This window comes from Schistocerca americana, chromosome 4, assembly GCF_021461395.2.
Source record: "Schistocerca americana isolate TAMUIC-IGC-003095 chromosome 4, iqSchAmer2.1, whole genome shotgun sequence".
Lineage (NCBI taxonomy): Eukaryota > Metazoa > Arthropoda > Insecta > Orthoptera > Acrididae > Schistocerca > Schistocerca americana.
Genome location: NC_060122.1, coordinates 333,439,685 through 333,698,241, shown reverse-complemented (window position 1 = coordinate 333,698,241; position 258,557 = coordinate 333,439,685). Strand labels below are relative to the sequence as shown.

The 258,557-nt window shown below is 40.4% G+C and overlaps 1 protein-coding gene across 1 annotated transcript; it reads right to left on the bottom strand.

The window, feature by feature from the left end:
• Window positions 1-43,497: 43,497 nt before the first annotated feature.
• LOC124613165 lies at window positions 43,498-222,329 on the bottom strand. Its single transcript, XM_047141795.1, has 17 exons — window positions 222,213-222,329; window positions 221,964-222,085; window positions 218,286-218,410; window positions 217,999-218,100; window positions 217,663-217,762; window positions 215,615-215,943; window positions 210,471-210,556; window positions 210,033-210,171; window positions 179,382-179,581; window positions 174,291-174,454; window positions 161,891-163,078; window positions 159,963-161,166; window positions 142,127-142,191; window positions 79,877-80,011; window positions 79,331-79,655; window positions 56,619-56,987; window positions 43,498-44,982 (listed from the first exon to the last, which is right to left on the bottom strand). Exons 1-17 carry the CDS (start codon window positions 222,271-222,273, stop codon window positions 44,972-44,974), a joined length of 4,725 nt encoding a protein of 1,574 aa, XP_046997751.1. The 5' UTR covers window positions 222,274-222,329; the 3' UTR covers window positions 43,498-44,971.
• Window positions 222,330-258,557: the final 36,228 nt, after the last annotated feature.

Genomic DNA, 258,557 nt, shown 5'->3' with positions numbered 1-258,557 from the left:
TGAGAAGAGTATTTCTGAAGAACCTGGCTTATGACGTCATGAAACCACATCTAATACAAAGAGCCAAAATTCAGAGCCTTCCCAAGGACAGATCGCTGTTCCTTCAAAGGTGCCAGACAACATCTGCGGAAGCTGAGAAGCATTTGGCTAAGAAATGGGGACGCTGTGTTATTTGTGGAAGGGCCAAGAATATTAACACACCAATAAAGTGTGATTCTTGTAATAGTTTTGTTTGCAGGAAGCATATGAGTGTTAGTTACACCTGTGAAAAGTGTCAAGTTACACCTGCCGACTCAGATGGCTAGTGATTTGAATCTTGACATCTCTTAAACTAGTAAGAAGTAAACATGGCCTGTCTGTAGGATGTTATAATATGGTTTTCATAGGCATTCACTACGAATATAATAATTTTCAATGCTGACAGCGAAATGTAGATATTTTAGAACTTTGTCATTTATGTGCTTAGATGTACATCACTTTTTCTAAATAAAGTATAATTAACAGCCATGTTAAATAATGAAACATTCTTTCCCACTATAAGTAAGCAACAGTGCATAGACATTTCTTGGCTAGATATGTAATATTATTTCTTAGTATTTTCCACTGCGCCCACAATAAATTATTTGTATTAACTGGACAATAAAATTTGTTATTTCGATATTATGAATATCATTTTGAATGATACTATATCTATCCTTAAAAACAATAAACTAATTAATATCAATACTAGTGTGAGAGCATACGAAAATAACTATAGAACTGAGCAGCGAAAGTGGCGCACAAAATGCTTCGCGCGACTACTTGTGCAATAAAAAAACACGCGCATGCAGGAGGGTTAAGGACGAGCTATATAAAGTAACATAACATATTAACTACTTCGTGGGAGTAATTGGAAGTGCTGGAGTATGTGGCCAGAGTCTCCCAGTATTGCACAAGAAGTTAAGCGCCATATGGCGTGAGGTTAGGGTGAGTATACCTCCAAATGCGGATGGCCCCCCAACACTAGGTAGTTGAAGAGGTGGGGGAAGCAGCAGTAGTTGTGTGTGTGAAGTGCACTTCCATCTGTAGCGCATTTAATGCTGTCTGTTTTAAAAAGAAATCCTGCTTTTAGTAAAAGTGTGTATTTTATAAGAAACATCCTTCACATGGTAGAAAAAACGAAGATAGGAAAACGTTGTAAATAGTGGACACCCAACTGAATCTCATCAAATATGTGGTACAAAAGAAATGTTACATTCAGGTAAATGCTACATCTTAGGTTCAAACAATAGTGGTTTGGAATATCTGTGCTTATTGTCCTCTCCAGCCACGCAAAAGTTAATTCATTCGCCCTGCTTTTTAGCATTAAAAGCAAGTTTTGGAATAGAGAAGGATTTGTTGCTTTGTTAAATATGACACGATCACTACACAGACACTCAGATTCGGCAAAGCATTTAAAGTCCCACGTTAATCTAAAAAGTTTAGAAAGAAATTGAAATACAATAGACTGTACACTGTGCATCTCAGTAAAATGTACGCTTGAATAAGCTTCGTATACTACCGGTACTAAGCGAGAATTAGCATTTCGCGGACACTATGAATCAATAGACCACATCATCGGAATTTTAAGGAACTGTTGACATTGCTGGCATCAAGGAGTCCTGCAGAAATATAGACCTAATATGTCAAGACAAAAAAATGTGCTCAGTGATGAATCGAAACTAGACAAAGAAAAGTAACTGATTGCATTTCAGACTACATCAGTGATTTTGTAAAAAACTGAATTGGAAACAGCTGGATTTTTTCTGTCGAGGTAGGTGATACGACATATTATACAGGTGTCTAAGTGTTCAGTAATAGTGAGGTTCATTAATGCTCAAGGATCCATACTGGAGCAGTTATTAGGTTTCTACAGTGTAACTCCTGACAGAACATAAAAAAACTTTGTATGCTTTATTGGACAACATCTTGGAGCCATTTGACTTCGGGCACGAACTGTAGAGCAGTGTTACGATGGTGCCAGTGTGATGTCTGGCCATTTAAATAGACCCCGTTTTCAGTCGCTCAGAAAAGAGGATCTACGAAATTATTTCAGAATCTGGACCATCCATTCCAACTGTAATGTCTGTCCTCTGGGGCTCTAACTCGAATTTATTGTGTGTAGGGGAGAGTTAGGTCAACTGGACAGATCAGGTCAACTGGTCCTTGCTTGTAAATTGTATCAGAATCTGTTTTCTGTCTACAGTCGCAGGTTCGAATCCTGCCTCGGGCATGGATGTATGTGTTGTTCTTAGGTTAGTTAGGTTTAAGTAGTTCTAAGTTCTAGGGGACTGATGACCTCAGAAGTTAAGTCCCATAGTGCTCAGAGCCATTTGAACCATTTGAATTTTGTTTTCTGTGTCTTCCAGCAGATGGCTCAAGTAACTACTCAGGTCAAAGATCTTCAGCTACCAGTAACAGTTGAAAAGCAATAAATAACTGTTTTGTGTGGCTTTCTTTGTTTCTGAGGTCCCACATTTTTTCCCCTCTCATATTGTTTGTTGTTTATTTCTAACTTCAGGAAAAGTTCTGGAGAAGTCAAATACACCATAGCAATTGTAATTGTTTACCCTTTACAGCAGATGGTTCTGTTTTTGACTAACGTTAGTTTAGCAGTTATTTTATCGACATTAAAAGAAATGTGTGTGGTTAGGTTAACTGGACACCAAGGCAGTTAGGTTATGTGGACCGGTCCAGTTAACCCCAACATAACTATTTACTTTTGTAACTTACACAGCTTTTAATTTCAAAATATTTCACGTAATATTTAGTTTGAATAGTGATGAACTGTATTTAAGGCATGTTTTAGCTGTGGTATAAGTTTTTCTTGCAGATGCCACGAGTTCGTATTTGTACAACTAACCACCGGTCGTATTCAGCTGAAGATCCTAAACTAGCAGTGGCAGCTATCAGAGGAACTAGTATTCGTGCAGCATCTAATCGGTTTTAGATTCCTCGAGTAACGTTAAACGTTATGTCTGCAAATCTGCTGATGACAGTAAAGTAAGCTTCAGGCCATCAAATGAGTACAAAAGGGTGTTTACACCAGCAGAGGAGCTTTCTTTGTGTTCCTACTTGGCGGAAATTGCTGGTATGCATTACGGTTTATCATTCACAGATACGAGGAAGTTAGCATATGAATTTGCTGCAACTAACAAGAAGGAACTTCTGGCAAACTGGCAACAACAAAATATGGATGGGAAGGAGTGGCTTCGTTCTTTTATGAAGAGGCATCAGCTCTCTCTTAGACAACCTGAAGCTACTAGTCTGAGTCGTGCTACTAGTTTCAATAAGTCAATTATTGGTAAATTTTATACCAATTTGAAGGAAGCTTATAGAAACTTCAAATTTGGTGCAGAAGACGTCTATAACGTTGATGAGACTGGCCTCACAGCAGTACAGAAGCCTGGAAAGGTGGCCAGAAGCAAGTGGGGAACTTCTGCAGAGAGAGGCACGCTTGTAACCAAGTGTGGCATCATTGGGAGCACTGGAAAAGCGGTTCCTCCATATTTTGTGTTCCCACGTGACCATTTTCATGATCATGTACTCCACAATGCACCACCTGGAAGTGCAGGGGCGGCTCATTCCTCAGGATGGATGACCAGGGACATATTTATGGACGTATTGACACATTTTGCCACACATGAACGACCAAGCAAAGAAAAGCCAAAACTTCTTATCGTTGACAATCATGTCCATAAGGGCAATAACATTTGCCAAAGAAAATGGCATAGTTTTGTTAACAATACGACCACACTGCAGCCATAAGCTGCAGCCTCTGGATGTTGCCATTTTTGGGCCTTTCGAGTCCTTTTACAACAAAGCTTGTGACAGATGGCTACTAAATCATCCTGGTCAGACACTGCATATCTATGATGTAGCAGGACTAGTAGGTGAAGCATTTCCATCTGCTTTCACTCCGTCTAATATCAGCAAAGGTTTCAAAGCTACAGGAATAATGCCTTTCAATGATGAAACATTTAGTGATGCCGATTTATGTGTTCATCTGTCACAGACGGACCATTTGAGCCAACTGAGAATGAAATTGTTTCAGAAAGTAATGTTCCTAATACAGTTCCAGGTTTAGTTCCTCCACCTCCTCCTGCATCTGCTTCTCATCCAGTTCTTTCAACTTCTGCTGATAATCTCATTCATCATTGTCCTCATGAACAAGAATTCAAAGCAGAACTATTTGTGGCTCCAGAAGCCTTGCTTCCATTTCCAAAGTGTGGTCCCCGATAAAGAGATAATCATGGCTGAAAGAAAGGAGAATCTCTTATCCTTACAAGTTCACCAGTTAAGGCTCGCCTGGAAGAAGAAGCCTCTGCCAAAGATGAAAAGAAGAATAGAAAAAGAAACCTACTCCACAAGAATCAGATTCATCATGAGAAGACGGCACTCACTTGGTTTTAGAAGAACCCGATTGTTCATGGGATGAAGACATTGAAGCAGATGAGGATATTTCAGAAATTAAAGCTGGTGAATTAAGAAATTGTTAAAGTCCATGGAATTAAAAAAGACTCAGGTAGCAATTACGTAGATGTTGTGAAAAAATCTCTTAGTTTTGGGGCTGAAGTGATTTTCTATAAGCGGCACAAACCGTCTAACAGATTTTCCATAACAGATGAAAATGCATTTGTTGCCACTGCAGACACTATTATCAAACTACCCCAGCCCCTTAAAGACTTCCGTCAAAGATTTGAAGACATGATTTATTTCAATGTCGATTTATATGAATGTAGCCTTCGCTAAGACTGCTTTTATTTAAAATTTCAATCAGTACATTTGACATTGTAGTGCTACAGCGTTGAAAATTAATATTACGACGATGTCAAACCTTATTTTCATGATTTAAAGAAGTATTCATGATTTTAAAAATGTAATTATAATTTTATTATTTTCATTTTTGTGCTCAGTGTATCAAAGACTTTCTAGTGCACGGAATAAATTCGCATTGTTTGTACTACGAAACTATATATGATTGTTAAGGGTTAAGCATGTAATAATTCGATGTAAGACATTTTGTTGAGTCTGATCGGTAGAGAAGGAAAAGTTCATTAATCGATGTGAAGGTATAAAGGTTGTAAAAAGGAGAGAGAGAGAGAGAAGGTAAATACAAGTTATTCAAAACAAATATCTCTAAAGTGTAACGTCTTGTGATTTCCTATAACTAAAAATTGCAAGGTCTAATCTGAGCCTGTCCTGAATAACAGCAAAGAACATTTATGTTATCATATATTTTCTTCGTTTGATCACAGTTGTGATCCGCATGTTTCTTTTTGTTACGCGACGTGTTATGAATATTTTCATTATACGCGCAAAAGTGCACACAGCTCTATTCGAACCTGCGTCTTTCGGAAACGATAACTTTTAATCAGTACAATTACGCGAATATCGTCTAAATCACAACCGTGATCGCAAAAGTGTTTCCTGGACCAAATAATTCTTATAAAATGTGTATTCTCCAAAGCGAGCAGCATTGCACTATCGCTGACTCGCAACAATCGAAAGAGTAAAAAGAGTGCTTAAATAAAATTGCCACCTTTTAATAATTATTATTATCCCATTAAATAAATAAATAGGAATTCAGTGCCTATCTAATCAATAAACAGAGAGGGCAATTCAGGATGCAATGTAATAAAAACTAAATGTTGGTGAAATATACTTTAAAACATTGTAAAACTCAAAATTAAATGTATTTACAGTATTTCTATTGATTTTACTATCTGGACCAGTTAACCATACCACATCGGACCAGTTAACCTTACCGGTCAGGTTAAGTGGTAATTTTGCGAAGATGTTTATTACCTCAGATTTCACACAAACTGGAAGTAATTCAGTGTCCTTGAACACTACATTGCAAAGAAAACATGTATCCTAGGCTTCCCACAAAATTAAACACTGATACGTTGTACAGAAAATGATTCAGACCAATTTTAAAAAATGTTGCCCAGTTAACCTAACTGTCCCCTAATTGTGGATGACTGGGAAAAGTTGAAAGAGGTTTTCGAAACCATAGTTCGCTGTGAACAGTCTGATGATTATTCCATTCAAGTTGCCAGACGTTTTCTGAACGACATGGGGAATTTTTGAGTTTAAATTTCTAAAAGTAGTATTTCAAGACATACTTTGTTTGAAATACACTCCTGGAAATGGAAAAAAGAACACATAGACACCGGTGTGTCAGACCCACCATACTTGCTCCGGACACTGCGAGAGGGCTGTACAAGCAATGATCACACGCACGGCACAGCGGACACACCAGGAACCGCGGTGTTGGCCGTCGAATGGCGCTAGCTGCGCAGCATTTGTGCACCGCCGCCGTCAGTGTCAGCCAGTTTGCCGTGGCATACGGAGCTCCATCGCAGTCTTTAACACTGGTAGCATGCCGCGACAGCGTGGACGTGAACCGTATGTGCAGTTGACGGACTTTGAGCGAGGGCGTATAGTGGGCATGCGGGAGGCCGGGTGGACGTACCGCCGAATTGCTCAACACGTGGGGCGTGAGGTCTCCACAGTACATCAATGTTGTCGCCAGTGGTCGGCGGAAGGTGCACGTGCCCGTCGACCTGGGACCGGACCGCAGCGACGCACGGATGCACGCCAAGACCGTAGGATCCTACGCAGTGCCGTAGGGGACCGCACCGCCACTTCCCAGCAAATTAGGGACACTGTTGCTCCTGGGGTATCGGCGAGGACCATTCGCAACCATCTCCATGAAGCTGGGCTACGGTCCCGCGCACCATTAGGCCGTCTTCCGCTCACGCCCCAACATCGTGCAGCCCGCCTCCAGTGGTGTCGCGACAGGCGTGAATGGAGGGACGAATGGAGACGTGTCGTCTTCAACGATGAGAGTCGCTTCTGCCTTGGTGCCGATGATGGTCGTATGCGTGTTTGGCGCCACAATCAGGACTGCGTACGACCAAGGCACACAGGGCCAACACCCGGCATCATGGTGTGGGGAGCGATCTCCTACAATGGCCGTACACCACTGGTGATCGTCGAGGGGACACTGAATAGTGCACGGTACATCCAAACCGTCATCGAACCCATCGTTCTACCATTCCTAGACCGGCAAGGGAACTTGCTGTTCCAACAGGACAATGCACGTCCGCATGTATCCCGTGCCACCCAACGTGCTCTAGAAGGTGTAAGTCAACTACCCTGGCCAGCAAGATCTCCGGATCTGTCCCCCATTGAGCATGTTTGGGACTGGATGAAGCGTCGTCTCACGCGGTCTGCACGTCCAGCACGAACGCTGGTCCAACTGAGGCGCCAGGTGGTAATGGCATGGCAAGCCGTTCCACAGGACTACATCCAGCATCTCTACGATCGTCTCCATGGGAGAATAGCAGCCTGCATTGCTGCGAAAGGTGGATATACACTGTACTAATGCCGACATTGTGCATGCTCTGTTGCCTGTGTCTATGTGCCTGTGGTTCTGTCAGTGTGATCATGTGATGTATCTGACCCCAGGAATGTGTCAATAAAGTTTCCCCTTCCTGGGACAATGAATTCACGGTGTTCATATTTCAATTTCCAGGAGTGTATATACTGTTCAATGTTTCGTAGAAGAGGTCATTGGACTTTAACAATTGCACATCTGAAGTGAAGACTACTTGTGATTTTCTAAGAAATGAGAGGCGCGATCAGTATTTCTCATTTATCTTTCAAAGGGCTAACACAATGACAGACATGCTTCTCTCATGAGAGTACAATTCGCTGAGGGAAAAATCTAGAGGTCAAAACTTTTCTGACATTCCAGGAGAGGATCTCTGGAAGAGACCAACAGTGTATTCTTGATGTTGTAAATTCGCTCTATGCAATAAAACTATTCCTGTATAACTGTGTCGTATATCATTTGGCAGTGGTTCTAGTAAGCCTTAGTACCCTACTTCCAAGTTGGTGACACCACATTCCTGTCTAAATTTGCAACATTTAGCCATTTGAAGCACCACAATAATGTGGCTGAGACTTTCTGCAGTAGCCATCATACCGGTGGTGTATTACATCAGCAACACATGTGCAGTGTACGAAGAACATTACATTTTTGTGCTAATTACACAGCAGAAACTGAGAGTGTTATTGATCTCCACAATAATCACATGGACAGCAAACAGTGTCAACAATGACTCCCAACAATTGACCTCGAGGAGAATGCAATGCTAGATAGTGCTTTGAATTAGTTTAATCCACACCATACACCTTGTGTAAATCTTGTGCCTTCTGTGTTCTAAACGCTAAGTGTCGGGTTTGATCAGTTGCACTCCATACCATCATGACCCAATGTGTTGAACGAAAAACTGGCAGACATCTTACCACACAGTGCCCCAAATAATGTTCACTTGGACCACGTGATAAATCAGTATGCCATCCAAACCATTTGATATGCCAGTGTCTCACCACGCACATATACTGCACTGTGCTTGGATTACAAATGACTGCATCCTGCCATCACCCAACCAATTATGTATTATGGACCACTGTTAGATGGGCTACCATATGCAACAGTTCTGCCACAGCTCAAACTGAACTGTGCCCCCACAAACAATTTAATGTGTTAGTGCTGTTGCTGTTTCTGTGCCTCCTGCACTTACCCTTCATGTTCTGGACATGGGCATCCACATACTGCTTCGCTGCAACCAGTTGCACATCAGTTTTACTGGGCAGAAACAACTCCATCCCACTCAACAAACGCTAATTGGCGGTGCAATTCGCAAATCAGACAACCAGTGCTACGCAAGCCCAAACCTCTCTGCATAATGTTTCAACTTGGCTTGCACCATGATCTTGGACTGCCACATATCGTAACCCCACACCAGGGGACATGTTATGAACAACCGATGGCAACATCGTCATCTGCACTAAACTCACTCATGTAAGTCCCACAAGCTTCATCTTCAAACAGTGTTAACTACCACAAAATACCTCCTTTCGACAAAGACCGCCCAACACTGAGCTTTGCCAAGGCTGATAGTGTTTTAAGGTTATCCAGAATCTTCAACAACAGATCGAAATATGCAGACATTCTCTGTCATCTGGGTGAACAGGCAGAGCTGATTAGCGACATAATCCTCGCATATCCACAGATGAACAAATACGAAACTGCAAAAACGGTCTTTCTACACCAACATTCAAACATTCCTGACCAACAACTCCATGAGGTTCTATATGGCCAACATTCACAATCTGACAAACCTTCACAGTACTGGCGCTGGCTAGAAATAAACGTTTATACTAACCTACTGTATGAATAAGCTTTGTGGACCCTACAGCTTATCAGCCTGCTGACAGACCTGCACCTTGCCATGACACACACGCTTTTGAACCACTTGAGTAAGGACTCCTGCATGCAGATTGTCTGCCCTCCATCATCAATCAACACCACATCATTAACACTGCACTGAAACAGCCTGTGCTCAATGCAGCAAATGATCCACTCTGCATCGCCCAAACCATGCTGAACTTCCATGACAGTCGATAAAGGCAGTGCCAGACAGCACCCACCACCAGCAGCACATCCTTGTACACTCCAACACCTTCACAGCAGGCAGCTGTCATGTTCACAGATACAACCAGAGCTGAACTTTTGGTCTATTGGTTTCATCAACAATTTGGGCAAGCTGCTTGCAAGTGCCATGCCACCAGCAGATATTACCTAAATGCCAACCACAGACTCAATTAAATGGTGTGGCCTGTGCTCATTACCAAACACATCTATGACATTCCAGTATTGCACAGATACAGGATGCTCCACTGACAATGCCAGGTATATCTCTCTTCATCTTTGACCTCACAACCCAAATGTACTTTTTAGTGAATACAGGGCCAGACATTAACTCCGTCCCAGGCAGTAGCACAATGTCGTTTTAACTGGTGTCAGTCACCTACACTCAGCTATCAATGCCAAGATTCAGGTATACAGCATGGCGTCAATCACCATTCACCTGCTAACAAACATTATATGTCAATGGGATTTCTACATAAATGACGTCACAGAGGTGTCCCTAGGAATCGACTTCATAAGTGCCATCAACTTCTGCCAGACACTGAGTGAGTGCACTCAAGTAGCGTACGACAGGATATCATGTCAATTGTGTCATGGCACGCAGGCCGGTGTGGCCGAGCGGTTCTAGGCACTACAGTATGGAATCAAGCGACCGATACGGTCGCAGGTTCGAATCCTGCCTCGGGCGTGGATGTGTGTGATGTCCTTAGGTTAGTTAGGTTTAAGTAGTTCTAAGTTCTAGGGGACTGATAACCTTAGAAGTTAAGTCCCATAGTGCTCAGAGCATTTGAACCATTTTTTGTCATGGCACCCATCCCACTTATGACCCTGTCTGATATGACCTGCCAGTCGAAACATCACATCTTCGATGATGTCAATGTACACCTTCCATCACTTGCTCACACAGTAAGCAAAATCCTAACAATGCACCAGCGAAGTCTCAAATGTCTATCTCAGTCGCAAAACCTATGATGTGGGAATTCTTCACTTACATGCCACATTGGATCTGTTGCTGCAGCACTTGTGTCGGCACATGACCACCTTAGGTCCATACTCTCACAGCAGTTGGTTGCCTCAAACAGGCCACTGACCAACTACACTGATAACAATGGAGGTGCCCCACCACTGTCAACACTGCTGCCATAGGACAACAATCAAGCCCAGGTTAGTAAAAGGCAATGCTCCATGTTGACAAACAGTGCTCCTGCTACCCCCACCAGCTGCTACCTAGACTCATGTGCATGGTAAAAGATGGTACAATGAATTGTATTGTTACAACAGAAGGTCCACCTAGCCATCATAAACCATGCTGCCCCTGTCCAGTGGCTCAGCAGATTGTAAAGAATGTTATAGACAAATTGCTGCGAGTGGGGATTGCGCAACTGCTGGACGGTCCATGGGCCTCCAGGATCAAACTTGTCCTGAAAAAAAGAACCATCTCAGGACTCTGTGGTGATTACAAGATTCCTAATGTCTGGATAATTCTTGACAGCTACCCAATTCCTAACATGCAAGATTTTACTCATACACTCACAAGCACCACCAGTGGTTCTGGTGGTATGTCAAGTGTGTTAGCAGCAAGAAACAATCAATGCCTTCTCTGCACGATAGCAATGGAGATACTATCAAAGACAGTGCTGCCAAACCACAGTCTTCCGAAATGTCTTCACAAAAGAAGACGAATTAAATATTCCAGAATTCAAATCAAGAACAGCTGTCAAGATGAGTAACGTAGAAGTAAATATCCTCTGAGTAGTGAAGCATCTTAAAGCACTTAATAAAATCAAGTCTCCTGGTCCAGACTGTATACCAATCAGGTTCCTTTCAGAGTATGCTGATGCATTAGCTCCATACTTAACAATCATACACAACCGTTTGCTCAACGAAAGATCCGTACCCAAAGAGTGGAAAGTTGTACAGGTCACACCAATATTCAAGAAAGGTAGTAGGAGTAATCCACTAAATTACAGGCCCATATCATTAACATCGATATGCAGTAGGGGTTTTAGAACATATACAGTGCTCGAACATTATGAATTACCTTGAAGAAACCAATTTATTGACACACAGTCAACATGGGTATAGAAAACATCGTTCCTGTGAAACACAACTAGCTCTTTATTCACATGAAGTGTTGAGTGCTATTGACAAGGGATTTCAGATCGATTCCGTATTTCTGGATTTGCGGAATGCTTTTGACACTGTACCACACAAGCGGCTCGTAGTGAAATTGTGTGCTTATGGAATATCATCTCAGTTATGTGACTAGATTTGTGATATCCTGTCAGAGAGGTCACAGTTCATAGTAATTGACGGAAAGTCATCGAGTAAAACAGAAGTGATTTCTGGTGCTCCCGAAGGTAGTGCTATAGGCCCTTTGCTGCTCCTTATCTATATAAGCGATTTGGGAGACAATCTGACCAGCCTTCTTCGTTGTCGTTTATCGCCTAATAAAGTCATCAGAAGATCAAAACAAACTGTAAAACGATTTAGAAAAAAAATATCTGAATCATGCGAAAAGTGGCAGTTGACCCTGAATAACGAAAAGTGTGAGGTCATCCACATGAGCGATAAAAGGAACTCGTTAAACTTCGTTTACACAATAAATCACTCTAATCTAAAAGCCATAAATTCAACGAAATACCTAGGTATTACAATTATGAACAACTTAAATTGGAAGGTTGGCTCTGAGCACTATGCGACTTAACTTCTGAGGTCGCCTAGAGCTTAGAACTAATTAAACCTAACTAACCTAAGGATATCACACACATCCATGCCTGAGGCAGGATTCGAACCTGTGAGCGTAGAGGTTGCTCGGTTCCAGACTGTAGCGCCTAGAACCGCACAGGCACTCCGGCCAGCTAAATTGGAAGGAACACATAGGAGATGTTGTGGGGAAGGCTAACCAAAGACTGCGTTTTATTGGCAGGACACTTTGAAAATGTAACAGACCTACTAAGGAGACTGCCTACACTATGTTTGTCAGTCCTCTTTCAGAATACTGCAGCGCGGTGTGGGATCCTTACCAGATAGGACTGATGGAGTACATCGAAAAAGTTCCAAGATAGACACCACGTTTTGTAGTATCGTGAAATATGGGAGAGCGTGTCACAGAAATGATACAGGATTTGGGCTGGAAATCGTTAAAAGAAAGGCGTTTTTCGTTGCGACGGAATCTTCTCACAAAATTCCAAACACCAGCCTTCTCCTCCAAATGCGAAAATATTTTGCTGACAACGATATACATAGGGAGGAACAATCACTATGATAAAATAAGGGAAATCAGAACTCGTACGGAAAGATATAGGTGTTCATTCTTTCCGCGCGCTATACGAAATTGGAATAATAGAGAATTGTGAAGGTGGTTTGATGAACCCTCTGCCAGCACTTAAATGTGATTTGCAGAGTATCCATGTAGATGCAGAAGTTGTTTCTAAGGTGCACTAGAACTACTGCCAAAAGATGTACAACACGATTAAACAGGATTTGTTTTATTGCATAGAGTGATTTACAGAGCTTCCACACCATTACAATATCAAGAAGGCACTGCTAGTGTCTTCCAGAGATCCACTCCTTGGGACGTCATCCTCTCTGCTCCGGTGTATCGACAAGCGACAGCATGAAGATGAAGAACACAACAGCAGAGAAGACTGTGGGACGACATCAGACAGTAGCCCACTGACTAGGACCACATCACAACAAGAGCGGCATCTAGAAGAAGAGAATGTAAACATCACTCCTGCCAGCCTCAGACAGACAGTCCTAGACCTGGCCTAGTAGAGAGCACTGCGATACCAGTTATTAGTGATTCGTATCCATTGCTTGTGTGGACGTTACCTACAGCGTAAGACATTGACTGTTTGCATGTCACCCATCGCTTGCGACACCATTATAATTTCAGAGTTAGGTATTGTCAACTTTCTTTATTGTAATAAAAACTATTAATGTGATTTGCTTGAATTGTTATATAGATATCTGAGAAAACAGCATCCTTTATGCGTCCTACAAGAGATGAGTGGGTGGGACCCCATATTCTCGAAGCATTCTATGTCCCCACAGAGTACCCACTCAGGAGTGTGGAGCACGATGGGTTGAATCAATGGCAAGCCATGGTCGAGATCGTCAAACTGACTATGCCATGCTTGGTGATGGTGGTAAGCTCATTTGAGGCCCTGACTTGCACAGGTATTCATTGTTTGGCCATAGCGGGGGAGAGCACATTGGCAAATGGTGTACAGACGATATTGTGCCAGGTGCTGAGGTGGTTATCTGATGCAGCTATAACATGATTCAGAGCTGATGTCTGGTGCAAGTGACAGATGTGGTAACTCTGTGACTGACTGTCTAGCTACTGCTGGTACCAGGGACGAGATTTTCAGTGTCAGTATAGGGCTGTTCACCTGCGATATCGGGTGATCTGATGTCTGTGAGGGGTGTAGTGTAGTTGTCTGGCAGAACCGAAGCGGGTTTGAGCCTTGTGAGCAATAATGTTGTTTGTGTGCCACATGCTAGTATGTTGAATGTCTGTTCGCTACAGGATGGTACTTTGTGAGGCTCTGTGTATGGTGAGTGAGGGTATGGTGTCATCATGTATCATAACAGGCTCACACTGGTGGAGGTCCTTATGACGGAAGATTTTCGGCTGTGTGTGTATGGTGATGGTGGTGGCATGTACCTATTCTGAATATGTGTGCAAATTCAGTCCACCTATGTTGTCAGGTCAGGATGCACATCATCAAAAGTGGGCTGTGTGAAGTCCGTGGGAAGTGATATGGTTTCACTGTAAAGGATCTCAGCAAGTGACACTTGAAGGTCACGTTTATACGCTGAGCGAATGCCGAGAGGCACCTGTGGTAGTGCCTTGAACCAGGACCCAATGTGGCACATCAAAACCTCCATAATCCTGCGCCACCTCTTGACTGGCCCATTGCTTTGAGGGTGGTAAAATGTGATGCTTATGCAGTTGATACTGCAAATGTGGAACAGGGCAGTGAAGAGGGATGACTTGAACTGCCAGTCCTGATCTGTGGTGATCTGTTCTGGGTGTCGAAATCGCATGATCCACATTTCTATAAATGTGAGTGCTTTCGTTTCCGCACAGATAGGTATCACCTCGAAATTTGGTAGAAAATCCAAAGAAGTTCTGGTCGTATGTAAAGTACACAAGCGGCAAGACGCAGTCAATACCTTTGCTGCACAGTGCTGATGGTACTGTTACCGTCAACTGTGCCGCTAAAGCGGAGTTATTGAACGCAGTTTCCCGAAATTCCTTCACCAGCGAAGACGAATGGAATATTCCAGAATTTGAAACACGAACAGCTGCTAGCATGAGTTTCATAGAAGTAGATATCTTAGGGGTTACGAAGCAACTCAAATCGCTCGATATGGGCAAGTCTTTAGGTCCAGATTGTATACCGATTAGGTTCCTTTCAGATTACGCTGATACAATGACTCCCTACTTAGCAATTATATACAACAGCTTGCTCACCGATAGATCTGTACCTACAGATTGGAAAATTGCGCAGGTCGCACCAGTGTTTAAGAAGGGTAGTAGGAGTAATCCATCGAACTACAGACCTATATCATTGACGTCGGTTTGCAGTAGGGTTTTGGAGCATATACTGTATTCAAAGATTATGAATCACCTCGAAGGGAACGATCTATTGTTACTCAATCAGCATGGTTTCAGAAAACATCGTTCTTGTGCAATGCAGCTAGCTCTTTATTCACACGAAGTAATGGACGCTATTGACAGGGGATCTCAAGTTGATTCCATATTTCTAGATTTCCGGAAAGCTTTTGACACCGTTCCTCACAAGCGACTTCTAATCAAGCTGCGGGCCTATGAGGTATCGTCTCAGTTGTGCGACTGGATTCATGATTTCCTGTCAGGAAGGTCGCAGTTCGTAGTAATAGACGGCAAATCATCGAGTAAAACTGAAGTGATATCAGGTGTTCCCGAGGGAAGCGTCCCGGGACCTCTGCTGTTTCTGATCTATATAAATGACCTGGGTGACGATCTGAACAGTTCTCTTAGGCTGTCCGCAGATGATGCTGTAATTTACCATCTAGTAAGGTCATCCAAAGACCAGTATCAGTTACAAAGTGATTTAGAAAAGATTGCTGTATGGTGTGGCAGGTGGCAGTTGACGCTAAATAACGAAAACTGTGAGGTGATCCACATGAGTTCCAAAAGAAATCCATCGGAATTCAATTACTCGATAAATAATACAATTCTCAAGGCTGTCAATTCAACTAAGTACCTGGATGTTAAAATTACGAACAACTTCAGTTGGAAAGACCACATAGATAATATTGTGGGGAAGGCGAGCCCAAGGTTGCGTTTCATTGGCAGGACACTTAGAAGATGCAACAAGTCCACTAAAGAGACAGCTTACACTACACTCGTTCGTCCTCTGTTAGAATATTGCTGCGCGGTGTGGGATCCTTACCAGGTGGGATTGACGGAGGACATCGAAAGGGTGCAAAAAATGGCAGCTCGTTTTGTATTATCACATAATAGGGGAGAGAGTGTGGCAGATATAATACGCGAGTTGGGATGGAAGTCATTAAAGCAAAGACGTTTTTCGTCGCGGCGAGATCTATTTACGAAATTTCAGTCACCAACTTTCTTTTCCAAATGCAAAAATATTTTGTTGAGCCCAACCTACATAGGTAGGAATGATCATCAAAATAAAATAAGAGAAATCAGAGCTCAAACAGAAAGGTTTAGGTGTTTGTTTTACCCGCGCGCTGTTCGGGAGTGGAATGGTAGAGAGATAGTATGATTGTGGTTCGATGAACCCTCTGCCGGGCACTTAAATGTGAATTGCAGAGTAATCATGTAGATGTAGATGTAGATGTAGTTGATCTCAGTGTTCTATAAAGGTCTGAAATATGTACTTGAGGCCTTCTGGTGGAGGAAGAGAACCCACAATATTGATATGCACATGTCTGAAACATGCTTTGGGGGTTGGAAAGTGCCTGGGATATGGCCGGGCTATGTTAGTCAGTTTTGCTTTGGTGATGAGCTAGGCAGCCCTGTGTCCAGCATCTGCAGTCTCTCTTAAACCCATGCCACATGAATGCGTTATGACCGGGTGTATTGTTGTTCTGTTTACTGCATGGCTCAAGTTGCGTAGTCTGCTGAACACTTCCCGTGATATACTGAGCGGCAGGATGGGGCATATCCTGTCCTGGGACAAGTTATATAGCAGTGTTGGTTCAGTACTGGGTAATGTTCAACATTCAGCCTGAAGACTGGTTATCAGACACGTCATGAGCTCATTGATAGAAGGGTCATAAGTTTGCTCTGTGACCATAAGTTCATAGTCAGAATGCAATGAAATTGCACCCATCTCCAAGAGGTAATCTGCAACTACGTTGACTGCCCATTGGAATCCGTAGACATCAGAAGTGTACTGCAAAATGAAGTCTTGAGGTGGGTTCTGGTTGGTGTAAATCAATATGTAGCACCCTTCTATATCCTTTCAAAAATGTTTGATCACAGCACAGATCGTGATTGAAGGCAGACCACTTTGACTGGGGAGGCATGAGCTTCTTGGAGAAAAATCTAAGTGACTGTGGTACGTCGGTAGGCCATTGATGATTTGCTGCAGAATGGTCCCCACTGTGGTGTTGCTAGTGTCTGTGGTAAGGACGAATAACACATTCAAATCAGGATGGACTAGGGTATCAGCATTTAAGCAGTAATTGTTTTGAAATTGGGAATACTTCTTTCGTGCCTGCCATCCCTTTGACCGTTTTCTTGCTGTGTTTGTCGTTTCTTGCCAGTGTGTCTGTCAGCAGTGTCTGTGAAGCAGGCGCATGTAGTAAGATGTGATGGTAAAAATGTAGTGTGTCTAGGAAATGATGTAAGTCATGGTATATATCTGGTATAGGACCCTAGGTATGTGCTCCACTGTGGGGTGGACGCCATATGCATTCAGGGTGAAGCCCAAGAACGTAATCTCAGGTTGTTTATGTTGAGATTTATCCCTGTTAATGACAATCCCCCTACTCTTTGCAGAGGGAACTAAGACCACCTCTAAGTGAACCGAGTGTTCTTTGATGTTATTGGAGCAGATCAACTATATCGTCTAAATACATGTAGCGGTGGGGAATGTGGAATAGGAGCCCATAAATGAATTGCTTTCATGTTTGGGCTGTAATCTTCAAGACGAATGGTATGTACACATACTTAGAGAGCCCAAATGGGGTAATGATAGCGATTTTTGCAATGTCATTTGGTTGCATTTACAGATGATGACACTGAAAACTGTGGTGCTTGTGAGTGTTTGAGTAAAATCTTGCATGTTAGGAATTGGGTAGCTGTTAAGAATTATCCAGACAGAGTCCCGTGATGGTCCTTTTTTCAGGACAAGTTTGATCCTGGAGGCCCATGGACTGCCCAGCAGTTGCGTAATCCCCACTTGCAGCAATTTGTCAATAACATTCTTCACAATCTGCTGAGTCACTGGACAGGGGCGGCATGATTTATGATGGCTAGGTGGACTTTCTGTTGTAACAATACAATTCACCGTACCATGAGTACATGAGTCTAGGTAGCAGCTGGTGGGGGTAGCAGGAGCACTGTTTGTCAACATGGAGCGTTGCCTTTTACTAACCTGGGCTTGATTGTTGCCCTGTGGCAGCAGTGTTGACAGTGGTGGGGCACCTCGATTGTTATCAGTGTAGTTGGCCAGTGGCCTGTTTGAGGCAACCAACTGCTGTGAGAGTATGGGCCTAAGGTGGTCATGTGCCGACACAGGTGCTGCAGCAGCAGATCCAATGTGGCATGTAAGTGAAGAATACTCACATCGTAGGTTTTGTGACTGAGATAGACATTTGAGACTTCGCTGATGCATTGTTAGGATTTTGCTTACTGTGTGAGCACAGTGATGGAAGGTGTGCATTGACATCATCAAAGATGTGATGTTTCGACTGGCAGGTGATATCAGGTAGGGTCACAGGTGGGGTGGGTGCCATGACACCATTGACATAATATCCTGTCATATGCTACGTGAGTGCACTCACTCAGTGTCTGGCAGAAGTTGATGGTACTTACGAAGTCAATTCCTAGGGACACCTCTGTGACGTCATTTATGTAGAAATCCCATTGACATATAATGTTTGTTAGCAGGTGAATGGTGATTGACGCCATGCATGTATACCTGAATCTCGGCACTGATAACTGAGCGTAGGTGACTGACACCAGTTGAAACGACATTGTGCTACTGCCTGGGACAGAGTTAATGTCTGACCTTGTATTCACTAAAAAGTACATTTGGGTTGTGAGGTCAAGGATGAAGAGAGATACACCTGGCATTGTCAGTGGAGCATCCTGTATCTGTGCAATACTGGAATGTCATAGATGTGTTTGGTAATGAGCACAGGCCACACCATTTAATTGAGTCTGTGGTTGGCATTTAGGTAATATCTGCTGGTGGCATGGCACTTGCAAGCAGCTTGCCCAAATTGTTGATGAAACCAATAGACCAAAGGTTCAGCTCTGGTTGTATCTGTAGACATGACAGCTGCCTGCTGTGAAGGTGTTGGGGTGTACAAGGATGTGCTGCTGGTGGCGGGTGCTGTCTGGCACCGCCTTTATCGACTGTCATGGAAATTCAGCATGGTTTGGGCGATGCAGAGTGGATCATTTGCTGCATTGAGCACAGGCTGTTTCAGCGCAGTGTTAATAATGTGGTGTTGATTGATGACAGAGGGCAGACAATCCGCATGCAGGAGTCGTTACTCAAGTGGTTCAAAAGCATGTGTTATCATGGCAAGCTGCAGGTCTGTCAGCAGGCTGATAAGCTGTAGGATCCACAAAGCTTCTTCATACAGTAGGTTAGTATAAACGTTTATTTCTAGCCAGCGCCAGTACTGTGAAAGTTTGTCAGATTGTGTATTCATCTTCTGGTCTCCCTCTATGATTTTTACTCTCCACACTTACCTCCAATACTAAATTTGTTATCCCTTGATGCCTCAGAATGTGTGCTACATTCTTCTAGTCAAGTTGTGCCACAAATTCTTCTTCTCCCAAATTCTAATCAGCACCTTCTCATTAGTTACCTAATCTACCCATCTAATCTTCAGCATTCTTCCATAGCACCAGAAAGCTTCTATTCTCTTCTTGTCTAAACTATTTATTGTCCATGATTCACTTCCATACATTGATACACTCCATACAAATAGTTTCATAAAGGAAAACCTGACACTTAAATTGATGTTAAAAAATTTCTCTTCTTCAGAAATGCTTCTCTTGCCATTACCAGTCTACATTTATAATCTCTCTACTCCCCAAATACCAAAACACATGTGTTACTTTAAGTGTCTCATTTCCTAATCTATTTCCCTCAGCATCACCTAATTTAATTTGGTTGCATTCCATTATCCTTGTTTTGGATTTGTTGATGTTCATCTTATATCCTCCTTTCAAGTCAGTGTCCATTCTGTTAAACTGCTCTTCCAAGTCCTTCACTGTTTCTGACAGAATTACATTGTCATCAAAAAATATCAATGTTTTTATTTTTTCTTCTTGGATTTCAATTCCTACTCCAAATTTTTCTTTTGTTTCCTTTACTGCTTTCTCAAAATACAGATTGAATAACATCTGGGATAGGCTACAACCATGTCTCACTCCTTTCTTAACCTCTGCTTCCCTTTTATGCCCCTTGATTCTTAAGGCTGCCATCTGATTTCTGTCCAAATTGTAAATAGCCTTTCGCTCCCTGTATTTGACCCTTGCCACCTTCAGAATTTGAAAGAGAGTATTCTAGTCAACACCGTCAAAAGGTTTGCCTTTACTTAACCTCTCTTCTATGGGAAGACGTAGGGTCAGTATTAACTTGCATGTTCCAACCTTTATATGGAATCCAAACTGATCCTTCCCAAGGTCGGCTTTTACCAGCTTTCAGTTCATCTCTACAGAATTCGTATTAGTATTTTGCAAACAATGACTTATTAAACTGACAGTTCAGTAAGTTTCACACCTGTCAATACCTGCTTTCTTTCAGATTGGAATTATTGTATTTTTCTTGATGACTGAGGGAATTTTGCCTGTCTCATACATCTTTGTCACCAGATGGCAGAGTTTTGTCATGGCTGGCTCTCCAAAGGCTATCAGTATTTCTAATGGAATGCTGTCTACTACCAGGACCTTAGATCTTCCAGTGCTCTGTCAAATTCTTCACACAGTATCATATCTCTCATTTCGTCGTCATCTATGTCCTCTTCCATTTCCATAATATCACCCTCAAGTACATCGCCCTTATATAGACCCTCTATATACTCCTTCCACCTTTCTGCTTTCCCTTCTTTGCTTAGAACTGGGTTTCCATCAAAGCTCTTGATATTCATACAGGTGGTTCTCTTTTCTTCAAAAGTTCTCTTTAATTTTCCTGTAGGCAGTGTCTATCTTACCCATAGTGATATATGCCTCTACATCCTTACATTTGTCCTCTAGCCATCCTGCTTAGCCATTTTGCATTTCCTGTCGATCTCATTTTTGAGTTGTTTGTATTCCCTTTTGCCTGCTTCATTTACTGCATTTTTATATTTTCTTCTTTCATCAGATTAATTCAATATCCCTTGTGTTAGCCACAGATTTCTACTACCCCTCATCTTTTTACCTACTTGATCCTCTGCTGCCTTCATTATTTCATCTCTCAGAGCTACCCATTCTTCTTATACTGTATTTCTTTCCCCCATTTTTGTCAATTGTTCCCTAATGCCCTCTCTGAAACTTTCTACAACCTCTGGTGTTTTCAGTTTATCCAGGTCCCATCTCCTTAAATTCCCATCTTTTTGTAGTTTCTTCAGTTTTATTCTACAGTTTATAACCTATAAATTGTGGTCAGAGTCCACATCTGCCCCTGGAAATGTCTTGCAATTTAAAACGTGATTCCTAAATCTCTGTCTTGCCATTATATAATCCATCTGGAACCTTCCAATGTCTCCAGGTCTCTTCCACGTATACAATCTTCTTTCATGATTCTTAAACCAAGTGTTAGCTATGATTAAGTTGTGTTTTGTACAAAATTCTACCAGACAGCTTCCTCTTTCATTCCTTACCTGCATTCCAAATTCACCTACTACTTTTCCTTCTCTTCCTTTTGCTACTATCGAATATTAAATTTTCTTCTCCCTTCACTATCTGAATAATTTCTTTTATCGCATCAAACATTTCTTCAGTCTCTTCATCATCTGCGGCGCTGGTTGTCCTATAAACATGTACTACTGTGGTAGGCATGGGCTTCACTAATTCCCACTATATGTAACTTTAACCTATCCATTTCCCTTTTTAAATTTTCTAACCTACCTGCCCGATTAAGGGATCTGACATTCCACACTGTGATCTGTAGAACGCCAATTCTTTTCCTTCTGATAATGAGATTTGCCTATCTTATATAAATATATATACTATACCTATATTTAAAAATATATTGTCTATGGCCATCCAAATCTTATTAGAGTATTGTGTGAAAATTTGAAGTAAACAGGTAAAGAATGTTTTGAGATTTTTTGCTAAATATGTTTCCTCCTTTTATATTAAATGTATACAGGATGCCCATAAATTATCTTTACCCCTTAAGACTTTAATCACTTTAGAAGTATGCTAGATATTAACAAATGATTTTCAGCATGTGGTAAGATAACTCAATTTTTTTTTTACCTTCCAGATGATAAAATTTTGATGCAAAATTGAACTTGAAAACCTGATAAAATGTGGACACCATACAAGAAACCTCAATGTGTGGCCTCATTCACACAGACAACATCCAATACCCAAGTGCAACTAAACTTTTGAACATGGTATGGAAGGCAACCACCACCCTGACCAACTATTCAGGCTTCACAAACATATTTATGGAAACAGGTACCGTTCTTCATAAAAGGGGGAGGATCACCTATCTGTTTCAAATGGCAGAGTGGTCAAGGTACAGCAGACATTTGCAAGAAGTCTGACAAATTCAGAGTATATCATGGTCAGAGAGTTGGAAATGAGACAGAGCACAATGTCTTGCATAACAGGTTATGATTATATCCTTACAAGATACAGCTGCTTCGGGCATTAAAGCCTTTACGGTTTACCCAAAGGGTTTACATAAATAATTTAAAATAAGTTTTAGAACAAAGTTACAATATGTATTATACACAACAATAACATTAAAGGGAAAACTGCCTGTGTGAAGCCAAGTAATCAAAGAAAGGTCTTTTGACCGACAGGAAAATTTCATTTACAGTGCAAGTCAGATAACATAAGGTTAAGCGATTGCAGACAAATAGCAAGCTCCACTAGGAAATGCTTGAGAGCTGTTCACATGGCCACAAGCAAGCCAGGCCCTTGCAGCTAGAAGCCACTGACATGAAACGCTTCCCAAAAACTTAGTTGGTGCTGTCAGCAAACACTGAACATAAATTTCTCACTGAATTTCACTACAACTGAATGTTACTGTTTAACCATGTTTGCACTTATAGACCTTTCCAATAAGGTCACACACCTAGGTAATGAGCCTCGCCAAACGTGTAAGGTGTAAATACAACTACTGAAAGGGAGCTGCAAATTCAACCAGGAAAGAATATAAATAACAACTCATTAAGATATTACCATTAGATGGAGGCAACAACACACAAAACATAAAGGGCTGGATAGTAGTAACAGCATAGAGCAGACCAGCTTCTAAAACATAGTGAAAACCAATATTAAAATACAGAACAGTTTGTTTTCCCACATAAAACAGTTAAAAAACAAATGCAAAATTCCAAAAGAACTAGATAACTGATATGTCCCTGATATAATTATGCTTGAAAGTTGCACAGAAAATTAACCATGGTAGATTTTTAGAGAGAACCCTGACCAGCAAATTACCACAAGTCCCTTCAAAAAAGACAAACAATAGACATGGCAATAAATTTGTCCTAGAATCACATCTGCTTGTGTCTGTATATGTCTTTACGCTCCCGGGATTGGAATGACTCCTTACCCTCTCCCTTAAAACCCACATCTTTTCATCTTTCCCTCTCCTTCCCTTTTTCCTGATGAAGCAACCTTGGGTTGCAAAAGCTTGAATTTTGTGTGTGTGTTTGTGTTTGTTAGTGTCTCTATCAACATACCAACGCTTTCGTTTGGTAAGTTAGATCATCTTTATTTTTAGGTATATTTTTCCCACGTGGAATGTTTCCCTCTATTATATTCATATAATTAATCAAATTGTGTACATATGGAGTATCGTCTCAGTTGTGTGACTGGATTTGTGATTTCCTCTCAGAGAGGTCACAATTCGTAGTGATAGACAGTAAATCATCGAGTAGAACAGAAGTGATATCTGGCGTTCCACAAGGTAGTGTTATAGGCCCTCTGCTGTTCCTGATTTACATAAATGATCTATGTGATAATCTGAGCAGCCCCCTTAGAGTGTTTGCAGATGACACTGTAATTTATCATCTAGTAAAATCATCAGATTATCAATTCCAATCACAAAATGATCTAGAGAGAATTTCTGTATGGTGCGAAAAGTGGCAGTTGGCACTAAACAAAGAAAAGTGCGATGTCATGCACATGGGTACTAAAAGAAATCCGATAAATTTTGGGTATACAATAAATTGCACAAATATAAGGGCCATAAATTTACTAAATACCTAGGAATTACAATTACGAGCAATTTAAATTGGAAAGACCACATAGATAACATTGCGGGGAAGGCAAAACAAAGACTGTGCTTTGTTGGCAGAACACTTAGAAGATGCAACAAACCCAGTAAAGAGACAGCCTACGCTACACTTGTCCATCCTCTGCTAGAATATTGTTCCATGGTATGGGATCCTTACCAGGTAGGATTGATGGAGGACATCGAAAAAGTGCAAAGAGGGGCAGCTTGTTTTGTGTTATCGTGCAATAGGGGTAAGAGTGTCACTGATATGATACGCGAGTTGGGGTGGCAGTTGCTGAAACAAATGCGGTTTTCTTTGCAGCGAGATCTATTTACAAAATTTCAGCCGCCAACTTTCTCTTCTGAATGCAAAAATATTTTGTTGACATCCACCTACGTAGGGAGAAATGATCATCATAATAAAATAAGAGGAATCAGAGCTCAAACAGAAAGATTAAGTGTTCCATTTTCCCACACGCCATTCGAGAGTGGAATGGTAGAGTAGTAGTATGAAAATGGTTTGACGAACCCTCTACCAGGCACTTAAGTGTGAATTGCAGAGTAACCATGTAGATGTAGATGAAACTGTAGATCCCCTGACCTCACATAACCAAGTATGGCCATTCAATTTAATAAGCAATGTGAAAAAAGGGGGCTAGTCCCTACTTATGTGAAAGCCTATATTAATTTTGCTACTTGTAAGAAAGACCCCAAGTTCTTTAGACCTATCATTAAAAATCTCATTTCTGATAATATTAAAAAGCTATATGCTAAAAAAAGACCTTCTTAATGAAGAGGAACATTATCTGTACTTAGAACTCACAAATACCTTTCCTATTAATTATAATTTTAGTGTTGACAATTTCTGGATACAGATTAATGAACATTTAGAAATTTGTAAACAAGGCATAATGCATAAGCACATAAAGAAACTTAGTAAGCTTTTTTGTCTGTTTCCTGGTGAAAAATGTCCTCAAAATACTTAAAAAACAGTCATGTATTTTATAAAAGAATTCTAAATAAAACAAACATTTCTGTTACACAGAATGAAACTCTCTTGCTTGAGAAAGGGCTGAAGTGCAATGTCATGTCCAACTTGTCAGACAAAAATGTGATAGAAAAAATGCTTGTCGATATAGATTAGATATTCTTGAAGAATTAGATATCTTTAAACATCTTTCTCGAAATGATAGCCTCATTCTCAATAAGCAGCTGCAGTTGCGTAATAAAAATTTCTTCAATGGTATAAAGCAGTTACTTGACATTTAATTTCAGGTCTCCTTGTGCAGTTACCGGAATGTTTTTTTCCATCACAGTCAACTCATAATTTTGCATTTATTAATTGGTTTATTGGAGGTATTTCATGTTACATCATTTTCTACAGGCTGTGTCATTCAGCCTTTTTGTATTTTCTGTAGTGATGTTTGTATACATCAAACTGTACTTCTAAGTTCTGATATAGACAAAATGTTACTTTATCTGTCGCTGTTAAACAAAATATTGCCTTTTACATCATGTACTGAATAATGTTCATTATAATATTCATCTGTCTACATTTGAATGTTAAGTAGCCAAGTTGTACTTGCACCTACTAGATGGCACTCTTGGTGCAATGTTCACCCGCCCGCATTTGTTAATGGGAGCGCCTCAGTCTGAAGCACGACATATGTGAGCAGCCCATAGTGGCTCACCTTCCATATATTTTACTTTAAATTGTGACTAAAGCTGTTTCACTTTGTATTTATTTTATATGTGACATGTAAGTACTGCTTCTTTTTGCACCGTTAATCAGTTTTCAAACTGTATTTCCATGCTTTTACATAAGCAAAATGTTACCATGTCTGGTGTTGTCATATAAAACTTTACCAGTGAGTTCAACTACTAAACACTGTTCATTTTAACATTCAGCTATCTGTATTTTAAATGTTAGGTAGCCTACTTGTATTTATAGCTACCAGATGGCACTGTTGGTGTCTTGTTCACCTGCCTGCACTTGTTAATGCAGGCACCTCAGTCTGTTGCCACCTGTAGCTTTATAGATATGAGCAGCCCATAGTGGCTCGCTTTCAGGAATTCTTTTTTTAAAAAAAACTTTTTTGTGACTAAAGCGCTTCTGGGCTGTTATTTATTTTATAAATGATATGTAAGTACTGTCTTGTCTTGTATTGTTAGCCAGTACTTACAATTTTATATAAAAAAATTTATTTTCCCATAAATTTGTAATTATGTTGTATGCCACTTTAAATATTTAAATTGTGATGAAGGCACTCTTAGAAGTGTTGGAATCTGATTAATAAGATTAAAAATTGTGACCGAGGGGTCATTTGTTTCAACTTTAATTTATAAACGGTCACTGAACAAAGCAGCCATGTTTAAAACTTTGCAATATATACATTTATATATTACATATATTGCAAAGGATATAGCCTTAAAATCCAAATGTTTACTGAACTATCGTGTAAAAAATTTAAGTAAATCAGTTAAGAAGTTTTCGAGATCACTGCTAGGTACCTTTTCCATTTATATTTAAAGAAATTTGTGGCCTATATCCATTTGAACATTTATCAATATAAAAATCTGAAGTCAATCAGCCAAGAACTTCCCAAGAGTTTTGCTAAAAAGCTTTCCCTTTTGTATACAATACATACATTGCTGGAAAGAAGCTGTGTACCTGGAAAGTAGAAATTGATTTTGGATGTATGATACATGGAGGATAGTAGATGTACTGATAATGATTCCAATATCGTCCGCGATTGATGGTGTAGTGGCATAGCTACCAGAGCACCATCTATGTCTTCTCTTTACAAGGAATGCTCGCAGCAAGAAGGCTCAGTGTGGTGCAGATGTGTGAAGCATGGAGGTAACCATGCCATGGACAAGCATTCGTGCTTCCTACAGCCAACTGAACAAGTTTGAGAGGGGCCGAATTGTGGCCTTCTGAGTGGTAGTATGGTCCTTTCAGAGAATTGCCACACAAGTTGGAAATGCTGCGTCAGTTGTGCAATGATGCTGGTATCAGTGGACACATGAACATTCCTGCACCTGTAGGTGGTTCTGGATGTCCGCACCTCACAGATGTCTGCCAGGATTTTCTTATTGTAAGGGCAGCAGATCGTACAGCTACCACAGCACAGATAAAAGGGCTTGTGGGCCCAGACAAGTCAACATGAACTCTTTTGAACTGATTATTAGCAGTGGAACTATTGGCACACACACTTCAAACTCATCTTCCAGTCTCACCACAGCATTGATGTGCATGGCTTGACTGTTGCTGTCAGAGGATCATTTGGAAGATGGCAGATTCTACCTGGGTGCAAGTGATGGTCATCTGTGCATATGACATATAGCCGGTGAGCACTTTCTTGTAGAGTGCATTTGACCACAACATGTTGGCCCAACCACAGGGCTTATTGTCTGGGGCGTGATAAGCACCTCTCATTCACCTGTGGTGTTCAGTAAATGCAGAAAGTTGTTAGACCTATTCTTATGCCATTTTTGCAACACAAAGATGACATATTATTCCAACAAGATAATGCTCGACCACAGACTGCTCGTGAAACTCAACATGCTTTGCAAGACTTGCAGTAACTTCCCTGGCCAGCATGATATTTGGACTTGTTCCAACAGAGCACATGTAGGATATGATGGGATGAGAAGTGACTCGTGCGACTCTTCAATCAACAACTCTTACAGAACTACATGAACATGTCAAGCACACCTGGCATAATATTCACCACCTGAAAGATAGACTGGATGCCAGAGTCAGTGCCTGTACCGCCGCCAGTGCAGGCTACACTACGTAATAATATGGGTGTTCCAGTGTGGGTCAATACCCTGTATCTGTGAACTGCTTGTGCTGCTGATGTGTAAATATGATATGATGTACCCTATATGCACTGCTGCAACAATAAATCTTGAGTGAATTGGAAACCTCCTCTAAAAGAGTGTGTTATTTTTTTCTGGCATTGTATATTATGTACCATACATATTAAAGGCTATTTACAACTTGTGCAGAAACCAGATGGAAATTATAAGAGCCAAGGGGCATGAAGAGGGAAGCAGTGGCTGAGAACGGAGTGCGACAAGGATTGTAGCCCGTCCCTGATGTTATTCGTTCTGTTCATTAAAAAAGCAGTAAACGAAACCAAAGAAAAATTGGGTGTCAGAATTAAAGTTCAGGAGAAGAAGTACAAACTTCAAGTTTTACTGATGACATAGTAAATCTGTCAGAGACAGCAAACGACTTGGAAGAGCAGCTCAATGGAAAAGACAGTGTCTTGAAAATAGGATATAAGACGAATATCAACAATAGCAAAACAAGGATAATGGAATGTAGTCAAAATATGTAAATCAGGTGAAGCTGCAAGAATCAGATTAGGAAACAAGACACTAAAAGTAGTAGATACAAACACCATCCAAACAGGTCTTGAAGGCCCAATAGTACCAACTGGCTAGCGTGTCATCCTCAACCCATAGGCGTCACCATATATGGATACAGAGGGACATGTGGTCAGCACACCTCTCTCCTAGACATTGTCACTTTTTGTGACTGGTGCCGCTACTTCTGAGTCAAGTAGCTCCTCAACTGGCCTCAAAAGGTCTGAGTGCACCCCACTTGGCAACAGCACATGGCAGACCCAGATGGTGACTCATCCAGGTGATAACCTGACAATGCTTAACATCTGTGATCTGATGGGAACTGGTGTTACCACTGCAGCAAGGCCATTGGTTTAAAAGTAGTAGATAAGTTTTGTTATTTGGGTAGTAAAATAATTGATGGTGGCAAAAGTACGGGGGGAAATAAAATATAGACTGACAATGGCAAGAAAGGTGTTTCTGAAGAAGAGATATTTATTAGCATCGTATACAGGTTTAAGTGTTAGGAAGTCTTTTCTGAAAGTAGTTATATAGAGTGTAGCCATGTATGGAAGTGAAACATGGATGATATACAGTGCAGACAAGAAAATGTAGTGCTACAGAAGAATGCTGAAGATTAAATGGGAAGAGTAATTTGTGTGGTGCAACACGAGTAGGAAGGAGAAGGGATCACATTCTGAGACCTCAAGGGATCACTAATTTAGTATTTGCAAGAGGTGTGTGTGTGTGGGGGGGGGGGGGGGGGTTGTAAAAATCATGGAGGTAGACCAAGAGATGAGCACAGTAATCAGATTCAGAAGGATGTAGTTTACCGTGGTTATTCATGTTGTGTCCTGCCTAGTCATCGAATGTGTGGTACCTAGGAAACCTGCTTTCTCAGATTGCTAGACAACAGTTCAATCAAATCTTATTAATGAATTTTATTTACACAAAATAAATGACAATACTTAACTTTGAAAATTTAACAGTGATGTGTCACAAGCAATGGACAACAGACAAAATAAGTAAATCTCTTCAGTATACACAATTCATTATACGAGGGTTGTTTTTTAAGTAAGGGCCATTTTTATTTTTTAAAAAAAATACAAATACTTTTGTAAAAAAACTTTTATTTTCTGATTCTACACACTTTTACCTATTTTTCTACATAGTTGCCTTGTTTATTTAAGCACTTGTCATACTGTACAACTAAGTTTTTAATTCCCTCTTCAAAGAATTCGGCCGCCTGCTCCGACAGCCAAGAGTTCACGGCCACTTTCACTTCATCGTCGTCATTGAAGCGCTGTCCGCCAAGATAGTGTTTCAGGTACCGGAAAAGGTGAAAATCGCTAAGAGCAAGGTCGGGGCTGTATGGTGCATGGTCCAAAACTTCCCAGCCAAAAGAATCAATCAAATCTCTAGTCTTTTGAGAGGTGTGAGGCCTAGCGTTATCGTGCAGGAGCAAAACTCCTTTTGTCAGCATGCCGCACCTTTTGCTTTGAATTGCTCTGCGGAGCTTCTTTAGAGTTGCACAGTAGGCATCTGAGTTGATTGTCATTCCTCGTGGCATAAAGTCCACTAGCAAAACACCGCGCCAGTCCCAGAACACAGTTGCCATAATCTTGCGCTTTGACAGCATCTGTTTGGCTTTGACCTTGACGGGTGAGGTTGTGTGTCGCCATTCCATTGATTGTCGCTTGCTTTCAGGAGTGATATGGGATACCCATGTTTCATCTCCAGTGACAATTTGACTCAACATGTCATCTCCTTCTTCCTCGTAATGAATCAAAAAGTCCAATGAAGTGGCAAATCTCTTCCCTTTGTGGTCCTCTGTGAGGAGTCTGGGTACCCACCGAGAACACAGTTTCTTAAAGTTTAGGTTTTCAGACACAATTTTGTACAAAACCGATCTTGAAACTTGTGGAAATTCCAAAGAAAGAGTGGAAATTGTGAATCTTCTGTCCTCACGAATCTTTGTTTCGACTGCAGCCACCAAATCATCAGTGATCACAGAGGGTCGGTCTGAGCGTTCTTCGTCATGGATGTTTTGATGGCCATTTTTAAACTCTCTAACCCATTGACGCACTTTACCTTCACTCATTGTATTCAAGCCATAAACTTCTGTTAACTGACGATGAATTTTTAGAGCTGATAGGCTTCTCGCGGTCAAAAAACGTATCACTGACTGTATCTCACATGCGGCGGGCGATTCAATAATCGTAAACATTATAAAGTAGCACAGCGATGCGTACACGTCAGCTACAGAGCTGCAACTTGCATCAGTGTGAATGGGAAAGATGCCGGCAAGTGGCGCGGTGGCTTGTTGCGGCGTCCGCGCGAACTACGGGACTATACGCGCAAACGGCCCTTACTTAAAAAACAACCCTTGTACATGTGAAACAATATAGTTCCTAAGTCACTGCTGTAGAGCTAGTACAATAGTTAGTTTTCCACTTGGCTGTGGCCAGGCGGTGCGGCACTTATGTCCTCTTCACGTGCAATTGGCTGACGTCTTCTTCACAGCCCTCTCTGCTCTAACGTTCCTGCCCAGCACCCCGATGCTTGAATGTTATGCCAGAAAAATTCGGAGATGAAGGGGCTTGCACAGGATAGAGTAGCATGGAGACCTACATCAAATCACTCTTCCGACTGCAGACCACAATGACAATAATATATTTAAAAAAAATGTGTAGCTATATCTAGTCAAACGTTTATTAGAACAACATACAAATATATGAAGTAATTCGGTCTAGAACTTTTTGAGATGTTTGGTAACAATGTTAAACTACAACCTTGTCTTTATATAGTAGTATAGACTACACAAGTTGCAAATTTGAGTGAACAGTAACTGCATACAATTATTTTAGAGAAACTGTCAATGAAAACTATAATTGGCTTTACAAATTATGATCATGCTCATTTATGTTATCTGATTGCTGATTTGCCATCAACTATGGATATGTACCTGCCATGATGTGCATGCACAGTCCACTACAGCTCCAGTATGGGTGTACATTTCTCCAGCTGCCTGGTGAGCTACGAATTTGTCAATTATCAGTATTTTTTTATTTTTTAAATAGTTGAAGTGCGTCTTAGCAGTTAAAATTTTGACAAGGTCTTTCTATCAGTGTATTCTTCCCATTATAAAAACTGTCAGGACATGTTTTGCCATGTTGGATTGCACCATTCTCTTATTAGTTTTCCACTCTTGACTCTTTTGGATGTATTTTCAGTAATCTATATCTTCCTTGTGGCCTCAGCAGCCAGATACTGTGGTCGTACGAGTGTGAGCTCCAGCGGTCGTGTGTGTGTGAGCTCTAACGAAGACCTTGTTAGCCGAAAGCTCATTTTCTGAGTCTTTTTGTAGTGCCTATCTATGATTTAGCCTCTGTGCTATATGGTAAGCAGCAACTATCCTTTTCGTAATATTGTTACATTCCATTCTGGATTTTCCATTGTTGAATATCTTGCACCTTTAGGTTCTTTGGCTTTCAAGTCTCATCTGGCGCAGGCACCAACAGTCTGTCTTTCCTTCTCATCCCACCCAGTAAATCTCACCAGACCCGGCATTCTGAGTGACTTTTCCTTAAGTCTTCCCATTTCGTAAACCTCCCAGTCCTTTCGCTTCATTCTTCTTTCTTTCTCTTCAATGCTTCTGTCAGGAGGGGGGAGTCATTAGCTCTAAAAACTTGTTTATTTTGACATCTTTTGTATGTTTTTCCTGTCGCTCCTTGATGACTAGATTTTTTACGTATCCATATTTTACGTAGAAATAAAACGTCTGACAGAGAACTTGAGTGTTCTCAAATGTAGATTAAAGATGTTTCATTTTTATAGAAAAACCTAAAAATGGCCGGCAAATTGCCACGTAAATATTTTTTTCACCTTTTGTAATTCTGTTGCCATACACCATATCGTAATGTTTATCCTGAAAACAATCTAAGAAACAAATAATAATCAAACAAACTAAAGGTCTCAGAGTTCATCTTGTGCAATAAAACTAGCTCAGTACCACACACATTCAATGACAAGAGTTGTGAATTACACAGAGCTCAGTTCACAAAATAAAAGCCTTGAGTACAACTTAACAAAAATCAGATTAAAAATGTAATTGTTAGCAATATAAAAGTACACACTACTCTCAAACTAGGGCACAAAACAAAGAATGCCGAGCTGTGTGCGGCTCACATTGATGCCGTTCATAGCTTGGCATCTTGTAATAGCGGTAGTGGCGTCTTGTTTTCTTAGTGTGTTCACTGGCGCCACTAAGTTTGCTCGCCTTGTCTGTCCGTGAGTGGCAGCAGCAGTGCTTATCGACAGCGCGTACTGTGGTACCATCTTTGGAGTGGCCTCTAGTATTTCCGGGTCATGGTGTTTCGAGTGGGTTGAGTTGGGACGGAGCAGCAGTGAGGTCCAGACAGCCAGTACTCGCTCGACCGCTGGTAACACACATGCACTCTCCGACGCAAGGATGTTGTCGTGAGACTGCATGACCACATCAAGGACCAGATTCAGCGAGTTTTAGTTTAATGGACCATGATATTCGAGTAGTGCAACTTTCACCTGTGGGTGTGTGTCCACCCATCGAAGTGACCTCATGACAATAAGTTGTCAGTCAATGATTTATACTCGGATCTTTCCCATGCCTGACTTGAGTGGGGATGACTGTTGGTTGGTCATTTGGTCGGTCATCGCAGTGGATGATAAGCATTTGGTCGTCCGACCGCTTCTGGCTTCTCTGTGTTTGTGCCGACTTATAATTTGTCTGTGTTGTTTCACAGTGACTGGTTTTACTATTGTGAGTTGTTGGTGGAATTGTTTTCCTGGATCCATGTGTATCTTGTGCTTTTGAATGACCAATTATTTTAATGCTGTCTGCGTACTGGATTTGGAGAGGAGTTGCGAATGGATATCAGGTCAATTGGGGGCACAGCAGCGAGCAGGTCCATGCAGTGCGAGGACAAGCCGGGGCCACTGGCGGCGTGCTGCCACTGCTGGATCGAGGAGGGGTAGCTGGGAGAGCAACGACTTTACTGCACACCGGACCCTGGATGTTTAAGTTGAGGGAAGAGTTAACTGCTAATGCAACCTCGACTATTCTGGGATCTCGCCTTTGGTCATCGGGCTGTTGCTCCCAGGGCCGCTGAGCCTGGCGGCAACGAGCAAAGTGGTTCAAGGCAGTGAAATATTGCAGCCGTCTTTCTCTACCTGTTATTCATCAGTGAGTTTAGTACTATTCTTATTAGTGAAGTGCAATCAGTGGTATTTTCTGGTTTGTGGCCGCTAACGCCCCAGTTACCTGACCTGGAGGTCAGCATACTTTACCGGCAGTGTACCTTTCCTTGTAGTGTTGATGCTGTCCGACACGGCACATACTTCGACAGCTTCTTGTATTGTACTGTGCATATATTTTTTGGGAGGTCTACCTCAGTTCTAGTGTTTCCTTTGGCCTTGGGTGTTTTCTGAAGACGTAGTGCTGTCTGTCTCTTCGCCCTTGACTAAAAATATTCCATCATTGTACCGGTGATCGGACGTTGGGTGGATAGGTTAGTCAGTCGGTTGGTGCTTAAGCTGCCTCTAGTTTGAGTTGCCATCCTGTTATGTGAGTACAACTCCTGGCTGCCTGTCTCACCTTACCTTATGTTGAGTTACCTTCCCAGGCCAACCCCTGGAACACTTGCTGAGAACCGCTTGTCCTGATTCCTTAGATTGTTATGTATGTTTTAAGGATATTTGTAATTTTCTAAGTATTTTTGGTGTGGCCTTCAGCCGAGCAATAATTTCACTTCTTTGGTGATAAGGCCTTCAGCTGTGTTACAGGAAGTTTTTTTAAAGCAAACTTGCTTTAAAAGCAAGGGATTTATTTTAAAAGTGCTATTTGGAATTGTTTTTCTGACTTCTAACTCAGGTCTTCAGCCATTTGTTATTTGAAATCGTCTGTGGCCTTCAGCCAAGTAATAATTTCACTTCTTTTATAATAAGGCCTTCAACCACATTACAGTTTGTTTTAAAATGAAGTATTTATGTTAATATGTGCTATTTGGAATTTTTCTTCTGACTTCCAATTCAGGTCTTCAGCCCTTTGATGTTTCAGGTTATTGCTGGTGGCCTTTAGCCCCAAAATTGTGGAATTTTTTTTCTGTGTTAAGGCCTTGAGCTGTCATACAGTCAAGTGTGTTTTTTTAAGAGATTGTTTCAAAATTTTAATTTCTTTAAATAAAGTTTACATATTTGTTGTGCAACCAAGAGTAACTGATTATGGCCCCATCCACAATCGTAACCTTATCCTTCCCCATTCTGAGAAACCAGCTCTTAAATGCCATACCACAAAAATCCAATAAAGATCTTGTAATAAACACAGATGAGGAGTCGTAATCATGCATCAAAGAGACTGAAATAACAAAGAGCTTGCATTTTTTGCAGCTACATTACAAAGCTAGAACTTGACCCCATATGACAAAATTAAAAAAGAAAGCCTACAATGCAACTTTGCGCTAAGCAACAACAAAGTAATTTAATGTGCAGTAACGAACTCACGGACGCCCAGGCTAAGATAATAACTTAAAAGTCACTAAGTTAGTAGACCCGTATGACCCATTTTAAACGTCATAAAGAACCCATAAGTTATAATAGAACAAAAAAATTTCATAATGCACACAACAGAATTAAATGTTTGAGAATAAGTTTTCAATTAGTAACAGTATATGAAACATTGATCTATAAACATGAGAGGCATTCAAAATACATGAATGGCTTTTAAATAAGTACACAGATGATTTCCTGGCAGTTGTGGGTTGTATTATTGTGACAAAAGCAAGCGCAAATGCTAAAAAGAGTGACAGTTGAGTGACCATACAGCCAAGATAAATTTTGCAGCAAAGGAGTGATGAAGTAATTAAATACTAGTGCAATCCAGCTTATGCACGTACTGCAACAAGCTTAACAGAAGCTGTATTGAAGATCTGAGTAGTATAAATATGAACCATGCAATAGTCAAAATATGGGAACTGATGCTAAAAATTAAGGTTTATACATGTTACCTTCAACCTGGAGATTGGTTTGATGCAGCTCTCCTATTGCTTTATGCATCCAGGTAATTGAGGAATACATGAAGGCAGCATAATGATCTATTTATGTTAGGGCTAATTACAGACTGCAAAAGATATTTGCTCTTCACATTTATCACACAGAGTGGTGTTCCAGTGTGACTTTGTTTCCTAATCAGCAATTGTTTTTGTAGTGCCAAAATATTCTTTCTGAATATACATTTACAGAATTTTACATAACTGATCATTTTTGGATATCTGGTTACATTACTACTTTTCCTAGTCTCTTAAATATATACAAATACTCCATCTGTTCTCCTTCCCTTTTCTCACAGACTTATCAAGATGATCTTCAGATAGCTCACATTCTGTTTCACCATTTCTAATCTCTTGTTTTGAAAATAAACAGTTTTTGTGTTTCACTTCTGCTTGCTACATGTAGTGCACCAACACTGTAATTCAGATCAGATTTAAATACAAAAGCAACTGACTTTACAGTTTTTCATTATATTTCATTCAATTTTAACAACATCGTTTTTATATTCTTTAAGCATAAAAAATCAAATTTTCACATGCTGTAACATGGTTTTGAATGGAACAGTGATCCAGAATGTGTAGAATAAATTTCTTTATTCGTCGTCTATGATCACAAACTTGTAGGTCCTCAGACTACTGGTTTTGGTCAGCAATAAACATCTTCAGATCTGTAAAGACACATTGGAAAAAAACACAAATACAACTAGCGGTTTGTCAAAAGCTTAAAACAATAAAACAGGCCATGACGAAAAGTATTACTGATGTACGTGTGAAAATTATGCACTTTAAATATGATGAGGCATACCTGAATTAAAAAAAAGGTCCTAATATAATGGAGCCACAGTGGTATCATAAAATGATAAACGCAACATCAGCACCAGCATTGACACACATGTATAAAATAGAAATATTTTTTGAATAGCTTGTGGGACCAGGTGAACTTTTATGATTTTTTAGCTTAGTTTTTGTTTTGTTTTGGAGGCTGGTTTTTTACTCCATTTTGAAAGTTTGTCTTTTCCTAAGAAAACCTCAATTTCTGAATTCCTTTGTTCCTCATTCCCACTTTTGTCTTCCTGTTCAGAGTTACTAGATAAAGCGAAAGTGAAAATGGCACACTCGTTCAAAATTGTCAGAAAGAAACAAGTACAACATGAACAGTGTGCGAAATATGGAGTTCCTCACTACCATTTTCCTTGTGAAACAATGCAATATTAGGGGTCTGAGTTGAGGATGGAGAGTAGAGGGTAGGAGATGGGGAAGGAGGGTCAGGTAAACAAATACCTAGAGCTTCCACATCGCAGGGCTCTGCATATGCTACAACACTACAAAATTCTACAGTCACTGCTTGAAGATTAATAAGGAAGTAGTAGAGTAACAATAATTCTGATATGCTCTTGTGGCAAATTTTGGGTGAAAATATGATGACATTCATAAGAACAAGCTTATGGAGTACACAAAATAACACAAAAATGATAAGACAAATAGCAAAAGAAGCCAAATGAATGAAAAAGACTGTAAAAAATAATCAGTGCCCTCTGTTGGTGTTACTGCCAGAATGTCGTATTGGCGAGAGTGGTTAGAGAAATGTAACCACCAAAATGCCCCTCACATCCTATAACACACTGTTACAAGAAAAGAACGATGAAAGACCACACCAGACGATTAACAGGATTATCTAGTTAATGAAATATATTATATAAACAGAAAAGGGACAAGTAAACATGAGAACTGTGCACCCAATGCAAGAGAATGAAGTAAATGTGTAAAGCACTCTATACTAGGAAAAGATATAGGCAAGATACACTGATCAGTCAGAACATTATGACCACTGACATACTATTGATATAAACCCATCCAGGCGATAGCAGCATAAATTGGTGAGTAACAACTGCTAGTCAGACATATGTATGGTGCATGTAGTATCTGTGAGCATGGTGTCCGTGTGTATAATGGGGAAGGCGCACAATCTATGCGAGTTTGACTTGGGGCAGATTGTGACAGCCCAGGGGCCTGACACGAGCATTTTGGAACCTGCATGACATGTCAGGTGTTCGAGGAGTGCTGCGGTGAATGTCTTCGACCCATGGCGAAACCACATCCAGATTTCATGGGATTGCGTGACCACCCCTCATTCCAGATGTCAAATGCCTTAGGGTGGGCAGACTGGTAAAACAGGAAAGGTGGCAAACTGTGGTGGAACTAACACCACACTTTAATGTTGGGCAGAGTAAAAGTGTGTCTGAACAAATCGTGCACCGAACACTCCTAATGATGGTAACACCACAGCATCGGCAACTATGACTGAAATGGGTGCATGACCATCAGCATTGGACATTGGCACAGCAGAGTGTTGCATGGTTTGTTGAATCTAGATACCTTCTTCATAAGGCCAATGGGAGAGCATGAATCCATCATCTTCCAGGGGAACTGCTCCGTGACACCTGTGCTGTGGGACAGAGACAAGATGCTGGTGGCTCCATTAAGCTCTGGGGAACATTCACATGGGCATCCATGGGTCCAATGGAGCTTGTGCAAGGAGCCTTGATGGCAAAGTTGTATTGTACACTGGTTGCAAACCATGTACACCCTTTCACGATGATCATGTTTCCTGAAGGCAGTGGAAGTTTTCAACAAGATAATGCCCCATCACAAGGCCATGAGTGTGATGGAGTGGTTCGAGCAACATAGTGGTAAGTTCCAACTCAACAAATCTGAATCCGTTTGAACAGATCTGGGATTTGATTGCACGTGATGTCAGATCTCATTGTCCCCCCTCCCCAGGAGTTACAGGAATTAGGTGACGTGTGCATGCAGATGTGGTGTCAACTCCCTCCAGCGACCTACCAAAGCCTCAATGCTTCCATGCCATGATGCATCACTGCTGTCATCTGTGTCAAAGGTGGACATACAGGCTATTAGGTAGGTGGTCATAATGTTTGCGCTTATAAGTGTATATACAAGAGGGGCTTTTAGTGATTAAAGTAGAACATTGTCAAACAAACCAAAGTAGGCACAGGGTACAAAATTGGTCTGCCCATTGAGCACTTTTGTTGGATCTTGTTTTTTCATTTTATAATTTTTTTTCAACAAAATTGAGAGCATGGCCCTTTGCACCCTTTGGAGAATATGTATATTACTATCAATGCTCCCTATGGAATGACCAGTTTCTGATAAATGCAATCCCAAAGCTGTTTTGTTCAGTGGCTGTGATAGCTCCTTAAATGTCATGTTAAGAGAGCAGCTGGTTTGGCCAAAATAACATTTACCACAGTTATTACAAGTAATCCTGTATACTTCAGACCCATCAGATTTGTCATATGACCTTTTCATGTTATGTTTTACTTGCGCTTTTAGGATTATGTCAACTTTAAAGTCAAATCTAACATTAGATTTTCTGAAACTTTTTCTATTTGCTGTGACATTCTGCCCTGAAATTTTATAGGAATGGTTTTCGTTCATTCTTTATTGGTTCTATTTTCCGGCTGAGTGTGCATCTGCCCACCGTTTATTATACATTTCTGTAGCCTCTGATGTAGCTTGCCCTTACAGAAGTCTAAAGAAATGTATAATAAGCAGCAGGCAGTTGCACACTCAATCAGAAAACAGAACCAATAAAGAATGAATGAAAACCATTCCTATGAAATTTCACAGCAAATAGAAAAATATTTCAAAAATCTAATATTAGTTTTGGCTTCCAAGTTCACAACACCCTAAAACTGTGAGTAAAACATAAACTGAAAAGGGCATATGACAAATTTGATGGTTTTGGAGTATACAGGATTTTTTGTACACTGAAGTGCCAAAGGAACTGGTATAGTCATGCGTATTCAAATACAGAGGTATGTAAACAGGTAGAATACAGCACTGAAGTCTGCAAAGCCTATACAAGACAAGTGTCTGGCGCAGTTGTTATATTGTTTACTGCTGCTACAAATGGCAGGTTACCAAGATTTAAGTGAGTTTGAAAATTATGTTATAGTTGGCGCACGAGTGATAGGACACAGCATCTCCAAGGTAGAGATGAAATGGGGATTTTACTGTTCGACCATTTCACATGTTTACTGTGAATGTCAGGAATCCAGTAAAACATCAAATCTCCAACATCACTGCAGCCAGAAAAAGATCCTGCAAGAATGGGACCAACGACAACTGAAGAGAATCATTCACCGTGACAGAAATGCAAGCCTTCCGCAAATTTTTGGAGATTTCAGTGCTGGGCCACCAACTAGTGTTAGTGTGTGAACCATTCAATGAAACATCATCGATATGGGCTTTTGGAGCCGAAGGCCCACTCGTGTACCCTTGATGACTGCACGGCACAAAACTTTACATCTTGCCTGGGTCCATCAACACCGACATTGGACTGTTGATGACTGGAAACATGTTGCCTGGTCGGATGAGTCTTGTTTCAGATTGTATCAAGCTGATGGAGGTGTATGGGTATGGAGACAAACTCATGAATCCGTGAACCCTGAATGTCAGCAGGGGACTGTCCAAGCTGGTGGAGGCTCTGTAGTGGTGTGGGGCATGTGCAGTTGGTCTGATATGGGACACCTGATATGTCTTGATATGACTCCGATAGGTGACGCGTACATAAGCAGCCTGTCTGATCACCTGCATCCATTTATGTTCATTGTGCATTTCGATGGACTTGGGTAATTCCAGCAGGACAATGCGAAACCCCACATGCCCAGAGCCAAAACAGAGTGGCTCCAAGAACACTATTCTGAGTTTAAACACTTCCCCTGACAACCAAATTCCCCAGACATGAACATTATTGAGCATATCTGGGATGCCTCGCAACATGCTGTTCATAAGAGTTCTCCACCCCCTCGCACTCTTACGGATTTATGGACAGCCCTGCAGGATTCATCGTGTCAATCCTCTCCTGCACTACATCAGACATTAGTCGAGAACATGCCAAGTCATATTGCGCCATTTCTGCATGCTCGCGGAGGTCCTACACGATATTAGGAAGGTGTAACAGTTTCTTTGGCTCTTCAGTGTAATAACTATGGTAAATATTATATCAGCCAAACTGGCTGCTCTTTTAATATAAGGTTTAAGGAGCATTCACAGCCACATAACAACACAGCTTTGGGATTTTATTTATCAAAAACTGATCATTCTATAGGGAGCATTGAGAATAGTATGCATATGCAAAAGGGCCATGCTCTCCACTTGCGGGAAGAGCTTGAAATTTATAAAGTGAAAAAAATAAGAACAAACAAAAGTGCTCAATGGACAGAGCAATTTTGTGCCCAGTGGCTACTTTGCTTTGCTTGACAATATTCTACTTTAATCACTGAAAGATTCTGTTCTATATATCATGCTTATGTCTTTACATAGAATAGAGCGCTTTACATATTTACTTTGTTTTCTTACATTGAGCGAATAATTCTTGTTTTTTCTTGTCCCTTCTCTGTTTATATTACGTATTTCACTAACTGGATAATCTTATTAATGGCCTGGTATGTGTTTTATCATTCTTTTCTTGGAACGGCATGTTGCAGGGTACAAGGGGTCCTCTGGCTGTTATGTTCCTCTAACTACTACTCATCTGTATGGTATTCTGGCATTAAAGCTAACAGGAGGTGCTGATTACTTACTACAGTCTGTTTTCATTCATTTGGCTTCTTTTGCTGTTTGGTTCATCATTTTTATTTTATTCTGGGTACTCTTAAGCTTCTTCTTATGTATGTCCTTATAGTTTCATCTTAAATTCGTTACAAGAGCATGACTGAATAATTGCCACTTAACTATTGCCTTTTTCATAATCTACCTTTTATTGTGTTTTAATTTACTGAATTGTATTACTGTAAAGACTTATACAGCTGGTAAGCCCGTTACAGACTTTACTGATACTATTCTTCTTTCTAATTTATATCATATAGTTATACAGGGTGTTACAAAAAGGTACGGCCAAACTTTCAGGAAACATTCCTCACACACAAATAAAGAAAAGATGTTATGTGGACATGTGTCCGGAAACGCTTAATTTCCATGTTAGAGCTCATTTTAGTTTCGTCAGTATGTACTGTACTTCCTCGATTCACCGCCAGATGGCCCAACTGAAGGAAGGTAATGTTGACTTCGGTACTTGTGTTACCATGCGACATTTCTGTGAACGTTTGGGCAGGCATTGTTGGTGATGTCTTGATTGGGCCCCATGTTCTTCCACCTATGCTCAATGGAGCACGTTATCATGATTTCATACAGGATACTCTACCTGTGCTGCTAGAACATGTGCCTTTACAAGTACGACACAACATGTGGTTCATGCACGATGGAGCTCCTGCACATTTCAGTCGAAGTGTTCATATGCTTCTCAACAACAGATTCGGTGACCGATGGATTGGTAGAGGCGGACCAATTCCATGGCCTCCACGCTCTCCTGACCTCAACCCTCTTGACTTTCATTTATGGGGGCATTTGAAAGCTCTTGTCCACGCAACCCCGGTACCAAATGTAGAGACCCTTCGTGCTCGTATTGTGGACGGCTGTGATACAATATGCCATTCTCCAGGGCTGCATCAGCGCATCAGGGATTCCATGCGATGCAAGGGTGGATGCGTGTATCCTCGCTAATGGAGGACATTTTGAACATTTCTTGTAACAAAGTGTTTGAAGTCACGGTGGTACGTTCTGTTGCTGTGTGTTTCCATTCCATGATTAATGTGATTTGAAGAGAAGTAATAAAAAGAGCTCCAACATGGAAAGTAAGCGTTTCCAGACACATGTCCACATAACATATTTTCTTTCGTTGGGTGTGAGGAATGTTTCCTGAAAGTTTGTCCGTACCTTTTTGTAACTCCCTGTATAATTAAAGAATACATGTATGGCTGCAGTAGCATCATCTGGCAAGCTTGTGACAAAAATGTTTTGAGGCTGCTGTAAGGGAGTTAGTTTTGAACAGTAGCGCTGTTAACAAGGTGACTGTAGTATATACTATATTTTATATGTGCGTGACGATGCTGGTGCTGATTTTGTGGTTATTGTTTAATGATACCACTGTGGCTCCATTACATCGGGACTTTTTTTTTTCTTTTAAAATTCAGATGTGCTTCATCATTTATAAAGTAAATAATTTTCGCAAGTATGTCAATAATACTTTTCATCGTGGCCTATTTTATTGTTTCAAGCTGTAGATAATCCATTAGCTGTATTTGTGCTTTTTCCCATGTTTTACTGCAGATCTGAAGATGGTCATTGCCGACTGAAACCAGTAGCATGAGAACCTACAAGTTTGTGATCATGGACATGACATAAAGAAAGTTATTCTAAAAAATCAAATGGCACAAGCAAATTATGTGCAAGCTAATACACAATCCTGTTCATTGTGATCATACTTTCTGAACAAGTAATGTGGCAGAAGTATATTTCAGTGCCATTACAAAACTGAACAACAATAATACTCAAACAATTTCAAAATCAGACATTTGAAGTTTTTCAGTCTTTGTGATGTGAATAGGCAAGTATCTCCAAAGCCACGTTTAAGCAGATAATTCTAAGAGAGAAAGAGGAGGATATCGAGCAAAGAAAAGAAAGATAGATAGAGTTTAATATTTCATCAATTTCATGAGAGATACGACACTAGTTCTGTTTCAGGGGTTCAGGCCATGAACAGTTTTACAAACTGTTCTGATATTTACTTTGAATAATTCATGAAAATCATATTAAACCTACTACACAACAATTGATAAATAACTTGCACAGAAAAGACGTAGGTGGTTGATATTTTTTTTCATCTAAACAAAAGTGAGTACATTCAAAATCTTTCCATAGACCACAGAAAGTTTATTTTATAATTTATTATCAAAAACTGTACATGAAAATAACATTTTTACAATCTGTTCATGGTATTAACACTATAAAAACATTGTATTTTACAAAGATTATTACAACTGCTTACACTTTTCTGGAATAAACATTACTATGAAAATATATATCTATAATCATAGTTTGGTATGATACATAATGTTTCATCATTTACTATCTGAAATACAATTTAATTTTAGATAATGTCTGTGGTTGCGTCAATTATTGTTTAACAAATGTTATCAGCATTGTCAAAAATGGAAACTACAGTTGTCTGACAACAGATAATATAAATAAAGACAGAGTTATGGCAAATATATTGCTTAACACTCTTTGCAAAACATAGGTAAGACAAATTACATTATCTAAGCTAAACACACAATTACTGTCAGACCGATGTCAAGAACATGCAACATCCACCTAGAAATTTCAAATGAAAAATGTCAAGTAAGAAAAATAGAAAGGAACCAGAGTTGAGAAAGTGGGGGCACAGAAGGTTCATTCAGAAGCATAAGTAAACAAAAATTTCACAAAGTAAGAGATCTCATATACAACTAACAACAAAAAGTGTGTATATGCTTTTTTTTCTTTTTCTCATTGGTTAAATCATAACTATTTATTACTAGTCATAATGATATGAAGTTTTTATTCACTTCAGATTCCTGTGGAGCTTTCTATTCTTGAAAGACTTCTTTTTAGTTAAAATGATGTTTATGTCTCTGTTCTTTATAATCAATGATGTTAGACTTTGTAATCGTGTCCTATATTACACATTTACTGTATACAATATAACCCCACAGAATTAAATAAAACTCAGTTTAATTTGTTCCTTGGAGTAGTCTGAGTGAAGAATAATTTCATTAACAAAATGAATAATTAAAATAACTGTCATCAATTAACAAGTTCAAATCAGATATTTAAATAAATAAAGACGAATAAAACAGCTACTAATTGCACTCCGAGGCACCAACAGTTACTTAATAAAAATATGGAAAAACATGTGCACGCAAGTGCAAGCGCGCGCGCACACACACACACACACACACACACACACACACACACACACACAAGTTTATACTGACACTGGAGTTGCAGTTGCTTTTCCTGCATTTAAGTACAAATTTCACTCTGTTTATTCCTATAAACTTAAAGCTGTCCAGTTCAACACCAAAATTTTACTAAATAATCTGAGAATTTATTAAAATGTCTTGATAAATTAGGTAAAAAAATAAAATCAGTCTCACATGTGCACCTGAGTATTGTGGAATTAGCTGTGTCTTAAAGCTTGCTTCGTGGAATTCAAAGAGAGTGGACGGGTATGCTGAGCAACTGCCTTACACAATAAATGACAAACTGTGAATGTGCCATAAAACATTTTTAAACTATACCATCAAATTAGAGCACACTGAAGTCATGTTCCTGGAGAAAGAAAAGGTTCCAGTATCTTTATGGTCTTCACTTTTCAATGTGCTGGAACTTTGGAGAATATCTGCTGCAAGTTAGTGGCAGAAGTCCCACGTAAGACAATGACATAATCACATCACACCTGAAAACGAGTCAGATCATGCAGCTAAGTAACTTCTATCACTGCATCTCTAATTTTAATGATTGTGTTATGTTTACTATATGAACATCATGCTTAAATATAAGATATAAACATTATGTAACACAACATAAAAGCAAACAGCGATCTGCTATCTGTTTCAAAGGAAATCAAGACGAGTGAGTTAGGTGTGTTGTGAATGGTAAAACTTTTTGAAATGTTCCATATGAATGAGAATCTCTACTATGTAACTGATAAAATCCAAGTTATCAGTATTGGGTGTCTTATCTAAACAACACTGTCAATGAATGAATTTTTAACTAAAATGGACATCACACTGTCACTCACTGCACGGGATTAGTGACCTCTTTAATTTCTCCAAGGTGACATTTCTTGCAGCATATTTATGGTAAGTTTCACTTTGAAAGCCACAAAATATTGGTGTGAAACATTTAGAGGTAGTATTTCCAATGAAAGCAGATAGTCTATCAAGTTTTAGAACTTCAAAACATTACTTTAGTGATCATCTGTGAAACTACACTTCAAGTCTGCCTATTCATATACTTGTGTCAAAGGTCATTGTACTTCATTGCCATGCATACATACAAGAAAAGTATAAAATGATAAAAGAAAACTATACACTGCTGAATTCTGCATGGGGCCTTATTGGGAAACAGACTATTTACTTGAAGCACGGTAGATAAATTAATGGTAGCATGGCCATGTTTTGGAAACTACGCATCTTGCTGTGACAACTGTAACAGCAGTCTCTGTCATTGAGTATTGTTCTTGTGTAACTAAAACAAATGTTACAACTTTGTTTAAAATGGTGTGTGTTTGGGGGGGGGGGGGGGCAATCATAAATGGTATATCAAAGTACGTAATATCCCAATGAAAATGGTCAGAATGTAATGCTAACAAATGTGATTCTATCACAAGTAAAACATTGAGAGTATACAAATAGAACAGTCTTCCTGTGTTATATACACATTTATCAGTATGAATTAACGCTTGTGTTTGTAATACTGAAGCATGAGCAAGGCAGTGACAATGTCCAGATGGTGGAAATTATCAATAATGAAATATGAATGAGATTTAAGTGCATAATTGGCATCAATAACATTGTAAAATTATGATAAAATATCGGACAGTGAGAAATATCATCGTAATTGGATGTCCCCAGATGTAAATAAGACAGAGATAAAATGTTGAGGTATAAAGTGGTGAGAAGCAGTCATTTCCATCATGTTCTGTGTTATAAAAAAAAACAAGAAATTAAGTGAATGATTATGAAACAGAAAGACTATGCAGTCTATGGCACACATCATGCAACTTCAACTATGATGTATAAATTTAGCTCTATATATGGAGTGTTAACTGCCAAAATCACAGATGCATTTCTGGTATGGCTTCTGACATAATAACAAAAATTCAATTGATAGTGTATTAAAAAGTTTCTAATTATCCTGGTTCCTTAATATTTAATCAAATGACACCCACCAGCTAGAACACTTTGCAATGGGAAGCCCTCCTCTAACATTGCCTTCTTTTTATATAGAAATAACCGATACCATGTATAGTATTGATTCTTGTACAGGTAAACATTATATCAGCTGTTTAACTGAATGAACTTCATATGATTTTGTATAGGATGTGTTATGTTTCGGGCTAAAATATGTAAAAAGAAATCAATTTGTTAGTACTCTGTACGTACAGTAAAAATTACTCTTCTTTTAGAAATATTTGAAATTATGAAATATCTGGCATACTTAAAATTCCTATTATTAATTGCATTATCTGACTATAATTATAGAACTTATTTCTGGACTCTCTCACAAAATAATGATACATTTTGGTAAAGATTCTGCTTTTGTCAAGAAAGTTTGTGAACTCTTTTGCTTTGTAAATTCTCTGGAATATTGTGAGTACCACAGAATGTTCATAGTAGAGGACACGCCTCTGATGGAATAAAACATGTTTTTGATTGTGTCACTAATAATGTAATTTGTGATGTGATAGAAGAGGAAATTGTAAAGATGGAGTGGTATTGAAAAATGTGACAAAGAATAAAACTAAAGAATAATACAGGCAAATCATCTTCAGTTATTTAGTCAATGATATAAATCAAAATTTCACCCACAAGAATATACCCCTAGATGCAATAACTGCAGCCAACAACAAGAAGAGAAAATGAAGATAAGTAAAAAGTTTTTATTTTGTATATCTCACACCTCTCGAAACTTTCAAAACTTGTGCAGAGACAGAGGGTGAGATTACAACTTCAATAACCATTTTTATTAGCCTTCAACACTGAAATTTCAAAAACATCACTACTACAAAAACAAGGAAATTTATAAATTTATACAATCCAAAGACTAACCGAACTGTCAACTCTGTTCTCTTGACAGCACAACACTTCACAACGTAATGCGCACTTTCCCGTCTGACGGCGATGACTCCTACACAGTCCCCCCCCCCCCCCCCCCCCCCCCTGACAGCAGACCTCTGGGAATGTTTTCTATCAGTATGTGATCCATCAACCTGCTCAAGAATTTGCCTCTGGTGCTTATTTCTTCTCTCAAGGGGCTGATCGGCCTCCTAGAGGCTGCTTTCCTGCTGTCCCTGTGGGGGAACAGTGTCTCTTACTTACTTACTTACTTTCATTCATTCATGATCTCTTCACCTGACTTCAATATGTGTGTGGGTTTTTCTCTGTTCAATGAAACCATCTGCCATTTACCATTAGCATCTATTTGTCTTGCACTTTATACAGCCCTGAATAAGGTGAATGTAGTGGTTATTGAACTGCATCCTCCTGATTATAACGTGTGAACATGAATGAAGCTCCTTGCGCAGGAGATGTTGCTGTTCCTGTGCCGTGAACCAGCTGAAGGATGGAGCTTGGATATGTGGTTACGTATTTGTTGTGGGACAAACAGCATTTCCCCCATGGCTGAATGCTCGGCTGTAGCAAAAAATTCTGCTGGCAGATATTAGATCTCTCCATAAATCAATTTGGCTGTAGATGCTCATAAATCTGGTTTACAAGCGGTTCACAATCCCAGTAGAACCAATGACAAAGCCGAGATCCAACTCTCCACAAGCATAACAACATAGCTTTACAGTTCAAGTGCCAACATTTCACCATTCCATTACTCAATGGATGGTAGGCAGTTGTGTGATAAAGCCAGAATCCACACAGTCTGGACACCTTTAAGAATGACAACTCAAACTGGCAACCCTGGTCAGTGGACACATGCAAAGGGCAAACCAAATTGTGCTATCCATGTAGCCAGGAAGATTTGTGCTACCATCTCTCCTGGTGTGTCCAACAATGGCACTGCTTCAGCCTATTGTGTATATTGGTCTTCGGTCATTAGCAGATAGCAAAGCACTTCCGATGGCGGCAATGGTCTCACGATATCTAAGTGGACATGTGCAAACAATTCTGTCATCAGTGGGAAATCCCCTACTGATTTGTGGATGAGGTGCCCATTTTTGCAACTCTGGACTGCCAGACATGTCTTCATCTGTACATGGCAAATGTTCCTTATGCTTGGCCACACAAACCAGTCTGTCATGAGATTCACTGTGGTGTTTGCAGTCGAGTGGGCTACCCCATGAATACTGTCAAAGGACAACTTCTACAGTTCATTGGGGACAAATGGCCATGGCTTGTCTTGTGAGATATTGCACCAGACTTTCTTAAACTGCAGTCCCGTATAAATGTTCTGTCACAACTCTTTGAGCTAGGGATCAAGTGTTTGTGCCTTTGCTAAATGTTCATAATCAATAATCTAGGAGATAGCCGCCAATCTAGACAAGACTTCAACAACTATGTTATCCATGTGTTGCAAGTCCATGGTCAACTGACTGCCTGAATTGCCATGGGGAGCAGGTGTCTTTGTTCTTGGTGAATGCGAATGTCATCGGTTTATGATCAGTATAAACCGTGAATGTTCTAGCTTCCACATATGGACAAAAGTATAGCTCTGCCTCATATACTGCAAGTAACTCTTAGTCATAAGCATTCCATTTGACCTGCTCGTCCTTGTACTGCTGGAGGGCTGCTCCAATCAACTGTTGGCTGGCATCGATCACTACAGCTTATGGTGCCTGTTGAACAGGATGTGCCAACAGGATTGCCTTTCTTGGGCTGGATTTGACTTGCTCAAATGCCTTCTGCATTTTGAGAATGAATTTCAGAGGCCATCAGTGGTATTGATAGCTACGATGACAGGGTGTAGGTGCAAGTTTGTAGGTTGGCACTACGACACCGACACCGATGACAGTGCCCTCTAGCCAGCTCTGTGGAGATCTACGAGCTTTGCTCCAGATTCAGTCCATTTGATTCCGAGGAGACGACCTAGCAACATTGTTTCTACTTCATAGGGGGCCATTACTGACTTTGTTCCTTCAATGACAGGTTTTCTCACTACTAGTAGCCCTTACCGTTGATACCTGTACGGCTTCGCACCTACGTGCTCATCTGTACGCAAAGTTAAGTAAAAGAGTTACAGCGTGTACACAGTACTTCCTTTTCCTGTTCCTACTCGCTTCCTACATTTGGCCTACACATTCAGTATACAGGAGCAGACCCACATGCCGCCTTCCAGGCAGGATACAAAAGTTGGCGATGAGGATGGGATAAAAAATTTTTTTTCCTCTCCTATCATTTCCTTTTTCACTCGGTACTGCTTTAGTTTTTTTTTTGTGATATCCCCCTGTGACTGAGTGACTGTATCTAAGTGCTGCTACCTTTCGCTATATAAACTTTCATTTGTGTAAACCATGGCTTTGCCACAGGAACAGGCTTCGCTGTTCGATCTTGTAAGTTTTCAAGCTCAGCAAATGATGCAGCTGCTTGCTGCCATAAATGGACTGGTCACACTACAAACTGCAGCTACTACGGCGCCTCCAACGCCACCGCCTGTACCAATGCCAACGACGGTTCCAGAGCCGCCATTTCGTGCCTTCAATCCTGACGCTGAACGCTGGCCAGAATACATCACCCAGCTCGAGGCACACTTCGCAGCATACAACATACCAAGTACAGAGCGGCTTGCCTTTTTCACTGCCAACGCGGGTGTTTTGTTATATCGTGTGCTCGTCAAGTTTTTTCCCATCACCCACCCAGAAACTAAAACTTACGATGAAGTGATTGATGCTTTAAGCTCCCACTTCTTTGATAGTGTAAATGTGGTAGCTGCACGCTACAAATTCTTTTGCCTCCGGCATGGCCCTACTCAGTCGAACAAATCTTGGTTAGCAGACCTTCAGGGACTAACATCTGATTGTGACTTTAATTGCTCGTGTGGACGCTCGTATGCAAATATAATGATTAGAGATGCTATTGCGCAGAATGTGGCAGAACACTGCATCCGCGAGCAAATGCTCAGGTTTAAAAACCCGTCTTTGCAGGAAGTAGTGGACCTGCTAGAAAGACAAGATACATTAGATATGGCTAGTCCGCATTCGACGTGACTCCATGTGTGTGTGTACTGTTAGCGCGGCACAACACGTGCACTCCTGCCCAGCCCGAGGACTGCCGGGCATGCCATGCCACTCGTGCGCATGTAAACATGTTTCACACCAGGCACCCACTAAGAAACAGAAATCATGTCCGAACGTCTTTCGTGCCCACCCACGGGACAGTTGCCCATTCCGTCACGCACAGTGTTATTTTTGTAATAAGAAAGGACACATGCAAGCTGTGTGTAGTAAGAGAAACTCTGATTCACAACTTGTCTCTGGCTTGTGTGACTTGCGTGGGCATCACTGCAATGGCAACCGTCGTGATCATGACTCACACCAGCCTATGCATGTTAATACCATTTATTTAAAGCATTCTGCTTTACATGCTTCTACAGCTCGTTGTGTGAACCAAGTTTTGCCAGACACTTCCTCTCGTATTGAGCGCGATGCGAGGAAACTTTTTGTGATTTTGCACACTTGTGGACGTTCTGTTCGCATGCAGCTGGACACTGGTGCATAAGTTTCTTTACTGAACAAATCAACGTATGACTTGCTTGGTTTGCCTCCGCTTCGTCGTTCGCATTCCACGCTGACTGCATTTACTGGACAGGAAATCTCAGTGCTCAGCGTGTGTAGTTTGCAACGACGCGTACAGTTTCTTTCCATGTGCTCTGCTCTAGTGATGCTACAAACATTTTTGGCTTGGACGCATTTGAACTTTTTGGACTCGCAATTCAGGACAATGTACTTTGCATCAACGCTAGTGACCATGCAGACAGTGGTGCCACACTATGCGATGTTTTTGCTGAACTCTTTTCTGATGGCCTTTGTTGTGCCACAGACTTTGCAGCGCATGTTGTAGTTTAACACAATTCCATGCATATTTTCTGGCGTGCACGCCAAGTACTGCATACACTGCGCGACGCCTTAGCTGTTGAACTTCAGCATTTGCAAGACAGTGGTGTTATTGAACCTGTTTCTGCTTCGCCATAGGCTTCGCCTATAGTGTGTGTGAAAAAACCAAACGGTCGTCTCCGTATTTGTGCTGACTTTAAATCTACAGTAAATCCCCAGACAGTGGTAGCTATGTTTCCCTTACCGCATCCTGAAGACATTTTTGATAAGCTTGGAGCGGGAAAATTCTTTTGCATGATTGACTTGCGGGACGCACACTTTCAGATTCCACTCGACGAACAGTCGCAGAGCTATTTTGTGATCAACACCCACCTTGCATTGTTCAAGTTTCGCCGCCTTCTGTTCGGTTGTGCTTCGGCTCCTGCTATTTTCAGTCTTACTTGCAACAGTTGTGTGCCACTGTCCCTGGTTGTTCCAACTATCTGGATGATATAGTCGTATCAGGTCGCATCCCTGACGAACATCTTCAGAATTTGCGTGCCTTATTTACTGTATTTGTGCAGGCAGGACTAAAGTGTAACAGAGACAAGTGCAAATTTTTTCACACTGCGATTCAGTATTTAAGACATATGATTAATTGACAGGGTATCCACCCCTCGCTGTCCCATCTCAGTGCAATTAGAGACTTGCCAGTGCCCAGGAACTTGAAAGAACTTCAGTCTGTGTTGGGCAAAATTACATATTATATTCGGTTTATACCAAATGCAGTGCAGATTGCAGCGCCTTTGCATCGCCTTCAGTGTAAGAATGTTCCTTTTGTTTGACCTTCGGAATGTGGAGCTGCTTTCCACAAGCTCAAATCTGCTTTGTTGAGTGATTGCTGTTTGATTCCTTTGGATCCCTCCAAACCTGCTGTTTTGGCTGTCGATGCATCGTCTCACGGCGTCGGAGTGGTTCTCTCGCACTGCATTAATTCTGTCTATCGTCCGATCGCCTTTGCATCTAAGATGCTCAATTCTGCCCAGCAAAACTATTCTCAAACCGAGAAGGAAGCTTTAGCTGTTGTCTATGGAGTAACCAAGTTTCATGATTTTTTGTACGGTTGAAAGTTCTATTTGGTCACTGACCATAAGCCTTTGACGTGGTCGTTCCACCCGTCAAAACCAGTTCCAGCCCGTACTGCACAAACGTCACAATGTTGGTCTTTGTTTTTGTCTAACTACAATTACAAAACCTTGTTTCGTCCTATGGCGCAGCATGGCAATGCTGACGCTTTGTCTCGTCTACCTATCGATTCTGACACAGTGTTTGATTCTTCTGAATTGTCATGCATGTTTATTGATTCGCAAGATAAGGAATTAGCTGATGGTTTTCCTGTGGATTTTCGTCGCATTGGTTCCGTGACAGCCACCGAAGCTTCTTTGCATACTCTTTTGCAGTATATTCATATTTAATTGCCTCCCTCTGCTACACAGATTCGTTATCTACTTGTTCGACATTACTTTGCGCAACGTCACAACTTGTCTGTACACCACAGTGTTATCTTGTTATGAACTGACAATTATCAGTCTCGTGTGGTTGTACCTCGTTTGTTGCAGTCGCAAATCCTCCAACTGCTGCACGCTAATAATTGGGGTATAGTGCGGGAGAAGCAATTAATGCGTCGTCACTGCACTTGGGTCGGCATTGTTAAACATATTGAGAATTTTCTTACTAAGTGTCGCTCTTGTGCGGAGCATCAATCTGTTCCCTGCCAGTGCTTCTTTGCATGGTCGACTCCTACTGCGCCTTGGCAGTGTGTTCATATTTATTTGCGGGTCCTTTCTGGAACACTAGCTGGTTGATAGTCATTGATGCATACAGCAACTTCCCTTTTGTTGTACCTATGTCTTCTACTACATCTGCCAGTACAATTTGGCCTTTGATGCCTATTTTTTGTATCGAGGGCCTTCCTGAAGTTATTGTTTCCGACAATGGCCCAGAATTTGTGTCCTTTGAGTTTGAAGCGTTCTGTGCTGCTAATGGCATTCACAATCTGACCTCAGCCACGTTCTACCCCCAGTCGAACACCGAGGCTGAACACTTTATGCGTACGTTTAAGTCGCAGATGAGCAAGTTGCACGACACCCACTCTCGTGAGCGCGCGCTATGGACTTTCCTTGCTTCATATAGCTCCCAGCTGCGCGGCACCCATACCGCAGTGGAATTGCTACATGGCTGTGCCCATCGGTCGCTCCTGCAGCTATTGCAGCCACCGCTGCGTGCTCCCGCTGCTTTGCCTCGTTCTGGCTTTGCGCTGAATGATTTGGTGTTCTATTGCATTTTCTCCGGCAGGCAGCGCTGGGAGCAGGGGCACATTCTTCGCCAGCTTGCTGCGCCTTATTTGTCATTTATCGTCCCTCTGTCACTTTCAAATGACACCGGAACCAGATCCGTTTGTGCTGTCCTTGGTTTCCTGCCGCTGGTTTTCTGGCAGAACTGGAGGCTTTGTGGCTTCCTCTGCCTCAGCCCACAACTCCACCGACGGAGCCTCCACCGTTTGCACCTCCGCAGCGGGTGCGCCTGCCGTCGTCGCTGCTGCCGGTCTGGTCACCTGCACCGCATGGGTGCCTCTCATGCCGCCATGGCCCCACTTCTGGCCGTCTCCGCCGCCGTGTTCCTCCGTGGTGCCCGAACCGATGGATGCTGGGGCTGCTGTCACGAGGCCTCTGCCATCAACCATGGAGGTCATTGCTCCGCCTCATCACCCAAGCATACACAGTGGCAGTGCGTGTGCCTGGGCAGGTTTTCCACGGGGCGTTTTCCTCGCCCGCTCGTGGGTGGACAGTGCACCCTGGCAGTTTCGCTGTCCACCCCCTCAGCAGCGCCGCCCCTGGGTCCCTCCACCTGCCGCCGGAAGCCCTTCTCAACGACGGTGCGTCGTTTCAGGGGGGAAGGATGTGGTATCAATAGCTACGATGCCAAGGTGTAGGTGCAAGTTTGTAGGTTGGCACTATGACACCGACACCACCCTCTAGCCAGCGCTGTGGAGATATATGAGCTCCGCTCCAGATTCAGCCCATTTGATTCCGAGGAGACAACCTAGCAACATTGTTTCTACTTCATAGGGGGCCATTACTGACCTTGTTACTTCAATGATAGTTTTTCTCACTACTAGGAGCCCTTACCGTTGATACCTGTACGGCTTTGCATCTACGAGCTCATCTGTATGCAAAGTTAAGTATACGAGTTATAACTTATACACAGTACAGCAGTACTTCCTTTTCCTGCTCCTACTCGCTTCCTACATTCAACCTACCCATTCAGTTTACGAGCAGACCCACGTGCTGCCTTCCAGGCTAGATACAGAAATCACACTGTCATATTTCTACCTGTTAGTGTTGCTGTCATCAACAGTACCTGCTTTTCACCCATCTCTAATAGATGCTGTCAGTAATAACTTACAGCTCCAAGAAACCCTTTAAGTTGGTGATAATCAGTAGAGCACGGTATTTCTTTGATGAAAGCTACTTTGTCTTTCAGTGGGCGTGTCCCAGCCGCTGACGATGTAGCGTAACCTAGAAATGTTTCTGGTGCTTCCTACCAGCAGTACACTGATCTCCAATGTGGAATCCAGGAGATAGTAGAGGTCTGACCTCGCGTCTCTAATGTCCAATCTATGGGGCAGGATAGGTAAGTGAGATAAGTCACTCACCATGTTGAGCTCCTTCCTATGCTCACCTCCCTGCTGCAGATGCTTTTGTTGAGTCTTGCGACTGTGCCTACTGCTGGGCGCTGATGCCGTTTGGGTAGGTGCATCTCATAGCACTGTTGTTGAGTCAGCAGTGATTACAACAGACATGTTGCTAAAAACTGCTCTGGTTCATCCCACTGTTGTACCTCGTGTCCTGTCTTGGTGAGCTCTTCCAGCTGGACACTGTCTCTGTGGCATGTTCATCTTCTGCAGTTTATGTAACTGCTTCATTACATCCAACTACTGCTCTTTCTGGGTAGCTCCTAACTCATCAGCAACCAATGCAACACTTACTGTAGTGAGGCATTTAATGTTTCAAAAACTCTGTCCGCTAACACTATGAGTGCAGTAACACAATCTTTTTTGTATATGACCACTGCTGTTTTGATTGCCCCAGTAGCTATGCTAACTATACATGACACAGTGTCCTGTCCAGTAATTCTGTGTCGCCAATGATGTCAGGGGAGTGCCATCAGTACTCGGAGGGAATCATCTCCCCCATCAACTTCTTAGGCAAAACTTGTTGAATGCGCTGATCCAACAGTTAATACACACTGCTGATTAATAACTCTGTCAAAAAAAAAAAAAAAAAAAAAAAAAAAAAAAAAAAAAAAAAAAAAAAATGAATTGTTGCTTTTCTGGCGACGTGAGAATGAAATGTGTCTATAGCAGGTACCTAGGGATCTAATGTGTTTATCGCTACTGCGAATTTCGTTCATTCATCCCTTACTTCATTCTGTTCAAATGCCCGCTCCAGCACTGCAAATCACAATGCCAGTTTGTCTGGCAGAAATTGTCGTGTCTGTACCTTCATCTGTGGTCTTCCAATAAACCACATCTGGCACCACCTGGTGATTACACACTCATCATTGGACTTCCCTGCTCTGACATCACTAATTGCAGGTCTGCGATTTGTGTCTGCAAACTGTCCTGGAAGGTTGCGAACTGCTTTCTTGTTTGTCATCTAGTTATGTCTTGACCTGATGATATCATATGGTTCTGTGTGTCCATTTTACTGTTTTTACTTGCTTGCACCACTTTATGGCAATCCCTGTTTCTCACTATTTAATCAAATGATACACACCAACTAGAATGCTTCAATAACCTTTTTCATCAGACTTCAACAAAGAAATTCCAAAATCATTGCTACTACAAAGACAAGGAAATTTATGTAAACCAAGGAGTAACCAACTCTGTTCTCTCCAAAGCACAACACTTCATGGTGTACTGTGGGCTTTCCTTGTTGATGTGGTGACTCCCACAAGCTGTTTAAGAACACTGCTCCCATTTAAGGTATGCACAAAACAAATCTATCGATACACACAAAGGAAATTATTAATGGTATTTTGAGACAAATTTTATATTTACCGAAGTGTAGACATAATACTATTTTCAGTAATGTGTACATTCTATAAGTTACAGAGATGATAAAAATAAACACCTAGATAACATGGATGGCATACAGTTGTAAGTAGTGAAAATTTATGAAATAGATATTTTATGCTGATGTAGAATTTCAATATAATATACATATTTGATTTGACAGAGAAAAAACTGAGTACTGGTTGCCACTTGCCTTTTGTCTTGGGAGCCATGCGTCTTGTAATGGCCGTTGTAATAGCAGTCACAGTATCATCGAGCAAATCATGCAGCAGTGCACATGCTGTTTCATTGCGCAGCTGTGCTTCATCACGCCGGTAGTCAATCCAACCAGGTTCTTCGTCACGTGCCTCACGCACAAGCAACTCATCAACATGGTCACGTCGTCGCCATCGTGGTCCTACAGCCAAGCGCCTGAGTTTGCCAGCAGAGCCTGATCCTGCACCAGCACTACCATCTAGAAGGGCTGTTGCCCTCCGTGTCACGTGTGCTCGCACTGCTTCCTGACTTCGCTTCACTGTCATCTGTTGTCGAGGAGTCTCTTCACCATACTCATCATCTGTACCTATAAACATACAACAACTTAAGAGTTTTCACTTAAATGATGTACTGTTAGAATAATTTTTGTACTAGTTTGTGAGTACTACTTTAGTCCCCTTGCCTCAACCTGCACTATGCGCAACTAAGCTTAGTAGCAATTAAAAATTAATGATGATGAAAAATCTGTACCCTTCACGTACGATAAACTACATTTCACCAACACCCATCTTGTCGTAAATACAATTTTCTGTGGAAGAGCAGGATGATTAAGGTTTAACCTCCCCACAGACCACATCATCAAATACAAACTTGGCTTGGTGAGGGATACAGGATTTCAGCATGTCCTTTCCAAAGGAACCATCTTGGAATTTGTCTCAAACTATTTAACAAAATCTTAGAAAACCTAAATCTAACTCACTGAAAAGAAATTTTAACTCTGTTGCTGTTAAAGGTAATACATACGCTCTTGCCTCCCCCTGACCCAGGACAGGCTTTATAAGCCAGTTATATGGGACTGTACAGGTAGTGAGCAGACAAGGTACCTTGGTAGCTATCCGGAAAAAACTAGAAGCTGTATTGGTCATTGTGACACACCTCAGGGTGTTCCCCTAAGCTACAGTGATGCTGGGGCTTCACTGGCAAAAACTGTGACACATCTGGTATTCCAGAAATGCCCGAAAACACTGTCCTCAAAATGTGCAACATCTGACCAGCCTGTCCTTATTCAAGAGTGAGTGTTGAACAAAGGTGGGTTCTTGTATCTCTGAGTTGGAAGCAACTGGGGAAACTGGCTGCACATCTGTACCACTATGACTCAGCAATAACAGCAAGATGCTACCCAGTGTTGATAATGTATCTAAGCCACCAGGAGTTGCCTCTTCTGTTGCGCCGAAGGACTCGCGTCCAAAGCACAGCTCCAATGTTAGTGAGGTAACAGAGCCTCTCAGGGAAATGACAGGCAGACTGAGAAAGAAGGCCAGTGTGTACTCATTATGCTTGCTGGAAAGACTCATTTGAGTTGTGGAAAAGGCTCTGGCAGCAGTTATTGTATACTATGGGTGAAACTTCTTGAAAATATGAGGGGGATTTTACTAACTTTAATTATCATCTTGAAAGAAAATGTTGTTAATAGAAGTTTTGTTTATTTGGAGGTCCAAGTTTGCAGTCCTGGTATGCTCTGAAATGCAGAGACCACACTACAGCAGCATGCTGCTAGAGGAGACAAAACAAAATGGCACAGTCTCATGTGGTAAGCCATTTTCTGAATTCGCAGAGGGACAATGCTGCAACAATGCGTGCTGAGATGATGGAAGTATACAGGAACACTGGACCATATTTGCTACATTTGTCAGATAGTGTAGATGTTTCAAGTGCTGTTAAGCAAGCCTAAATGATGAAAACAAAGTGTCAGATCATCTCTCCATGAAGAATCGGGAATAGCAAGAGAAGCGGACGCCCTGATGCTTGAAGGCCATCACAGTACAATCCAGGCAAGAACAGAAAAAGTGAAAATTGGATGTGGATCAGTTTTCAATATCTTGCATGACATTTTGAACATGACAAAGATCTCCATCTGCTGGGTTCTGCAATCGAGCAGCCTGCCAAGCTGCAGCAGCAACTCAAATGTGCTGTGTTAGACAAAATCACATGATTTATTTAGCTGCTTAATCACAGTGGATGAGTGCTCAGTGTATCACTATAATTCCAAGGCAGAGGTGCAAACCAAGCAATGGATTTGTGCCGATATCCCGTTACCAGAAATGTAAATACCCAATCATCAGTTATTTACATAAAACAAATATTTGTTAATAACTTTAAAAATAGTTGCATGTAGTAATATTATTACCAAACAGAAGTAGACAAGAAATTTTGTCTTACCGTGCATATCGGGCTCCTTTGTTCATATTAATTAAAGCTTAACACTTTGGACACTGGTTGATATCACTGAGAATATAGTACTTTGATGATTCGATCATTCAGTTTCGACTGACCATTGGTGCTACAGCGGGTGATTTAAGTTTTGTCAACAGCAGTGTAGGCGTGGAGACGTTGAGAAGGTTTTTGGAATTCCTTTTTTTTGCCCCCTACCACATTATGTTGTTCATGACAGGCAAACTGTCAGAGGAGCATACAACTGAAATCTGCTAACGAGGAGGAGGAGGAGGAGGATATTAGTGTTTAACGTCCCGTCGACAATGAGGTCATTAGAGACGGAGCGCAAGCTCGTGTTAGGGAAGGATGGGGAAGGAAATCGGCCGTGCCCTTTCAAAGGAACCATCCCGGCATTTGCCAGAAGCGATTTAGGGAAATCACGGAAAACCTAAATCAGGATGGCCGGAGACGGGATTGAACCGTCGTCCTCCCGAATGCGAGTCCAGTGTGCTAACCACTGCGCCACCTCGCTCGGTCTGCTAACGAAATTATGGGTTGGTGTCAAGGAGAAATTTGGTGGTAAGCCGTCCAAGGGGGGTATTTTTGCTCTGTGACAATGTCCACCTTAGCCTGACAGGACAGGTACACATGATGCTTCTCTGGGCTATTAAATTTTTTCTCCTGACAAGGTAGCCAGTGACAGGCATTTATAGAATGCAAATGTAATTTTTGAGGTAGAACATTTCCAAAACAGCTAAAATACAGCCTTCAACAAACAAGTTCTCCATCCAATCTTCCATTGCAGTGAATTATTGTCACATTGAAAAGTCAATATGTTGAGACAGACACATGCCATCACGAAGTTTCATTGCCACAGCAATTTTTTTTTCCAAGATGATAAAGCTTTATGACTACTTCTTGCAGTCATGTTGGCGCTAAAACCACTCATAACCTAGGTTTGGCAGCCATTCTACGTCTATATCTACATGGATACTCTGCAAATCACATTCAAGTGCCTGGCAGAGGGTTCACTGAACCACCTTCACAATTCTCTATTATTCCAATATCGTATAGCGAATGAACTCATATATCTTTCCGTACGAGCTCTGATTTCCCTTACTTTATCATGGTGATCGTTCCTCACTATGTAGGTTGGCGTCAACAAAATATTTTCGCATTTGGAGAAGAAAGCTGGTGATTGAAATTTCTTGAGAAGATTCCGTTGCAACAAAAAACGCCTTTCTTTTAACGATTTCCAGTCAAAATCCTGTATCATTTCTGTGACACTCTCTCCCATATTTTGCGATAATACAAAAAGTGCTGCCTTTCTTTGAACTTTTTCAAGGTACTCAGTCAGTCCTACCTAATAAGGATCCCACACCGCACAGCAATATTCAAAAAGAAGACAGACAAGTGTAGTGTAGAAAGTCTCCTTAGTAGGTCTTTTACATTTTCTAAGTGTCCTGCCAATAAAACGCAGTCTTTGGTTAGCCTTCCCCACAACATTTTCTGTGTGTTCCTTCCAATTTAAGTTGTTCATAATTGTAATACCTAGGTATTTAGTTGAATTTAAGGCTTTTAGATTAGACTGATTTATCGTGTAACCGAAGTTCAATGAGTTCCTTTTAGCACTCATGTGGATGATCTCTCACTTTTCGTTATTTAGGGTCAACTGCCACTTTTCGCACCATTCAAATATCTTTCCTAAATCGTTTTGCAGTTTGTTTTGATCTTCTGACAACTTTATTAGTCAATAAACGACAGCATCATCAGCAAACAACTGAAGGCGGCTGCTCAGATTGTCTCCAAAATAGTTTATATAGATAAGAACAGCAAAGGGCCTATAACACTACCATGGGGAATGCCAGAAATTACTTCTGTTGTACTCGATAACATTCCGTCAATTACAGCAAACTGTGACCTCTCTGACAGGAAATCACAAATCCAGTCACTTAACTGAGATGATATTCCATAAGCACGCAATTTCACTATGAGCTGCTAGTGTGGTACAGTGTCAAAAGCCTTCTGGAAATCCATAAATATGGAACTGATCTGAAATATCTTGTAAATAGCACTCAACACTTCATCTGAATAAAGAGCTAGTTGTGTTTCACAGGTACGATGTTTTCTAAACCCATGATGACTGTGTGTCAATAGACTGTTTTCTTCAATGTAATTCATAATGTTCGACACAATATATGTTCTAAAATCCTGCTGCATATCGACGTTAATGATATGGGCCTGTAATTTAGTGGATTACTCCTACTACCTTTCTTAAATATTGGTGTGACCTGGGCAACTTTTCAGTCTTTGGGTACGGATCTTTCATCGAGTGAATGGTTGTATATGATTGTTAAGTATGGAGATAATGGATCAGCATACTCAGAAAGGAACCTAATTGGTATACAGTCTGGACCAGAAGACTTGCTTTTATTAAGTGATTTAAGTTGCTTCACTAATCCTAGGATATTTACTTCTACGTTACTCGTGTTGACTGCTGTTCTTGATTCGAATTCTGGAATATTTACTTTGTCTTCTTTTGTGAAGGCATTTCGGAAGGCTGTGTTTAGTAACTCTGCTTTGGCAGCACTGTCTTCGATAGTATCTCCATTGCCATCGCGCAGAGAAGGCATTGATTGTTTCTTGGCGCTAACATACTTCACATACGACCAGAATCTCTCTGGATTTTCAGCCAGGTTTCGAGACAAAGTTTTGTTGTGGAAACTATTATAGGCATCCTGCACTGAAGTCCGCGCTAAATTTCGAGCTTCTGTAAAAGATCGCCAATCTTGGGGATTTTGCATCTGTTTAAATTTGGCATGTTTGTTTTGTTGTTTCTGCAACTGTGTTCTAACCCGTTTTGCGTAACAAGGCGGATCAGCTCCGTCGTTTGTTAATTTATTTGGTATAAATCTCTAAATTGCTCCCGATACTATTTCTTTGAATTTAAGCCACATCTGGTCTACACTTACATTATTAATTTGGAATGAGTGGAGATTCTCTCTTAGGAACGCATCAAGTGAATTTTTATCTGCTTTTTTGAATAGGTATATTTTTTGCTTATTTTTCGAGGATTTGGGGACTACAATATTCAATCTCGCTATGAAAACCCTGTGTTCAATAATCCCTGTATCGGTTTTGATGCTCGTTATTAACTCAGGATTATTTGCTGTTACGAGCTCAAGTGTGTTTTCACAACCGTTTACTATTCGTGTCGGCTCATGGAATAACTGCTCGAAATAAGTTTCAGAGAATGCGTTTAGCATAATTTCGGATGATATTTTATGCATAGCCCAGGAAATAAACATGTATTTTCGCTAACATATTGAGGGCAAATTAAAGTCACTACCAACTATTATCATATAAGTCGAGTACGTGTTTGAAATCAAACTCAAGTTTTCTTTGAACCTTTCAACAACTGTATCATCTGAATTGGGTGGGGGGGGGGGGGGGGGGGGGGGGGAGGTGTCAGTAAAAGGATCCAATTACTATTTTATTCCGGTTGCCAACAATGACCTCTGCCCATACTAACTCACAGGAAGCATCTACTTCAATTTTGCGACAATATAAACTACTTCCGACAGCAACAAGCACGCCAACGCCAACCGTGTTTAGTCTATCCTTTCGGAACACCATTAGGTTCATCGCAAAAATATCGGCTGAGCTTATATCCGGCTTTAGCCAGCTTTTAGTGCCTATAACGATTTGAGCATCAGTGCTTTCTGATAGTGCTTGGAGCTCTGGTACTTTCCCAACACAGCTACGACAATTTACAACTGTTATACCAATGATTCCTGTATCAACGTTCTTCCTGTGTTCAGCCTGCACCCTTTGTGGCTGAAGCCCTTCTTATGTTTTTCCGAGACCCTCTAACCTAAAAAACCACGCACTCCACACCACACAGCCTCTGCTACCCAAGTAGCCACCTCCTGTGTATAGTGGACACCTGACCTATTCAGTGGAACCCGAAACCCAACCACCCTTTGGTGCAAGTTGAGGAATCTGCAGCCTACACGGGCCGCAGAACTGTCTGAACCTCTGATTCAGACCCTCCACTCAGCTGTGTACCAGAGGTCTGCAATTGGTCCTGTCGACTATGCTGCAAATGGTCAGCTCAGCTTTCATCTTGCAAGCAAGACTGGCAGCCTTTACCACTTCTGTTAGCTGCTCGAATCCAGAGAAAATCTCTTCTGATCCAAAGTGACACACATCATTGGTACCGATGTGAGCAACCACCAGCAGTTGGCTGCACCCTGTGCTCTTCATGGCATCCGGGAGGACCCTTTCCACATCTGGAACGACTCCACCCAGTATGCACATGGAGTGCACATTGGTTTCTTACCCTTCTTGTCAGCCAAGTCCCTAAGGGGCCCCATTACGCGCCTAACGTTGGAGTTCCCAACTACCAATAATCCCACCCTCTACGATTGCCTGCATCTTGCAGGCTGAGTGGTTTCCTCTGAAACAGGAGAGGTGACAGCATCTGGCTCAGCGACAGTGTCAGTCGCAGCCTTTACACGACAGGCTGAACTGCTCTAGACAAATATTTGATGCACTGTTTTCAGAATCAATCATGGTCCTATGGTTTGTAGCCAGCTGGATAGACTGAACAAGAGCTCTGACAATTCTGATTTGATCTCTGGCGCCAATATCCCAACTGTTGCAATCAGGTGGAGAATTATAGATACTCCCCCCTACAAAAAATATCTCCAAATGAGGTAGGCATGCACTACACAAAGGAAGTGGCTACTAAGGCAGCAGAGTACACCTGGCGTGGTCCCCCCCCCCCCCCCCCCCCCCCCCCGACGGGGATGTGCATGACAAGAGTCTTGGTGGCTGACAACTGAAAGCCATGGATGAGGGCCATGCCTCCACCTCTCGTATGGCACCTTGCAGTTGACACTCAGCGACGTCCACACTAGAGCAGCAATAGTAGAGGCAAAAGTCATCAGCTTACAGGGAGGGTGATACTGAGGACTCCAAAGTTGCTGCTAGACCATTGATGTCAACTAGAAAGAGAGGAACACTCAGTGCAGAGCCCTGCATGACCCCATTGTGTGAAATGTGGGGTACTGTGGGAGGCACCAACTTGAACCCGCAATGCATGGTGCAACACGAAGTCCTGAGTAAAATTTGGGAGTGGATCCCAGAGACCTCTTTTGTGTAAGGTAGCAAGGCCATGGTATCACAAGCCTTTTGCAGCTCGAAGAAGACCGCTATAAGGTCTTGACATTGGGCAAACGCTGTTCAAACAGCAGACTCCAGGTAAATCAGGTTATCAGTAGTGAAACAGCCTTGGCAAAAAACCATCCTGGGGTGGAGCCAAAAGACCCCGAGACTCAAGGAGCCAACACATCCACAGGCTCACCATGTTATCAAGTAATTTACAGAGAATATTGGTGAGACTTACTGGGCGATAATTGCTTCTAGAGGTGTTTACCCAGTTCAATCGTGGGATGATGATACTTTCTCACCTTTGCAATGGGAACTTGCCCTCACTCCAAATGCAGTTAAAGATGGCAAGGATATGATGTTGACAATTCATTGACAGGTGCTTGATCATTTGGTTGTCGATGCCATTCAGCCCTGGGGTTTTATCAGAGCAATGGGCTAGGACATTGATGAATTTCCATTCGCTCAGTGGAGCATTAAATTACTCCAGATGATGTATTGTAAATGGTAATTGCTTTCGTTCCACCTGCTGTTTTAGGACACACTCTCAGATGGAGAGGCTCAAGCATAATGCAGAGCAAAATTTTCGGTGGCTGTGGGTCAGTGTAGGCAGTGCCATTCAAGGTAATAACAAGTACACCTGCAGATGTCTGGTATCCCTAGACACATCTGATCTTTGCCCAAACCTGGAAAGGGGAGTTACGTGGTCCAATGGTTGAAACATACCATTTCCAACATTCCTGTTTCCATCGTTTTATTAGATGGCAGGGCCGGGCATGGAGCCGTTTAAAGACAATGAGGCGCTCCATCAATGGGTGCCGCTTATGGCCCTGGAGAGTCTGCTTATGATCTCTAATGGCCTCTGAGGTTTCTGATGACTAACAAGGTGCGGTCTTCTATCAGGGCCAGCACAAACAATAAGAGATCGCCAAATCAGCTTCTGAAAGAATAGGTGCAATTGTATTCTGAATTGTCTCTTTGATGTCTCCATGCAGCAGGGAGCCGAGGTCGACAGCAGAGGTGAAAGCACCCCAGTCAATACTGTCGAGAGCCCATCTGGACAGGCATCCAGCGGAGTAACGCTGAGGGAGGGACAGGAAGATTGGGAAGTGGTCACTACCACACAGGTCATCATGGACTCTACAGTGGTTGGATGGGAGAAGACAAGGGCCTGCAAATAGAAATGTCAATGGCAAAGAAAGTTCTGTGTGCCACACACAAGTGTGTGTGGGGGTACCAATACTCAAAAAGCAAAGGTCAAGTTGTGCCAGTAAGTTTTCCGTGGCCAGTTATTGTTGCTCCACATCACAAGAGGTTATGGGCATTGAAATCACCTAAGATTATGAAAGGTGGGGGGACAGCTGGGTAACCAATGCAAACAATATGTTCTTAGACACTTCACCATTGGGAGGGAGGTACATACAGCAGATGGTAATATCATGAAATGCTCTTAGCTGAACAGTCACACCCTCAAAAGGTGTATTAAGAGGCACAAGGTTGCTACATAGTGTGTCCAGAATGTATGTACAAACTCCGTCCGCACCCTCCAGAGGTGTATTAACAGGCATAAGGTGGCTATACAGTGTCCAGAGCATATGTACAAATCTGCCCGCATGATTCTTATAATCGCCCTGATATCCATGAAGGGCTGAGGTCTGCATTTTTGGAAACCAAATCTCCTGACAGGCAAAGCAGAAGACGGGGGAAGTTCTTAAAAGATATTGTAGCTCACCGAGGGGGTGGAAAAAAGTGCTACATTTCCACTGGAGAATAATGTTGTTGTTGTACTGTGAGGCCATGAAGTGACCGAGGAGGCAGTTATGTCCTTGGTCACCTGCTGCCACTGACAGGTATTATGGCATCGATATCGGATTCCATTGTGTGGTGCAAACTGAGGCCTCAGGGGTTGCTGGAATCTCTGCCTCGGCCACAGGAGTGTAAAAGGGAGGATCTATTGGCATGGGGGCCACTGAAATGTTTTATTTCTAGGAGGAATTTTTCCTTGTCTTTTCTTTTCTTAGAGGAGTTCAATGATTGTGAGGGCTTCTTCAAATTAGTTTCAGGCAAAGACGATGATTGCAAAGCCCTGTGACAAGCAGCTTGTGGTTCCTTCGGTCATCACCTATTGTCTGACTCTGGACTGACGGAAAACTTGGAAGAAAGTGTCCTGAGGGACCCCTTCCTGGCAAGAGAATCCAGAGGGAGGTGATTCGTCGCCAGCTGGGAGGTGGGGACCAATGTCCCTGCTGGGTGAGAAGCCACTGGTCCCAAAGTATGTGTGGGGGGAAGCAACAAGAGGGGAGCCCCAACCATCACGGGGCAGGCATGGTTGAGTGGTCCTGACGACCCACTGTAGGAGGTGTAATGGCCGGAATACCATCATAAAAGAAGGAGACGTCATTGTAGCTGTAGCAAATGACATTGTTTTACAGGCTATGTGCAACCGCTTGTACTACTTTTTGGCATCTTGACACGATAGTTTGTACGGAGTCTTGTATCCTTGTATTTTCTTCTCTCTCTGGAAACCAGTGCAATCTGACAAGGGGGTGGGGGATCACAAGGAGTGCTCGTACGCAGTAATTGTCCACAATCTCTAGAGATGAAGCTAGCATTGCAACACACAGACATGTGCCAAAATTTCAATCACTGCATGTGGGGGAGCTTCTGGTTTCACATCACATCGCTATACCATCACCTTGATCTTTGCAGACAATGGATCACCTTCAAAGATCAAGATGAAGGCAACAGTTGGAACCCTATTGTCCTGTTGCCCCCTATGTAAACGAAAGTCAAAGTGAACACCCCATCGCTCCATGCTGGCACATGCAAGAACAGGTCTTGGTGGAAAATGATGCCCTGAACCATATTTAGAATGTTACGGGGAGTGACAGTCACCAGTATGTCACCTAACTTGTTACAAGTGAGCAGTGCCTGTGACTGGGCAGGGGAAGCTGTTTTGATCAAAACTAACACACTTTTTAGTGTCGAGATGGCTGCCACCTCTCAAACTTGTCTTCTAAGTTCTCCACAAAGAATAAGGTGGTTGTGGCCAGAAGGAATTTCTATGCTTCCCATTAAGCCCTACATTCCTCCCTTGGTGTAGCCAGGGGAGGTACCATTTTAGGGTTGTATCTCTGTGCATTAAAAGAGGGCTTGCCTTCCATAGAGACTGCTGGGTTCATACGGGTACCAGCCAGAGGAAACTTCATCTGCTCTTCCTATGGGTGCCACCCAGCTTCAGCCACGGTCACCTGGGCAGTAATCCATTGCTCGGATGCCCCATGCCCCAGTTACAGCGGGCACATACTCCTTGGCATAAATGGGGAGTTTTCAGCTCAGGCACCAACAGTGCAATCCCTGCATGGTTAGGGGGTTACCACAATGCAGGTACTCCATGACACCCCCACCCCACAACCGTATAGCTACCGTGCTGAGTTTTGGCGTGTTACGTTACTAAAGAGAAGGGAGCAAAGATGGAAAGGTGCAAGGGTGGAGCATATGCCGCACTGGCCAATATTCCCTGCACGATACATATTTCAGGAGAATTCCAAAAATTGGTGGTAGGTCAAACCCAACAATGGGCACCATGTGTTTATTTAAGGAAAAGTTTTTGAAATGTCGGAAGGTCCCAACATTAATCTCACTTATTAAAGGTAATGACATCCACATCATAATAGGAACAGAAAGCTGGCTGAAACCAAAAGAGGATAGCAATGAAGTACTGTATTCAGATTGGAATGTAAATCACAAGGACAGCCTAGGAGCCAATGGTGGTGGCATTGTTATTGCTATATAGAACTTGATAATACATATAGTGAAGTTATTACAGGACCTGAATGTGAAATAATTTGGGTGAAGATTATCATTAAAGATGGGTCATACATTGTCATTGGATGCTTTTAGAGACCATCTGCCCCAGGAGCCATTGAGGCAGAGTGTTTCAGATAATGCTATTGTGATATAAGGGAATTTTTCGTTTGCCAGCTTTGGAATGCAAAAGTTTGTATGTTTAAAACTGGTGCCCACAAATATGTATTCTGAATATCTTGCCTGAAAATTACTCCGAGCAAATAGTCAGAGAACTGACACATAGGGGCAAAGTCTAGACTCCCAAGTAACTAACACTGCTGAACTTCTTGAATGAGCAAATGCAGAGCAGACAATCGGTGATCATAAGGCTGTTCCAGGGTCAATGAATGCAGGTGTTCTGTGGAATGTTAACAATAATAAAAAGTTTTTTGTTTAGCAATAGTGACAAGAGGCAAAAAAAAAGTAGAAGCCTTGTTGGCAAACAAAAACTAAATCAAGCTTTTGACAAACAAAAACTAAATCAAGCTTTTGACAAACAAAAACTAAATCAAGCTTTTGACAAACAAAAACCAAATCAAGCTGAACGAGTGTTAGGAGAGTGATGTGAAAAGTGTTTGACAAGGTAAGTAAAATTTTGCCAACTGATCTGAATGTTGTTGTTGTGGTCTTCAGTCCAGAGACTGCAGCTCTCCATGCTACTCCATCCTGTGCAAGCTTCTTCATCTCCCAGTACCTATATCCTTCTGAATCTGCTTAGTGTATTCATCTGTGTTATCATGGCAAGCTGCAGATCTGTCGCCAGGCTGATAAGCTGTAGGGTCCACAAAGCTTCTTCATACAGTAGGTTAGTATAAACGCTTTTTCTAGCCAGCACCAGTATTGTGAAGGTTTGTCAGATTGTGTATTCATCTCTTGGTCTCCCTCTACGATTTTTACCCTCCATGCTGCCCTCCAATACTAAATTGGTGATCCCTTGATGCCTCAGAACATGTCTTACCAACCGATCCGTTCTTCTAGTCAAGTTGTGCCACAAATTTCTCTTATCCCCAAATTCTATTCAATACCTTCTCATTAGTTATGTGATCTACCCATCTAATCTGCAGCATTCTTCTGTAGCACCACATTTCAAAAGCTTCTATTCTCTTCGTGTCTAGACTATTTATCGTCCATGTTTCACTTCCATATGTGGCTACACTCCATACAAATACTTTCAGAAACAACTTCCTGACACTTAAATCTATACTCGATGTTAGCAAATTTCTCTTCTTCAGAAATGCTTCTCTTTCTATTACCAGTCTACATTTATAATCTCTCTACTTTGACCATCATCAGTTATTTTTTTCCCCCAAATAGCAAAACTCATTTACCACTTTAAGTGTCTCATTTTCTAATCTAATTCCCTCAGCATCATCCATTTTATTTCGACTACATTCCATTATCCTCATTTTGCTTTTGTTGATGTTCATCTTATATCCTCCTTTCGAGACACTGTCCATTCTGTTCAACTGCTCTTCCAGGTCCTTTGCTGTCTCTACCAGAATTACAATGTCATCAGCGAACCTCAAAGTTTTTATTTCTTCTCCATGGATTTTAATTCATACTCTGAATTTTTCTTTTGTTTCCTTTACTGCCTGCTAAATATACAGATTGAATAACACCGAGGATAGGCTACAACCCTGTCTCACTCCCTTCCCAACCACTGCTTCCCTTTCATGTCCCTCGACTCTTATAACTGCCATCTGGTTTCTGTACAAATTGTAAATAGCCTTTCACTCCCTGTATTTTACCCCTGCCACCTTCAGAATTTGAAAGAGAGTACTCCAGTCAACATTGTCAAAAGCTTTCTCTAAGTCTACAAATGCTAGAAACGTAGGTTTGCCGTTCCTTAATCGTTCTTCTAAGATAAGTCGTAGGGTCAGTATTGCCTCACGTGTTCCAACATTTCTATGCAATCCAAACTGATTTTCCTCGAGGTCGGCTTCTACCAGTTTTTCCATTCATCTGTAAAGAATTTGTGTTAGTATTTTGCAGCCATGACTTATTAAACTGACAGTTCGGTAATTTTCACATCTGTCAGCACCTGCTTTCTTTGAGATTGGAATTATTATATTCTTCTTGAAGTCTGACAGTATTTCACCTGCCTCATACATCTTGCTCACCAGATGGTAGAGTTTTGTCAAGGCTGGCTCTCCCAAGGCTAATCTGATCTGAATAAAAACCCTAAAAAGTTTTACTCTTACCAGCTGTCAGTAAGCAGATTGAAATCATCTTTTCAGTTACTCAGTTATCATACTAACAATGTAATGAAAGGTGACACCTCGGTGGTTTTTGATTTATGGACATTAGGCTGCAGTCCAAGGTGTATTTCTCTGCCTTGGACCACGGGTTAAGGGAGGGGGAATGAAAAACTGCACTGTATGATACAGTACTTGGTTTTCCAAAATTTTTTCACTGTGGAAGATTGTAATAAGCCTCTTACATTCAATCATCCTATGAATGTTGAAATGGCAGATATTGAGATAAGTGACTGCAGGAAAGAGAATTAACTAAGATCACTCAATAGTGAAAAGGCACCTGTACTGGATGTGTTTCTACAGAGGTATGCAAAAAAACTTGCTTACCCTCTAGCATCAGTTTACGAAATATTGCTGGAACAACAACAGGTAGCAAGTGATTGGGAAAAAAAAATACATGTTGTTTCCACTTTTGAGGCGAGTTGTCAGACAGATGAATATAATTATAACTCTATATCACTAAGATCAGTCTGTTGTAGAATTATAGAGCATGTTTTATGATTATGCGTTATACCACTTTTGGAGGACAAAAATCTTGTATGTGTAAATCAACACAGATTCCTCAAACAGGCATCTTGTGAAACTTGGTTCACTCTTTCTGTCCATGACATCCAGAGAGATGCAAACAATGGTACCCAGGTTGGTGATGGGTTCCCTGACTCCAGTAAAGTCTCTGATACAGTTCCTCACTGTTGCTTAGTGAAAATAATACAAACTTACCTAGTATTGGAGCAATCTGTGATTGGATTGCAGGAGTTCCTTATAGGCAGAACTCAACAAGTCGTTATTAACAGAAATGGACTGATTTGGTGGAAAGGGTGATCAGCAATCTGCAACTGTTTGCTGATGACACTGCAGTATAACGGAAAGTATTGTCATTGAGTGACTGTAGAACGAGGCAAGATAACTTAGACACAATTTCTATTTGCTATGTTGAATGGCAGCTTGTTCTAAATATAGAAAATATAAGTTATACAGAGGAGTAGAAAAAATAATCCTGTAATGTTTGAATACAGTACTAGTAGTGTGCTGCCTGACAGAGTCACATTGATTATACAGGGTGTTACAAAAAGGTACGACCAAACTTCCAGGAAACATTCCTCACACACAAAGAAAGAAAATATGTTATGTGGACATGTGTCTGGAAACGCTTACTTTCCATGTTAGAGCTCATTTTATTACTTCTCTTCAAATCACATTAATCATGGAATGGAAACACACAGAAACAGAACGTACTAGCGTGACTTCAAACACTTTGTTACAGGAAATGTTCAAAATGTCCTCCGTTAGCGAGGATACATGCATCCACCCTCCATCGCATGGAATCCCTGATGCACTGATGCAGCCCTGGAGAATGGCGTATTGTATCACAGCCGTCCACAATACGAGCACGAAGAGTCTCTACATTTGGTACCGGGGTTGCGTAGACAAGAGCTTTCAAATGCCACCATAAATGAAAGTCAAGAGGGTTGAGGTCAGGAGAGCGTGGAGGCCATGGAACTGGTCCGCCTCTACCAATCCATCGGTCACCGAATCTGTTGTTGAGAAGCGTATGAACACTTCGACTGCAATGTGCAGGAGCTCCATCGTGCATGAACCACATGTTGTGTTGTACTTGTAAAGGCACATGTTCTAGCAGCACACCCTGTATATCCCGTATGAAATCATGATAACGTGCTCCATTGAGTGTAGGTGGAAGAACATGGGGCCCAATCAAGACATCACCAACAATGCCTGCTCAAACGTTCACAGAAAATCTGTGTTGATGACGTGATTGCACAATTGCATGGGGATTCTTGTCAGCCCACACATGTTCATTGTGAAAATTTACAATTTGATCACGTTGGAATGAAGCCTCATCCATAAATAGAACATTTGCACTGAAATGAGGATTGACACATTGTTGGATGAACCATTCGCAGAAGTGTACCCGTGGAGGCCAATCAGCTGCTGATAGTGCCTGCACACGCTGTACATGGTACGGAAACAACTGGTTTTCCCGTAGCACTCTCCATACAATGAGCTCTAACATGGAAATTAAGAGTTTCCGGACACATGTCCACATAACATCTTTTCTTTATTTGTGTGTGAGGAATGTTTCCTGAAAGTTTGGCTGTACCTTTTTGTAACACCCTGTATATGTAGGCTTATTGTTGCAAAGTGATACGAAATGGAATGAGCAATTAAGGACGGTAGAAGGGAAGGCAAATGATCAACTCTGGTTTACTGGGAGAGTTTTAGAAAAGTGTAGCTCATCTACAAAGGAGACTGCATGTAGAGCACTTGTGCATTCCACTATTAAGAACTGCTTGAGCATTTGAGGTCCCCATTCAGGTTGGATTAAAGGGAGATGTTGAAACAATTCACATGTGTACTGCTAGATTCGGTACTGGAAGGTTTGATCATGTGAGTGTTATGGAGTTGCTTTGTGAATACAAATGGTAATTTGTGGAGGGCAAGAGATGTTATTTTAGTGAAACACCACTGAGAAAATTTAGAGAACAGGCATTTGCAGCTGACTACAGAAAGATTCTATTACAGCCAATGTACATTTCATGCCAGGACCACAAAAACAAGATAAAGGAAATTAGAGCTCGTACAGAGCTGGAATTGGAAAGAAAATGACTAGCAGTGGTACGTGGTACCATCCATCAATCATCATACAGCGGCTTGCAGAATATGTATGTAGATATAGAACACAATCATCAGATGTAAAGGTAATTTCAGGAGTACTTCCAATCAAGTGTGATAGGGCAAGATATTCAATGAGGTTGTCCATGGATGATGCTGTTGTCAATAGGGTGGTTGCAATGCATGAAGATTGGGATGAAACACAGGAAGATCTGAATGTAAACGGATGTAGTATTGTGCTGCCCATAAATAGTTAGTATGAACCATTACTGCTTAATTATGTCGTTAGTGATAATCACTGTAAAAACCCTCAGATATCTTGCCGAGATTCACTGGAAGAATCTTAAGGAATGTAATATATGCACACAAAAATGGCTTACAAAACAGTTCTTAAAACCAATTCTTTTTTCACCATGGGGTCATTTAGTAAGTATATGAGTGTCCTGGAGATTCTCATCCTACCACAGGAGCAGACACTACCAGAAGCAGTGTGCATCTAGGAGAAGTTTACAATAGAAATTAAGAGAGTGTAAATTACAAGAATAATTGGGGAACATATTACTTACATCTCTATACGATTCAGAAATCAGAAGAATTAAGAGCTCACATCTGCCAACCAATGCAAGATGGCAATTTGAATGTAGATAAATAACAGTGGAAGTACAGATTCTGTCTCTTCTTGCTGTCACTCACCGTCTATAGGCGTGACAAACAAACTTAACAAAATACAGGGTGATTCAAATACAGAACAGATTTCAACTGTTTATTACTGAAAAAGTGTGAAAGACAGAAACATATTGCACATGCCACAGATATCTCGTTGAGATTCATTGGAAGAATCTTAAGGGAATGTAATATATGCACACAAGAAATGGCTTACAAAACACTTTTTAAGACCAATTCTTGTTTCACCATGGGGTCAAAGCTTTATGTTCTCTCTCTCTCTCTCTCTCTCTCTCTCTCACACACACACACACACACACACACACACACACACACACTATACCATACACTCAGCATGAGCACCATGCATTGCTCAAGAAACATCTAAACGGTAGTCCATTTTATTCTTCACATGAATCAATTTGATGACATGAATTTACTGAACTGACAGCTTCAACAATCTGATTTCTCAACTTTTGAGTAGCTGCCACAGGTGGGACAAATACTCAGTCTTTTACACATCCCCACAGAAAAAAACCGAAGGTTTGAGGTCTGGTGACCTGGGAGGACAAAAGCAATGAATAAGTTTTGTTGTCCACCTCTTCGTATTCAATGTTGAGGGATAGTGCTGTTAAGACAACGCCACATCTCGAGGTGAAACTGAGGAATGGAACTTTTGTGACATTGAGGACAACGAATTTTGCAGCATGTCCAGGTATGACATTCCAGTCACAGTTTGTTCCAAGAAAAGAAAGGTCCATAAACTTTGTGAAGAGAAATGGCACAGAACACTTTCAGTTTCGGTGAGTCTCTTTCATGTTTGTCAGTGAAGCCAGGATTTTGTGATCCCAAATTTTAAAATAGTGGCTGTTTACTTTACCCAGTAGATGAAACCAATTTGTCTGAAAAGATGAAACGTTCAGAAAAAGTGTCCTCTGCCATATCCTGGAGAACTGGAATGTAAAATTTATACTTTCTGTTACAGTTGCTGTGGCGCAATTGCTGAAGTAACTGCAACTTGTATGACTTCATACGCAGGTGTCATTTCAGAACACACCATACAATTGTTTGAGGAAACTGAAGTTCCTGGTCTGCCCATCCTGTGGCCTTCCGAGTGCTGTGTGTGAACGCCTCTCGGATACACCAGACATTTTCATTAGGTGTGCATGGCCAACCAGTGCTCTTCCCTTTGCATGTGTAATCAACTTCCAATAGTTTTGTATGCCCTTCATAAATATGCTTGTGCAGAGATGACTTCTTGCTAAATTGCTGGCAGAATGCTTGTTGCACTTGAACAATGGATTGACTTCGTGCAAATTCCAACACACAAAATGATTTGTCTTGTGATGTAGTTGCCATGTTGCTTGTAATAAACAGCTGAAGTCTGTTCTTTCTTTTTAAATCACTCGGAATTATGCACAAATAGGAACTTCTTTGCCAGCTACAATATGATTCTCAGAGTGGAAATAGTGTAGTTTTAATATGGTAAGTAAAGTTATCAGTTGCAGTCCATTATTGAGAGGACAGAGAAATGAAAGAATCTGAAATTATTAGAAAAAAATCAAGGAAACTGATAACCTTTATTTTATGCTGAAACACGCAGAGGAAATTTCGTCAGGCATCACTTTTTAAAAAATTATCTCCTTTAAGTATTGCTCGTCTGAACATACTCAGTAAGTCGATGCTGCAGACTTTGCACAGTGCAGCTTAACATGTTCTCCAACAAGTTGGCAGCATTTTCTCTAACCTGAATCTTGATATCAGTAAGGTTTGTTGGTCTAGTACAGTACACAATGATCTTCAGATGTCTCCATAAAAAGTACTCACAGACAGAGAGATCTGGAGATCATGGTGGCCAAGCGATGTCAGCATTGCTTGAAATTATGTGATCTCCAAAAGCTGCAGCTATTGATAGTTAGTCAATGTGTGAGATGAAATCCACCCTGGTGAAATCAGGTGTGATGAATATCAAGATTTGGAAGCGAGTGGAACCTTTGAGACACAAAGTCTGTATCATGTTGACATAATGGTGAGGTGTCACACTGACAGTGGAGCCTCCTCCATCTTCTGAAGAGCCTATCATGCCATGACACAGCACTGCACACCATACAGTAACTTTGGCACTGTTAATTGTCACTGGTGAAGCACAGGAGGATTTGTTTGTGCTCAGTAACATATGTTCTCCTTAATAATGAATCCACTAAGGTGGAAATGGGCTTCATCTGACATTCAAAAGTTTGCAATGAAGTTGGCTTCCTCGCTCATTTTAGCCAACAGGTATCCACAAAATTATAAATGCAATACACAATCATTAGGTTTCCGTTTTTGGACAATCTGAAGCTTGTAATGATCAAATTGAAAGCTATGGAGTGTTCTTTGCATCTTCTAACATCCAAGCCCCAATGACGAGGCAACTTTTCGCACTGAACAATGAGGATTCCTTACCACTGCACCCTGCACAGCATCAACATTTTTTGAGGTACGTACATATAATACATGCCCATCAGGCTTTTTTTCCCCTCTTCAAACCCTAACTGGTCTCTTCTGAGTTACAAACCCTTTTGATTGTGTAAAGAAGGAATCTGACCTGAGGGCAGGACCTTGTAGTGGTATTAAAATACTTTTTGTGCTGCTGTCACACTGTCACCATGTCGGCAAAATACAAACATAAACTTCACAAAAGTTTCTGCTTCTCTGCACCATCCTGTAGAAATGACCTCTAAAGTTGGAAAGACATCTGAATCCAGCCCTCACCTAATGCAAGTCCTAAGTTCTTATTAATGCAGAGCTTCAATTTTTTTCTGATTATCAGACTAACTGGCTACAAAGCAGAATAAAACTTGGGAATCTGTAGAGCAGATGCGTTTGAACTTTCATTTTGTGCTTCCCTATAAACAGAAAAAATATGGTAGTTCCTGTTACAGATATCACAGGAATATGATCAAAACTGCACATACACTATGTGATCAAAAGTATTCAGACACCTGGCTGAAAATGACTTACAAGTTCGTGGCGCCCTTCATCGGTAATGCTGGAATTCAATACGGCGTTGGCCCACCGTTAGCCTTGACGACAGCTTCCACTCTCGCAGGCTTATGTTCAATCAGGTGCCGAAACGTTTCTTGGGGAATGGCAGCCCATTCTTCATCGAGTGCTGCACTGAGGAGAGGTATCAATGTTGGTTGGTGAGGCCTGGTATGAAGTCAGCGTTTCAAAACATCCCAAAGGTGTTCTATAAGATTCAAATCAGGACTCTGTGCAGGCCAGTCCATTACAGGGATGTGATTGTCATGTAACCACTCCGCCACACGCTGTGCCTTATGAACACATGCTCGATCATGTTGAAAGGTGCAATCGCCATCCCAGAATTGCTTTTCAATATTGGGAAGCAAGAAGGTGCTTAAAACATCTATGTAGGCCTGTGCTGTGATAGTGCCACGCAAAACAACAAGGGGTGTAAGCTCCCTCCATGAAAAATATGACCACACTGTTGGCACTACACACGCTGGCAGATGATATTCACCGGGCATTCGCCTTGCCCACACCCTGCCCTTGGATCGCCACATTGTGTACCGTGATTCATCACTCCACCCAACATTTTTCCACTTTTCAATTGTCCAATATTTACACTCCTTACACCAAGTGAGGTGTCGTTTGGCATTTACTGGCGTGATGTATGGCTTATGAGCAACTGCTAGACAATGAAATCAAAGTTTTCTCACCTCCCGCCTAACTGTCGTAGTACTTGCAGTGGATGCTGAAGTAGTTTGGAATTCCTGTGCGATGGTCTGGATAGATGTCTGCCTATTACACATTACAACCCCCTTCAACTGTTGGCGGACTCTGTCAGTCAACAGACGAGGTCGGCCAGTGCGCTTTTGTGCTGTACATGTCTTTTCACGTTTCCACTCCACTATCACATCTGAAACAGTGGTCCTAGGGATGTTTAGGAATGTGGAAATCTCACATACAGACGTATGACACAATTGACGCCCAATAACCTGACATCGTTCAAGGTCCGTGAGTTCCACGAAGCGCCCCATTCTGCCGTAAAATGCACCTAATATGAAAAATGTTTGTTTTTATGGGTGTCGAGATACTTTTGATCACATGGTGTAAGTGCTATATATCAGAGCAATCTGCAACATGAGAACATAAAATCTGTTGGATAGAGACTGGTTTTAACAATGTTCAACAGGACACATACAGCATAACATTCTCCTCAAGAAATTTAACAGTAGTCTGGTGATACGTGGTCTAGGCTGCACAATAACGACAATTGATGTACTACACGACAATATGAAGATTATTAATTCCCATACAAAACCACTTCTCAGTTACCGTATATTTTTAACTGATCTCCCTTTAACGAAGTAACTTTTTGACTGAAGAAGAAGAAGAAGAAGAAGAACAGGGAGGAGGAGGATGAAATGCAGATATGACTAGTCTGATATGTGTAGCATTTGTATCATAATTTAGACTAATTGCAGATTATATCAACCCTATAGATAACAGAACATTTGAAGCAACATACAAGTTGTGATTGGAAAGTTTTAAGAATGGATCCGCTACTGCTTACTGATTTGGCAGGCAGGTACACGGAGGGTGGGGACTGAGTCATTGCCTTGTCCTTGAACGCCCTCTGACAGGAAACTGCATTTCCTTTATTCAGTTCATTGTGGCAGCTGGTTGAGTGCAGGTCTGTTAGGGCTTGTTGCCAGATTCTGTCTGTGTGAAAATGGACATAAAAACGGAGCAACGGTTTTGTGTGAAATTTTGGTTTAAAACCAGGGAATCAGCTTCTGAGACTTACAAACTATTAAAAACAGCTTTTGGAGATAATTGTATGAGCTAGTCAAATGTTTTTGTCTGGTTCAACAGATTTCAAAATGGTCACGAATCACTGAACATGAACCACGGTCCGGCCGTCCTTCCGCCTCAAATGAATGCAAATGTTGTGAAAGTTCGCGACTTAGTGCACTCTGATCACAGACTTACAATTAGGGAGATGGCTGATGAACTTAAGTTTCTGTAGAGTTCAGTCAATTTTAACTGAAGATCTGAAAATGCGTCGAATGTCCACAAAATTCATTCCAAAAGTGTTGTCAAGTGACCAGAGACAACACCGACTTGAAGTGTATCAAGAACTTATTAATTGGACTAAAAATGACCCAGATTTGTTAAACAGGGTAATTACAGGTGACAGATTGTGGTTTATGGATATGATCCTGAAATCAAAGTGCAGTGATCGCAGTGAAAGACTCCAGGTTTACCACGACCGAAAAAAGCATGGCAAAGTCAGCCGAAGGTGAAGGCAAAGTTTGTGATTTTTTTTGATTCTACCGGTAGTGTGCATCATGAATTTACCCCTGGTGGACAGAAAATTAACCAGGGGTACTACAAATGTGTCTTTGACCGTTTGCGCAAAAAGGTGCAGAAAAAAAGGCCTCCATTGTGGAAAGACAGGAGTTGGGCGCTACATCATGACAATGTTCCAGCTCATCGTGCCTTCTCCATTGTAGAATTTTTGACCTAACTCAAAATTCATGTGCTTCCACGGCTGCCATATTCCCCTGATTTGGTCCCAGCAGACTTCTACCTGTTTCCTAAACTGAAATTTTCACTGAAAGAAAAGCAATTTGACTCGTTTGAAGACATCCACGCAAATATGGACAGCATCCTTAACACATTCAGGAAAAAAATTCCCAGAAATGTTTCCAAAAGTGGAACACCATTGGAGTCAGTGTGTTCAGTCAGAAAGAGACTATTTTGAAGGAGATGCGTCACAGTAGCATGTAAGTACCACCATTGTACAATTACAAGCCCATTCTTTAAACTTTCCAATCATACTTCATACCTACCTGGAAGTGGAATGTTTTATACAAAATCACACAAGATGTGTAGAATAATTACAGCATTTACTCACACGGGACACTGACAGCCTCATTGACAAGACTGCTACTGAGGTCAAAGATGAACTTGCGGATGGAAGGATTGTAGCCGGTACAAAAGTCTTCCGGAGGCAGCACGGGCAGTGTACCAGTGGAAATGAGCAGTGGAGTTGCCTCAGCCACGAGTTCTATAAGACGGTGACGGGGTGCTGAAGCACCAATTGCTGGTGGCGGACAAAGCACTGAAGATGACAGCAGTGTGGTACCACGTGGTGTGTACGGTGGTGGAGGCTTGTCTGGAATTTCACGGACCAGAACCAGTGCTTGTTGCTGATGCTGCTGTTCTTCCAACCGTCGTATCTGAAGACAAGATAATATCACCTGTATCATGGCACACTTATCTGACAAAAGAGCTCTTTTGATAGATTGAAAAATACTTACCTTCTATTACATACCAACAAAATCTTAATATTTTCATAAGGAAGTAAAACAAAAGTGTCACATACAAAATAAAAACAATGTGATCACAGTACAAAGATATTCACAATTAACAAATATGAGAGTATAATGTTGTGCCTCACCTCTTGCTCAATGTGAAGCTGTTGCAAACGTAATTGCTCAGCTTCACGCCAGCTGTTGCTGAGATCCAAGTCTTCATCAAACCAGCCTGGAGGAAAGGTCTCATTGTTGAGTGTCTGTTTGCCCCTTACCTCCACCTGAGGATATGAGAAATAGAAAATCATTTTTTTTCTTCTACTGCAACTGCAATAACGAAATTAAATAGTCTCCAGAATGAAACTTTCACTAAACACTGCAATAGGCACTATGGAACTTTCACTATCACTGGAATAAGCACTACTCTGAAACTTTCTGGAAGGCTAAACCTGTATGCTGGACTAAGTCTCGAACACAGAACTTAGCCTTTCGATGGCAATATTCTTACTGACTGAGCTATCCAGGCACAACTCATGTCGCGTCATCACAGTTTCCCTACCGCCAATAACCCTCTTCCACTTTCCGTACTTCACTAAGCTCTCCTGCATACCTTGAGGAACTAGCACTTTTGGAAGAAAAGACAGTTACAGCCTTCAGAATTGTTTCCAGAATGAATCTTTCACGCTGTGCATGTGCCTTTTGAAACGTTCTGGCAGATTAAAACTGTGCCTCATCTGCAAAATGCAATGTTCTGGGTTTCAGTCTCAGTGCAGACAAGGTTGTAATCTGCCAGAAAGTTTCAGACTGAATAGTGGTTCTGTACAATAATTTAAAAAATGCTTTAGAAACAAACTCTGTAGTTAGCTCAAGTTAATAAATATTTCTTTTATGCTAAACTTTTTCTGTCAAACAATAACACTGGGGAACAACTCTTAACACAATATTTGTTGTATTCGACTTTTGAGTCATTTTAGATTTAAATAATTGTGCTGATTTCAAAATTATAGTTAGTTTTCTTTTGCCACATCACGTTTTTTTTCTCTACATCTTACTGTGAATGTGACCCATCTTTGTGGGATCGAGCTTGGGGCACAGCAAGCACTATCGCTCTCCTACTGACTGACAGAAACCTTCTCCAACTGGTGAGGGGAGGGGGTGAATGATGATGTAGCAGACCAGTGACAGGTTCATACTGTCTAGATCAGTTCAGTTATGCTTGAGGTTCTGTAGTGAGATAGATGATTTGCATTGCTCTGATATAATGAAACACATTCTGACTTGGAGCTCGAGTTCTTGTTCGTACACAAGGCTAACAATAGTTACTTCTTGCTTATATATGTACTGAAACATCCCTTGTATTTGCATCCGGTAGTTTGCATTGTAAGTGATTGAATGTTCGGATTAATTTTTTTTTTGTTACATTCATTGTAGTTTTACCATTCTGAATCAAAGGACAAAAATCAGTACATTCGTCAGGCAAGCCTATATTAAAAGGCCCTTAACAAAGTGTACATGAAAAAGTAAATAAGGTACCCTACTTCTGATCACGAAAAATTGTGTTTCTGCAATATCTTCAAAGTGATGATGGATTTTTATATTGCAATAATGCACAAGGTTTAATGGAAGAGTTGCAAATTTCATCCTGTATAACAACTGAATGGCAGTTGTTCATCAATAGTTCAAAGCAGAGCTTGAAGTGTACCCTCCTCCACAATAAAAATTTATTTGTTGGAGTCCCAATAGGTCATTCAGTTTGTTTGCGGGAAGAATTTGAAGACATAAGAAGAGTCACTGATTTGTTTCACCGATGGACCATCTGTGCTGACCTTGAAATGCCTTCTTTGCCAGCAACACAGACATACTAAGTATCATTTTTATTTGTATATGAGGGGCAACAGAGCTCTTGAGAAGCAGTGGGTGCAGTCAAATTGGCCACCAAGATCTCGCTGAAACCTGGTGATCCAAACATTCTACGTCAGACACTCGTTGCCAGAAAGAAAATGGTATTTCCACCTCTGCATATAAAACTGGGTCTCATGATGCTATTTGTTAAGTCTTTGTCAACTGAAGGAGACTGTTTCGAGTATCTCATTTTGGCATTTCGTTGTCTGTCACATGAAAAGGGAAAGGTTGGTGTGTTTCATGGTCCACAGATTCCCTTTCAGACTCTCTGGCTACAATTGTGTACACTAACTTTTACTGTGTCTTAGCTGCAATAGAAGTAATTTTCCCCAGTGAACCACTGAAAATATCAGTGAGTCAATGTAGCAGTGCGCAGTGGCTAGTGACCAGCAGAATACACGGATGTGGTTGGTTCGCTATATTCCAATGTATAATTGAATATTATTTTTGTTATTTTGCATGATAATTATTGAATTATCATTTTACTATTTATTACAATACAGAATATTTCACTATTAGTTATTTTAGTCCATATAATGAAGTCAACCTATGGAAAATCCAGGATGGAATGTGATAATATTACAAAAAGGAAAGTTGCTACTCACCATACAGTGGAGATGCTGAGTCGCAGACAGCCATAACAAAAAGACTACAAATAAAGCTTTCGGCCAGTATGGCCTTCGTAAAAAAAAAAAAAAAAAAAAAAAAAAAAAAAAAAAAAAAAAAACCCACACACACACACACACACATACACACACTTGACTGCACTCTTAGGAAACTGAAGTCACACTGCGAGCAGCAGTACCAGTGCATGATGGGAGTGGTAACTGGGTGGGGGTAAGAAAGAGGCTGAGGTGAAGAGGGGGAGGGATAGTACGGCAGGCTTGGCGCACAGTGAAGTGCTGCTTCGGGGGGCCATGCAGGGACGAGGTGGAGAGAGGGTAGGGCAGCTACGTGTAGTTAGACTGAGGGCAGGGGAGAGGTGTGGAGTAGGGGGTAGTGGGAAAGAAGAGAAGTAAAATGCCTGTGTGTGATAGTGGAATGAGGGATGCATAGTGCTGGAATGGGAATAGGGAAAGAGCTGGACAGGTGAGGACAATGACTAACGAAGGTTTAGGCCAGCAGGGTTACGGGAATGTAGGATATAGCAGGGCTACGGGAACGTAGGATATGTTGCAGGGAAAGTTGCCACCTGTGCAATTCAGAAAAGCTGGTGTTGGTAGGAAGGATCCATATGGCACAGGCTGTGAAGCAGTCACTGAAATGAAGGATGCTCTGTTTGGCAACATGTTCACAACAGGGTGGTCCACTTGTTTCTTGGCGACAGTTTATGGGTGGCCATTCATGTGGACAGATAGATTGTTGATTGTCATGCCCACATGGAATGCAGCACAGTGGTTGCAGTTAAGCTTGTAGGTCACATGACTGGTTTCACAGGTGGCCCTTCCTTTGATGTGATAGGCGATGCTTGTGGCTGGACCTGAGTAGTTGGTGGTGGGAGGATGTATGTATGTATATTTCGAGAGGGACCACTTGTTACTGCAGATGCATCTAGGTCTATTATATGGGTATGAGCCATGAGGATGAGGTAAGGGGTTGGGAGCCGAGTTTGTGTAGGGATGGATGAAAATATTGTGTAGGTTCAGTGGACGGTGGAATGTCACTGTGGGAGGGGTGGGAAGGATAGTGAGCAGGACATTTCTCATTTCAGGGCATGATAAGAAATGATCGAAACCCTGGCGGAGGATGTAATTCAGTTGCTTCAATAGTCCTGGGTGGTACTGAGATACGAGGGGAATGCTCCTCCATAGCCGGACAGTGGGACTTTGGGATGTGGTGGGAGATAAGCATGGGAGATTTGTTTTTGTACAAGGTTGGAGATTAATTACGGTCTGCGAAGGCTTCAGTGAGACCTTTGGTATATTTCGAGAGGGACCACTTGTCACTGCAGAACGACGACCAAAGGTGGCTAGGCTGTAAGGAAGGGACTTCTTGGTATGGAACTGGTGGCAGCTGTGAAGTGGAGGTATTGTGGTGGGTAGTGGATTTGATGTGGATGGAGATACTGATGTAGCCATCTTTGAGGTGGAGTTCAATGCCTAGGAAGGAGGCTTGTTGGGTTGAGTACGACCAGGTGAAACAAGTGGAGGAGAAGCTGTTGAGGTTCTGGAGGAATGTGGATAAGGTCCTCACCATCGATCCAGATTGCAACGATGTCATCAATGAATCTGAACCAGGTGAGGGGCTTAGGATTCTGGGTGTTTAAGAAGGATTCCTCTACATCCCTCATGAATAGGTTGGCATAGAATGGTGCCATGTAGATGCCCAAGGCTGCACCCTGGATTTGTTTGAAAGTAAAGCCTTCAAAGGATAAATAATTGTAGGTGAAGATATAGTTGGTCATGGTGACTAGGAAGGAGGTTGTTGATTTGGAACCCATGGGGCACTGGGAAACGTAGTGTTCAATAGCAGTATGGACATATGCATGAGGGATGTTAAGTGTACAGGGAGGTGGCATCAATAGTGGTGAGCAGGGCACCGTTTGGTAAAGGGACAGAAACTGTGGAGAGTCAATGGAGGAAATGGTTGGTGTCTTTTATATAGGAGGGCAGGTTCCAGGTCATAGGTTGAAGGTGTTGGTCTACGAGAGTAGAGATTCTCTCAGTGGGGGCACAGTAACCAGCCACAATAGGGCATCGTGGGTGGTGGGGTTTATGGACTCAAGAAGCATGTAGAAAGCAGGAGCGGAGGGAGTGGTAGGAGTGAGCAGAGAGATGGACTCTGGGGAGAGGTTCTGGAATGGGCCTAAGCAATTGAGAGTGCCTGCAGATCCTGCTGAATTTCTGGAATGGTGTCACTATGGGAAGGTTTGTAAGTGGATGTGTGGATGTATCTGAAAGCTGGTAGAGTCCTTCTGCCAGGTTATCCTTGTGGTTCAAAACAACAGTGGTGGAGCCTTTGTCTGCAGGCAGGATTATAAGGTCAGGATAAGTTTTTAGATTGTAGACTACGGTTCTCTCAATCTGCATGTTGAGGGATTTGGGGAACGATGGTAAGGCAAGGTTTGAAGTTAAGAAATTCTGGAAAGTTCACAGGGGGTGATATGAGGGCAGTGGAGGTGGATCATGGTTGGATAGAGGATTGGAATGAGTTAGGCAGTGTTCAACATTGGTCTTTGGTTGAGTCTGATCGGTAGGGCAAAAGTCTTTCCACTGTAGGGACCGGGAGAAGGTCTTCAACAAGTCCGGCATGATTGAATTTGGGAGGGGGGGCAAAAGGTGAGGCCTTTGGAAAGGACTCATATTTCTGCTGGCCTAAGGTTTCTGGAGGAAAGGTTCATGACTGTGTTTAGGGTCTGCTTAAGTTCTGGATTATGTGCAATGATGGGAGTGAGTTTTGGAGGGTGGGGTATAGTAGGCCTGGGACACAGGGTTAGTCAGCTATGAGGGAATGTGGGAGAGGTTCGGAGGTTGCCGTAGAGGTGGTGGAAAGTGCTACTCCAAGACGGGATTAGGAAGTAAGCAGGGTGCCACCTCAAAAAGCTCTCCACCTTTGTAACTCAGTACCACCAAGGACAGGAGCAATTATATTACATCCTCCACCAGGGTTTCGACTACCTCTCATCATCATGCCCTTAAATGAGAAATGTCCTGCCCACTGTCCTTACCACTCCTGCCACAGTGGGATTCCACTCGTCCATCCCTACACAATCCCTACTCCCAACCCCTTACCTCCTGGCTCATACCTCTGTAATAGACCTAGATGCAAGACCTGTCCCATACATCCTCCCACCACCACCACCAACTGCTCCAGTCCGGTCACAAACATGACCTATCCCATAAAGGTAGCGCCAAATGTGAAACCAGTCATGTGATCTACACGCTAGGCTGCAACCACTGTGCTTAATTTTATGTGGGCATGACAACCAACAATCTGTCTGCCCACATGAATGGCCACAGACAAACTGTGGCCAAGAAACAAGTGGACCACTCTGTTGCTGAGCACACTGTCAAACATGACATCCTTAATTTCAAAGACTGCTTCACAGTCTGTGCCGTATGGATCCATCCCATCAACACCAGCTTTTCTGAATTACACAGGTGGAAACTTTCCCTACAATATATCCTATGTTCCTGTAACCCTGCTGGCCTCAACCTTTGTTAGTCACTGTCCTCACCCATCCAGCCCCTTCCCTGTTCCCGTCCCAGCACTACATATCCCTCTTTCCACTACTGCACCCAGTCTTTTTACTTGTCTCCTTTTCCGCTACCCCTCCTCTCCACCTCTCCCCTGTCATCCGTCTAACCACCTGACTGCACATAGCTGCCCTATCCTCTCTCCACCTCGTCCCTGCGTGCCCCCCCCCCCCTCCCAGCAGCACTTCACTGTTTGCCACCCATACCTACTATCCTTCCCTCTGTCCACCCCAGCTCCTCCTTACCCCACCCAGTTGCCAGTCCCATCATGCACTGGTGTTGCTGCTCACAGTGTGGCTTCAGTTGCCTGAGATTGTAGTCATGGGTTGTGAGTTGCGCCTGCGCGCAGGCATGTTGTATATTGTGTGTGTTGTCTAATTAAAACAAAGGGCTTACTAGCTGAAATCTTTATTTGTGACAGTCTTTTTGTTGTGCATATCTGTGATTAAGCATCTCTGCTATATGGTGAGTAGCAACTTCCCTTCTCATAATATTGTTATAAAATGAAGGCAGTGTACAAAATGTGTTTTGAAAACGGGTACATATTTTTGTATAAATCTTGCATCTAAAACCATTAAAAAAATCACATTAACACACATACAAAAAATTTTCTTCTTCCAGAAAAGAAATCACGCCTGAAAGGATTAATGATGAATGTCTCTTTAGAACAATGACAGAACATGAAAAGAATGCATGTTTGGCATTCAAAAACACTGTCAAAGACTTCCTTGGTTATACAAGAGCACAGGATTAAATCGAAATTGTCCAGGAACTCTTGGAAAGCTTTAAAGTGCTTGGTTGCAAAATGAATATAATACTGCATTTTTATGTGACCATCTTTCTCTGCCTTCCCAGAAAATCTCAGGGCCGTCAGTGATGAACAAACTAGGCAATTTCACCAAGGTTTGAAGGTCATGGAGGCACGGTATCAATGTAGATTGACTACATAAGATGGCTGACTATTATAGGAGCATCAACCAAAAATGCTCACAGTTTAAACACCCCAGAAGGAACTACATGTGACAATTTTTACCATATTTAACATTTGGTAAAGAAACTTTACTATTTGTATGAACACAATACGACTTTCAGAAGCTATATATAGCCTTTTTATGAATAAAACTATTCTTTGTAAACATTTGCTAAGTTTTCCATTTATTTTCCTTTGCATGCACATTTTGTAAGAACTTTGAGACAAAGAGAGGATGTCCTGTAGCTTAAAAAGTTAACGCGATAGAAAAAAGCTGCAATTGTCTTTGGATTCAGAGATCAAATGTTGGTCAAAAACAAGCCATAGATTAATGACAACCAAATCGCTGTAATAGAGAGTAGTCATGATTTTTTAATTTTTTTCATATGTCATGTTGCCCTCAGAGCAAGTGAAGCCGAACAGAAAGCTTTGGTCAATACTAACAATTTACTTTATCGTTTAGCTTAATTTTCAATGTTGTATATGAACTGATCAGTATTGACTGTGCAGCACAGTAATCACCTGTAAGATCTTCCAGTGTTCCACATCACTTGTGTTTAACACACAACTTCCATTTCACTTCATATGATTAGATTCAGTCCATGGCACATCTTCAGAAAGTAGTAGAAAATCAAGAGGAAAGGAATTTTAAATACTCTATTTCTTCTATACAATTAAGTCATATTACTACTAACCAAAAATTCATATTTAAACTTACGTCCGAAAGGAATTTAACATTATACTAGTTTGTCAAGTTTCTAATTAAATGAGAAAGTCAGTCATTCACTATGTGATACTGATTCATCAAAGTGCCTCAAACACCATACAGTGTGATGGAATATTTTCTTTCTACACGTTACAAGCTCAGTATTGGCAGCTGTTATTTCCTCTGGCAAAGTTTGTGGGCTGCCAGGAGCAGAATGAAATTAGTTCCACCACACACAGATTGTTGCACTGGAGAGGAAAGTTACTGGGGGAGAATCCCCCCCCCCCTCCCTCCCTTCCTGTACTGCTGACAGCAAGTACGAACTGTACTTTCTACTTGGACCAAAGTCATACACAGTGGTTTTCTTGCAACTAGTTGCATGTGCCTGCCTGTTGCCACATGACAAGAGGAGACTTCTTCCTCTAATTTCCACTTAATTTCTCCCTTTGTACATATTTCTGTGTTATTTCACCCTGTGTTACCCTATCCCTTCCAGATGCGAACTTCACTTCCTGCTACATTTTAGCTTACACTCTAGGATAAAAATTTTATTTACAGTATTCAAAAATTTTATTTAATTCAGATGTGTTTCTGTTTTGGAAGCAAAGAGGATAAGCCTTGAGGTAGGATGTGAGGCATACCTTAGTATCACAATATATGAGGGGAGTCAAATGAATACCTTAAAAATATACTAAACATTTGATTTACCATGCCATTTTTCTAAAGTGGGCATTACAGTTACCAGTGCTTTAAAGAATGTAGTGCACTGTAGATAATTAAAATTTTGCCTCAATAACTGCATCACTTGCAACATTTACCAAAGATGAATAGAGTTCTGTCATGTGTTTTATGAGCACTGGAGGTACGAAACCAATTGAAATCCATCGGTGAATGAATGTTCAGTATGATGAGTCCTGTTTAAACCTGCAGAAAGTGTAGGAAGTTTAGGAACAGTGTGATTTCTGTGGCAGATGCTCCCAGCCTGGTCATGCACACTGTGCCGTGGCACTGGAGTCTATTGAAGAAGCTGAAGCCATTGTGGTGGACAATCACTGTGTGATAGCAGATGAAATAGCTCCAGATCTGAACATTAGTTGTGAATTAGCACATTGAATTATTCAAGGATTGCTTGGATTTTGCAAAGTGGGTGCTGTGGCATCTCACTCCAGAACTGAAAGAGTGACTTGTTGATGCCTGTGAAGAATTTTTGCAGCATTTTGAAGATGATGAGATCTTTATGAGCACTGTTACAGGAGATAAAACCACAGTCGACTAACACAACCACCCCCAACCAAAGGAAGAAACAGCGAATAGCAACATTCCTCGTGACCAAAACCCACCAGGTTCAGGGTACAGCCATCTGCACAGAAGGTTATGCTGACTCCCTTCTGGGATGAACTAGGTATTATCTTGGGACACCACATGCCAAGGAGAAACACCACCGCCAGTCCATCATACTCTGATTTTTTTAAAAAATCATCTTCAGCCTGCAATCAGATCAAGTCAATGTGGATATCTAACTGCAGGTATCATTTTGCAACATTACAATGTTCAACCTCGTACTATCCATGCAACAGTTACAGCCATATCTTATCATCTCCCTGATAATCTCCCACATTGGCCATGCTCACCAGACCTCACCCTAAAATAGTTAGTTGTGTGGGGTAGCCATGCAGTCTGAGGCACCTTGTCAAGGTTCACGTGTCTCCCTCTGTCGGAGATTCAAGTCCTTCCTCGGGTGTGTGTGTTGTCCTTAGTATAAGTTAGATTCAGTAGTGTGTAAGCCTAGGAACTGATGACCTCAGCAGTTTGGTCCAATAGGAACTCACCACAAATTTCCAAATTTTTCCCAAATGATTACCACATGATTGGACCATTCAGAGAGGCAAAGTATGGAAAGAATTTTCGTTTTGATGCAGAGGTGCACAGGGAGTGTATGAGTGGCTGTGCACACAAATAGAAGCATTTTTTTCCAGAAGAATCCTGTGCTTCTTGTGCACTGGATGAACCATGCTGAATGTAAGGAAGCCTATGATGAAAAAATGACACACTTGTGTTCCACTCTTCATCAAAACATCTTCCTCAAAAAAAGCATTTAAAATTTTCATTTGACACATTCATAGGCAGCACACTGTATGAAATAGGTAATGCTACGATACTTATCCCAGTGTTGCACACACCTGTAATCTGTCCCATACAATTACATCCTTTAGTTATTTTACACTATAGTTACTATCTGTAGCTCCCCACTATGAATGAAATAATAACTATTCACTTGTCAGGAAAACTCTTTCACTTTGTAAAATTCAAGTTTATTTTTACCAATGATAAAAATGTTCGACATTTCTCTGCTAATGTTGAAGTATGAAATATTAGCATTATTCTACTAATTTTGATGTCATGGCATCTGGTTCTCCATGTGGTATGCTAAATAAGGGGGGGGGGGGGGGGGGGGTTTAACTCTTCATATCTGTCCTGTTGTCCACACACAGGCAATAAACATATGAAATTCACATTTTCACAGTTTATATGCATATAGTATGACATTTTTTCAAAAAGTTCAGTAAAATATAGCTGATTAAAATAGATCTGAGTAGTTAAAACAACTGAAAGTACCAACTAATATGGAAATCAGGTATCTCACTATATCACCAATTGCTCTTCCAACCCAGATATTGTCAGATATAGATGATATAAAAATGAATAGCTCCATTCCTTAAGGTCATATGAGATAAATTTTCTGGATAACTCCTTAACTGTATGTGAACAACTGCCAAAAAATCAATTTTTTAATTTTTGTCTTAAAAAATTCTCTGTAGTTTTCTGAACAAAAAAAGCTTACTTCTAGGAAAATGAACCACAAAACATAGCAAAATTAGAGGAATTTAAAAGTGGCTGCACACACCACTATGTCCCTGTGGCACACAGTCAGCTCTGTTAAAAATAAAGTTTTGCTCTCATTTGTTTTGTTTTTATGACTTATTTGTCCCTCAAGTTGGCTAACCTGCAAAAGCTTTATAGTTGTTTATCATTTATATAGAGAGTTTCGTCATTGTTCGCTGTTGTCTCGGCATGAATATTTTGTTTACAGTGAAGTAATGGTGTGCGTGAGTTTCTTATTGAGTGTGTTAGTTTCTAATTCCACTCGAAAACAATGAGTAGAATTAAGTAGTTCGGTGTTAAACAACATAAATTTTATGGAAATTGATTCACCAAACAGATTATCTCTGTTAATACTGAAATCCAACGGGATGCAACACTTGAATTAGCTTCAACTACACCAAGTGCTTCGAAGCTAAAAGGGAAATATTTGGACAATGGACTTTACAGTATTAATGCTGATAATATAGAGATGCCAAATATTGAGTCAGGTTGTGTTATTGTTGTCTCTGCTCTATCTGAACTAATAAATAAAGCTTTGCAGAGTAAGGAATGTGGCAACAGTGTTGTGAGGGTAGTTGAGGAGTTACGTGCTAGAAGAAGTTGTGCATCGAAATTAAGAATTGTTTGTAATTTTTGTAATTTAAGCGAATGTGTTTATAATTATGGCATAAGTAAACAGAGAATAAATAACACAAATTTTCTGTGCTCTTATGGACTTACCCCACCCTACACTGGTTGACAGGTACAATAAAATTATTCTACAGACTTTAGAAGAAGTAGCAAATGATAGTACGAAAATGCTGTTCAGGAAAGTGTAGACATGAATGACAGCAATACATGTATGTCTACAGTCCTGGATGCATCCTGGATGCACTCTGCCCACCTGGCAGTGATTCATGGTGTGGCTACCTAAGGGCTGTTACTTAACATGAGATCTACAGCCATAAACATTCTTTGTCATTTTCTGTAATGAAAGTTATAAAACCTACATATAGGGATCTTAGTGACACAAGGTTATTAGAGAAATGTTTACATGAAAGCACTCAAAATCCAAATGAAAGTTGCAACAATTGTATATGGGAATAGAAACAAAAAACTATTCCAGTAGGTCTAAATACTTTGAAAATAGGTCTCCTAGATGCTGTTCTATGTTTCAATGATGGTGCAGTGTCAAGGCTTAATATTATGGAACTGATGGGAGTGCCTGGTGGACAAAATATGCATACAGCTCTAATAGCCACTGACTGAAGGAGACTCTTCGAAACAGAAACATCGGTGTTGGAAGATACCAAAGAAGCAAGAATAAGAAGAAGTGTGAAAAAGAGAAGATACGAAGAACAGCGCAGGAAACAAGATGAATATGGACCTGGGCTGCGTTAGTGCCATGCAAGTTTAACAGAAAAAGCAAGTCTTAACTTAAACTTTAATTTCCCGAAAGTTATATTATTTCACGTTCTGATACACTTTGGCTAATAACTACTAAAGACAGATACACAATTTATGACAGCACCATCTTTTCAATAGTCTGCTTTAAAGATAATAGTGTGAAGAACTTACATGAAAAAATAAAATAAAATAAAATAAACCTTCCACTTTGTTTGTATTTTGAGTAATGTGTACCTATGATATACAAAAATAATTAGCATAGTTTATTTCACTTGCAACAGAAAAATAAAATTAAAAAAAAAAAAGAGTGAGAGAGCTAAAGCTGTGGTTCACACACAAAAATGTTCCCAACAGATGACTTAATAGATGGTAAGCATTATATGGGCTTACAAAGCTTATTCTTTGAGTTACACTGTTTAGAAAACTGACAATTTTTTCAAGGTTTCCCCAACTATTCACGGACTAGTCCCCTTAAGCCAAGCTCAACTCTAAAAGCAAGCCTTGATGAAATCTGTCATATATATCCATTTTTCAAACCAACTGCTCAGTTCATGAAATCAGTGGGTACTAGAAAACTGAATAAGTGTCATCATAGAGATTTAGAGTCACTTTATTTAGTCCATAAAGCTGTCCATCATTCAATAACATACATTTTCAGTAACCTGCCAATATTGGCAGAAAGTTGAACTATTATTAAAGTACAGTTTAAGTGATGTTTAAGGGATTTATCAGTGGCTAACTCCTTATACTCCATTGACAAATTTCTTATAACAGATTTCTGTATATTTTATTAATAACATAAAACAACATGATTGTCATGTAAACTCTCACATCCACATGAACCTGACTTTCTGTTTGGCGAAGCATGACTAAAACAGCTTAAGAAGTATAATACACACCTCGGTGCATTGAACATTTACAAGTTTTGTGACAACTTTATTATCTCTCAAATGCAAAAATTTTAAAATACTTATTTATTACACATTCTTGGGGACCACTTAGGTTCTCTCTCTCTCTGCCTCTCTCTCTCTCTCTCTCTCTCTCGTAGATATACATATATTATGTATTCTTGTTATGCGACATGTTCCATTTCCTTGAGGATCTTCTCTCCATGGGGCAAAATGTCTCTCATCTGATTAAATCTAAAAACACATGTTGATACCATTCTACAGTATGTGCAAATTGTACACTACCCAGGATTTGGAAAAACCAAGCAGAACACAGATAGTATATTTTATCACTTCTCTTGCTTCTCACCTTCATGTCATTGACATATTCCCCTAGAATTTGATTCTGAACTATCAGGTTGTATCTCAATGCAGACAGAATGCTAATTTCCTGCTGAAGAAAAATTTAAATTTACTCCACTGTGTAGGCGCAGAAAGAAAAGCACCGAAAGACATTCTCACTGGCTCTAGATGTAACATATGCATCTTGTATGGTAAAATACAATCTTTTAAGCTTTGATAAAAAGAAGGGACAGATAACTCTGCATTAAAGTAGGGTATAATATAAGATCCCCAATAGCAATAACAGCATTCAATCAAAACACATGGATAGTATATGTTTGGAAAGCAAGAGAAAGCTTTTGTCGACAAAATACGAAGGACAGCAGATCAGTGTAATTAAAAATATAGGTGCACTGTGTAATACTATCTATAATCAAATCCAAGAAATAGATGAATATAATTAAAGTAAGGAAAAGAGAAAGTAAGCGAACATGATTTTGCTAGTAAATTGGTGTTTTGATAACCTTGTGATGATGTGTACTTTTATTGGTACACCAGGAAGGAGGAAAGGAGGCGAGTGTGAGTGATATATATATATAGTTTCGAATTTAATAAATATGAAGTTGCATATATATATATATATATATATATATATATATATAGCCATACGATTGTTGCTTACTAACCGGATCGGTTTACTACTTCCATTTCTTCTCGTCGGCCATAAAACTTCATATTTATTAAATTCGAAACAATCTTATCAGCGGAGGTGTTTTAGCAATCTTAAGTTTAGTGTTTATAATAATCTACTGAACAGTCCTAATAGCATGCAACATTTACCTGTATGAGCAGTCTTGAACCTCAGTATATGTGTGTGTGTTCAAAACAGTTTTGAACCTCAGTGATTCCTGATAGATATATATATATATATATATATATATATATATATATATATATATATATGTGTGTGTGTGTGTGTGTGTGTGTGTGTGTGTGTGTGTGTGTGTTCAAAACTGGTCATACAGGTAAATGTTGCATGCTATTAGGACTGTTCAGTAGATTATTATAAACACTAAACTTAAGATTGCTAAAACACCTCCGCTGATAAGATTGTCTCGAATTTAATAAATATGAAGTTTTATGGCTGACGAGAAGAAATGGAAGTAGTAAACCGGCCCGGCTAGTAAGCAACAATCGTATGGCTTTATGCATTGCCTGACATCGGATTTGAGTTGCGTCACGATGTAGCTTTTCCCATGTTCTTCGAAATCAGACCATTGGGGACAAAGCCGCCGCCTTTTAAGAGATTCTCTGAAATATACGCACCACCTGCAAGTGCATCATCTGTTGGTGAATGGTTAACGGAAAAAAAAACGGGACAGTACTATAAAAAAACTAAAAAAGGCTACGGTAGACGAGAAATATGCTCTCTTCAAGTGCAACCACTTAACTTCAAATGTGCATTCCTGGAGTGATCTGCTGCTGTCCCCAGCGCGTCGTGAATCACCAACATCCTTGGGAAGAGTTGTGCTTAGGAAATAAAAACATATCTTGGCAGCGATCTAAAATTTCAGTCAGGAACCTGGAAAGTTTATTTTGGCTCCGTTCGCGACGCCGGCTTCTGGCGCTGTCAAGCCACGCAGGGCAAAGCGCGCGGACGCTTCCGCGGATAATTGAGAGACGGGTGCCTCTACACTGCCTCTCACTCACGTACGCACTGTCACGCGATAAATTTTTAAGCTAATACCTTCGCTGGGCAGTAGTAACGATAATGAAAAACGAACATTCATTACAATACGGTTGCGAAGGTCGGGCCTCTTGAGGATATGTCAAATACAAACTGATTCATGGAATTCCGTTCAGAGAAACGAAGTTCCTCTCCAAGGAAACGGTAATGGCGATAAGGACGCGGCGCGGCACGGAGCCCCGCCGCCTACTGCCGTGATGGGTTGGGGCTCCTAATGCCTCGCTACTGCTGGCTACGCCGCCAGCTAAAAATACTGCCCCTTACTACCGGCCACGACTTCCTTCTAGCCCTCTCTCCCTGTTGATACTTCTGAAAAGTCCCACACACGACTCGTGCCTAATAGTGACGTATTTCACGTCCGGTTTTATACACCTACTAGATCCCGTAACAGTTTCGCGTTGTCTCATACTCTTGGCCTGATTCTTACCCTACAAAAAACCAAGCTGAGGAAAATTCAAATACTCGTATTCAGCGAACACCTTACTGCCGCTGACTCTACATATCATAACTTAATACGAGAATTGTGCAGCAGTCAACGGAAAACAAAAGCAAATATTGTTCCCCTTCGGTCTAGTTCTTTTCCCGCAAAGGACGGATAGGTTGAACAGTTAGAGTAAAAAGGATTCGAACAGTTGGCTATTTCTTAACTTTGGCAGCGCATCGTAACAAAAACATGGACTAGAAATTTCGGACAGTTATTATCTATAAGACGATGAATAAAGAAGACAAAAGATTTAAATACAAACGGTGCAAATACAATATAAATTCAAAGAAAAATCCTTATTTTGCTAAGCAAGGAAGTTTAGTCACATACCAGTACCACTCGGCCACATCTAATAAAATTTATTATGCTATCGTGAACAAAATACCCACATTCAGTGAGGTTTCGGTATACACTTCTTGATTTCAAAGCCCATTTAGAGAAGAATTGGGTTGCCAGATGCCCCGGTTTTCTGGGCGGCTTCAGATTAAATAAATCGGTGTCCTGAAAAATACTTTCGGGAAGGCAATTTGTCCAGGATATCGGATTTCAAAGAAATATTCTTATACTACCTATTTTTCTCCAAATTCTTGCGTACATCTCCAGGTGTTAAGCTAGATATTACTGCAGCTTTGCTGCTGAGTTTCCATCATTGGCGCTTATCTCACTTTAGTTTAAGCTTTGCTCCAACATGTTTCTGTGTTTTTCTGTCTGCTTGTGAATCGTATTGCGGTTTCAAGTTAAATCAAAATGCCAAACGCTATGTTTGCATGTGCTTCAAAAAATGGTTCAAATGGCTCTGAACACTATGGGACTTTACATCTGAGGTCATCAGTCCCCTAGAACTACTTAAACCTAACTTACCTAAGGACATCACACACATCCATGCCCGAGGCAGGATTCGAACCTGCGTCCTTAGCGGTCGCGCGGTTCCCGACTGAAGCGCCTATAACCGCTCGGCCACATCGGCCGGCACATGTGCTTCCAAACCCGAATTTCATACACCGGTTTACCAATATCGCTTCTGGTTGGTCACGTAAAGATTTCAAAATCCTTTCTGGAAATCCGTTTCTATACTCCATTCGTCATAAGAATAAACCTCATATAAGCATTACACTATGTATTCTTCCGCGTCCGCTGGAACTTCATTGAATTTCGTTTCATGTGGAGCGGTAGCGAAAACTGTCTCGAGTACAGTCTAGTACATTAATGGTGATGCGTTTTAAACTGTGCTTTACGCGTACATCGACTCGTAACAACAGTTACTGGCGCATTTAACTTGGCACTGGCCTGCCACCTAGGCCAACTAAAATGCAGTGATATTAACAGTTGCAGGAAAGACGTAGAAAGGGAGGAGCAGAGAAAAATGCAGCTTTGAATGTCGTTTAATTTTTAAATACGATGAAATAATGGTAAAATTCAAGTAGATACGCTTCTTAAGTGATCTGATGGAAGACATAACACGCTCATTATCTTAGCCAGGGTGCGATTTGTGCTTTTCCCAGTGGCGGGGATGTCTTAGGTGCTTAGTAGAATTATATATGTTACTAGCTTGGACCGTGGCGTTACGCATGGTTAAACAGCTATTTATAAATAGATGTTAATGCCGAAACTCACTATTGACGCGTATGCACTATCAGAAAAGCAATCCCTTGTTATATCTTTAAAAGTACATTATAGGTAAAGCTTATTTACAAAATCATCTACATATGGGTACAGTTATACGAGGGGAATTCAAAAAGTAGAGGCACATTTGTGAAAAGTTGTACCTATTCTGATGATAGAAAACTGAAACGTATTACTAGTAAGACTTATTAAAAACTTTCAGTGTTCGACTCCACAAATTTAAATTATATGTAATGTTTTACTCCAGTGCGTCGGAAATAAACATCCCAGGTTGGGATGCATAAACTAAAACCAGAGGAGGGGATGGTCTGATTCAGAGGGGGGGAAATCCCCCCCATCCCCCCCTGCAAATCGCACACTGATCTTAGCTAACACAGTACTGTAATTAAAAACAAGAGGGAGAAAAATTCCTGACTTTAACGAGGATGGTTTTTCGGCATGAGCCACTATATGAGCGCCGTAAAACCGCACTGCTGGGATTTGACCAAGTAGTTAAATATTGAAGCCACTGAAGGTACTACAGTCAGACGTCTGGTAATCTCTGAAACCCTTCCATATCGGACTCCAACGAATACATTTCAGTAATGCTACGATGATAACGACGCGATCGGCAACAAAACCCCAAGCTACAAAGAATCCACATTTATCCCTCCTCTTTTATGGCGTGCTGTTCTGCATTTCGCCATCGTTCGGCACTAACGTTCCACAAAGCTTCGTACATTTGTTCCAGTACATTTGGCAGCTTAAATGTCTTGTTACTTCTCGCGACGAATCCCTTAACTTGCCTTCAGATCAATTCTAATTAGACAAGATTATAGTGATAAGGCGACAACTTCTTAAAAAATGCATCATTTGTGCAGTGTGCTCGATACCATGAAAATTAATGTTTTCCATGTATCTACGGCGCTTATCACTCTGGTTCGTGTGCGACCACATCTGTACGAATTAATTAGTATGTATTTGGTGAATTGCATATTTAAATTATTGAGGTATTCAGTCGGAAAAAAACTGTCGAATATAATGGGTATCGAACCGACACTTCCCAGCACATCCGATCATCAACCAATGACGCTACGATTACGCCACGCATGTAATAATATTCTTTTTCTACACACAGCGTTCCTCGAAAAGCGTCAAAGCTGGTTTTTCTCGGTAATCTTGTGAAAAACATTAAGAACGCCTTGTTTCTAGCCACTAACGGTGTTCCACGCGCGTGTTCCACTACGAAGCAGACAAAAGTCATTCGTTTTCACGTTACCTGTGAACAGCGAGACAGAGAGGGCACAAGTAGCGCTAACAGACTGTGACTGTACACGATTTTTGAAATAAAAATTACCTAGCTAAAGTAGGATTCAGAAAAACGTTATGGTTGTTAATACATCAGAATGTCTTAAAGTTTCATTTACAGTGACACAATAATAAGATATCTAATACATAAGTTGGACCTACTTCCAAGAGCGTAACACCACCAGTGTATGAGAGAACGGCTGCTCGCCAATCATCACGTTTGTGATTGTTTACATGTGGTTTACTCTTATAATACCGAGTATGGCTGCCGGTCTTCCACTTCACACTCGATTTTTCTCCCATGTAAACGCACAACCGTTTTTGAAACGTGGTTGGGCCATTAGATTGCGTCTTGTTTGCAAAATATTCTCCTAATATGAGCGGAGTGGCTAATTGTGCAATGAAGGAGAGGCAGAAATATTAGACGGAGATTGACGCTGTCAACCTCTAATATTGAAGTGAACAGACATAGCAGTTGTGGTGACTAAATCAGAAACTGGAACAGCTGATTTAGAGATGCCATATTTAACTAGGCAATCAAATCCACTTCAGAGAACATGTAAACACGACAGCGGGTAACATGTAAACACGACACCGAAAAACAGTTTCCGAAATTCGGTTTTCGTCTTTCGGAAGTTATGTTGAGTAAACTTAGTGAAAGAGGAAATATTCATTCCAAGAAACATATTCAGAAAATGGTTCTTCATAAAACGTATAATTTGTGTTGCATTTCCATTGCACATGGGAGAAGAGCCAATACCGGGAGGTTGTAATTAAAGTGAAGCTTCTCGCGGAGGTCCAGTGTGGTCTCTCACTATCGTATAACAGTGAAACTTTGTAGATGCGCTAATTCGTTAATGTGGAACTGATTTATGCTGGAAAAAATTAGTTATAATTTTGGCCAGCAGGTGCAAATCAGGCGTTTTACGGCGTCTCCGGTGTTCATATTGAACAAATAAGGGAAGCGACGGTTAATAATAAAATTAATTTTTACTTTTCTCACTTGTTTGATCTTTTCTGCCCACATCCCATTCCTAATACATTACATATGGAAACAATTATATACGCCTTTTCTGCATTCACAGCGCCAGATTTGCATCTGGTGGGCAAAATTCGAACTAATTTTTTCCAGCGTAAATCGGTTCCATATCAGTGCATTAGAATATCTACCAAGTTTCGCTGCCATACGATAATCACAGCCCACGATGGGTCTCTGTGAGTAGCTGCACTTTAATTACAACCATCTGATATTAAGACTCATTTAGCTAGCTTAACGAATAAATCAAACGTGTGCTCTGCAAGCACTTTTAAAAATGGACAGTTATTTTTTTTCTACTTCACTTAAACAGAGAAAATTAGTTACAGGATCGGAATTAGCAACTGCTATGATACCGTTAAACATATGTCTTTGAAATTGGACTGTACTTCTAGGCTAAGCTCCAAACTTGTTAATAATTTCGAAATATGACGTTGAATAGAACAAAATCAACAGCAGTTGTGAAATCAGTGTTAGTGCAGGTCCATTATTTCGGCGTAGCTGCAGACGGTAGCAATTACAAAGTCAAGAAAATATTTTCATTAATTAATTCTCTTTTCTCAGCTTAATACATGTGTACTAGTTTCTGATATCAAAATTAATCTATTTACAGTCAGTTTAAGAGAAATGTCCTGGCTTGTCAGACCAATTGTGGCAACCCTAGGACGAGACGATGTGCCAATGGGAACGTATTGTAATCATGGGATGTTGGAACGTTAACAGCTAGTGAAAAATGCAGTACGGCGCAAAATACACTTGAGTACAAAAAAGTTAGTTTTTAGTGGACCAAAAACGGTTAGAAAAATCTGTTCAAATTCATGTAATTGGATGGACAAGAATTTATTGATAATCCTGACGCAAATAAATGCACATTCTTATTAATACAGCCTCCGTCTTCCTCTGTTGATATGTCACGTGCGGAAAGAGCGAGTTGGGTTTCACATGATCGAGTTTTCGAATTCATGCTGGTTGGCATGGAGGAGGTCGCTCTGTTCGAGATACCCCATATAAGTTTGCGCTCAGAACATGTTCTAACAAGGGAACCTCCCCATCGCACCCCCCTCAGATTTAGTTATAAGTTGGCACAGTGGATAGGCCTTGATAAACTGAACACAGATCAATTGAGAAAACAGGAAGAAGTTGTGTGGAACTGTGAAAAAATAAGCAAAATATACAAACTGAGTAGTCCATGGGCGACATAAGCAACATAATGGACAATGCGAGCTTAGGAGCGCGGTGGTCCCGTGGTAGCGTGAGCATTCTTGATTCAAGTCTTCCCTCGACTGAAAATTTTACTTTCTTTATTTTTGCATAGTTATTATCTGTCCGTTCGTTCATTGGCATCTCTGTTCACTGTAATAAGTTTAGTGTCTGTGTTTTGCGACCGCATCGCAAAACCGTGCGATTAGTAGACGAAAGGACGTGCCTCTCCAATGGGAACAGAAAACATTTGATCGCAAGGTCATAGGTCAACCGCTTCCTCCACATCTGATATATTCTATACGACACTGGTGACGGCATGTGCGTCACATGACAGGAATATGTTGTCGACCCACCTAACTTGTACACTTGGCGAATGGGTAAAAAGATTCTTCTACATTGCCCGATTTAGGTTTTCTTGTGGATGTGATAATAACTCCCAAAAAAGTGATGAAAACAAGAGTTTGTCACATAAACTGAAAATAAAAAATTAAACTTTTCACTCGATGGAAGATTTGAACCAAGGACCTTTCGTTCCGCAGCTGCTCACGTTACCACGAGACCACGGCACTCCTGCGTTCCTATCGTCCTTAATGTTACCTATCTTGCCTTGAACTACTCAGTTTGTATATTTTGCTTATTTTTTCGCAGTTCCACACAACTTCTTCCTGTTTTCTCAATTGATCTGTGTTCAGTTTTTCAATGCCATCCACTGTGCCAACTTATAACTAAATCTGAGGGAGGTGCGATGGGGAGGTTCCCTTGTAAGATCAATATGAAAGATATTATATTGTAGTTTTGTGGATCATTTCAACCACCCGTTTCGTATAGGGATATGATCTATGCTTTCTTCGAAGAACTGGGTGCAGTTTTTTGTTTAAGTAGGTTCCTTACCATTATAAAATGTTCTACTGGGTACATATCTGTCCAGCGGATGGTCAACTATACTTTTAAACTTGAGCCAGAGTTCCTCTACATGCTCCTGCCCTGTGGTAAGTGTTTCAAATTTCTCACTGAGATACAACACTACGGATTTTTATCTAATTTACTGAACATATATGTTTCTACTTGTTTTAGTTATCCTTTGTTCTTCGGTAACCATTGTTGGCACAACTGCGCCATGGTCACTGATACCAGTTCTGATATGGACAATCTCAAAGAGGTCTGGTCTATTTGTTGCCATTAGATCCTATACATTTTCATCGTAAGTGGGGCTCCGAACTATCAGTTCTGGGTAGTTTTCAGCAAAGGCATTTAGTCAAGTTTCACAGAGGCTGTAATTTTCCCAATTAGCTGTTGGTTGATTAAGTCTCCACCGATGACTACAGTACGACTGGGGAACTTATTTACAAGTGAACTGAGCTCTTCTCTGAAGTTTTCGGTTACATCAGGAGGTGAGTCTGGTGGGCAATTGAAGGATACAATTATTATTTTATGTGCACCCTAGATACTGAACCTTGCCCAATCAATCTCACATGCAGCTTCAATTTCCACCTCGAAAGTCTGGCACTTTGTTGCGAATGCTTCGGCAGTTAACCATTAGGATTTTAATACTCTCACCTGTGGAAGGCATTTATGTCGATCTTACTTCTGAGTTTCCTACAGCTATCGTTATTTGGAATTGATAGAGGGTAGCTGAATCTAGAAAGCTTTTATGTGCACCCTCCACACAGTCAGTTACCTGAGTAGCAGCCTCTGATGTGTAGTGCACACCTGACCCACTTAGGGGGAACCTACAGTTCTCAACCCTATGGCCAGGAAGTAGCAGCCTAGCTTGTCACAGAACTATTGATGTCTCTGGTTCAATTGTTCCACTCGACTCAGAACCAAGGGGCCACGATCATTCTGGGGACAATCCTGCAAGTTGTGAGCTTCGTTGAAACTCCATGCGCAAGGCTGATCTCAACATTCTTCGCTAGCTGCTGGTATGACCCAACAATGACGACGGGCATCATTTGTTCTAACGTGGGCCACAATCTGCAGTTGGTTGCACTCTGTTCCTTCAATGGCTGCTGGAATAGCCTCTTGAACACTTCGAATAAGGCCCCCAGGCATACACACTGACTGCACCTTGTGTCCTTTCCTACCTTTGCTGCCATTTTCCTAAGAGGTACCATCATTCGTCATATGTTTGAACTGCCGACGATTAATAGACCCCAACCCTTTTGCGTTTGCCGCCTCCTGACACCGGACATAACAGGTTTCCCCAAAACAGGTGAAGTCAGTCCCAATGGCTCAGTTTCAGCGAAAGACAGCATCCCAGACTTGCTGGTTAGAGGGACTGGTACAACACCTTGAGTCCTCCATGGTCCACGTCCACCCTCTACAGGGCGCCTAGATCTACCACTGACACACCACTCTTAGTCATATGGACGAGTAATGACAGATCCCGTACTTTATGCATAGGAGACAATATCCACAAGAGAGGATAGTACAGGGTGATTCAAAAAGAATACCACAACTTTAAAAATGTGTATTTAATGAAAGAAACATAATATAACCTTCTGTTATACATCATTACAAAGAGTATTTAAAAAGGTTTTTTTTCACTCAAAAACAAGTTCAGAGATGTTCAATATGGCCCCCTCCAGACACACGAGCAATATCAACCCGATACTCCAACTCGTTCCACACTCTCTGTAGCATATCAGGCGTAACAGTTTGGATAGCTGCTGTTATTTCTCGTTTCAAATCATCAATGGTGGCTGGGAGAGGTGGCCGAAACACCATATCCTTAACATACCCCCATAAGAAAAAATCGCAGGGGGTAAGATCAGGGCTTCTTGGAGGCCAGTGATGAAGTGCTCTGTCACGGGCTGCCTGGCGGCCGATCCATCGCCTCGGGTAGTTGACGTTCAGGTAGTTACGGACAGATTAGTGCCAATGTGGTGGCGCTCCATCCTGCTGAAATATGAATTGTTGTGCTTCTTGTTCGAGCTGAGGGAACAGCCAATTCTCTAACATCTCCAGATACTGTAGTCCAGTTACAGTAGCACCTTCGAAGAAAAAGGGACCAAAAACTTTATTGGCTGAAATGGCGAACAAATGTACAACTAAATGAAACTTTATAGCTCCCTTAATTCGCCGACAGATAGTGCTTAGCTCTGCCTTTTGTCGTTGCAGAGTTTTAAATTCCTAAAGTTGTGGTATTCTTTTTGAATCACCCTGTACTTGAGGTACCTCTGGTACAGGTATCATTGGTACACGACTTCCAACATACCGAATCGCAGCAGCTGTCAATCGATTGCCAGGCGATTTCTAGCTGCTTACGAACATCAAACAACTCATCCCGTGTTCGAGAACAGCATTCACAGTGTGGCTGCATTTTGGCTGGCCCATTGTATTACAAGACAGTGAAAAATTACTTTAAATTAAGCTCACTGATTATCGTTTAATCTGTTGATCTAAAAAGTTGCTAATTCCCTATAAGAACTGAATCAAATACACAAAACGAGATTTCTACTATCGCAACACAAAAACCTGTGGTAAAATCTACTAACAACGTTTTGTCTTACATTATATTTGTTTGCGAACTCGAAAAGAGTTAATTTACGATAAATGTAGATAATATATAGGGCTACTCCTCTTTAAGGGAAAACTAGATTTAACACAATATGTTAGTCAGAAAATCTGTTACAATAACTGACTCACAAGCATTGATTTCTTCCAAATTACTCGTAGATCATGCACATGACAATGGTAGCGTCCCAAAATTCTCAGAAACGCACGTTTATTTTCGCCGATACACAATGACGTAGTATTTGGCAGAAGTGCAAACCACAAACGGTGATTTGCTATGAAATAAATTATGCATTCAAAATACTAGAACCGGCAACTTACGAAAATACAGTTTTGTAAGAATCGGAAAATTCTCACGTAATTGTACAATGAAATTAGAGAACGATTTTTTTGAATGAGGATAGGCCTACCATTTCCAAAAATTTTAAAAGAGCACAATCAAGTTTCAGTCTACAATTAAGGATGACAGTGCTAGTTTATCGCGGCACTCGCGAATGTTCGAAATTTCGCAATATGTCACTATACATACGGATATTGACAAAGGTGGCGACTTTCCAACATCTCTGTGGATGCATATCAATGGTGGAATGTAATATATGTTATCTGGGAAGTCTCGATATTTTTTAAATTGATTAGCTTTAATTTATAATCTTTTATGAATGCTGCCTGTGACATGAAGGTCTGTGCTATGAAAAGATAAAATATAACGGAACTATAAGCACAGCTTGAGACTGTCCCAGCTCAATCCGTAATACAGCTGAGTTAAAAGCAACAGAAATGAGATCAAACTCGGGTTCAAGTGTACTTGGACGAACCTACAGACCCAGAGTCGTAACGTACGCGATCGGCTTCCTTCTGTCACGGATTATTCTTTATTGTTGCTCAATATTGGCAAACAGATATTTTAAAACAATTGTTGACGAATGAAGTGGAGGTATTGTAGTGTGTCACTTGAAAGCAAGTCGAAAAGATGCGATTCCATTCACAGTATAGTGCGGCTCTTATTCTATGGTGTGGCTTTGACTTGGTCAGCGAAAGGCAGGGAATGAAGGAATAGCGGCGGGTGTTGCTTGGTTGGCTTTGCACAAATACATCTGAAACAAACATATGCTTTAGACCAGAAACCGTAACATTGCATTAAAACAAGCGTTCAGTGCATAGTGCTGTGGAATGTGGAAAAAACCGCAATTTGGCGTTCATAAGAAGAAGAACAATACCAAAAATGCAACAGGAGCGCAATATATAAGAAATTGTCCACGCAACCTGCCACTGATGATGCCTTGCAGAAAATATAGGCGAAACGTGTATGGCACTAAAATTGTGTTTTATTCAGTTGCTGTCAGACGGTCCATAAGTAAAAATTATCAATATACCGTAATATTACACGCAACTGAGGAAGACAGGACTACAAAAGTTGAATATGCTTTAGAGGTCATAAATTTTAACTTACATCTCAGTGTTTCAACAATCATTACTTTTTGATAAAGGCAAGTCAGGTATATTTATTTTATTTTGTTTTTATCAAACTAAAAATTTTGTGAGGATTATGAATGTGGGTGCTCGAGCCCGGGCGCACGCACGTAGCCTCATGTATAAAGAAACGTGCGTATTGCACGGATTTTTCACGTGGCTTAGCAACAGCTAGGAAATTGACCAAAAAGGGAATGTGGAAAGTCTTCGAATCCTAGGCGTTTAGTTTGTGGTGAGGACGTACCAAACAGAGCACCACAGGCAGGCACATGGCTGTTGCAAGTCTCCACGTTTGGGATGGTGAAGCTCTTGCGAATGCGCATGGGGGCCCCCTCGCCTCTTCATCCAACTGCCACTTGTATGTATTACGCACGAAAAGATACACAGATGTATAACAGCACATTAAAGCTGGATTTACAACTGTGCTCTTTGCGATTAGCCGCCGCGCGGCTGTTCTTACCGCGCCTGTTGACGTATGGCTCTTTTCAACAAGTGCACATCAGTGATTTCATTTACATCTACAGAGAAGCACGCACGCTGCTCTAGTCATGATGCTGCAGCTACGTGTTAAATGTGCCTATGTGGTGAGCAGTGGGGTTCGTTTCTCACAGCCAACCAGGTGTGCTGGGGATGTGCACCAGCGCGGCTGCAATATAAACGTGTCCTCTAGTGCAAGCTGATAACTATGTGGCAATACTTATGAGGTTTACTGAGAGGAACGAAACACTTGTTAGATACGTAACATTTACAATGAACAGATCGTGAATGTGCATATGCAACTGTCTAGCAAAACGTGTCATAATAATAACGAAAAAGAGAAATTATAATCATCAAATTAACACTGTTGTACAGTCCTTCAGTTTATATTAAGTATGCATACTTTTGTTTCACTTGGAGGTCTCAAAGACAAGTATTAGCAAGTGTTTCAAACATATGTAAATTTTGTTGTCGCCGCGGTGAATTCGATTTGCTGGCTAAAGCCGGATGCGTTGCGAGTTGAAATTTATGAAGCATAGAGGGGAGCAGTTGCTGAAACAATGGATCTCAAACATTGGAGGGCTGGCTGGTGGCTAACAAAGCAATACTTGGCATTAGATTTTGCCTTTTCGATTCCATTTGCAAATCAGTAAATACTTTATCGGTGTGCATTTCTGCTAGAGTATGGACACATGTCTGCTACAGCTTTCTAATGTTTTTCATAAGTATATTCTCTAAAATAAGTAAGGTGACAGCCTTCTCAAAGCTCTGATCCTTTGGGCGCAACATGGTAAGGGTCTCATCATTTACAGGGTCTATGTCATCAGGTTGTACAGAGTTTCAGGGAGACCATGAGGGAACAATTGACAGGAATGGGGGAAAGAAATACAGTAGAAGAAGAATGGATAGCTTTGAGGGATGAAGCAGTGCAGGCAGCAGAGGATCAAGTAGGTAAAAAGACGAGGGCTAGTATAAATCCTTGGGTAACAGAAGAAATATTGAATTTAATTGAAGAAATGAGAAAATATAAAAATGCAGTAAATGAAGCAGGCAAAAAGGAATACAAACGTCTCAAAAATGAGATCGACAGGAAATGCAAAATGGCTAAGCAGGGATGGCTAGAGGACAAATGTAAGTTTGTAGAGGCTTATCTCACTAGGGGTAAGATCGATACTGCCTACAGGAAAATTAAAAGGGCCTTTGGAGAAAAGAGAACCACTTGTATGAATATCAAGAGCTCAGATGCAAACCCAGTTCTAAGCAAAGAAGGGGAAGCAGAAAGGTGGAAGGAGTGTATAGAGGGTCTATACAAGGGTGATGTACTTGAGAACAATAGTATGGAAATGGAAGAGGATGTAGATGAAGATGAAATGGGAGATATGATACTGCGTGAAGAGTTTGACAGAGCACTGAAAGACCTGAGTCGAAACAAGGCCCCAGGAGTAGACAACATTCCATTAGAACTCCTGATAGCCTTGGGAGAGGCAGTCCTAACAAAACTCTACCATCTGGTGAGCAAGATGTATGAGACAGGCGAAATACCCTCAGACTTCAAGAAGAATATAATAATTCCAATCCCAAAGAAAGCAGGTGCTGACAGATGTGAAAATTACCGAACTATCAGTTTAATAAGTCACGGATGCAAAATACTAACGCAAATTCTTTACAGACGAATGGAACAACTGATAGAACCCGACCTCGGGGAAGATCAGTTTGGATTCCGTAGAAAAATTGGAACACATGATAGAAAAATTGGAACACGTGAGGCAATACTGACTCGACGACTTATCTTAGAAGCTAGATTAAGGAAAGGCAAACCTACGTTTCTAGCATTTGTAGACTTAGAGAAAGCTTTTGACAATGTTGACTGGAATACTCTCTTTCAAATTCTGAAGGTGGCAGGGTAAAACACAGGGAGCGAAAGGCTATTTACAATTTGTATAGAAACCAAATGGCAGTTATAAGAGTTGAGGGGCATGAAAGGGAAGCAGTGGTTGGGAAGAGAGTGAGGCAGGGTTGTAGCCTCTCCCCGATGTTATTCAATCTGTATATGGAGTAAGCAGTGAAGAAAACAAAAGAAAAATTTGGAGTAGGTATTAAAATCCATGAAGAAGGAATAAAAACTACGAGGTTCGCCGATGACATTGTAATTCTGTCAGAGACAGCAAAGGACTTGGAAGAGCAGTTGAACGGAATGGATAGTGTCATGAAAGGAGGATATAAGATGAACATCAACAAAAGCAAAACAAGGATAATGGAATGTAGTCGAATTAAGTCAGGTGATGCTGAGGGTATTAGATTAGGAAATGAGACACTTAAAGTAGTAAAGAAGTTTAGCTATTTGGGGAGCAAAATAACTGATGATGGTCGAAGTAGAGAGGATATAAAATGTAGACTGGCAATGGGAAGGAAAGCGTTTCTGAAGAAGAGAAATTTGTTAAAATCGGGTATAGATTTAGGTGTCAGGAAGTCGTTTCTGAAAGTATTTGTATGGAGTGTAGCCATGTATGGAAGTGAAACATGGACTATAAACAGTTTAGACAAGAAGAGAATAGAAGCTTTCGAAATGTGGTGCTACAGAAGAATGCTGAAGATTAGATGGGTAGATCACATAACTAATGAGGTGGTGTTGAATAGGATTGGGGAGAAGAGAAGTTTGTGGCACGACTTGACTAGAAGAAAGGATCGATTGGTAGGACATGTTCTGAGGCATCAAGGGATCACTAATTTAGTACTGGAGGGCAGCGTGGAGGGTAAAAATCGTAGAAGGAGACCAAGAGATCAATACACCAAGCAGATTCAGAAGGATGTAGGTTGCAGTAGGTACTGGGAGATGAAGAAGCTTGCACAGGATAGAGTAGCAGGGAGAGCTGCATCAAACCAGTCTCAGGACTGAAGACCACAACAACAATTACAACATGTCATCAGTCACGCGTTTTTGATAGACCTGTGAATTTGTAGAGTCGTTTTTAATTATATCTTATCTAAGAGTAAACCTAGAACATTTGCTATCCTTGCTCCCCTCCCTCAACTATGTGGGGCCACTGATAGTGAAGGGAAGTACAAAATTGTGCTGCTGTTGTAGCTTTACATGAAAATGAAATATATCAAAATTCTGTGTTGTATCCGTCAAAAGGCATAATTAACTAGAATAGCCGAGGAGAACAGTTGCCTGCCATGGTCACAGAGGCGCCTAAGGATAGTAAATTATAGGTGACACCGACAACATCGAATTCTGCCAATGACAGATATCGGCCGAAGACGGTGTTCTTTTTGAATCAGTATGCCACTATGAGCGCCGTCACATAATAGCCGATCTCATCGCCAAAACATATAGTATTCGGACGACACTCGGTGAAATTGTTATCAGTTTGTTTTCTTCGGTCAAATCGACCGATGTTCTCACATTTGGACTGTGAGATATTGATAAGTTTAATACCAGAAAGAGTGAGTTTGTGGCATCATAAAAATATCGTAATCGAGATATAGTTCAGAATTGATGGGCCAAAATCGAAGGTTTATTGGAAAGGAAGGCGTATATTATGCTTTAAAGTTACTCTAGTGGATCCTTTTAGAGTTGTGGTAGGTGGACAGTACCCGTATACTAGTTATTATTACTGCTTACTGGCGTTTTTACGCCAATAGGGTGGTATTTCTGTTACATGACGAGGTTTGCAAATGTGTTAGTAGTGTCCACTTTTCTGTACTCTACGTGTTCAGAGTAACTTATTTTAAATCTAAACTTTATCTTTCACACATATGCTAAATGTCAGTCATTGAAGGTTAGTTAACATATGTATGCACAACTTAAAATAAATTAAGATTTTTTAATCTCGCTTTTCAGGGTCACCATTAATCATCTTGAGTGTGCAGAGCCAAAGACTCAACGTGAAACACTTCTGGATAAAGAAAGCTAATCTCGAGTACTTGTAGAGGTGCGATTTGAGCTCTATTAAAAAATCTGATACTCCCATCAAAGCTGCAGTCCTAGCTCAACTGAAACTTGATGTGACACTTCGGTATTTGCATCTGGTTATTACAGCTTTCCAATATTCAGGCCTACACCACGTTATGAAAACTAATCACGAACGGCATGTTTGATTCAGCTCCTTCTGGATGCTAATTGGTGGTGTGAGCAGGAAAGTGGTATCACAAAGTTAAAGCGTTTTTTTACTTTTGTGGCATGGCATTTTTCCTTCATCTCATATATTCGTAAATCTTGTCTGGTAATTCCAGTAACTGATGACAGAGTGTACAGTACTCACCACATTCTTTTAGAGATAGATATAGTATATTTAGATGCATTCAGCATTTTTCCAATAAGATCAGATGATGCAGCACTCATCCCCAAACACAGAGGTGGTGTATCCAGCCCACACATGGATGTTAAAATCTAACCTACTTCCTACATAGAACAGATTCTAACCTAACCTAATCTCCTTGACCTTGCCAGAAAGTGACAAAGGAGATCGAATGCACTGTGACCAAGCTATCGGCTGATGTTATCGGGTAACCTCTGGCGATGGCATCTCACAACTGTTGTCTGTGCCACTGTGAAATCAGCCGAAGCAAAATGAACACACTTTGTATGCTGCGATCATAGTGCAGACATTTTTATTGTTCCAACAGTCTTATGCTGACCTCATCTGATCTTATGGAATTTGTTATAAAATTACCATGTTACATTAAATGAAATCACCATGTATACATATATCAGTAAAAAAACTAGTTGATAAGGTCCTCATATTGTCCATACATGTTGGTGGTGAATACGATTTTCACAAGTTTGCTATGCAGAAAGCAAAAAAATTCAGAAATGAAAAGCAGACCCCTACCAATGGAAATGAAATCAGTGTAAATTGTTGAGAAATAGTGGTAAGTCTTACAAATCTCTGAAAACGAAGAAGAAAGTCAGCGCGAGAAGGTTGTCTCCTCCATGTCATGTGAAATGTCGATTGCACAAGTGTTCTACTGAATTTACTGAAGAGGAAGGAATGAGTTTTTGATAAGTACTAGGTCTTAGGGGACATAAATGATCAAAGAGGTTCCATTCTCCAGTCCACACAAACAATTTGCCCAAAGTATACGCATTCCTTGTCAAGTTCAATAATGCAGTTTACATTATTTCACGAAGAATGGAAGAAGACAGAGTATGGAAAACTTTCTTTACAGCGACTATCGATATTTCAAACAAGTGTGTAGAACAGTAATGTCCAAGAGTGCAGATGATTTCTTAGCCAATGATGTAAGAGGACAGCATGAAAGCCACCCAAAAGTTTCCGAGATAATAAACAAGGATTTGGGTAACATTTCATCCACTCCTGTGTTAGAAAGCCAATACTTCCTCTACGCGGTATACTGAGTGTGGCAAAACAATAAGCGCAGTTGCACAGGGATTAAAGATACTTGCAAGGAATTAAGGGACTCAGTTGGAAATTTAAAATGTACACCAACATTCAACTATGAAATTCGCTAGGCATTTTTCTCTCCTAAAAGGGACCAGTGTCAACAGTGTGCAAGTTACATTAATCTAAAGTAAGATGATAGAAACAAAGCCCAAAATGAGTTTGATACACACATAGAAGAAAAGGAATTAAGCAGAAATGTGAAGGAAAAGCTTAATTTATTGCACGCAGATTCATTTCACAAACAGCAAACTTCCAGGATATTGTAGTCCAACATAGTATATTAGAAATGTTCAGCAATAGAGGTACATCTCCTAACATCACTCACGGGAACAACAAGGAGGGTGAAGGGGTACAGTTTTTATGATAACTATTATTAACTGAACCATAAGCTGCCATTTAGCATCATTTAATACATATTCCAAGCATGAATCCTACAAATGATACATTTCAGTACAAAGTGAAATTCCAAACTCATTTATCTAAGCACCTGATTTATGGAGACGTTCCGCTATTGCAGCCCATGAGCAATATGTTCGTCAAAAATACAAAAGATAATCTTTATTTTGGTCAGGTTTGCAATCGTCTTTTCCTCATTCTTATTTATGAAGAACTGTAGACAGTCATTCTGTCTCACACCAGCCAGATAATATTACTATTATCTGGCTGGTGTGAGACAGAATGACTGTCTACACAACCTAAAATTTCAAAAATTCCCCACTTGTTAGAAACAACATTCCTTACCACTGTGCCCAGGAAATGCCGACAGCTATGCCAAGCTATTGTAACTATGTAGAAAGCTGTATCACTCATTTACCTTGCATTTGTAATGATTCTAAGGGAAAATGGAGCTGCAGGCAGTGGGCAGACATGCAGAACTGGTGATTTTCAAAGTAAATATATAGTAAATAACTTTTTATGAGATTGAAAAAGTATTCTTGATTAATGTTTGAAAATTGTCTCAATTAATAGGGGGGTCATAACCGTCGAGTATAGTGTACTAAACTTCACATCTATGTAGCAACACTAGTACTATTATATTCTTTGTCTGTCTCACACACACACACACACACACACACACACACACAGAGAGAGAGAGAGAGAGAGAGAGAGAGAGAGAGAGAGAGAGAGAGAGAGAGAGAGAGAGAGAGCAGGAGGGGGCAAGATTTTCAAGAAAATAACATTGCAGATTTGTAATTACCTTGCATTTCATGTGTTTTCAAAATTAGATGATGAATAAGTGTTGGAGTACTTGTTATTGGACTGACATTGACCTTCCAGACTTGGATGATGATTAAATTCCTGGTAATACTCCACATACTAATGGTGACAGGGAGGAATATGCCAACAATGTTTTGTTAGAGGAGATAAATATTTTTAGTAATGTTATGTGATAAATCTGTACTTAACACTGTTCATTTCTAATGAATACAGAAATCACAGTTAATTACACATTAAGATGCAGGGTCAGTCTGATATTTGTATCCATGTGCAACTTGGAGGTCAGCTTATAATGAAAACCTCCCATCTCAGAAAAGTTGTGCGTGGTTTTTCTTACTTAATATGGTTGCAAATGTAGTTTCTTTTTTCCTCACTAGAGGGCAGCACAAGGCCATTACTTCCCATTGGCTCGCTTACAGTTGAAATACAAGGTTTTCTAATAATGCAATAAAAATATTTTTAGTTTGAGATGTGAGGTTTTTATTCTGAGCTGACAATATGCTGTATTTTTTCTAGGATGCTACAAAAGTTATAAACAACAGGAAATCTTGGAGTTGGAGACATTTCATGATTCCAAATCTTCCAAGTTTGCAACATTATCCACAGATCAGTTCTCAAAATGGACATACCACAATTACTTTTCACAGTACATTGATTTCTCTCTGTTTCAGCTCATTTCAGAGAAAACAAATCAGACATATACTTTGCTGTACAGTAAGTCTTAAAACAACTCCAACAGGGGTAATGAGTTGGTATGCTGTGCCAGGGGTGACGGCCTGCTGACATTATTTTATAATAAGGATGTTTCAGCAAAGGCAATACAAAGTATGTATTATAGCAGATGCTATGATCAGGGAAAGGTATTTTCAACTAAGAAAACCTGTTAAAGTTGTATTTGACAATGACAAACCTGAAAATGAGAGACAAAAGATAGAATGTGGAATGTGCATCCATTCTTGGAAAAAGTCAGGAGGAGGCTGTTTTCCACAACCTTGATTTTTCCACATTTCTGTTGGTGAAATGATGGTTCCATTTCAAAGCACTGTGGCTTCAAACAGTATGTTACAGGGAAACCAGATACTGCAGTTATTAATTATCTGTTTCCATATAAAGAGACCCAGGAAAATGCTAACACTCCATCAAAGGAGATTTTGCAACTGAAAGCTTTTAAGATGATGCTTGGATAACAGATTCTGAATAGAAATAACAAACTGGGTAATGAAGAGCAAGCTGACACTCTTGATAAGGAGGCTAGTCCAGAAGAACACGAGCTTTGTCCACTTACAAGAAGGAAACTAGTAACACTGCCATCTCTGGAAATCCAAAAGCTGAGGACATGCCTGATAACTGACATAACAATTTTTCAAAAATAATGTATAGAGAATTGCAAAACGCTTTGTAGAGCTAAATGTGTAACCCATAAAATGTTTTTATGATTAAATGCACAGCAAAACTGTCTTGCTGCATTTCATAACAGTTAATGTGTGTATCTGTGGAACTTGTACCTTGAACTTTGTAATTTTTCAATGGATATAATGTAATAAAAAAGATCTGCTGTATTCCTTCTAGATTACATTAAAAGTTATTTTCTACTATTATAAATGGAAAACATATCTAACAATTTCCATTAATTTACTTATTAAAATTAATGAATAACTTCGAATTTACTGAGACCTGAAAGTGTAGTACACTGTACCTGCATTTATGCTCTAATGGTCAAAGTAGGAATTTCAATGATTTTTTTGAAATTTGGTGAGTTTTTTCCACATGTCCCAGACATGTTCTTTTTACAACAATTAAAAAAAGAAAGAAAGAAAGGAATTCTCAGAATCCAGGAGGTGAAGGTGGGTTTAGACTTGTGTAACTTTCTGTGTACACTGGATGCACGTAGTTGTTGGTTTGTGTGCATGGAACACCATGCACAGGCACACAAGTCGCCTCATCCTAGACAGGGAGACGTGTCTAACAGTCATACCTTGTCTGCAGCTCTCTCTCCATTTGGTGATTTGTTTTACTACACTGTCCAGTCAAATTAAAGTGACCACAGCATATGTTTGACATCAACATGCAATAACTACTCACAGATGGCAAGTGGCAGCACGAGCAGTGGAGTGTATATGAAGTACGTCAGGGGACACAAATAACAGTGCAGTTGTAGTAATGCCAAAATGGAGCAATTTATCTGATGTTCAGTAGGGTACGGTCATTGGCTTTTGGGCCAAGGGGGACAGAATTACTGTAAGCACTAAGTGTGTAAAGTGTTCTCACACTGCCATGGGTAAAGTACACCGTGCATAGCACAATGGCACTATCCAAAACTGGTGCTGAGGCAACTGTGGTTCATCACAGGCCACAGATGACAGGGGTGCACAACAGCTGCGGAGATCTATATGGGCTAAAAGACACGCAAATTTTCAGCAACTGGCAACCAAGGGGCTACCAACAGGGTCTCCTCAATGACTGTTAATCAAACATTGCTGTGTATGGGTCTATGCAGTAGGTGCCTTGTTCATGTACCCATGCTGAATGCTGTTCATTAGACATGATGGCTGGAATTTGCACGCCAGTACCACAACTGGATGTCCCTCAAGTGGTGACAGGTAGTCTTTTCTGATGAATCAAGTTTTATGCTCCATGAATGTGAAATGTCTGAAAGCAAACACCATGCAAGAATTGTCGGAAGGGTACAGGCACAAAGAGCAAGCATACCGGTATTGGTCCGGGGGTCGTTTTCATGGCATTCCCTGGGTTATCTTGTCATACTGAAAGGCACAATGGATCAACACAAGCCCGCACCTATCCTTGGGGACCATGTCCAACCTTACAAGCATTTTGTTCTCCCTTGGCACGATGGCATCTACCAGCAGGGCAATCAATGTGTCGCACAGCTCACAGTATATGTGCATTGTTCAAAGAGCACCACAATGAGTTTACTGTACTCCCCTGGCCACCTAACTCGCCAGATTTAAACCCAATAGACGACCTGTGGGACCATCTCGATCTGGTTGATCATACCGAGGATCCTGAACCAAGAAAACTAGTGTAGCTGGCCATGGCACTGGAGTCTGTATGGCTCCACATCCCTGTCAGTACCTTACAGAAACTCAATGGCTCTCTTCCTGTACGTTTCGCAGCGTCTGCACTGCTAAAAGTGGTTTTCAGGCTTTTGACAGGTGGTCACTTTCATGTGACGGGACAGTGTATGACTCACTGTTAAAAGATTCTGTTTTTTGCCTGTCAGTGGTTTTCTCCATTCTCATTTGACAGTGGTCTAATGAGAAACACAATGAATTTGAAAAGTACTACTGTGCATTTATTTTTTCTGTCTGATTAATTCTGCAGATTATAAAGACAGAATGAAATAAAATTACTGTCTAGTTTCTCAGAAATATGAAAAGCCTGGAAGCTACAACTGTAAATCTACATCTACATACATACTCTGCAACCCACCATACGGTGTGTGGCGGAGGGTACCTCGTACCACAACTAGCATCCTCTCTCCCTGTTCCACTCCCAAACGGAACGAGGGAAAAATGACTACCTATATACCTCTGTACAAGCCCTAATCTCTCTTATCTTATCTTTGTGGTCTTTCCGCAAAATATAAGTTCGCGGCGGTAAAACTGTACTGCAGTCAGCCTTAAATGCTGGTTCTCTAAATTTCCTCAGTAGCGATTCATGAAAAGAATGCCTCCTTTCCTCCAGAGGCTCCGAACCAAGTTCCTGAAGCATTTCCGTAACACTCGTGTGATGATCAAACCTACCAGTAACAAGTCTAGCAGCCTGCCTCTGAATTGCTTCTATGTCCTTCCTCAATCCGACCTGATAGGGATCCCAAACACTCGAGCAGTACTCAAGAATAGGCCGTATTAGTGTTTCATAAGTGGTCCCCTTTCAAGATGAACCACATTTTCTCAAAATTCTACCAATGAACCGAAGACGACTATCTACCTTCCCCACAACTGCCATTACATGCTTGTACCACTTCATATCGCTCTCCAATGTTACGCCCAAATATTTAATCGACGTGACTGTGTCAAGCACTACACTACTAATGGAGTATTAAAACATTACGGGATTCTTTTTCCTATTCATCTGCATTAATTTACATTTATCTATATTTAGAGTTAGCTGCCATTCTTTACACCAATCACAAATCCTGTCCAAGTCATCTTGTATCCTCCTACAGTCACTCAATGATGACATCTTCCCGTACACCACAGCATCATCAGCAAACAGCCGCACATTGCTATCTACCCTATCCAAAAGATCATTTATGTAGATAGAAAACAACAGCGGACCTACCACACTTCCCTGGGGCACTCCAGATGATACCCTCACCTCCAATAAACACTCACCATCGAGGACAACATACTATTACTTAAGAAGTCTTCGAGCCACTCACATATTTGGGAACCAATCCCGTATGCTCGTACCTTAGTTAGGAGTCTGCAGTGGGGCACCGAATCAAACGCTTTCTGAAAGTCAAGGAATATGGCATCTGTCTGACACACTTCATCCATGGTTCGCAAGATATCATGTGAAAAAAGGGCAAGTTATGTTTCGCAGGAGCGATGCTTTCTAAAGCCGTGCTGATGCATGGACAGCAACTTCTCTGTCTCAAGGAAATTCAATATATTCGAACTGAAAATATGTTCGAGAATCCTGCAACAAACCAATGTTGAGGATATTGGTCTGTAATTTTGAGGATCCATCCTACCCTTCTTATATACAGGCGTCACCTGCGCTTTTTCTCAGTTGCTCGGCACTTTATGTTGGGCAAGAGATTCGCGATAAATGCAAGCTAAGTAAGGAGCCAATGCAGTAGAGTACTGTCCGTAAAACCGAACTGGAATCCTATCAGGATCTGGCGATTTATTTATTTTCAACCGATTCAGCTGCTTCACAATCCCAGGGATGTCTATCACTATGTCCTCGATACGGGAATCTGTACAAACAGTGGTATGTTTGTACGATCCTCCTGCGTGAAAGATTTCTCAAATGCTAAATTTAAAATTTCAGCTTTCGTTTTGCTGTCTTCTGTTGCCAGGCCAGACTGATCAGCGAGTGACTGGATAAAAGCCTTCGACCCACTTACTGATTTAATGGATTTCCTTGGGTTTTCAGCAAGATCTTTTGCTAAGGTATGACGGTGATAGTGGCTGAATGCTTCACGCATCGCTCTTTTTACAGCAGCTCGAATCTCTACTAACTTTTACCTATCCTCATTCTCCCGATCTTTCTTGTACCGCGAGTGCAACTGTCTTTGCTTCCTGAGCATTCTCCGAATTGCGCTGTTAAAGCACGGTGGGTCTTTTCCGTTCGTAGCCCACTTTTTCGGCACATACTTGCCCAATGCGTGATTTAAAAGGTGTTTAAAATTTGCCCATAATTCTTCCACGTCCATCGTACCGGAAGTAAATGAAGTCGATTCATTTACTAAATGGGATGCTAACAACTGCTTATTTACTCTTTCTAGTAAGAATACTCTCCTAGCCTTCTTGACCGACTTTTTAGCTTTCGTAACCATACTTGTAATGACAACATCATGATCACTAATCCCTGTCTCAACACTGACACCGTCGATTAGGTCTGGTCTGTTCGTGGCTACCAGATCTAAAATATTTCCATTAAGCGTTGGCTGTCGATTTAGCTGCTCAAGACAGTTTTTGGATAATGTGTTCAAAAGTAATTCACACAACGGCTTGTCTGTACCACCTGTAATGAATCCATAGACATCCCAGTCTATACTAGGTAAGTTGAAGTTGCCTCCGACTAATATAGCATGATCCGGGTACTTCTGTGATACAGAGTGTAGACTCCCTTTGAATGATTCTAGAACTGTCACGGTGGAACCTGGTGGCCGGTAATAATACCCAACAATTAACTTTATTTCTCCTAGCCCTGTTAAAAGTGTCCAGATCAACTGCAATGAAGACACCACCTCCTACGGTGTCTAATCTGTCTTTCCAATACGCGTTTCAACCCTCACTAAATATTTCAAAGTCATGTATGTTGAAGAAAAAGAGTGATTCTGGGACAACTGAGGTGTTAAAGAAATCTTGGTTCTATTAGAGCCACTCTGATTCACAAATAAGCTGTGTCAACTAGACCCCTGAAGTCATGCTTATAACTGAAATACCTATTTCCACTGCTGTATGGGTACTGCAGAAAAATATGGTTGCTACCCAAAAGCCCCAGAAAGTGCATGAAATTACACCTCAGTTCAGAATCTCATACGATATCTAACCACTCTCTCTAGAGTTGGTAAGCTGAAGATAAACAAAAAGGAAACTAAAAAATTCCAAGTAAATGCTTCTGACAAAATCATAATTCCCCCCCCCCCCCCCCCCCACCCCCTCCTCCCAAATAAGAGGGGCATTCAGTAAGTAAGGCAAACACACACACACACACACACACACACACACACACACTGGCCTTATGTCACCTTACTTGGAGGGCCAGTATGCCTGCATGGTATCATTCTACTGGTCGACGTAGGAGCCAAAGTCTTTCTGCTTCAATACCCTCCCCACCACCAATGTACTGCTTCCTTGGAATGCATCCTTTGTTGGACTGAACAAAGTCAGAAGATGCGAGATTCAGGTTGTAGGGTGGATGAGGAAGCACAGTCCAATGAAGCTTTGAAAGCTCCTCTTGGGTGCACAGACTTCTGTGAGGTCTTGCATTGTCATGGAGAAGGAAGTTTGTTTGCACTTTTGGGGCAATGCAGAAGTTGTTTCTTCATAAACTTCAGAGTTGATCTTTGCACCATGAACGAGGGTGTAAAACGAGTCCCAGAAGACAATCACCATTACTTAACCAGCTAGGGTGTGGCTTTGAACAACTTCTTCAGAGGAGAGGTAGTGTGGGGCCACTCCACGAATTGCTGTTTCATTTCTTGTTCGAAATGACAAACCCATGTTTCATCGCCTGTGGTGGTGATCAGCCAGAAATTGTCGTGATCACCTTCGTAACACACAAGCAATTCTGCACAGATGGTCCTTCATTGCTCTTTATGGTCTTCTGTTGGGTGGTGAGGAACCTAGTAGGCACACACTTTTGAGTACCACAACTGTTGGATGAATGTGTCAGCACTACCACCACAGACGTCCAGTTGCACAGCAAGGTGGTTGATTATAATCTGTCAATCACCTCATACGAGGGTGTCATGAGGGCATCCGCACATTCCAAACACCGCAGGAGCCACATGTGTGTGTAGCCGGCCAGCAAAAGGGACATTGGACGACCGTGCTGCAACAATGACAGGCACCTTGCCCAGTGTCTCACAACATCCAACTGAGCAGCAAGGTGTTTGATTGTGATCTGTCAATCACATCGAGTGAGTGTGTTTGCACATCCCAAAATTGCAGGCGTCACAGCTCTGAGAGATTGGTCAGGTTTGTGCCACCTTGTTGCAATGATGACAGATGCCGAGAATTCACCGTTCTGTTGTTCACTGCCAGGTCTCCATAGACATTCCACAAGTGCCTATGAATATCTGTGATGCTCTGGTTTTCTGCCAAAGTAAACAGTTCTCTGCATGGAAAGCACCTTCATTACAGTTGCCATTTTATATTATCACTTAATCTTCCAGAGGGAAAAAGTTAAGTGGTCATAAACTTATCTTTGTGCAGGTTTCCATTGATTTCACCAGAGATTGGCAATATTGTGGGGTCATGCTGGACTTCTGTGCAGTAGGTAACTATAAAAGGAACTACTAACTGGCGTAACTGTTTAGTCCAGTTGACAAACGAAAATTAAAGGGGAAAAAATCATGTACTCACAAATTTTTGTGCAGTGGTAGGAGAAAGTGTCATTAACAACATACTACAAATCCCATACATAGTGTGCAAGTGGGGTGTGGTGGTGGTGGTGGTTAAGGGGGGAGGAGACATTTAAAGGTCACTTTTGTAAGTCATCTCGAGTATCTCAAAAGCTGCAGCTTCTAGTGAAAATCTTTGTGTGTTCAAAATTAAATTACATTAAATTTCCTAAAAAAACGGTGCTTTTCATTTTTTTCTCTGGCATTAATAATTTTCATGTTGCAGGGAATGGAAGCGTGACAGCTTATTAAAAACAGTGTTTTCATGATATGAAATTACTGTTTACTGTCAAATGAAGTGGGTTAAGAAGAAACATTGAATGTGTCAAAGAACGGAAACTCCAGCAAGAAATATCAACAATATAGGAAAAAGATTGCTATTTGCTGTAAAGAAGACAGGTTAAGTTGCAGACAGGCACGATTAGAAGATACTTACACAAAACTTTCAGCCACAGTCTTCATCAGCAAAAGAGAAACAAACACTATTGATTCATGCAACAAGCACACCTTACCCACATATAATTGCCAATTCCAGTAGCTTAGGCCAGAATATTAAGTGTGTGTAACATGTCTAAGTGCAGTAGAGCCATATTAAGGGATAAATTGTGTTCTGGGCATGAAACAGGGTGGAAGATACAAATGTAAAGGGAGGTAGGTCTCCAGAGTGTGGTCCTTCAAAGATCAGCAAAGTGACAGCAATCAGCTGATTACCCATTACGTCACAAGAAGCAACACACCAACCCTCTGCAGCACATCTTATAAATTATTGGTGACAAGTGCAGACATGATCGGTACTGTATTTTCCATCATGTATGTTAACACTGCTTGAGATACAAATATGAGTTACTAATACTACTAATGCAAGAAACACCTATGGACAGAACATACGTGAATCTCTGCACCCTGTTCTATACTGTTAGAGGAGAAATTGATTCTTAGTCATCCTGTATGGCAGCTGTGGCATTCTTTCTGGCCAGGCAACTTCGCCTACTAAAAATGCTGTTTGCTTTTCAGTTTACAGACAGTCTATATGTCCCGAGTTCTCTTATGTGATCAGAGAAAATAAACAATGACTGAAAAGTGCATAATTTGTGAATGAGACACTGTCAGTTACCTGCGGTGGGAAAGAGTCTGGGTTGGTAGATGCGACACCTAGCTGCTGTCTCTTGTTGACAGCATATTGAAAGCAATGAAATTATTGTTGTTACTAGGTACTGAATGACCAGAAAGTTATTGCACTTCTCCACTATTGATTGTGTTACTGGTAAACTACATAGATCTCTTCCTTTCTGGAATTAACTGACACTTGTAAGAGAGGGCTGTACAGAGGGGAGCCACATACCATAAATTCACAGTATATCTTCAAAAGTGGCTGTGAATATGTCTCATGGAATGGAACAGATCATGTTTACATTTAGAATAGTAATCTGCTGCAGTATAACGCATGGTTTTGTTGAAATAACTGATGTTTCATAACACATGGGTGACTCACTTCTGTCACAGACAGAACAATTAAAACCTCTGGGCCTCTTCAAATGTTGGGTGAGCTGAGGCTGGGGTGATGCTTTCTACACTCCCAATGGTGTGAAAAGTATTCCAGCCAGTGATAGTGGAGACAATGAAACCAATATTGGTGAATACGTACTGACAATGTGCTACGCTTGGGGCAGGCTAGTCATCGTGGCACACAGTTGACAGCTCCAGCTGTTGAACTTATGATACATTATACTTCACTTAGCAACTACAAATAAGTACTCATTTAATAAACTGAAAATAATTCCTCATTATAAACACACAGTCAGTGAAACTATTTTGTCCATTCACAAGAGAAGTGGACAGGAAATGCTGGGGAGGTACAGTCAGCCCGCAAAATGAAAACTAAGCAGTGCTTGTGGTGGGGGAAACTGCCTCTCCTGGAAGGACACTGCAGCTGCGATACAGGATAACTAAAGAATCTCTAGCAATGTAGAATTGTGTGCACAGATTTTTTTGCAGATTTTGTCCATATGCATTTTTTTGCATTAGTATTATTAGTAATTCATATCTCTATTCCATGCAGTGTTAATGCACTTCGTGGAAAACAGACACTATCTTGTTTGCACTAAGTACCCACTGCAGACGGGTTGGCATAACTTTGTGAGGCATCTGTAGTTGCTCTTGATGATGAACTGAAGTACAGAACCTGGGAAACTGTCTACTCACCCAATAGTTTGAAGGCAAATGAAGGAGAGAATTGCATGACCACAATCTGGCGGCATACCTCCCCTCACATTTCTGCTCACCACCTCTGTTCCCTCCTTCCTACTACACCCCGAGAACACAATTTATCCCTCAATATGGTTCAAATGCACTTAAGCATGGTACACCATTCTACATTTGTTCTTAGCCCACTTCAGTAACAATAAACAGTAATTTTACACTATTGAAACAGTATCTTTAATACTCTAATTTTTCCATCCCCTGCAATGCAAAAACTACAAGTCCTAGAGAAGAAATGGATACAACCTATTTTGTAGGAAATTAAATGTAGTTTGATTTTGCACTGGAAAACATTTTCACTAGAAGCCCCGCTTTTTAGTTATGCAAGAGAAATACAAAAATATGACATTTAAATGTCACCCCACCCTTACATTCACACCCCACCAAACAAGGTATTTAGCATGTTGTTCACAACACTCCCTCCTACAACTGTACAAAAATTTGCAGCAACACAATATTTTCCCCTCTCTGACTTTTTGGTCTTCACTGATTGGGCTACTTCCTGATAGCAATAATTCAAAATGTAACAGCTGTGGTACAGCATAATGATTTCGGTGTAGATGCCTAAAATTTTTGGTTTTACCTGGCAGGCTCTGATCTGGGGAGGCAAGCTTGGAGTAAGTGACCCAGTCAGAATGTCAACATGGCGTACTGCTGATGTAGCAGAAGACATGGCAGCAGGTGAACATTGCCATACAGCCTCTGAATGAGGGAAGCAAAACAGCAAATGTCGAAACAGAAAATAACATGGCACAATGAAGTATCACTCTATAACTTAAAGTGCCAGAGCGCCACCGCAGTAGTCAAACATTGGAGAAAGACCTGAATTCGTTGACCCAGAATAATTACTGAACCACCACAATGATGCAAGGAGCACTGAAGAGGCTGATAAATGAGGGCAAATTCATTGATGCACCCAAAGCCACTGCGACATACATGAGCTTGGCTCTTTAAATAACAGGGCTTTCGGAGCTCAAAGAGACATTCAGCCGTGTTAACATCCTTCCAAGGCTCTAGACCCAGAGAGAATAATGGTCTATTAAGTTTCAGTGAAGCCATGACAAGATGATTGATGATGGTCTGCCTGCTATCCTCTGAGACACAGCCAACCTGATGCAAAGCACAGTCGTGGTCTGTCATTGCTGTCCCCTGGGACATCGCAGATGAGGAGAAGACTGGTGTGCTGCTAGCTCTCCTCCCACTGAGGGTCAGTCGCAAACGATCTGCAGGTTGTCATTTCCACACTTTTCATGCATGGCACATATACGCAGCCCCCTGGTCAACTCGTGAACATCTGCTGTAGTCTTGGTCAATCCACTACAGATGACCAGGGCCTAACTTTCATGTCAACTGACATCATAGATCACACGGTCGGCTATCGTCATTACCTGAGCATCAGACAGGCTGCTTACGCGTTTGCTGAGGTGAAGGGTTGTACTATACCAGAGAGCATCAGGAGCAGGCAATGCCTACCGAGCTGCATGCTGCCGCCTGCATGAAACACGTGGCTTTGCCACATTGACCTGTAGCTCCACTGTCATGACTCACTGATGATGCATGCCAACACTTCTTCGCACTGTGTGCTGATGCCCAGCTGCTGTACAATGCACTGAGGCAGCTTTAAACTCACCTTCACAAATAAATGCTGTTAGTGGTACTGCTGTCTCTGCAACCTACAGGCATTACTCTGGAGCACTTTCCCACACTCTATGCTTGGCCTCCTGCACACAAAGCAACCCCAGCTCTCTGTGTCATAATTCAGGGGTCAGAATCGGCTTCCCCTCAGGACTTACAGTGGAACCACATCCGCAGCACTGACTGTTGTCTGTCAGTACTGGCACGATGTGGTGTGGTGAGTGAACGTTTTGTTTGTTGATGGCCTTTGTAGTGGATGTGTGTATCTGGCTGGACCATGTCAAGTCACAGAGACATCAATAGCACCATGAGGGTGTCATTTGTTAAACAAGAGGAGCCTGCAGACTTGTCATTATTTTGAGGGATTGTCTAGTAAATGTATTTCTAATGCCCATGTGGTGTAAATTTTGCCATGTAATACTTGCAGACAATTTGAGCATTTGGCACAGGATTGTTCCGAGTGCTGTTGGGCAATAGTATGGCAAAAGGATTATTCCATTCTAACAATTAGCTGACAGCTTATAACAGCATAATCACAAGAAAAATATCTCAAGGTTCTTCAAAGAAAAATTGAGAACCTTGACTCAGAAACATAATGAATCACTGGAAGGCTTTCCAGATAGGATCCAGAAGATCAATGCACAGATGTACCAACTTAACGCAAAATACAGAAGCTTATAGTCTTGCTGCAGGAAACTGAAAGTAGGCATCCTTACTGAGATGTGAAGTAGGGCAAGGATGGAAAATCCTGGGGACATGGCTGCAGCTCTTTTAAGGTCGCTACACTGTTAAAAGAGACTGACATTGCCACAAGAGTATGCACAGACTGTTGTACTGTTGCTTCATAGGTAACATGTTTAAGATGTGCACACAGAGGTCAGATACAGAAGCTCTGTCTGCAACCTGAATGTCATACGATTGGACTTCAAGTACAGGATTGTGGGATACAGAGGCACAGAAAACAGTGCAGTGGAAGCAGCTGTTAAAAAGGAATAGAGCTGCTTCAACTATCTAAAGTCATTTCTAACAGGATGTAACACTGCACAAATTGAGGCACAAATGGAATCTGGTTGGGAGTCTTTGTGGGAGGCAAGAAAAATAAATTTCTTGTAGACACAGGTGCACAATGCCAGTTGTCAGGGACTAGACTTGGTTTATTATGTGGAGCTGATGACAATAACACAGAGTTGTTAGATATGACACTGCTCAGTTTTAGTAATGGAACTAAGAATTTTCATAAGCATATGAAAGTGTTGCAATAAGTGTATGAAGGGAATTCAGCAATTCTTGTGCTAGATTTTCTGAACAAACATCACATCATAATCGATCTTTCATAGTATGCAGTAGAACTCAGTGGGATTTTGTTTCCGAACTCAGTGGGATTTTGTTTCCATTGGGTGGGGTGGTATAGCTGCAATTGAGATCATGTTGCAAGGCACACCCCTCATTAAGGTGGTGCTGACTAAAATGCGAACACAAATGCTAAAGATTATTGCCCACGACAAAATACCAGCAGGTACAGGGAAGTTAGTGAGCATTTCTGATTTACCACTTGAAGCATTATATGTTGTAGAGTCACTGCTGGAAAATGGGGAGTCACTGTTTTATGCAAAGAAGTTTAGCACATTTAAGTAGTGTTAATGGTTAATTCCTGAATGGACGTGGTTAGTTTGTCTAAGGCTTTACAACTCATTTCCTGTGTATTGGTTTAAAAGAATAAAATTCACAACTGGAGGAGTACAGCACACACTATCCAGGCCATACCAATTCGTCAACAGAGGGTTCCGAAGAACTAAACCAATGAAAACTGTACACAAGCCAGAAATATTAACAGCACATGTAATGTGTCAAGAGAGCAAGCTCTAAAGATAACCATCTGTGTGTGGCAGAATATTAGTAGGTTCAGCTTCTAAACTAACGAACACACAACTGAATTGAGCCTGCAGCTTCTCACCTAGGTCACCAGAAACTCTTTCCAATACACACAATGCAGGTGAGCCTTGTCAGTGGTCACCGTGACAAGTTTGCTGGTTGCCAGAATAGTTGATTCCATGTCCTTTGTTGCCACAGCATTATCGGAAGGTGCAGTTACCACCCCCCCCCCCCCCCCCCTCTTTAACGGGCTCTTATTAATGAGCTCTTACAGGCAATAGTACCCAGGTCTATGTCTTAAATGTTTAGGAAGGGGCAGAGTGATGCTGGAAGACCAGCTAGCTGTTCTGTTGGGACATCAGTATATGGAGGGGCAGGTGCAGCTACTGGAGCTAAGAGCATCGGAAAATGTGAAAATTCTTCTTTGCTATGTTCAACAGGCTGCTGAACTGGCACTGGAGAGAGGAGCTCAACCTTCATTGGTTGCTTTCCCCATCTGAGAAAGTTAGGCGATGCCTGGCCTTAAGTAATGCTCATTGTTCGTGGGTGGCGAGTGCCAATGCCTTATGTGCTGAGGGGAAATAGTGATGTCACATGTACAGGTTGTATACCATGGAATTGGCTCCTTAGGTGATGGCTGGTTATGCTCAACTTGTGATCATAATTGGTTCCTGTGTTTCACGCACCTATTGTCTCTGACTGCGACTTCAAGAAGTTGCTGACCTTTGTGTTGGACTATCATCCCTTCTGTACACCCTGGTTGATGCCCAAATGTGCGGGCCTGAACCAACAGACCCTTCTGGTAATGGGGTGTAAAACATGACTGCTGGTAGCAGGGTGAGTTAGGGAGCAAGAGACCCAACAAAGTGTGGGGCTGTCACCCATGCGGAAACTTCACCAGACTGCACCCATTTAGCAAGATGATGCATAGCTAAGGTATCCAAAAGACCATTATCTACTGCCATGGTTTGCACCACCTTCCTCATTTGGATCTTCAATATCCAGATCATCTGCTCTGCCTTTGAGTTGGATGCTGGATGGAATGGAGCTGTGATCAGTTGCTGGAATGCGGTGACAAACGCCTGAGATTCGGACACTGTTTGGGGGACCAGTATCAGAGACGAGTGTGGCTGGTGCACTGTCTATTGCAAATATGTTCGTGAGTGTCCTGATGGTGGATCCTGCTGTTGTGGTGGTATCTGTGCTAAATAGAAAAAGCTGTACAAGGCATTCAACAACATCAGCGATTGTTCTCAAGAAAGGGATTGTAGAAATCTATGTGTACCGTATGCCATGTTTGAGTTGGCTGAAGCTATGGTGAAAACTTCTAGGGAGAGAACGCTAAGTTCTATGAATAGCCTACAAACTGCAAGTTCGATATAGGTGCTTACTGCAAGCCAAATACTTGCTGTTGAGCTAATGTGGGACATATCTCAGGAAGAAGAGTACAGCAACTAGAGGACATGCGGATGGAGTCAAGGTGGAGCTACAATACGGTATTCATCATTCTCCGCTGTAAGCAACACCCCCTGATGTACATTGAGCCACTATTTCATACTGAAATAAAGTAGAAAATTGGGATGAGCATCCTTAGGAAGGTATGCAGGCGACTATGCTTGAACCACTGCAACAATGGTGCACAACACTGGATCATGACTAGTGATACTACTACTACTACTACTACTACTACTACACTTTTTTCTACTGTTTTTTGGCAGTGATGGGAATTTCTTGCAGCATTGTTTCTACAGCATTGTCAATTGCAAAACAAATTGTCTCTCTCCTATCAAACTCCATATTAGGACCCACGGACAACCTGGACAACTCATCAGTATTAGTATGCTGTGCGATGGGCCAAAAATGGATATCATAAACATAATCACTGAGAAATAATGCCCACTGTTTTAGTCTCTGAGTTGTCTAGCCTTATGATTAAAAAATGACTACCAATGGTTTATGATCTGTGACCAAGTGAAATTTGGAGCAATACAAGGAAATGTGAAACTTTTTAACACCATAGATGAAGCCCTGCTCCTCTTTCTCTATCTTGGAGTAATTCTTATGGGCAAGTGAGAGGGTCTTAGATGCAAAAGCAATCTTTTGTTCTGATCAGTCTGGATTTCTGTGAGGCAGTATGGTGCCAGTCCCGTACTGTGACACATCAGTAACAAGTATCAAGTTTTTCTTTGGTTCAAAGGTACCAAGGCAAAAAAATGGTTCAAATGACTCTGAGCACTATGCGACTTAACTGCTGAGGTCATCAGTCGCCTAGAACTTAGAACTAATTAAACCTAAATAACCTAAGGACATCACACACTTCCATGCCCGAGGCAGGATTCGAACCTGCGACCATAGCGGTCGCTCGGCTCCAGACTGTAGTGCCTAGAACCGCACGGCCACTCCGGCCGGCGTACCAAGGCAAAAGGGGCAGAATGTAAGCAATGTTTTAGTTGCATAAAAGCTTGCTGACAAGCATCTGATGAGACAAATTTTACACCTTTCTTGCAAAGTTTATTTAGGAAGTATGGGACCTCTGATGCATTTGATACGAATGATAGTCCACCTTGCCAAGGAATGACTGCAGCTCTTTAAGTTCTGAGGGAAACGAAACTTATCAGTTGCTGTGACATGGTCATCAAGTAATTTAGTGTCCCCCTAACTTAAGACATGCCCTAAATGCTTGACACTGGATGTCAAAAATGTACACTTTTCCAACTTACAATGTGGACCCCCGACGTCCAATGCCTAAACCACTGCCTGTAAGTTTTGCAAATGTTCATCTCTGGTGGCAACTGTGACAGATCATTCAGGTAACTTGCGCACTTCGAGACATAGCAAAATCTCTGCTCTATAAAATGCTGAAAAATTCCTCGAGTTGACACAACACCAAAAGGCACTATGATAAACATATAGTACCAAGCAGTGTATTAATAATTAGCAACTGCTGTGACTCAGTGTCAAGAGGCAACTGCAGATATGCATCTCTCAAATTAGTTTTCATCAACAATTTGTAAGTCAAATGCTGTAAAAGTGTTCAATCCAAAAATATTTGACGCTGATGCCAAAATCGACCATTAACAATGTTACTTGGCACTCCACATTATTATATTTTGCCACCACAAACAGTTGACCTCTCAACGTAATTTGTTTTGTTACCTGCTTGTAAGGGGTGCTATCCAGCTCATGATTCATATCCAAATTGATCAACGAGACTGCAGCCCCAGTATCAAACTGAGATTCAGCTCAGTGTCTCAAAATAAATTGCAGCTGTCTCAAAATAAATTGCAGCACAAGCTTGTGAGACATCTGTCAGACATGTGACCTTGGCATGGAAAGTATGTTAATAGACAACTGATCAATGGACAATGTCAAACAGTACACTGCATAACACCGACAATAGTGATGTGACCCCTTTGGTTTCACTTGAAACAAACTTTATTTAGATCTGGACTCTTCCGGCACTTATGCTGGGCATGACAACCTGGGCAAGCCTTGTAATCTAAGGGACCTATCAATGCTGAGGAGGGATGGCTGTTACTGTCTGTCATACTGGACTACGAATTTTGACAACCACTGTGCCTTTTGTGTGAAGGCAGTCCCACAGTGGGGAAAGCTTATTTCTAGTATCTGCCTTATAAAGTTGCTTAACAGAGTGGCAGTGAGACTGCTTTTTGACAACTAAGGATGACCTGGGCACGTCTGCCCCTAGTAAACCCTGCCGTCTTGGTCTGACAATGTATTATGGGAAGAACTAAAATCCACTTCTACTATGTTGTATCCATCGACAAAGGTTTCCTCAGTTGGCACAGATAGCTCATGCAACCATGCTAACTGTAGGGAAATACTATACCACAGAGTGTCAGGGGGAGGTAATGCCTGCCCAACTCCACACTGCCGCCTGTACGACAACATGCAGCTGCGGCACACTGGTTTTGTGGCTCCGATGTCATGACTCACGGATGAAGTGTGTCAGCATTTCTTCATGGCATGAACTAGTGCCTGGCTGATGGACTGAAGCAGCTTTATAGCTATGTAAACTCAACCTGACAACTAAATGTTATCACAGATACTGCTACATCATTAATTGCTCTGGGCATTACTCTGGACCACTATCCCACACTCTGTGCTCAGCCTACTGCACACAAAGCAACACTAGCTCTCTGGGTCATAACAAAACTAACATTGTCACAAAATGTATAGTGTCTCTGAATTTTGTGTTTTCCTTCACCAGGAGTGTTTCAATGCAGTAGAGCAACGAAATGTAACATTGTATGATGGATAACATCAGCTTCAAGTTTACTTTTTGAAAAAATACAGTGAAAAAGACTGCTACAAATTCCCAAGCCTACCAAAAAGGCAAGGGCAGAGTAATTGATGACATTTCTTCATTAGCCTCCAGCCAGTCCTTGTACGTTGCAGATCCATGTACTGTAGAAACTGCTCCCCTGTACATTCGCAAATTTCAACTCCCAATGTATCTGGCTTATCCCAATAAAATGAATTCGTCAGAGCAACTAAACTACAAAACATCAGATGTTTCACAATGTATTCTATTATTTCAGTCTGTGAGCTCTCCAGTGAAAGGGCAGGGGAGGGGGGGAAGCATTCATAATATAAACTCAAGGACTTTATAAGCATGTTGATTTGATGACTTTACTTTTTCTTAACATGAAGTTTTCTCATATTCAGAATTCATCTTTAAGATTGCACATTTTGCGAGATTAAAAAAATACACATACTTCAATATTCTTGGCCTGTTTAGCTTAACTGTTAATAAATTAGCAAGTGTTCTGACCCTCAGAGTAAACCTTATATATAATGTTGGGTAGTTCTCAGCCTGCATTAGAGGGTATGTTTATGCCACAGACTTGCTGATGCCCATCACCAGCACACCTGGCTGGCTTTGATAAACCAGTCCACTGCCCTCTGGATGGCCACATAGTTAACCTCCAACTGCAGTTTGACTACAAGCACAATGCACGTGCTTCTCTTTACAGGTGTGAATGGAATCATTCACATACACATATTGAGAAAGATGTGTGCACCTACACACACAGCTGTACTTGCGTGTGGGCAAGCACAGGCACATAACTTTAGACTATAAATGCTATTAACTCCATCAGTATATGATATATATAGTTATGGAGTGAACTAGTGCAGGGATTCTTTTATCTCGCCTGCTAACAATTAATAAACATTACTTAAGGGTTTTTTTTTTAAAATTTTATTTATTGGTGGTTATATTGTTGCAGAAGCAGCTGAGTAGCACCATGGTGTAGTGGTTATGATACTAAACTGTTGCATGGAGGGTCGTGGGTTCAAAACTCACCTGGACTGTACAATTTTAATTTCTACATTCAGTTCGAGTATGTTCTAGAAGCATCCACAAATGTCAAGAATCTTTGTACTGGAATGTTCTGTAGCTGTATATATACTGTATGTGTTCTGGCCAGAGGCAGTTCACTCCGCGCTCTTGTATGTACAAGTGCTGAATAAACCTTTGTTAAGTGAAGTTAGTGTTCACCATCCATCTAATTATACCTTCTTCAATGTGACATTATTCTGATGGAGATGCTGGGTATTGGAACTTGTGATAGCACACATTATCAACGACACAGTGGGTCCCTTGAGGCCACGACAGAGCCACCGTTTACGTGGCGAGAAATGCGAGTTCGAGCTATATTCAACACATCGCAATCTATTGGAGACAGAAGAAGAGGATGTTAAGATGACAGCAACTGTGTGCCACCACATGAGACATCATTCTGGGTTCTATGGTGACGATGGCCAAGATCCAAGCAAGTAGCTGAAGGTATATGAGCATATAGCCAAATTTAACAAATGGGATGACACCGTGTGTTTGGCTAAGATATTTTTCTACTTGGAGGCCACTGCCAAGCAATGGTATGAGAACGAGGAGAAGTTCACAAGCTGGGATGTATTCCAGTTGGAACTGCACAAGTATTTTGGCGACACACAATGACAGAAGTGCAAGGCTGAAGATAAATTGAAGTGCAGGGCACAGCGTCCAGGAGAAACAACAACATCCTACATCCAAGACGTCTTGGAGCCATGTAAAATAGTGGATCCTAGAATGAAGGAGGAAGATAAGGTTGCACATCTCATGAAGGGCGTTGTTGAGGAATGTATCAAGCCCTACTCCTGAAGGAGGTTTCGACAGCAGACGACTTCATAAACTGGTGCCAGTATATCGAGACAATGCATCAAAAAAGAATTACATGCAAGAAGTTTGAATGGCTTCCAAACATGATATCGATGTCTGTGATGGAGGAAGCAACTGATTTCACAAGTGTTTTTCATCAGATAGAGGTAGTTCAGAAGGCACTTGAGTTGCAGGGTGAGCAAAAAACCGAGATGCTTGAAGAAGTCATAAGGGAAGAAGTGGAACAGACATTGAACCCAATCTCTCGTCCTCCATTTCCCTTTAAAACGGTAAAAAAGTCAAAACCCAGGTGGAGTTACGTTCCTACAATGTCGCATGAGGAGCCTGTTTGGGCACCGAGGAAGACTGACATCTGGAGGACCCAGGATAACCAACCAGTATGTTTCCACTGTGGATGACTGGGACATGTGGTGTGCTATTGTCGAGAAAGGCGGTTTGTCGATGCCCTTGCCAGAAGACAGCAGACCGATCTTAGCCAATGCCAACTCGAGGACGAATATGATGATGTGGGTGCAGGACAACATAAGTCACCATTGCCACAAGCTAGCCAATGGAGAGGATGCTCCCCAACACACCGATCAAGTTCTCCATTGCCGTTTAGAAGCTCCAGCCAATCACCTAGCTGTTGCAACCTGGAAAACTAAAGAGTGCGACCTTCCTTGGAGGTGAGGCTGCCGAAGAGAAAAATCCTCCGCTGTCGATCACTACAAAAATGATAGGAAATTACGTTGATATCCTCATGGATGTCTGACCAGCCCAAGCTCTTGTGGACTGTGGAGCATCATATTTAGTCATTTCGAAGAAATACTGTCGCCAGTTGCAGAAAACTGTATTCGTCGACAATGAAACATCTGTGCTGAAGTTGGCTAATGGGAAATATGTAAAAACCTACAGGAAGAACGATGGCAGTTGGCGCTTTTGTGTTGATTACAGGAAGCTTAATAAGGTTACTAAAAAGGACGTTTACCCTCTTCCACGAATTGCCGATACACTAGATTGTCTGAAGGGGCTAAGTTTCTCTCAACTGTGGACATGTACTCGGGATACTGGCAAATCGAAGTAGATGGGGCTGATTGTGAGAAAACTGCATTCATCACCCTTGAGGGCCTGTATGAGTTTAAGGTAATGCTGTTTGGTTTGTGTAATGCATGAGCAGCTTTTGAATGGATGATGGATAATCTTCTAAGGCACCTGAAGTGGTTGATGTGTCTGTGTTACTTAGATGACATTAGAGTGTTCTCAGTGACATTTGACGATCATATAAAAAGACTGAGGGCCTGAGTGTCTCCAACAAGGCGGACTGAAACTTAATCCCCGAAAGTGTCTCTTTGGTGCAAAAGAAATCAAAATACTTGGACACCTTGTGTCAAATGAAGGTGTGTGGCCATACCCAGAAAAGGTGAGATCTATAATGGAATTTCCTATTCCTAAAAGTATTAGAGATGTGATACTTCCTCCGATTACGTTCTTATTACCATCGTTTTATCAAAGACTTTTGTATCAAAGCCAGGCCACTCCAAGAGTTGTTAAAAGCTGATGCTAAATTTATCTGGGGTGGCGCTCAACATGTTTCTTTCAATGTGCTGCGAAAAGCTCTGACGACTGACTCTGTACTTGGTCTGTATGATGAGAGAGCACCTACAGAACTACACACAGATGCCAGCAAGTATGGGATCAGTGCTGTTCTGGTGCAAATTTCGGATGTAAAAGAGAAGGTTATAGCCTATGCTTTTAGGACACTTACAAAAGCCAAGAGAAATTACTCAACTACAGAAAGAGACTGTCTTGCTGTGATCTGGGCCATGTGCAAATTTCGACAGTATCTCTATGGAAGGCCATTCACAGTTATTACAGACCATCATTCACTTTGTTGGTTGACAGGTCTTAAGGATCCAACGGGACGACTTGTCAGGTGGGCACTATGTCTTCAAGAGTTTAACATTACCATAGTGTACAAAAGTGGAAGAAAACACCAAGATGCTGACTGTCTCTCAAGAAACCCTGTGCAAGACCATCAAGACTTTGATGAAGATAGTGACTGTGTCGCTGCACTCCAGGATCTCTCTGCTGAGCAGAAGGAGGACGGCAAGATATCTCAAATTATGCTTGCCTTAAATTGGTCAGAGGGTGTGAAAGGACAATTTAAGGTGATTAATGGATTACTTTGCAAGAAAAACTTTGATCTGTTTGGAAAGAGGTGGCTACCAGTAATTCCTGAACACATGCGCTTAGATGTTCTACAGAAATTCCATGACACACCTGAGGCTGGACATTGAGGATTTATTAAGACATACGTTAGAATCTGCAAGAGATTTTTCTGGCGAGGTTTATTTAGCAGTGTCCATCACTATGTGTCACACTGTCGAGAGTGCCAGAGGAGAAAGGCAGTTCCTCAGAAACCACCTTGCCGACTCATACCAATTCCACCAGCTGAAATGCTTTTCCAGCATGTTTGGATTGACCACGTCAGACGATTTCCAATGTCTGATAGTGGCAATAGATGGATTATTGTTTGCACTTATTATCTGACACACTATGCCATCACAAAAGCCCTGAAGCATACGAGGTAGCCAAATTCATCGTGGGAGACATTGTATTGAAGCACGGTGCCCCAAGATTGTTAATTACGAATTGAGGGAAAGTTTTTGAATCGAATCTTGTGACAGAAATAAACCGTCGGTGCAACATTACTCATCACATGACGACTGCCTACCACCCGCAAACGAACGGGCTTACTGAATGCCTTAATAAGACCTTGGCCAACATGCTGTCAATGTTCGTCAATGTTGAGCAGAGTAACTGGAATGAGGTGCTACCTTTCGCGATGTTTGCCTACAACACTGCCAAACAAGACACCACAGGATTTACGCCATTTTTCCTGGTGCATGGGCATGAGGAGACTACAATGATGGACACTGTTTCTGTTACGTCCTGATGACATGGTGACAACTTCATCAGCCAGGTGTTAACCTAGCTGAGGAAGATCAGCAGTCGGCTCGACTCCGCATGTTGCATGCTCAAGAAAACTATCACCGAAGGTATAACCTGAGCCACTGCCCTGTTGTCTACCAGCCTGGTGATCTCGTTTGGATCTTCACTCCCGTTTGGAAGGTTGGTCTTTCTGAGAAGCTCCTCAGGTGCTACTTTGGACCTCATAAGGTTGTAAGACAGTTGTCTGATGTTACTTATGAAGTTGAAGGTTTCAACCCCGACACATGACGACGAAAGATCAGAGATATGGTCCACGTCCTTCGAATGAAGCCCTATAAGGATCCTGCAACCCACGGTAAATTTGGGAAGTTTTAAGCAGATCACCGCCAGGGCAAACATCAGTCATCGGGAGTCGGAGTATGCAGGATTGATGACTCGTTCCCGGACTAGGAGGACATAACAGAGAGACGCTGTTCTCTTAAGGAGGGAGCAATGTCGCAGAAGAAGCTGAGTAGCACTGTGGTGTAGTGGCTATGATACTAAACTGTTGCATGGAGGGTCGTGAGTTCAAAACCTCACCAAGACTGCACGATTTTAATTTCTATATTCAGTTTGAGTATGTTCTAGAAGTATCCACAAATGTCAAGAATCATTTGTACTGGAATGTTCTGTAGCTGTATATATACTGTATGTGTTCTGGCTGGAGACAGTTTGCTCCGTGCTCTTGTATGTACAAGTGCTGAATAAACCTTCATTAAGTGAAGTCAGTGTTCGTCATTCATCTAATTACACCTTCTTCTAAGTGACAATATTTTGTGTTTGGTAGTCCTGTAAAGTTCAATTTGTAACTGAATGAGTAACACGTGTTCAAAAACTTTTTTAGTGTTGGGTATGCTAGGTAATGGCCACTGATTCTTACAGAAGCTGTAAGTTCCCAATAAAATATTCTGTTTTCCAATGTGTAAACAGAAATAAAATAATGACTGGCTACTCTGAAGTAAATGTAGAATTATTTATTATTTATAGTAGACTTTTGTAGTCACGGCAGCCACAGCCTGGATATCTAATTTTGAATACATGGCTGCTTCAGCCATGGTTCCTTTATAAATAGGCAAAACTGGTTTTGCAGCATTCAGCTGCAACAGCAGTTGCAATAAAATCAAGTCATGTTTCGAATGAGAAAAGAGAATGGTATGATCCAGCATTCACAGCCAGCAATTTTTCACTAAGTAGCGGATGTCAAACATAAAATAGCATTAAAAAAACACAGAATGCTCCCATGATATTATGAGTAACAATTTCTGGTGAGCTAACAGGCCCCTACATACCGAAAAAGTGACCAAAAACTGACCGTATATGATCCCCTATGGGATTAAGCATTGTTTTTTGCCAATTAAGCTGTTTTTGTAAATGAGGGACTGTAAGCTGCTTAATTTTACATAATCCACTCAATCAATTGGGTGTGAACTACCTAAATGATACTGTCCAGGGAAAACCACTGAGGAGCTATTGTGTACTTGGGAATGTGTATTTAGCTTTTATGAGCACCCAATTTAAAATGTAATGAGTAAAAGTTCATACTGTCCGAATGAGAAGTCCACCAGTTATGACACGTTCCATCAGAAGAAGGCATTGGGGCAACATTGCAACACATTGAAGCAATTGAAAATCTTCTGACTCTCAAAGCTCTCAAGTGATTATCTGCTGTTCTAAACCAAACCAGTACTACAAAAAATTTGTTTCACATGCAGCATCCATAAGTGAATTGCTTCACATACTGAAACAAAAAAGATCTGGAAAAATGAATGTCAGCATGCATTTGACAGATTAAAACAAAGTTTACGAGACCCCAAATGTCTCATCACATGCAGTCCATTGAAAATGTTAGCAACTGCAGCTGTTGATTCTGAATATGGAAGCAGCGTAGTCTTGTAGATAACAGGTCTTGAAAGGCCGATCACTTTTGCACACAGAAGACTGCCTACTGCTCTAAGAAATTATAGTCCAATTGAAAAGGAAGCTCTTGTTATTATCTTTGATGTCAAAAAGTTCAATGAATATTTTTGTGGCCAAAGATTCATTCTATTTCTGGACCACAAACCACTGGAAACTATATTTGGGCCCAATAATACTGTTTCTTCCAGAACGGCATAATGTTTACAGTGATTGGCACTGCTTTTCTCAAAACTTAAATAGTGTGGTACTTTAAAGGTCCACATCACAACACATGAATGCAGTCACTATTGTCAGTAGAGCAAGATAAAAATTTTGATTCTTCTGCTGAACTGTGTTTCACTTTGGACATCATCAGTCAAGACAGTGTTGGACATTTTCCATTAATAGCAAAACTTGTGCCACAGAATCCAGTGTTGTTCGAGATACAATAAATAAATAAAATTCATTCAGAGTGATTATTCAAGTAACCATAAATTACATCATACTGCCATTTGAGACACACTGTCACTGTCTAAAATTGTGTCATTTTGTTACATTGAGAATCGGGAGGGATGATTCCTGAAGCACTTAACACCCAAAGTGCCACTAGGCCATTTTATGTATCAAATGCATTAGTACTGGAAAAACACAGATGAAGACTAACAAATGATACTGGTTAAATGACACTTATGCCAATATATACTAATGGCTCCTCCGTGGGAATATTTTTCCATGGCCACAGTCATCAGAATCCTGGTCATGTTCACACAATGACACTGGTGAACTACTGTTATGAAAATACTAGCTTATTGTCATGGATGCATTTTCCAAAATTTCCAAGTGGGATACAAATGTTGTCAATAATTCCTATGAAAAAGATTTGCTAAGGATTTTCTCACTCAAATGTTTGCAAAAATTCAATAGTTATGGACAACAGTCCTTAGTTTTCATCACAGTAGTTTCAACAATTCCGTGAATGAAACGACATATCACATTTCAAAACTGCGCTCATTCAAATGGATTCTCAGATAAATTTGTAAGGACATTCTTATCTCATATGACAAAGCTAACACAGCAGTACATTGTTAATTTTCTTTCACAGTACAGAGCCACTCCATATGATACAAAATCACCAGTGGAAAAATGCTAAAGCCATATGTGCATCATAGACAAGCATACACAGCAGTGGAGAACAATGTTTTTCAAAGCTAATAATTGTTTAACAGTTGATGATATAGATTGTGACAAGGTGAGGTAGATTTTGGGCACGAATTTCCTCGGGTGAGGGGGGCAAATACCAAGGGGAGTGCACCTGCCATAATTCACACATCAGCAAGCGTGGTGAAGCATGAAACAAGCTTCAACAGCTTCCTCATCCCAGGGGGGAGGGCATACACCCCAAGGGCACCACGTAGCAAGGCCAGACTCCAGGGAGGTGCTACATAGTTGAGGTAAGACATCAGAGAGGGCACACACAACACAAACTATGTTATGCTTCTGCCATACATCACTCAAACAGTTTTCCAAGCCGATATTCTTCTGCCAAAGACAGGTGTAAGTGGACACATGGCTCCCCTCGGTCAAGTTAGTTCGATAGTATCAACACTGTGCCTAAAAAGAGCATCAGCACTTATCTACCATTGCTGCCAAGAAGAACCAAACAGGACATTCTATCAATTTTATCAGTGATTCAGGACTAGAAAACTGTTCATAGATAAGTCAGGGCACGTGAACTTTGACCTACACTGCCACACATTCTCTCCACATATGCATTACTAAATTATTGTACACTGTCACTAATCTGTGTTGCCATCACTTGTACACCACAGTTTCTCTAAACTTATTTGACCCTGCGAAGAGGCCGTAAGGTGCTGTGCAAGAAAGCCACCTCAGTAAAAACAAAATGTAGGGGGTTCTTTTCCTGCCACATTTATGTTTGTTGCCAAGAACATATGGTGAGTAGCAACTATCCTTGTTATAATACTGTTACATTCAATCTTGGATTTTCTACAGTTAACATAGGGAGTTGGGATCACCCAATTGTATGAACTGCGGGATGTTATTGCTTCAAAATCATTTTACACAAAGCACTATTAATATTCAGGAAGTAAGATTTTTACAAATATGTTTAACTGTAAAAGAGATAGCACTACGTTTAAAAGACATGGTAAATTTAAAACATGGAACCACACATTCCTACACACTGCTTTGCAATGCAAACAAATTCACTCCAGAATATTCTGTCTCTCAATAATTTCATCACAAATACATCAACAGGTGCTTGCAAAGATAAATTTGTGGCTTGAATAGTGGGTGAAATGGATACCATTTTTCAGTTCTAGACTGAAAGGTAAACTAGTAGAGCAAGGGAAGATATTTTCTTTGAGGAACAAATTAAGTCTTGTGTCCTAAGGTGTTTACATTCACATGAATGGCAGAATACTATTTGTAGAGTGATGAGAAGGAAGGGTTTACAAGCTGGGAAAGGATGATGAAGGGCTTACGTTTCACCTCTTATATGAAGAGTGCCTAGAGTAGTTAAAGTGTAAGCTTCAACTCACCCATGAAACGTCACAGAGACACACCAGAGCATATATGTAACCCTAAAGTCTGTGGAATCACATGTTTCAAGCCAGCAAAAAATGGGACTGCTTCTCAAATGAGATGTATGGGGCTGTACCTCTAAGGTCAAAAAATAAGTTTCACCACTCATTCTTACAAGTAAAAACATGCAGCAAGAAAGATGAGATAAAAGAAAGAGAGCTTTAGTTACTGCACCATTACAGTGTCGTTTAAAACAATATTGACAAATGCTGAAGGTAAGCTATTGTTTGCTGAAACTATCTGTATCTGCTGGTTCCAACTAGGACGGTGTGAGGCAATGTAAAACCATATGTGGAAGACCCTCAACACCTCCCTTTTGATAGGTTGGAAACCGAAAAGCAGTAGTGTCATGCCACAACTGCCTTATGAAATTGATTAAAGCAATTACTGAGGGTTTGGTAACATAGCATTTAGCACAGTGAAACATTTTAAATTATTTGTTGTGTAACAGTCACACTTGTATGTATAAGAGAGCTCAGATAACAATTCAGTGCTATGCAAGGTAGAAAGTTGGAAGGAACATATAAAAAGGCTATGCAAGGGAAACAAATTTGGCGATAATGTTATAGAAAGGGTAGAGGAAATAGATGAAGATGACATGGAGGACACGATACTACATGAAGAATCTGACACGTCACTTGGTAGAGCCAGCCATGACAAAACTATTCCATCTGACATGCAAGATATATAAGACAGGTGAAATACCCTCAGAATTAAAGAAGAATCTAATCATCCTAATTCCTAAGAAGGCAGGTGTGAAGATTATTGAATCATCAGTTTAATAAGTCATTGTTACTGAATATGGGCACAAATTATTTATGGAAGAATGGAAAAACCAGCAAAAGCTGACTTTGGGGAAGATCAGTTTCAGTTTTGGAGAAATGTAGGCACACATGAGGCAACACTGATATTAATAGCATTTGTAGAGAAAGCCTCTGATAATGTTGATTGGAATATTCTCTTGGAAATTCTGAAGATAGGGATAAAATATATGGCACAAAAGGTTATTTACAACTTGTACAGCAATCTGACTCCAGTTGTGAGAGAGGAAGGACATGAAGGGGAAGGGAGTGAAACAGGGTTGTAGTCTGTCCTCAATACTGTTCAATCTGCACATTGAGCAAACAGGAAAGGAAACCAAGGAGACTTTTGCAAAGGGTATTAAATTTCAGGGAGAAGAAATAAAAACTTTCAAGATGTTCAATGACACTGTAATTCTGAAGAGACACCAAAGGAAATAATCTTGACCATCTTGTGTTTATGAGATATCAGATAACACCTAACACAGCTGTATTAACGTACATTTGTCCAGCGAACATCTTCTGGTTACACTGTTTTCAAAACAAATCTTCACAGAATTATTCAACATCAAATGAGCCATTCATAATGTCAGAGGGAAATTTTGGAACATGGAGACCACACAAACACACTGTTGACCGTCTGGCAGTAGCAAAGTGAGCAATGTCTGCATGGAACATGGCATGCTGCTCACACTAGACAGAGGTTAAAAGATGAGCAACTAAAGTAAAACAAGGGTAATGGAATATAGTTGAATGCACAGGCAAGAGGTTTCAGAAATGAGTAGCTAAATTATGTCATTTGGGGAGTAAAAAACTGATGATGGCTATGGTATAGAGAGTATAAAATGTAGACTAGCAATAGCAAGACAAGCATTTCTGAAAAAGGCAAAGTTGTTAACATCAAATATAAATTTAACTGCTTGGAAGTTTCTCTTATGGTATTTGTCTGGATGAAACAAAGACGATAAGACAGTTTAGACAAGAAGAGAACATAAGCTTTTGAAATCTGGTGCAACAGGGGAATGCTGAAGATTAGACTTGTATGTCGGGTAATAAGCATGGAGGCATTGAAATGAAATGGGGAGAAAAGCAACTTATTGCACAACTTGACTAAAATAAGTGACTGGTTGTTAGACATATCTTGAGACGTCATTGAATAATTCTTCTAGTAAAGGAGGGGAGTGGGTAGATGGGTGGGTGGGTGGGAGGAATGGAGGTAAAAACTGTATACAAAGATTAAATTTTGACTACAGTATGCAGGTTCAAATGGATGTAGATTACAACAGTTATGTAGAGATTTGGAGGCTTGCACAGGATAGATTAGAGAGGAGAGTTGCATCAAACCAGTCTTTTGACTGACGACCATAACAACAAAAACAAATTAGCATGCATTGAAACATTAGAAATTCATTTGTTTGTTGTATTTATAGCTATCACAATTAACTAAATGGGAAAGCACATTTCCTTGTATGTATTAGTTTTAACTTGACAGATGCTATGCCTTTATCTCCTGAGGCTTGTTCCATGAAATGCCTCATATAAGTATCATTCAAGTTCAGATACGGAGAACTACTCATTAATGCTATTATATCTGCAATATGAGCTCTTACCTTTTGGAGATGACTGATGTCCTTCAACTTATTTCCATTTTGGGTACCAACTTTTGACTTACAGCCTATGGAACAAGAAAAATAACACATAAAAATGTAACAATTTAAAGTTGTACTGTATTAGACATAAAAACTGGCTGCCAGCCAGCCGCGAAGGACACCATGTCTGAGTCATTCACTTAAGGCATCAATAAAACTAGTTGCTCTTCAGAATTATAATTCCTGGCATTTGCACAATCTGGCAGCACTGCATAATGCACTAGTTTCTGGATGGAGTCTTGTCAACTGCTCGAGCTGGTTCCATGCTGTTTCTGCTTGTGATCTAGTGGTAAAAAAGGCATAATGTAGAAACAAGGTTGCAAGTTTGGATCTTTTTCTTCCTTTCTTTTTTAAAGCAAGTTCTGTCTATCTGCTAAAGGTATCAGTCTGATGAAACCTCAACAATAACTTACATCAATTACTAACCCACCATTAATAGTAAGAACTTCGAGAAACATTTCCACAGTAGAGTTCATGGCTGCATCCAGATGAGAATAGTTTATGCTCAAGCATTTTCTTGCCCTACAGTGGCCACGCCACAACTGGCTGCCATTAGCTGACTGCAGCGTGGCATACCAAGGATGTTTCCTGCCCTTGCATTGGTAAGCATAAAATTGTTTTTTATTGTAGTTAGATTCTCCATGTGAAATAACTTCAGTGAACTGGGTCAACACCACCTATTTTAATAAAACACAGTATCTGTGTCAGCACAATTAGTGAGAAATTACACACTTTGGACTTTGAAATGGTCTGCGTTTACATGCTGTCTTTTCAGTGGAATTTCATAAATATAATAGTGTATTCACAAAAACCAAAAATTATGATGGCAGAAGCAGAAAGAGGTATTATAATGTGTGCAATATCATAATTTTTTTGTCCTTACACAAACGGGTATTGGAATAAGCAAGAAGCTTTATGATGGAGAAGTATTCTTAACATTTATTTATTGATGTTTAATCTGGCTGCTTGTAGCTCTGCACAGAACAGTTAAACACTTGGTCTCTGGTGGGATTGGAATGGAGAGACAATGCAACCTTCACTTTGGAACAGGGCCCCATTATCTCAGAGCTAGCAAGGAGTTGTGGCATTTGTCTCTCCCTTATTGTCTCAGTAGTGACTAGAACAAACAAATTGTAGTGTAGAAGATGGGATTAGCTACATATAAATTGAATTTAGCACAATAAATCTGAGCCTTCCAGGAAGTAACTGGATTATCAAACTGTTGACAAACATTCTGTATTGTTCCCAAGTTAACTCGGAAATAAGTGGAGTTTGCATCTCAAATATGCAGCCACAGAGATGGAATACAAAAAGCTTAAGCCTATGAGCTTTAGTTCCATTTCTGCAACTAGGTTTAGGGACACTCAGATGCACCAAATGCAAACTAAACACCATGAATCAACAATTGTCACAATTCTTTTTGATTTTGATCTTCAGCCAGGGTGTATACATGGACAAGGAAAAAAAATTCCCGGATTTCCCGGTTGAAAATACACTTTCTCCCAGGTGAAAATACAATTTTCCCGTGTTAAGTGATAGTATACTTTTCCTTGGCACTGTAAAATTTATCAGTACTTTGAATGTTTATGGTTTTATATGGCGACATAGAATATCCTGGCACTTTAGAAAACGAAACTGAGGGGGGGAAAACACGTTTTGGAAAGATCTCTGATGTGCAGCAACATGTACGCTGCATAGTTTCGTGTTATGAAGGTATAACTTCGAATTCCACCAAACACCGCATGTTACTTTCCAAAGCATTGAAATCGAGATTGCGACGCACTTTGGTACGCCAGTCATAGCTCATGACGTGATCTCGCCAACTGAAGACAGCATAGAACACGTGATGTAGTCAGCCAATAGCAAGATCACTCATAAGTAGTGCGAAAATACAAATAGGAAAAAGTTAATGGTTCAAATTAATATACATAGTGTTGCTACAAGAAAAACAAAGCTTTCACATATAATCGTGGTCTCAAAGATTAATAAGCTGCAAGAGAAGCTAAGCTTCCACATATAATGTTGATCTTTTTTGCGCATGTTACACTTTGAGTTGTATCACACAAATGTGCCAGTAAAATTTTTAATAACGACGTAAATTTCTGATCTTCTGGGCTCGAAATTTTTCTAGCTGGTTGTCCTCAAAGAGTTGATTTTTAATTGAGAGTCAAACGCTCTGTGATTTAAGAAATTCATCATACACTCTCGCACATACTTCATCTTCTGTAAAAGGAAATTTACTTTCAAAAAGTAACGCTTTTCAAACCACCATTTGCAATATTTTCCCGTGACGTGTTAGAAACTGCTTCGTTTCAGCAGTTGTCGGAGAGCGCCAGATAACAGGCGCCCCAGTTCTTGCGCAGCTACGATGACGGAGGAAGCTCGTATGTTCGTACGTGTAAAACATTAAAAGATTTTGCGCTATGTCACAAAAGAAACAAGACATCAGAGGATACTTCAAGAGTATCGGAATTTCGTGAACCATACTAAAATGCATAATTCGGCTTGAAGTGCACATTTGTATGTCCAGATTCGGATGTAAATTTTCTCGACTACCACTACTGTATTGTCTCATGTTTGGTTCTTTATTATAGCATAATGCCATGCGAGCTAGAAAACGGAAAACGTGCACCTGAAATGCAGCGAACAGTTGAAACTAACCAACAGTGTGAAATTAAACACTTCGTTTCAAATAAATTGACTGCCTCATCGCTAAAGATTACTAAAAGTCAAATCTATTTAGCAAACCGACAAAAATAACTTAACTATTCTGCAAGGCGATTAACGCTTGACTGTCAGAAAGGTGGAGAAAATTTTAGCCTTCCGTAAACATGCGAACGTTTTTTTAATTCATTTGATAGCTCCCGGCCGCAGAAATCCGTTTCGTTTTCATTTAATGTGAGAGCAATAAATGAAGAGGAAACAGCAAAATCACTAAGCGTAAACACGGGTCACGGGTCACCTCCCCACTACAGCTCAGACTGCTCTGTGCATCAGCCCCGGATCTACGACATTTCCGAACCGGGGCAATATTAGGTAGTGGCGCCCAGCCACACATCCGTAGCCAGAAGCGGGAGAAGGTATTACTCATACGCGACTCAACTGCGCATGCACAAGAACCCGCCCGCAACTGCTCAAAGGAATCTAATGTAAACAGCTGTGATGTCACGCTCATCGGAGGCAATTTGTTGTTAGGAAGCAATGCATAGTCCTCCTGAAGCATTTGACACACTTTGCTGTTGGCAGACGCTTGTATGAGCACTATGTTTTGCTGTTGTATATGGCGCATTTCCTTTGAGACTTACGTTTTATTTTTGTTCATTTTTCCCCTCGTTCATGTTTTGTTGCTGCAGTGTTATTCTGCAGAAGCGGGATACAGTAATATCCTTTGTTGGAGTATTGATTCTTACCAGTCAAAATCACAAAAATTTAACTGAAAACTAAAACAATAATAGATTCCCGGAATTCTAAAAAATTCCCGGGTTTTTCCTGGTTTTCTCCCGGATGAAAAAATTCCCGGCTTTTTCCCGGATCTCCCGGGTCGTAGACACCCTGTCAGCATACTGAAAACTGAAAAGTTCATTCACTAGATGGTATTCAGATTTAAGGATCATCTACAGTAGTTACACTGTAAACATTATGAGGTAACACATCTGTTGATAATTATAGATTTAAGATAACTGTCACTGACAGTACCCTCAAAGTAGAGGAACATAAAACACAGCATTGATTGCAAAAGGCGAACTTCCACAGAAGGACTTCATAAGCTATGAATAACAAAGTTCAAAATCAAATACACGTAAACCAAAACCAAATATCAAAAAAGGGGAGCTCAAAAAGCTGTGAAGAAAAATGAAACCAGCGGATGTTCAATTCCAGTTTCTGCTAACATGAAAGGAGAAGCAATTGTCATCGAAATGTGTAACACGAACCTAAGACGCAGACTGTAATATCTAGAATAAATCATCCTTAAGCAAAACTATAAGTCAGTCTACGAATAAGGAAAGAACGACAAGTATCATCTACACATAATGATTGCAATATAACTGCTGCTCATGCCTTGTCAATACAAGTGAAAAACTCCCATGCCGAATAATTTTCCAGTGTGCAGTATGCTTAAGACAGAGAGAACTCAAAATACCAATAGTTTCTCCAAGCTGAGCATGGTGCTAATTTTCTAAGCAGTTCTTCACAGTCAGTGCTATTTAGTTCTTGATGGTTTCATACAAATGACGTATCTAGCTTATCACGACATTCATATGAGAATTATCATGTTGTTGTATCAGAGCATAGATGGCTAGATTACTCTAGAATAAGTATATACTATCCATAAGCTGCTGAATCATGATATATAGCTAATGCTACAGGGTCACTGTTAGCTCGATTATGACACATATTATCAGAGAGCAAAGCCTGTTTATTCAAATTACTGTAACATACAGAACTTGTGTAGTGACTGTCATTTCAGTTGCATAAAGGATGGCACAATTTGTTATGAAGTTATCAGCAAAATGAATTACCACAACAATGAACAATTATGTTGTCATTTTTGTATCACTAGCAGCTCATTAATTGAGGACTATTTTAGTTAAGTCAGGTTATTCACAGTGATGACAAATACAAGAGACATCATTTTCAGATTGATCTTGTGATATACTTTGCAAACAGTGATGCATGATTTAACTGCATGGTGAGCAATGTTTGGCCTGTTGTATAATACATAAAAATATTATTTACGATACGAGGTGCATAAAGAATTATTACATGTGCAAAATTAGTACTAAAACAGTTGAAATAAAAGTGTGATGCAAACTGTGTTAAGTAGTATTGTTTGAAGAAAGCACTTATTTCATGAAAAATTATAGCTATGGTCTGTAAGTATGAGCTGGACTTAACTTCAGAATAAGTACATAATGCAGGTACACAGGACAATTTAAATTTAATTTTCTACTCACACTACAATGTACAATGTTATAAAAGTTTTATTTGCAATTTCTCGGAAATTAACACTCAACAGTTTGCATCATTACAGAATTAATATGTATATGTTTACTTATTCATTTGTCAACCTGTAGAAGCTCTAGAATGTCTTGTTACAGTCAAATGTATACTTGCCAGAAGCTATACAGCTCAGGGCTATAGCAAAACTTTGCTCTTGTAGACATAAGCTTTTATCTTATTATTCATAACAACAGTGCACAGCTTGCATTAAGAATATCAAAGCAATCATTAAATGGCAATGGTGGAGGAATCATTAATGTTGGTGGTGGATATAACTGTCATTTGACATTGCATTGCATTCTCTACCTGTAAAACAAGAAAATGATGACATCACTTTAAAAGGAATACATTGTGCACTCCATAGCTTATGTTCAATTCACAACATGATTCCCTTCAAGTGTTAGGAGTTTTTGGTTCCACTTCCTGCTTGTTCTTGAAGGAAACATGAGGCAGTGTAGCATGGTAGGTGCACTGTGGATGTTGGATGGGGACCAGGAGAAAACAGGTAGAGCTTAATCAAGAGTTGATGCTCATAAGAAGTGTTGACACCACCAAGCTACCTTTACTCAAGTAATCACTGCTACACTTTTTGTGCCACCACTAAAGCAATTATACAGCATAATACCAACTTATTCACTGAGTACCCACACCATTTTGTTCATACAGATGTTAGTATCATCTACTCACAATGACCACAACATAACTCCTGCTTGTGGTTTGTAAAGAAATGTGAAAAGCGCCTCCCAAATTAGTTTTTCTATTTGCAGCATACATAAGCAGAGAGAATTAAAGGTAACAAGAGGTTAACCAAACAGAGAAGGGGAGATTGTCAACACATTTCCTAGAGTGCTTGCAGTTTGACTTTAATTTAGTTCTTGACTGTTGGGTGGAAACACAGAGCTCCCTGCCTTTTACAACATTTCTGATGTGGGAACTTGATGATGAAAACTGCTGTGTGTTTATTACCAAGAAACTGCACATAAAATCTGCTTGTTTCACACTTTATCTTTTTGCTTTAGTACAATTTTTGCGCTTCTAATGGTTTAAACATTTGACTGAAGAATTGTAAAAGAAGGCTGTAAATCTGGAAGAAACATGGAGACAGAGGAAAGTTTGAAATTGATTCTGTAATGGTAAGACCAATTTTGGAGCCATATTTTGAACTATAAAACTTTTCCTGGGACAGGTGTGGTAGGTGCGAAAATTACTAAACTTTCAGTTTCAGAAGTCATGGCTGCAAACTACTAATATGAATTCTTTACAGAAGAATGGAAAAACTGGTAGGAGATGACCTTGGGAAAGATCAGTTTGGGTTCCAGAGAACTGTAGGAATACACGAGGCAATACTTGACCCACAATTTATCTTACAATATAGGCAAATCTACGTTCATAGCATTTGTAGATTTAGAGGACGATTTTGACAATGTTCATTAGAAAAAAACATAATATTCTTGTTTGAGAAGTTTTACTAGCTCAAATTGCAGTTAATTTCATACATAGGCAACTAGGTTCAGCTATTTTAATTGGCACCTTCAGGTCATCCACATACATCAACCACTGTGTCACTCTGGGCAGTGCACTGTCATCTAGCTGTGGACATGAAGTGACATAATGGTTGATGTATGTAAATGATCTGAAGATGGCAATTAAAATTGGTGAAACTAGTTATTGGTCTATGTAACCAGAACAAAAAATGTTTTTATCATAGAAGGAAAATAAAGGGGGGGGGGGGGGGTGGCGAATATGTTCTGGGCGCAGTTAGGTGTGTAAAAGAAGGGAACTAACTTTCACACTTACTTGGCAGTTTCAAAGACATTTAAATCAAAACATTTTGACATATTTCCACTTTTTTACTTGTCAGTGTTAGTACCCATGTTATGTAATATAATGCAGCATGTGAAGTAAAGTAACACGATATGTGATGTCATTTCATATAACATTAAATGTGCTATCATGTCATCCAACATGGCATTTGTCATGTAGTGCATTTTGAGACAGTGTGTCACTAAAGTTTAGAATGCTTGTAGCCCAACTCTGGGATAATTCTATTAAAGATGTACCCTCACTCCCGAACACTTCCTATTGTAGATGCATCCCACTCACTTGAAGCACATAAAGTTGCCTCTATTTGTTCTTACACCCCTCGCCATAGATGTAACAGTGGGGGCCCAAGAGAGCTCAAAGCACTGGGGAAGTGGATAAGTCGAAAAGCTGGTTCCTTTCTTTTAAATTCCTAACTCCATCCAGAACATATTTCTGTGGTACAATAGGAGCATTTTTTTATTCTGGTTCATAACCTTTACTGTGTCATAATTTTGCGATTAGAACACTGTTGTTGACTTTGGCGACGATTGATCTGACATAGGCTTTTTTATTCTCTTTTGAACCACGTTGCTTTTACAAAACAATAGGATGACCATTAATTACATGTAATTGTCTACCTTCTTACAAATTTGAACAGATTTGCACAAGTCTGAAACATGGACGTGGCATGCGTAAAATCAATCTCTCTCTCAAACAAAGATGATGTGACTTACCATACGAAAGCGCTGGCAGGTCGATAGACACACAAACAAACACAATCATACACACAAAATTCTAGCTTTCGCAACCGATGGTTGCTTCATCAGGAAAGAGGGAAGGAGAAGGAAAGACGAAAGGATGTGGGTTTTAAGGGAGAGGGTAAGGAGTCATTCCAATCCCGGGAGCGGAAAGACTTACCTTGGGGGAGAAAAGGACAGGTATACACTCGCACACACACCCATATCCAACCACACATACACAGACACAAGCAGACATTTGTAAAGGCAAAGAGATTCGGCAGCCTCGACTGACATCTCTGCCGAATCTCTTTGCCTTTACAAATGTCTGTCTGTGTCTGTGTGGTTGGATATGGGTGTGTGTGCGAGTGTATACCTGTCCTTTTCTCCCCCAAGGTAAGTCTTTCCGCTCCCGGGATTGGAATGACTCCTTACCCTCTCCCTTAAAACCCACATCCTTTCGTCTTTCCCTCTCCTTCCCTCTTTCCTGATGAAGCAACCATTGGTTGCGAAAGCTAGAATTTTGTGTGTATGATTGAGTTTGTTTGTGTGTCTATCGACCTGCCAGTGCTTTCGTATGGTAAGTCACATCATCTTTGTTTTTAGATATATTTTTCCTGCGTGGAATGTTTCCCTCTATTTTTTAGCTTGCCTTTAAGCCATCATATCTCGACGATGGTAAAGATTATTGGACATATAACATTGTGCTTTGAATTTATCCATTTATCTACCTTCACGCAAAGTTTGAATTTATTCGTATAAGTTTAAAGTATAGAAGCGGCATGCTTCAAAAACCTGCCAGAAAAACGTGCTTTTTGCATGTAAAATCTAAACGAACATGATTTTTCAAATGGTTAAAAGTCATCTTACATAGAGGTCCAATACACTGGTGGACCAAATCTGAACCATCTGTCTCATTCCAGTCCAGAGTTATGTAAGGGTGACTGTTCTTTTGAACTAAAATCTGAATGGTACACGTATAAATGGTGCCATTAACTGAGCATTAATTTCAGCCTTATTAAAATGTTTAGCAAAAGGAATTATTTGATTGACACAATATGCCTGGGCATCATCTCCAGTTTGTCGTTCAAACCTTGAGTAATATACTGTGATGTAATTACAGTGTGACAGATGTTCTAATGGCTATACAAACTTCTGTCACATGGAGATTACATTTGTCATAATCAGAGATTGCACTTCTGCTGACAATGTCAGGTAACCATAATGTTGACTGTAATATACTCTTTAGAATTCTAAATGCAGCAGGGATAAAATACAGGGACTACTTGTACAGATACCAGACAGATATTTTAAAGAGTCAAGCGGCATGAAAAGGGAGCAGTGGTTGAGGAGGAAGTTAGACAGGGCTGAAGTCTGACCCCAACATTATTCAATCTGTACACTAAGCAAGCAGTAAAGGAGGCCAAAGACAGATTTGGAGAAGGAATTCAAGCATAGCGTGAAGAAAAAAAACATTTGAGGCTTGCTGATGACTAGTGGGGTACAGGGTACTCTTCGCCATGCATCGTACAGTAGTTTGCAGAGTATTTATGTAGATGTAAATGAAGATTTTAATTCTGTTGAAGACAGCAAAGGACTTGGAAGTGCAGTTGAACAGAATGGATAGTGTCTTGAAAGGAAGATATAAGATTAACATTTAAACAAGGGTAATGGGATGTAGCTAAATTAGGCAATGTTGAAGGAATTAGAGTAGGAACTGAGACACTACACATAGCAGATGAGTTTTGCTGTTTCGGCAGCAAAATAACTGCTGATGACCAATTTGGAGGAGATATAGAATGTAGAATGGCAATGGCAAGAGAAACATTTCTGAAGAAGAGAAATTTGTTAACGCTGAATATAAACTTAAGTGTCAGGGAGTATTTTCTGAAAGCATTTGTCTGGAATGTAGCCTTGAACGAAAGCAAAATGTGGATGATAAGCAGTGTGGACAAGAAGAGAATAGAGGCTTTCGAAATGTAGTGTTACAGAAGAATGGCGAATGACAGATTGGTAGACCACATAACTAATGAGAACGTACCGAACAGAATTGGGGAGAAAGGAATTTGGGACATAATTTGACTAAACCAAGGGATCGGCTGATAGGAAACATTCTGAGACATCAACAAATAAATCATAATTTTAGTACTGGTGGCTAAAAGGTGCAGAGGGAGGTAAGAGTTGAGTATAGTAAGCACGTTCAAATGGATAAGATATATAAGAAATTAGGGCTCCTATGGAGGCACATAAACAGTTGTTTTTCCTTCGCTCTATTTGCAAGTGAAACTGGGAAGGAAATTACTAGTAATGGTACAGGCTATCCTCCACCACACACCGTTCGGTGGCTTGCAGACTATCTATGTAGATGTAGATGTGGACTGTAGCAATAATTTACAGAGAAGATGCTTGCACAGGATAGAGTAGCATAGAGAGCTGCATCAAACTAGCCTTCAGATTGAAGACCACAACAACAATAGTTTTTTATGCATACCATTCTGTAAATTAAGTATGACAGGTTAAACATTGCTAACTCTGCAGTTGAACCATGCACTGCTGTATGTAAAATACATCTCAAGATCAATTTGAAATTACATCTCTTGTATTTGTCATCACTATGAATAATCCGACTTAACTACAATAATCCTCAATTCATGAGCTGCTAATGATGCAAAAATGACAACAGAGTTGTTCATTGTTGGGGGAATTAAATTCACTCTGGAGATAATTGCACAAGAAATTTTACCATCCACTACGCAAATGAAATGACAATCATTACCACACAGGTTCTATATGTTACAGTAAGTTAAGTAATCAACTTGCTGAAATCCTACTTTCAGTGATCTGAAATATACTGAGCAACAGTTATTTGAATAAACAGGTGTCACTCTCTGATGCATATATGTGCTATAATCCAGCTAGCAATGACCACTGTTAAAAGTAGTGGTAGTTATGAATAATGAATCAGCAGTTTATGCATAGTCTATACAAATTCTCAAACAGTCCACCCATTTATGCAGTCATATCACACCTCAAAAATTCTCACATGAATGTTGTGGTAGGCCAGAGGTGTCGTTCGTAGGAAACCATCAGGGTCTCAGCTTTGTGAACATACGGTTTTTTAGGGTTCTCTCTGTCTTTAGCATAATGCAAGTTGAATAGCTCTTCAATTAGGCACTTTTGACTTTTATTGGTAAAGCATTGGCAGCAGTTATACTGTAATCATTATGATACTTCTAGTTCTTTCGGTATCTGCAGATTGAATTATAGTTTTTCTTACAGATGACTCACTCTTGACATTACTGTCAGTGTTTTGTGTTTGTTGTTTCATATTCTGATAACAACTGCTCCTCCTTTTATGTTAGCAGAAGCTGGAATTGAGCCTCATCTGCATACATTCACCAGTTTCATTTTCTTCACAGGTTTTTCAGTCACTGGATATGGTTTCCTCGCACAGTAGACATTCTTGATTTCCTACTTTGTTAATCATAGCTTGCAAAGTCTTTTAGTGGAAGTACACATTTTGCAATCAATGTTGTGTTGTTTTTTTGATTTGCGTTCTTCTGTTTTGAGGGTGGCCCCAATGACAGTGATCTTAGAAACATTTTGTGAAGTCTCAATTATCAAAAGATGTATTTCCCCACCTAAAATGTTTACAGTATAGCCATCAGAGATGACCCTAAATTGTGAATCACATCTGGTAGACAGGCTTTTCAGTTTTCAGTATGACTCATACAGAAAATGAAAAAGAATTGTGACAGTTACTGATTTATAGTTTTTTGTTTGCAGTTGGAGCATCCATGAATTGTTAGTAAGTATGCATTAGCCCCTAAGCCTAGTTACCGAAATGGAAATGAAACCCACTGGCTTAAACTTCTGGTATTCCTACCATCGGTCACCATTCCTTTGGGGCACTGAAGGAGCTCATCAGCTGTAGAAATATTCCCGTTGTTGGTAGTATAACAGGAACTTGACAACAACCCTCAACATGTTTGAAAATTCTATGATAGTCAAGTTACTTCCTGGAAGAAACAGAATTACGCTGCTAAATTAGCTTGACACTTTCTTGTCATTTCCAATGAATATTTTGGGTGACTGTCGTAGTTTGACATCAGATTATTAATTTTTGGTTTTGACCCCAAGAAGGTTGTTCCACACGGAAACTGCAACTAATTGCGTCCTTTGCATTGCAACTGGTATGATCTAGCCATCGCTGGGGCAATAAAGTACAGGTGAATGTAGCAGTTCTTCACTAGCTTTGACATAACGGAGTTCTGTTCCAAAGTGTTGGCCATGTTAGAACTCAATTCCAATCTTGGTGCAGGCCAGATTTTTCCAACAGAGCAACAGAGAGCCAGGTCATGAACCAACTAGGAAATCTTAAAAAAACTTCTCCATCATAAGTTTTCCCACTAATTCCAGTACCACATTGTGGAATGGCAAGAAATGTGTGATACTGAAAACTTGGTAATATGTTTTTCTGCTTGTGGCAACGTAATTTTTTGTTTTAGTCAACACACTATTTTAATGATGAAATGCCCCATTTCAATACTATGAGAGTATGACGTAGGATGGAATGCAAAGACAGACTGTTTTGAAGTCCAAAATTGATATCTTCTTACTAATTCATGCCAATCTAGGCATGCTCAAGTTATAGATACTTTGCTTTGTTAAAATAGATTTTGTCATAAGATTATAGTGGCAAGTTGTAAGTCATTTGTATTAAGTAAGAAGTGTGTATTTTAATACAACTTTTTCATTAGTTAATGAAGACAACATAAATGTAAGAGAGAAATTAATATTCAAAAATACATTCTTTCAGATTACCTGAAACAGTCTGACAATGCTAAGTTAGCTTACCAATTCCCCACCTTCAGTCCGGAACCATGTTGCTGCTATGGTCGCAGGTTCGAATCCTGCCTCGGGCATGGATATGTGTGATGTCCTTAGACTAGTTAGGTTTAAGTAGTTCTAAGTCCAGGGGACTGATGACCTCAGATGTTAAGTCCCATAGTGCTTAGAGCCATTTTGAACCCACCACTAGAAACCTACAGGTTCTGCATTAAAGACTTCGTCAAGCCTGGTCCAAAGTGCAATTTCATCCAGTTGTTCAATAAGGAGTGTGAAGGATAAACATTCAAGGACACAAGATCAGAAGAATAAGAGCATGAGGGATGATTCCCCAAACACCTGGATAAATTTGTTTTTGAAATCAGCAGAGTGCATAAACACGTAGAAACAAAACTTGATGCAGTATCGTAGGTCGTTTTTCTTACATTGCGACCGGAAAGTGTCTCAGTTGTTGCCAACAAATACCAGCTGCTACAAATAACACACATGGGAGGAGTTTATAGTGCACGACACCGTTTTTGTGCCATTAGATGCAAAATATTCCCTGTTCACACTGCCCTTTGCTCAAGTGTTTGCCTCTTGTTAGGGCTCAGCCATTAATTTCTTCTTAAGAAGTTAACCTAAAGGCAACATAACCTGTCATCAGTAACAATACTGCACAAGAATGCTTAATGATGCAAACATGCAGTAATAGTCATCCTTTTGCTTTTTCTTGCTTTCAATTAGAACATCCGTACATCTAACTTCTGAACTTTAGCTATTGAATACAAAAGTCACACAAAGATTAAATGGTCACAGTTCATCATGTATGTCTGTTATCGAGACTTCCTGAATGATGAAAATCATTCATGCCAGGACCATCTTTTCTGACATATGAAAATTCTTTTCTGATGTTGTTTGCCTAATAGTTCTTACCTCACACATGATACGAATGTTACAGACTATCTCCAGTGCCTTAAAATCAAAGCGAACAATGTGCTGCCAATGTTAGCCCTTTTTCCATTTGTGACTATGTTATAACACTTAAACAAAACTCATAAGTTGCAAATATGCAAAATCCAATAAGTAACTTTAAGACACATACCATGACTACCAATAAGAAAATGATAATTGACAAATATACTCATAGAATCTGTACTTGTTGTGTTACTGCACAGTGTTAGTTTATTGAAGTTATTTCATGTGGAAAATCTAACTACAATAATAAACAATTTTATCCTTATCAATGTGAGCAGAAATGTACTCTATGTGGTGATGCCTAGCATCAGGCAGCCTGTTGTGGGTGGCTGCTGTAGCGCAAGAAAACTCTCGCCCATAAATTTTTCTGATCTTGATGCAGCCATGTGCTCTACCATGGAAATGTTTCTGGACATTTTGCTGTTATGGTAGGTTTGAAAGTGGTGTAAATTATCTCTGAAGTTCCATCAGACTGATAAGTTTAGCAAATAGCCAAATGCGGATTAAAGGATAAATGAAGGAGTGGAGTCGAACTAGCAACCTTGTGTCTACACCATATGACGTTTACCAGTTGACCGTAAACATATATGGCACTGTAATAGCTTGAATAGAAGGCAATACATCCTCCAGAAACTTCCACATCCTACAATGTTACCAGACTGTGCAGGTGGCCTGGCTTAGAATTCTGAAGGACAGACAGCTTTACTTGCACCTTAAATGAACGATTCTGAGTTAGCCTCTTGCAGTGGCCAGTTTTTATGTAGAAGAATGTATACTGAAAATCCTCCTGCTGAAACAGAACATGAAATGATTCAAGCTTTCATCTTTAGGCAATTCGCAAAGCAAAGTCTGGACTCACAGGGAACTTTAAAAATTACAGGACACTAAATGAGCTTAGCTTTAGATGTATCTTATTTTAAATATTAAGAAAATGATAAATAAACAAATAAGATAAAAAATCAGTATAGAACTTTACACATTAAGCATATGAATCCACCAATAAAGCAGAAATGGCAGCTTACTTGATAAAAGTACTCATTTATTGAACAACACATGTTCCAGTAACTTGCCTTTCAAGCTTATAGGCTTCTTTCTCTGGAGAACAAAGAAGCGACAGAAATTATTAGAAGAGTTAAGAAGGTGGGTTGGAACTCATGAGACAATAAGACGGCTGGATGGTATTTTTAAGTGAAAGTTAAGATAAAGGCAATGATGAGACTGAAATAATGATGATGATGATGATGATGATGATGACAACGACGACAATGATGACAAGAACAACAAATGAAGATGGCCAGACGGAGAATGAAAGCATTAGTATAGACTTCACTTCAAATACTGGTCACAAAGACAATGACAAATCACAAAAATTACAACAGTAGAGAAATTTAACAACAGGGAAAATAAGAAACAAGACAGGAGGCCTGTGCAGAAGAGTGTGGGTGAGGGACAAAATAACCATAAGAAAATATGATACTAGGTGACCTGTAATCTTAGAGACAATGATAGTGGTTGCATTCAGGTACGTAAACAGTGTAAAAGCAAGCAAACAGTAACTCACATGGAACAGAAGATACTGTAAGGAAGATCAGAAATGATTGGCTTATAGCTTCCTTAGGTGGAAAGTGCATGATGGGAAAGAGGTATACATTGTAATATACAATCATTTCCTTGCATCAAGATATGAAACAAATTTTTCTGATGACTTAGAACGAAAAAGCACTTTTGCCATTTACATCGAGTTGTAGAGAGACATTCTAGTATTTACTGGGAATGGGCACTTCCAAATACGTTATCTGCAACTTTTCAACTCTTGTGCGAAGTTTAGAATTGTCATATAATACAAGATGATAAATAAAGTTACATACTATATGAGAAATATTGAGCGTGTTTGTATAGAGGGACTGTTAATCAGCTATTGAATACTTAGAAAGCCAGTACACCAAGCATTCGAAATCTGATTAACAGTTTGCCCCCTAAATACAATCCAGCCATCTGATGATGAAATAAATGTTTGAAACTGATAATGATAGAAAATATTAAATGTGTTATGAAAAGTGTCATCAAGCTAGTGGTCGGTAGCTGTTTTATAGCACAGAATACAACCATGGAATCCTCATAATCTTATCTAGTGACAAAATAGAGTTAAACTTAACTTGTTCTTATATTTATCATTATAAAAATGCTACGGTCAATGATACATAAAACAAAATCTCTGCTGCTAATATTTTTTGTATATCAGACTCAATATTTACAAGAACAATAAACTGTACTCAAACTTTTATTCATGCGTGCCACATAGAAAGGAAATAAAAATTCTTACACTGACAGTTGTAGCACTAACTATGTTTTCGTGATACTTATTTCTATACTCTGTGAGCTACAGTTATGCAATGTTCAAGTAAAATGGTAAGTTATCGACTAAAAATTGTCTGAGCAGCTGAATATTGTCTCATGAGAAAATAAAGTATTGCATATCTTAAAAAATAGTTTTCTGATATTTTTTCCGAATTCTTTATTCTTCTTATCTTTGTATTGTTTATTTTATACGTCGAATCTTTCTTCATTTTCACGTTTTCTGCTCTATTGCTGCTGTTTGTCTTACTTCTGGTCTTATTGATTATGCATTTTCACTGTCGATTTTGCTTTACCATGTTTCTTTGATTGCCACACTACTTATAAATCCAACTTTTTCCTAGTTTTTTACATTCTGAATGAATCAAAGCTCTTTCAATTAAATATTAGTCCACCCACTTACAGACTGATCCTCACAATTGGAATTTCGTTTATTTTTATTTTTTTATTACTCTCCTAGAGGATCTCTCTCTATTTGGAATCAAGATGAATAGCAATTCCAAATACCATTTCACACAACATTCTCTGTTGTCTTTACTTACTGTGACAGGTTAAGAAAAACAGATTTATGGCAGTTCAAGTGCATGTTTTTAGACCCTCTGTTATTACTTATCCTGTACCTGTAAAGTTAGGCTATTTTCTGTATCATTACTTGACATATGAAATTTCAGAGCTCTTCTTACTGTTCGATATAATTTATCGTTCATGTCATGAGAACTATGTCTGAAAATAAGAACTGCTGGAGCACTGTTTTGCCCTTTACTGTAAAATAATAATAATAATAATAACACACACACACACACACACACACACACACACACTCACTCTCTGATTCATCACACATTCTCTCTGTCAGCCGCCTACTACATTGTGCATGCAGTTTTAACTATGTATTCATGTGTTAGTTTTCAGTATTTGGTCTCAATTACACATGGGTGAATATTCAAAGACTGAGGCTGATATTACATGCTTTTGCGTAATGCATAAGAGAAAGTATAACTACAAGATTAAAGTCTGCTTATGACTATTACAGAATCATCTTGTAAATTTTATATCTTTGTATGACATGTTGCTCTTAGTCCATAACACGTCATATTATGAGCAATGAAGTCATTATATTTTTGAAACACGACTTTTTGATTAGTGACCAACCCAGCTTTGATACAGTACTACTGTTCAAAGTCAAAATGGTTGTGACATTAGGTTAGAGGACAAAATCAGACAGCAAATGAGTTACTGTCAATAGTGTACAAGTATATAATGGAATACATTATTGTTGACCATTTAAAACTGTCTATAGGCAGAATTTCAATAACTTTTGGTCTTTTTAATGTAAACATGCATGATAATAGTGTTCTGAAATTTAGTTTCACTGTAAAACATTTAAAAATTGGGAACTTTAATAGCCTTTAAATTAGGTTTCGAATTTACACTAACAACTGAAGCATACAAGAAAGCATAAACACACAGAATCAATGTATGCAAGATGTCAAAACGAAAAAACAGAGTTATTTAGGTACATAGAGTTTTATATGCATTACAAATTCATCTCACTCAAAGAATCAGTGAGTATATGGAAATCATGGCAAAATTAAGACTCAAGTAACCAGAAAAAATTTCAAACTACCATGTGATATTAAGCAAGAAACAACTAAAAGTTGGTGCCGTGCACTGCTATATGATAAGCCAAATTTTGTGAGAAAATGTCAGTCACAGAAACTAATCCTATTAGTCATAGACTTGCATGTTACTGGGTCAATGGAAATACAACGCAGGTATTCATGCCTATTAACAGAAGAGATAATGGGCGACTAGAACGGCTGACTGGCGTGATGAATGGCACTGTTAATACCACATTGAACAGATGCATGCAAGTCAGATTCACGAAAACGTGAAATACTTCCTTCCATAAGTTACCTTTGAGCAGCAGAATTATATAGCAATTCGACCTTCAGATGCATTTATTGTATCCTCTGAAAATGACAAGAGATGAAGTGAGAGAATGAGAAGAGTGCAATAATTGGTGTGAGTACTACTGCCACTTCTACTAATACAGGTACCATCAGCACAGAGAAATTATGGAAGGAATTGCTTACCATTTGCCAGATGTTCCTCAGACATCACCACTTCATCTGCTGTTGTAAGTCCATGGTGCAGTAGACTGTCGCCTTCATCTGTAATGAGGCTTCCTGAAGAGACATCATCACTTCTGTTTTCATGTGGTTGTTCGCGATCAGTTCTTGTCATCAATTTCTCACAAGTAGAATGTTCCGAAAAAGGCTTCAATACATCTTCCACAGAAAGTTCTTGAACTTTTCTACTATCAGGGGAAGTAAATGATATCATATCTTGCATTTCATTTTCTATAACATTAATTTTTTTCGAGTTGTGAAATGAGTCTTTCACTACATCATTATTTATCATATCATCAACTGAGAGATGGGTATTATTATTTTGCAATGTGACATTTATAATTTCTGAGGGCTTGCAAATAGAATCACGATCTAGTGGACTAAGATCACTATTATCGCGTGATTCCAATATTTCGATAGATGGGCTTTGTTTACAATCTTCAGAAGGCACACACAGTCTGTCAGAGTTTGATATTTTTGCATTGTATATGGTAAGTACATCACTGGTAGCATTTTCTAGGAAGTGATTTAGCATCTCATCCACCAGTACTGAAGTATTTTTCTCAGACTTACTAGACTCATCAATGATGAAAGTAGTATTGCCAATGCAGATATCATTTATTGTGTGAGGTTCTTTTTCAATGGCAAGATTCTCTTGCTTCTCAGCTTCATCTAGGATAACAGTTCTTGAATCACATTGAATTTCACTTATTACACCAACCTCTGGCTTGGTGGTCTCACTGAATTTATGTGCATATGATAAAACTGTTTCTCTTGATGCATTACCATCTGGTACTTCTCCGCATTCTTTCAGTTTAATGTCAGGTGATACAAATGAGTCCTTCAGAAGTTGCAGCATTATTGATTCAGTAATGCTGTCAACAAGCTTTAGTTTTTGCATCCTATCATTCTTTTCAGAGCCAACAGTTATTTTAGACTGCTCTACTGTTTGGGCTTCTGGTGTATGCTCCTCATGCTCAACAACAAATGTTGAGCTCAACTGCACAGACACAGGATGGCTCTCCGTGCAGATGCTATCATCTGCACTGTGGCAGAACTCTATCCCATCTCTGCCCTGATTGGTATGTGAATAGACATTCAATACAGATTCCTCAGATAGTTCTTTCTCTGATGGTTGATTCCGACTTTCTGTAGATAATAGCAGTTCCTGTTAAAAAAAATTGTAAAAACACAATTAACAATAACAACATTTCAATAAGGGAAAATGTGTTCTACTGAATTATTGTGTTCGTAGCTAAGGAAAATTTTTACGTGTTTACTATTATTGATTTGCATAACAGCTGATGCGAAATAATACGATGTATATAGGTGAAACAAAATGCAATTAATTAATGAAAAGTGGATTGGATACCCCGAAGATAACATAATCTTTTATCATCTCTCTCTAAGAATCCAGGGGCTGAAATGATTTTTCCTATCCTTCATGACTAGTGTTGTATAGTTTCACTTTTCCTTTTCCACAACTGTATTCTGATGACACACTCATACAAATCCCATAAGTTAGAGATTCAATGCTATTTTAAATGTGGGTATTATTCCTTCTCAAGCTCTCATTTTAATGGCTGGAAGCTAATGTTTCCATTCATCAAGTTAACATTCAATTTATGAATAGCGACCTGACTGACAAATAGATGCTGGGAACTAAGTTGTGACTGTATCAATTTTTTAATATTTCTCAAATGTAATTAATTATACAGCTATATGGGCACTATTCAGCAGGAATGAAAAACACAGTCTGTATTATTACTTACATCAACTATGAGCTGAATACTTGCAACAAATTCCTTGCTTGAATTAAGTGTATTAGATCTTTGGCTTTCTAGAATGAACACACAAAGCAAAACCAGCAGAGCAATTTTGTGAAAACTCACCTGTGTAGAATCCTCTCCTTTTTCTTCTCCAGCTGCCAAAATACTAGGTGATGCATTCATTGCTTTTATGTCAGATGTAAGGATACAGAATGTATCACCTACATTTTGTGGTGCATACACTAAATCTGTAACATTTACTACATTCTCAGATTCTAAGTCCGATTTTTCTGAAATTTCATGTTGTATACTATCAGCTGATGAAGCTTTCTGCACTTCTGTGGTGTCTGATATCTGTTGCATACTCACGGATGTCTCTTCAATTTCAGATAATTCTTCATTTATAGTAGCTGATGTACATGATTTTGAGACAGTCCTGTGGGGGACAACATTATTGAGAGAACTGTCTGACCTCTCTGAGAACAAGTTATTTGACTTAGCTTCAGATGAGTTCTCAAGAGGCTTGAAGGATGAGGAAGCACAAGACTCTTGTGTGTAGTCATTTTTAGAACCCTTACATTGCTGTGTTGATGAAACTTCTGCATTAATCATATCAAAAGTGCTGTTCACCAAAATTTCAGAAATCTCTCTGTCCTCTTCAACAAAATCATCGCCTGAGGCAAGCATGGTAGGAATTATGGACACTCCATCATTCAAGGCTCTTGCTGAAAAAGACTGCTCACTTTTTGTGTGTTTTACATAACCTGAACATTGCTGTTCTGAGCTTAAGGAACTGATTTCCTTCATGGAAGATGTCTTTATGATGGCATTCTTGTTCTTGGAGTAGCTATTTTTCTCTTGAGATATATAATCTTCAGTGGAGTCAGGACCCTCTGTCCTCTCATAAGAGCCTGAGACAGAAACAATATCATCCTGATGGTTATCATCTTCAGAAGTGTGTGCTTCCCTGAATGTGATGCTATTAGTGTCTTCTGGCAGAAATTTTACAGAGTTAGCTGTCTGTTCTGAAATCACAGTTGGAATCTCAGTGCTTAGGCCATTTGATATTGACTTTTGAGAACTATCATCTAGTGGGGATTCATATTCAACTTTGTCCAACACCTGGTTGGATTTTCGTTCAGTCTGTTTACATGGTTCTGACTTTTCCTTAGTTCTACCCAAAATATGCTTGGAGATTTGTTCAGTCTGGACACGGGGCTGTTTTATCTTAGGTTTGACAGCAAGTAAGGGGGATGTGTTGAAATTTTGCTTCAGTTGTTCTTTTATTCGATTGATGTATGAATCAAGCGCCTGAAACATGCAAGATTCGAAATTTTACATCTGATATGATTTGTTAGATTTCATTTCTTACAATAAAGATGGAACTTTACAATTAAATTTATTGTTTTTTTCCAGACATATACAGAAAATGCAATTTAGCTGTTAAACATAATAATAATAATAATAATAATAATTTTTGAAGTCATACTGGAAGAACAGTTACTCTTACGCACTATAATGAACAGTCAGTCTAGATCACAACTAATATTTATTTACTCTGCTAACCAGTTTCATTCAAACATGACCATTTTCAGGCCAATAACAACTGGTTGATTGGTTGGTAGCTCTTGGTATGTACAAGAGTTTTGTGTACTAATTCTACACATCAAAGAGGAGTTAGTGGTCTGAAGATGGTTATAGTTGACTGAAACTGTTTACCAGAGTAAATAAGTATTATTTACAATCTAGACAATGTTTTTGTTACACTATTAAACAATACATACATGATGAAGGTAAGAGAGGGTGGGGGGTTAGTTCACTTTCAAGAAGGACAATGTCCAAAAGTTCAACTCTATCTCCAATCATTTTTAGGTGCTTATTGACTTGCAACACCTGCACAATATGGCAAATGGTTATCTGTATTCCCCTGATTATTTGTTAAGAACTGTGAGTGTGTTAATAAATGTTTTATGAATTAAATTGTTACTGTCTGCTAGTGTATCAGCAATGTCAATATTTATGGGAGGTACAATACTAATTCGACCCCCCCCCCCCCTCGCGCACACACACACACACACACACACACACACACACACACACACACACACACACAAAAGCATGACTACACTATCTCATCTGACTATAATGCCCAGGCATCACTTTTTCTGAAGAAGGGCATTATCTTCTGCTCGTAAATGTTTTCAGTCCTTTTTTATATGCCTGTTGACTGCAAACACATGAACCACACAGTGAGTTTTAACTTTACTCCTTCCATTATTTTTATCTCCTCTAAGACTTCCCTACATCAATTCAGTAACATTGCATTTCATTCAGAGAAAACAGCCTTTACATAGGACTAACATGGAAAATTGCTCTTGCATCTCACCCAAAGTAGGCACCATCTGAAATGAATATTTTTTACACCATACTTAATGATACAACTGTATTTCAAAGGATCTAACAGATGGAAATGTACAGGCACATTGAACCCTGCTAAGTTCATCAATGTACAAAGTCAGTAGTCAATATTTGAGCAGTGTTGTAATATAGTAAAGCATGAAGTGCTGTGTGTGTACAAATGTAACTTCAATATCAGTTTTATATCAAGAGGGAGACATTAAACAATTTGTATCTCACTAAACTGTCAAATAGTGGTTCTTCCCATGTCATCAATTTTTCATAACAAGCAAGACTGCAAAATGCTTTTATGTTTATGTGCCACTTGCAGCAGAGGGGCATAAATTACATACATTATGCTGCATTACAGGCTCAATAAAGAGGAAATGTTAACGAAGTGTTGCCAGATGTAATAATATTCTTTCCTTCTTCATAGCCAACAGTCAGCATTTACTGGACTTTTACTACACGCACATTACTATTAACCCATGAGCAGGCATGCCTGTGTATAAGGTGCACCAGTCACAAATAATATTGATTTGTACCATTCCACTGTTATTTTAAAATTGCGAGCCCTTCTCTTTTCCTTCATTATTGCTTCAGCTAACACAGTAATAAGTTGTGTTGCCATACATCCAAATCAGCAGCAGTAATATAAAATAAATAACATGCTAGTTGAGAAAAAAATTTATTATCCCTACAAGAAAATGACCCTGATTTTGGGCTATCAGCACAGTTCCACAATAAGTCAGTTAACTATGAGAATAATAATCAAATAACTGGTTGGCAGGGATCTGACTCAACTGCGCTGTCTAATGTTTTGAGTGGGTCATTACTATGGGTTAACACCTGTCTGCAGCAACAGTGTGATGTGATAGAAGGTTTATTTTATTATTGTTTAATTAGACAGCGATTTAGCTCATACATGTTTAACTCGGTAACAGAAAGGCAGCTATTCTTTACATGTGTACAATGTGCGCCACATGCCTGCTCACGTTACGAAAACCACCACGCCCAACTTGAGGGTTAATAAGACCTAGTCTCCTTAAAACTAACTTCTTGTTCTTTTGTTAAGCTATTGATACACACACAAAAAGGAATGAAAACTTTGCTAGCTTTTGTGGAAGAAGCCCTTTAATAACCTATAGTGCGTGCGCGTATGCTTCCCCCCAGTATGTTGTTGAGGACAACATACTGAGTTCTATTATTTAAAAAGTCTTTGAGCCACTCACACATCTGTGAACTTATTTCATATGCTGATACCTTCATTAACAGCCTGCAATAGGGCATTATGCCAAATGCTTTCTGGAAATCTAGAAATATGGAATCTGCCTGTTGTCTTTCATCCATTGTTCACGGTATATCATGTGAGAACAGGTCAAGATGAGGTTCACATGTGTGACGCTTTCTGAAACCATGCTGATTCATGCACATAAGCTTCTCAGTCTCAATAAAGCTGATTATATTCAAACTGAGAATATGTTCAAGGATTCTGCAGCAAACAGAAGTTAGGGATATTGATCTGCAATTTTGCGGGTCCATCTTTTACCTTTCTTATGTATTGGAGCCACTTGCACTTTTTTTCAGTCGCTTGGGAATTTGCGCTGGGCGAGAGATTCACGGTAGGTAAGGGGCTAATGCCATAGAGTACTCTTGGTAAAATCGAACTGGGATTCCATACGGACCTGGTGATTTATTTGCTATCAAATCCTTGAGTTGTTTCTCTAAGCCAGGTATGCTTATTGCTATGTCATCCATACAGGAGTCAGTCTGATGGTCAAACAACAGTATCCTTGTACAACAGTATGTTTGTGCAGTTATCTTATGTGAATGATTTCTTGAACATGAAATTTAAAACTTCAGCTTTCATTTTGCTACCTCCAACTGCCACACCAGACTGGTCAAGAAGGGACTGAATGGAAGGCTAAGACACACTGAGCAATTTTACACATGACCAGAATTTTCTCGGGTTCTCTGCCAGACCTTTTGCTAAGGCTGATGGTAGTAGTAGTAGTTGTATCCTAGGCGCACAGATCTTTTCACAGATGCATGTATCTCTCCCAACCTTCATATGTCGACATTTATGTGTTCCTGTTTGAACCAAGAGTGCAACAGTCTCTGCTTTCTCAGCATCTGCTAAATTTCGTTATTAAACCATTGTGGGTCTTGTCCATTTACTAGGCATATAGCTCTCCAGATCATGGTTTACAATCTGCTTAAACTTTGTCCGTAAGTCCTCTACATCCATCTTAAAGGAACGACGGGTTTGCAGATTCACTGTTTAAGTGAGATGTTAATAACTGCTTACCTGCTCTATCTACCAGAAACACTCTCCTAGCCTTCTTGGCTGATTTATTAACTTCTGTAATCATAGTTGCTATAATGACATTATGATCGCTAATCCCCATTTCTTTACGGACATTGTCGATAAGGTCTGGCCTATTTGTAGCTACAAGGTCCAAGATATTTCCATTGCGTGTGGGGTGCCGAGCTAGCTGCTCAAGACAATTTTCAGAAAATGTGTTCAAAAGCATTTTGCATGACTGTCTGTCTGTCTGTACCACTGGCAATGAATCCATAGACATCCCAGTCTACACTTGGCAAGTTAATGTCGATTCCAACCAGTATTGTATCATCTGGATATTTATGTGCTATTGACCACAGATTTTCTTTGAATGATTCTAGATCTGACACAGCAGAGTTGGGTGGCTGGTAGAAACATCCAACAATTGACTTGATGGTCAGATCCAGCACTGCTGGAAAGCAAAGAATCCTTGAAGAACGAGGAATTGTCTGAAGCAGAATTTCAATTAATAAATGGAACACTGTATTAGAGGAACTATGATCCAATAGGGCAAAAATGGTTGCTTATCATCCAAGTTCACCTATTGCTGGATATACAATGTCTTGAAGTAGCCAAACCTCTCAAGTGCACTGTTGATAGTTGCACTCTGGGGTAAAATGAATGACTATATCTCTGGAAGTATTGAATTAGTGATCAAGAAACTTTACCGATGTTCATTAGGAAAATGTACAAATGTTCACATAAAATTTCAGCATAATCCACGACGGTCGTGTGAGAACTTTTTCTGAAATGAGACCACTTGACATAGAATGGGCATTCTGTATGGAAAAATGGTAGGTAATGTAATTCATTTCTTGACAGGCCGTCTATAACACATCATCAAGCAGCTGGAAGAATCTATGCAAATTAAATTTGTTTTGTTCATTTAATAAATTTTGTGGGTTTCTCCTCTTTTCTTAGAAAATTTCTAATCTCTCCAATATGTTTAACAAAAGGTCTTTATCCGTGATGTGGGTACTTTTCGTGCTATCTTGAATCTCAACTAAAGTATGGTTAGTTGTCTTCAAATGTTCACCCAGTGCTGTACAGTTGGAACTTAAATTACAATGTTCTTTATAATGTACTTCAAATGGTCGTTTGGTTTGGCCAATATACATCCTCTGACAAGTTTGACAATTTATTTTATATACTCCTGCATTACTGTTTTGTCATCATTTCTGAAGTAAAAATGGCTTGTGTGTCTGCCAAATTAAAAAATGAAGAAACTACAGCTCCTTTACAAATAAGCAAGCCCTACAGGAAGCGATAAATGCAAATACTACTAGTATACAGGAACTTAATACCATTAAAATTTTGAATAAAGGATTGCTGAAAGCTGCTCTAGTTATAAAAGCTGATGACGGTAATACGGCAGTACCATTATAGGAGAAATATTATGTTGACAAAATAATGCATTATTTTGAACACAATGTCAAACACAAAGTTAGTAAAGGCCAGTTAGTAAAGACCCACTCAGTAAATTCCAAATGGAGCTAAAAAGAGAAACTGATTCTTCTCAGTCACTATTTGATCTGCTAGAAAGGAAATGTAGATTAAAGTTAATTAACCTGGAAATTACCACTGCAAGAGTTTGGAGTACATCACGCAAACCTGATCGGTCAATTAGACTTACTAATAATAATCAATATGCTCCCAATTGTGAACTAAATTACATATTCGTACCTATTTTTTAAAAAAACTTAAAAGAATGTACATTTATGACAAAACTTTAATCATTAAGAATAGCATCCAATTTGCTAACATGTAGTAAATATGAATAGCCCAGAGAATGCAATTTTCACCTCCTGGGATGTTACAAATATGTTTATGAATATACAAGCTGATGGAACATTAGAAATAATTAAATGTAATTTTATACCACATAAAACCATGGCAGTGGGATTATGGAGCTGTCAGATTTCTTGAAATTTAATGTTAAATGGTGACAAATATGGTAATTCAAGAGTATATAAAGAAATTGGATGTATACCTCCCAAGCTGGAAGACAGCTTAAAGTAGATTATAAAGAACACTGCAATTTAAATTCCAACCTTCACGCCACAGAGAAAGGCCATTTGTTGAACATATGGGAGGAATCACAAATTTTCAAAGAAAATAAGACAAACCCCAAAATTTATTAATGAATCAAAACTAATTTAACAATTATGTAAAGGATAGATTGCTACCCACTGTAAAGGGGAATGTCAAGTTGCAGACAGGCACAATGAAAAGATTGTTGCACATTAAGCTTTTGGCCAAAAACTGCAGGAAAGAAGAGAAAAAACAGACACTGAGTAGAATAAAAGGCTTTAGCCAAACGTTTACTGTGTAGCAGTCTTCCCATTGCGTCTGAGTGCAACTCAATGTGTCATCTTTACAGTGAATAGCAATCTGACCTTTCTACAATTGTTGACATTCCAACCTGGACTTTCCACTATTCAAAACGAATTTAAGTTACACAGATTCTTCCAGTTGTTTAACAATATAATATAGTTGCCCCATCAAGACAATCTTAATTATTTGGCATTTTATCCTTACAGAAGTATTTTCAAATGTGTACTTTTTGTATGTGCACTTGTAGAGATATTTTTAATGATGTATTTCAACAGATATATCAACATAGTGTAACTTGTGTAATACAGCGATGACATGTCTATGTGTACAACCCATAAATGCGATGATTCATGTTTAAATTTGCATTTCCTTTGACAGTTTAAAAATATTTCATAGTAAATGACAGTTATCTACCATAGTTTGATAATGATACAGTAATTGAATTAAATCAGTTTTTGTGAGGTAGATCCAGTCTCTGTATTTAAACAGAGTATAATTTTAACAGAAGACATTGATGAAATATCTCAAAACTGCACATTGAACGAAAAAAATTATAATTCCAATTTATTTTGTTTTGGAGGGGGACATCCAATGATAATGATACCACACTCGACCTGCCATCCCACCCGGTGTGTGTGTGTGTGTGTGTGTGTGTGTGTGTGTGTGTGTGTGTGTGTGTGTGTGAACTACTTAACTTTCAATGGGAATCCCCATATGTCAAATTTTTGATGATGGTACTACAGCAAAATCTACATACGTTTTGTCTGAAGCGTTTCCTTTATTTCTCCACAGAGTGTGCCGTAATCAGAGGAATAGAAATGAGCACACAATTGTAATTTACGACACGCTGCTCAATGGCCCTTGAATAATGGCACATGGGACCCCATCTCCATGCTGCGGGGATAGGACAGGCCAGTATTTCATAAATTCTAATTGGAAACTCCTTTTGTAATGTTGTATTCCTCTGACACATTGGATAGAGGCTACTCAGTGCACCACCGTGGCCGTGTAGTGAACCATGATGTATTATAACAGGCAGCACACTGCGACCGGAGCTCATAAATCATACAGATGTAGATGAGACAGCGGTGCTAAACATTAGAATACTTGTGTAGTTTTTATTGTCTTCACACCTTCCTATCACTTGGAGTACAGACGTGTAAGTGGACGATGGATGTTGCAACCACGGAAGAGAGAACTCAAATATCCTGATTTACGGAGAATGTAGGAGAAATGTTGAGGCTACTGTTGCCTTGTATGCCCAGCATTTTCCGGAGAAAGTTCGCTCTAGTTTCTTCTTTTACAAGGTTGTGAATGCCTTTATGTCTGATGGCAGACCGGCAAAAAGAAACGAAGCAAACGTGTTACAGAAGCTAATGAAATAGCTATAACAACAGTGGTGCACCACAAACAATAGGTAAGCGCCCAGCAATTACACCACGATTCTAGTCGATATGTAGTATCGTCACACTACTGCATCATCATAAGTATCATTCATACCACTTGTCACTGCATCAAGAACTTCATAGTGCTGATTTCTATAACCAGGTAGTGTTTTGTGAATGGGCACATCAACAAATGCAAACGACCCCGACATTCTTTGCCAAGGTACTATTTTCCGACGAGTTTCACAAACCATGGTAACATGAAATGGCACAATGTGCATTACTGAAGTGTAGACAATCCCCACTGCTTACGGCAAGTTGACCATCAACATCCTTGGTTGGTTAACATATGGTGTGGCACCATGGGGAACAAACTCTTTGCTCAGTATTTTATTGACAGTACACTGAATGGATGCAAATATTGAACATGTTTGGAACAGGAACTACCAGTACTACTGCTGGATGTTGCTCTGGGTATTCAACATTGTTTGTGGTTTCAGCAGCACAGCTGCCCAGTGCATTGTGCAATTAAAGCATGGGATGTATTAGACCACATTTACACTGATTGGTGGATTGGCAAAGGTAGCCCTATTAATTGGCCCACTACGCCCCGGATTTTTTTCTGTGGGGATATTTAAAAGATAAGGTGTACCAGCAAGTACCAACAGGCTGTGAAGATATTGTCAACCGCATCAGGAATGCCTGTGCTAACATTGCCGTAGATATCCTTCTTCTATGATGATTCTCTTGTTAAACTGAGTGAAACAAGTTAATAAAAAATACTGATTGTGGCTGTCCTACAAACTTAGCTTCTACGCATGGTCACTTAGGTTTCGTAAAGATCCTGGATAGAATTTCATGCAGCTGTCCCTAACCAGGTCTATACTAACATGTTAGACACTATGTGTGACACTACAAAGGGATGCCAGTGATGCAGTTACTACAATTACCTCTGTGGCATCTGGTAAGAAATCTGCACACAACAGCATTATTCCACCGAATAGGAATCAATCTATTGGGGAGGATCCTGATGTCAATAAACAGGAATCCATAAATAATATTCTACACTGACTACTTCATCCACTATGCTGTCATCAAAGCTGTGGTGACTGCTGAAACTCTGGAAACTGCAAAATTCTTTGTTTGAGGAAGACATTATTTTGAAGCATGGGTTACCTCATATGATGATAACTGATTGTGGAAAAGCTTTGCACTTGGGAATAGTATCAGAGGTATGGCTATGTAGTCCTTTGCAATGGGAGTCTTGGATAAAAATTTCTTGGAAAACTTGCCAAGTTAAATTTGGATAAAATCTGAAGCTCTCGATGACTATCCCATCATTGTCAGAGGTCTATGTCTGACTGTCATGAAACTGATGATGAGGCTCCCACTTTTACGCTGAAAGGATGGCATCTGATTGAAGTATGGTGACACTATCTCTACAAATTAAATCTGTGCTCTGTATCTTGTGTTACAAGCAGCACTATCACTCGCATAAGGCAGTAAATTATGTGATTTTCTCTGTGCTCTTTCTTTATCAAATGCATCCTTCCATACAATGCTAACTGCATAGCTGCTGTCTGTATTCAAGTTTTTGTCATAAAGTCTAATTTCCATTGCTTCTCTTATCACAAAATACAACAGTTCAAAATGTAGGCCAGAATTCTTGCAGTTCAAACTCAATCTTGTGTTTATTTAACACAGCGATTGGGAACACTCCATACAGATTGTCCCAATATAATTGGTGCCACAAATGCAAACAATATTATAAATCCCTGGCACTCTCAGTCCAAGAACATCTTTAAGAGGTCACCACATCTCCTTAATTTTAATCACTAATCGAAACTATCTCAGTCGTATTACTACACATTTATTGAGCTATGACTGGTTTTCTTCTTAGAACATCTTCATGTAAATGAATTGTGCTAAAGTCATGACATAAATGGTCTGGTTGTCACATGTAATGTTAAAAACCAAAAAACAGAAACAATGATCAAAAACATTCTGCTGACTGCATGTTGGAAGTATGGTTAGCAGGCACGGCAAACCGATCAATGTGAACAAGATTGTTTCCTCAATTTTTCTGGGTAGGTGAAACACTGGTCTGATTCTTTGCCTATTTAGGACTCTCCCTATCTTAACAGTTGCTGTAACACAGAATGGAAGCCACACTATGCATTGTTCCTCAACAGCATTCCCCTCTTACCATGGACTAAATAAGTGTTCCTTCCGAATGCTGTCATCAGATGATTCATCTCAGAGCTGAAGTGCTCCTTGTCTGAAATAGTACTGGTTCTGTGGATTAGGGATGGTGAAAACTTTGGCCTCTGAGATACAGATCTGTATGTGTCAGTTTTCAATACACAGAATGGCCAAGTCATTCATCTGCTTTCTCTTCAAACAATACATCTAATAAGGACAACACTGGGTAGAGAGCCCAAACATAAACTATAGTTGTAGAGGGCACCAACTCAGTATGCGCCATTTTCATATTGTCATGACATAATGCACCCTGTCCTGTTGGCGTAAAAGTGGGAGACTTGCCAGTTTTTTGACAGTTAGATATGGCATCTTATAATGATGATGATGGAGGTAGTTATCAAAAGCTTGCGATTTTATCCAAATTTGACATGACAAGTTTACTAGGATCTTTTAACCAAATATCGGAGGTAATTTTATGTTGCATCAACACCCACAGATACACTGCCTCACAGAACACTTCAATAAGATGTTGGCTGATACGTTCTCAATGCTATGATGCTTCTCAGAGAAATTGCGATACAATACTGCGTGTTATGACATTCGCATACAACATAGTGAAGCAAGTTATTACAACCTTCACACCAATCATTCTGGGCAAGGTCAAGAGGCCAAAATGAATATGCATACACTGTTCCTGTTTCAGCCAGATTATACTCAAGATGACTAAATGAAACACCCCATAAACAGGATTGAAGCAGCAAGACAGCTGGCTTACATATGGATCCTAGATGCCCAAGACAGAGTGATATAATGTCAAGCATCGGCTAGTGAGTGACAGCCCATGAGACTTGGTACGGATCTTTATGCCTTTGCGGAATGCAGGACCATTGAGTAAGTCACTAAAAACTAATTGTTGCTGTATTGTACTTTTCAATGCTTCTCCAATGTCACATATGCAGTCGAGGATTATGACCCTTCCTCAAGAAGACAAAAGTGGAGAGTTGTTGTTCATGTCATTTGTATACAGCCTAACTGCAGTCCTGAGGCACAGACTGATGTACGTGTTTCTCATTCAAGGAAACTGAAGACCCACTTGACAACTGTGAAGCTTCAATAAGAGGGGCTACGTTTGATGCTCATCATCATGAAGAGAACGTTACAATACGGCCAGAATGCAACGCTCTGCCAGTGTTGCCGTACAGAGGATCAGTTACAAGATCTAGATCTATGGCACTGTGGTTGGCTCCAATAGGAACCATGAGTCCTGTTTCCCCAAGAGAGGTAGAAATGATGCAAGAAGTGCTGCATCCAAATTGGTTAGTATTGTTGGCTGGAGTGCTGTGTGTCGTCAGTTCAAACCTGATCACCAGCAATTACTTAGTAATTATCAGTTCTGGGAGGTTCTTGAAATTTCTTACGTTTGTAATGTTTGTATAGTCTGGCATATTCGATGTTTGTATAAGTAGCAACAATTTCCATAGAGGAGTTCAGTTTTATTCTGGCTGTATACTGGTGTTCGTAATAAACATGCTTTCAGTGAAGAGTTGTATTTCATTAGTGACCCTGTGTTTGGATTTGGACTTGATTCTGGTTATGACTTCACAATACTCTCAATAAATTTAGGTGAGGTTGCTTCCATTCACATCATCTAACATCTTATGTAAACGTAAACAATCCAATCTCATTATCCTTTTTCTACATTAAAAACAAAGATACCAAAATTTTGCCATGAAATGTTGTTGTTGGTTATTAGATCTTCTGTTAGTGATAAAAAGTAAGTAATCTATCCCATTATAATGTTAACTGTAACTTCAAGCATTTTATTAATGCTAAAAGATTGCAGTTTGTAATAAAAGTATACCTGTATCTGTTTCAGTAAAGACTGCTCCGTAGCTTTCAGTTCCTCCCTACGAGCTTTCTTCCTCTGCAGTTTCTTTAATTGCTCAGCTTCCAGTTCACGTCTTCTTAGCTGCTCTCTTAAAGCACAAACTCGGCCCTCCAGATCGCTTTGCTCTGATGGTGTGTCTGTACAAGATTTCCAAGCTATTACAATATCTTATCATACACTATTCCACTGGAACGTCTAGACAGCAACATAGACTTTCAACAATTTCCCAAATGCATATGACGTTAAGGTGGAAGGTGAATAATATTTTACGACCAAGTCATTATCACTGAAAGAAAAATATGATGCTATTGACAGTGGAAGCTGTAAAGCTATAAAACAGCACTGAAGTAAAGTGACTGAAAAGTAGTCTACTCTGTATTGAAAGTAATTACTCTCTGAAGAATGGTCAAACTCTACAGAATTTTAGGGAATGCTTACATTTCAGTCTGTTAGCAATGGTGCTGAGACAGCACAAAAGAAATAATACAGCAGGAAAAGAAACTGATTATCTGACAATATTATAAGAAAGAAAGTTGCTACTCACCATATAGCAGAGATGATGAGTTGCAGATAGGCACAACAAAAAGGCTCACAATTATAGCTTTCGGCTGTTAAGGCCTTCGTCAGCGACACACACACACACACACACACACACACACACACACACACACACACACGCACGCACGCACGCACGCACGCACGCACGTGACTGCAGTCTCAAGCAACTGAAACCACACTGCGAGCAGCAGCACCAGTCCATGATGGGAGTGGTGATTGGGTGGGGATAAGGAGGAGGCTGGAGCAGGGAAGGGGAGGGGAGGGATAGTATGGTGGCGGTGGCGGGAAGCAATGTGCTGCTTGTTAGACTGAAGGCATGGGAGTGGTGGTGGTGGTGGTGGTGGTGGTGGTGGTGGTGGTGGTGGTGGTGGTGGGTGGGTGGGGGGGGGGGGAGGGGAGGGATGGGGGGGGGGGAGGGAGGGAGGGAGTGTGTGGCCAGCAGCTGCATATGTAAACAGTCTGTTTGTTGTGCCTGTCTGCAACTCAATGGGCCATCTTTATGGTGATCAAAAATACAACTTGCATTCATGATAAGGCTATTCACCTCTGCTGGGTAATTACTTTAAGATATTTTTGGTATCATTTAAGATTGTTGTTGATCAACATATACAATGCTTCCAGTACTTTTATACTTTTTTGTCAATTGCCTCCACTGTATCTTCATTAGGTCTTTATTCGTTTCGTAGGTCAGGTTGTGATGGACAGATTATAAGATGGATGATATGTTTCAGAACTTCGTCATTCACAAAATATGTGGTATTGTTTCAAATCAATATATTAGTTATCTTTACATTTGTTATTAAAATGGCACTTATGACTGCCCTGCTTGAAACCAATTTCATTAGTTACCCTGCATATGTAACTGTATACCTTCTGAGCTATGTGCAAGTCATGTGCTTTTTCCCCTTGACATGTAAAACTTTGTGTGGCTTTCATTGTTCTCCATGAGTAGAAAAATATATCACTATTATATACTTAATATAATTAGCAAAGAGACACAATTCCGTCAAAGAGATCATGTGAAAATGCAGTACACCAACAGGCTAACAGCTGCAGGTTTAAAAGTACTGTTTATGGTTGCTGTTGTTGCAGGAATGGCCCACTGTTACATCGCAATCTGCTCTTCCACTGCGTACAGTGAATCCATCTATGAGGCGCTTACTGATCAGTTCTTCTATCAGTACACCTGTCTATCCATACCCTTGTGTATCACTGTTAGCATACAACAATGCTAGAAAAACTAATCCAAGCCAGAACTAAGCAATACTGAAAACAAGCTTCAGGATGAAGAATAAATTACGCATTACTGTTACTGACAGCAAATACCATGAGTGAATGGAACAAGTTTGTTTCTAAACAGGACACACATCACATACCATTGAGATTTGCAGTGTTGTGTAGACATTTTCAGTGAAATAAAGACACAAAGATAAATAGGGAGAAGCAATTACTCTGTAACAAGACACGGGAAACCACGGGTCCCTTACACCTGAACAATCAGAAAATATCTGTGAAAAGCTCTGAAAAAATTGTTCATGGAGTATGGGTCACCCTTTATAAAGGTAAATGCAAACTATCAGTACTCTCAATAGAAGGTGCACTGATATTGAAGCTGAAGAACTTAATTTGGTAATCTTCCTTTAACTCTGTGGAACTGTATTCTAAAAGAAGAATGAGGGCACATAGTATTCAACAGGCTTTTTCTTAAGACAACAGATAATACTACGTCCATGGCCTGCATGCTATTCTAAACATTTGTTGATCAAGAAACATGCTAAAATTTAGAAAATAGTGATATGTGTAATATTCATCCAGTGCCAATGCTGACAAACTTTGGAATTTGACAAAAGATATCTGGAATGTAATTATTACCACAAATCTTTTTCAATGCATTGCCACCAGTACAAGGGCTTATCAAAGTATATTACAATTAAATTCATTATTGAGTTTGTACAAGCAATATTGTTTAGAGCTCTATACACCTGATATTCCTTTCATCACTACACGTCCTAAGATGATTAACTAAATTCACTTCTCATGATTCTTTCCTGCACTGCAATTCTGTCAAACAGGAGTGTAGTCTCTTCCAACGCCTGCAATATTTCTTGAGCTGTATTTGATATGATCTACCCATTTCTTTACCTTATGGCTGATCATACTGTCTTTGTTTCCTCATTTCCCATATTAATCATTTTCACCAATCCTTAATTCTTAAATTTTTTCTAACTTAGAACTGTACATTTTTTTTGATGCACATTCAATATGAATAGCTTCATGTATGTTATCTCCACATACTGTTTACTGTAATGATGTAATTACACTAGAGAGAAAGATTATCATTTCAATAAAGTCTTTGGCCCGGCCATCAATCTCCCTGAATATATTTTATTAGTACTTGAACTAATGCTACCAGAGATAACCCTTGGATAACCTTGTAAACGATTAAGAATTTGCAAGGATCCATCAATTGGGACCTTCATATGCAAATTCTGCCTCAAAATGTGAAATTACTGAATAAATGAATTTTCATAGCAAATTGTATCCAGATGAACTATTTTTCAGAGGCAGCTTTAAACAGCTTTCTTTTCTGCATATAAAAAATGAAAATGTACCCAACTTTTGGTTAATACTGGTATTGCACATCATCTGACAAAGCCCAATTTGGAAAGATAATGTGTCCAAGAATGTGTTTGCAAGCTAAAAAGTGGACTAAGGCAATAATATATCACTGTGCTTGATGCTCTGGTGTCACACATACTATTGGCAGTTGAATAGATACAAGCTGCATAATGCAATGTAAGATCCAACTGTTGGACCTAGGATCTTAGAACAAGAAGCAGATGTGTTTGCCAATTAGCTTAAGTTCAAAAGTTTGTATAATCTGAACACTTTAACATGGCAGTTTTAGGTGGCAAGTGTTTTGAACTGTGGTTGCATCAAATACTGATAGAGGTCAGACCTGAAGTACCTCATTTACGACACTGTCAACCACAGCAATTAACTGCATAGCAGCCATTACCAAATACTTTCTGTTGTGCATTACTTGCTGTTTTCTTTTCTTATTTTGAAATGACTGAAGATATTAATCCAGGTCCTTCATAGAGATCGATTATGACCCTCACAATACCAGATGGGATTGGTGATCCCTATGATAATGGGGCAGTGGTAATAACTCTAGACTGTTTACACTTGCAGACAACTGCCAATTTAGAGAATCCACACTCTGCCATACAGTGATTGGAACTCTAAACCTGTGAACGTATTTAAACCATGCCAAATGTCTTTCCTCAATATGTGAATAGAGTTATTTTCAGTTCTGCTAAGTATTATGGGAAGTCAAATGAAAATGAGGCAGCTGGAAAAAGTCAAGTAAACCACTCATTATTTCAAGAGTAATCACCGTAACTGTTAATACATTTATCCCACCGTGAGACAAGATGGTCAATGCCTTCACGGAAAAAGTCTGCAGTTGTCCTACAGAACCACGGTTTTACCCAGGTGTGCATCTCTTCCCCCGAAGCAAATCAACGGGCACCAATGTCTTTCTTCAGGGCTCCCATGATATGATGGCATGGGGAGAGATAGAGACTGTGTGAAAGATGTGTAAGGGCTTCTTAGCAAAACTTCTACAGCGTAGTTGAAAGGGCCTTGACAACTGGAAAGTACAGTGCAAAATTTTTGCTAGGAATCCCTCAAACATCCTCCAAACAGTTCCGATCTCTCCCCATGTCATTTTCATATTTTTGGAACCCTGCAGAACGACTTTCATGGCCATCAATTTGCTTTGGATGAGCTGCGTGCCTGGATAATATCATGGTGCTGTTGGCAAACACAAGCATTTTTCCACGAATGCATTGACCATCTTGTCTCACAGTTGGATAAAGGTATTAACAGTTATGGTAATTACTTTTGAATTAATACATAGTTTCCTTACTTTTTTCGATCCATCTCATTTTCATTTGACTGCTCCTTATATCTTATCAGATCTATGTGTAGTACTGTCAAATATAGAATGCAAGGCTTTTAATGTCCATGAAGGGTCAAAACCAATACTCTGAAGATTTTTAACTATCGAATTGACAAAAAAAGCTGAGAAACACCTTAAATCACCTATTCACCGGCAGGAGAATACTTCTGCTTCTCAAAAGAAAACAGTTATTTGTTGAAAGTTTAAATAGAGCCAGAAAAGAAAACAAGCAAAGACAATTTTGGAAAAAAACCTGTTGAAGTTTCTGCGAAAGCAAACAGTCCATTTCAAAGCACTATGGCTTCTTCTTCAGGTATGTTGTCTGACAACTCTTTAAATCTGTCTGACTAACGATTTGCAAATACAAAAAATTTAGATGCAAGTTTTTCACAATGTAGATGCGAATTTTGCCAAAAATTGGCACTATGTTTTCAGGTCCCTACTAACCAGTAAGTGTTAATATCTACCTTCCATGTCAGGAATGAATAAAATAATTCCACACCATGGGATGAGTTATGAAATAATAACGCTGTACTTACCACCTTGTGATAACATAACGGATTCATCAGAGCCACTTGACTGCCTCCTCATCCCACTTTGTGGAGATACAGACATCCGAATACTGGCATCACTGCCCTTGCACAGTACCTCTGCAGAAGAAACTGTTTCTGCAGTTTCCTGAGAAGCAGAACTGTTTTTGTTGTTGCTTCCTTTGACTGGCACTGCCCTCGCAGAAGAACTATGAAAATAAAGCAAATATTATTTTTTGTACCTGGCAAAAGATATTTCCGTCCTGACTTTGCAAACAAAGAAAAATCACAACATTTGGTTATTCAATAAAATGACATGATTCTGTTCATTCACTTTTGGGTAAGGGTTAGGCTTTATACCACTACATACGGTGTAACACTGACTGTTTAGAACAGAGATGTTCTTCAATTAGGGTTCAGAGGGGTCATATACCGGGTGATCAAAAAGGCAGTATAAATTTGAAAACTGAATAAATCACAGAATAATGTAGATAGAGAGGTACAAATTGACACACATGCTTGAAATGACATGGGGTTTTACTAGAACCAAAAAAATACAAACGTTCAAAAAATGTCCGAAAGATGGCGCTTCATCTGATCAGAATAGCAATAATTAGCATAACAAAGTAAGACAAGGCAAAGATGATGTTCTTTACAGGAAATGCTCAATATGTCCACTATCATTCCTCAACAATAGCTGTAGTCGAGGAATAATGTTGTGAACAGCACTGTAAACCATGTCCAGAGATACGGTGAGGCATTGGCGTCAGATGTTGTCTTTCAGCATCTATAGAGATGTCGGTCGATCACGATACACTTGCAACTTCAGGTAACCGCAAAGCCAATAATCACACGGACTGAGGTCTGGGGACCTCGAAGGCCAAGCATGAGGAAAGTGGTGGCTGAGCACATGATCATCACCAAACGACGCGCACAAGAGATCTTTCATGCATCTAGCAATATGAGGTGGAGCACCATCCTGCATAAACATCGTATGTTCCAGCAGGTCTTTATCAGCCAGGCTGGGGATGATGCAATTCTGTAATACATCGGCGTACCTCTCACCCGTCACGGTAGCAGTTTTGCTGTCTAGCGCCATCTGTCAAACATTTTGTTTGTTTTTTTTGTTGTTCTAATAAAACCCCATGTCATTCCAAGCATGTGTGTCAATTTTTACCTCTCTATCTACATTATTCCGTGGTTTATTAAGTTTTCAAATTTATAATGACTTGAAACTGCGATGGAAATGCCATATTTTACATATTCAAAAATTGTAAACTATTATACTTATATATGCCCTCAAAATCATTTAAGGGTTTCTTCCGCATCTAGTTTAGAAGGCAAATGGTGACTACACTGAAGGGCACTTCCATTCCTGACAAAACATCTATTTATTGGGTTGTATCCTAACCTTTCTCACTGAGCTCGCATTCGGGAGGACGATGGTTCAATCCCGCGTCTGGCCATCCTGATTTAGGTTTTCCGTGATTTCCCTAAATCGCTCCAGGCAAATGCCGGGATGGTTCCTTTGGAAGGGCATAGCCGACTTCCTTCCCCACCCTTCCCTAATCCAATGAGACCGATGACCTTGCTGTCTGGTCTCCTGCCCCGAAACAACCCAACCCCTTACCTTTCCTTTAAATATCCTCTACTTCAATTGTAATAATTGGTTAGTGAAATTTGTAGCGAAGAACAAAGTGGTAGATAAAATCATCTGTGACTGATACATGGAGTAATGTAGCACACTATACTGACACTCCGTATTTCTAGATAGTGCAGACTTCTCTCTTCCTAGGTGGCAGTTTGCCACGAATCACGTTTTTGTTCATGTCACTACCACATCACGTTTTTACAGTGCACATATTAATGATTTTTACAGAGAAAACAATTCAAGCATTCAAAAGTTTTTCTGCTGTGTGTAATATGTCAGACTCTGCTTGCAAATCATCAGCAAGACAGATGGAACTTCAAATGTTGCAGTGTTGTGGAATTTTTTGGTGGTAGAAAGAAGCTTTTATTATTTGAACAATATACATTACTGCACAAAATAAAAGAAGTAGTATATTAAAAAATGAAATAAATAAATGACAACAGATTAATCGAACAGGCTTGCAAAGGCATTTGACAAAAGACGTCAACAAGAAGCTGAATTTGAAAGTCAATAAATATTGACAAACAACATAAGTAAAGAAAAAAAGAACTGATAAAGACGACTTTAAAATAAGCATGTTGCAGATAGAAGGATTTCATGGCAATAAGGAAAAGAGAACAGATTCAAATTGGAAGGAGATGAAAAGGAAACAGAGTGAGAATTTGAAACTGGCGCACAATGAGTAGAAGTCCTCAGTGGGTGGTGAGTGTGGGGGTGGGAAGGGGGGTGGCATGGAGGTGGGGAACTGGATTTATATCTATTGGCCCATACAATTTCTGCCATTTATGTGCCAAGACGCCAGAAAGACTTTTTCAGAGGCTGTTCTTGCAGCACACAAGCTGACACAGAGACTGGACTTCAGTCACATGAGTGAAATCTCTATGGAACAGAATCGTTATGGTGGTTAGCTGCAGACAGGCCAGCAGCCATGAAGTTGGCCAATGTTGGTGGAGAAGAGGGCAAGGTAGTGGGGGGCTTGACATCATCTGCAGTGCCTCCATGAACAAAAGTATTACACCAATTATGCAAAGCTACTGGCAGTTATGGAGTTACTTTTTCAGTAGTCATTTTACTCCCTGAATAAAAAACAAATAGTGAACTATTCTATTTGGTACACAGGATATATGGAGTCGGCAGAAATACATTTGTACTTCAAAATAAATGTAGTGTTCTCCAAGGCAGGTTACGACACATGTGAGCATTATCAATAACTTGGTTTCGTTAGTCATAGTTGCAAAATACTAACACAACAGGTCTACAGAACAGAACGACTTGTACAAACTAACCTTGGGGGAAGATCAGCTTGAGTTCCAGAGAAATGCAGGAACATGTGAAGCAAATATGATCCCACAACTTATCTTAGAGCAGGGGCTGCCAGGAATCCTGCACATGTGCGGTGCACTTGCACGCGTGCAGTTAACAGGTGTTCCGCGTGCACACAGGGGCAAGCTGGCCACCCGCTTATCTCCCATCCCCACCATACCTTCTGTCCGCTCCTTCCTCTGTAATGCGTTTTGTTTCCTAGCTTGCTTTATTGAGTGAATGAATAAGGTTAGTAGGAGTGCTTGAAAGAAATCATGGTGTGAAAGAGTACCTATTACCTACGATACGTTTTATTTAATTATCACAGGTGGAGTTTACAATACATTTAATATCTGGAACAAAATTTCTACATACAGACAAACACAAACAGTTACGTAAATTTTCATCACTGATGTTTGCTCTTAACCGAGACTTATTAATTCAGCAAATGGTTTTCCAGCTCTCGCTATATTAAGCGCAGTCTTATAACTTGCACATACCGCTGGGCTATTATTGTTGTCGTCCTGAAAACTTGAAAACAGTGCTCCATAAAATGTTAAATGAGTTAGATGAGAGACATGACGAGAGAAAATCGCAGATCTCTCGTGACAACAACAAGTACGACAAATTCAAATGGCTCTGAGAACTATGGGACTTAACTGCTGTGGTCATCAGTCCCCTAGAACTTAGAACTACTTAAACCTAACTAACCTAAGGACATCACACACATCTATGCCCGAGGCAGGATTCGAACCTGCGACCATAGTGGTCGCGGGGTTCCAGACTGTAGTGCCTAGAACCGCTCGGCCACTCCGGCCGGCCAACTACGACAGATTCATCTGGTATCGTCAGATCGCTCTTCTTAAGCTCAGTCAATTCCCCATCCGCTCAGAATCTGACAATAAATTGTACTCGTACTTGTGAAATTTATTATAATGGCCTTCAATACTAAACTTCCGTTGACCAGCGAGAATACTACCAAATTAAACATTTCGAATTTTCACGTTTTTGCACAAAGAAAAAATGATTACTTTTTAAAAGATAGCAAATCTCCACTTCTCCGTTTCTTGAAATACAACGTTCACTACATAGTGCTCGCTTCGCATCAACGTCCGCAGCTTAGCCTGGCACTACACTGCCGCAACCTGCCGGTTGTCGCCACAGCTCCGGTCGATGCCTGCACGCGAGCAGCACACGTACAGCGCTGTGCGCTCATGAGCCGCGTGCAACGTTTGCCCGCCCCTGTCTTAGAGGCTGGGCTGAAGAAAAGCAACCCAAATTCATAGCATTTGTAAATTTATAAAAAGCTTTTGACAACGTTGCTACAATACACCCTTTGAAATTCTGAAGGTAGCAGGAATGAAACACAGGGACGAAAAAGTTATAAATAACTCATATAGAAACCAGAATGCAGTTATATTATAGAGGACATGAAAGATGAACAGTAATTGGGAAGAAGAGAATCAGGCTTGGGGCCTATCTCCCATGTTAATTAATTTGTACAATGAATGAGCACTTAAGGAAACCAAGGAGAAATCTGGAAAGGGAATTAAAGTTCACAAAAAAGAAACAAAAGAATGGATTGTCAATGACACTGTAAAATCTGTCAGAGATGGCAAACAACTTGGAAGAGCTGCTGAATGAAAAGTACTGTCATGAAAAGAGAGTATACGATGAAGAAAGTGTAAATTAAGTAATCTGGAATGTAATCAAATTAAATTAGATGATGCTGAGGGAAGTAGATTAGGAGAGTAGATACTAACAGTAGTAGAAGAGTTCTGCTATTCTTACAGCAAAATAATTGAAAAAGGCTGACATAAGGAGGACATAAAATGCAGACAGCATTCTCAAAAAAGAAAAATTTGTTAAAACTGAATATAACTTTAAGTGTTAGGACGTGGTGGTGGTGATGATGATGACGATGACAATGTTTGGTTTATGGGGCAGTCAACTGTGCAGTCATCAGCAGCCATACAAAGTCCCAATTTTTACACAGCCCAACTAGTCACTGGCACGAATAATGATGAAATGATAAGGACAACACAAACACCCAGTCCCCGGGCAGAGAAAATCCCCAACCTGAATGGGAATCGAACCCAGGACCTCGTGATCCTGACGCAGCAATGCTAGTCAGTAGACCACGAGCTGCAGACATGTTAGGAAGTCTTTTCTGAAAGTATTAGTCTGGAGTGTAGCCATACTGGAAATGAAATGTGGATGATAAACATTACAGACAAAAGTAGGATAGAAGGTTTGAAAATATGGTGTCACAAAAGGATGCTTAAGATTAGATGGACAGATCAAGTAACTCATGCACAGGTACTGCACTGGATTCAAAAGAAAAGATATTTATTGCACAATGTTACTAAAAGAAGGAATCAGTTGACAGCACACATCCTGTTACATCAAGTAGTAGTTAATCTGCTAATGGTGAGAAGCGAGAGTGTGTGCGTGGAGTGGGGCAGGGGGAGGGGGATAAAAAGTTGAGGAGGAATAAAAGGCTTGACTAGGGTAAGCAGGTTCAACCAGAAGAAAGATGTAGTCACTGGTATTATGCAGCAATGAAGAGGTATGCACGTGAACAGACTAGTGGTTCAAACCAATCTTTGGACTGAAGGCCACAAAAACATTACTATGTGACTTTGTGGATAAGTGTCAGTCTGCACTCCTTTGATGTCCACGACTATTTTAAGAGTGCTGGTGAGGGCACACTTCCTTGTTGAATCTCTCTATTTGTTCTCAACTATTCAGATTTTTTTGCCATCTATTGCAACACAATTCAGGCATGAATTCCTTATGACAGTTTTAGTCTATTCAGACCCTGTCAAATCTCTCTGATTCTACAGTGCCATATGTCTTTTGGATATCTATGAATGCAATTACAATATCTTTCCCAAGTTCCTATTTCTCTTCTACTACGTGCATAACTGTAAATATGACAGCTACAGTTGATCTTCCAAGAGGAAATCATTGGTGCTGTTGTCTTATTTTTTTTTTTTTGTTCCTGGTCTTCTGTAATGTTATAATTTTATAAAGCTCAAGCAATGGCACAGTAATGCTATTCCTCTGTAGTTCTCATAGAGCATCCTATTACCTGCTTGAAAACAGGTATGATAATGGCCTTTGTCCAATCATCAGGAGTTTCTCCATAGGTCCATAATATCCTCTCTATTCTATACAGCACTGAATTACAATAGCTCCTACTGAGCAAGGTGGCATAGCGGTTAGCACAACGGGCTCGCAGTCGGGAGGATGATGGTTCAAACCAATGTCCTGCCATCTTGATTTAGGTTTTCTGTGATTCCCCTAAATCACTTCAGGCAAATGTCAGGATGGTTCCTTTGAAAGGGCAAGGCTGACTTCCTTCCTCATCCTTTCATAATGTGATGGGACCAATGACATTGCTGTTTTATCCCCTCCCCCAAATCAAACAACCAACAGCTCCTGTAGCTTTTATCATTTCCACCGTGATGTCATCCTCTAAAGGAGCTTCAACATTTTTCATTCCATATACAGCTATTCCTCTGTAGTTCTCATAGAGCATCCTGTTACCTGCTTGAAAACAGGTATGATAATGGCCTTTGTCCAATCATCAGGAGTTTCTCCATAGGTCCATAATATCCTCTCTATTCTATACAGCACTGAATTACAATAGCTCCTACTGAGCAAGGTGGCACAGCGGTTAGCACAACGGGCTATTATATATAATGGTACTTCTTTCATTTCCCTCCATTTCATTATGTTTATTTTTTTTGTCTTGTCTTTTGTATAGGTTTGGAAAGTATTCTTTCTATACTTTCCACCTTTCTTCTTCCTCCCACATAAATTTCCATCTTTGTTGATGCCTTTTTAAGTATTTTCTTTTTGTTTCCTTTTACTATGTTACACGTGCTATAATGTCTTCTTGTTATCCTTAAAATTCTCTTCTATTTCTTTTGTGAATTTTTCCCAAGACGTCTACTTAGACAATGCTATAATTTTCCTTGCTGCTCTGTTTAGTTGTTTCCATTTGTCTTTATTATGTTTCATTCCGTTTTAACTATTTTCTCCATGTGTTACTCTTCTTCTTCTTCTTGACTGCTCCTGCAATTCTCTCTTTCCACCATGGAATTTCTTTGTGTGTGACTTTTGTTGATGTCCTTCCACATGTTTCTTCTTCTGTCTCCACTAAGGCCTGAACAAACCTTCTCCATTCTTCATCTCATCTTTGAGAAACTGTGTCTTAATCAATCTCTTTGGTTTCTCTACCTTTCAGTTTCTGACATCTGATTTTTGACTATCTTTTTCTCCTTGTTTACCATATCTTAATTTGTGGCTGCTGTGATGATTAATGTTTGATTTCCCTTTCACTTCTCTTGTACATTTTCTGATTTCTTCATTTATTATTACATAGTGTATTATGGATTTCTGTTGACAATTCTAACTGTATATGGTAAACTGGTGACTCACTCTTTCCTTCTACTACCCATTACCAAAGATACAATTTTTTCAGGCTTGTCTTTAGTAACACCTCCTCTTCATCATTTCTGTGATCTTCTCCGTGTTTTGTTATGGCTGTTTCATATCCTTCTCTATATTTTCAACTCTAGTATTAAACTCACTGCTTTGTTAGACGTTACAGCGTCCTAGATACAGTGATAAGCTACTTGTTTTCATTTGTCTCCCGTCCTATTTGAGCAGCATAAACCTGGATTAACATCAAGGACATTTGTTTCTATGATTAACTTAACTTTAATTATTCTGTTGCACAAATTTTCCAAATGAAGTACTCTGGTCACCATTTCTTTAGTCACTATTATTGTGACACTGTTCGCTTTTTTGTCCCTTACTAACAACCACATTTTATATGCTTTTTTTGTCAGATCCTTACTACCATCCCCATTTTTCTTACTTCACTTAGTTCAATTATCGGTATGAACCTCTGTCATGGTCCGTGTGCTCTCCTGAATTCCTGCATTATTTTCTAATGATACTACATTACTAGTCCCAGTTCTTCCATTTATCTTTAGAAAAATCTGACTTTCTACAGTGCCAAGTTGCTCGTCATATCTGACAGATTGGCTCGAAGGCTTTGTTACTTTTGGTACTGGTTTATTCACCGATTAACTAGAGGCCTGAAAAATTTGTGTCTGCAATAAGTGCAGATATAGATATGAATGATGGCTGAAAATGTGAAAATACAAATTTACCTAATAAATACTATTTCAAAGTAAATCGTATCCAGATGAACTATTTTATTCCAAGCAGCTTAATTTCTACGTCAGTCACTTGAGTGCTCAGTTGACTGCACTGTGCAGATGGGAGCTATCCTTACAGCACATGCTTCATTTCCATAACCTTACTGGCATAAACCTATGGTAACTCACTGCCCCTCACCCTCCACCCAATTTTTTTTGTGTGTGTGTGTGTGTGTGTGTACACGCGCACGCCCCATCCCCTGCCCACTTTGTGTCCTCACATCAGCTAGTTGTGTGCTGTTATCTACAATGCCGTGTGCCCAGCTGTTTACCATTTGTCCCCTCTGCCTGCATTTCTAGCCAGCCCACAGATGGCTCTCCACTCTCCCATGAGCCACTTCTCCCCAACCACTCCCTGCCTCCTACCTCTCTCCATCCCTCAATCTACCCCAACCCACAGCCCTGCCACACCCTAAGGCACTCACTGTGGGGCCAGGAAAGAACTGGCAGTCAGCTGAAGGATGAAAATGGATGTAAAAGAAAGTGCATTCCAAAAGCTAGCCAGGCTCTGTATCTTTTGTTTGTGTACCTATCGACGAAACAGCACTTCTGTCTTTCAGTGAGTTGTCTCCTTTATTTCTAAATTCTTCATAGAATCAAAATAAGTGCACTGCAGATTACGTAATTATTTAACCGAGTCAGAAAATAAAGATAATGTTTAAAACACCTTAAACCAGAGAATTCTGTGCACCAGCAAGAAATGCTGCTGCTTCTCAACAGAAACAGTAATTTGCTGAAAGCTTAAACACATCGAAAAGAAGAGAACACTAATTTGGAAAAAAACAGTTGAAGTGTTGGCAGAAGCAAATACTCCACTTAAAAAGTTCTTACATGGAACATAGCAACTATTTATTCTCTTTTATTATTATTTTATCTTTGGTAACTGTTTTTTCTTCATCTTCAGGTATTTAATATGACAAACTTTAAATTTGTATGTTTGATCATTTAAAAGAAGGAGGAAAGAAAAAAAAGGATCCTTATTATGTCAAACACAGAAGCTAATTTTTCCAAAACAGATGCTACATTTCGAGGCCCCTATATGATTACTGATGCCAAACTTAAAAAATGAATAAATTTAATATGAGGCTGTTGTTTTGCTGTAGTTTTTCAACAATTAACTATATCATGTTTGAAGATACACACTGGATATTACATTTGGACCATATTTGTTTGTTAATGAATGGAAATGTCCAAAAATTATTTCATATGACATTAATCAATGAATATACAAGCAAAGTAGCTTAATTTTCTGATGCTTTCAACAACAAAATCAGCAAGTCTAAGTGTATAGTTTTGGAGACGTCCTGAAAAATTACTGTTTTTTGTGCTGATAACGAATTTCAACGTTGCTACCTCATTGCCCTGGGCAAAAAAAAAAAAAAAAAAAAACCCACTTGAAAACAACACATTTTTTGAAACTGCCATTCAAGACTTAATTCCACACAATTTTGTTCTTAATGGTTTATTTTGTCTGGTGTCAATACTTGGGGAACAAGCACATATACAATAAGCATATACAATAAGGGGCTGGAACACACTGTTTGTTACCTCTTATTGCATTTTCAGTCAATCCTTTTGTTCTTGTTCACTTTCTCTGTCTACCTGTAGCTCCCACCCTCCAGATTTCAATGAAACTCCCAAGTATAAAACAGTTTAAAATTACATTTAAAGTTTGTTGGAAGTCATTAAATGTTCTCATTATTAAATATTAGATGAATATTATATGGGTTGCTTGTGCTCCATTTTAAGAAAATCAAGTTCTTCACACATTTCAATATTTATGACATATCTCCTGAACAGTGGGTCGGATAATGATACAATTTTGCAGCAACATTCAGTGGTGTATGTGGATACTGTGCCAAATTAGTAAAAAAGCTATAATAAATTAAAAACATCATACCTCATGCTGAAGTTTTATTGCATGAACAGCGAAAACGTAGTAAGCGATAAACTCCTTTTTTTTCCCATTCATTATTTTGAGAGGGGATAACAGTGAGAAAAAGTTCCAAGAAGGTTTGAAATTGTGTATGAAGTTCATTGGAAGTCACTAAGTGCTCCCATACTCAAATACTGGATAAATATAGTCTGGGTAATTTGTGTGTGATGAATTACGGTGCCTCAAGGCAGGCAGTTCCTTACGTCAAGACTTAACTTCTTGTATTAAATCTCCAATATAAGAACATACCTCTTATGGAGCAGTTTATGACAGCATTTAAAATTTTTAAATTTGGTCAATAATCATATGAAATACTGAGAATCAGATTTCTGTTGTCTCTGAATGCCTGAAAAAGTGAAGGGTTTGAATAGTTTTTGTGAGAATTTAAAATCAATACCCTGCTTGTTGAATAATCTTTTATGTTGCTATATAGATAACTATATTTTTATTCTGTGAAATTGTATCGTACAACAGTTCATATAACAGTGTTTACTTTGTTAATGTGTGTGTAACAAATCTTATCATTCCAAAAAGATACCACCAGGAAATTACTCTGCTAACAGGTTATGGACCCATTATGCATACTCCAATATAATATTCTAAAAAAAAGTATATCATCATCATTGGTTACCAGAAATTAGTGGCAGTCTGTGGCAATAGGGAACAACTTAATCACAAATACAATGGTTTCCATAAACACCAATTCGCTACCCCTGCTCAAACAGCTGATGGGAAGAAAAAACTTTAGTATGTGGCAACTCCTGATGCAAAATAACAGACGTAACTGAAGTGTACACAGCAAGAGACTTACGTGAAAGTTCCACGAGAAGATACAGATACAAAGACAGTGAAAAATGCTGATATTAAAAGCCTAAAAAGGCAGTGTATGGATTGAATCAATGTGGTCACTGCTGGAACTTGAATGAGACATTACTCTGTTGAATCTAAACTAGAAGAGATCAAAAGCTGATCCTTTTGTCTATTACAAAATTCAAGGTTCAGACATTTTAATAGTTGCTGTTTATTTGGATGATATGCTAATTTTCAGTAATGATTAACGAGAGAAGGATGTTTTCAAAAACAAACTAAGAGTAAAATTCAAGATGAAAGATCTTGGAGAAGGTTCTAATTGTTTAGGTATTCGAATTACTAAGAGCCACAAGAAAGGTTATTTGTGGATGGACCAGACACATTATGTGGAGCAAATTCTCAACAGATTCAATATGAAACAGTCCAACCCGATATCTACCCCACTGGACAATATCCATGTGCTCACTCATGATAGGAGTCTAAAAACCAAACAAAAGCAAGAATCTATGAAGAACATTCCATATTGTGTAGCAACAGGACGTTTAATGTACACTCAGTCAGAAAATAGACTGGACCTAGCTTATTCGATAGGAATTGTCACACATTTTTGTAAGAATCTGGGTGGCAGGCAGCTGTGAGGATCTTTAGCTATCTAAAAGATACCAAGGCAATGAAGCTATTGTTTTCTAAAGAAGAGGACCCCGCATAATATGTTACTTTCGGAATACAGAAAGTCGACAACCGTGTATCTGTTTCAATTTCAAAGTTATGGCAGAACACACAAATAAGAGACTCAACAATCTCTTATTTGTGTGTTCTGCCATTACTTTTGACTGCCAGGCTTTCAGAGCCGGTGGCTCTTTCTTCAGAGAGAAGGGTTGAAGGGGGAAGGAAGAAGGGTGAAAGAAAAGGACTGGAGAGGTCTAGGAAAAGGGATAGATTTTGGGAAAGTCACCCAGAACCGTGTGTCAGGGGAGACTGACCATAAGGGTCCCCTGACATGCGGCTATCAATAATTGATTGTTTTTGTTGTTACATGCTTAAATTTCAAGGAGCAGTGATACCCCGGCAGAGTCAGAAACAGTCAACAATAGCTAGAGCTTAAAAGGACAACAGTGAACTATCTCCAACCCACGTAACAACACAGCAATTTACTTGTCTAAGACTAGTGGCCACAAGAGACAAACCAAACAAATAGATGCAAGACATCATCATATAAGAGAAATATTTTCAGCTCAAGGCACTGGAATACATAGCTTCAGAGCAAACACTGCCAGACATGATGACATCCACCGACCTAAGATTTTGGAGTGATTTTTTTTTAATGTCTTTCGCGTTTTTTTGCAGGCATGAGTCAAGTGGGAGGTGTGAGAATTTAGACTATGTCTCGCATGTTAAATAGTCTTTTGTAGTGCTGTGAGTAACTATGGATGTTCTACATTTTCAATCTGTGAAACTGTATTGTACAAACATTTGTGTAAAATCATTATTTGTGTAAGGGTTTTTACCTTGTTAATGTGTGCGTAGTAAATCTTAGTGTTCCAATCAGATACTGCTAGAAATTTATTCTGCTAACAGTTTTATCTGTGGTAATGCACTGGAGAATGAAAGAGCAATGACAGAAGCAAGTCTGGGAAGGTTGGGGAGGGCGATTGTGTCAAAATGAATCATCAATAACTACACAAAAATGTCAGAAAAATGTATAAATGAAAAGTTGGTTTGCTGGTCATGAAAAAAGGAATCAACACTGAGGTGAGGCCTAATGGTTATGTTCATTTACATCAGTCTTTGCAATAAAAACAGCAAGAATATTGCTCTTCCTCAATGATCAAAATCAAGTTCCCAAGGTTAAACACAATTTCATGTACAGTCATTGGAAAAAAGTAATGAAACTGTCTAAGAAACTCTATGTTAAGTTTGGACAAGCCAGAATACAATGTGTTCAACTTACTGCAGACTTAATAACAGCAGATGGATAGCCTTATCTTTTCTGCATGAAAAAGCTTTATGCACGATGACAGACAGTAGAGAGAAAAGGACTAGTCTTTTCAGAAATAAAACTGAGGTATCAATGCAGACAATTTTTCCTTCTCTTGGGGGGGGGGGGGGGGGGGGGGGGGGGAGATAAGAATTCTCAGATACCTCTGGGTGAACTGCTGGATAAGACTGAAATCGCTTTTGTCTAGACACACAAACTGTTAAACCTCAGCTTCTTAGAAATTTTGGAAATAGATAATTGCATATGCAAAACAAAATTCAGTTGTATGCTTCAAAACAACATGATCAAATCATTTCACCTTCAGAGAAAGAAGAGGTATGTTCAGACAGCAGCTGCAATAATTCTCAAAGCATACTGCGCCTCACTTCACTAATACGAGGTGCATTCAAGTTCTAAGGCCTCCGATTTTTTTTCTCCGCACTGGAAAGAGATAGAAACATGGGCATTGTTTTAAAATGAGGCTGCGTTCATTGTCAATACGTCCCAGAGATGGCAGCATCGTACGGCAGATGGAATTTTACCGCCAGCGGTGAGAATGAGAACTGTTTTAAATACTTAAAATGGCGACGTTTTCCTTACTTGAACAGCGTGCAACCATTCGTTTTCTGAATTTGCATATTGTGAAACCAATTGAAATTCATCGACAGTTGAAGGAGACATGTGGTGATGGAGTTATGGATGTGTCGAAAGTGCGTTTGTGGGTGCGACAGTTTAATGAAGGCAGAATATCGTGTGACAACAAACCGAAACAACCTCGGGCTCGCACAAGCCGGTCTGACGATATGATCGAGAAAGTGGAGAGAATTGTTTTGGGGGACCGCCGAATGACTGTTGAACAGATCGCCTCCAGAGTTGGCATTTCTGTGGGTTCTGTGCACACAATCCTGCGTGACGACCGGAAAATGCGAAAAGTGTCATCCAGGTGGGTGCCACGAATGCTGACAGATGACCACATGGCTGCCCGTGTGGCATGCAATGTTGACACGCAATGACAACATGAATGGGACTTTCTTTTCGTCAGTTGTGACAATGGATGAGACGTGGATGCCATTTTTCAATCCAAAAACAAAGCGCCAGTCAGGTCAATGGAAGCACACAGATTCACCGCCACCAAAAAAATTTCGGGTAACCGCCAGTGCTGAAAAAATGATGGTGTCCATGTTCTGGGACAGCGAGGGCGTAATCCTTACCAACTGCGTTCCAAAGGGCACTACGGTAACAGGTGCATCCTACGAAAATGTTTTGAAGAACAAATTCCTTCCTGCACTGCAACAAAAACGTCCGGGAAGAGCTGCGCGTGTGCTGTTTCACCAAGACAACGCACCCGCACATCGAGCTAACGTTACGCAACAGTTTCTTCGTTATAACAACTTTGAAGTGATTCCTCATGCTTCCTACTCACCTGACCTGGCTTCTAGTGACTTCTGGCTTTCTCCAACAATGAAAGACATTCTCTGTGGCTGCACGTTCACCAGCCGTGCTGCTATTGCCTCAGCGATTTTCCAGTGGTCAAAACGGACTCCTAAAGAAGCCTTTGCCGCTGCCATGGAATCATGGCGTCAGCGTTGTGAAAAATGTGTACATCTCAAGGGCGATTACGTCGAGAAGTAATGCCAGTTTATCGGAGGCCTTAGAACTTGAATGCACCTCGTATATGATACCCACCAGCAGACATTTTTAGAAGAAACCAGGGAGAGAATGAGCCATTACAATGAAGCACAAAAAAAAATGCATCATCAATTTATGACCAAATAAAAACTAAATTTTTAAAATATTTCTGGGGAAAATCCAAGTGGGTACATTTAAGGATTTGTAATTAATAAAAAAGCAAATTCTCAAAACTGCTCCAAAACTATATGGGTGAAAAAAAATCATCACAAGAATTTTACATATTTAGTTTTATATCTTTCCTTTCAGCCATACTCTATAGTTAGTTAATGATGACGATAAAATTCTGGCCCCTTCATAATGGAATGATGTAGCATTTTTCCTTTCAGGTGAAGTGTTAAAGCGAAAACAGTTGTTTTTAAATGATCTGTCATTAGGAGATGAGATGTCAGTCACATAATTAGATGTCAGTGAGGATAAGGGAAATCATAACTACATCCACAAGTCTCTCATGCACATCAGAAAATATTGTTGTTGTGGTCTTCAGTCCAGAGACATGCAGCTCTCCATGCTACTCTATCCTGTGCAAGCTTCTTCATCTCCTAGTACCTACTGCAACCTACATCCTTCTGAATCTGTTTAGTGTATTCATCTCTTGGTCTCCCTCTACGATTTTTACCCTCCAAGCTGCCCTCCAAATGCTAAATCGGTGATCCCTTGATGCCTCAGACTATGCCCTACCAACTGACCCCTTCTTCTAACCAAGCTTTGCCACAAATTTCTCTTCTCTCCAATTCTATTCAATACCTCCGCATTAGTTATGTGATCTACCCATCTAATCTTCAGCATTCTTCTGTAGCACCACATTTCAAAAGCTTATATTCTCTTCGTGTCTAAACTATGTATCGTCCACGTTTCACTTCCATACATGGCTACACTTCATACAAATACTTTCAGAAATGACTTCCTGACACTTAAATCTATACTCAATGTTAACAAATTTATCTTCTTCAGAAACGCTTTCCTTGCAATTGCCAGTCTACATTTTATATCCTCTCTACTTCGACCATCATCAGTTATTTTGCTTCCCAAATAGCAAAACTCCTTTACTACTTTAAGTCTCTCATTTCCTAATCTAATTCCCACAGTATCACCCAATTTAATTCGACTACATTCCATTATCTTTGTTTTGCTTTTGTTGACGTTCATCTTGTATCCTCCTTTCAAGACACTGTCCATTCCATTCAGCTGCTCTTCCAGGTCCTATGCTGTCTCTGACAGAATTACAATGTCATCAGCGAACCTCAAAGTTTTTATTTCCTCTCCATGAATTTTAATTCCTACTCCAAATTTTTCTTTTGTTTCCTTTACTGCTTGCTCAATATACAGATTGAATAACATTGGGGAGAGGCTACAACCCTGTCTCACTCCCTTCCCAACTACTGCTTCCCTTTCATGCCCGTACGCTCTTGTAACTGCCTTCTGGTTTCTGTACAAATTGTAAATAGCCTTTTGCTCCCTGTGATTTACCCCTACCACCTTCAGAATTTGAAAGAGAGTATTCCAGTCAATATTGTCAAAAGCTTTCTCTAAGCCTACAAAAGCTAGAAACGTAAGTTTGCCTTTCCTTAATCTATTTTCTAAGATAAGTCATAGGGTCAGTACTGCCTAAGGTGTTCCAACATTTCTACGGAATCCAAACTGATCTTCCCCGAGGTTGGCTTCTACCAGTTTTTCCATTCGTCTGTAAAGAATTCGCATTAGTATTTTGCAGCCGTGGCTTATTAAACTAATAGTTTGGTAAGCGCTGGCAGGTCGATAGACACACAAGCAAACACAAACATACACACAAAATTCTAGCTTTCGCAACCAACGGTTGCCTCATCAGGAAAGAGGGAAGGAGAGGGAAAGATGAAAGGATGTGGGTTTTAAGGGAGAGGGTAAGGAGTCATTCCAATCCCGGGAGCGGAAAGACTTACCTTAGTGGGAAAAAAGGACAGGTATACACACACACACACACACACACACACACACACACACACACACACACATATCCATCCACACAAACAGACACAAGCAGACATATTTAAAGACAAAGAGTTTGGGCAGAGATGTCAGTCGAGGCGGAACTGTAGAGGCAAAGAAGTTGTTGAAAGACAGGTGAGGTATGAGTGGCGGCAACTTGAAATTAGCGGAGATTGAGGCCTGGTGGATAACGAGAAGAGAGGATATACTGAAGGGCAAGTTCCCATCTCTGGAGTTCGGATAGGTTGGTGTTGGTGGGAAGTATCCAGATAACCCGGACGGTGTAACACTGTGCCAAGATGTGCTGGCCGTGCACCAAGACATGTTTAGCCACGGGGTGATCCTCATTACCAACAAACACTGTCTGCCTGTGTCCATTCGTGCGAATTGACAGTTTGTTGCTGGTCATTCCCACATAGAATGCATCACAGTGTAGGCAGGTCAGTTGGTAAATCACGTGGGTGCTTTCACACATGGCTCTGCCTTTGATCGTGTACACCTTCCGGGTTACAGGACTGGAGTAGGTGGTGGTGGGAGGGTGCATGGGACAGGTTTGCACCGGGGGCGGTTACAAGGATAGGAGCCAGAGGGTAGGGAAGGTGGTTTGGGGATTTCATAGGGATGAACTAACAGGTTGCGAAATCCTCCCCACTCCGCCAAGAGTGTATTTCCGCCGTCCACCTAACCTTCGCCATCTCAGATTTTCACTCTGCAGCGGAGTGTGCGCTGATATGAAACTTCCTGGCAGATTAAAACTGTGTGCCCGACCGAGACTTGAACACGGGACCTTTGCCTTTCGCGGGCAAGTGCTCTACCAACTGAGCTACCGAAGCACGACTCACGCCCGGTACTCACAGCTTTACTTCTGCCAGTACCTCGTCTCCTACCTTCCAAACTTTACCGAAGCTCTCCTGCGAACCATGCAGGCAAAAGTCCTGAGTTCGAGTCTCGGTCGGGCACACAGTTTTATTTCTGGTTTAGTCAGTTTATCCAGGTCCCATCTCCTTAAATTCCCATCTTTTTGCAGTTTCTTCAGTTTTATTCTACAGTTTACAACCTATAAATTGTGGTCAGAGTCCACATCTGCCCCTGGAAATGTCTTACAATTTAAAACCTGGTTCCTAAATCTCTGTTTTACCATTATACAATCTACCTGAGACCTTCCAGTATCTCCAGGCTTCTTCCACGTATACAACCTTCTTTTGTGATTCTTGAACCAAGTGTTAGCTATGATTAAGTTATGCTCTGTGCAAAATTCTCCCATTCCATATTAACCTACTACGTTTCCTTCTCTACCTTTTCCTACTATCGAGTTCCAGTCGCCTATGACTATTAAATTTTCGCCTCCTTCATTATCTGAATAATTTCTTTTATCTCATAGTACTTCTCATCAATCTCTTCATCATCTGGGAGCTAGTTGGCATATAAACTTGTGGGCTCCGTATCTATCTTGGCCACAATAATTCATTCATTATGCTGTTTGTAGTATCTTACCAACATTCCTATTCATTATTAAACCTACTCTTGCATTATCCCTAATTGATTTTGTATTTATAACCCTGTATTCATCTGACCAGAAGTCTTGTTCCTCCTGCCACCAAACTTCACTAATTCCCACTATATCTAACATTAACCTATCCATTTCCCTTTTTAAATTTTCTAACCTACGTGCCCAATTAAGGGATCTGACATTCCACGCTCCGATCTGTGGAACGCCAGTTTTCTTTCTCCTAATAACAATGCCCTCCTGAGCAGTCCCCGCCCGGAGTTCCGAATGGGGGACTATTTTACCTCTGGAATATTTTACCCAAGAGGATGTCATCATCATCTAAATTTTGTCATGACCACACTTTAATTCGAGATAACCTGGAATGTTCTTGATACATTCCAAAAGCTCCAGTTTTACTGAAAACAACTTTTTGACTTATCTGTGGAACAATTGCACAACATTGGGAATTGAAGTCATCAACAGGTATCACACATTGCATATTAAATTAATTTTTTCATTAAATGTATAGCTGATAACACAAAACAATTTGCATGTCTTGATAAGCTCAGGTATCTTTATTTGTGCACAGCTTACACCAGTGGTAATGCAACATACACTAGCAATGGCAGCAGCACAAAATGTAACACTTTTCACAGTGAATTTATTTCCTTCTATATAGACCTTTTCAATTTTCTGTGAGTATGTATAATTACCACACACTGTTTTAATGTATGTTATAACACTTATCGTTTCAAATGTCTAAAGGCTTTACCTCAAATAAACAAGTAAGAGTAAATCTGTACAGTTACATGGTCACCCATGGCAGTGTTTGAGGCTCTGGAATTCTCCTGAAGTAATTGGGGTTTGCAACCCTTCGATATCTTATTTCTTTACATCGTATTGTTTAGTCCTTTATCCATCTTCATCAATAGTAGGTGTATTTGTTGGGGGGGAGGGGGACAACCAACCAGCTGCACATAATAAATTTTATATCTTCAAGTTTCGTGTACATAGCACCCTTCTTCAGAAGATTAGAAATATCACATTATTAGTGAGTGTCAAAAATAGGCCAGTGTATGCAGCATTTTACTGTAGTAATGGGGATCATAGTAGCTTTACCACATTTGTACATGCAATATGATCCACATGACTACAGTAATACGCTACATCACCTGCTTATTTCTGACACTCGCTTGTAATGCAATCATTCTAATCTTCTGAAAGAGGGCACTAGGGGCCTGAAACCAATAGACAAATAAAACTTCCTTTGTACAACTGGCTGCTGATTTGCTTAACAAATTGTATTGTTTGTTGATGTGTTTCAAGTGTAACACGAATATAGCCAATGTCAGCTCAACACGAAACACATTGTGCCACAGATGGGTATATGACAAATAGTCACTTACTGCCAGGATGTTTCATCTTATGTAGGCCACGAGAGAGAATGTCCTGGCACTTGTCCAGTGTAATGGTTTCAGCACACATGAAACTGAAGCCAGGTGTGGCATTCAACCTCACTGTGCCCAGAAGTGGATTAAGCAGTGACACAAGGCAGAGGTAATTGGTTGGCTTCAAATGTTGGGCTTAGGAAAAGTGTCGATGACTCAGCAAGACCATGTGTCACATGACACGTGTAAAACGCCCATTTTTAAACACTGTTCAATTCAAAATTTAGGCTTTCCTTCACTGAATCAAATGTACAACATGACTGGTACCACATAATGTTTTCAGATGAGTCAATATTTAGCTCACTTAATGAGGGGTCCAGTGATAGTCTGTAGACTATGGAGAGCATGTTATGACCCACAGTATGTGACTCAACATTCACATGTTGAACGCATCATTGTCTCATGCTGTGGATGAATGTCATCAGATGTGGCAGGGATACTTCAATGAATTTATGGTCAACTTACTGCAGATCCATCACGAAACGTACTATGGTACAGAGTGTGAGGATGCGCTATCCCAGTGGAGTGCACTGGTTCACTCAAGTCAAATAGTTCAGCAATGGTTGTCACAACAGGCTAATGTCGATCTGATTGACTTACCAGTGCCAGGCTTTGAATCGTGATGTCAATCTGTGTCCCAAAATGGAGTGTCACAAGCACTTCCACTGGCCAACACCAGCCCATGCACACCTAACCAACTGTGGGACAAAGTGTGGGATACACTGGACAGTCTTGTGGACAATGAGACATATTCCAAGAGGCAGACTGTTTCCATGCCTCATCAAATGAGGCAAGTGATTCATGCAAGTGGTGGATGGACCCCACAGTAGCCTCCTTTATGACGTGAAACTTCCCTATCTCACATTTCACCACTTCATATTACAATACTTGATATAACTGTAAGTTCGTTAATTGGAAATGTACATAATATCATTGTACTTAAATTTTACTCAATGAATTCATGCTATTTAATATTTCATATGTGTGAATTTGGGAAACACACACACACACACACAGTATGAGATGGTCAGAGAAAAAAATATTGACTATTGACCCACACATGAACTGATGAACCCTAACATAAAAATATTCTCTTCCTTATTACCTCTCCAAAATTCTCTGTTCTTTGTGCAAATAAAGTGCAGTCCAGACATACGAAAGCTCTTTTTCGAGACAACATTTTTGGGAGCCTAGGTTAGCATTCCAGGTACTGTGCCAATTTCTCTCGGTTTGTCTTCAGTTTAGAGAAATGAGCACTGCAGAATATGTATTCAGTGTCTTCTCCTTCACACTCCATTTCTAAAGCATTGACCTCAATTAAATTTGTATCAAACCCCAAAAAACTGGCTGATTATGTTACCTGTGTTGTTATTTTTCAAGAACAAAACTTTCACTTGTTTCCTTTGATACCACCACAGATTTCTTCTCTTTCAGATGTTCCCTATAGGGAGACAATGTTAGCTACTTAATAGATTCAGAACGTGCTAATTTTACTAGAGCTGGTGGTTCTAGATGTGGCTTGCTGATTTTGGGAGTTGGACAGATACCATTTGGACCCACATTAACTCCGTTGTTTGCATCTTGTATGTGAGACTCTTGGTGTATTACAAAATCATTGTCTCGAAGTACTGTATTTGTCTGTAACACAAGAAGAGTCCTGTTTTCAAGAGGCTGTTTATGACACTTTCCATTGTTAATGCTCTCAAGTAGGCCACTCAAAATAACTTTGTAATCAAAAAGGAGATTACTAATGCACCCGAGATATTTGCCCAACAAGATTCTATTTCTTGCGGATAATGCATTTTTAACATTCCCATGAATTCCACGAATGTGTGGAAAGGAGTGATAAACAGATTGCGTGGTAACGTTTTTCTCTTGCTTTGTGTATCACCTAAATGTGATGTGAAGCTCATCCAGAGTTGCCACAAGTGAACTTCCCTGCTACTTCCCTGATTTCCAGACAAGTTTTAGCAGTTTTCCCTGACAAATTTTTAAATCTCAATCTGTCTTTGCAGCTATGGTACAAGAAAAAATAGTGCAAATATATACATATTTTGACAGCACTGATTGCAACCTGAGGGGAGTGGTAGTGGTAGGAAGGGGAGAAGGAGTAAGAATGGGGGAGCAGGGAAGTAGTGCACAAACTCCGTTGTGCCCAGCCAGTGACAACGCATGACACCTCAGTAACCAGACCATTTCATCTACTGAGATAAAAACGAGGTTTTTCCTGTTTTTTTTCCCCCCTTCAAATTTCCATGATTTCCCTGATGTGTTTGAAATTCCATGACATTCCCTGAATTTCAGAACCTGTGGCAACCCTGTCATCATGTATTAAAATAATAGTAGTATTACCACTAGGTGGCTTCATAAAGTTCACAAAATTGTCTAACCACTTGGTAAAAATATGACTCCAGCTAACTGGATGACATGCTGAAGTTATTTTAATATGAGACTGTGTGTAATATGCAATACTGTCGTGCATTAGGATATCCATGATATCGCATATTAAGAATATGCCATCTTGCAATAAAAACCTAGCCACTTAGTTACACTTCTGAGTTGGAAGGACAATTCACTGTAGTGAATGACAGAGTACATTGTAAAGATATAATCAGATGAATATTACATAATTCCTTTCAAGTTTTTGTCCTATTTTATTGAAACTTTATTAATTCATTGTATGTCTATCACAATGAGCTCATTTCGGTATTTTTGCCATTTTTACGTCATTCTGCAATGATGGTAGAATTTTTTGTAAAAATGTACGACAAAACTGCGGAAAATCCAGGCTGGAGTAATGACAACACAATGAAAAGGATAGATTGTTTCTCATCATATAGAAGTGCTGCTGAGTCACAGACAGGCACAACGAAAAAACTGCTAAACATGCGTGCTTTTGGCCAAACAACCTTCTTCTAAAGTAGACAACACACACATTCATGCAAGCACAACTCACACACATGTGACAACTGTCTCTGGCCACAAAGGTCGAACCGTGAGCAACTGCACATGATGGGGGAAGCAATATGGATGGTGGGGGTAAGGAGGAGGCTGGGTGGGGGGAGAGAGCAGGGTAGGGCGAGGAACAGTAAAGTGCGGCATGTGGAATTACGTAGGGATGTGTTAGGGAGGGCATAAGGCAACTAGGTGCAATCAGTAGGATCAGCACGGAACTGGGGAGTAGAGAAGGGGGAGAAAGGACTGTGAGTGGTTTGGTGTGGAGTGGTGAAGGCAAAGGGACTGAAGGACAGGGACTAACAAAGGTTGACACTGGGGGGGGGGGGGGGGGGGGGGGGGAGAGGGGGGGGGCTGTATGGGAACATAGCATATATTGCAGGCAGCAATGCCACCTGTGCAGTTCAGGAAAGCTAGAGCTGGTAAGAAGGATCCAGATCATGCAGGCTGTGAAGCAGCCATTGAAATGAATGTTGTGTTGGGCACTATACCCATCAACTGGGTTGTCAAGCTGTCTCTTGGCCACAGTTTGCCAATGCCTGTGCATGCAAACAGACAGCTTTTTGGTTGTCATGCCCAGGTAGAACACAGCACAGTGATGGTACCTTGTTAGTAGATTACATGACTGCTTCCACAAGTAGTCCTGCCTTTGATGAGATAGATGATGCTTGTGGCACGTGTATGTGGTGGTGGTGGTGGTGGTGGTGGTGGGGGAAGGATGTATGGGACAAGTTTTGCATTTAGGTCTTTTAAAGGGATATGAGCTATGAGGGGAAGGTTTGGGAGAGAGGTGGAACAAGGAGGAAAGAGGATATTGCAGAGGTTTGGAGGGTGGTGGAATACTATTTTGGGAGGGACAGGAAGGCTAGTAGGTAGGATATGCCTCATTTCAGGGTAGACAGGAGGTAACTGAAACCCTGGAAGAGAATGTGATCCAGTTGCTCCAGTCCTTGGTACTTTGTGGCTGGTCAGTGGGACTCTGGGAGTGGCGGGTGACTCGAGAGAGAATTCAAGGGAGATCTGTTTCTGTAATTACTGTCTGTAATTATGGTCTGTGAAGGCCTCGGTGAGACACTTGGTATATTTTGAGAGGAATTATTCGTCACTACAGATGCGACGGTCTTTGAAGTTGAGATGAACATCGAGGATGGTGGCTTGTTGGGTTCAGAAAGACCAGGTGAAACGAATGCAGGAGAAGGGGATGAGGTTCTGGAGGAGTGTGGATGGGATGTCGTCACCCTTGATTCAGATCATGAAGATGTCAATATAATATGAACCAGGTAAAGAGTTTGGGATTCTGGGTGGTTAGGAAGGTTTCCTCTACATCATCCACGAATAGGTTGGCACAAGTTGGTGCCCAGTGCTGTACCACTATTTGTTTGTAAGTGATTCCTTCAGAGGTAAAGTAACTGTGGGTGAGGATATAGTTGGTCATGGTGACTAGGAAGGAGGTTGTCAGTTTGGAGTAAGTCAGGCATTGGGAAAGGTAGTGATCAGTAGCAGGAAGGCCATGGGCAAAAGGAATATTAGTGTAAAGGGAGGTAGCATCAGTAGTGAGGAGCAGACTGCTGTGTAGTAAAGGGACAGGAACTGTGGAGAGTTGGTGGAGTAAATGGTTAGTGTCTTTCATATAGGAGGGCAGGTTACAGGTAATTGGGTGACAGTGTTGGTCTATGAGAGCAGAGATTTTCTCAGGGGATGCTAAGTAACTGGTCACAATGTGGCATCCTGGAATGTTGGGCTTATGGACATTGGGTGCATGTAGTAGGTAGGAATGTGGAGAGTGGCAGGGGCATGGTTGAATTTGGGGTTTAGGAAAAAAGGTTATGTCTTTGGAAAGGACTGATACTTTTATAGGACTAGGGTTTAGTCCCATAGAAGCATTTGTTCTTTCCAAAGGCCTTATCTTTTCCTTCAGTCCAAAATTCAATCATGTTGGACTTGTTAAAGACCTTGTTTCATCTCCTGGTCCCTACAGTGAAGAACTTTTTTGTTATTAACTGTACCAATCAGAGTCAATCCAAATTCATAGTTGAACCATGCCTGACTGTTTCATCCTCCATTCAACCTTGATCCACCTCCACTGCTCTCATATCACCCTGTTAACATGGCAGAATTTCGTAACCTCAAACCTTGCCTCGTCATCATTTCCACAACCCATCAACATGGAAACTAAGCCTTACATATACAGAAAGTACCACAATCCACCACCTAAAAACTGATCCCAAAACTATAATCCTACCTGCGACAAAGACTCCACCACTGTGGTTTTTAACCTTAGGAGTTGCCTGTAGGAAGAACTCCACCAGCTGTCCGCCCACAAACCCTGTCACAGTGGCCCCATTCCAGAAATCTGGCATGCTCTCCAGTCTCTCCTCAAATCCTTAGTCCCATCCCAGAACCTCTCCCTTGTGTGTCTCTCTCTCTTCACCCCTACCTCTCCCTGCACACTTACCTTTCATGTGCTTCTTGAAGTACATAAACCCAAGCACCCAGGATGTCACATTGAAGCCATTTAATGTGTCCCCACTGAGAGAATCTATACTGTCATAGTTCAACACCATCAGCCTATTGCCTGTGACCTAACCTCCTATATAAAATATAAAAAACACCAACCATTTCCCCCATCAACTCTTCAAAGGTCCTGTTCCTGTACTGCATGATGTCCTACTTATCACAATTGATGCTACCTCCATTTATACTAACATCCCTAATGCCCATGGGTTTGCCATTATTGAAAACTACCCTTCCCAATGCCTGAATTATTCCAAACATACAACTTCCTACCTGGTCACCACGACCAACTACATTCTCAGCCACAATTACTACACTTTTGAAGGTATCACTTACAAACAAATCCATAATATGGCAATAGGTGCCCACACAGCACCATTCTGTTTATGGACAATCTACCATTCAGAACCCCAACCCCCTCACCAGGTTGATAATCACTGATGACATCTTCACGATCTGGATCAAGGATGAGGACACCCTGCTCATATTCCTTCAGAACCTCATCATCATCTCCACCACTCACTTCACGTAGTCCTCCTGTACCCAACAAGCCACCTTCCTCGAAGCTGACTCTGCTTCAAAGAGGGATATTTCAATACATCTGTCCATATCAAACCTACGAACCACCAGCAATACTTCCACTTTGACAGCTGCCATCCATTCCATACCAACAAATCACTTCCATACAACCTAGCCAACTGTGGGTATTGCATCTCCACAAATATACCAAACAACTACACAGACCGTAATTACCCTACCAATCTCGTACAAAAGCAGATCTACCTTGCTTTATCTCGTCACCCACTACTTCCCAGAGTCCCACCGCCCAGCCTCAACGGAGCATTCCCCTCATTCTCAGTGCCACCAAGAACTGGAGAAACGGCATCACATTCTCTGCCAGGGTTTAAACCACCTCTTGTCGTACCCTGAAATGAGGGATATCCCTCCACTATACTTCCCTCCCCTCCCACAGTGATATTCTGTCACCCACCAAACCTCCACAATATCCTCGTCTATCTCTATTCCATTACTGCTTCCAACTCCCTTGCCTCATGGCTCATATACATGTAATAGACCTAGATGAAAGGCATGTCCCATTCATCTTCCCACCTTCATTTACTCCAATTCAGTCACAATCACCACCTACCCTTTCAAAGGCTGGGCTACCTGTGAAAGCAGTCAAGTGATCCACAAACTAAGCTGCAACCACTGTGCTGCATTCTATGTGGGTGTGTCAACCAAAAAGCTACTGTCTGCTTGAATGGTCACTGACAGACTTTGACCAAGAGGTAGTGGTCCCACCCAAGCCGCTGAGCTTGCTGCCCAACACAATGTTCTTCAGTTCAATGACTGCTTCACAACCTGTGCCATCTGGATCCTTCCTTCCAACACCAGCTTTTCTGATTGCACAAAGGTGAGCACTCTCCCTGTAATATATCCCACATTCCTGTAACCTCTGGTCTCAAACTTTGTTAGCCCTGCCTTTCATCCACGTATCCCCTTCCCTGCTCCCATTCCACCATACACAGCCTCCAATAAAACACCCACTTACTCTTTTTTCCACTCCTCTACCTCTCTCTTTTTGGTGGTTAAAACCATGATCTTTCTAATGAGTCCAATTTGGTAAGTTTTATAGAACACAATTTTTTTTGTAAAATCAGATAGAACATACTGCATTTTATTATGTTTTTACAAAATTGCATTTTTTATCTTTTTACAAGATCTTCAACTTTGCGTTCATTTATTCAGTATTGGAAAGTGGTATATACATGAAACTTTGCATTTGCAAACTTTGTGCTATTAGGTTACTACACACTAAGTTTCACATTCATCATATGTTCCAGTACCTGAGATATAAGAAGGGAAACTTTGAATTTGTTCAGGAGCCAATTTTTTTGGGCAACTTTATCTAAAATTTCCTGGCTCATAAAATTTGTTTCATAGTTATTCTTACGAGAGCGCACAAAGTTGTACAACATGGCCAAATTTAATTTCTTCAAATAAAATATTTCCTGAGATAAAACAAGCTCAATGTTGCCAGAAATTTGTGCTCTCTCTCTCTCTCTCTCTCTCTCTCTCTCTCTCCCTCTCCCTCCCTCTCTCTCTCTCTCTCCCTCTCTCTCTCTCTCTCTCTCTCTCTCTCTCTCTCTCTCCCTCTCTCTCTCTGACTAATCTCAACCAGTATTGCTTCAATGAAAGTTAAATTTTACCAATGTTCTATGGAGACATGAGCGAATGTTCACTCAAAAATTCATCGAATGGGCTGACAAAGAATGATCCATAGGTAATTTTTCAGCATCATTCTATTCAGGTCTGGAAAGAAAGGCAGCAACCGAGTGGACTGCAATATATGGCTATTAAAAAAAGAAAGCTTTTTGTAAGCACTACACTGTTGAGGTCATTGTCAAAACTGAAAGAATAAAAAGTCATCTGAAGACAGGAGAGAAAAATTTTAAACTCCTCTGGAGTTAGATATACATGATTTAGCTCCAGCAGCACACAACAATAATATTCTATTCTGCAAATGGATTCTCCCTCTAGTTGCTCCAGTTGCAACAGTAATACTGATACACTAGTAGTAGGATGTCGTAAGTCAACATTTAACTTCAACAAAATTGAAGAAAAAACAAATTAGCTCGGTAGACTTTGTAATTATTACCAGTGATCAACAGAGGGCAAAACTGGATCTATTAATGGCAAAGTTCTCTTATGCTAATAATACAGCCTTCAATGCAGCTTCAAGTCAAGGATACAAAGACACGATCCAAGTACTGCGGCCTGGTTATGTTGGTCCTAATCTCGTCAAATTATGAAGTGGGTTGGTGCTTTATAAAGTTGTCGATAAGGATGATGCAAATATAAAACAAGTTAAAGGAGCTTAACAGTGCTTTACTTCTATGTGATGAGTGATATAATATAAAGAATGACTTAAGTATAGAACCACTATACACATACAGGCCAACAAGAACGTCTAGTAAAAGCAACTGATTGTGAGGCTAACCAAGAGACAGCTAAATACTGATCAGAGTCTTTGAAAACTTCAATTAAAATGTATGAAGAAAATATTTTCAGAAGAAAATATTTTCTGGTTGCATTGTGAATGAAAATAAATCAGACAGGTTTTGAAATAAAACCTGCCTGACTTGTTAACATAGGGTTCTTTGTCTCACTACATTAATTTACTAGTACAAGAAGTAACATCTACAAGTATAATGAAGATTATTAGTGAAGTTGATAAGTACTTTCAGAACCACCATCAACCACATGGTTGGTTAAAGGAAAAGAATGGTCTTTGCTGCAGCTCTCAAATTCTACTAGATAGAATTTCCAGCAAGACTGTCTATGCACCTTTACTGATAATTATTCTAAATAGGTAGAAAATGTAAAACATGCTGAGTCACAGATAGGCACAACAAAAAGACTGTCAGAAATCTGAAACTGTAAAAGAGAACTTTGCAGACATCCCCGCTAACATAAGCAAAATCTTGTATAACATTATTATTTATAAAGATGCCATTCACATTCTCCGACAACTGTCGGAGGTTTGTAGTGTCCTTGACCTTCTTCAAGCAATCAGCACAGAAATTGCACAAGCTGCCAAATTGCGTATCAATCTTTAAGAAAGTCTTGATATGGAGCCCTATAAGAAGGTAACAAAAATTTTGAAAACATGAGAAAGTCCACTGAACACTGGGTTCTTCAAGTGCTCGCACCCATGTTGCTCCTTTGGGCTATAAAATTTTGCAGTTTACATAAAGCAGAGAAAGCTAGACATATGGACCTCAAGGAAGAGCTGGAAATTTTTCACATCATGCTAAAAACCAAAGTTAGATTTTGAATGAAAAAAAAAAATTCATTTAAAGTTTTTGGAATATCTTGTACAGCTAGTTACCAGGTTAATTAATTAGAACCAGATCTATGGCATTTACAGGTTAGGGATGTTTCACACAACAGTTGTTTGTGATCTTTTGCAATTCTATTTCCTTAGATTGGATGGTTATCTATAACTGATGCTCTATGTAACTACCTCTGTATGACTAATCATCTTATATAAATATTACGGTTTTGACATGAATTGCCTGTATTTTTACTAGAATTTTGAAATGTCATCTTCACCTAAAATTTTCTCTTGTGCATGACATTTTTACTATGGATGCTCGATATCCAATCAAAAAGAATTAAACAGCAGCTTATGGTGCTATGTAATGTAATTTCTAAAGTTTGTCAAAGATGTAGAACATTACCAACAAAAATATTTCGTAACATTAACAGTATTTACAATGCATAGGCGTGCATGCTCGCACACGTGCACACACAGTGATGATAGGAGGAACAACTTTAATTTCCTCTCAATGGATGCAGTGTAGTTCTGTTCCAAACACTTTTAACTGAAATGAGGAGGTAGAAAGATTTCTAGCTACGGATACATACTTCCCAGATATTGAACATATTTGACCTTTTACTGAAGTTATGGAATGCTGATAGATGTGTGACAAAATATAGATAAATGTAACAACAATCCTACAGGAAAATGATGGGATTTAAAAAATAGTTATTTTAAGAAGATAAATCCATGAACAGCTAATAAACAGCACATTAACTTAACAGAAAGAACCACACAATTTTATCCTTTGTGGATAACACAATAATTATGTCGGTGGGAAAACAAATTTGGAAAAAGGAAAGACTGTTCAATTTAATTTCTGTTATGAAGGCATCTATCAGAAAGGGCTGGATTATGAAGCAAATAAAGGAACAGCTATTCTGACAAATAGCAAAAGATAAATGCAGCAGTCCACACAGTATGTTTATGTCAGTTGAAGCTGCACAGTTCCACACTGCATTTGCTCACATACTCTTTCTTAATATTCAGTATTGAGTTCACTTTGCAGGATTGTAATAGTCTGTGTACTTTCAGTGCTAGCTACAGGCAGGGTGTTGTGTGGAATACAGACACTACACAGAGAAACTACAAAATGAAAGCAGTTACATAACTGGCAATGAGTGTCATCAACCAATATCAGATGACTGACACCTGAGATCCAAAGCTATATGACAACAATTAGAAAAACAGAAGACATGAGTTAAGACTATTCAATAATTGGTTACTGATTGGCAGCTGTCCTCCTAAAATTAGTTGTAGTCACTTTGTTATTTTGATGCAGGGAAATTAACAGAGTCTGTGTGTTTACTCTAGTCCATAGCTTCTTGCAACTTAGGAGAAAGTAAAGCTACTGAACAAGGGTTCTTCTATGAAATTGCTGATAAATACATAGTTATCAGCTGCAAGTCTAGGTTTTTTGGAATTGTAACTGTACATTTCTCTCTGAATATAGTGAGGCAATAAATCAATACTACAACTGTATTCTCTTTGCACCATGACAGGTGCTAACTGGCATGGAACTCAAATGCAGAAAACAACAGTTCATCTGAGGAACACAATGGTGACAGACCAGTGATACACTAATGGCTTTTTTCACTATTTATCCTTTAAAAATTAGTGACATAGTAATACTGTGAGAAATACAGAGAGGAATTATGTGAGACTCCCTTCCAGATGGTAATTGTTAAAGGTAATAGGGTGAGGGAACACAATGAAAGGAACATTATGCAAAACATTAAACCAAACAGTACATTAAGGTTGTACTTAAATAGTTCTAAACTATCTTGAACCCATATATCGTACCTGTTTTTCACTGAAATAAAGTCTCTATCAAAGCAAGTGGTTGCAGAATTATTTTCCATGTGGAGAAAATCGGCACTTCCACTCAGATTTATGTTCTGCTTCTCAGTTTTCAGCACTCTCATTGGGGAAATACTGTGATCTGTGTAAGAGCAAATATTTAGAAAATGACAATTTAATGTAAAGGACTTTCATCTCTTTCATCTAGGAAATTCACAAAAAGAATGCACTAAGATACATAATTGAGTTTTAAAGAATAAACTGTTTCTCTTGGGTTCATTCCTGGCTTGTAGTTTTGTTTAAAATAATTTAATGATCTGTCTCTGTTTTAATGATATAAATTATTCTACAGTTCTTAAACTTGTCATTTTCTACACTATTTTTAGGTAATGCTGCTTGTCTCTCAAAATGCAATTCAATGAATCTTAACTAGAGACTTACCTCTGTGATATCTGAATGGCCTTACTCTCGTTTTATCTTCACCTGGTGATTGTTCCCAGTTGGATATTTCATCATGAGACCATAATCTGCACATAATCAGAAAGGCAAACTGGTAACCAACATGGTAGTGGCGTGTTTAAGAATAATGACTCAACTGTGAAGTAATGTATCTCTGGTGACATGGGTATTCTTAAAACCCAGACATCATCGGCAATGATTCTTTAATAATAGTAATTTAGATAAAATAAAGAAGATTTTTATCTTCAGGTACAAAGGAATCGGTGCACTACTACACCCAGCAACTACACATTGCAGTGATTTTAGTCAAATAATTTCAGGTAAGTGTTTTCAACATCAACAGCACAGATTATTTTTAATATCAGGTGTACCATCAGATGCTAATGAGATTTAAGTGGCAGGTCCTGGGTTCACCTTTTACAGAAAAGCTGTCAATGAAATATGTACACTACACAATTGGTATGTTAACTAGGGAATTTCACCTAATGTATGGATAAGTCTTGTCAAAAGCTATTCTGAATGCAGCTTAAATGTAGAATTTTTCTTAGCTTTACTGATGGCAAAATTCAAACTGCAGAGCAATTTCCAAGACTAAGAGAGATAGGGAAAATTTATCAGCTATGCATAGAATGGAACTGATTTCAATGAAATTTTGTTTCTTTTATGTTGGTTCACCTTGTGCAATAATATAGCAAATATCAATATCATCTATGAAACAGTTTTATTTATAGGCCTTTTTAAAATAGTGATTTCCTGTGTATTTTAAACTATTTGGAATACAGTGATGGCAAACTATTTATTAGACAGGCCATCACCGACAAATATTCATCTATGATTAGGGAAAGTGATGATGTATCGGCTGCTTCATTTCAAAATTGTCCACATGAAGGGCATTTTAAAATATCAACCACAAACGAATAAAGAGAACATGTACAATATGGTTTCGGATAATTGGTCATTAGACAAAAAAGTATGGTATATTTTACATGAAGAATTAACAATGAAATACCTTTGTGCATGGCAGAGGCCGCAACTGCTGAACGATGAAATGAGAAAATTAATCTCTTATTACCATTCTAACTGTTATAGGACATAAAAAGCCCCATTTGACATTTTAGCTTTCATATTTCTTGGAGGATGTAATATCACAAGTTGTAGATAACTATCTTACCTCTGCTTTCAATGAACTGTGCACAGCTCTCAGCAATAATATTTTGTTTAGAAAATTCACATGCTGAAACCTAGGCCAAGTGGAACTTTATTTTAATGGAATTTTTCTTGGCTCAACTGATCTCAGCTTGCCAAATTTTTGAATTATTCTCTCTTTCTCTAAGGTATTCCCATTTTGATTTTTCTATTTCAGAGGGGAAAAAAAGGGTGGATTCAGCATAGTATCAAATGCTGCATGCCAGGTAAGCAAATTACTATTGATCGACGCACGTGTATTGTTGTGTCTTCATGCATTTTAAACCACGAGAACTGTGTGGCTTTGTTTTTGATCTCGGATGGGAATTCTGCCACCCACCAAACCTCCACAATATCCTCGTCTATCCCTATTCCATTACTGCTTCCAACCCCCCTTGCCTCATGGCTCATATACATGTAATAGACCTAGATGAAAGGCATGTCCCATTCATCTTCCCACCTTCATCTACTCCAATTAAGTCACAATCACCACCTACCCTTTCAAAGGCTGGGCTACCTGTGAAAGCAGTCAAGTGATCCACAAACTAAGCTGCAACCACTGTGCTGCATTCTATGTGGGTGTGTCAACCAAAAAGCTACTGTCTGCTTGAATGGTCACTGACAGACTTTGACCAAGAGGTAGTGGTCCCACCCAACCCGCTGAGCTTGCTGCCCAACACAATGTTCTTCGGTTCAATGACTGCTTCACAACCTGTGCCATCTGGATCCTTCCTTCCAACATCAGCTTTTCTGACTGCACAGAGATGAGCACTCTCCCTGTAATATATCCCACATTCCTGTAACCATGATGTGAAGAGTACAACTCCGTGCCTATCCAAAACAGTGGAAGAATGGCACCTCTCCCAAGGTTGCCATCCCATTCGTTGACGGTTATCACCCAGGATTCGTTGACGATTATCACCCAGGATAGCACAGAAACACAACTAATTGCTGAACACAGTGTGATGTCATTCACTGGCAGTCCATGCTTCACTGTCACAGCACCACTTTAAACACAACTGTTTGTGTTGTGATGTGGTGTTAAAAAGGCAGCCCATGCATGGGATGGTACTTCCCTCATCTGGCTGCAGCCAGTCTCCAACCATAGTGTGGGATGACATAAAATATTACAAAGCAGCCACAGGTTATGATGTGCTTGATGCACAACGTGGTGATCCTCTATATGGTGATTATGAGTAGTTGACTGGAGCCTTCAAGAGAAGTATGCTTTTGCTCATGTTCACATGCAGTCCAACATTGGACACTGTCATACCTGAATGGGCCACAAATCTGAATATTGCATGATTACACGTGCCAAGTGGAGACACTCAATAAGAGTCCTTTTAAACACTGTCAGATACTGGTAACTCTGTCTCACACTATTACATGGCAACTCTGTGTCCTTCACATTGATCACTGAACATCTGATGCTTTTTATGCCCTACCAAACCTGGTAACAACACCAGACGTTAGCAACACTAATGCACTCTGGTAGTCGTTCTACCTGCCAGGGAATTGCAGCTCTAATCATTTACATATTGCCAAGACTGTGTATGTGTATGAAGCTACATTGACACCTGACCACGTCTTGAAAGTGCTTGATTTTTTTTTCTTTTTTTCTTTCTTTTTTTTTTCAGGCACATATATTTACTGAAACAAAGGTGAAATGAGAAGTTTCAATTTATGTAGGCAATGTTAAAGTCCTTCCTGTATGAAACAAATTATTAAATGTTTTTATTGATGAAAGAAAGAAAAGAACAAAATACCAAGATTAATGTCATGTTAATGAAAAGCCACTCCGGCTGCTTAATTAGATTTTTATGGAGTCTACATGACCAGATTTGGCCTTTATATTAGGTCATTACCACATGTATCTGAAACTGATGTTGTTAGTACATAATATGGATATACGAGGTCTGTTCAAAAAATTCCATAACATTCGTAATTTCATGCCAATGGTGTGTTGGAGTGAAATGTGGTTGGCATATCTGCAAATGCCTGTGCTTAATGTGTGGCTGCTAGAAGTTTCATTGTTGTTTGCCTGTTAGCCATTTTTCAGTGCTGTATGTTATGTCACACAGTTCGTGAATTTCAAGATGGCAGAGTTAGAGGAGCAAAACTTCTGCATTACATTTTGTATGAATCTCAAAGAAAATCTTTACATGCGCACACCAAATGATGCAGGAAACCTACAGTGATGTGTGCTTAAGCCTTATGAGTGGTTCACATGGTTTAAAAATTGTTGGATGGAAGTTAATATGACTTGTTCAGGAAGCCCTTTGTCGCTTACTGATAATGCATACGTCAGGAATGTCAACGAAATTGTGCATTCCAATTCAAGACTGACTGTCCACGAGATTGCAGACGAATATGACATCTTAGATGGATCATGTCATGAAATCCTGACATGGCATCTTGGAATGCATCGTTTTGCTGCAGAGATTATCACACAGCACATGAGTCACTACAGACTTTCACCTCAGAATCCTTGAAGATCTTTTGGATTGCACAAATGAGAATGAGGTGTTCCTTATTTCGAAAGTTGAAAACCTCATTGAAAGGACGAAGATTTGCAATGATAGATAAGATACAAGAAAATTTTGAGATGGCACTTCCTGTGATCCAGCAAGAGGCATACCAAGACTGCTGAGAAAATGCCACACTTGGATGTCAGCACGCAATTCCTCATCCCGAATCAACACAAAAGTTTACCTAGCAAAAGCAAATCAGACGCATTTTGAAAACACATGTATGAGAATGAGGACCTAACGACGACGTCACATTATGCAGTGTATCAGAACATAGAGAGCAATGTTTATCACCTACACTACAGTACCAGCCATTATGGCTCAAAGAGTAGACTGCTGTGACATCAAACCCACATCCACCATGCAGCTATGGTTCAAGTCTTTTCACATTCCTTTTTTATTTTTTTTGACGTCCATTTCCTAGTTCTCGATGTTTATAATGAGGACATCATTTTGTCACATAACAGTGTGATAGATTAAACTGCATGCATGTGTCAACTAAATGTGCAGTGCACAACCATAACTGGTCTTGTCAAGTTCATGTAGGCGGCCTCCCTAGGGCGCACACGATATCAAAGGGCAGAAAACTTTTCAAGTCCATTTCGCTTTTAAGTTACATAATTTTTTTGTACTTATACTGTGTGTGTGTGTCTCCCATCTCCCATTCTGTAAAATATTTATATATGCACTAACAATAGAAGTTTCAGATACACTTGATAATGGCATAATATAAAGGACGAAACCAGCTGTGGGGAGTTAATAAAGTTCCAGTTACGCAACTGGTATGGCTTTTCATTAACTGAACAACAATCATGGAACCAGCACCCTTCAAATGTGGAGAAACTGATGATGGTTTTAGTTAAAAAAAAGTCAAGTAATCTGTCATAGGAAATATGATATGCAATTATTTGTATTACAGTAATATAATTAAAACAAAAAACTTGACAAAACAACATTATGCACACATTCAAGAAATTATAAGTGAATTGCAGTTGTAGCTACATTGTTCAGCATGTATTATTCTAACATTCAATACTGGTTTATCATCTGTTCAGTATGGTGCTTACTTTGTATCACAATCAAGCACTTTTTGAAACTAACCATGTTGTTGACTAATATTACTGTAATTTGGATACTATTCACATGTTAGAATCAACACACAATTGTAACCAGACTGTATCATTTAATTTCTGTTTTATGGACCAATGGAACATATAAAAGCAAACAGATTAGTACTCAAGTAATTGCTTCTAGTGTTACTCCTAACAATGGTAACTTAAAGAAAGTACTAGCATATTTCTTATTTTTAAAAAATCTAGTTGGCAAAATCCAATTACTACAGTAATTAATTTTCTATATTATGCAAATGGATTAGTCATTAATATTAGAATACAAAGCACATATTTAACTCACCTCTTGCTTGGAAGAAGACTGTGTCTACTTTCAGCTGAATTTGTCTGAGCAGCTGTTTCAGTTTTTGTTAAATCTGTACAAACATCTACACTGCTTTGAACTGGAGAATTTTCTTTCTTTTGGTTGGAACTCCAGGAACCTGAACCCACTGATCTTGTACTCTGAGCTGAATGTTGTGACAATTCTGTTTGTATGCTTGAAGAGACTTCTGTCTGCACAGGTGAAGTACTGGGAACAACAGATTTCTTTGTTTCTGAGTTCATGGGGTTTCCTGGCTCTGTGCTGATGCTTGTTGCTGCTGTCAGTGCTCTTTCTTGTAGCGTTGTTCCCTGAGAAAGTTGTGTAAAATATTTAAATTTCTTTGTGGGCCTCCTTGTTAACACAAAGGTCAACAGAAATATCCCAAACATAAGAAAACACCTTGTTTTGATACATTGACGCATGCTATTCCCCACATACAGAGTATGAAGAAATTTGGTGAACTTTTGATTTACGTTGCTCAGTAAATATACTGATGAAAATTTGAAATGCTTGTCATCTTTTTTAAAGATCTCTCACTAATTTTATGGACTGCAACAGATCTTTATAAACATATAAAACAACTTTCTTTAGAGTGATGTAGCAGGTGTTTGTTTAATATTTTCATGCTACATTGCTTAATAAATGTGTAATACATTCACTTTAACAACATGCTCACACTTTGAGAACAGCATATTTGTACTGGAGAGATAAACGGGTGCAAGTTCATTTTCTGCAATTTTGTTTTTAAACCACACAATGAAACCCTGTTTCATTTAAGGAAATAGGAGATCAGTCCTCTTATTAAGTGTTAAATGGACATGTAACCTCCTAACATGGCCATGGACGGGAGCAAGAAGATAAATACATTACAATGTTTTAGCAATAAGTAAATATGCTATAAAAAAGATTAAAATATGAAATAACAACAATTACTAAGCACCATATGCAGGAGGTGTGGAGTCGCAGGCAGGCACAACAAAAGAGTGTACTAGAATATTGCAGCTTTTGGACAAAGTCCACCTTCAGAAGTAGAACTAGCACACATTCACACAACAGCAGCTCACACACACATGGCTACTATCTTCAAGTGCTAAGGCAGTGAGTGAGTTCTACTTCTGAAGGAGAACTTTGCCTGAAAGCTGAAATATTTCTAGTATTAACAATATTAGGAGGAGGATAGGTTACTATTCACCGTAAAGATGAGACCTCATCTTTATGGTGAATAGGCACAATGTAAAGACTGTTGCATATTATAGCTTTTAATACTGCTGGTATTCCAAACTGGAGTTACTATTGCTTGATATTTCTAGGAATTAAATCGGGAATCATTCCTTTTTTCCTTATGTTAATGATACCTGTCCCAGGGAAAACAATGAAGAGATTTGAGTAACTATCAAAGGCAAAAATTCACTTGCAAAAGTTATAAAACATGAGACCGAAACTGTTCACCATCACTTGCCTGCAGGAGGTGAAGTTTTATGTACTTCCAACATGACAGGTCAAAAAAGGGTGGGTTGGGGTGGGGGGGGGGGGGGGGGGGGGGAGAGGGGGGGAGGGGGAGGGAGAGGGGGAGAGAGAGAGAGAGAGAGAGAGAACTGGCCGGGGGGGGGGGGGAGGTGTCAAAGATAGTACTTTGGTAATCATTGTGCCACCTTCAAAGACAACTAAGATGAAAAGGAGATTGGGAAGGATAGCTAGGACAGTTTTGTAAAGCCATTGTAAGAAATATTGATTTGTTTAAAAGAACTGCTGTTGCCATTGGACTGTAAACAAACACTATAAACATTAACTGTTCACATTGTACTGAAAAAAGAATCTTTAATAATTGCCCCATATCACACAATTATGCTTCCTATTGTGGGAGAAAGACAAAAACAACATGTTACAGTGTATAGAACCATATGCATTTACGGGAAGTTTCAGAACATCATAGGCCAAGGCGAAAACAAAAATATGATACAGCAGCAGGCTCATTGTTTCAATTCTACATGCTAAATTAGAATCTAGAAACAAAATAGACCACATACCAAGGTTTTGTTGTCTGTCACATTACATTTGGCAAGATTTAGGTGTTGCAAGAGCAGATTTCTCCATTCCTTGGATGCTTCCATGTACATATTTCGCAACCTGTCAGGAAAAGATAAATCAGGGCCAACAAATATAATTCAGTCAAAATAACTGTTTCTTGTGAGCTTAAATATGATAATGTATGGGCACCTGTGTATACAGCACATTATTACTAATTAACCAGTAATAAAACATGGATAAGTTATCAACTGAGATGAAATTATTGTTTCGGTTCCTGATGAGTTTTTTTATAGAAATCGTGTTAAATATGGAGAAATTTGAACATATAAACAGACCTTTTTATCTCTTCTCTGTCATGCTCGAGTTTCAGAACAAGGGCTCGCTGCTTTTTTTTAACAGATGGGACGAGGTTTTCTTTGCCACACTGCTTCAACTGTCTGTAATGCAGAGCAGATCAAATGGAAAAAGAACTTATATACCATTGAATAGGGATATGTAAATGCTCTACTAGGACGTGAACAGACCGTTACTTTATTATTTATTGCAGATTGTATTTAAGTGAAAAGTCTTGAAAATACAAAATATTTGAAATGCCATGTAGAAAGTAAAAAAGGAATTTGACCTTTTGTTTGTTTCAAGTGACATCATGTCAGTCTTGAATCGATCAAGGAGTGCCTGCTCTGTTGTGTCCAGAAGAATGTCCTGCTCATGTGCACGCATTGCTTCTTCCTGGATCAACTTCGCATACTGCAAAATGGGAAAACATGATATGATGAAATATGGACAAATAACTTATGTTTATACTTGACATTTAACTACTCACTTCAGGTCAATATGAATTGAGTGAGTTTTCTGCAGCTTATCTTTCACAAGGTGAGGTCCAAAGTTAGTCAATTCTATGTAAATTCCTTTGCTGTCAGCCTGTCCCATTTAATACCACTGTTGGGCTCACTTTTTAATTACACTTCGTGATTTGACCCAACACGATCACCTGTGTTGCTCTGTATTCCAGCACTGTGATTTGACCCTATCACCTGTGTTACCTTAGTACGCCTATGAAGTTGTCACACACAAGACTAATTACATCATGCACAGAGGTACTGTAGCAGTCATTATGCCTATGCCCCTTATGCAATTTGAAAGAAATCCTAAGATGTGGTACCATGGTAAGTATTATCTGTTGCATACTTCACAGTGATGACACCAGTTGCAAAGGTGTTTCTTAATTTGCATGTTTTATGTTAAAGATATTTCATGCTTCACATGCCTGTGTCTCCCATACTAATTTATTAGTTACTGTAGTGGGGTTTCACCCTCTTATTATAATATCTGAATGTAAATTTTCTTGCCCTGACTTAGTAGCTAGTTCTTACAAAAATTGTTTAATGTAATGTACCATAGGTACGCATTTGTTCCATTGTGGCAGCTGGACGAGCCTCGCCGTGGAACTTCTCACGGCGCCTAGTTTCCTTGTTGCTTACGTGTGACCCTTATTCACGGCCTGGTGTAGCTCCGTCTATGTTTTTCTTATTGTTTTTAGTATTTACAGACATAATCTTATGATTATGCGTCTTTATTCTGTATTAGTTTTATTCTGTGGCATGGCCAATGTTTGGCCCTCAAAATAATGTAATGTTTGTAAGTATCACGATTTTCCTTATTATGAAAGCATTAGATTGATGTATTTCAATGTTTAATGTATGTCTGTATAGGTTAATTTATATGTTCTGAAGAAGATACCATTATTAGAATCGAAAACTAGGCAAAAAAAATTACCTTACAACTGATGGCTGAATTTCTTATTGTCTGAACAATTAATGTTTGCATTATGTTAAAGATTTGTTAAAAGATGATTGTTGTGCTAATTTCAGTCCAGAATAAAAGTAGAGTACTTTGTAAGCTCAAAGAAGACAAGTATAATAACAGCTTACTGTGACAGAAAAATGCTGTAATTTTTTTTATGAAATGAAGGAGGGAGAAAATGCTTAAGCACAGAGCAAAGTGTTTCATTACGTAAAAATCTGAACATGAATTGTATAAATAGAAGACGGATTTACACTAAGTACAAAATGTGGGCCAAAATGAAGCTCGCAAAAGTGTGAAAAACAAACTATTGAAAAGATTTAGAACTGTTCACAGGAGTCAAGGCACTGTTATTGAGGGAGATATAGGGGAATGAGGGCTTTAAATTTCAGGTGGTATGAACAGTATTGATTTCAAGGCTTCTTCGATCTGATTGAACAGATTCGGGAAATTATAGGAAAAGGAATTACAAAGTTTACCTCAAGTAAACTTCTAAAGGAGATGTCATTTATAGCTGATATGAAGATAAAGATTCTTGCTATCCCCTTAAAGCTGTATATAAAGCTATTCATGCAAACAACACTTAATCATTTCAAGCGATAAAAAGACAGAGTTGCTTGTGCAGTCAATGAATGCTATGACACATCTGTATATAAAATGCTGATGATAAGTAACAGCAGTGGATTACTGTTTCTGCCACTTTGTCTTCAGTAACATCAATGCAAATTAGGATCAAATTTTTTTAAAAAAAAGGACCATTTACTTGCAAAAGTCATGTAATCAATGTAGAAAATCTGGAAAAATGGGAGAGAATATTTTAAGATGTTTCTTCCGAAACACCTCCTTGCCATTTGCAAAGACTAATTCAGTTCTTTTGTTGGACTCTTGGCCTGGACATATGGGTGCTTCTCTCTTTATGTGGATAATGATAAGACTGTTAATATAATTCAGATGACTGGGTGTTGTGTGATGTCCTTAGGTTAGTTAGGTTTAAGTAGTTTTAAGTTCTAGGGGACTTATGACCATAGATGTTAAGTCCCATAGCACTCAGAGCCATTTGAACCTTTTTTTTTTTTAATTCAGATTCCACCTGGAAGTAATAATGTGATATTCTGCCTCTTAACAAAAACATTTTTCAACAGTGTAAATCATTTTTCAGGTAATTGTCAGACAATATAATTTCTGACAGCTCTGTCATTTCAGCTGTATCAGCAGAATAGTATTGTTAAACTTCAGTTATTTCTGCATTGCCAGTTTGTATTACGAATTTGGTCAATTATGCCTGGTATGGAGCAAAAACAATGGCCACGACCATTTCTTACTTTATTCCAGTTATGTCTAAATAAAACTAGTAATTACTGTGAAATGCTGCAATGCATTTATGTTTCTTTCATCATATGTGCCTAATGTACAGAAAAGGATTGTTTTCGTCATCAAATGGAAACTTTGCATTTTTGTGACAACTACAGGAAATAAACAAGGACCTGTTTCATTGTTAACAAAATATATATTATTCAAAAATAATCATAAGAACTGTCCTACGGGAATTGTCATAAAATATTTATGTCCAGAAATTAAAGTCCCAATTGATGGAAGTCGTCTGTAATGTAACATCATACACTGCCTTAACTTTCTTTCCCCTGCTAGTCACTTGTCTAATAATTACTTCTGCAGCAGTTTATCTGTCAATATTAACTGCAAGTTATTAAAAAAATTAATAAAGTGAGATTTTTGGTATGGTTTAAGTTCTTATAATTCATGTGTGTGCACTTGACACTCTGGACTTTGCACTATGCACCACTATGTCCTCTTGTCTCAGCTACATCTGCTTATTCACTGATTCGAGTGCTAGGCAGGAAAGGCTGTACACACCACTGCTACTGGTGGTCCCTCCGACTGCAAAATGAGTAACTTTAATATTTTTTTAAATACTTGCAGTTCACATTAGCAGCTAAAATTTTGACATTGCATTTCTTTTGGTGTATTCTACCTGTGTGAAAAAATTCAGGGTGAACTTTGAATGTCAGATTGGACTGCTCTCCAGTAAATGCGAAAAAGTCTTAAATAATCTCAGTATTCCATCGGAAATTAGTAAGTTCGGAATTCTGCCATCAACTGTATCCCATTCAACTTGACAGTATTTCAATATCATAGCACAGAGCATTGAAGAGCTAGGGGGCAACTCTGGATGAGTCTTTAAATTGGGCAGAGAATACTATTGCCATATACCAATAATTATCAGTGAGAAAGCATTATATTGAACAACTGACTCTTTCCATATCATAATGAGCAGAATGTACAGATGCAGATGAGGTTGCAATTATGAATAATGAACCATATCTGAACTTTCCATTTTTCAGCAGCAACAGTTGATGGCAACACAGTAATCTTAAATAAACAACACAAGTACTACAAATAAGGCATGAAAAGCCACTAAATACTTCGTAAGTACTATGAAACAAACCAAAAATAAAGATATTACTTCACATTCACCCACCTTACAATAAGCTGCTATGGAAATTTGTCCTTTTTTAAGAGCTGCATCTAATATTTTCGTAACAGTGCTTTCACTTAGTGAATTGAGTTTTGAATGTTTGCTTTTTGTACTATTTGTTTGGCCTTTGAGAGAATATGAAAAGAAATTAAGACATCAATATGAAATTAAGGTTATATATATGTATGAAAATCAAATTATCTTATACACTTTTTAAAGGCTACTATTGGTCAGTTTCAATTTAGATTATACCTGAAATGTCCTCACTCACAGAAGTGAAGGAAGAGTCGTATGAATACTTTACATTTTGCATCTCTCTATTTTCTCCAAAAGAATTATTTTCAGAGTTGTTCAGTACATTTTTCTCTGTTTGGAATAATTCCTTTTCTTGTTTCTGAAATCTAACTTCAGTGTTTGACTCCTACAAACAAACAAACAAAGTTAATGCAGAAGTGCAACATCAAGAAAGAAGGAGAAGATATAGTCAAAAGTATAATGGCGTAAAAAAAAAAAAAAAAAAAAAAAAAAAAAAATTGACAGCATAAATGTACACCCAGCTACATTATTTCTTGTGTGACAAGAAAGCTCATACTATGGCAAACTCGCTGAACAGCCATTAATAATACAGAAATGTGAAAGAAAGTGACAGTACACTTCATTGATTTACAAGGGCCTATTGTCAAAATGTGCTTGTTTGAATGAGGCAGAATGATTGGTCTCCAGATACTGGGTTTGTTCTACTGTGATATTCTGGCATGCATGTGACATGCTGCTATGACACTGATGAGTATACGGAACCACTGGACAGCAGAGGGTTATATGTGGTGACATCTGAGTACTTGGCCATGCAATGTGGCTACAGCACAGACTGATCATGATCTTGTCTGATTGGCTGTTACGTCCAGTACAATTGCATTAAGAGAGGTGGTTCGACACAATGAAGAACTGCACAGCAAGTGGAGATACCTTTGTCAACAGTTTGACAAATTCTACTACATGTGCTATGGTAGTATGCATGCCATTGTATTGGTATCCATTATCCACAACTACAAATGTCTCCAGAGAGCTGACTAGCAAAATGTAGCATTCTGAAGCAAGTTCCACTTCACTCCATAGCACAGTGATTGATTCATATGTCTCGGGCAATATTGTGGTAGTGAGAATCTAACAGCAAATACTGCTGAGCAAATACCAGATAAATGACATGTGCAATGAATATATTGCATATTACACATGACCTTGACTCCTATGTCTTGTGGGCAATCTGTAGACTGACCACTACATCAGGGACATTTTAGAACCTTATCTGTTGCCCATCCAACAAGCAATTTCAGATGCCGTCTTCCAGCCAAATGTGCCAAGGAATGCACAAGTCTCTTTTGGTAATGTGGCATTGTTGACTGGGAGTCCTAGAGGGCTAGTTCAGCAGCCTGTTTGAAAATGTTTTCTTTCTTCATACATAACTGAACATTTTTTTGTGAACTGTAATTTGTGTTTCAAGCATATAATTCCAGTGTAAGTGACTGATGAGTCTGTTCAGAGTTTAATGTCACGCTGATGAAAAGAAAAGGAGAGAGTAAAATCCACTGGAGGCAAATAGCCAATTCGTCACAAATAGCACTTGGAACACTGACGAACATAATGTTCTCATCAGTTGGACAGATTACCACCAACAATGCCACATCACATCACTCCAAGGCACACCGAGGAGTAGTTTGGATTTTACGTGAGGCATTGATCTGAAGTGTACGCCAGCACTTCTGCTGCCCTTGCTGGCCACAGTCTGGCAACGAAAATTTCTTCTAACCACTGGAATTCAAACTGGCTACCTCTGAGTTGATCATCATTGCACAAGTTTGAATTAGAACTTGTGGCTATGTGGGGACTTCACATAATGATGAATTCCCAAAAACAGACATGAAGTTATGATGTGCTCATCTGTATTATAGAATTAATTTCATTCACGTGTATTCTCGATTGTATTGCAATGTTCACTAACATTAATGCACAAACAGTTATGACCGTTACCTGTGCATACAGCAAATCACTTAAAAATGTGGCAGCAGTTTTGAGATTTTTTTGCCTTTAAATACTGTATTACAGAATGGATTTCACATTGGGCAACATTTTCATTTGCTGCTATTATTCTGGATGACTACTGGAGGTTAACAAGAAGTTATGTTGCTTTCTCACTATTGTTGCTCTAAGCACACTAGCCAGCTGCACAAGACAGTAGTGTGACTGTTCTGTCCTCCTCCACAATTTTCCGCCAATTACTGTTTAAGCAATACATATCCCTGCTGCTCTTCTTGTATGTTTTCACTGTTATCTACGTACCTTCCATTAGGTCATTGTCTCTGTCTTACCTTTTGATAACCAAAATAGAATTTCTTTGGTTCTTCTATCACACATTTAACTGGATGTACATCTATCCCACTTCCATTTCATTTTCGTAATGGAGTAGGTTAGTTCTCAGCTGCTAGATGAAGTGCTGAATAGCTGTTCTCTCTCTACCCCATGTGGTTGTGAGGGTCTTCTGACAAGCAAGCATTTCCACTCACTTTCTACATGCTTGTCTGCTATTCAGAGCCTCCTTTATTTTGGGAGTAGTGACTTAGCCTCTTTTACATACTAGAATTATGATGCTATATGATAAATTGTAGCCTGACTGAAGACAGATAAATGAACTAACACACAATGATCAATGTCTCCAACATGTTGTGGGTTCTAATTTACATTAATTTTGCCCTAATACACTTTTGTAAATACCTGTTTAGGTCTTATGTAACAATTTTACTGGTGCTTAATTTATAGCTGGAATGATGTCTGGTTTACACAGTGTATCTTTAGGAAACTGTCACTTGCGTGGGTCTCACACTGTGTATATTAGGCTTTACTGTGTGATTATATTGGGTTACATTGAAATTAAGCTTGGGTATCTCCTACACTTGGAAAAGAAATGTCTTTTATGAAAGTATTTACAGTGTGGTTATATTGGGTTACATCGAAATTAAGCCTGGGTACCTCCTACACTTGGAAAAGAAACGTCTTTTATGGAAGTATCAGTGCCTTTTGCTTGAAACCACTAATGCTATTGCAAGAAACATCTAGTGGTACAATGAGGCACATCTACAAATGTAGTGTCTTGTAGCAATAGTCATTGTGGAGATTGCGCTATGCCATTTTAGGAGACTTGTGTGCTCTTTTATTTTTTTGTGATCATAGTGAGGTCACTGACAGTGAAAGTATGTATATTTTAAGTTACAACATTACGAAAAGGGTAGTTGCTGCTCACCATACAGTGGAGATGCAGAGTCGTAGACACAACAAAAAAGACTGTCAGAAAGTGAGCATTTGGCCCATAAGGCCTTCCTCAAAAACAGACAACACACACACACACACACACACACACACACACACACACACACACACACACGACCACAGTTTCTGACAGCTGAAGCCAGGCTTGGTATTCTATCAAGCCATTTTCTTTACATATCCGTAACACTTTAGCCTTGGTGATACTGTTTATTTACAGAGTAAAACAGAAATTAAAAGGAGAGCCAAAGAAATTAAAAGTAGTGCCAAATGTAAGGGCCCAAGGCATTAGCTGAATGAGGTGGTATCAGTATTTACCATATGTGAAGGTATACACACATCAGGTGATATTCTCCGCAGGTGGCTTTATGTGAATTTAAACCAGAGTTATGAGAATGAGAAGGTAAATATAGAAAGCTTAAGATTAGTACTAATTACATTTTGTTTAAATGTTATCAGGAAGTTCTGTGCATATTGATGACTAAACACTTCTGGTTTTCAGTGAGTAGTCTCCTTATTTCAACATAAATTACAGAAAAAGAAATCTCTTGGATTATCAATGTTGCTATAAAGCAAGATTCCATTGGGAACATGCCCAGGAGTGTCTGGGACAACAAAGTTTGGCTGTGGATGACAAATCTGAGTAGTACAAAAACAAACATTCTAAGTACCACTCATGGGGAATTTTTGTACCCAACAAGTGATTCGGATTCCTTGCCTAGCGTGAACATGACTTATGTCACAGGTACTAAGACTGCAAGCAGTGGCTGCAGGTCACTGATGTAAGGGGAGCCAACACTGCGATCCATGTGTCACACGACGTCACCTGATGGCAACTGTTTGCCGCTGAGCATGTGGCCCAGGCTCTTGGCGTGCTTCATTCCTTGCTGTACTTTGTGGCTGTTCGTGTTGTGTCACTCCACAGCCTAGTTGACTTAGTTTGTTTACGGTCTCGTGTATTCATCTCCCTGTGGTTCAGTCTACCCACCAGAGCAAGTAACAGTAAACATTTTCTACCCATGCCATGCATGACAGAAAAAAAACTCTTTTTCCCCTCATCTTATTCTAGGCAATTGAAATGCTGGGCCCACACTTCATATACAAGGGAGTGACTAAAAAAAAAAAGTACTTTTAATTTTTTTTCATTTGGAAGATTTTAATATACCTTTATGGTAATTTTTTTAACATTTAGATATAATACACAAACTTATTCCAAAATTTCATACTGATATCTTGAGTATTCTTCAACATACAAACTTTTTTAGTTGTGAGGACACGTTTAAGTTAAGATTTCCGACTGCTGAAACAACGCCAAATCTAAAAACTTTTAAAATTTATAAAAAAAACTATAAGAGATAGAGCAAAAAAATTTTACAAGTGCTTTCAGGATGATAAAAGAAGTAATTGTACCAAGTTTCATCAAAATCAGACATGGTTGGTGTCAAGGCCTGGGTGACTTGACATGGAATGACCCCTGAATCTGTTTAGTGTATTCATCTCTTGGTCTCCCTCTACGATTTTTGCCCTCCACGCTGCTCTCCAATACTAAATTGGTGATCCCTTGATGCCTCAGAACATGTCCTACCAATCGATCCCTTCTTCTAGTCAAGTTGTGCCACAAACTTCTCTTCTCCTCTATCTTATTCAATACCTCCTCAATAGTTATGTGATCTACCCATCTAATCTTCAGCATTCTTCTGTAGCACCACATTTCAAAAGCTTATATTCTCTTCTTGTCCAAACTAGCTCCTTTACTACTTTAAGTGCCTCATTTCCTAATCTAATACCCTCAGCATCACCCGACTTAATTCGACTACATTCCATTATCCTCGTTTTGATTTTGTTGATGTTCATCTTATATCCTCCTTTCATTCCGTTCAACTGCTCTTCTAGGTCCTTTGCTGTCTCTGACAGAATTACAATGCCATCGGCGAACCTCAAAGTTTTTATTTCTTCTCCATGGATTTTAATACCCACTCTCAATTTTTCTTTTGTTTCCTTCACTGCTCGCTCATTATACAGATTGAATAACATCGGGGATAGGCTACAACCCTGCCTCACTCCCTTCCCAACCACTGCTTCCCTTTCATGCCCCTCGACTCTTCTAACTGCCATCTGGTTTCTGTACAAATTGTAAATAGCCTTTCGCTCCCTGCAATTTACCACTGCCACCTTCAGAATTTGAAAGAGAATATTCCAGTCAACATTGTCAAAAGCTTTCTGTAAGTCTAGAAATGTAGGTTTGCCTTTCCTTAATCTAGCTTCTAAGATAAGTCGTCGAGTCAGTATTGCCTCACGTGTTCCAATTTTTCTATCATGTGTTCCAATTTTTCTACGGAATCCAAACTGATCTTCCCCGAGGTCGGGTTCTATCAGTTGTTCCATTCGTCTGTAAAGAATTTGCGTTAGTATTTTGCATCCGTGACTTATTAAACTGATAGATTGGTAATTTTCACATCTGTCAGCACCTGCTTTCTTTGGGATTGGAATTATTATATTCTTCTTGAAGTCTGAGGGTATTTCGCCTATCTCATACATCTTGCTCACCAGATGGTAGAGTTTTGTTAGGACTGCCTCTCCCAAGGCTGTCAGTAGTTCTAATGGAATGTTGTCTACTCCCGGGGCCTTGTTTCGACTTAGGTCTTTCAGTGCTCTGTCCAACTCTTCACGCAGTATCATATCTCCTACTTCATCTTCATCTACTTTCTCTTCCATTTCCATAATATTGTCCTCAAGAACATCGCCCTTGTATAGATCCTCTACATACTCCTTCACCCTTCTGCTTTCCCTTCTTTGCTTGGAACTGGGTTTCCATCTGAGCTCATGATATTCATGTAAGTGGTTCTCTTGTCTCCAAAGGTCTCTTTAATTTTCCTGTAGGCAGTATCTATCTTACCCTAGTAATATGCGCCTCTACATCCTTAAATTTGTCCTCTAGCCATCCCTGCTTAGCCCTTTTGCACTTCCTGTCAATCTCATTTTTGAGACGTTTGTATTCCTTTTTGCCTGCTTCATTTACTGTGTTTTTATATTTTCTCCTTTCACCGATTAAATTCAATATTTCTTCTGTTACACAAGGATTTCTACTAGCCCTCATCTTTTTACCTACTAGATCCTCTGCTGCCTTCACTACTCCATCTCTCAAAGCTACCCATTATTCTTCTACTGTATTTTTTTACCCCATTCCTGTCAATTGTTCCCTTATGCTCCCCCTGAAACTCTATACAACCTCTGGTTTAGTCAGTTTACCCAGGTCCCATCTCCTTAAATTCCCACCTTTTTGCAGTTTCTACAGTTTTAATCTACAGTTCATAACCAATAGATTGTGGTCAGAGTCCACATCTGTCCCTGGAAATGTCTTACAATTTAAAACCTGGCTCTTAAATCTCTGTCTTACCATTATATAACCTATCTGAAACCTGTCAGTATCTCCAGGCTTCTTCCATGTATACAACCTTCTTTTATGATTCTTGAACGAAGTGTTAGCTATGATTAAGTTGTGCTCTGTGCAAAATTCTATCAGGCGGCTTCCTCTTTCATTTCTTAGCCCCAATCCATATTCACCTACTACGTTCCCTTCTCTCTCTTTTCCTTCTACCGAACTCCAGTCACCCATGACTATTAAATTTTCGTCTCCCTTCACTATCTGAATAATTTCTTTTATTTCATCACACATTTCTTCAATTTCTTCATCATCTGCAGAGCTAGTTGGTATATAAACTTGTACTACTGTAGTAGGTGTGGGCTTCGTGTCTCTCTTGACCACAATAATGCGTTCACTATGCTGGTTGTAGTAGCTTACCCGCACTCCTATTTTTCTATTCATTATTAAACCAACTCCTGCATTACCCCTATTTGACTTTGTATTTATAATCCTGTAGTCACCTGACCAGAAGTCTTGTTCCTTCTGCCACCAAACTTCACTAATTCCCACTATATCTAACTTTAACCTATCAATTTCCCTTTTTAAATTTTCTAACCTACCTACCCAATTAAGGGATCTGACATTCCACGCTCCGATCCGTAGAACGCCAGATTTCTTTCTCCTGATAACGACGTCCTCCTGAGTAGTCCCCGCCCGGAGATCTGAATGGGGGACTATTTTACCTCCAGAATATTTTACCCAAGAGGACACCATCATCATTTAACCATACAGTAAAGCTGCATGTCCTCAGGAAAAATTACGGCTGTAGTTTCCCCTGGTGTTGTACAAGCATGCACTCGAAATGACTACACAGCCACTCTGTAACACATGCACTAAAACCAATCAAAAGGGAAGAGAGCTAGTCAAGAAATTGAAACACAGAAGAAACAAAACACAGAAGAAACAAAACACAGTAGTTCTTTTAGAACAGCACTGGGAAATGTGACTGGCTGACCACTTACAAAAAACTAGGGTGAGCCAGCCTCCTTTGACACATTACGAACATCTCCCTAAAACCTTGCTGAAAATATTGGACAATTCACAAAACTTTAAAACCCTAACCACATTTGTTTGCTCATTACATACAATAGACAGCAGATCCACCGGCAACTCTGCCGCAATGTGCTGGTCAGCAAATAAAATGCAATCCAATAAATTGTGGTGCACCATGATCTGCACGCCACCAGCACCACACATTAGAGGGTCCTCTCGCTGGAGTAAGAATCCTTGTGTCATGCTGTGGCCTATGCGAAGATGAGTAAGAATGACATTATCCTGCTGACATGGCTGGAAGGAAATACTCCAGGGCCGAGTTGTGGGCTTGATGACACGGAGCTTGTCATCAGTCACTGCCAGTCATTCGTCTTCCCATCGACACATGACTTTGTACCTAAACAGCGAGGTGATAGCTTGCACATGGATAGCACACAAAAATACCAGAAGATCACGACATGCCTCCTTGGCTGCTTGATCCACCCTTTTGTTCCCCGCAATTTCAATGTGTCTAGGTACCCGGCTGAAAGACACCACCTTCCCCAGTTGTTGTAGTTGTAGGAGGGCATCCTGGATATTCTAGGTTACTGTATCTGATGGGTATAAACATTGGAGAGAGTACAGGGCACTCAGAGAATCTGATTAGATGAGAAATATAACACTGGGAGAACGTCTCATCTGCTCCAGTGCTTACAAGATCACATATAATTCTGTATCGAAGACAGTAAATTCTGGTAGCAGTCTGAACTTGAGGACACGATCTGGGAAAACAACAGAGCAACCAACAGAGTCCCCCTGCTTAGACCCATCCAAAAAACAGTTACATGGTTGTGGTACTCAGTTAAAAATCAGAGAATATTGGATTAAAAGCGGAGGAAGGAGTGCTATCTCTCTTGTACTGGACCAAATCTAAAATCACTCTGGACCTCTCCAGTAACCAGCATGGCAGGTGGTTAAAATCCTGGATTTGGGGTCATACTGGCTCCACGCCAAGTGACTCCAGCACATGCTACATGCGGATCCCAAATGTCATCGTGGCTTGTGGACGGTTGAGAAAAAGGTGTTCCAGAGGTGGATGAGCAACGGAACGAGCAATAATATGATGTGCGGGTGAAGTTGGAGCTGCAAGGAACTTACATGCCTGACGCACCATAAAGAACTGGCACTGGATGGTAAGTCATGGATCCCCCGCTTCAGCACAAATGCTAGGTATGGGGCTTGTCCAATAAGCACCCATGTGGCCAGTCGAATCCCAGCATTATGGACAGTGTCAACGATACGCATGTGAGAGGGTCTCACCTATCCACACACCGTGCAACCATAGTCCAGATCTAACCCCTGCACCGTAAGATGCAGCACTGGCGGAGGAACAGAAAACAGCAAAATTGTCTACAAATATGGAGCACTGTACAGGACTTCTTACTGTAGATGTGATACTGTTGATGGCTATGGCAAAGAGGTTAACACTTAAAACACTGCCCTAAGGAACACCATTCTCCTCCTCAAATTGATCAGCCAGCATGTCACCCACTCAGGTCCTAAAATAGCACTGAGACAGCAAAGATCGCATGAAGATGGGGAGGTGACCAAGAAAGCCCCATTGATGCAGCTGCGCAAGAATACAGTGTCTCCAAGTAGTATCGTACACCTTTCTTATATTGAAGGATATGCCGATACAGTGATGCTTACGGAGGGAAGCCCGCTGAATAGCCAGGAGGGTCAGATTGTCGACAGTGGACCAAAAGCTTTGGAATCCACACTGAGAGTGGCTAAGGAGTTGCCTGGTCTCTAACAACCAGACCAGACCATGGTTAGCCATTCGCTCCACGGTCTTTCGTAGACAGCTTGTTAAGGCATCCTATCCTGGTTTGAGGAGAGGGACTGGCATTACCTCCTTCCGCGAGTGGAATTACCTCCTTCCGCGAGTCGGGGAAGTCGTCTGTCTGCCATATTAGATTAAAAAATTCGAGGAAGATTTCCTTTGATGCTGCTGGAAAATGTCGAATCATGTTGGTCCTGAGGTCCAGCTTTTCCCTCTCTACAGTCGCACGATAGCAACGAAATGCCGGATTCTCGCTTGCATTGGCAATAATCTGTCAAAATGTTCGACCAGCTTCTGAACAATGTCTCTGGGTGTTGTTTGGAGGCACCCCTGTTTCAGCATTTCTGCTATCGGTGAATGGCTGAGTTTACCGGAAATCCTTCGGATGGCTTCCCATTCTTTTATAGAAGAATTGGAACGATTGATGGAATTGAGGACTGCTTATCATGACCTTTTCTTACTCTCCCTAATGACGCATCGAGCCACGGCCCTCGCGACTCTAAAGGCCATAAGGCTGTCTGCTGTCAGTCAACATTTAAAATGTTGAAGAGCCACATGCCCTTCCTGGATCACGGAATGGCACTCATCTGTCCACCAAAGAACTGAGCGCCTCCTATGATGGATGGAGAGGTCAGCGGCACGATGGATCACTCATGTGATGTGGTTCACCCATCCTTGGATGCTGTTGCAGTGTTTGAACACAGCCAGCTGGCTGAAATGCGTCCAGTTAGCCCTGCTGACCATCCATTTTGGGGGCTTAACTTCAGGCGGTGTGCCATTTACTAGGTGAAAGCGGATTGGAAAGTGGTCACTGGAATGAAGGTCGTCAATGACCTCTCACTGAACAGAGTCAGCATGGGTGAGAGAGCAGAAACAGAGGTCGATGCCTGAGAATGACCTAGTAGCAATAGAAAATGTGTGCAAGTACCTGTGTTCAGGATGCACAGCTAGTGAGACATCCTGAGGCCCTCCAAATCAAGACCCTGAGGGCAAGTACTGGTCAAGCCCCACAGGACACAATGGGCATTGAATTCTCCCAGGAGGAGGAATGGTTACAGAAGTTGTACGATAAGATCTGTGAGAGCCTTAGAGTCTAGTGCATCTTGCGCAGGTAAATACAGTGAGGAAACAGCGATCCTTCGACACACATGAATTTGAACTAAAACTGCTTGCAGGTCAGTAGCCAGTGGGAAGGCAGAGGAGTGGTATGCATTAGTGACAAACACTGCGATACCTCCCTTGGCCCTTTCCCCTGATATGTCATCCTTGCGGTACAGCCTTTACCCCGTAGCACAGGGACATCTATATCTTTAAAATGTGTTTCTTGTAAACAAAAGCATAAGGGACGTACCTGTGCTAGAATTTCAGTTCCTCCACATGAGTCCTGAACCCATTCATGTTCCACTGTAGTATGGAAGCCATGTCATTGGTGCGGTTTTAATTTACCCCTATTTTTGCACCAGGTAGGTTAAGCACTTTAAGAGTGAGAGGGAGTGGAAGGGCTGCCTGGATCCAAGGCATCTAACTCCATGATATCCTCCTCATCAGTCAGACAGGGAAGAATGACGTCTGACGGCACTCGGGACAGCTTTTGACCCGAACATCACAAGCCTTACCCTACACCCTGTCCCTACGAGGATGAGGTGTAAAGGGGGAGTTGAGAGGTCCTCTGCTTTTCTTGTACCTTCTGGATGCTCGCTGCAGAACTGTTGTTGGTCTTCTCTGGTGCAGCTGCCTGGATTGCTTTGTCCTTAGTCTTTTTCCCTTGACATGTACACATGCAAGTACAGGTGCTTGTGGTTGATACAAGCACACTATGTGTCAAAGCATCTGCCTTGGGAATAGATTTTTGCACCATGGAATAATATGAGGTGGCAAAGACAGGGGGGGTTCGTCGCCTTATATTCTCTTTTGCCTTCTGCATAGGGGATCCGCTTGGTCACTTTTATCTTCGATATTTTGTGTTCTTCAGCAAAAATGGGGCAGTCTCAGCTCCAGACTGGGTGGTTCCCAGAGCAGTTGATGCAGATCGCTGGAGATGGGCAGTCAGTCACAGCATCATGAGCGCCTTTTCCGCAGTTCCTGGAGATCGCTTCACCTTCACAACTCATGGTTGTGTGGCCGAAAAGCTGGCATTTATAGCACTGCATAGGGTTTGGAATGTAAGGCTGAACATTAAGGAACCCTGCCATAATATGTTCAGGCATGTCAGAGAATTGAATGTGACAATGAAAGTGGCAGTCTTTTCAGTTGCTCCATTATTCCTGTGCATTCACTGTACCACATCGACTATTCCCTGGGATGCCCATTCCTGCTTCAATTCTGCTTTGTCCATGTCCATGATAACTCGGCATGTGACAACGCCCTTACTGTAGTTGAGAGAGGTGTCCATCTCAACAATGATATAATAGTCACCCAGTTTCTGCGATTTCTTAAGAAGGTCTACCTGCTTTGACCTGTTAGTTTTGATCATCAATGAGCCATTATGCAATCGTTTTATAGATTTTAATGTTCCAGCAAGGCCTTCCAAACCCTTATGGATATAAAAGGAGAAGAAGATGATTTCGAGGGTTCCATCTTGGACATACGAGCAACTAGTGCAATAAGGGTCCACTCAGAAAGAGCCCTGTGTTCCTGAGTAAGCCTTATACAACTGAGGTGCGGCAGGTTCCCTCACTAACGACTGTTCCACTTTAACAGCCATGCACCTCATCAGTGCGCAGCACACCTTGAGCGGTCAAGCCAAGATCCTCGTTCCCTGAGATATACAAGGTTCCATTAGCTTATGTTATTCTATTTCAGCAACTCTGTTGTTGGATTAATCCCACTGTACAAGTAGCCTTAATTTCTTTACTTGCTTTCCCCAGTCCTAGTGTATAGCCCTTTCACTCCTCACTTATTTTTATTATGCTTTGTGCTCTGTGGATCTGAAGTGCTGTCTTACTTTTTTACATTTTATTCTTGTTGTGTTTATCATTTTAAGCCTAATGGGGCTTTTGGTACTGAGATGTTTTTGATCTGTAAAGATAAGTCTTTACATGGGTACCAACTCAAACAGTTTACATCAATCGCCCACCACATCTCACCTCTTGTTGTTTAACTGCTCAATGTTTATATGTATTTTTATATATCACCCACACCCACTGTTTTAGTTGCATTTTTATCTTCAATCTTTTTAATCCGATTTACTCTGTCACGCTGGCTTTTAAGAGTTTTGTTGATTCCCCACATTTGTATGTTATTTGCTTTTTGTTATTTTTGTAGTTCTTTTTTGTATTGATCTCATGAGCCACACTTATGTAAGTGGACAGGCCAATCAACCCCCATTTTCCACTCTTTTGCAGCTATTTACTTCGGTTCCCCACCTCATTGGCTCCTATGTCATTTGTTCTGCCACTGTGGTCAGCTGGCTTCTGGCCTGTCTGCAGTAGTCATTTCCATGTTATGCTGTCCAGATGGATGCTGTTGTTGCTGGTCCTGTATGTGAGTTCAGTTACTTATTCATTTACAGTATTATTGAGTTCATTTCTGTCTGGAACCCTCCCCAAAGTTAGTGTTTTTGTCCGATGTGTGTGTTTGACGTGGCCCAACTGCCACACATTTATGTTTTCATAATTATTTGGTGGCACTTGAAGATTAAGCTTAAAGCTTCAAAACTGGTAATGGAATAAATTAAGAAAGCTAGTAGCAACTGAAGCAAATTTTTATTCTATCTATGAATCGTCAGAGGGGCACTCAAGAGCCCTGGATTCATAATTATTATCGATCCGATGTGCAATTGGTGCTTCAGTGACCAAAAGGACCATTAATAGGCTGCTCACGGAAAGGCGGCTGAGCTCATGGCACCCCCTTGCACCAGCTACTTTTGATCTCTGTACACCAACAAGCTCATTTGCAATGCTCTCAGGCTCATTCGACCTGAAATCTCACTGACTAGAGTAGAATTGTCTTCAGTGCAGAGCCCCACTTCACATTCAGGCTCGATGACCAGCAATGACACGCCTGAAGATGCCCTGGACAGCAGTGGGATACCAACCTAACTGTCGCCCACCATATGGTCCGACAACCTGGAGTGATGGTCTGGAGTGCCATTTCATTTCATAGCAGGACCCCTACGGTTGCCATCTGCGGCACTCTTACAGTACATATAATGCTTACCTCTACAAACTGAGAATTTTTACAGCTTGTCTTCATGCTTGCCAAACCCTACCTTGGGCAGCAAAGTTGCCAGGTCTCTCCCCAACTAAGAACATATAGAGCATTATGGGCAGGGCCATTTAAGCAACTCCCAATACTGATGATCTAATGCACCAGCTGGACACGATATTCCTTAGGACGACATCCAACAACTCTACTAATAAATGCCAGGCTGAATAATGATTTGCATAAGGGCCAGAGGTGGACCATTGCATTACTGACTTGTTCAATTTGTGAAGGACTATCTTTTGAATAAGTCATCCAATTTTTCTGAGATTGTAATATGTAATTTGTTTATCTGTACATGTACATAATATCTACTGATTTCTGTCTGTCCCATTTGGGTAAGTCCTTCATGGTGCATCTTTTTTGCACTTCACCTAACAATGGTAGACCATCATTTTAAATTCATCAGTACGTGAAACCCTCTCAAAATCAAGCCTGAATGCTCCACTATCTACCTTTTTGTCTAACATGCTTCGACATACATGACATATGAAGTGGAGCCATTGAGGAATTGGGAATGGAGGGGGTGGGGGATCACAAGACCAGGGCAGCAATGTTCCAATGGGGTGTGGGCGCAGCTGATGTGCATGACGAGTTAGCTGATCCCTACTGACATCCAACACACACAACTGCCACTAGTTGAAACACCGGGCTCAACTGGCAACCCTGGGAAGACAACACAGTGGGTTATTGTTATCCATGGCATGTGACTCAGGATGCAACAAATCATGGAGACACTGTGGCACTCATGGAAACATTCAGCAGGACTGCACCTGTTAAGTGTTGTCGCCCGGTATGTAGTCAGAAAACTCGACAATGCATTGTTATCGGAAGAGACAGACACTAGAGACTGGCTTCTTGATATTCCTTTAAATGTAGGCATGAATTGATCCACCTCCGAGCTAGAAGCTGGGTGAAATGAGGCATATTTGGATGACAGACAAAAGTAAGATCACAAAAATCTTCAACTCCCACGACACAAATTACCTTCCATTATTGGACACAAGGGTCCTGAGTGGTTCCTAAATAGCAACATAAATGACAAGTGAAGAGTGGCAGTCTATGGCATGGGGTACAGCTTGGCTGCGTATGAGAAATTGAACAATGCATCAGCCACCAACAAACACATGCACTCCTAAAACAGTCCAGCAAAATCGATGTGCACTTTGTCCAAAAGGCACTTTCGGACTGGCCAAGAAGAAAACTGGCGGGGCAGTGCAGCTTGATTCTGTACATAAGCCCCGCAAGCCTGCACGAGTCATACCTCAATGTGGTGCATGCTGGGAATTGTAGGACTCCCCTTGATAGGATATTGGTGCACTGCATGAAGGAAGCAACTACTCCGATAGCACGGTACCTGTGGAGCGCCACATGAAGGTTTTTTTAGGCTAGAAGGTAATTTGAAGTACTCTGATGAACATTTGCCAGTCAATTTGCAGCAAGGAAAGTCAAGCACAATCAGAGTAAAGACACTTCGACTCTCAAATTGTTATCAGTCAATTGTCGAAGTATTCGTAACAAAGTTCCTGAATTTACTGTTCTCCAGGAATGTACTCGTGGTCATATTATCCTCAGGACCAAGATCCGGCTGAAAGCCAAACTGGAAAGCTCTGACATTTTTAGCGAACCATAGAATGTGCATTGGAAAGACATTAGAGGCTGTAGGACGGGGGAGTGTTCGATACAGATGCAAAAACATTTCTCTCTATTGAGGTCAAAGTTGAATGTGACAGTGAAATTATCTGGTCACAGATAAAAAGTGTAGGTGAAACAAAGTTAATTGTTGAAGATGTTTTTATTGGCCATCCGATTCTGCAGTGACAGTTCTAATATCATTCAAAGACTGTCTAAGGTCAGTAGAGCATAAATACTCAGATTATGCGTTACTCGTTGGAGGCCACATTAACCTACCGAGTATTGACTGGGATGTCTATAGATTCATTGGAGGAGGTACTGAGAGTCATGCAAAGTAGTTTTGAACACACAGTTGAAACTAGCCAACAGTGTGAAATTAAACACTTCGTTTCAAATAAAGACGAAAAAATTCCCAGGTTTTTCCCGGATCTCCCGGGTCGTATACACCCTGTATAAGTAGGGGGAAGCAATATATTCGATACCTTATCCAGAAACTCACCCTCTCGAAACCTGGACAGCGAGCTACACCGCGATGCAGAGTGCCTCTCTTGCAGAGTCTGCCACTTGAGTTTGCTAAACATCTCCGTAACGCCATCACGCTTACCAAATAACCCTGTGCCAAAAAGCGCTGCTCTTCTTTGGATCTTCTCTATCTCCTCTGTCAACCTGACCTGGTACGGATCCCACACTGATGAGCAATACTCAAGAATAGGTTGAACAACTGTTTTGTAAGCCACCTCCTTTGTTGATGGATTACATTTTCTAAGGACCCTCCCAATGAATCTCAACTTGGCACCCGCCTTTCTGTCAATCTCAGCTAAGAAGACGGAAGGTGTGCACCACCCGGGAGGCAAATGGAGCATAATACAAAATACATACTTCCAATCTCGGGGTAGAGTCACTGACTTGTAATCAAAATGTCCTGTGTCTCGGGTCAAAAATCACCACTACTTAAATTCTGAATGAAAATCAACAGTGATGGTGGTCAAAGACTTTTGGCATAAGAGGTCACCCAAGTTCTGCCAACAGCTCTGAGAAAGGGGCCTGAGGAGCAGACAGAGGTTAAGAGCACTCTTTTGCCTGTGGGGTGGGAAAATACCCCTAAAAGGTGGAAGAACCAGCAATGATTAACAGCATAAGGATGCGCAAGGCACCGGAAACCACTGCACCAAAGACACACAATGTGTATTCACACAATATGTTGGCAGTACCTTAGAAAAGATTCCAGACTACTTCCTCATTTAGATCTCTGGGAGGGAACTGCCAAGGGGGAAGTAATCATGAGAAAAAGACTGAATAACCAATGAAAGGATAACATTCTACAAGTTGGGGCACAGGATGTCAAGCTTTTGAATATGGCTGGGAACCTAGAAAATCTGAAATGAGAAATGATAGGGCTTAATCTAGATGTACTGGGGGTCAGTAAAGTGAAATGCAAAGAAGACAAGGATTTATGCTTAGACGAGTTTAAGCTAACATCAACAGCAGAAGGAAATGGTATAACAGGAGAATGATTTGTTGTGAATACGAAGGTAGAGCGGTGTGAGTTACTTTGAACATTTCAGGGATAGGGTTGTTCTCATAAGAATCGACAGCAAACTAACACTGACAACAATAGTGAAGGTATGCATTCTGATGCCGCAAGCAGAGGACGAAGACATGAGAAATAATAACAGCATATCGAACAGGTAATTCAGTAGATAAAGGGAGATGAAAATCTGACAGTATGGGTGATTAGAATGCAGTTATGGGGGAGGCAGTAGAAGAAAGAGTTATGGGAAAATATGGACTTGGCAATAGGAATGAGAGAGGAGAAAGACTAAATGAATCAGGTGTGCACTACACATCAGAGGCTGCTAAACAGCTGGCTGACTGTGTGTTGGGTCCACACAAGGTTTTTTTTTAGATTAGGCAACTCTCCATAAAATCAAGATAACGATGGCTGTATGAAACCCAAGACTGTCAGTATAAGATCGAAGGAAATGCCTCTCATAAGTGGAAGTATTAAAATCCTAGTGGTTCACTGCTGAGTATTTGCAAGTGCCACAGTTCAAAGTGCTTCTGAAAAGTAGGGAAGCTCACATAATACTAGATAGAGAAAGCTGGTCAAAACCTGAAACTGACAGCAGTGAGATTTTTTGGGGAAAATTTAAGTGTACATCGAAAGGATAGGGTAACGGGAAATGGATGTGGTGTACTTGTTGCAGTAGACAAGAAACTCAAATTCACTAAGATAGAAATTAAAACTGCATTGAGATCGTCTGGCCAAGACTCTGTATCAGGGGTGGGAATAAAATGTTAATTTGATCATTCTGTTATCCACCAGATTTGTCTCCTTATGAAACCAAAACCTTTAGAGAAAACATAGTTCATTTGTATGTAAATTCCCCAACAATACTGTAATAATTGGTGGAGGCTTTAATCAACCAACAATCAACAGGGAAAATTACAGTTTTGTTAATGGTGGGCACGATAAGACATCCTGTGAAACATTACTAAACACCTTCTCTGGAAACTACATAGAACAGATAGTTTGAAAATGCAACCATGATGGAAATATACTGGATCTAATGGCAACAAATACAAGAGACTTTTTTGAGGATGCCCACACCTGAACTGGTATCAGTGATCTTGGCACAGTTGTGGCAACAATGGTTACCAAATTACAAAGGGCAACTAAATCAAGCAGAAAGATATGTATTTTTGGTAAAAAATCAGTAGTATCATATCTTACTGAGGAATTTGAAACTTTCAGCATAGGGCAGGAGCACGTAGAGGAACTATAGCTAAAGTTTAAAAGAATAGTTGACCGAGCACTAGATAGATATGTACACTGTAGAACAGTCCATAATGGGAAACACCTCCATGGTATACATTCACTGTAAAGAAAGTTAAAAAGAAACAGAGATTACTGCATAATAGGTGTGAAACAAAGTGTAGGGCTATAGATAGAGAGATGCTGAAAGAGAGAAATTTGGCTGTCAGGAGAGCGATGTGTGACGCCTTCCGTGACTACTGCAGCAGAATATCATTAAATGATCTTTCACAAATCCAAAGAAATTCTGCTCATATATAAAAGCTGTTAGTGGGACAAAAGTTAGTGACCAGTCCGTAGTTAACGAAACAGGAACTGAAATTAAGGATAGCAAAGCAAAAGCTGAAATGCCGAACTCTTATTTTCAAATGTTCCTTTACAATGGAAAACCCAGGAAAATTACCATCAATTTAATCCTTGTACCACTTAAAAGATGAATGAAATCATTATTGGTCTCAGTGGTGCTGAGAAATGGGTGAAACTGTTGAAACTGAACAAAGCTCCAGGACCTGAATGAATCACTGTATTGTGTTCTACACTGAATTTGCAGTTGAGTTGGCCCATCCCGTAACTATAATCTGTCTTACATCCCTTGAACAAAAAACCATGCCCAGTTCTTGGAAAACAGCACAGGTCACACCCGTCTACAATTCGAAGGATAGCAGAAGTGATCCACAAAATTACTGTTCAATATCCTTGTCATCAATTTTTTATATACTCATATTCTAAGCTCAAACATAATGAGGTATCTTGAACAGTATCATAAAAAGCATGGATCCCGAAAACACTGATCATGTGAAACCCAACTTGCACTTTTCTCACATAACATACTCAAAAGCTTTGGATCAAGGCAGTTGGATAGATGCAGTATTTCTTGATTTCTGAAAAGCATTTGACTCGGTATCACACCAATGCTTACTGTCAAAAGTTCGATCATATGGGGTATAAAGTGAAAATAGTGACTGGATTGAGGACTTTTGGGAGGAAGGACACAGCATGTTATCTTGGGTGGAGAGGCTTCATCAGATGCAGAAGTAACTTTGGGTGTGCTTCAGGGAAGTGTGTTGGGATCCTTACTGTTCATATTTTATATTAATGACATTGTGGACAATATTAATAGTAACCTCAGACCTTTTACAAATGATGCAGTTATGTATAATGAAGTACTGTGTGAAAGAAGTTGCATAAATTTTCAGTCAGATCTTGATAAGATTTCAAAGTGGTGCAAAAATGTACAACTGTGAACTTTACAAAACAAAACAATGTAGCATCACTATAATATCAATGAGTCACAGCTGGAATCGGTCAACTCATACTCAACTAGACGTAACACTTTGTAAGGATACGAAATGGATGGATCACAAAGGCTTAGTTATAGGTAAAGCAGACTTTGGATTAATGGTAGAATACTGAAGAAATGCAATTAGTTTAAAAAGGAGGTTGGTTACAAATCACTTGTGTGTCCCATTCTAAAATATTGCTCAAGTGTGTGGGATCTGTACCAAATAGGGCTAACAGGGGATATAGAAGTTATGCAGAGGAGGGCAGCACCAATGGCCATACCGTAGGTTTATTTGACCCATGGGAGAGTGTTACAGTGATACTGAAAAAACTGAACTGATAAGACTCTTGAAGATATATGAAACTATCCAAAGAACGCCTACTAACAAAGTTTCAAGAACTGGCTTTAAATGATATACTACGCACCCTACGTATCACTCTCAAAGGGATCATGAGGGCAAGACTGGAGTAATTACAGAATGCACAGACGCACTCTTCCCACACTCCACATTTGAATGGAACGAAAATAAATCCTAGTAACTGGTAAAAAGGGATGTATCCTGTGCCATGTACTTCGCGTTGGTTTGCAGAGTATGGATGTAGATGTACACTGAATTCTGCAATACGTTTCAGCTAGTAATAATGAATACGCTGTTCAAGAATCACTCGAAGAGAAGGTATACTTGGAAAAAGGCTGGAAGATATGGGAAAATTCCAGTTACCTTACGTCATGGTCAGGCACTGAAAGTAGACATTGGACTTTAAGGCATATCCAGGAGCAGATACAGACTTGGATCACAATTTGGTAATGATGAAGAAGAGGCTGGAATGTAAGAGACTAGTCAAGAAGAATCAATGTGCAAAGAAGTAGGATACAGAATTGCTAAGGAATGACGACATGCACTAAGTTCTCTGAGGTTATAGATGCTGTGATAATGGACAACTCAGTAGCCAATTCAGTTGAAGAGGAGTGGAAATCTCTAAAAACGGCAATCACAGAAGATAAAAACAAAAACATAGGAACAAGGAAGGTAACTGCGAAGAAACCAGGGTAACACAAGCAATACTTCAGTTGATCGATGAAAGAAGAAAGTACAAAAATGTTCAGGAAAGTTCAGGAATACAGAAATACAAGTCACTTGGGAATGAAATAAAAAGGAAGTGCAGGGAAGCTAAGGCAAAATGGCTGCAAGAAAAAGTGAAGAAACTGAAACAGAATTGTGTGTCAGAAGGGCTGACTCAGCAAACAGAAAAGTCAAAACAGCCTTCAGTGAAATTAAAAGCAAGGGTGGTAACAATTAGAGTGCAATGTAAATAAGGCAGAAAGAATATGTAACATTCCATTGGAATTTCTAAAATCATTTGGGTAAGTGGCAACAAAACAACTATTCGTGTTGGAATGTAGAGGTGTGAACTGGCAATATACCATCAGACTTTTGGAAAAACATCACTTACATATTTCTGAAGATAGCAAGAACCAAGAACTGTGAGAATTATCACAGAAGCAGCTTATGCATTCAAGAGTAAAACACAGAAAATCAGAAAAGAAAATTGATGATTTATTAGGGGAGAATCAGTTTGACTTTAAGAAAGCCATCAGAGAGGCAGTTCTGACATTATGGTTGATAATGGAGGCAAGAACGAATAAAAATCAAGAGACATTCACAGGATTTGTTGACCTGGAAAAAGTATTTGACAATGTAAAATGGAGCAAGATGTTCAAAATTCTGAGAAAAATAGGTATAAGCTATAGGGAATATGTTCAAGAACCAAGGGGGGACAATAAGACTGGCAGATGAAGTATGAAGTGCTCAGATGAAAAATGGTATAAGACAGGTATGTTGTCTTTTGTTCCCACTGTTCACTCTATGTACCAAAGATGCAATGACGCAAATACACTGAAGAGCCAAAAAAACTGGTACAGCTGCCTAATATCGCGTAGGGCTCCCGTAAGCACACAGAAGTGCCGCAACACGACGTGGCATGGACTCGACTAATGTCTGAAGTAGTGCTGGAGGAGACTGACAACATGAATCCTACAGTTTTTATGAATGCTGTATGGATTAATGCAACAACATGCAGAACACATAAGTTACATATGTGTAGCCTAGGTTGTATTATGTGTGGTACGACAAATAGCAATAACAGTTGCATTAATCCATTCAGTATAGTGCGGGGTTGTCTTACATAAGGGTTCTAATGAAGTGCCTACGGGACCAGGTGTTTGATGATTTTATAGCATGATAGCATTGGTGTAATTCGTGAATGCAATTGGGTTTTAAGACAAACTCTTTTGTGCTTTTATCGTTTATATTGCGGCAGCTATTTGTCGTACCACACATAATACAACCTAGGCTACACATATGTAACTTACGTATTCTGACATGGTTATGGCACATTTTCTAATATTTTAAATTATTTTATTATACCTAAAAACAAAGATGATGTGACTTACCAAACGAAAGTGCTGGCAGGTCGATAGACCGACAAACAAACACATACACACAAAATTCAAGCTTTCGCAACAAACGGTTGCTTCATCAGGAAAGAGGGAAAGACGAGAGGATGTGGGTTTTAAGGGAGAGGGTAAGGAGTCATACCAATCCCGGGAGTGGAAAGACTTACCTTAGGGGGAAAAAAGGACAGGTACACACTCACACGCGCACACACACACACATATCCATCCGCACATACACAGACACAAGCAGACATTTGTAAAGGCAAAGAGTTTGGACAGAGATGCCAGTCAAGGCAGAAGTACAGAGGCAAAGATGTTGTTGAAAGACAGGTGAGGTATGAGCGGCGGCAAATTGAAATTAGCGGAGATTGAGGCCTGGCGGATAACGAGAAGAGAGGATATACTGAAGGGCAAGTTCCCATCTCCGGAGTTCTGACAGGTTGGTGTTAGTGGGAAGTATCCAGATAACCCGGATGGTGTAACACTGTGCCAAGATGTGCTGGCCGTGCACCAAGGCATGTTTAGCCACGGGGTGATCCTCATTACCAACAAACACTGTCTGCCTGTGTCCATTCATGCGAATGGACAGTTTGTTGCTGGTCATTCCCACATAGAAAGCTTCACAGTGTAGGCAGGTCAGTTGGTAAATCACGTGGGTGCTTTCACACGTGGCTCTGCCTTTGATCGTGTACACCTTCCGGGTTACAGGACTGGAGTAGGTGGTGGTGGGAGGGTGCATGGGACAGGTTTTACACCGGGGGCGGTTACAAGGGTAGGAGCCAGAGGGTAATGATCCAACTCCCCAAGACACTACCCAAATTGAACCCTGCCTGGAACAGTTCCGTCCTCCGTCACAGCGGGACCGACCTCTTCTTCCTCAAAATCACCCTCTCCAAACTTTCCAGGAATTTCAGACTTCCAGGCTTGCCCTCAATCCTTCTTAAAAAAACCTTAATCCAACTCCCAACATCACCACTGCTGAAGCCCAGGCTATCCGTGATCTGAAGGCTGACCGCGATCCATCGTCATTCTTCCGGCGGATAAGGGTTCCACGACTGTGGTACTTGATCGTCGGGAGTATGTGGCTGAGGGACTGCGTCAGCTTTCAGACAACACCACATACAAAGTTTGCCAAGGTAATCCCATTCCTGATGTCCAGGCAGAGCTTCAAGGAATCCTCAGAACCTTAGGCCCCCTACAAAACCTTCACCTGACTCCATCTACCTCCTGACCCCACCAACACCCCGCACCCCTACCTTCTACTTTCTATCTAAAATTCACAAACCCAATCATCCTGGCCGTCCCATTGTAGCTGGCTACCAAGCCCCCACAGAACATATCTGTGCCTACGTAGATCAACACCTTCAACCTATTACACGCAGTTTCCCATACTTCATCAAAGACACCAACCACTTTCTCGAACGCCTGGAATCCTTACCCAGTCTGTTACCCCCGGAAACCATCCTTGTAACCATTGGTGCCACTTCCTTATACACAAATATTCCGCACGTCCAGGGCCTCGCTGCGATGGAACACTTCCCTTCACGCCGATCACCTGCCACCCTACCTAAAACCTCTTTCCTCATTACCTTAGCCAGCTTCATCCTGACCCACAACTTCTTCACTTTCGAAGGCCAGACATACCAACAATTAAAGGGAACAGCCATGGGTACCAGGATGGCCCCCTCGTGCGCCAACCTATTCATGGGTCGCTTAGAGGAAGCCTTCTTGGTTACCCAGGCCTGCCAACCCAAAGTCTGGTACAGATTTATTGATGACATCTTCATGATCTGGACTCACAGTGAAGAAGAACTCCAGAATTTCCTCTCCAACCTCAACTCCTTTGGTTCCATCAGATTCACCTGGTCCTACTCCAAATCCCATGCCACTTTCCTTGACGTTGACCTCCACCTGTCCAATGGCCAGCTTCACACGTCCGTCCACATCAAACCCACCAACAAGCTACAGTACCTCCATTATGACAGCTGCCATCCATTCCACATCAAACGGTCCCTTCCCTACAGCTTAGGTCTTCGTGGCAAACGAATCTGCTCCAGTCCGGAATCACTGAACCATTACACCAACAACCTGAAAACAGCTTTCGCATCCCGCAACTACCCTCCCGACCTGGTACAGAAGCAAATAACCAGAGCCAGTTCCTCATCTCCTCAAACCCAGAACCTCTCACAGAAGAACCCCAAAAGTGCCCCACTTGTGACAGGATACTTTCCGGGACTGGATCAGACTCTGAATGTGGCTCTCCAGCAGGGATACGACTTCCTCAAATCCTGCCCTGAAATGAGATCCATCCTTCATGAAATCCTCCCATTCCACCAAGAGTGTCTTTCCACCGTCCACCTAACCTTCGTAACCTCTTAGTTCATCCCTATGAAATCCCCAAACCACCTTCCCTACCCTCTGGCTCCTACCCTTGTAACCGCCCCCGTGTAAAACCTGTCCCATGCACCCTCCCACCACCACCTACTCCAGTCCTGTAACCCGGAAGGTGTACACGATCAAAGGCAGAGCCACGTGTGAAAGCACCCACGTGATTTACCAACTGACCTGCCTACACTGTGAAGCTTTCTATGTGGGAATGACCAGCAACAAACTGTCCATTCGCATGAATGGACACAGGCAGACAGTGTTTGTTGGTAATGAGGATCACCCCGTGGCTAAACATGTCTTGGTGCACGGCCAGCACATCTTGGCACAGTGTTACACCGTCCGTGTTATCTGGATACTTCCCACTAACACCAACCTGTCAGAACTCCGGAGATGGGAACTTGCCCTTCAGTATATCCTCTCTTCTCGTTATCCGCCAGGCCTCAATCTCCGCTAATTTCAATTTGCCGCCGCTCATACCTCACCTGTCTTTCAACAACATCTTTGCCTCTGTACTTCTGGCTTGACTGACATCTGTGCCCAAACTCTTTGCCTTTACAAATGTCTGCTTGTGTCTGTGTATGTGCAGATGGATATGTGTGTGTGTGCGTGTGAGTGTGTACCTGTCCTTTTTTCCCCCTAAGGTAAGTCTTTCCGCTCCCGGGATTGGAATAACTCGTTACCCTCTCCCTTAAAACCCACATCCTCTCGTCTTTCCCTCTTTCCTGATGAAGCAACCGTTTGTTGCGAAAGCTTGAATTTTGTGTGTATGTTTGTGTTTGTTTGTGTGTCTATCGACCTGCCAGCACTTTCATTTGGTAAGTCACATCATCTTTGTTTTTATATATATTTTTTCCATGTGGAATGTTTCCCTCTATTATATTCATATCATCAATTTATTTTATTATTTATTTATATTAGTTAATTATTTAAAAAATATTTTTTCACTGGACATATGACTGTATGCAGTACATTTGATTGTTGTGTTGCATGACCCATTACAATTGTGTGGTGCGGATTTATGAATAATAGTGTATACATATGTTCATCTATTGTGCTATATTCAAGCAAAACAGTGAAACCTATTAACAGCAGCATGACATATGCAGAAGCATATTTGCCCTAATGTTACACATAGTTTTAATGATATACAATATGTCTTTTGAGCCACTTACATAGTTAACATGATACCTATCAATTGTTAATGTATGTTCCATATTTTTTATAATAGTACATTTGTTCTACTCATTGTACAGGGGCCTGAAGATGGCATCAATGTAATGCCAAAACTGGTAGCACATAAGAAGTTTCTTAAAATAAATTTCTACAATACATATGACTGTTAGGTAAATTATTGCATCAAGAAATACATGCCAGCCATTGTCCCATGGTCCATAATGGATCAACGAAGATTGAATCCTACAGGGCTGTCCATAAAACCGTAAGAGTACATAGGTTGGGATATCTCTTCTGAACACCATGTTGCAAGGGATCCCATATATACTCAGTAATGTTCATGTCTGGGGGTTTGCTGGCCAGTGGAAGTGTTTCAATCTCAGAAGAGTGTTCCTGGAGCCTCCCTGTAGCAATTCTGGACATGTGGGGTGTCATTGCCCTGCTGGAATTGCCGAAGTCCATCAAATGCACAATGGACATGAATGGATGCTTATGTATTTGTCACCTGTCAAGAGTCGCATCTAGATATTCACGGGTCCCATATCACAATGCACACGTCCCACACCATTACAGAGCTCCCACTAGCTTGAACAGTCCCCCGCTGACATGCAGGGTCCATGGATTTATGGGGTTGTCTCTGTACCTGAACACGTCTTTCTGCTCGATACAAGTTGAAACAAGACTCATCCGACCAGGCACCGTATTTCCAGCCATCAACAGTCTAATGTCGGTGTTACCGGGCCCAGGCAAGGTGTAAAGTTTTGTGCCATGCAGTCATCAATGGTACACGAGTGGGCCTTCAGCTCCGAAAGCCAATATCAATGATGTTTCGTTGAATGGTTCGCATGCTGACACTTGCTGATGCCATGTCACTGACACTGCAGCAATTTGCTCAAGGGTTGCACTTCTGTCTCACTGAATAATTCTCTTCAGCCATTGTTGTTCCCATTCTTGCAGGATCTTTTTCCGGCCACAGCAATGTTGGAGATTTGATGTTTTACTGGATTCCTGATATTCACAGTACACTCGTGAAATGGTCGTATGGGAAAATCCCGAATGCAATGTTACCTCGGAGATGATGTGTCCCTCTGCTCGTGTGCCAACTACAACACCATGTTCAAACTCATTTAAATCTTGACAACCTGCCATTGTAGCAGCAGTAACTGATCCAACAACTGTGCCAGACACTCATATAAAGGCACTGCCGACCACAGTGCCATATTCTCCCTGTTTATATACCTCTGTATTTGAGTACACATGCCTATACCAGTTTCTTTGGTGCTTCAATTTAAAAGAAAAGTTCAGGTGCTGGCTTAAAATTCAATATGAAAGGATATCGATGATAAGATTTACTGATGACATTGCTATCCTCAGTGAAAGTGAAGAATAATTACAGGACACTATAATTTGAATGAACAGTCTAATGAATGAAGAATACGGACTGAGAGTAAAAGGAAAAAAAAAGAGAGTAATGAGAAGTATCAGAAATGAGAATGGCACAAAGTTTAATATAAAAATTGGGGATCATGAAGCAGACGATGCTAAGGAATTCTGCTACATAGGCAGCAAAATAACCCATGATGGACAGAGCAAGGAGGACATATAAAGCAGACTGTTGTTGTTGTGGTCTTCAGTCCTGAGACTGGTTTGATGCTGCTCTCTCCATGTTACTCTATCCTGTGCAAGCTTCTTCACCTCCCAGTACTTAGTGCAACCTACATCCTTCTGAATCTGCTTAGTGTATTCATCTCTTGGTCTCCCTCTACGATTTTTACCCTCTCCGCTTTCCTCCAATACTAAATTTGTGATCCCTTGATGCCTCATTACCCATCTAATCTTCAGCATTCTCCTGTAGCACCACATTTCAAAAGTTTCTATTCTCTTCTTGTCCAAACTAGTTATCGTCCATGTTTCACTTCTGTACATGGCTACACTCCATACAAATACACTCCTGGAAATGGAAAAAAGAACACATTGACACCGGTGTGTCAGATCCACCATACTTGCTCCGGACACTGTGAGAGGGCTGTACAAGCAATGATCACACGCACGGCACAGCGGACACACCAGGAACCACGGTGTTGGCCGTCGAATGGCGCTAGCTGCGCAGCATTTGTGCACCGCCGCCGTCAGTGTCAGCCAGTTTGCCGTGGCATACGGAGCTCCATCGCAGTCTTTAACACTGGTAGCATGCCGCGACAGCGTGGACGTGAACCGTATGTGCAGTTGACGGACTTTGAGCGAGGGCGTATAGTGGGCATGCGGAAGGCCGGGTGGACGTACCGCCGAATTGCTCAACACGTGGGGCGTGAGGTCTCCACAGTACATCGATGTTGTCGCCAGTGGTCGGCGGAAGGTGCACGTGCCCGTCGACCTGGGACCGGACCGCAGCGACGCACGGATGCACGCCAAGACCGTAGGATCCTACGCAGTGCCGTAGGGGACCGCACCGCCACTTCCCAGCAAATTAGGGACACTGTTGCTCCTGGGGTATCGGTGAGGACCATTCGCAACCGTCTCCATGAAGCTGGGCTACGGTCCCGCACACCATTAGGCCGTCTCCCGCTCACGCCCCAACATCGTGCAGCCCGCCTCCAGTGGTGTCGCGACAGGCGTGAATGGAGGGACGAATGGAGACGTGTCGTCTTCAGCGATGAGAGTCGCTTCTGCCTTGGTGCCAATGATGGTCGTATGCGTGTTTGGCGCCGTGCAGGTGAGCGCCACAATCAGGACTGCATACGACCGAGGCACACAGGGCCAACACCCGGCATCATGGTGTGGGGAGCGATCTCCTACACTGGCCGTACACCACTGGTGATCGTCCAGGGGACACTGAATAGTGCACGGTACATCCAAACCGTCATCGAACCCATCGTTCTACCATTCCTAGACCGGCAAGGGAACTTGCTGTTCCAACAGGACAATGCACGTCCGCATGTATCCCGTGCCACCCAACGTGCTCTAGAAGGTGTAAGTCAACTACCCTGGCCAGCAAGATCACCGGATCTGTCCCCCATTGAGCATGTTTGGGACTGGATGAAGCGTCGTCTCACGCGGTCTGCACGTCCAGCACGAACGCTAGTCCAACTGAGGTGCCAGGTGGAAATGGCATGGCAAGCCGTTCCACAGGACTACATCCAGCATCTCTACGATCGTCTCCATGGGAGAATAGCAGCCTGCATTGCTGCGAAAGGTGGATATACACTGTACTAGTGCCGACATTGTGCATGCTCTGTTGCCTGTGTCTATGTGCCTGTGGTTCTGTCAGTGTGACCATGTGATATATCTGACCCCAGGAATGTGTCAATAAAGTTTCCCCTTCCTGGGACAATGAATTCACGGTGTTCTTATTTCAATTTCCAGGAGTGTATTTTCAGAAATGACTTCCTGACACTTACATCTATACCCGATGTTAACAAATTTCTCTTCTTCAGAAACGCTTTCCTTGCAATTGCCAGTCTACATTTTATATCCTCTCTACTTCGACCATCATCAGTTATTTTGCTTCCCAAATAGCAAAACTCCTTTACTACTTTAAGTCTCTCATTTCCTAATCTAATTCCCTCAGCATCACCTGATTTAATTCGACTACATTCTATTATCCTCGTTTTGCTTTTGTTGATGTTCATCTTATATCCTCCTTTCAAGACACTATCCATTCCGTTCAACTGCTCTTGTAAGTCCTTTGCTGTCTCTGACAGAATTACAATGCCATCGGCGAACCTCAAAGTTTTCATTTCTTCTCCATGGATTTTAATATCTACTCTGAATTTTTCTTTTGTTTCCTTCACTGCTTGCTCAATATACAGATTGAATAACATCGAGGAGAGGCTACAACCCTGTCTCACTCCCTTCCCAACCATTGCTTCCCTTTCATGTCCCTTGCCTCTTGTAACTGCCATCTGGTTTCTGTACAAATTGTAAATAGCATTTCGCTCCCTGTAATTTACCCCTGCCACCTTCAGAATTTGAAAGAGAGTATTCCAGTAAACATTGTCAAAAGCTTTCTCTAAGTTTACTAATGCTAGAAATGTAGGTTTTCCTTTCCTTAATCTAGCTTCTAAGATAAGTTGTAGGGTCAGTATTGCCTCACGTGTTCCAATATTTCTACGGAATCCAAACTGATCTTCCCCGAAGTCAGCTCCTACCAGCTTTTCCATTCGTCTGTAAAGAATTTGCATTAGTATTTTGCATCCGTAACTTATTAAACTGATTGTTCGGTAATTTTCACATCTGTCAGCACCTGCTTTCTTTGGGATTGGAATTATTATATTCTTCTTGAAGTCTGAGGGTATTTCGCCTGTCTCATACATCTTGCTCACCAGATGGTAGAGTTTTGTCAGGACTGCCTCTCCCAAGGCCGTCAGTAGTTCTAATGGAATGTTGTCTACTCCCGGGGCCTTGTTTCGACTCAGGTCTTTCAGTGCTCTGTCAAACTCTTCACGCAGTATCGTATCTCCCATTTCATCTTCATCTACATCCTCTTCCATTTCCATAATATTGTCCTCAAGTACGTCGCCCGTGTATAGACCCTCTATACACTCCTTCCACCTTTCTGCTTTCCCTTCTTTGCTTAGAACTGGGTTTCCATCTGAGCTCTTGATATTCATACAAGTGATTCTCTTTTCTCCAAAGGCCCTTTTAATTTTCCTGTAGGCGGTATCTATTTTACCCCTAGTGAGATAAGCCTCTACATCGTTACATTTGTCCTCTAGCCATCCCTGCTTAGCCATATTGCACTTCCTGTCGATCTAATTTTTGAGGTGTTTGTATTCCTTTTTGCCTGCTTCATTTACTGCATTTTTGTATTTTCTCCTTTCATCGATTAAATTCAATATTTCTTCTGTTACTCAAGGATTTCTACTGGCCCTCGTCTTTTTACCTAGTAGATCCTCTGCTGCCTTCACTACTTCATCTCTCAAAGCTACCCATTCTCCTTCTACTCTATTTCTTTCCCCCATTCCTGTCAATTGTTCCCTTATTCTATCCCTGAAACTATGTACAACCTCTGGTTTAGTCAGTTTATCCAGGTCCCATCTCCTTAAATTCCCACCTTTTTGCAATTTCTACAGTTTTAATCTACAGTTCATAACCAATAGATTGTGGTCAGAGTCCACATCTGCCCCTGGAAATGTCTTACAATTTAAAATCTGGTTCCTAAATCTCTGTCTTACCATTATATAATCTATCTGAAACCTGTCAGTATCTCCAGGCTTCTTCCATGCATATAACCTTCTTTTATGATTCTTGAACCAAGTGTTAGCAATGATTAAGTTGTGCTCTGTGCAAAATTCTATCAGGCGGCTTCCTCTCATTTCTTAGTCCCAATCCATATTCACCTACTACATTTCCTTCTCTCCCTTTTCTTACTACCGAACTCCAGTCACCCATGACTATTAAATTTTCGTCTCCCTTCACTATCTGAATAATTTCTTTTATTTCATCATATATGTCTTCATCATCTGCAGAGCTAGTTGGTATATAAACTTGTACTACTGTAGTAGGTGTGGGCTTCGTGTCTCTCTTGGCCACAATAATGCGTTCACTATGCTGGTTGTAGTAGCTTACCCGCACTCCTATTTTTCTATTCATTATTAAACCAACTCCTGCATTACCCCTATTTGATTTTGTATTTATAACTCTGTATTCGCCTGACCAAAAGTCTTGTTCCTCCTGCCAGCGAACTTCACTAATTCCTACTATATCTAACTTTAACCTATCAATTTCCCTTTTTAAATTTTCTAACCTACCTGCTCGATTAAGGGATCTGACACTCCACGCTCCGATCCGTAGAACGCCAGTTTTCTTTCTCCTGATAACGACGTCCTCTTGAGTAGTCCCCGCCCGGAGATCCGAATCGGGGACTATTTTACCTCCGTAATCTTTTACCCAAGAGGGCGCCATCATCATTTAACCATACAGTAAAGCTGCATGCCCTCGGGAAAAATTACGGCTGTAGTTTCCCCTTGCTTTCAGCCGTTCGCAGTACCAGCACAGCAAGGCCGTTTTGGTTAGTGTTACAAGGCCAGATCAGTCAATCGTCCAGACTGTTGCCCCTGCAACTACTGAAACGGCTGCTGCCCCTCTTGAGGAACCACACGTTAGTCTGGCCTATCAACAGATATCTCTCCGTTGTGGTTGCACCTATGGGACGGCTATCTGTATCGCTGAGGCACGCAAGCCTCCCCACCAACGGCAAGGTCCATTGTTCTTGGGGGAAGAAAGCAGACTAGCACTGGCAAAAAGGGCATTCCTGGCCAACAGAAGTCCACTAATATCAAACAGAGGCCTTAATTTGAGGAAGAAATTTCTGAAAGTCTATAATTGGAGCACAGCATGGATTGTGGGAAAACCAGAACAGAAGAGAACTGAAGCATTTGAGAAGTGGTCCAGTGAAGAATGTTGACAATTAGGTGAATTGGTAAGGTAAGGAATGAGAAGGTTCTCCACAGAATGGGCAGGACAGAACAATATCACATCTGTCAAGACATCAGGGAATAACTTCCATGTTACTAGACGGAACTTTAGAAAGTAAAAACTGTATGGGAAGAAAGAAATTGGAATACATTCAGCAAATAATTGAGGACGTAGGTTTGCAATAGCTACTCTGAGATGAAAAGGTTGACCCAGGAGAGGTATTTGTGGTGAACCCTGTCAAACCAGCCAGAACTGTCCCTTGGCAGTCTCATTATTGGGAGTGGGGGAAGCCAAACTTGAGCTGCTTCAGGTTCTTGGGTGCCAGTAGGTTGATGGTAGCTCTGATGTGGTTGTCCGTCTGGTGAGAAAAAAATTGCACTTTTCCAGCTTGCAATGAATGCTATTCTCCAGGAGGCATTGCAAAACTGATTGAAGATTTCATGAATACTTCTCTCCGGTAGGATATGTTACCCAAATGTCAACAAGATAAATGTCGCAACTTAGAAAGTCCTGAATCAACTGCTCCAAATTCCGTAGATAAATTTGTAGCACAGATAAGATTTCAAAAGAGAAGCGTAGCCCAAAGTGGATGTTGAGGACCAAGAAAGTCCTAGAGACTGCAATCCTGTTGGAATGGCAGGTAGGCATCAGGTACGTTGATATGTGAAATATACTGGCACCCCAACAACTTCGCCAACAACTCTACTGGCTGTAGAATCGGGCACGATTCTGCAACGCATTAAGTGCTGATTGTCTGTCTAAAAACAAAGCAAAGGTGCACAGTGCTGTCAGACTTTTGCATCATCACCAAAGGGGTGGCCCACTGACTTGACAGAACTGGAGATACAACTCCTTGACCCTGCTAATGCTACAATTTTGTCTCTATCTTGTCCAAGTGTGAAAAGGAACGGAGTGAGATACTAAATGCACCTCGTCAACCGTCTGGAAGCTGAAAACAGGAACGGCATCTAGCCCAAAAATATTTTGCACCAATGGTGAATTGATCATTGAAAGTGCAAATTGCCATTCCACATTCTTATAAAATGTGGAGACAGAGAATTGTCCACATAAAGGAAAGCACTATTTACTATAAGACATATCCTGATGCAGCAAGTGTTGCAACTCTGGGCACGGGTGCCCATCCACTGACTCACAACTCACCGACGGTCACAAATAGTTGCCAAATGGCCTATCCAAAGGTATAACCCGCACATGGCTTCCATGTGCAGGCAATCTTGATGAACATGCAACAAATGATAGTTTAGACAGCACTGCTGGGGTGCACAATGAGCAGAGGGAGAACGATGCTGAAAAGCGAAAAACTGCTGCGGGCAGGAGTTACGATGCTGCAACTGAACCAAACCCACAGAGCTAGGTGCTGGTGAACATAAGCAGCACTGTGATGCCATGTGCCAGAATCATCAATGGCGTCAACACACGGCGTTTCAGCGGTAAGCGAGGCCACCTGGGGTACCCTGTGGGGCACCGGCAGCTGTTTACCACCATGCACACTTAACTGAGCCATCTGCCAATTATCAAACAGGCCATCCCTTGCCACCACTGTCAGCTCATGTGAGTCTGCAATCTGGGCAACATCTGCTTAAGAGGAGTCAGACAAGGTCAAAGACCTAAACTGAACATTGAGGTCATGTGCTAACTGGACGATCATATCTTGAATTACTGAGTCTGCATAATAGGTAGTATATTTGGGACACTTAAAATGCCTCTTGCATGAGAGACCCAACACATAAGCAATTAACTGCGTATGACTGTCCAAGGCACTTGTGGTGGTGGTTTAACTGCAACTGTGCTGCTACCACCACACAGGTTTGGTGTCCACATCAGCAACGGACAAAGTTCATGAAAGGGGAGTTTCTCAGGTTCAGTTGAAAGCTACAAATTCTGGACAGCTTTGTATAAACCCGTACTGCTGGACAACAGGTGGCCTTATCAATGTGATCAATGACATGTCTTACCTGGCACAGCAGCAAAAACTGGTGCACGCAATTCTCCCATCTTTCCGTAGACCCATCAAAACTGGCAAACAGTGTCATGGAAGAAGATGGGAACTACACAATGGGCACCTGGCCAACCACCAGTGGGGTGAGGGTGTGAAGCAGGTCCGCATTCAGGTAATCAGTGCATGCATGCATCTGCTTTTGGTGCTGCTGTTTCTTTTGCAGCCACAACTGTTCGTGCTAGCATTACAGAAATTCTGGGTTCATGGTGGCTCAAAATTAATGCTAGGAAAGGGGGGGGGGGGGGTGGGCGGGGGAAATAGGGACACTGTATTCATAAGAACGTCCTTTCTCACCACTTTAGTATCTAACTGGTGTGACAGTTTTGCTACACTACACTGTCAGCATGGTCATTTCACTGACCAACAGTGGCTGAATAATGACCGGGGAACAGAATTCCGTGAGAGGAAATGAAACTCGCCTTGCAAGTCAATCTACAGGAAGCAGAAAGTCTGAGCCATTTTAAAGATGTCTTTGGGGACAACTTAGCAAGTGACTGGTGCAGGCGGCTGCTGACTGTCAATCCTGGGTACACATCAAGGTGTTACCTTCTACCAAACATGGATTCACTTATGTGTTTACTATTATCACTCTGTTTATATGCACAAATGGTGTAGTACATTTACATTTTCTCTCTTCCAGAACGTTAGCAATGGAAGCCTACTACTCAACAAATGAAGTGGCGGATATGATATTCTAGTGTGGTTTAGCAAATGGATTTAGCCTGTGAGCCCATGCTGTCTACACTGAAAAATATCAACAGTGCAGAGTGCCCTCTGATAAGCTATTCGGTGGACTTTTCCAGCATCTGAGGGACATGGGTGCCCTTGCATCTCGGAAGACTGCCAGTGGAAGGCCCTGCACAGTCCGTGCACTTGACATGGAGGAGCTTGTGCCATGTTTGGTAGAAGAAACTGCTGAGACGAGTGTGCGATGATTAGGAGCAGTAGAAGGCATACCTCACTCTCTTATCTGGACGTAATTCTTGAACAATTGCTGATTTCATACCATCAACAGTGCGTTCAGGCCCTAAGGCCACAGGATCCTCATAGCAGATGACGGTTCTGTCAATGGCTGTCGTCCAAGTGTGCTGCAGATACACTGTTTACATACAACATTTTATTTACTAATGAGGCAGGGTTCACCCGAGATGGTGTTCTGAATTTCCATAACCAGCAAGTACAAGCAGATGTAAACCCAAAGCAATTAAGCAAAGGGTATCAATACCAATCCTCGATCAACGTATGGGCAGGCATACTTGGCGACAGATTAATAGGGTCATACGTGCTACCACAAAGGTTAACTGGGGTGCATTATCTGAGTTTCTCATCAATGTATTGCCTATCTTGCTGAAGGCTGAGGCATTGCATCAATGAATAAAAATGTGATTCATGCATGATAGCACAACCAGCACACTTTCATCACAAAGTGTGCGAACATCTGACACAGTCATTTCACGACCTCTGGGTTGATTGGGGAAGTGGGGCAGCACATCTTGGCATACTCATTCCCCAGATCTAAATCCCCTAGACTTTTTATTACGGGGACACTTGATGGAATTGGTCTACGCTATGTCAATCAATGATGTGCGGACACTACAGGACTGCATCTTCAATATGTGCTGCCAGGCACAACAACATTCGCGTATACTTCAAAGAGTGTGTCAGTCCTTATACTGGACAACAGAGGGGTGTACTGTCATGCATGAATGCCAAATTGAACCATGTGTTAATCACAGGAAGTATGTATTTCTGGACTAAGTTTATTGGACGTATCTCAGAATATAGGCATTTCTGAACCCATGTTTACTCGATTTATTTCTCTTGTTTCCCGATGAGTACTACCAACTCTCAAAGCATTTGACACTTTTTTTTGGACATCCTGTATATTAACATAACTGACAATATAACACAGGAATTAGCTTAATTTTTCCAAAAACTCCCTGCCAAAAAGAAAAGAGTTATCCATGAGGAAAGTCCTCAACATAAACTTGAATACGTGAGGATTACTGCTACGATATTGTTAATTCCTGTCGTAACCTACTAAAAATGAGTGCAAAACAATACTGCGAGCTATTCTGCACAGGGGCAAGGAAGTGCAATCCAGATGTTCTAAGGAATAACCTCTTCCTGTTAACAACAAATACATTAAAGAAAATACAGAAGCCAATGTCAGAATTCCCAGACTCCTGAATGGAGGATGAAAAGAGGTTTATGAACTTACACCACATACTGCTTGAACTGCCTGTTTCTTTGGCAAAAATACCATTAATGAATGGAAAGATTTATCCCAGAATATAATGCCGTACAACAGAACCAAATGAAAATAAGTAAAGTAGACTAATTTTCATGTTGACTATAATTCACTGCAGATATTGTACTACTGGTAAAGATAGCAGCATTCCATAACAACTTAACATGTATAAGAACACACAGAAATTTGACCTGCTCAGACCCACTGTGTAATCAAAATTTCAGTTTTAGTTGATTTGTACATAAGAAACTATGTAAACTGAGTCTTACTGAGATTTAGCATCAATTTATTTTCTACAAGTCATGAACTGATTTCCTAAACTGAAGCATTTGATACATTATCTATGTTGCACACAACATTCTTTACTACCAAGCTAGTGTCATTAGCAAACAGAAATAT

What these genes read in the sequence shown, in the direction of transcription:
- LOC124613165 (XM_047141795.1), bottom strand. Translation starts at nt 222,273, where the DNA reads ATGCAAAATGTAAAGTATTCATACGACTCTTCCTTCACTTCTGTGAGT. An exon ending in TGAGGAACATCTGGCAAATG is followed by an intron (nt 142,192 to 159,962) that starts GTAAGCAATTCC and finishes CTTGTTCCATAG; the next exon opens with GCTGTAAGTCAAAAGTTGGT. An exon ending in ACATCAGTCATCTCCAAAAG is followed by an intron (nt 80,012 to 142,126) that starts GTAAGAGCTCAT and finishes TCATATCCTCAG; the next exon opens with GTGGAGGTAAGGGGCAAACA.